Below are 247,839 nucleotides of genomic sequence, written 5' to 3' on the forward strand. Positions count from 1 at the left end.
GATGTCAAGTTGTGGGGATGTGGTTAGACGAGGCGTTTTCAGGCCAATAGCATTCCCTTTCTGACAGGTTTGGGTGAGCATTCGCTTCTAGATAAAATACATATTTTGTTCCAACACTTAGATTCTTGAATTTTTACGTGTCTAATACATGCATGAGCAACTAATAACCCCTCCATCACCACTCCAGCCCCTCCCCTTCTCTCACCACCCCCCAACAGCCCTCTGTGCTTCTCAACCCCTGAGAACCGGGATCCTGTAATGCCGACAGGACCTGCCCATGTGTTTTATGTCCTGATTCTAATACATTTGCTCGGAGCAATACTCAATATTTATTAATATACATGAAATTTAATATTTTGTTGCTTCAACTGGACTTTCACCTTGTTTTCCTCACATTTCATGCATGGGGCAATCATCAAATCATATATCAAACTCTGTACAGTTTTTCTAAGTAGTTTTGGAAGTCAATCTGTTGAATCTTAAATGTTAACATAACTTCATATAATCAAAAACTTAAGTGACCTCTAGTGATCATCAGTGAGAATCAATGAATATAAGACAGAAAAAGATCGAGATCACAGAGAGTGCAGAGGAATTTAACTATTGTGTTTACCTGTCACAAAAATATACATATGTAATTGTAAAACGTATAAAATAAAGTATGTTTTTAATGCATAATTAAAATCACTCTAACTTTAGCATGTTGATAGTCCAGGGCAGGCTCAGCAAGGCTGAACTTGAATCCAAACATATAAGAGTTTGGTTCAGTCCCATAACTTATTTTATTCACAGCTATCAAAACTTCTTTAAAACTCTCCTGTAAACACTAAAACTGGAGGTGTGCGAGACGTGAAGGTATTTTCAGAAGTTGGCCTACATTCTCCTCAATTGAATAATGTTAAGATACAAAAAATAGAAACGGGAAAGCAACCAAATAAACTGAAGAGTTTCTAAAATGGGTGGGAATCGCATTTCTCATTTTAAAGAGAGAACAAACATCACAAATCTGCAAAGGGTGTGGTTGAGTCACCACAGGTGCGCTTGACGTAACTGTAGCTCCTCATTCCTCAGGTGACACTGAGCTGATAGACCAGTTTCCGCTAGTTTGTGTAAAACATTTCATCCCGTTGCTCGTGTCATTTGTTTCGTCCTGTTATCAGTTAAACGCTTTACTGTCAAGGTCGAGGAATAAGATGAACATTCAAGTATTTCTATGTCTCTGCGCTCTTGCTGGTGAGTATTAGCCCCAGTGTTTGATCTGTTCAGTATTTACAGTAGGTGATGTTATGTCCGATACATCGCAATAACTAAGGGCTACTGTAGCCTGGTGCTAAATGAATTTATTGCGGAGTCACGGTCATTCATGGCGTTTGGGGGAATCGCTCAAAATGTCTTCTGTTATATAGATGACTGTACATCGATACAGTAACGAAAATACATTGATATAAATGTCAGGAAGTCGATGTTTAATTCTCTCTATTTCTTTTGGCATTTTAATGTGTCATAACTGTTCATTGAGTCTTTTAGTGGTGCAGGAGAGCGGGTCACGAAGTTACGAAGGGTAAACTAAGTTTGGATGTTTTTCATATTTACACAGGGTCGACACACTGCCGCGGGAATTTGTGAAACTTTTGATGCGTTTTCATGTAGATATTGGACAAAGAGCGTTTTACCAGCATGAAAATAAATGTTTTTAAGTCATTCTCAAGTCACCAAATTCAAACTTAAATTATTTTAATCACTGTTCATTTCCAAGTTACATAGCACAGTGCTACACTGTGTGAAAATGTAGGCTATTAAGACGAAAACAATGTTAATTCCATTTATCGAAATCATCACTGAAATTACAATATAAGCGATGGTTATTGGCGATTATGATTTATTTATTTTAATTGTGATTTCTCATAATTCTATCAGCCTATGTTATAATGTAGGCTTCACGTTTCGTAAAGAAAGCTTATGTCAATGCTAAAACTGAGCAGTGAATTATGACAATAATAACATTTTTTAACAATATCATGGTATCGAGTGCATTGTGTTTAATTTCAAACTTTCCACAACATTAACAAAATGTTAGGCAATACCTGAGTACGCTTATGTAAAGTCTCATTGGGATAATGTTTAAGTGTTAAACATCTACACTAAAAATAATCACATTTTCCTCAAAACTGCACTGAATCATCAAATAGGGGAGCGGGGTACAACGAACCTTTTAGCTCAATCACTCAAAACATATTTAAGCTCAATTAAATCGATTTTAATTCAACACACACTTCATGCAAATGAACAAAAGGTGCAGAACGACATATCATTCTGTACAAATACAGCACAAGTGGCTGTAGTGAAAACGTTACAACTTACCACATGGGTGGGGTTGATTGTAACAGACAGTGGGCAAATTGTAATACTGCCTAGAAAATTCTGTCTCAACACAAATAACTCAATATGATTCTGTCTTTAAACTAAAGTGGATATTGTTTGTACATGTGCCAACTGTATAACAGACAGATATCTATACATCTACGAGGCAGCCATCAATCATCTAAAAAAGCTTCTATTATGCCTTTTATTTATTCCATGAAACACAACAGATCTTAAAGACTATTTAGCAGTTAAAACACTTAATAAAAAAGCCAGATTTACTGACATCTTGCATAGCTTTTGGCGTCAATTTACTTATGACAATTTATTTATGACACTTTTGTAGAATAGAACACAAACAAACAACTTTTTCCATCAAGTATTTTTAACAATTGTGCCTACTGTGGTCAACAGGCACCTGCTTTCTGTTGTAATGTTACATTTCAGGTTTAAAAAAAAACATTTTTTTTAACAGGTGTAAATGTTGTGCGTGCCACAAAGTGGGGGTACAGACACACACGCACACACTTTGCATGTATGTATGTACACGAAAGTAGGCTCACCTAATAACAGTCACTTGTGATTGGCTGAATGTGAATTCACTTAAATCTAGGAAACTCACCGGAAAACATGGGCGAAAATGTTGGCGGAGGTGTGTCAAAAAAGTGGGGAAGACAGAACCATTTTTATCTGAAAGTGGGGATATTCTCATTGCAGATGTTTTACAAAGTTTATCACGCTGAAAAGCGAGATGTGCTATGAATGGCCAGTTAACCAGTCTATAGTGATTGGTCATATGTTGCAAGCGTGTGACGGAAAGGTTAAGCCTCTTACCATATTTGGTAAACCTAACTTAAACAACCAAAGACACAGAAAAAAACGTATTCGCACCATATGACCCCTTTAAGTTTAGCAGGGCTAGTCAGCACCAGTCCTGTAGAGACAGTAATCTGTATAGTTTAGTTCCAACCCAAATCCAACACACCTGGGCTCGTATGTTTAAAACTTATCAAAATAAGAAGTCTTTAGCTTTGAGTATACTGTAGTCTCCTCTCTTAGAAAAATTATATTTTCACTAACAATGTTTTGACACTTAAGAAGCTAAAAGGATCTTTCAGTAAAGTTTGAGCCTGATTCTTAAGATCTTATTTATTTGTTGTGAATAAGCACTACAATAACTTACGCAAAATGGCTGACCCTGACCTCTGAATCAGCCAATAGGGAGCCTGCAAGGGCACAGTCATAACAGCATGGCACCATTTTACCATGACCATACCCAAACATTACTTAATTCAGACATTAAATTAATATATTTTGTATAAGTTTGTACAGTATATACAGCTGCAATCTATAAATTATTTGAGTAAAATAAACCAAAAATTTGTTATTTTGCAAGTACATAAAAATCAGTGTTAGAAACTGTCTGCCTACCTTACCCCTTATTTACAATGGTAAGCTTATAAAAGTGATGGTTCATTTAAATTTAACGATTTTGTGGTAAATTTGCATTCTGTGCCAAAATATTGCAAATATGTATATATTTTTGGCTCGGTTTCACATACTTTGAATGGAGTTTTAACGGTTCATTTAAATAATTAGGCTTCTGAATCCCATCCATCTATATTGCACTCACAGCTAATACCAAAGCTGCAAATCCTTAAAAATGGATTTAACATTTTTTATATTATTATATTACTTCTTTAACTCCCTGTCATCATATCATTCCAAAAAGTGTTTTCATTGTTGTAAAGTCCATGAAATCTGTTTCTGTGCTGCCAACTTGTTACTCTGCAGCTCTCTTAAATAATTTAGGAGCTGAGACAGTCTTAACACGTATGAACCATTAAGAATCACTTTTATTCTTAATTATAAGAACGATAGTAAAATTACGTCATTCTTGAAATTTTGACACACTTGTTCAGCGTAAAATTTTATTCTGAGTGGCCTTATACATACGGCCCAGGTCATCCGTTTTTAATAATCCTGAAATTTTAGATTAGCTTGCTCCGGAGTGTTTGATTAAGGTTGGAACTCAACTCTGCTTGACACCGGCCCTCCAAAGCAGAGTTGACTAGCCCAGACCCATCAGTTCGACCCTTCACGACAGACACTGAGAGCTAGTCAGTGTCCACGGGCATGTTGCTGGTATTACCCACAGTTTTAGTACAAGATTCAAAGACATCGATGAGATCGATTGTGTGGCCAGAGCTGTCAGCCACAACGTCGAAGAAATAGAAACGGTTTCTAAAACAAAAATAGAAACCCTGGTTAGGACAAAACCGATTTAATGGAAATGGAAATGGTAAAAAAGCCTTTAGTGCATCCCGTGAAATAATCTTCACCCCCAGTAATCTCAAGAGCTCAAAGAACAGTTGAAACTGGGTTTTGTCCTTGATGGCAAACAAGTTTTTCCGTAAAGCATTTGGTTTTGTATTTGGTATGGTAACTAATCCTGCCTCTGCTCTCCAGGTGTGTTTGGTGCTGAAGCGAAAGAAAAGGAGCCAGTGTCAGTAACAGAAGGGCATAATGTTACTTTGCCCACTGGTGTTAGTGTTGGAAAGAAAGGAGATCAGATCATTTGGTATTCTGGACCTGGACCTGAAAGACGGAGAATTGCTCAGATAAGAGCAGGTGAAACCCCAAATGATGATAGATTCAGAGACAGATTGCACATGAACCAAACATCTGGAGATCTTCACATCCCAAATGTCACCCTTGAAGACACTGGATTATATTCGGTACAGATCATCATCAACGGAACAGTGTCATGGAAGAATCTCACTCTTACAGTCCTACGTGAGTAAATTCCTGAAAATATGTTTCGCTGATCATACCTTGTAAGCGCCCTGTAATGTATGGTTATTTCGGGGAGGAGATGGTGTTGGGTGAATCAATCCATAACTATGTTTTGATGAACACAGAGAAAAATGTTGGGAAGAATGTAAGCAATATTCAATTCTGGCACATATTTGACTAGCATTTATAGGAATAAAGTCAATGGTGCCCTTGAACTGTTATTTTGTGTTCAAAAGACAAAAACTGATATGGTAGTAGTTGATGTCGTAGAACTGAAAATTGCAAAAATTCTTCCAAATATATTTTTAGATGCTAAAATACTACAATTTGCATTTGCTCATTTGTAGATAAGAATGTTTTCATTTCAAACTGTTCATTCCTTCCTACATTTAAATTAGAATTTGTTGTCAGAAATGTTTTACTTTTTGTGTTTGTCAGCTCATCTGCCTGATCTTGTCATTACGGACTGCCTTCAAAATTCTTCAAACCCACAATGTGTGCTGTCCTGTTCAGCGAAGAATGGATCACCGGGACAGACTCTCTCCTGGTACAAAAACCACAGTTTGGTCTCCAATAAGAGTCTGTCAGATCTAAACACGGGATTCAGTCAGAAGGTGGATTGTCAGGATAAAAACATCTACAGTTGTGTGGTGTCCAATTCATTGACCAATAAAACAACACAGTTCAACAGCACCCATCACTGTCAACATTCAGGTATAATGATTGTTGTTAATTATTTGATATTATTATTGTTAATTATTGTAAACGATTAATGTTAATCAAACAATAGCGATATCTAAACATGTTAAGTGTAGATCTAATCATGTTAATTCTCTTTTTTCCTATTTATCAGGTATGGAAACACTTTACTTTTCATTAAAATGCAATTACCTGTTTTTTAAAAATGTTTTATGAAATGTCTACTTTTTATCCCAAGTAATGCATGCAAAACAAATGTTTATATGCTGGATCTGTTATTCTCTAAATGTGCGGTTGTTTCATTGTGGCATTCGGACATGATATCACCAATTACTGCTGACTCTCTGTCTTTGTCCATTACAGAAGCAAAAACGTATATGATAGTGCTGGTACTAGTGTTGCTGGGAGCAGTGTTGCTGGGAGCAGTGTTGCTGGGAGCAGTTTTGCTGGGAGCAGTGGTAATGGGAGCAGTGGTGCTGGTGGTTTATTGCCGCAACAAAAAACCTAGACGAGCAGAACAAGTAGGCAAGTATTAATACCTGCACCTGTGTCAAGTCGCCAAATAATAAACAACTAGGAAGTAATAATATCTTGTCTAAGAAGTGTTTTAATTTTGATCAAAGTAAAGTTTAAATCAAAACAGTACTAATAGGATAGTAGTATTAAGTAGTGAAATATACAGTAAGTCTCTGGCAAACGTTCTAGAAAATTACAGCAACGTTTTACAGTGTATAAGAAGCTTTTATCATGTTTCATGCCATTTTGTGCATCACGGTTTTATTTTTACCACAATCTGACAGCAGACATGAGGCGTGAGATGAGGCGGAATGATGTGAAAATTATCAACAAATTTACAGTGAAACTTTTTGTAACATTTAAATCAAAATACCAATATAACTGTTAAATCAAACAATGTACAATTTCATCCTAAATGGTTGTCCTTTATTTATTTGTTTTTATGTACTTTTTGCAGGTCACAGTCCTGGGGGACAAATAGAGCTAGAAGAAGGTGAGATTTAATCTAGATTCAGTTTCACGTTATTATTCAGATTATTCAGTTTTACAATGTGTGATTTTCTGTAACAGTCGTGTCTGGAGAGGAAGGAGCTCTACATTACAGTAAGATTTCGTACAGCTGTGTGCACCTGTGCTTTATTTCTCTTGATAAAATCATTGAGTGTTATTTATGTTATTTTAATGATGCGTTCTGTGTTTTAATACAGATGCCACAGGAAACGGCACTCACATAAGAGATCATTTACCAGAGACAAACAGACCATTGATGCATGAGCACATAAACAACAGCATTCGTGTGCAGTCTGGGACACAAATTTAGCTTTTATATTTCAGATGTAGCTGTACAACTACAGTACAGTTGTTATGATCAGTTCCACAAAAGGGCACTCCCCCCTGGAACTTTATATTCACTCTGGACTACAATTCCAACAATCCTTAGCACGGACTTAAACTCAGTCGTTGTCAACTGCATCTCCTTATCTCTGTCTACATAAGCATGGTTCTTGAAGCCTCACATGTCCTGTAACTGAAGCTGCCGGCTCTTTGAAATTCCCTTGGTGTCTGTCTATCTCAGGAGTCATCGGGCATCAAGGCAGGATACACCCTGGCTATTTGGGCATATATAACTTAATTCACAATAAAACGAAAAATCGAAATTAAAGCCGTCACTTACCAAATGTAGTACTTTGGGCACCAGAAACAAATTGATCAGGGATCCATTGCATCGGTGGGTGGTGGTCTGGCAATGCCAGGAATATGGTTTACATTCATATCCTCTGACAATCCTAAACTCCCGGGCTGCTGCAAACATTGAAGGACATGTATTACATTTATAATTCGCTGTTTTGACAGATTACATACAGTAAATACAATGTGTGGTTGATAAGAACCCTCACTGTAAGAATACAGTAGGGCATAATATACTGTATTATTATGAAGAAAAATGCTGTATTATTATTTTCTTTATATACATATATTTGGGAGGCTTTTGGCTTTTTATTTGTATAAAGGATAGTGGAGGCAGACAGGAGCATGAGGGTGAGAGAAGGGTCATAGGAACAGGTCATGATTCCGGCCGGTCTGGAACCCGGGTCCCTGAGAGCCGTATTAACGAAAATGGACATGAAAAGGAATGAAAAATACACAGATTTATGTGCCATTGTGTCTTGGTTAACTTGTTTTTATTTAGACTTTTTTAGTTTAAATATGTACACAAATCGCAGTGAGTGTTGTGGGATCTACAATGACTGTGAGGTTGGTCATCATACAATCCTAAATTAGAAAAAGTTGTGACGCTGTGTAAAGTGTAGGTTTAAAAAGAGATGTCTGATTTCCAAATCTCAAAACCCACAGATTATTAACAATCAAACAGTGGAATTAAGATAACGTAAAATCCAAACATGCAAAAAGTTAACTTCAGTTATTGTATGATGTAATACCCTGAAAAAGAATAATGATCTCATTGTAAAGAGACTTGACCTGTGCCATTTCTCTGCATCTACATTCTTGTTTATGGCCAAGAATGCAAGTGTTGTTAAACAGGCCCAAAGTAATTAAATGTGTTTCCTCTACTGTCAATCATGAAATGCTTTGTTTATAATGCTTCATGTGTGTCATTAGGTTTGTCACTGGGGAGTCAGTTGTGCTTTTTAATCATGACCATCAGTACACGCAATACTAAAATACTATAACGTGTAATTGTGGTAAGTGACAGCCAGATATTTGTTAATTTTTAGTTAAGTTGTTTGTCACTGAGCCGTGTGAAGTTAACTTGTGCTATTGCTTCCGTTGATTAAAGTTTCTAAATTCTACGACTGTCTCCTGTTACTCAACAGTATTACACACACCAACATTACCAAATACTATATATCCTCATTTCACCCTATACAGCAAAAAAAACAAATTCATCATATGCCTATTTCTATTTTCATCTTCTAAAATGTGAACACCAATGTCTACTGTGAAGAAACTCTCACTAGTGAACGGTTCTGAAGTCAAAACATGTGTTTATTGTGTTTATTGATATCTTCCACTGCATTTGGTTTCACAAAAGTGAAACACACAGCTTTGTGGTTTAACCTTTGACAAAGTGTTTGTTTATCACCATGATGTTTTGTATGGTGTCTGACAATTCTCAATTCTGGTATTAACTTAAAATAGAAACAGACCCGTAAAATATTCTGGTTAATGTGAATCGTTTTGTTCAGATAGAGAAGCTTCAAGTTGAATTCCAGAAGGTCCCTCTAACCCAAAGCTATGTCATACCAGAAACAATTCTATGCAAATGGGATGCAAAAAAAGCAAACCGATCTGTGACTAGCAGGCACTTTTTCTCTCATTAACCTCATGTAACCGGGCTGGGATTAAGAGGCTGTTGAATAGCCATCACAAGGGGTGAACTGACAGAATGCTGACTTTACTCACGACACAAAATTATCCCTTTGAATCCATTTAAATCCATATCTTCTTTCGGAGGAACTGCACAGTGATCAGGGAGATGCCACAGTTTGCTAACAAGACCACCAAGCCCCTGTACACAAAAGTAACAGGATTGTTTAAGGTTTTAACAAGAAGTTAACTATTCAGCTCACCCATGTTTGAGAACAGTTCAATCTAATATTTCATTGTTCCTCCCAATGTAAAATGTATTTAGTACAGTCAAAGTGTAATGTAATAGTTATATGATTCTGATGATAAGTTCTGATCATTTTATTAGATTTTTGGTCACAGTAAATGAATTTAAATGGTGTCTGAAACACAAAATTAGATCTTCCGTTACAAAATACTAAGGAAGGCTGACATACTAACAGCAGCCAGAGGTTTGTTACTTCAGCAAATAAAATGTGAGTTTGAGTCTATCTGAAACCTGTACTAAGGGCGTGTGGTTTCTACTGATGCCTTAGTGTGTGTATGCGTGTGTGTGTGTGTGTGTGCGTTTGAGGTCTTTTCACACTAACCTAGAAAATCTACAGTTCCTGTTAAGGAAAATGTTTACTTCAGTTCTGATTATATTGTGTAGTAAGTCAGTTCACATGTTGTTTGTTTACAGTTTGTGCTTTGATGTGTCTGGTAAGAAATGGTCTCATGTTTTTCAGGTGTGTTTGGTGTCAAGACAGATGTAATGAAGACAGTCTTTGTGACAGAAGGAGATGATGTGACTCTACACGCTGGTGTTTCTGTCATGAAAGATGATGTTCAGATACTGTGGATGTTTGGAAAAAAAGAATTCAGATACTCTCATTGCTGAAATCTATAAGCTGAAGATCTATATATTTGACAGTCATGTAAGTGTCATGAAAGGTAAACTACAGATGGACAGTCAGACTGGATCTCTCATTATCAGAAACATCAGCAGCATTCTATCTGGACTACATAAAGCACAAATAATCAACACAACAACCAAATACAGAAGATTCAATCTTACAGTTTATGGTGAGTTGCTCTGACAAATTCAGTCTTATTCCTGAATAACTTTTCTCTTGTAGCAAAGATGTAATATGTTTTTGCAGTAGAGTAAAATGTGGCATCAGTAAATTTTTAAGCCGAAATGTTTGATATCACAGGAATCAGAATAAAATGTTGTAAAGTGGATTATAACTGGTGTAAGACGCCAAGCATGATATGTTTCACTGATTATATTAAAATATAAATAATTAGAGACATTTATTATTATTTATTTTTATTTAGTGTAACGTTTTGTCTGTTTAACACTTTTTAATCTTTTAATCTTTGTTTAAAACAACATGGCAGTTATTTCTTGAGTTATTTTCTTTATGTGGATTGTGCTTGGACACTGCTGCTCTGCAAGGATGAATGTTGTGATCATCGCAGTTTTTATTAATTTCCTCAATAACAGATTTTTGTTTGTTGGGATAGAAGCCATTTTGTGCCATAAGAGTTATATTGCAAAAAGTGTACCTAATAAAAATTGTTAGAATAAATTATAATTGCTATGATTGTCAGCTGATAAATGTTTAAGTCACATTTCTTTTATGTTGTTTTTAAGCACCTGTTTCCTTACCGGTCATTGCGAGCAGCTCTGTGGTCAGTGTGTGTCAAACGTCTGGTAAGTATCTGTTATGCTCAATTGTCAAAAAGTCTGATGAGAGTCTGAATAGATGTTCTGAATGTTTGTATGTTGTTTGTATGTTGTTTGTATGTTCTTCCACTAGACTGTCAGAAATAGTTTTTTTTTGGATCCAGATAAAAGTTTACCCTGTGAGGTGTGTTCAGTGATCTGTTCTGCTGACAATGGAGCAGATGTTTCTCTGTCATGGTTTAAGAACAGATTGAACCAGACCAGCAGTCCTGACCTCAACATCTCTCTCTCACTCTCACTGGAGATAAAAGAGAGAAATAACACTTATTACAGTGTGGCTGCTAATCTAGTCACCAACCTGACAACACAACTCAACTTTCAGGAACACTGTCGACAACATACTGGTATGTTTTACTCTTCTATTAAAATAAATCTTATGATTTAAAACGTTCTGAATTTGAGCTATCGGTTGCAGGCAATACAGATATTTTGCCTTTCAGGAAACATTTTAGACATTAGTCTTGATTGTTCTCTTGTACTCCAAATTGTCTGACGATAGATTATAAACTATGAAGTGTTCTGGATGCAGTCTACAGCTTGCAAAGAAACTTTTCAAAAAGTAAAGTAAAAACTTACATACATATGAAAGCAAAGGCTAATTCATACTGATCCAACAAACACCAGCATATCTGTTTATTTGCATGTGTTAGATCACTGTGAATCAGTCCCAAGACTAATTTGTATCAAGGTAATAGTATGCAGACAAAAGGAACTGCTCACAGTCGAAACCATACCAACTCATATTTAAAATGTGTTATGAGCCGAGATTGTTCGGCTGCTACAGGTTTTGATTCACTGGTCTTTACTGAAATTCCACCTCCATCAAAGTGGTCGGTCTCTGGGGGAGTATGTAAAGGAACTGTGTGACTTTTCCCATCTGGTGAGGTGGAGTGATGCTATGCTTAATGCTTGTTCTCAGCTGAGAATGGATGATTATTTATATTATTGTCTGTCTATGGATCTTTATAAGTTGCCCCTAGTCGATTTGATTAAGTATTTCCTCTAGTTAAAAGTATCATTTTTTTATTGGAGAAAAGATGAAGAAGATTTAATAACCATCCAGTTCCACCCACCATCTAGCTGACTGTTCCAACCCACCCCAAGCCTACGCCCAAATCCTCCGTATATCTCTAGGTCAACACTATTTCGCCAGTGTCAATACCTCCCAAAGCTCAGCTCAGTGCCCGCTCTCGTCCCAATGCTCAGTCCAATGCTCACTCCTGTCCCAAAGCTCAGCTCAGTGCCCGCTCTCATCCCATAGCGAAGCCCTATATTCACTCTTGTCCCAAAGCTCTGCTCAGTGCCCGTTCTCGTCCCAAAGCTAAGCCCAATGCAGACTCTTGTCCCAAAGCTCACCCCAATGCAGACTCTTGTCCCAAAGCTCAGCTCAGTGCCCGCCCTCGTCCCAAAGCTAAGCCCAATGCAGACTCTTGTCCCAAAGCTCAGCTCAGTGCCCGCCCTCGTCCCAAAGCTAAGCCCAATGCAGACTCTTGTCCAAAAGCTCAGCTCAGTGCCTGCTCTTGTCACAAAGCTCAGCTCAATGCAGACTCTTGTCCCAAAGCTCAGCTCACTGCCTGCTCTTGTCACAAAGCTCAGCTCAATGCAGACTCTTGTCCCAAAGCTCAGCTCAGTGCCCGCCCTCGTCCCAAAGCTCAGCTCAATGCAGACTCTTGTCCCAAAGCTCAGCTCAGTGCCCGCCCTCGTCCCAAAGCTCAGCTCAATGCAGACTCTTGTCCCAAAGCTCAGCTCACTGCCTGCTCTTGTCACAAAGCTCAGCTCAATGCAGACTCTTGTCCCAAAGCTCAGCTCACTGCCAGCTCTCGTCACAAAGCTCAGCCCAATGCAGACTCTTGTCCCAAAGCTCAGCTCAGTGCCCGCTCTCGTCCCAAAGCTCAGCCCAATGTAGACTCTTGTCCAAAAGCTAAGCTCAGTGCCCGCTCTCGTCCCAAAGCTCAGCTCAGTGCCCGCTCTCATCCCAAAGCTCAGCCCAATGCAGACTCTTGTCCCAAAGCTCAGCTCAGTGCCCGCTCTCATCCCAAAGCTCAATCCAATGCCGACTCTTGTCCCAAAGCTCGGCTCAGTGCCCACTCTTGTTCCAAAGTCAGCTCAGTGCCCACTCTTATCCCCAATGCTCGGTCCAGTGCCCACTCTCGTCCCAAAGATCTGCCCAAAGTCCACTCTCATCCCAAAGTCAGCTCAGTGCCGGGTCTTGTCCCAAAATCAGCCCAGTGCCCGCTCCCGTCCCAAAGCTCAGCCCATTAACCCCTCTTGTCCCAAAGCTCAGCCCAGTGCCCACTCTTGTCCCAAAAGCTCAGCTCAGTGCTGGGTCTTGTCCCAAAGCTCAGCCCAATGCTCATCTCGTCCGAAAAGCTCAGCCCAATGCCCTCTCTTGTCCCAAAGTCAGCTCAGTGCCCAGTCTTGTTCCAAAGCTCAGCTCAGTGCGCACTCTTGTCCCGAAAGCTCAGCTCAGTGCTGGGTCTTGTCCAAAAGCTCAGCCCAATGCTCATATCGTCCGAAAAGCTCAGCCCAATGCCCACTCTTGTCCCAAAGTCAGCCCAGTGCCCACTCTCGTCCCAAAGCTCAGCTCAGTGCCTGCGTTCTTCAAAGCTCAGCACTGCAGTGCTTCGGTTCCAGAGTGGAACCCAGGGGAAACAACATTGGCTATGTTGGCGGATGGATGTGTTTGGGCAACACACACCGTGGCTGAAGTAGCTGTGCTAGATCCCTTGTCTCGGCGAGGAAGATTAATTGTCATGCTCATGTCGGTAACTTCTGTGTCCCGTCTGGCTACAGTGTCATGGCTACAGAATCCACATACAACTCCTGTTAAACAAGGTTCGACGTGAAACAGTGGCTGTTTTTTAGTCTTGCTTTAACCAACATTAATTTAAGACACTTCTGCAAAACAGTTTACTGTCAAGCTGTTATATTCCATATATTTAAAGTCCAACATTCCCAATTTTTCTAATGCATGTCCCTAATTTAATTTCACATGTTGACATTAATTCAGCGAGTATAATGCTAAAACTTTAACTTAAAGGAATTTCAACCAAAACTGACATGGTCTCTAGCAAGCAAAGGATTTGTGATTTTTTTTTAATACTAGATTTCTTTAAATGACACGCGTTTAAATAAAACGATGCACTTGCATAGCCCTATGCGGTTTAAAGTAAGATTTTTTTTCTCTGTATCGTCATTCCATTTACAGTAGTTTTAAACTTCTTAACTTTAAAATAAATGAAGTCAAACATTAATATCTTCCCCTTAAATTATTTACAAGTATTGACACAGAGATGGCCATAATGACAAAGTTTAATCTGTATTCTGTAAAACCACAAAATAGGAATTTCAATGTTGATGTGTATTGTAAGTAAATGACCTAAAATAATACATTTATGTAAAACAATATTGTATTTAGTTACCAAAATAAGAGATCAGTCTGCAATATTTTCGAATGCTAAAAAAAACAAAAATTCTCATTTGCTCATTTGAAGAAAAGACACTCTACATGTCAAATTGTTCCATCTTTCCTGCATTTCATTTAACTTGTCACAATTGTTTTACTTGATAACATAAGGCAGCATATGCAGACAGTCTAGAAAAATGATCTATTAACATCAGTGCAATGATTTCAAATTTATGAGCATAGAAAAGTGTGCAATAGGATGACACTGTGTCATATACACTGGACGTGAGCATTGCATCAACAATACAAGCCATCAGAGAGAGTGATGCTGTCACTAATACGACACGAACAATGTCTTTTGCTTTATGGGTTCTGCTAAGACTACCTACTTATATTTATTGTCACAAACTGCACAGAGACATGAGGGTTTGAAAATTCAATTGGAGTAAATACCGAATCATAAATCAGAAGAACAGGCAGAGGGGTCAACATTTTAGACAAACCGACAAAAGGGAAATCCAGACAATAGGAAAGAGATCAAGATCAGGAATCAGACGACAAGAAAACACTCATAGACAAGCGGTGCTTTCCAAATGGGATATATTGCCATTCGAAGTGAAAACACTCATGGCCATATTGTGGGGTCGTTCCAAACCAGTGTGCTAATAAGTGCTCACTTCAAAGGGCCCTTTGGAATAAAGGACTTTGAGGGGATACAACTGATGGACATTATCAAATCCAGCAATGGATTATGGGAGATGTAGTGTAGAACGGCATTGCAGGAGATGTAGGGAGTGCCCTCTGGTGGAGCAGAACACATCAGCTGACGTGTGAAATTTATAATGCAAACTTTATTACAACAATTGTATGTTTTACATTTTCTTTACTTGAATGTGCAGAATCAAATCTGAATCTGTTACTCTCTAAAATGTGCTGTTGTTTTATTGTAACATTCAGACATGTGTTACTAATGATTGTCTGTCTGTGTCAATTAAAGAATCAGAATCAGCTAAACCAAGGGACTATTTTATTGCACTGCCTGTGTTGGTGGTGGTGGTCGTCATTGGATGTATTTGTTACAAAAGCACTACAAAAAAAACGTAAGTATTATACTCTAAAATCTTACTCTAAGATTTTATTATCCTTGCTAAAGTTTCTGTTCTGTGTCCAAACATCTAAGAAATCATATTTTTGTTTTTTGGACAATAGGATTTGATCCTTTATTGTGGAGTAGTTCTTTTATCTTAACCCCTCTGAAATCTGCAGTATATCCCTCTTCAGGTTTCTTGAAAACACTGGTTTCTGTAAACTCTATTCTAAATTATCATCCATTAAACATTACACACTGAATAGAACGCTTCTCTTCGGTTCACTGTTTTTTAAACATCAAAGTAGTCATGTGGTGCTCTTAACATTTTAAGAAACACACTAAGACCGTCATCCCATTATACCTCTACATAGGAAGGAACAGCAGTTTGATTGCTATTAATTGGAATTCACAATAAAAAACATGATTTTTGAAAAAAAGACTTTATACTTTTATATAATAATTATTCATATTTATATTAAAATCGCATAAGAGAGATTTATCTTCATTGTTAGTTTTTTTCTTTTACACCATTGGACACAAGTGTGGTTTATTTGTCAACTACTTATATTTTGTTGCATTTTTTTTCATGTCATATTGTATATCATCGTTACATTATTGCCATAATCTGACGGCAAACCTTGAAGTAGAGTGGACATTCTTAATAAATGTACCGGGGGAAATTCAAAACATTTAAATCCACTTATGTAACTTTCTAATGTACAAATTTACCCTTAATGGTTACTATTTATTTATTCACTTGTTCTTTGTTTATTGCAGGTCACAGTCCTAAGGAAGAAATCGAGCAAAAGGAAGTTGATATTTAAAACGTTCAGTCTCTCTTTCTTTCAATAGCATAAATCAAGATTATTTAATTACACAATCTGTTTTTCTCCCTAGCAGTCAAGTCTGAAGAGACAAGAGCTCTACATAACAGTAAGATATCATACTGCTGTGTGCATCTGTGATTTAGTTCTCATTAAAATCAATGGGTCTCGTTCACATGTAAGTACACATTTTTGCATTAAACCTGCGTACAAATGTTCTGACAAACAAATCATGTGACAAGACAAAACGTGATATGATTTCATGATATTTATATCATGGTTGAAGGGATCTCGTATTTTGCTTCTCCTCAGTGATCTCTATATGAAGTTTTTTAAGAACTATTACATTTTAGTTAAATTTACATGACTCTTTGGTTAAAACCGATCTGACTCCAATTTTGATAGAATAATATAAAATAACTAATATGACGTTTCAAATGTATCTGTTGATTATAGTTAATTTATCTATAAATCTCCAAACTTTATTATTGATCATTTATAGTTATTCTTTCGATTGGGACCTGCAGTCACACAGAGTCTCACGCCGGTCAGGTTCATGTATCATGAACGGACACAACACGCTCAGTTCTGATCTTTAGTCAGAGGTTGCAGGGTAAACTTATATCATTAAGTTTGGCTGCTCCCTGCTTCCTCAGAAACAACAATAGTTATTTTAGTCACGATCATGCAACGTGCTAAGCCAGATGATAGGTGGAAATTTGTAATATGTGAGCTTTAGTAATGCCCCATTAATAATTTAACAATAACAATTTATTATACCAGGCAGGTTCAACATTAATTAAAATCATAGATGCACATACAAAGAAATTTCTAATTTCATAAGCAAAAATTATCAACAAGAATAAAATAAAACCACAAAGTTGATCATACCTGGTAAAATTGAGACACACAGTTGCAGTGTGGGAAGTTCTGGTTATAGATGCTTTGCCAATGGTCAATGAAAAACTTGGTTTGTTTGTTTTCTCGTAACTGAAGAGAGCATCAAATGAGATCTCAATCTATCTGTAAACAGGATTTTTTTGAAAAAGACACACCTCTATGAGGAATGCAAGTTATGTCATAAAGTTAAAAAAACTCCAATACACTCTTTATTAGGAAAAAATACCCTTTTACCCATCGCACCATGACCTTTAAAACAATAACAAACATGATGATCAACACTTTATATAGGACAATAAATGATGTATTCAGTATGAGCATTTTCCCAGTGATCACAGCCTGAAGAGATGAAGGGGAGGGGAGAAGTGTGATAAGAAGGGTACAATTCCTGCGTATCTACATCCCCTGAGGGGAGGGCAAGGATTAAAATCACGGTCAACCTCTGCAATTATTACAAATGACTATATGTCCCCAGGTAATACTAATCCCATAAGAATAGGACTCAGGGCACATCAAGCGATCTCTAACAAAGCATAATGACGCATAGTACAAAAATGTATACATTTCAACAAACCATCATTATTGTGATCAGTGTTTGATTTAGACGGTCTCTTGACTCTTGATATTTTATCATTATCATTGTCTGTTGTGACAGTGTGGGAAAATACTGTACATTTGTTGAGGCAATGAAAACTAATATCCAATGGGATCAAGTGATTGGTCACTGTAATCATTATGTGTTTATTGAAATAATGGCTATGTAAGTGCAATATTTAAAAATAGAAATGCTGACTCAATTATGCATGAAGATTTAAATATATACATCTCAACAATTGTGACAATCAACAAAATACGTCTTCATGCTGCAATGCATGCTGGGTAAAACCATAGTACAAAACTCATTCATGACTCCCAGCATGCTTTGCAGTTGATCCGTTTATCTGAATTAGTTTGATAATTGTCAGCACTGTTGAGGTTTGTATGATGACTGTTCATGTCTAAGTGTGAAAATATATTTGTCTGTTATCACAGTATCTTTGCATTTAAAAACCAGGACATTCAATTTAATTTCACTTCACATCTTTATCAAAGCTTGATAGACATCACAATAACTTCACTATAAAGCATCTCTTCTTTTCTTTTTAATGCACTAGTGTTTTTGTGAAACACTATAGTAAACACTTAAAGAGGAAAGATATTTAATTTATCCAAAGTCCGAGATCAAGAGCCCAACTAAATCAAACACTGATCAAAATAATGGTGGTTTGTTGAAATGTATACATTTTGAATTAAACCAAGCCATAAATATAATTTGAAATTTTAAAACTAATGCAATTGCTTGTAACAAGCTGACCTAATTTTTTAGGTTTTCCAAAGTCAAAGTTTATCCAAAAGGTTTTTTTTCAGTGTATTTGACCTAATAGTTGAATAAATCAAAAGCAATTTAGTGTATATTTAAGGTCAAGTTTCGAGTAGATGATGTATCATATCAAATCTCATTTGAAAACAGTGGTCATGGGCTAAAAACAGAACACACTCTCAGATTGGCTTTGGATTTTGTTGCTGCATAGTGTCAATAATCTAACACAACAGTAGGTGGCAGTAATACAATATTTAACGCGTTTCAAAAAATAAAGCGCTTTTACAGCTGGAACACTAGAGAGGGGCAAACACCTTTCACGTTAATTGCACAAAATAAAAAGATGACTTTGATGATAGGATGATAATCACTGATGAAATGCAACTGGATTTTCTCTTTCTTTGGATAAAATGCATTTTGTTTATCAAAAATTTAGATTTGACTAACCAGGGCTTTAACTATACAATAGCTGCCTTTATATGTCACATACTGTAGATCACAGCACATATTCTCATTACTTAGCCTTATGGTCATGTTTGCTGACTTTTTTCACAGTCAAGACAAAGTGAATGCAGGAGGTCAGATATCTCTTAAATCAATCACTACATTCACAATAAAATGAAAAAATTGTAGGTATTTCACTTACAAGTTGTAGCACTAGGTAGAAGACAGTCCATTCTTCATTGAGTCCATTCGTCGGTGCGTCCGTCTTCAAGTCTGGAATGTGGTTTATATTTCATATCCTCTGACAATTCTGAACTTCCTGTTACCTGCAAGCATTCAAGGATATCAAATCAAAAATACTTCTTGTAATATAAATAGACATGAAACGAGTTTTTTAGCATGTACTGTTGCTGCTTCTGATTTTGATTAAAAGTTTCTAAATGCTACTGTCATTCAATAATATTCAACTTAATATGAAAATGCAGTAACCATTAATATTAACTTTTCCATTATTGTGTAATGGTTGGTCATGTAGTGTCTGTCCTGCCTCATCACGGAGATTTGACGGCTGTGTAGAAAAGAACAGTGACGAGCTTTGCGTTTTACCGGAAGTTAAAGAGTAAAAATGATAAAAGATCTCGTGAAATATGATTATGATACATAGTGCATCAAAATTCAGTGTAATCAGTTACGTTATGTGCGGTTTACACGAGATATGGAGCAGGTGAACATTTCTTTCGTACCAACTAACATTTTGAAAATACGAATGTAGAGGTTCATTAAAAGGAAGGAAGGAGTCGGGAACCGGAATTCAAACATTTAATAAAGTAATATAACAGCCGGCGGCCCCTCACGGACGACCGCCGGCGAACAGAACAGAACCAAACACAAACACAAACACAAACACAAACACAAACACAAACACAAACACAAACACAAACACAAACACAAACACAAACACAAACACAAACACAAACACAAACACAAACACAAACACAAACACAGTTCGGGCCCGGTCCTCTCTCTTCGACGGTCTGGTCGCTCATTCCTTTTATATTCTCCCATCTCCTACGTGATTTGAGCCCGGTGTGCGCACAGCTGGCGCTAATTCACAATTACTCACCGGACTCGAACCACGGTCTCGCCCCGCCTACTCTACTACAACAAACATTTTCCTGAATCCAAAAATTTACGTTTAAACGACTTTACGTACGATTTACACATTCATTTCATGAATGAGGCTCACTGTAAAAAGGTCCCTTGATAAAAAGGGAAACACAGAATTATAGTTTAACATTTTAGAAAGTGTTTATTTATCATCATGGCTTTTATATTGTGTATGACAGTTCTCACTTCTGGTATCAACCTCAAAATGAAAACGTGAAACATTCTGGTTAATGTGAAATTTAATCTCTGAAGGGAATTTCAACCCAAAGCATGCAGTGTTGCTTGTGTGCATGCATCAAAAACATTTTTTTGACAACTTCTGTATCCATGCATAAGTTTGAGGGGGATAGAAGCAATTCTATAGTACTGTTTTGACGGGGTTAGTTTTACATGGTGAGGTAGTGTAAAATAATTATTACCAGATCTTCTTAGTATTTTTAATCCTTTCAAATTAAACATTACTGTGACTTACCTTCTGTAAAAAGGTCTGGAATAATTACATCAGGTAATACTAATCCAGTCCCCCTCAATGGGTATGGGAGCAGTTTCTTCCACTCGATAGGAGAGCTTGGGTGAGTCCCTGTGTATGAGGAGCTAATGGAGGCTGTCACGGCTGCGATGGCTTGTTTAAGTGTAGACCGGCCTCCTGAGACGCAGAGCGTTTCTCCGCAAAGCCACTTAAATGAGCACTATTTACAAACAAACAATTACAGTAGGAGCTTCCCAGATTCTCTGATCTCCATGAAGAGATCTCTATGACATGGAAGCGGCCGTATCCCACTCTTGTCTTCATCCCACAATGAAATATGTATTCAAACATCAAAGGGACAAGAGATCGGAGATATGGAGCTATGCTGGGTATCTCTCCCCGTCCACTGCTTCCACTCTTAAGGCATTGCCCACCAGGCCATGTCAAGTCACCATGGCATCGGTGGGCAAAACGTATACGACGGCAAGGCAGGCTGGGGGCATGTCAGTCTCCGGCCTCTTTTGCGTTGCTGTTAGTTTGCCAACCGAGAGGTTTCAGGAGCCCCTTAAGGCGCTCTCTCCCACCAAAGCCAGTCTTCAAGGCACAGCCTCTCTTACCTTCTCATATTGTGACAGACAAAAAGAGTGTGTTGTTGCCAGGGTTCCCCCTCAGAAGTCATGGGGTCAGGACGACACACTCAGCCAAAGACAAAACAATTAGTGCTGGTCCTTGATTCTTTTTGTTTCGACTTTTTGCCTTTTTGGAGAGGATAGTAGAGAGAGACAAGAAGCAATTGCGGAGGGGAGGGCGCAGCAGGGTCCAACTGGTCCTTAATTCTGAATGGTTGTGCGGCGTTCCAAGCCGTTTTTAAAGCTGATAAAATCAACTAGACTTCGTATTTATGACACCGACCATATCATATCTTTACAGAGCACTGACCACCCCTAAAGACCTAGCTGAAATCCTATAATCGATCCTGGCGGGCTGCATGTGTACATTATAAAGCTTTGTCCTATCCATTGAGACATACACTCATGACATCAATTTTTGTGCCCAAATCTGTACGTTTTTTTCATTCCATAATGTGTATCATTCCTCAATTTTTGCCACAATAGGTGACACACATGAAGCAGAAGTTTAAAAATGTCTGAAAGTTATCTATACATTTACAGGGGATTTTTTGTAACACTTACATGAAACTACTGACTTTGTACAAAGGGCAATAAAAAAGGCACAATAGATCCAATAATTTGTTCCATTTTGTATTTTTCTGTCTTTTAATAACTCAAGACCATTCAGTTTCATAATTTATGTTTCTCTTTACCGGCTGTGTCTAAAAAAGGAGATCTACATAAGAAATCGAACAGCTTTGTGCACTTGTACCTGTGCTCCTGATAAAGTAACCGGGTGTTAATTCATGCGTTTTATGATGTCTTCTGTATTTTCATACGGATGCCATAGTCACACTTGGAGCTGTTCAAAGATACTGTATGCTTTTCAGCCATCTTGTGCTCCTAATTTGACAGAGCACCTAAAAGTTTTCAGTGCAGGCAATGCAATGTATTTATGATAAATGAATAATTATATTAAATTATCTACATTATGTATTGATTTTGGATAAGAATTGGAACGATAGGGCAATCGTGGCCTAATGGTTAGAGTCAGGATTAGTAACCAGAAGGTTGCCAGTTCAATTCTCAGTGCCTGTGGGTACCGACTGAGGTGCCCTTGAGCAAGCCTCCTTGCCCCTACTTTTCTCTCCGGGCACTGCAGGGTTAGCTGCTCACTGCTCCGGGTGTACCTGTGTTCACTACTCTCTGGATGGGTTCAAAGCAGGTGTCACATTTCGGGAATGGGTCACAATACCTGACAAACATGTCACTTTCACTTAAATAAATTAAATTACTTCAAACATTGAAATACCTTGACCTATAACCTGACATAAATCTATTATATAACATGAATTATGAAATTTGATTATCGTATGTGAAAGGTGCAAAGATTTCTGAATGCAATTCGCTTAAAGTCCGACTAGATGGTAGTGTTTGATCATTTCTGCAGAAGTTTTTTTCTATAGGCTACCATTCCTTCAACTTAGTTTCTTTGTTCGATGTTTAAGTGTTTTGTTTTGTTTTACATTCACAACATGGGCAATTGTGAATGAAAATGTTGTCACATGTACATTGATATTCATTTCACCGCTGTTTTGATAAAAAATAGACTGTTATTGTATGTAATTAAATTTATTTTGCCCCATTCCGCAATATAGGCTACAAACTGAGGGAAGCTCTGCGATATTCACTTCTCTCAGAAATACAAGAGCTTATATATAAACGGTACAATATCTGGTTCAGACTCCGCGTGTTTAAAAACTGTTCAATAAATTATCTTGACCTTTGTTTATGTCATATATCACCAGCATGTTCATGTCCCATTTAGTAATGAACATTTGCCATTCCCCGAACTTTAATCTCAATTTGTGTTTTAAATAAGAATAATTGATTTGCTGTTATAAAATATAGCAGCATATTAACGCAAAACCTCGAGATAATTGGAGGTCTCCCACCGTTTGGTCTGCGCAGCGAGTGACGTGTGACGTATATACTCCGTCTTAGATTTTCGATTGATTGACAGCCGTTATTAACCAATAGCGTGCGGTCGTACAAATCCAACCCCCCAATCAGGAAGCGGCAGGCGTGAGCGCAGGATTAGTGCGGAATTGAGCCGTAGAATTGAATAAAAACTGATTTCTTTCCCAATCGGTACTATTTTCATAAACAGGTCGCGATGGTTTATCACTCGGTGGCGTTGCCTATGATCTGCTTCACCACGCTGTGGGGTTTAGTGGGAGTTGTTGCCCCGTTTTTGGTACCGAAAGGACCCAACAGAGGGTAAGTGATGCTGAAAGAGGCCGAGCCCGTTTATCTGTGCCGATGCATCTCTTAACACATGAATTCGTTCATATATCAGTTTTATTATATTCATGATATCGCACCTGTGTTGATTTGTGATTGAAAAATATATATTTTTTATACAGTGTCATCATAACCTGTTTGGTGCTGACTGCGGTTTGCTGCTATTTATTGTGAGTATAAAACAACCGTTTGGAATGATGTTGAACAAAATACGTAACTATTTTGTCTTTTGATATTATGTATTATGTATATTATGAAGTATTTTGCAAGCATCTATCCGTTCATCACTGGATGTCATTATGTGCTATGAGCTTTATACTCTGCAGAATAAATACTAGCCAATCATAATGTTTACTCTGGATACTGGTTCAATTCATCTCTGCCTTTTGTCTTGATACTATAATTCCTTATAAATATGAAACACTATAGAATCCATTTCAATGTTGTGATTGTGTCAATGTGATTGCAGCTGGTTAATAGCGATACTGGCCCAAATAAACCCTCTGTTTGGACCTCAGCTGAAGAATGAGACCATCTGGTATCTGCGTTATTTCTGGGAATAGATGAAGGTAACCAGTGCTCCAATCACGTTTTTTGGTGAAAACTGAATTTATTTGAGGATTTATGAGTGATAATTGTGTTTGATATCTGTTTTCATATTTTTCAGGTGTCATTTGCCAATTTCAGTCGGACCACTTATTTCATCAGTCTTTTTTCTGACCCTAACACTAATAAAATATTTCACACAGTTATTCAGTTAAAACAGCCCTTTGTACCTTTGTTTTAATGTGAATAAGTAAAACAAGAGGTTATATATATATATATGTCCTGATATTGTAGTAATTAATTCCAACTACGAAAGAGTTAAACACTTCGGTAATACTATGGATACTATCATAAATATGTACAAAGAAATGTTTTAGTGATGTTATTGTGACGTCCAGTGCATTTGAGAAAATACACTTGTAAAGTACTGTTAATGTTAGTCAGTTTTCATGAAATTTTCCTTGCATCTGTGACATGCTTTATCCACATTTTCTTGTTATTATTTGTAAACATTTTACTTGTTTTTTGTTTCCAAATGTGATGAATACTGTATTAATTTATTGTATGAATGAAAGTTGTTGTATGTGTTAATTAAAGACCATGATGTTAAAACAAAACATAAGTGAACATTCTCGTGCTTTAATGTATTTAACTTCCATAAATGTAACAAATATGCACAACCAGAAGTGGAAGTAACAACATCGACTTCAATACTCATTAAATGTATTATAAGGAAACTCTTTGTATAAAAGCAGCAGTTTTTAATTATATGTCTATTATATAAATACTTTATTTACCTGTCTATATCTGTTACATCTCAAATATTTGCAGGAGATCATCTTGATCTTGTGCTACTCATTTTTGAAAAATGGTGTATTGATAAGTACAGTTTTTGATGAATACAGTGCATCTGTTATTGCCATGTTGGGATATGTTTGAAAAGTAATAATTTGTCATTTCTGGTTATGTATGCATCACAATAGTGATACAGTCATGTGATAATACAGATTAAATATTTCATATCAGTACATATGTTGCAAACAGGTCAATTTAATAAAGTTTCGTCAACAACATTATTTTGCATCTTATGGAGGATACGGTGAAGAATAAATTGAAAACTACATTTGGATTAGGCAAAATTGAATCAGAATCGGAAAGAGCTCTATTGCCAAGTGTTCTTGTGACACACAAGGAATTTGTCTTAGTGACAGAAGCTTCCGTTGCACATACAGGTTAAAAGAGTGACAAGGCACAGGCAACACAAATAAAAAATAAATGTGTGAGAGACAATACTCATTTTACAAAAATGACGACAGTTACTATATTGTATGTACGTGTGCTATACCTGCCCACCAGAAAGAGTGCTCAAAAAAAGATAAAACTTTTACTTGTAACAACGTTCGACTTGCTTGGAATAGTTCACTTTGTCCAACAAATTTAATTGTTTAGTTAAAGTAGGCTACATGTAAACCTAAAGATGATTGATGACGTAATATGACGCGCCTCGGCCTCTAGCCCCGGCTGGCTTGTTGATTGGCTGACGATGAATGAGAAACTTATTAATATTAATGAGGTGTTTTAATATTGATCTTGCTGACACGAGCACGACCTAGAGCGGAGGTAACGCGCATGCCCGTAAATGTGACCACGTGCTGCCCGTCCCACACTACTGTCACAACAACTGATAATCGGCTACAATAGTCTGGGTCATAAACGCGATGTAGACAGAGCTGCTACATTGTTTCCGTTTTGAATAGTTTTCAGATAAACTACTTGGCGATTGTGAAAGCTTTGGACATCTGCATCAACCAGGTACAGTGCGCAAAACTAAGTTTCCTTCACTTTATTGTTTATTAATTGATTTTGGGGGGTTTTGAATTTATTTATAAACTATACGGTGCAGTAGAATCTAAAACCCTAACCTACTAAAGCTGTTGCCCAGGCTAATATATCATATTTAGTTGCAGGTAAATATACAAACATATTTTGCAAAACATCCACTTCTATACTCATTAAATGTTCCTTGAGGTATTTGTTGCAATAGGTTTATTTAAATAAAACATTTATCGTGTAAACTGTCCACAATTTAGTCAGAGACTCGCTCTTCCAACCCAAATATTTGTCAATATTTAGACTTGATAACAGTGTTGATTATTAACTGCGAGCACATGACAGGTTTACGTTTACCATACGCATTTTCTCTACAGAATCAAAACCCTTAGCATGTTTACACTCCGAAATGTCAGTGTTGCATGCAGAAGATCATCCGTTTTAACATGGAGAGGTGTGAGTCAAAAAGTAGTTCAAAGACTGGACATCAGTGGAGTTTATCCTCCCATCGCCACTCCATTCACTCACAGTGAAGATGTGGACTATCAGAGACTCACTGACAATCTTAAGAAGTATGCTGACATACCGTTCAGAGGTGGGTTTACTTGATCAGATAACATTAAACATATCTATTTCTGCCATCAAATTTAAGGCACAACCAAAAGCATGTGCAATGAAATGTTAACTTAAAACCAATTAACTTTTGTGAAATATTTACTGTAATGTGAATTTTTGTGTGACCCGTATTCATGTTGACAATAGTTAACATGTGTTAGTGAGCCAATAAATCTCATGTCATGCTACAGGTTAAAGTCCATCATAACACCATTTAGAGGACGTCACCTAGCGGGCTTTTATGAAAACTACATCATAACATTTTAATTCTAATGGCAATTTAAAATGGCTTTATTTCCATTTTAAAGATTAATGTTCAAGATTTTATAAATATTCATATTTGTTGCTTCTATTTGTCATCAACAGGTCTTGTAGTGCAGGGCTCTAATGGAGAATACCCATACCTGACACCCGAGGAACGGGTTGAGGTGGTGAAGAAAGTGAGACAGGCCCTGCCTAAAGACAAGTTAGTCATGGCTGGTTCTGGCTGTGAATGTAAGTCTTATGTCTCGTGTCATGGTCAGCAGCAATACATGTTTGATTATTTAATCTATTTATTACATAAACATGTGCTGCTATTATCATCAGCGCTGGAGCCTTCATGGTAATGGTCATGAGACATCTTGATAGCACATAAATGTGCCTTGGATTATTAATAACCATGTTTTATGACACTAGATTTAAAAAATTTGGGGTCAAGGAATACGACGAGATTTGCCAGAAAAAAATTCTCCCTCTGTTAACCCTCATGCACGGTTTGATTTTTGTAACATAAATTTTGGAATGGAGTTAAGCGGTATTTGATTAAATGCGGTTTGCTTAAAAAACACATTTTGAAAACAGTTTTAGTTGACAAAGGCACTTTTTTAGTCAAATAAAAACGCCGGCTGAGGTTAAAAAAATAGCACCCGAACGCTACGACTTTGGAGGCAGCGTCTGTGCACGAAGGCAACCGATAGAAACAGATAGACAGCGTAACGGAAGTCTACTTGAATTATAAACAGAGCATCTTTGCAATAACTAAATACCATATTTAAAAACCACAATAATAATTTCTCGAGAGAAATGCATCAGAAGTTGTTGAAAGTGAAAATTTATACAAAACTATGCTCCAATGGGTGTTTCTGCCGCCATACATTTTTTCGAGCTTGAGCCTTCTCGACCAATCACGTTCCTCGCATGTTAAGGAAACAACATGTTTCTGTCATTGATAATCTGTGAAAAAAGAGCTTGTCGTAGTTTTTTTTTTTAGAAAAGTATATCTTTTTTCATCAAAAGACCCTATGAGCTGCAGAAAAAGACGCCGCCCCTGGCATTTAAAAGATGCTCTGGTTTACTCCATAGGATTGTAATGCTAAACAGACACTAGCAGCTTCAAAAAAGAAGTTAAGTCTGAACACGGCTTTAAACGTTAAAAATTTGTTTTGAAATATGTGATTCGATTTGTATCGCTACATTGTAGAATTATGATTCATCGTAAGTTGATTTTCCAACAACTAAATTTTTATTTACCAAAATACACAACACTTTAAATTATAGCTTTCAAATATAGAATAATAAAGTTAATAATAAAGAAAAGCAATAGTTTCTAGCAGCAATATTAAGAAAGGAACACTATTAGAATATACCAGCTGGAAAACTTTTAACAAAAATCTGAAGAAATAAAAACAGCTTCTATAAGCAGCCAAAGTTCTAAGTAGCCTAATATTAAGTGTTTGGGCTTGCGTGTGTGTATTTTCTGTTCTTATTTTAATAGAGACCTAAAAGTAAATATGAATTCTCACTATAACTGCTTGTTGCGCACAATACTGATGAATTACAACCTTATTATAAACTAAATTACAGGCAACAATTACTGTCCTTCTGGAACCTCCAAATTCAGTTTTTCAGGAAATCAGCGAACAACACTACTTTTTCATTGATTAAATACCATTTTTTCAAAACACTTTCTAATACTTTTTTATTTGTTAGATTTTTTACAAAACCCAGTAGCAAACATAAAGGGTGACTAATAATAATCGTTTATGGCAAAAAATGAAAATCACGAAATACAAGGTTTAAGAATGACAGCAGCGATATGTAGTTCAGTCTAGTGGGAAAAAACTAAATTCAAATGAGAAATACACACAAGGTTCCCCTCTGGGCAATATTCACCTATTGAGTATCGAAAATAAACACGGCAGTATTTCTACGGTTTGCATTTAAAGAGGACAGACAAATTAATCCAGCTACTGGTCTTTATCTGGATCTGGGTTCAAACTCTTCTGTCTTGTTCTTGGTCTTTTAGTGTCTCTATTTTAATTTCGATAAAACCTGCCTGATGGCACACCATCAAACCTTGCCTTGCTCTTATATTGCTTTTTGTCTATTCTTGTAGCCACACGGGCAACGATCCAAATGAGCCAAAGAATGGCAGATGCGGGTGCTGAATGTGTGTTAGTGGTAACACCATGTTTTTACCGCGGTCGTATGGACAGCCGTGCTCTTATAAACCACTACGCTCAGGTAGTCGTCAGTAAAGCTGTGGATGTTTCTATTGATTGTAGACTGTATAATAAAAAAGCACATCATCAACAGTGCTTCTCTCCATTGTGTTTTTATTAAATGCACTGTTGTCTTTGTCATTTCCAAGGTGGCAGATTCCAGTTCAGTTCCAGTCGTTTTGTACAGCGTGCCAGCAAACACTGGTCTCGACCTGCCTCTGGATGCCATCATTCAACTTTCCCAGCATCCAAATATTGTCGGCCTCAAAGATAGTGGTGGTGATGTAAGTGAATATATAATATTTATTTAATTGTTTTATTCACAAACCAAGAATAAAAAAAGATTGATTTAATATTGGTATCATTTACCCCAATTTGGAGTGCATCAGTATTAATATTACTGTGGCTTTGTGGTGTTATCAAAACGTCGTTCTACAACATTTGTTCAACCAATGGGTTTAGGGCAAGCCATGTGTCTTTAATCAGTGACAGATGGGGAGAGAGTTTAGAAAATCTGTTTGGATATTTTTATTTTTAGAATCACATTTAGATATGCCAGCAGTGCAAAAAATACACAACTAATGTAATTCATCCCAATGTGTTACGTTATCTGAAACATGCATAAACCAGCACAACAAAATTAGGATTTTAGGGATTGTAAGTGCTCACGCTGTTGACACCCCAGTTCTTCCCTCCTTAATACCCAACAATATTAAACAAGTTAACAATATTGAGTTCAATTGTTATCGTTGCAGTCAAGCCGAGTGTCTCCTCATACAGTAACTATACCAGAACTTACTCACCTGAAATCACTGCAGACGTTAAGATACAGCATTAGTTCTGTTTTTATATTCACCATCTCTGTCTTTATTTTCACTTTCTTCTATCACCTTAATACGCTTTTTGATAATTGATAGATCACAAGAATAGCTCTGATTGTGCACAAAACCAGATCGCAGGGTTTCCAGGTGCTTGCGGGATCAGCTGGGTTCCTCATGGCTGCGTACTCCGTAGGTAAGAACTGTCTAACTATCATTTGATTTCATGTTTCTCCAGTTTAATTTTTTGCAAATAAATGCAAGTAGAAATATTATTATTATTTTTAATTTGGGAGGAATATTGTTATATATTATATATTATATTGTTACAAAAATTATAATTTTACCTAAACACATACCAATAAATGGTAAATTCAGAAAAGCTGAAAATCCTTATGAAATGGTCTCAATTTCTTCCGCATCTTTATATTTTAGCTTGGTCACAGATTGCATGATGTGTTCAACATGTTTTGCATCTTTAAATTATTATCATGCTTTCTACGTAGGATAAGACAAATACGTACATTTAATAATAAGATAATAATTAAAACAAAAATGGGAAAAAGGTAAAAATAAATAAGAGCAAAATAACAGAAAATAGGCTCTGTATTCTGTCAGAACTATTGCAAAGTTCATATTTACAGAAATACTTTTAAAAGATTGTTACGTCATTTTTAATCACAGTTTCATGTGTCTTGTCATGCGGTCACACTGCTGTTACCGTATGAGATTTGATTTTATTGAAATTCAACAGACACTGGACTGGAATGGACACGAAACATCTAGAAATAATGATTTAATCAAAATTTGGAACTCAATTTTTTTCCATGGCTGTATATATATTATGTCTGTAGAGAATATGAAGCAATTTCAACTTGTTTGGAAACATTACTGTTGATCAAATGTCAGCTGGTGGGAGATTTTCCACCAAGTTTGTCAATTAATATACACAAGCAAATATCTGTGACACGCAGAAACTGGGGGTGGTGAGTTCCTCTGCCATTTTTATGTGCATGGGTGGAGCCAACCTGTCAATCAACCTCAAACAGTCTGTAGTTTGTCAATCAAAAAAGCAGCAGCTTCAAATTTTCCTTTTTTCCACGTGGTCATTCCAGGCCAAGTTGCACGAACACCGGCGATATTGCACTAATGTGACATTTAAGTGCCTGTGTGTTTGTTGTAGGGGCCGTTGGAGGCGTGTGTGCCCTCGCAAATGTCCTGGGTCAGCAGGTGTGCGAGCTGGCACAGCTGTGCGTTTCAGGTCGCTGGGACGAGGCCAGAGAGCTCCAGTATCGCCTCATCGAACCCAACACAGCAGTGAGCATCACATCACCATGGCAACATGGCACATTTATACCACAGCTACATTTACTGCTATGTAGGCATGATAAACATTGGAAGCAACCCTTCCCCCAAAGGAGCTGTCGAACAAAGGCCATGAGAAAGATGTTAACCGTAGTGCAAATAAGCTTTAAAAAAAAAAACTAATTAAAAACAACTAACCAAATAACAGTTAATATAATTAATTGATCATAAAGATATTGCTTCGAATAAACAACGGATTGTGTCTTTGAGAAACTGATAGATTTGACTCATTAAAATGCAATGTTTTTTATTTTCATAGGTAACTCGGCAGTACGGCGTCCCGGCTTTGAAACAAGCAATGGAGTGGTTTGGATATCATGGTGGGGTGTGTCGGACCCCCCTGCAGCCACTATCACAAACAGATATAGATCAGCTTCAAGTAAAATTCACCTCTAATGGTTGGCTATAAATATTGGTTATTAAGCACCAATGATTTGAATGCTTAACAATAAATAATGTCTTACTCTAAAATCCTTTTTTTTTTAATTAACCTCATGTTCAGTAAACTGACTAAAAAATCTCAGGTATTGTTGTAATATTAGATGAACCTATTGAAGATATTAAGGTACAACCACAAGTGGGCGCTCTAACCCACCTAGAAGCCCTCTTAGGACTGTCGGATGAGATGCAAACCTGTGATCACCTCTAAAAAGGATGAAAAGCATTGGTATATGAGTCATGCCGAGCCAAAGAGTAGATTGTCGGAGGAATGAGAAAAAAAATGGCTACGTCTTCTGACTTCTCGCTGGGAGCAAAATGACACGAAACTCAAGATGAAGAGCAGTCATTATCTCCTCTCTTTACCTCATTTTCAGTCTATTTACAGTGCTGTCGCTGTGACATTAAGTTTTTTTCCCCCTTGTCAAGCTCTTGTCTGATTGTCCTTGTTGCCAAACCTTGGTTTAACATTTTCTTTTCACATCTCTGTACATTTCTACACAACAAATGGCATGTCCACCTTTGTAGACAGTTAGTCAAAACGAACAGACCTGATACTCTGGCAAGATGCTTAAAATGTATTTGTATAACTTTCCTATCCTTTTGACCAATATTTGTCTCTTGAGCTTTTGGCCTTACCGCTTTCACACTTGCATGTACAGTATGCAAGGCATCCTTTCCCATATAGATGTCAGTCAGGCTTAAACAAGTGTTTGCCAACAAAGATGGGTCCTACTTTGCATTGTGTCTTTAACTGCTTTTTCTTAACTTTCATAAGAAAATGTTTTCACTGTAGCTATTGTGTACATATGCAGTATGTGTTGTTGTATTGTACAATTTCAAGTATCTGCATGTCATTACACTCTTGACCCTAAATCCACGACGAACTTTAAACCTACAGTGTACAACACATATGTTCAAAATAAATACAGAGTTTAAATGTTAAAGCGTTTAAAGGGATAGTTAACCCAAAAATAAAAATTATGCCATCATTTACTCGCCTTCAAGTTGTTCCAAATCTGTATACATTTCTTAGTATTGATGAACACAGAAATATATTTTGAACCAAACAATTCTTGGACCCCATTGACTTCCATAGTAGGAAAAAGTACTTTATGTTTTTTGTTCTGTTGAACACAAAAGAAGCTAATTTTAAGATACAGTTCTGGGGCACTTTTGACCACCATCTTAATTTTTCCCATGGTAGTCAATGGGGTCCAAGAACTGTTTGGTTACAAGTATTCATCCAAGTATCTTTTTGTTCAACCAAACAAATCAATCTATACAGATTTTGAATAACTAGAGAGTAATGATAGGAATGAGTAATGATCTGTTTTTTGTTCTTATGTACTAACATAAAATGCTGTACTTTAAAGGGATCATTAACTCACCCAAGATGTTTCAGACAAGTATACATTCTGTTGTTCTACTATATACAAAAAAAAAGATACATGGACAAATATTTTCAAGCAAAGATTTCTGGGGCACCCATTGACTACCAAAGAAAAACTACTATTCAATGGTGCCCCAAACTATTTTGTTTTTCACATTCTTCAAAATGTCTTCTTTTGTGTTGAACAATACGTATACAGGTTTGAAATCTATTGAAAGCGAGTAAATGATGAGAGATATTTCATTTTTGGGTGAACTATCCCTTGGGTTAAAATGGGTTAAAACAAAATGGGTTAAAACAACCCAGTAAGTTTGGGTTGAAAGAACCTGGGAAATGTTATTTTATGACCTAAAGGCTGATTTTGTACCTTTTCGACCCATCACTGGTTTGTATTGGATAGTGGTATATGTATATGTATATGTATATGTATATGTATATGTATATGTATATGTATATGTATAGGTATGTTTGTATGTATGTATTTATATATATATATATATATATATATATATATATATTCACTGTTAAAAGTAACACTTTCAGCGTCATACAATTTTTAATATATTGATGGTCATAGGTTTTGTTTACAGTTGCTCTCCAGAAGCAAAGGTTGTGTTCAAGTATTCCTAATCTTTACTGGCTGATAAGTATTAAGGTTCTGTGAGTTCAGAGAAATGTAAACAAATATGCTTATATGTTATGTAGAATTATTCATATTATATTTAATTGTGCAAATCAATTATCACGATAAACCATATTATCAAATAGGTGTTCTAAATAACTATAATTTCTTTATTACATCTTCGGGATTCTCTTACATTTATAAGACCTAGATTTTTTAACTTGTTTACAAATTACTCTTCACATCTTTTTCTTCTTTTATAACATATTAAACATTTACTAGTGTATATTTAACTTCCCATTATTTAAGCTTAAATAAGTCTCAACACAGTAATAGTTTTGTGGTGTACAGGTCAAAACGGCTTTGACTAATTTAGTCTATACTATAGAGTCAAGAGTTCTTCATGTGTTTAATAACAATTATAATCTCTTAAGTCCTTTAACTGATTATTAAAAAAGCACCAACACATGCAGAACAATGAAAAAACCTTACAAGAACATTGTGTATATTTGTAGTCAAGACACCATACATCTACTTTCCTAAAACACAACATGCGAAAACTTATATGTGAAATAAGTAAATGCAGAATCAGGATACAAAAAGAAAAAAACACCCGGAAGGTCCACTACAAGGGATTCTGCAGTGTGCATAAAATAAACACTTTTATGAGGTCATGAGAGATGAGGTGGCACCAAATTCAAACATATATATATATATAGAAAATATACGAAAGCGGTAAGAAGGGCCTTTTCATGCGTATCTGATATACATTAAACAATTTTTTCCTTAGCTGGAAGAACATCATAGGTCAGAGAACACGCGTCTCACATGACAATGCAAACATGGAGGATGTAGTGTCAGAGATATGAGGAGATGGCAACCTCTGTATCTGTGGGCGAATTTCAAATAGTAGAGAAAGTTTCAAACAGAGTTTCTTCACAAAAGCAGTCAGAAAGTGTACTGTACAAATGGCCATCGGTGTAAAGTAAATTTGCCATTTATGACCACGCGATGATAGAGGACTAAAAAGTAAAACATTTACAATTTCAGTTTATATTATATATATTGTCTTTACTCTCTTTACCACGAGTGTCCCAAACACACAATATGAGACCTTAATACACAAGGTGATTCAAAAGGTTCTTTGATGCCATATACAAATCTTTTGGTTCCATAAAGAACCTTTAACATCGAACCCTTTCTGTTTTAAAAAGGTTATTTGTGGTGAAAAAAATGTTGTTCCGATTTTTTTTAAATTAAAAGAGACCTTTGACTGAAAAAATGGTTCTTTTATAGCATCCCCGTGAAGAACCTTTTAAGCACCTTTCTTTTTAAAAGTGTACCCTACACCCCAGAGGTCAGATATATCCCCATAGAAATGAATGGGCAATGTTGCAAAATGACTCCTTACGCAAAACTATATTTCATTTTTTCCACACAAAAAACATGAAGCTTAATGAACAGTATCTCCTCAATTGACATCCATTCAAAAACAGTCTCTTGTTTCCTTTGCATTGTTTTGCTAGCCTTAAAGGCCCTGATAGTATTTCCGGAAATCACCAACGGATAAGTAATGCAATACCTATACTGCCACAGTGTGTGATTCTGGACATCATAATAAAGGTTAGACATGTTGTCACGTTCCGTCTGTTTCCATGCCAGTTTTCTCGTGTGTTCCCCCATGGACTCAGTTTCCCATCACGCTCCTGCATCTGTCCGTGTTTGTAATCATCGCACCTGCCCATCATTAGCCTCATCACTGGACACTATAAATACTCAGCCTGTCCCTTGTTCATGGTCTTGTCTACTGTTTACGTTATTTTGCTGGCTTTGTACCTACATGTTGGACTACCTGTATTTATTACATTGTTTCTTTTGGACTTTTCATTAAAAGTATTCTTTTTGGAAATCCTCCCTTTTTGGTTCCTAGTTGTTCCTAGACAATGATAAAGGTTAGAAAGTAAATTAAGAATAAAGCCTCACTCCGTACCGAACATTACTAGGGTGAAAATCTTTGAATCTGACAAACCATTAAAACATGCATCACATTTTTCAAGTAAAATGATACTTGTAAAATTACATTTAAACAAATAAGCAATACAGTTGAATAAGAGTGGGCGTACATTGGCCTTAATACTATAAATGATTTTTCTATAGTTTATACTGGTCGTATAGTTTTTAGTGCCTGAACCAAGAATGCAGTACATTAAAAACTGCTTTGAATGGCAGGTGAAGGCAGAACATTTCAGTATTTTGCCATGGCAACAGACCCTATGCTTAGGAAAGCGGTTAAACTGTTGCAACACTTCACATGCTACCACATTGTAAGGTGATGCAAATAATGGTGAATACAAATGTCTCTATGTCAACAGAGTGGGGTGGATATAGGTTAAAGTCCATTTTAAACGCAATCAGAAGTTTTGTGGAAACAGGAAGGTGTGAAAGGGGATTGGCAACCAAAAGGATATTTAAATGCTGATAAATACTTCCACACATCATTTACTGTATGAAAACACATTTCTGGGCATAACTTTGTGTTGTATTCACTTATGTTTTAATCTATTGTTTAACTACCGTGGTAAGAATAACGACAGTCATTTTTGCGATGCAAAAATTTAGAAAATGAGTGACAAGTTTCTTATGGAAAATAAAATATCTTCACGTTCTCTTTAATGTAATGTATACTAGTAAAAAAATGAAGGTATAGACAAATATGTTGTTTCTATCCTGTGTTTCTGTGGGAAAACAACACTACAAAAATAATTGACACAATCAAGATCCTCAAATTCAATCTCATTTGGTGTTTGAAATGTAAATCTGCCCGTTGTTAAATATAGATGTTCAAAGTCTTTTAAAGTGATTGACACAGCAGAGCTCAGATTTTTTTGTGTGTTTTGAGAAATAATAACAGGACATCAATCAGAAAACTAGCCAGCAATAAATGTTCTCCGCCTGTCAGTCATTGGCTTTGCTAACACAGGGTTGGCTGACATGTCTTTTAAGCTTTTAGAGAGAGGGGGAGTGCGTTTTAAGATGACAAAACCAGCCAAACCTTCACCACTTGTGGTCCACACTTTCACAGCTCAGTTTAATCCTAGAGAAAACGTCATTCCAAAAGTCTTCCTCTTTATGTTTAAGTATTTTTCTGCTCTCTAGTATTACTATTATATCCGTTAAACATTTTGCTTTACGTTTATTTCTCTGCAAATTCTTAAAATAAAACAACATGCTAAATTAAGTCTGCACACACTCAATTTGATTTCTGACCAGATACTAAAGCAATCCCTAGCAAATGTCTAGGACGTTCAACAAGAATTTCTACATAATGGCATTTGATAATTGTGTATTACTATGGTTATCAATGAATATTTATGAAATTCCTCCCCCCAACCTTAGTCATGTCAAAGCACATGTTGGTTGTGGTATGCAACAAAGACGGCTGTGTTCAGGATGTAGATCAGTTTGCTATAGCTAGTTTGTTATATTCATTTTGCATACAGTAATCATAATAAAAGACTGTTTGATTTCCCCCCGACACCTCCGGATATGAAGACACGGCTAACAAATCTCACAAAATTGGGGTGTCTTTACATGTACAGTACTACAATACATCTACTTTGTACCATAATGCAGGTACTAAGACCACAGAAGCCTAAAACCTACATAAAGGATTACATTGAGACACTGCAAATAAGAGGGCTGCAGTTATCCCAAACAACCCGTTCAAATAAATGAATACGATTTTTTATCGGTAATCTATTGAATCATTCAATTCTCCACATTTGGCATACAAATGCATTAAAATATTAGTAGATTCCGCCTGAGCTTCAATGTAAGTTTGCAAACAGCACAGCAATCCTCGGCTTTTGTGTGTGAGGATTTAGGAGTGAAGAGGAGGGAGGGGGATATTGCTTTTTTGCCAGCTAATGGTTTACTAAATTTGGCTCTCCATCTGTTGGCTCTTACAGAGCTACCTATTCCCTAATCTATGAAGAGATTCTTAGCCAGGAGATTTTGTAGGGGAGTGGGGGAAAGGGCTTAACCCCTGGAGTGTAGATAACATGGATGTTTGCATGATATATGTTGTGTACTTAATATTTGTGTATTCAAATGTTGTTGAGGATTAAACAATTAACTTGCACACTTATGCATGTCATTTTTGTGTGCATAAAACATCCAACAAAGCCATTTGTTTTTGAACAGTGAAGCAAACTTTCAATTAAAACCTATAGCCTACATGAAGAAATGGCAGTGTGGCTGTTGTTTTCAGAGAGTACAATCTGTGCAATGCTCATCAAACCAATTCCAAGTGACGGTTGCCAGATAATGAGGACTTATGTAGCTAAATTTGTGAGAATTTTGTGTCAGTCCGTTGCTTTGATGCTCAACAACAATTTGCAAATGACCCAATTATTTTTAAGAGTGCGCTTTTGGGTGTGTTTTTATTCGAGGAAGCTGTCGACATTGCACACATCAGTATGTACATTTGATTAACTGCAAGTGGTTATTTGACAAAAACGTTACGTTCGGTTTTTTAAAATGGTGTCAAGCTTGATTTAAAAGTCAGTTAGATGGCACATTAGCAATGGGTCTGCATCCTGAACAGCTGTTTTAAAAGTAACACTTTCAGCGTCATACAATTTTTAATATATTGATGGTCATAGGTTTTGTTTACAGTTGCTCTCCAGAAGCAAAGGTTGTGTTCAAGTATTCCTAATCTTTACTGGCTGATAAGTATTAAGGTTCTGTGAGTTCAGAGAAATGTAAACAAATATGCTTATATGTTATGTAGAATTATTCATATTATATTTAATTGTGCAAATCAATTATCACGATAAACCATATTATCAAATAGGTGTTCTAAATAACTATAATTTCTTTATTACATCTTCGGGATTCTCTTACATTTATAAGACCTAGATTTTTTAACTTGTTTACAAATTACTCTTCACATCTTTTTCTTCTTTTATAACATATTAAACATTTACTAGTGTATATTTAACTTCCCATTATTTAAGCTTAAATAAGTCTCAACACAGTAATAGTTTTGTGGTGTACAGGTCAAAACGGCTTTGACTAATTTAGTCTATACTATAGAGTCAAGAGTTCTTCATGTGTTTAATAACAATTATAATCTCTTAAGTCCTTTAACTGATTATTAAAAAAGCACCAACACATGCAGAACAATGAAAAAACCTTACAAGAACATTGTGTATATTTGTAGTCAAGACACCATACATCTACTTTCCTAAAACACAACATGCGAAAACTTATATGTGAAATAAGTAAATGCAGAATCAGGATACAAAAAGAAAAAAACACCCGGAAGGTCCACTACAAGGGATTCTGCAGTGTGCATAAAATAAACACTTTTATGAGGTCATGAGAGATGAGGTGGCACCAAATTCAAACATATATATATATATAGAAAATATACGAAAGCGGTAAGAAGGGCCTTTTCATGCGTATCTGATATACATTAAACAATTTTTTCCTTAGCTGGAAGAACATCATAGGTCAGAGAACACGCGTCTCACATGACAATGCAAACATGGAGGATGTAGTGTCAGAGATATGAGGAGATGGCAACCTCTGTATCTGTGGGCGAATTTCAAATAGTAGAGAAAGTTTCAAACAGAGTTTCTTCACAAAAGCAGTCAGAAAGTGTACTGTACAAATGGCCATCGGTGTAAAGTAAATTTGCCATTTATGACCACGCGATGATAGAGGACTAAAAAGTAAAACATTTACAATTTCAGTTTATATTATATATATTGTCTTTACTCTCTTTACCACGAGTGTCCCAAACACACAATATGAGACCTTAATACACAAGGTGATTCAAAAGGTTCTTTGATGCCATATACAAATCTTTTGGTTCCATAAAGAACCTTTAACATCGAACCCTTTCTGTTTTAAAAAGGTTATTTGTGGTGAAAAAAATGTTGTTCCGATTTTTTTTAAATTAAAAGAGACCTTTGACTGAAAAAATGGTTCTTTTATAGCATCCCCGTGAAGAACCTTTTAAGCACCTTTCTTTTTAAAAGTGTACCCTACACCCCAGAGGTCAGATATATCCCCATAGAAATGAATGGGCAATGTTGCAAAATGACTCCTTACGCAAAACTATATTTCATTTTTTCCACACAAAAAACATGAAGCTTAATGAACAGTATCTCCTCAATTGACATCCATTCAAAAACAGTCTCTTGTTTCCTTTGCATTGTTTTGCTAGCCTTAAAGGCCCTGATAGTATTTCCGGAAATCACCAACGGATAAGTAATGCAATACCTATACTGCCACAGTGTGTGATTCTGGACATCATAATAAAGGTTAGACATGTTGTCACGTTCCGTCTGTTTCCATGCCAGTTTTCTCGTGTGTTCCCCCATGGACTCAGTTTCCCATCACGCTCCTGCATCTGTCCGTGTTTGTAATCATCGCACCTGCCCATCATTAGCCTCATCACTGGACACTATAAATACTCAGCCTGTCCCTTGTTCATGGTCTTGTCTACTGTTTACGTTATTTTGCTGGCTTTGTACCTACATGTTGGACTACCTGTATTTATTACATTGTTTCTTTTGGACTTTTCATTAAAAGTATTCTTTTTGGAAATCCTCCCTTTTTGGTTCCTAGTTGTTCCTAGACAATGATAAAGGTTAGAAAGTAAATTAAGAATAAAGCCTCACTCCGTACCGAACATTACTAGGGTGAAAATCTTTGAATCTGACAAACCATTAAAACATGCATCACATTTTTCAAGTAAAATGATACTTGTAAAATTACATTTAAACAAATAAGCAATACAGTTGAATAAGAGTGGGCGTACATTGGCCTTAATACTATAAATGATTTTTCTATAGTTTATACTGGTCGTATAGTTTTTAGTGCCTGAACCAAGAATGCAGTACATTAAAAACTGCTTTGAATGGCAGGTGAAGGCAGAACATTTCAGTATTTTGCCATGGCAACAGACCCTATGCTTAGGAAAGCGGTTAAACTGTTGCAACACTTCACATGCTACCACATTGTAAGGTGATGCAAATAATGGTGAATACAAATGTCTCTATGTCAACAGAGTGGGGTGGATATAGGTTAAAGTCCATTTTAAACGCAATCAGAAGTTTTGTGGAAACAGGAAGGTGTGAAAGGGGATTGGCAACCAAAAGGATATTTAAATGCTGATAAATACTTCCACACATCATTTACTGTATGAAAACACATTTCTGGGCATAACTTTGTGTTGTATTCACTTATGTTTTAATCTATTGTTTAACTACCGTGGTAAGAATAACGACAGTCATTTTTGCGATGCAAAAATTTAGAAAATGAGTGACAAGTTTCTTATGGAAAATAAAATATCTTCACGTTCTCTTTAATGTAATGTATACTAGTAAAAAAATGAAGGTATAGACAAATATGTTGTTTCTATCCTGTGTTTCTGTGGGAAAACAACACTACAAAAATAATTGACACAATCAAGATCCTCAAATTCAATCTCATTTGGTGTTTGAAATGTAAATCTGCCCGTTGTTAAATATAGATGTTCAAAGTCTTTTAAAGTGATTGACACAGCAGAGCTCAGATTTTTTTGTGTGTTTTGAGAAATAATAACAGGACATCAATCAGAAAACTAGCCAGCAATAAATGTTCTCCGCCTGTCAGTCATTGGCTTTGCTAACACAGGGTTGGCTGACATGTCTTTTAAGCTTTTAGAGAGAGGGGGAGTGCGTTTTAAGATGACAAAACCAGCCAAACCTTCACCACTTGTGGTCCACACTTTCACAGCTCAGTTTAATCCTAGAGAAAACGTCATTCCAAAAGTCTTCCTCTTTATGTTTAAGTATTTTTCTGCTCTCTAGTATTACTATTATATCCGTTAAACATTTTGCTTTACGTTTATTTCTCTGCAAATTCTTAAAATAAAACAACATGCTAAATTAAGTCTGCACACACTCAATTTGATTTCTGACCAGATACTAAAGCAATCCCTAGCAAATGTCTAGGACGTTCAACAAGAATTTCTACATAATGGCATTTGATAATTGTGTATTACTATGGTTATCAATGAATATTTATGAAATTCCTCCCCCCAACCTTAGTCATGTCAAAGCACATGTTGGTTGTGGTATGCAACAAAGACGGCTGTGTTCAGGATGTAGATCAGTTTGCTATAGCTAGTTTGTTATATTCATTTTGCATACAGTAATCATAATAAAAGACTGTTTGATTTCCCCCCGACACCTCCGGATATGAAGACACGGCTAACAAATCTCACAAAATTGGGGTGTCTTTACATGTACAGTACTACAATACATCTACTTTGTACCATAATGCAGGTACTAAGACCACAGAAGCCTAAAACCTACATAAAGGATTACATTGAGACACTGCAAATAAGAGGGCTGCAGTTATCCCAAACAACCCGTTCAAATAAATGAATACGATTTTTTATCGGTAATCTATTGAATCATTCAATTCTCCACATTTGGCATACAAATGCATTAAAATATTAGTAGATTCCGCCTGAGCTTCAATGTAAGTTTGCAAACAGCACAGCAATCCTCGGCTTTTGTGTGTGAGGATTTAGGAGTGAAGAGGAGGGAGGGGGATATTGCTTTTTTGCCAGCTAATGGTTTACTAAATTTGGCTCTCCATCTGTTGGCTCTTACAGAGCTACCTATTCCCTAATCTATGAAGAGATTCTTAGCCAGGAGATTTTGTAGGGGAGTGGGGGAAAGGGCTTAACCCCTGGAGTGTAGATAACATGGATGTTTGCATGATATATGTTGTGTACTTAATATTTGTGTATTCAAATGTTGTTGAGGATTAAACAATTAACTTGCACACTTATGCATGTCATTTTTGTGTGCATAAAACATCCAACAAAGCCATTTGTTTTTGAACAGTGAAGCAAACTTTCAATTAAAACCTATAGCCTACATGAAGAAATGGCAGTGTGGCTGTTGTTTTCAGAGAGTACAATCTGTGCAATGCTCATCAAACCAATTCCAAGTGACGGTTGCCAGATAATGAGGACTTATGTAGCTAAATTTGTGAGAATTTTGTGTCAGTCCGTTGCTTTGATGCTCAACAACAATTTGCAAATGACCCAATTATTTTTAAGAGTGCGCTTTTGGGTGTGTTTTTATTCGAGGAAGCTGTCGACATTGCACACATCAGTATGTACATTTGATTAACTGCAAGTGGTTATTTGACAAAAACGTTACGTTCGGTTTTTTAAAATGGTGTCAAGCTTGATTTAAAAGTCAGTTAGATGGCACATTAGCAATGGGTCTGCATCCTGAACAGCTGTTTTTCAGCATTACTTGTTGATGTATCTTAACTGATAAATACAAAAGGCAATTATTCCATCACAGAACCCAAAGGTTTCATTGTAGCAATTAGCAAGATCTAAGTTTCTTTATTAATATTTAAAGTTAATAAGATTCCTGCTGTTTAAGTTATAATTGCTTTAACTCGAACTTCTCTGGAATATATATTTGCAGGTGTTTGCGTTAAGATATCTTTCAATTGTGGAATCTGAGATATTGTCGAAGGTTTCAACATCGCAGAATTAATTTCTATCATGCTGGCACTGTTTTATAGACGTTTTGTATCACATATCCAGACTACAGGGGATGTGTTGAAGTCTTTGTTAAAATATTTGGTGATAATGAATGCTTTACAGCTGCCAAGCTATTTTTTAAGCTGACCTTTTATTGCACAATTGTCTGGTTATATTGCTTTTGTATGTGTAAATTCAACGCTTCCGAAAGAGTGCAGTTGTTACAATTGGACAAGGGCCTCCATGACACTTTAAAGTTATCTTGACTACAACAAAACCTTCTGGTTGTGAATGCATATGTGACCTTGGACCACAAAACCAGTCTTTTGGTACCAAAAAAACATTGTATGGGTCAAAATGATCGATTTTTATTTTATGTCAAAATCATTAGGATATTAAGTAAAGATAATTTATAAATTTCCTACTGTAAATATATTTTTTGTGAGTGGATGCAGCAAAATTGCATACAAAAATGTCCGGAAACACGCCTACAAACTTCACTCGTTCACTCCTTGGGAATTACCCACTCAAGTTTGGTTTCTACTGTATGAAAATCATACAATTTCTGCTTTCGGGTTCTTCTACTCTCCACAACATCTTTACTTCGGAGAGTCAATAGTGTTTAAACAAACCTGTTTCTTATTAGCAAGAGTTTCTTCTTCTTGGCCCGCTACAGCGCCTCTAACAACTTTAAAGGAGATTTTCTCCATATTTAGAATTTTTTGTACCCTCAGATTCCAGATTTTCAAATAGTTGTATCTTGGCCAAATATTGTCACATCCTATAAAACCATAAAGCTTTCAGATGATGTATAAATGACTATTTTGAAATATTGACCAATAAGATTTGTTTTTGTTGTCCAGGGACATAAATTTGGTTTACAAGATGTCAATGCTCCGTGTGAAAGAGTCAGAAGCTAATTCAGTAACTAAGGGCTGAAATACACTACAAGACTTTTAAAATCTGAACAGATTAAACTAGACATCAAAAACTTGGAGATGTTTTGAAAGTTTCAGATAGAAACACACTAACTGACCAAATCTGCAGTCCAGACTGGAAATCTGGGCCAAATCTGAGCAAGTCTTGTAGTGTATTTCTGCCTTAAGAATCGCTAAGATTTAACCTCACCTCACTTCAGTTCAAACATGACTTTCTTCTACAGAACACAAAAGAAGATAATTGAAAGAATGTTGATAACCAAACAACATTGACTTCCGTTGTAGGGACATGAAACCACAGAGACATTCTTCAAAATATCTTCTTTTATCCAACACTCAAGAAAGGGTCACAAAGGTTTTGAATGACACAGGTTGAATTTAAATGTAAAAAATGTAAGCAATCCCCTCAAAGCAATCAATGCACAAACCTATAACTTGCGCACATTACGAAGCCGATACATAATCCTTTATATTGGCCTATAACATTCCCATGAAACGCTGTCTATAAAGCCCCTCCCCCACCGCAGTGGTATTTGAACGTCAGATTATCCCTAAATGCTTTGAGCGGTGAGCATGAGACCAGGCTAAGAAGCGCATTAGCCAGAGAAGAGTTAATAATGTAGTCCTTGTGTGCCACTCGTCTGGGGCTTTCATAGTCATTTTATGTACATTTCAAATGTTTAGAAACGTCCTACCAAAGGTCACGCACACGACACCGAGCCAATCAACAGGTCAGTTTGGTCTCCATGGGAACCGGTTTCAACAAATCAGTTTGCTGCATTTTCTTTACAAAAACGCAACAAAAACTGTTTTTGTTACAGTTTACCACTGCATTGCCAAAACGGGGCATTCAGATCACTTGTGAGTGACTGCTTTGTGTTTGTCCGTGGGACTGATGCCTTTTGTTTAAACCAAACTGCAAAGAAGACCTTGAGGGTATGGAGTCCTGGTACATATAGCGCCTCTGTTTGTGTGTATAACTGTCTCTAAAGATGCCTGTGGAAGATTCTCTGTAACGTGATCGTTCACTTTAGTGTCGGCGATAGAGACTTGGAATTAGATTTGCTATAGAGAGGAGGGCTTTTGTTTAACGCAGCTGGTTGAATAAAATATATCCTTTTCAATTATGATGTCGATCCCCCTTGACTAAATAGAAAACCCATGTAATTCATACAGTGTTTTAAGAGTTCAACGTGAAGTTGGAATTTATACGGATCCAATTAAGTGCTATAATCTATCTTTATAATCTATACGCTATACTTTCCTTATTTATATATCCGTTATATTGATCTTGTTGGGAATAAATTTTGTCCATGAGACATGCATAATGTGAGAAAGTAATTAAATATATATAAAATTTCATTTATAAAATACAATTAATTTCTGATAAAGTAAAAATACACAAGGATCAAGTAGAGTAAAAATATTTTGTATAGTTCATCCTTAATTAAAGGAATCGATGTATGTTCTCCTTCATAAAATGGACTGGACTTTGAAACGTCTACAATGATAATACACAACAGTGTCTTCTACACAATTATGTTGTTGATCAATACAAGCTGTGTTGTATTGAAAGACCTTTTGTGGCAGACAATTGAGTCACCAGTGTCCCAATGTTTTGTGCATCAACATTTTTGCTCTAATTTGTGTTCATTGCGGATTCACAACAAAGGAAACAGGATGAGATGCATCTTATGTGGCATACATCTAGGCAGAAGTCTCAATAAGTTTTGGTTTTAAAGCAGCAATAAAAATGGTATTCTAAAAGTTATGCATTCTGCTAAATATTTCCTTGTCTATAGTAACAAATCAAGAAAAATCATAATGATTATATGTTTTTAATAACAAATAATAATTGTTATGTTTGTTAAATTATTCCTATACTGACATGCTTTTTTTCGAATTGCTGAACCATCTTTTGGTATAAATATTTTATAACCAATTTTCTAATTATTGATTTAATTATTTATTCTATTTATTTTAACTCATTTATTTTATTTTCCAAGACATTTTGGTTAACTACATTTTCCTATGCCATTCATTACCTTTACTTACCCCATTGCCCATTTCCCTCTTATACTCTCATTTTGTGACAAAGAAGTCCTACTTTACCACACGACTCAAGAGTAAGCTGAAGTTTATCAACATTTTATCAAACCAGGATCTCTGTTTGTTGCTTTTGCAAAGTTACAAAAAACTAGTCTTACGAACATAAAAGCTTTTGGACCACTTTTTGTTATTCTGGTTGTGTAAAGCACATTTGTCAAATTGCGTTGTTTTTAAATGTGCTATAGAAACAAATGTTGATTGACTCATTTTATAATAACACTAGGCTATATATAAATAAATAAACAACTGAAAGCCTAATTCAAATTTAATCGTAAGTTACTACAATAGGATATAAAAGGAGAGTACTTGGCCCTATGTGATAATAGCCTAATATTACTATAAATAAATAATATTAATATAATCATATACATAAAACATGCATAAAATAGGTTTTCAGGTCATAAATCTAAGTATCTTATACTTGTATAATAAAATTACAATAATATGACAATAATCGATTTTCACCTACTCAATACAATATGTTCTGAATAATTGTGAATCATATGCAAATGTTCAATCTTCAGTTTGGATATTTTGAATTTAATGAATGATAGGAACCACATCACCATGGCTTCCATTGTGCAGAGATACACTATTTGAACAGCTTTGGTACCATAGGCTGAATAATATTTGGATATGGGAGGGACAAGCTGCTGCAGCATCGAAGCCCCCCACACTCGCGCCCCACCCACAGAGAGGGGCTGAGTGTTGATGACGTCGGAAGATGGGAAGCTCCCAGCAGAAGGTGCGCGCCCGCGGGAGGGGCCGATAGAAAATGGCGAGTCTGTGCAGAAGGCAGCAATGCACGATCGAGAGGCGCGGCTTTCGGCAGGAACTTGACTCGTGGCGGCATAAACTCATTCACTGTGTAGGTAAGCTCGTTTAACCTATCATGCAGAATGGTCTGGTAACGTTACAGCTTCAACGGTTGCTTAGATCTATATATGTGGCGTAGGGGAACTGCCGAAAATCCGTCGCCTATGACAGCGAGCGAAGCGGCTTTTCTGTCTCGCAACGATTTTTTCCTCAAGCCGCTCGCGCCCGCTGGACCTTGGCAAATATTGCGGTTATGAGTTTAGTTGCGCGGCCGTTATTTTGACAAACACTGCGTGCGAAGTACGCATCTGTGTTTTAACATCATTGCTGAATGGCCGGTTTATTTGCCTGACGTCGTTTCCTTAAGTTAATTATTTTTTTGGAAATTTTGGGCGATGTTTATTTATTGTAAGCAGGGCGTGTTGCGTGTACAGAGGGAATTGTCCGCGGACCAATCAAACGCTCTCGTTTTGCCAGTGTGCGCGCTCCCCGTTTCATTGTAGGCTACTGTATTATTTGGGTTTGGGGGAGGGCTGTGCGCGTCACCGCCCCGCTGTCATGCTGATGTGCTACCGTGCGCGTTCCCTCCCCTCAAATGATCGGCGCTGGGGGAGCGCGCATTGCTGCAATGGGGAAATGTCAGAAAATTATTTTGTATTTTAGGGGAAGGTGGGGGGTTGACAAAGAAAATGACACTGCGCATATTTGCTAGTTGTTCTCGCGGCCTGAGATTCTTGCGTTACGTGAATCACTGTCCAATGTAACATTTTCAAGCTTTTCCCGAATATATACGCTGATATTTCAGTCCGTTTCATTTCCTATTTTTTGCGTTAATCGATAGCTCGCTTTGAAGCAATCAAGCCCGTTTAAGGACTTTACGTAAATGTAACGAGCAAATAACGTAAGCGCCTCCGTTTAATTTGCTTTTAAGAGCACGCGAGTGTTGTTTCATTTCGTTATTTACTAGTTTTTGATATCCAAAAATCTTCCAAAAACCGGTCGCTTTCTTGCCCCTCCCCCGTCACATCTGATATTTCATTAGCTTTGTTTAATCCCTTTAAATCGCCGTATCTGATGTTATTGGGAGATTATCGAGTCTTAACCTCGAGGTTTTCTAGTTTTCAACCCGAGATTTGTCTTAATCTCTCTTTTAATGTCAGTCAGCAAACCCTTGTCGTTTGGCATCTGTTAACTGCAGTTTTTGTGTATGCTAAATGTTAGTCACTTTCTCTCTTGACCACAACAATATAACGTCTGTCTAGTGCTGAATTAAGATTTCTGGCATAAATGTGTGAATCAAGCAGGGACCCAAAAGCTTTTACACTTACTTTTCTGTTGAATAACATATCAAGCGATTTTAATGCTGTCTTCTACACTTACATTTATCTTTACTATGAAGAGGATTGTTTATGTTGTTTGATTTGACAGGTGCCTTTAAATTTAGTAATCCCCTCTTGCTATGCAAAAAAAAAGGAGCTTCCATCTGTATCAGATTCAGAAAGTAACAAGGCATTGAGATGGTGTTTGGTGGAATCCTTTTGGATTCACTGCTAAAAAAGGCAAATATTTGATTGGAGATAAATATTTTAAATTTGGAAATATGGCACTTTATCATTCTGATTTACAGATATGTGTAATCTCATCAATTCAAACATTATTAAATACATTTTAAATAGTCTCATGTTAGAACAAATTGCTGTTAAAATATATGCTGTTAAAATGTGCATGTGACAGGGGGAACGTCCTGCAAAAGTAATGACAATTTCTTAAAACATTTAGAAAAAATGATGTCTAATCCCTGTGTTGAGGCATATTGAATTTGTTTCTTGTGTCTCGTATGTCTGCTCAGACATCCTTTAATTTTCCATTAGAAGAGATTAATTCTTATTGTGTGTTGTTGAGGAAACATCCTGAATAATTGGGTTTGGTCTGTCAATAGTAAATTGCAGTACATTTTGTAATGACTGCTAAGCTTTGGATGAAATTATAAAACCGCCATATGCGCATTTCTCAAACCTAGAAGTATGTAAAAGTTGATTTACTCAGCCAGGACAAGATTTCGCTTTCGTGCTTTGTTGATAACACTTGAGAACTCGTCATAAATCATTTCCTTAAACTTTTTCAAGGGTCAAAGTTCCAAAATCTGAACCTGGTGCTCTTCTGCTTGCCAGCGCCCTTGCAACGCTTACGCAAGAGTTATATCTTTTGTCTGCAAATCAGTTTGTTTCATTCTTAATTTTGGATGTCAAGCATTTGTGATATTTTAGATTTTTGATATTTTCAAGCATTTTGTTTTTATTTGCTTGCAGTTTATGGTCTGATACTGAACGGCATGAGCTATTGTTTAATGTCATGGACACATTACTTTATAGTGTAGTATACCTATAATATCTCTCTTTTTCCTTCTTCTCAAGCTTTTAACGACATAGAATTTAATTTGGTGTGCGATTTTTTTTCTGGCGAGTGGTCAGTGTTTTATATTGAAATTTGTTTGTTGTAAATGTGTCGTCTAATTGTTTGTACCCACGCGAATAGCTAGGACATATGGACCAGATAGGTCAGATAGTTTGGCTTTCCTGGCTTTTTCGTGTCTCTCTGTGTGGGTTTGTCGCCGCACATTTGGTGTCATGCATGAGCGAGTCACAAATTCAAACAAAACTGAAGGTCAGAGCTGCTTGCTGTGAGAACCATTAACATCAGGAAAAATGTCACTTTTTATTTCTGTCTCTAGTCATCATCTACCTCCCCCTCTCTCATCGAACGCTTCTTTATGCATCCTTCATTTTTCCCCTTTCATCGCATATCAGCAACAATCTTATGGCCAATTATGTCCCTTGAAACCTCTCACTTAAATATATAGGGCTGGTTTGGATTTTCCTTTGACATTTAACACATTTTATACATCTCAATACTGCCCGGACTATATGTCCTAGTCTTTTTACAAGTTCCAGAGTTGTTCTCAAAATTATAATCTGTTTGTAATAGCACCTTGCGTGTTGCGGTTTGAGAATGTTTCCGCGTGTATTAGGAGTGACTTTATAATGTTTCTAAGATGGTCTTGAACATCCATCCCCAAGTGAAGAGGTTGTTAAAGAAGCGCCTGCAGCTTTGACGACAGTTTCCAGCAGGTTTAATTTGCATGTAGGCTGCGTTGATTCAAGATGCATCCTTTTTGACCACTGTGATAAATTATAAAAAACGCATAGAAAAAATAACAGAACTTTCATCTTTGTTGGAAAGTTGTGTAAGGGAGAAAAATCCAAAGATTTGAAGTAAATTAAGTATCCTTATAATGAAATATTTACATTTGCATTCATTTACAGTAGGGATGCACCGATATGTAAACTTTGGCCGATAATAATATAGGATTGTTCTTTAACATTGAAAGCCGATAACTGGTATATAGGCAGATATACAGCATCTAAATAAAAAAATCCCTAAGACTGAAACAAAAGGCAAAATGTGGACAACTGCTTTTATTTGAAAACAATGACTGCAGAAACAAGGTAACCAATAGTTGTCGTTTTTCCCCTGAAAATGATGTACAAAGCCTACCTTAGACTTTTTAACGATTCATTAACCTTCAAACTATCTGGTATATTTTATTTAATAAACCAATTATAAATGTTCTTCCAGAGCAACCCAGAAATATGTTTTTAATAGCCACATGTCTAACAGGTCTCAAAACAGAAAGCATTCAGACAGCAGTCTGATTCTAACAATATTCTATAAGATCCTATAATTAACACATTCATAAATACTGTATCTACATACTGCAGCTACATTAACAATGTTTTGTTAATAGCAGTGAGTAAATGATCAGGACAGAAAGACAGTACTGTAATGGATTTTAACTGGGAGTTTCTTGCAGCTGAAGAAGTTTAACCAGAATAAATAATTATGATTTATCGGCTGTTATATATATATATATATATATATATATATATATATATATATATATATATATATATATATATATATCGGCAAAAATTGTATTACGGCAATTTATTATTAATTATCGGCCATATATGTACTGGCCATTTTATCAGATACCAATATGGTCTATAATTATCATGCATCCCTGATTTACAGTCAATAAAAAGATACACACAACTGGGAATCCCTGGGAATGGAACCCATGAGTTTGAGCTACAGGAATATAGTTTGCATTTGTATTTGATCTGAATGGGTCTAATTGGTGCACCTATGTAATGCATTTACTCTTTATTTGACATTAAATATTAAACAATTCAGATACAGTGCATTTCTGTATAGAAGCAGAGTTTATTAATAATTGCGTTATATGTCTAAGAGCGCCTCTGCACCACCAAGCAACTAATTTGTGCTTTTCACCAATGAAACAAAAACCTATTGATTCTCCCTGAATGCCTAATACAAGCTTTCCAGCACATTGATGTAAGCTGTCTATATAAAACATATAAACCACTTTCTAGCTATAGCACTTTACTAGCACAGACATCATATTTGTCATTTCTGCAAGATTTTTCTCAATGTCAAGAGTTAAGAACAGCATTTTAATATGTCCGACATCTGTGCCTAAATATTCAGACATCTGGGAAGTCTGTCATGGCCACGCATTAAAACCCTATGAATTCCCATTCTGTCAGAGGGCATCTAGATTAAATTTGTAGCTTATCCCAGTTCTGACTGTAACATTAGATTTCTCTTTTCATGTGAATTCGGTTCAGTATTTTTGTGATCATGTACATAGTAGAGGTGGGAATCAGCAGAAAACAAGGCAATACAATAGTATATTAATATATTTTGTCTTAATGTGTAATTGTATTATTACATGTTTTTTATTTGATTGGTCTTTCATTTGCACTTTATTGCTTTGTGCAGTTGTATTTGTGGTTTGTTCTGGATTAGGAATTTGATGTAATAGAAATGATTCGCACATTGACCTTCATACAGTTTTACAGACGTGCTCTTAAAGATAATAATTGTCCCATTACTAAAATATTTAATGCCGGAAAAATATCGATACAGTAATTAGAAATAGCATTTGTCCACCATTTCTTTTGTTTTTCATGTTTCTGAGATGTTTCACTTTTTAGGAACATTCTCAAGAATAAAAATATATAAAAAAAAGGAGATCTGTAACAGACGTCTTGTGTAAAAACCTTAGGTAGTTTTCTTTTGCATAAATATGGTAACGGTAACTGCAATAACACCACTTGCTCATTTTTTCTCTCCATATAAATGTGCTGGAGTTCGCTTTAGCGAAATAAATCCATGTAAATCCAAATGTGTTAAAATCTGCCATATGGTTTCACTTTTTTAGTCTTCCCCTCATGTGACACACTGTGACTTGTTTGCCATTAAACCCCCCTGAACATTTACAGTGTCCCATATGATCTGAGATTATGTTCTCAAAATGGGATTCCCTGAAAGCTGCGCGTGTGGTGTTTTGGGTCTTTAAAGGGATAGTTCACCCTTAAATGAAAATTCTGTCATAATTTACTATTTATTTCATAATTTGTTTGTTGCGATGATCACAAAGAAAGAAATCTGGAAGAATGTTAGTTATTTTCAGTTCCGGGACATCATTGAATACCATAGTAGGAAGGTTTAAATGGTAGTCAAAGGAGCCCTAGAACTCTTTGTTTTCCTAAATTCTTCAAATTATCTCATTATGTATTCAGAACAAAAAAATACTATTTCTTTTCATAGTGGATGATGTCCCAGATCTGAAAATTGCAAACATTCTTCCAAATATCTTTGTGTTCATTGAAACAAATACATTTATACAGGTTTGAAACAACCCGAGGGTGAGAAAATGATGACAAATTTATCATTTTTGTTAGAACTTTTTCTTTAATGAAATTTGTCAATGTTTTGTATTACAGAATAAAAAGTGGTTTCCATATTAATCCTTTTAAATACTACGATAGTGATCTTTTGTTAAATTAAAACTTTGTTGTGCACAGTGACATGTGTCTATATAAAGGGCATATTTTCTTTCGTAACGTTTTGCTAGTTTGCTTTTTGGAATTACCACTTCTAACATGCAGAAAACCTTTGGTCATTAACATTTTGAATGTAATTTCAACGCATCAATCTACCATTAACATTTTTCTGGACGCTATGTTTTCTGTTTTTTTTTACGACACTATAGAAATATTTTTGCCAGCACATTAAAAATAAATCATTTTTTGTATTATTGTGTCGGTTTGGTTCATCATATCAGCTGTATGTGTTGTATCATCAATTCCCCAACATCTCCATTCTACATGCATGCAAATTATTCTTTTGTTTCAGTGAAGTGCGAGAATCCATGTGAAAATCACATGATAAAAAAGAACAGCCTTTAGCCAGCTGAAATCTCATATCAATTACATAGCTGCATCTCTACTGGAGATGATTTTATACGCAGATGATCTGATGATTATTGTCTTTAGGGTCTTTGTGCTATTAAATGAGGATTAAAAGCCCGTCCTGATGTATGGTGCCGTTGTTAAGTAGCTGTCACTAATTAAAAAGTAAAATGAAGCTGTATCAGCAAACTATTTAGTCTTTTTAGTTTGAATATTATTGGTTTTAAACGACAAATGTTGAAGGGATTTTCCATACGGTACCTCGTAACACTTGTTATCTGTTTAGTAGATTTATTACTTTTTGTCACTGTTTTTCAACCTCTCATAAAGCCAACATTTTATTTAACACTATATAGACTATGGTAATATTTTATCTTTAAGAAACAAAGTAGACGCACTTTTTTAGGATTCAGTCCATGCAACGACTTTGACTAATAAATCACACACACACAAAAACAAACAGACAAAGCTATAGAGATGTGCTTAGAATTGGACGTTTGTGTGGTTGTTTCTAGGGACATTGTTGCTTTTTTGCACTTTTTTTGCCGTTTGTCATTTTTTTGTATAGCACAAGAACTCTCATGTGGGATAATAACTTGTTATATATGTTAATTCTTCCTTCTGCAACCAGTCTTTAAACTTTTTGTAATCTTTTTGAGTTGGTTTCTCAGTGGCGAGACATATAAAATTCATTGAAATGCTAATCTTGTGGGAAAGAGTGCCAATACATAGTGAATAGTATCGCATCACCTGTATTGTACCATTGAGATAATAGAAAGATTTAAGGAGAAAAGTCTATCTTTCGTGTTTTTGAATTATTACACAAGGCCTAAAATAGATTTATGGGGGATTTATTAACTTGTGGAGGACTTGTGAAAAGACATAAAAACCATCTCTGTGTAGTAACTAAACTCAATTGAAAGTTTTTTTTAGTTTTGTTTTTACAATACATATGGTTTTAACACAGTTTAGAAAGAATAGTTATTTTCCCACCCTCCTCAAAACAAGCCATATGAGACCATACATTATGACCCCTCTTTTTGTTTTTGAACATTTGCCAGTCATAGCTACTTTGATAAAAGTTAAATCAATGCTAAGTCTTTGTATTATTTCCATTTTAAAGTTGCACTGAAGATATTAACACATTAATTCCTAATATGGAAAAAACTTTAAATGTTTTAGCCACATCATATGTAGGCTATAGTGAAGGTGGATATTATTCTTTGTCTATCTTCACAGATCTTTTCTTTTGTATATTACAGAAGGATTACTAGAGATTGAGTTATGAGTATAAGAGGTGCTATAAGAAGTCTGATATAATGATATTCATGAAATCTGTTGTAAGTAGTTTTATCACTCTTCACTTTTAACAGCTGCTAACGTCTTCATCGTGTTTCTTGTCAAAGGTGTTGTATTAACATCGAACAGTGTTTTGGATCTCTCCAGCGGCGTGTGTTTTGTTAATATTGAACACTTTTAAATTGTTCTCTCGCAGCTTCATTGTATACAGAAACGGCGTGAGGCTATTTGCACGTCAATTTAGCGCTCTACATCTTTTGACAGCTTTATGGAGCAGTCCAACTTTAGAATTACGTGACACTTGCACCTTCTTTACACGCAGCCCACTGCGAGTGCACACTGAACGCACGGAAAGTGAGGATTCATTACAGTCTGTAAGTTAAATCAAATTCGCTTTTATCAGTATAATTAAACTTCAATTATATTGAACTAACTTAAAAACTACTACAATGTAAAATACAACTAGATTTTCTAAAAGTTAATTTACTTAATTTTTTGCGTCAAGTTTTTGCAGACAGTTTAAGAACATTTATTTTTTTATTCAAATTGTTGTTTCAGTGCATCGGTGGGTCTTTGGTTTTCACCAACATGACGTAAAATGAAAAAGTGCATTAAATGCAGTAATTCCTATACCATTACCTTAGGGTAGTGCCCCGCCCCTCCAATGTCACCGCACACGCCCCTTGAAGGTTAATTTTATTTTCTATACAGATGTTATCTTATTTACATGGCGGCATGTCATTTCTGTCTCTGCATGGTCACGTGTTTACAATTCTCCCCTGCTCTTCGTATAGAGTTCCGCCAAATGCACGTGCGTGCACACACACACAGTCCCACCAGCAGACAGAAAGCGCGTCAAAAAATATGTTGCATCAACCACCTGAAAAGTAGATACAAATATTTGCGATTTTAAACCCTCCCAGTTTGGTGAAAATTGCAACATTTGCTCTCCTGCTCAGAGTCCAAGTAATGAAAAGACGCACGCCCTGCCCCTGACAAACAGCAACAGACCTGTCCAGTCACCGCCGGATGAACAGTCTTCACCCAGCTTGGCTTCGTTCCACCTGCACCGCGAGACAAAGAACCATTCAAAACATCAGACTATTTCTGTAGTTTAAATTGAGCCGCATGTCTATATAACTGAGATGTACACATCACGCACACTCAGGGACATTTATGTTGATTATATTTTTCTGCTTTATCTTCTAATAGCTTTATCTAGCGCCAAATGCGCTTTATTTTAACCCCTTCCACTCTGTGAGTGCTGCTTCTCCCGCATCGTATATGAAGACCAGCAGACACAAAGAGCAGGTTAATAAATGGACACTGTTGCTGTAACGCTTAAGTAAACGTAAATGCAGCAGAGTATTTTTAGCTGTCAGTCAGTCATATAGATTTACAGTTTGAACAGTTTGCTATATAGGTTTGTGACAGATAAACCATAACTTCTTGTATCTACATTTAGCATGTGATAATATTTATAGCATTAATAATCAGCATGTTAAGAACATTTCATAATGAATCATAATTAAACGGAGATTATTTTGAATCCGTTCTAGTATGAACGGCATGGAAAGGCTTCTTGTTAGTAACTTTGTAAGTACTTCTGCTCATTATGAATTCATTTCGTTGGTTACATTTTATTGCTAATATTTTTTTTATATTAAAATCGACAACACATTTTCTCAGCTACCAGGCCTTTCTGTTTCATACAAACTGTGGGTATCAAAATATAAAATAAATGGCCAGATAAAACCTAAAAAATTAACTACACACAATTAACTAGGCTCATTTAATTAAATATTATTTATTAAAAAAAAAAGTATTGTCCGGACCTCCACCACAAAGAAAATTTATAGAACGACCACTGAAATGTGTAGCCGTATCTGCAAGGTATCAAAGCCGAAGAGTTGCATAGCATTCCATAATAAAATACCCTTCAAAAATACTGTAAGGTTTTATAAACAGCCAGCTAGACTGAACTGTATTAACCCAAAGAGAAAATCGGGAGGTACAAGTCAACATCAATGCTGAGTGTGGATTGCTCAAACAAGATGACACAAGGCCAAATATTTTTTTAAAGGGCTTTCATTATCTGATTGCTGGGTCTCCATGCTTTTAAAAAAAATCTTTCATTCAAAGATATTTTACTAGATGTACTACAGATGTTATGTGGGTTTTCTTGAAGCCCACCACATCACTTTGACATGTGCAACCGCTGAAAATAAACCATTTGGTGACTCACGTATGCAGAGCACCTTTCAGAGTATCGTTGTATATTGATCAAATCATTCTTCAAAATAATAAGGCTTTTTGAAAGAAAGATAAATGACAAGTATGGATGCCTCCACCATATGTTTTTTGAAACACATGACTCCATTAATAACCTTCTTTACAATCCAGAGATGTACTTTAACCTAATGCTGTACATTTGGTACATAATGGCCAAGTAAACATCGCTTTTCAAACTAATCACCACCATCAAAAGCTTAAAAATTGCCTTTCGTCGTAGATAGTCTTTCAGACGAGTGATGCAAGTACAAAATGTGCCTTCGCAGTAGTTGGGGCTTGGTGACCTAAAATGTCCCGTCGTTGATGGCCAGTATCCTGATGTGTTATTTGATTGGCTGATCCATTATAGTACAGATGAATGTTTCGAATTCACATTTCCCAACATCTACATTGCATTTATGTATTTGGCAGATGTTTTTATCCGAAGCGACATGGAGTGCATATATTTTTTCAGTACAGTATGTGCTTTCCTGGGGAATGGATCCCATGACCTAGTACAAGTTGAGCTACAGAAAACATCTCCAGTTCAAACATAATCTAGGTCGAGAGGGACCCGGATACCACCGTTTCTCCGGTTCTTCATTAACACATTTGTACTTGCAATGGGTAATATGAATTGTAAAGTTTAGGGCTGTTCAGAGAATAATTGTGATTAATCGCATCTAGGATAAAAGTTTGTTTGTACATAATGTATGTCTGTGCACTGTGCATATTTATTTTGTATTTAGAAACACATACACACAAATATGTATATATTCAGGAAATATTTGTATCTATTAATATTTGTACATAATTGAAATTATTCATAAACATTTGTTCATTTTATATAAACACATGTACGTATATATGCGTTTATAAATAAATAAAATAAAAATAAATAAACTCATAGTAGAGTTAAGGTGTATTTGGGTTGAAGAAATGATAACACACTGTAACAAATTGTTTCACCCGACCTTTTTAAAGTTCTTGAACAGTTATATGGTGCCAATTATAGTGATAATATTTATTTTCACGTAGCGGGAAATTGGATATTTATATAGTGGATATTTAGCTTTAAGTTAATTTAGAGCTTATATCATTAATTACAATATTTCTCTATATTGCAAATACATTGTACAAATATTCAAATATATACACATTCATATCAAATTGTCACTGTCAGAAAATTCTAGAAATCTCTGTAGCACAGGCAAGGTGGGATGAAGCGATGATGGATGACTACGTCTGGAACTTGGTTTGTGAGGACAGTATTAGTCACAAAAGATAAAAACGATCAAAAGTACACTTCTGAAGTTTTGGATGACTCATTTTTAGTATTATGTTAAACTGTTGTTTTGAGCTCAGTGTTATGCCAGTACCTTGTCAGTTCAAGCATACAAGTTAAAATAAAAAAATGCATAAATGTGTGAAAATACTTTTTTATACATTTTGATACGTTTTGTGCGAGAACTGTCAATAGTAAAAAAAAGAATATGTGATTTTCAGCATGTTTAACTTCATAAAGAAACAGTAAGAAATAAAGCGAAACGCAACTTTAAAAAATAATAATTGTGTAATACACTTTTCAGCAATTTTCTTTTTGCTGGAAAAGCAAAATATTTTAGGTTGTAGTAAAATTGATCCGGATGAAATCAAAGTCTGCTTTTATGTCCTCTTTAAAGATAAGATATAAGGGCTAATCTTTATAATCTGCTTACTATATGAGACCAGCGTGCCATCTCCTAAAATACTTATTTCTGAGCCTTGTTTAATGTCGGACTTGTGTTTTATTGATTTTTATTATTCACAAGGGACATGTAGTCTAACTTTGGAAACTTTTTTTGGAAGTTCTTTTCGAGCTTTAAGCACAGCTGTTAATAATAATTATATAACAGACATGCAACTTGATTTGTGATACGTTGATCTATAAACCATGCAGATAAATCGGCCAACATTTGACCACTTTGAGATCTGGAGATTCATATTTGTCCGACATTGATATGAATAAGTAACACACACTTTCTTATTTTTACTTAAATCCTGTTATATTTACCATTGTTCACCCTGCTTTCGGCATATCAGCAATCCATAGTATAATGCTCGGATACCTGATACTTCACAAATCCATTTTCATTTCCCTATACTATTTAACACTAGCAATATCGATTTAATTTAACGCCCCAACAAAAGAATCCCAAAGACAGTGCATTTGTTTCCCACCTCACCGCTGGTTTCTTCATGTGCCATTACCCTACATTGAAAAACCATAATGTTCCATTCATCTACAAAGAAAGCCCCACAAGAAGTCAATGAGAGGTTCTTATCCCGATTAGATTTTTCCCCACCAAGACGTTATTTTTTATATTGTGACCGTCCTTTTGAAATCAAAACGAGCTTAGTTTTTGAAAGCAACTTTTCAAGCGCAAAGAAAACATACTATATTTAGTCGGTGAAATGACTGACAGGCAGCGGTAGACAAAAGGATGGAGGAAAGGCTAATTAAGAGAAGTATAGCGATCTCACCCGTTGTCTCTAAGCAACGTGCAGACCCTCCTATACGCCCTGAGGTTGGGAAGCACATCTCTGTCGAGTCTGGAGCTCCAAACTTTCCTCTTCTATTCTCTCTTCAATAATAAAATATCTGCACCTCGCGACCTTGTAATTAGTTTTTTTTCCGCGGCACTTCAAATTAATTAGTTTGACAGAAGTGTCTGTATATGAAGAAGGAGGATGGAGAGCGTTGTGAAAGTAGTCAAAATGACACTCGCATATGCTATTTATATTGCTAATCTTTCCCAGGTGATGTTGCACTCTGTTTTTATAAAGACAGAAAACAATGTATTTATTGTGGTGGATACTGTTTTTAATGGGAAAAAATTAAGCAAACGCTTTCGTGTGCGCGAAACCACATTACTAGACACTATATTACAAATGGCCATTTTTCATATTTTCAAAACCAAGTGATTGAAACCAACAACTTTGTGAATTTGTGTGTCTCTCAGAATATTATTGTATTGATAATGTGAAATAATTGACTCGGACTACAGTGGACATTTTGTATATTTAAGCATTAAACAATTGAAATGTATATTTATTTAATTTTTACCATTCGTCTTAACAGTCACAACGACTGTTCCTATGGATGTCAGTTTACATTAAAAATCAATGTTTTATTTTTACTTTGCTATCAATTAAAACACTAAACAAGATCAAAATAAAAAAGCTGTTCGCATGTTTTTGAAGAACTGTTTGCAGAGAGAAAGGGCTTATTAAACCTTTACCTTTTTGGAAAATGTTTGATGCAAGGTCAGAAGTAAGTAATGCCTTTGTATTAACTGTTTATTTGGAATTGAATTGGATCCATCAGGATGCGTGGGTTAGAGTGAAGGATATTCATTAAGCACTATCAGTTAAGTTCATATAATAGATGATATAATAGTTTTTGTAAACTAAGGGTACTGTTTAGCATGTTGACAAAATTATTATATGCTCTCCTACTTGTAAGTCCCTTTGGATAAAAACGTCTGCAAATGAATAAATGTAATGCTAATGTAATTGTAAATGTAAATGTAGTTAACTTCATTCTATTCACACACAGCTGTTTTTGTTATATGTGTGCTATTCCTTCAGTATGCATCTGTGGGTGTGCAGAAGCAAATGTGTTTCCCGGACATCCCTCTGTACAAAACTTACTCATAGATGAATTTCACAGCAGCAGTGCAAGCAGTCAAACTTTCAAGGTGGTCTCATCGGTTACCTCGTCATTGTACTCCGCTTACACACTATGAGCGTCTTAGGCAATAAAAAATATCAAGACGTTTCATGAGGCAGAGTACCATTATATCTAGCAGTAAAAACAGATGACCGGTGAAACTGAAATGAGTTTTTTCGCTACTGTATCTTTATGTGTAAACTGTATGTGTATCTACATTTGTTTGAGCTTATTTTGCCTTAGATCTAATTCTAAAATGCGAGTCCTTGTTTCGAGTAGTTCGCTTGAATGCAGTAATCACGTTTACACATGTTGTTAACTATAGAAACCGTCCCATACAGTTTTTTCCATTGGAGATGAACGTTAAACTGTGCTGTTACTTTTCTAAGAGACTGCAATTTACCGTTCCAGCTTGTAAAATTATCTTTCAGTCTGAAGGAGGGACTTGACCCAAGACCAGAACATAAATGGTCTGTGGGCTCTTTTGACCTGGGTCAGTAACAAACCACATAGCAGCCACTCAAAAAACTCTAACATCACAAACCACAGCAGCAACAGAAGAATGATGTCCTCTCTACACACTTCAGTGTCGTTGGGGGCGAGTTTTGCATGGGCAAGCAACACTCATTGTTTCTTTAAATATGTGTCGCTCCCCTTTCCTCTTCGGGAGAAATTAGGGTGGATATTATCAGGCCTTTGTGCTTCTTTTCATGTTTGTAATTGTCACTTATTAGCTTCTCAACAGCGTCTTTTCACCGTGCTCCCAATGCGTGTTGCACCTTATGGTATTTAGAGTTAATGTTTCATGTACTCTATTGTAGAAGGTCTATTGAAAATAGCAAAAACGACATTTCTCAGTTCTCAGAACTATTAGCTCTATATCTTATGTAGACTGTTTTTTTAATTGCATTATTTGGTGAAAAAAATAATATTTAACTTTATAAAAATGTTACAGAAGTCAGGAAATACTTAAACAACAAAACCTTTTGGATGGAGTCATAATTCTTGACATGAAAATGTATTCATCATTTGAATCTAGTTTGATGCATTTGTGAATCCAAAATATTTAGAAATTACTACATTGAATTTGTTTACCGCATTCATTATCCAAGTTCATTTTTACATCACTTTAAAGGGATATTTTGCAGGAAAAAAATGTCCCCATGTTTTAATCGCCCTCAAGGCATCCTGACTGAATATGACTTTCTGCTTGAAGATAATGCAGTCGGAGTTATAATACCACGTATCATTTTACTTCCAAGCGGTAGAATGGTAGTGAGTGGGTGTTGACTTTTTGAAGCTCCAAAAAGAGTCCCCCAGGGATCCGTACTCCATATCCCATCACTTTTGTTAAATACAAAACCCACATACTGTCTGTGTTTTGCAAGTAGAGTTTTTTTTATGAAAACTCTAAAAACAACATTTCTCAGTTGTCAGACGTATTAGCTATACTTTATGTAGACTGTTTTTTAGTTGCATTTCTTGGTTAAATTATAAATATTTAATTTCACTTATTTTATATATCAAATCAGATCTGGTGTCTTTGCTTTACAATTGAATTCCTAATCTTTTTTCGTTAGATAATTAAATAATTGGATAATTAATTAGATGTTCTGCTTTTGGCACATGGCACACTGAATAAATCATTGGCCCCAACAGAATGGTTGAACCGCTCAGCGTGACTCCTCGCCAAGCTGAATTTCAGCCGACGGCTTCCTGTCAGAGAATTTTAAGGCAAGCTCGCAATGCTCTGCTTTTTTATAAACTCAGAGAATACCCCTCAGGGTCACGAAGGCAGTTCTTTATTTATTAGGATTGCTCTCTCTCAAAGAGCAGCAGTGTTGCTTTTTTAGTGGGTTATCTCCTATACCAAACAAAGGGGAATGACCCAGTTTCTTCCGCCCCTCCCCAAATTGAACATGCTTGGACGTGAAATTGGATAAATGCAGTTGAAACACTGAGAAACACTTCCTTTAAACACAACAATGGATGAGCTTAAGAAGTGGGGGGTCTGATTTGGATTATATTTTGTTTTATTTTGGGTGTCTATTGAACTGGCCAGGTGGATGATGGGATTCTTTATCTCTGTACTTTAACCTCATTGGCTGCCGCGACTATCCCTAAGAATTAACAGAGATTAATGTGTGTGTTGGTGTACGTGTGCGCAAGTCAATTGCATTCCTTGTATTGGTACATTTTGTCTTTGGTTTGCTTTTCGAGAACTCAAAATCAAGTTTGCTTCAACACGGTGTCTTGTTTTAGTTGCCTTTAGCCAGGCTGTCACGTACTGGATTTTTATTCCTCTCATGGAATGACCCTATACCAGATAGGCAATGACCCTATACCAGATAGGCATGGTTATATTTGACACAGATTTCCCCTGAAGTACAACCCCCAACCCTTTTTCTACCCCCTCTGCATGAAAGATGTTAAGGATTGGGGGAGGGAGAGGGTTTAATTTAGGGTTAAGATAAACCACGGGAAAGCCAGCGTGCACGGTATCTAATATGCTGATTTTAATGATTTAATGAAGGTATTGTTCTCCCCAGAGAGAGAAAGCTGGTCTTTTTTTCCTTTTCCTTTTATGTAAGATGATATTGATCTTCTGGGCGGTGCTCGGTTCCTTAAAATGTTACAGTCAGGAAATACATGCATCAAAACCTTTAGGATGGGATCCTATCTCTTTACGTAGGTTTGGTATTTGTTAATTATTTGAATCAGCTATTGTAAGCATTTTCATTATTTAAAACACAATTATTTAATACAAATAATCCATGCAGTAATGCATTACAGCGATTGTGGATCCAAAATACCTGCATTACATTTGTCAAACTAGAGGTTGCGCTAGTCATTTTCATGGCTCGTAAAATCAAATTTTACCCATCACTATGGTGCAGTTACGTGTTAATTAGCATGTTTGTAACGTCTTCGCAACATGCATTCGTTTACTCTCTGGACTTAGTGTATTTTTGACACAACTGAATACCCAATAAAGTTGAAGTCTTTAACATAATTAATGTTTCTGTTGTCAGACATAAAATAATAATTACAGACAAATGTTTCTGTTCAAATGTCCAGTCAGTAACAATGAAAGGTGCTCGTGAATGATTTGTAATCATTCATTATTAGAAGTATGCAGTTGTGCGTATTGGTCTGGCTTATAAATTAAACTAGTAACTTTGTATTATTGCTCCTGTATGACATATCGCTTATTGCGCCCCGAACTCTCTGTAAGTCGCTTTGGATAAAAGCCTCCGTAAATGACTAAATGTACATTTAAATGTTCATTCATTTACTTAAAAGTAACTATAAGCTGCTGTTTGGTCATGAATGTGCTGCTACTGCCGCTCATTGAACGGATAATTTTTCCACTCACTGAAAGTTAAGGTTTGTCCAACATGTCGCTATCACTCTCTGAAGAATAAACTTGTTTATTCGCTGATCAAGTTCATTTTATTTGTAAAGCACATTTACAACAGCCACCTGGCTGACCAAAGTGCTTTACAGGAGTAAAGATTTATACTACATATACAGAAACAGACCATACACAAATTTAATTCAACCCCGTTAAAAATGGCTATATCATTGTAGTCAACAATTTAATACAATGCGATCTTTGGCAATCGCGTTCAGGGCAGGGATACCTCCGGCCACTTAGGATTGCGTTCTGATGAAAGGAAAATGATTGGTTGCTACCAACTCGACAAAAAGGGGAATTACAAATTGTACTCATTGTAATAAGTCAAAATGATGTAAAGCTTTAGATTTTTCTGTGACTGAAAAGAAAAATCTGTCAATGACGGAGAATTTCGGTTACGCGACGGTTCAAACGTATTATTCAAGTTCATTTTGACATCACATTGAGTGGTGTCCCCCAGGGCTCGGTACTCCATATCCCTTCACTTTCATTGAAAACAAGATCGCCTTAAGAGCAACTACCGAATGTTGAATCCATGTCTTAGCAATTAGCACACATTGTCACATAATGTCTGATTTTTGGAGTAGAGTTGATGTTATTATTTTATCCTTGATCAGGCTATGCCCAACGTGTCTATGTACACACTTAAAGGTTGAACACATTAATATATAAAAAAATCACCTGTAAACACGTTCATCGTGTCTTTAGATTATTTAGAGATTTATCAAACTTGATAAAGAGTCAATAAAGTGTCTAGATAAATAATTAGTTCATAATTTTGTTATTTCTAATGTAGTTAGTTCAAACTTGCAGAATTCCCAAATTGTTTGGTTCCATTTCCCCATAATTTACTATATATTTCTATTAATTAGTGAATTAAATAAAAGTTGAGGCAAATAAACGCAATAAAAAAAATCCAACACGAAGAACATAGCATGAGGTTGGAGTTGGAATTGTCTAATGTGGATCACTTTTGAGATATAAGCAAAGCACTCAAAGTTAATTGTGTTTAGACTAATTTGAGTGACGGATTTAAAAGCAAAGCACGCCTATGTTTTTACAGCGAGACTGTCTTCAAAAGAATCCAACCTTATTATAGAATAAAGAGTTTTTCACATGGCATTTAATTACATTTAAAATCGAACAATTAGCTTGTGTGCGAACAGCACTCAAAACACATCTTGAGAACGGTGTCCTTCAACCATCTCCAACATCTCGACTCCGTACAATATATCGATCTTATCTACTGGTTAGAGACATGGGTGCTTGTTGCCCAGTGAGGGTAAATTATTCATACATGCACTTCACTATATATAGACTATTAATGGTCACCAGGAAGTTCAAACAAAAAGCTGCTGATGTGACCCTCCCTGGTGTCAGATTGATTAGCCCGTTCACGCCACCGTTCATGGGAGATTTCCCCACCCTGTTTGTGCTGTTGTGTTTTCATTTTCTCTAGATGTATGCATGATTTAGGATAGTCTGGTATGAATGTAAGTTTTGTTGCTTTGAATGAGTTGGTTTGTTCCAAAATTCCACACAGTTCTCCAGCCACCCCTGCAGCACGTTAGCCCCTCTTGCATGGAATATTATAACAAGACGTACAGTACCACATCACATACAGTATGACGAAACTGAATCCTCAAGACCCTGCAACTCAAGTTTGTTTTCAGCAAAGTTTTAAATGTTTTATGTCTACAATTCATAACTTTTACCTCTAAATAACATTGTAGGTTACTTTACGTATAGTCTTGGCTTGGTTCAGGTAGAATTACTGAAGACTGACATTTTCCCCAAAACCTAGCCTTTCAGCACAGCTTATAAATCAATATAATAGGCTCATTATTGTCAGGCTTTGAACACAGATTTTTGTACTTTCTAATAAAAAGCCTTATTTTTGCATTTGGTGTGATCCTCACTTACAAGGCGCGTTGAACGCAGTGTGGACAAAATGATAAATTATAATGGGTTCAAGTGCGTTCTACTGTCTTTTTTTGTCCGGTGTAGACACAGTGTGAACGTCGTGTATCGGCATCATTATCTACGACAGCGTACAGACAGCTACATATTCGCAGAAATACGAGGTTTTTAACGAACAGGAATATTGGAACTTTTTGAAGTGTTTTTGTTTTGTTTTCAAAGCTTTCTTTGTTGCCAGCAACAATTTGGAAGACAGTACATTGCGAACAGCTGATGAATAGTGACTCGCACTTAGAAAGACCTAGTGTTTTTCTCATCTGTAACTGCAAAAACTTGCTATCACATGTCTCTTGAAAGCACAATAAAAGGGCGTTGCTTAAGCAACGTTATGGATTTACTTTCTACTTGACATACCATAAAGGAATCTTCTACAAAGTGTAAAGTAGTAGTGATGCAACAACTTTTTCACAAAAATTAAAGGGAAAGTTCACCCCAAAATGAGATTTTGGCATTTACTCACTCAGATTGTTCCAAACCTGCATACATTTCTTTGTTCTGCTGAACACAAAGGAATAAATTCATAAGAATGCCAATAACAAATGGATCTCGTACCCCATTGTCTCCCATAGTATTTATTTTTCCTGCTATAGCAGTTAATGAGGGATGAGATCTGTTGGTTACTGACATTCTTCCAAATATCTTATTTTGTGTTCAACTGAACAAATACATTTATACAGGTTAAATGTGGTACTCTATTGAAAAGATGCCATTTCTGATCTCATCCTTTCTTTAAGCAGAGCTTAATTGTCAACTTAAGTGTTTCTGCTCTCTACTAGAAGGCATAATAATTATCTTTTGTCTTTCAATTTCAAGGAATCATCAGTGTATTCGCGTAACTGTGCTGTTGATCCAGGATTTGCAGTTAATTAAACTGAGTGGCAGTATTATATTGGGCAAGGCATTGATTTAGTTTATAAAACTGAAAGCAGTGGGTGTGGGCGTGGGTGGAAGTGTGATTCTCTACATACAGACTTTCCATATAGCTAATAAGAATGTACATTTGTCTTCCACACAGGGTTTGAAAGCATTTTGGAAGGGCTGTTTGGACCAGGACTTGTAAAAGATCTAACCCTCTTTCAAGGTCAGTATTCAGTTTTGTTCATTTTAAAAGATGTGTGAGGAGACCAAAAGAAGTTAAAGGCCAAGCTCGATTGATCAAATTTAAACCACAATTGTAATAGACGGCTCTATTATAGTGTGGTATGTTTAAAGCAATTAAAATGAACTTTATTTATTGACATAATTCCAAACGTGTACGCTGCTACAAGTTATTAAACTGTACAGCTCAAGGACATAATACCGAGTGAATTTCTCCAGGTGTGAAATGAAAAGACTTATATTAAAAGCTTTTGAAAACCACACACAAAAAATTTAAAGGTGCTCATTCAGTTTTCAGCCAAAATACAGTTTATGCATTTTGTAGACGCATTTATCTTACATTATTCAGGGTATACGTTTTTATCAGTATGTATGTTCCCTTGGATTCGAACCTATGAACTTCGCGCTACTAATGCAATGCTTTACCAACTGTGCTATAGAAAAAAAAGCTTAAGGGTTAATTGGTTGTTATTGTGTAATTGACTGGGTTAAAAAATAATAATGAAAGGAAATTAAAAGTAGAGAACTGTGTTTCTTAAAATAGTTTAGACCGGTTCTTAAGACACGCGTGATCTCTCTGAGCATCTATAAAAAGCAGATCATGAGGAATGTGATTTTATGTGGAGAGCACCAGTAGTTAAATCATTCAAATGTGTATAGATGACTAAATTTAAACAGCTTCAACCAGGACTAGGACTTAGTTAAATAGGATATAAAAAAGGATATTTAAGTCATTTTTAAAAACAAACTTTCAAAAAACCTCACTGGTGTGCATCTTAAGATAAAAATACGCACTTATATATTTTAGTTCTGTCAATCCAAGTTGTTGTCCATCAAGATACCTCTAACATTAAAGTTAGTCGGGGACTAGGCTTAAACTCTGTCATCGAAACCCTCAAATAACTTGTTGTGGCGAATCGGCCTTCCATCGCAGAAATAAAACTCAGAGACAAGGGTTCCAGGTGCCAAGAGTTTAAACTTTATTTGCCCGGGCAAGCAAAGTGGGATATTCAGAGTACATCTGAAGGGATCCCACGAATACATATCTGACTCCATCTTTTATACATTGTTTTCAAGTTGTTATCACAGTTTAAACCAATCATGTGTGCATGACATCGTCTTCTTCCAATCAGGTTTCATATGACATCACTTTTTCACTAGCCAGTCCCTTTCATAGTTCCGGCCTACCATATTAGGATTTAAACATAGCGTGAGACTCTCAAAAACAAGTGCCCCTTTATCTTGACACTTTTCCGGGGGTTTCGGAAATTACATGATTTACACTTGTTTTTATTAAAAATGAGCTCAATGTTTAGCGATAATGAGCTACCCAGTGTCCTTGGTTGTAGGCGATTTAATTAAACTTCTCTACAAAAGTATGTGGGGAGTTCGTCTTAGTGTTAAAAGATATTTGGTGTGTGTGCAGATGTTCAAGTGTTCAGACTCATAACATTAGCTTTGTTAAAATGAGCTCACTGTTTAGAGATACCAGCGTCCTTGACTCTATGAAACAAACCAAACTTCCTTATTAAAACTTATTTGTGGTGCATGTGCAGTTAAGATAAGCTGTTTGTTGTTCATGCAGGTGTTCATGAGCTCATACTTATACACGAGGCCCAATATTGTTTCATAAGAATACATGAAACCTATAACTAACTAAATGAATTATTTTATATAAGAAAACTCAACACTATAATAGAAAAACCACCATAAACTGAGCACCAAATATGGAATGGTGTGAAGAGATTAAGGTAAATTTACATTTTTGTGTTTGTTAAATCAAGGCTTAACAATGTTGTTTTGAGAAAACAAAGAGCTTGGACCGTAGACCAAAGGGTCACAAGTATCTCATTTGGCGATAACATTTACAATTGTGATGTTCAAGGGTCAAATAATGGTGGAACAATGCTGAAAACCGAATAGCAAAAACAGATGTTACCAAGGTTTGATCCACTAAAATCCATTTATACACAAGCATGTTAAAGATACTAAAGATCTATAGTCACCGATAATTATGTAAGGAGTAATTGACGAAGTTAATGCATTAACTTTCGAATAATTGAACGAACCAAAGTCAATAATTCCGCTTATACCACGGTTAACACACCACATGACATTGTTCAATTGTTGAATTTTTGTCATGTCATGTCTTTAAAATGCTGTTGAAGGTAGGTCTACTTTATAACAAATCTCATTTCCGTTAGAGCGAACGGACTCGTAGGCTAACTTTAGTTATTTTATTTATTTGATTTCAGTATATGTATTTCTTGTTTTTGAAATGCTTTGTTTATTGAAACCATACTGCATATGTTTCCATTAACAGTAAAGTTTGACATAAACGTCAGATCAAGGTTAGGGGGCTGTGTGTGGTGATGGCCTGTAGTCTACACTATAACCTTTATGTTGCTTAAACTTTAGTGATATGGAACTTTAATGCAGTCTGCAGACCTGCAACACCTTCGAAGGTGTGCATTATACTTAAAGTTAGTGGCATACCCATAGAACTTTTGTCAACAAATCAGGTTGAATTGTAGAGCAGATTTCATTCACAGCAATTATTCTACATTTAAAATGTCTTCACACCCTCTGACCTTCTGCTAGGAGTGTCAGATGCTTGGAAACATATTTCTGAGATCCTTTTGCCCCTCCTTCTAAAAAGACTTTGAAATTTTCACATTAAAAAAAAATATTTTTTCTAGTTGTCACTGTCAGAAAATTCTAGACATTTCTGTAGCACACGGAGGGTGGGATGAAGCGATGATGGGTGACTACGTCTGGAATTTGGTTTGTGAGGTCAAAACTATCAAATGTACATTTCAAAGTTTTGGACTACTTCTTTTTATTTTTAACTGTTACATTGCACTGTTTTGACCTCAGTGTTACAGAAGACCTTTTAATTTCTGCATATGAGTAATAATACCCCAAAGTATAGATGTATTAAAAGCCTTTTAGTTTTCTTGTGAGTACCGTCGACAGTAAAAAATTATGCGATTTATATATTCAGAATGTTAAACTTCATAAAGAAACAGTACAAATTAAAGCGAAACACGACTTTTCGTGTGTCATTGTGATATACCTAATGCCTGCTTGTGTCAAATGTTGCACTACTGATACTGAAGGGACAATTTCCTTTAAATGGATACCACCTTAATCCTACTACTTTTTTGCAGATTGTGAGCCAGAGGAAGTGTCAGATTGGTCATTCAATGAAAACTGTCTCTTTTGCTGCTTAAGACGTGAGAAAGTGAAGGTAATACATTTGAGATTTTATGTGTGTGTGTCTGTCTTTTATTGCGCTTTTCCACTGCATAGTACTGCACGGTATGGCGTGTTACAGCTCAATTTTGCGGGGTTTTCCACTGGGTAAAGTACGTAGTACCAAATACTTTTTTTAGTACAGTCTCGGTTGAGGTTCCAAACATACTGTACCGGTACCAAAATGTGACGTGTTCGCACACAGATCACTGATTGGACAGATAGAATCATTACCAGGGTCATTGAATTTGCAACGCATGAATATGCATTTTAATACGTAATATTGGCATTTCGATATGTGCTTCGTGACAGTAAAATAGATTGAGACCCTTAACGCAATGCTAAATGGTACATTAGCTTACCCTCGTGCGCCGTCGAGCAAACCAAATGATCGTTGTCTGCTCTTTACTGTTAGATTTCCCAAACTCTCCGGTATTTTAGCAGTATTTTATATGCTGCCATCCGCACTCGACATGCTCCATCACATCAACTGTGTTGTGCGGGTGTTTGTCGTGTTCACAATGATGCTACTAGTGAAGTGCTACTAAACTGCTGTGGAAAAGTGAAGTGAGATGTAGTAAGATGGGCTGTACCGAGCAGAGTCTAAACCTGTTGGTACCATGCATTAGAAAAGCGCAATTTTTCACCTTAGAACACAAGATTTAAAAATGTAGTCATTATAAAATCACCTTGTACTTTATGAAAGAAATTAAAGTTCTATTTTAACTAATTATATCATCCAGTAATAAACAATATGTAAATACTGCAAAATGTTTGATCATAAACTCAGCTGACAGACAGTAATTGCACAAAAAATGTGCTTTGTTTTTTTAGTAGGCGCAGCTTTTATTAATGAGCTGTGGCTGTTTTCTCTTTATGCTATATAGCAGAGGTGGCGATCATATCACAATATCAATCCTCCTTCCTCCATTGACTGAACTTCATAGCCTTCAGAGAAACAGTTAAAATTACATAAACACATGTTTTATGCATACATTGCACATACGTAAGAGACAGATTATCTGTTTTGAAGAGGTTTGCCTGTGAATGTATTTAAAGTAACGTGAACTTGCAATTGCCATACTGTACTTGTGGTACAGTCAGCTCAGCTGTTGAGCAGCCGTGCAGTGCGTGCTCCCAAAGCCCTGCTGGCAGTGGGAACCGCCTGTAAATACTTAAGCACGAGCCGCTGCAGACGCGATAGACGCGTGTGAGCGTTGAAACCAGTCCGTCTAGCGTGTTTCCCTAAAAAAATTTTGGGAAAATAGCGCTACGGATGGAAAATCCCGTTGTCGAATGGCTGGGCGGGTAACTGTAGCGCTGCTCAGAATACGCACATAAGTGCAGTTATTTGCGTGTTCTGTACAGTAATGAAAACAGGTCACACCACAACAAAATGTGCACTCACACAAATGCTCCCAAATAAATTTTGAGGTCATGGGTTCAATTTATGGAGCAAATGCGATTAAAATGCTTGCAATTTCGAGCCCAACAACCCATCATGCCGATCTCACGAGATCTTGTCACACACCTAGTATATATATATATATATATATACATACATATATACACACACACACACCTGTTAGACTAAGCTATTATTTGAAAGCATTTTTAGAAGAACAGATTGTAACTACATCACTGTCATCACATTATATCCCTTGTGATATTCCCCACAAAACCGCTAATAATAAATCATCATATCGTCCCTTTGACATATTCAGACATTTGAACATCTTTAACCTCAATTATTTAATGGACTGTTACTGTCACGGTTAATCCAGTCCAAAATCTACATGCATTTATCATATCTAACTGCACAATCATTACATTTTCATCCAAGTTAAAAAAAGTCTTAACATTTTTAATACAGTTGATCATGTACATTTATTTTTACATGATCAAACTGGGGTTTGGTTTGTATGTTTGTCAAATAACTCATTATAACGTCATTAAAATACAAAACATTTAAGCATGAGCTTTTCAACCTGACCTTGTAAAAATGAGTCGTCTCACAAGTTTAATCTCATTCATTTATTGATTGCTTTAATGCTATCAATATTTGACAAATCCTTTTTTTAAAAACAAACGGAATGCACTGGATGCTCCATCCTTTTAAAAATAATGTTTTTTACTTATCTAACATATTTATTTTAACATTTAGCATGATTATATCTATTGACATCCCTTCTCTTAAAGTCTTTGCACATATAAGTGTGTTGCTTTGCCTGTCTGATTTAATTGTTTTTTCACTTTATCTTTCTATTCTGTTTAGGAAAACTTTGGTTCGAACAACCAAGTATCATCAGAAGCAGACAGCTTCAAGCAAGAGCAGTACAATATTAACAAACTTGAGAAGCAAGCAGAGGACTTCCTCAATGTTGTCTTCTACAGAAAGGGTAAGAAACCGGTGTGAAAAGGAACATAATATCTTAGTATATATTTTATTAAATTTATTAGATCATTTAAAAAAATAGAACCTTCTAAAAGCCCTTTGTATGCCAACATATATGGGTGTTTAAGTTCAAAAGGATTCAGGATTGTGTTTCTTTATGACCGTGTACAATGATTTCTTTTAGAAGTCTGTAGAACTTTGTTGCCCTATAGGAAATGTTTTTATGGGTTTCTGCCAAATCATCGGCTTTGATTTTAACAATGGCAGCATGGCAACCAACTGTTTTGTGCAACAGTTCAATGATTCTGTTGAGAGACGTGCTTGCAGTCAAATATTAACTTATACTGTATGCTTCATTTGACTGTTTAATAATGATTTTACAAAAGAGGACCATTTAAATGTGTGTGCACTGTGAGAGGTCAAAGGCACAGAATATTTGAAATATTTTCTAGATCCCTGTTTTAAGCCATGAACCAAACCAACCTAAACTGGAGGAATAAAAACAAAGCACCACGATTTGAAAGTATTTAAAAATATAAATAAATCTTATAATAGATCAAATTTCCCTTCCCATGATGCTTGAGTGTAGGGTTGATTATGTAGTTCCTGCTGTTGTACAAAGTAACGCCTTTTAGCTCCTACAAAATCATCTTTGCCTTTAAATGCTAATAATGTAATCCATATACTACACATTCACTTGGTCTTTACATCATTCTCACCATTTTCCCCCAGCAGACCTCCCAGGATTCACAGACCCCCACATTCCTCTAGTGGCTCGTGAGATCATGCAGCGAATGATCCGACAGTTCGCTGCGGAATATACCTCAAAAACCAGCTCAACTCAGGACGTACCCAACCCCCAGTCCCAGCCCAACGGCACCAAGGACCAAAGCCTGCCGAAAGCGCCCGTCGCTGGAGCCGGACGCCTCCACACCTGCTCCCGTTTGTGGTGGCGCCGGTACCGGCACAGCTGCCTCCGCACAGAATCCCGTCCTCAGCAAGCTTCTCATGGCAGACCAGGACTCGCCGCTGGACCTCACAGTCAAGAAACCAGAGACAGAACCCAGTGACCAAGGTGAGACCGCCGCCAAGTTCAAGTAATCACATTGAAAGTAGAAGGATGTCAATGTAGCAGCTGTAGCATTTAGCTAAAGCTTTTAAGATTTGATCAGTTGCTTTTGCTTCTCTTGTATTTCCAGATGGAGTCCTTGACCTCTCAACTAAAAAGAACCACAATCATGGTAGTGTCTCGCTTAAAAGCTCTCATGGTTTCTCAATCGTGCCCACAATTAAGGGGTAAGAACGGTCTTTATTTAATTGGCACAGCATTCCATTAAGGTCAACTGTTGCGTCAAACACAACGTTTCTATTTACCAAGCCTATAAGTGAGATCCTAACCTATACCAAACTTCGCTTCTGCGTTTTGTCTCAGACAGCTTAGTTACATCCACCACTTGTAGTATCTTTAGGGAACAATGACGTTTTTCACTCCGTCGCTTCAAGATGCTCCTAGGATTGCGTTCATCGACGTGAGTCAAATTATCCAAAAACTACGTCATACATCGACAACGCTATAAGAGGGGAAGAGCCTTAGTCGGCTGAGAAGTCATCACTCTGCATACAGGCTATTATGTTTTTGGGGAAAAGTCGTTCTCTCCAAAGAATTTATAAAGACTTTTGTTGATATTTACTTGCAATACATTTCTTCTAACAGTGTCTACAATGTTAGCAAGCAATTAGGCATATAGTAGACCATTTTACGGTCAAATCTTCATGATGTGACTTGCATTGTTTACTGCTAAATTTGGAAGCAGAGTGCCATTTGCAACAGATAACTCAATTTACAGAGAACATTGCTGCTGCTATGGTTTTACTGAAACATGGCTTAAAAGAAGTCCACCAAAAATCTAATCTAATTCATAATTTACCCATATGCTGTCCTATGCGTCTATGCTTTCCTTTCTTCAGCTGGACACAATGCCAAAAAAATATAGTGGTTTTTACTAGCATTGTAATGGCATTGGATCGTTCCCTATTTTTGAAGCTCCAAAAAGCTCGTCCAACTATCATCAAAGTGATCCGCACAACTCCATGGAGTTAATAAATGTTATGAAGCGAAAAGTATTTAGTGATGTTCATACTCTCATATGTAATGTAAACACTGATCTGCACACTAAGATCAAATACGGCCCCAAGCATGCTCACGTTGCCAAGTTTGAATCATACCGCTTCTCGCTTGCCATGTGTGACTAGTCATCACATGGGTGTTTTGTCACTATGTATAACAAAACACACGAAAATTAAAATGAGATTAAAAGTTAAGAATCAAGGAGCAGCCATTTTGTGTGTGCATCAAAGCACAACTAAATGAGCTAAAATATTAATTGTTTGTACTCACAAACATAGTTTTTCTTCAGAAGACATGCATTACCGATTTTGGAGCTTACAATGCTAGAAAGAGCGAGGGCATTTTTTATTACCACCAAGTCATGTTTAACTTCACCAGCTGCAGGAACGTGAACAAAAGCGCCAATCTCATTGGTCGGACAGTTTTTAAACGCGGCGTGTCAACCAAAAAAAAGAGTTAAAGCGTAAGCCTTTACGCATACCGTTTTGCACGTCTGTGTGCATACTTATATTGGTAACATTCGTTTAGTGGCGAGGCGTTAAACGTTGGCGTTTAATGCGTGTGATAATCGTACAATCCTTTAGACTGTTTTTACCTTAATAACCCAAATAAATTATGGATTAAATTTGATGTTTGGGTGAACCTTAAAATATTGGGTTGATTTGTCAGCAAAACCTAGAATGTACTTTAACTGGACATGCCTTTTTTGGTGTCACTTTCGGGCCCTTCATACAATTTCGGGGCCATATACAGTAATGGTACAATAAAATAGAGGCCTACACGAGAGCAATTATTGAAAGATTATTCGTGCCAATCGGTATGTGCTGCGCTGCATGATGTCCGACAGACCTAATGGAACAGTTTGGGATGTGGTAAGGACACAGGTTGCATGTCACTATCTTAAGCAACACAATAAAGAGAGGAAACGAAGTATATGTAATATACCGTTGAAAACAAAACAAAACAATTTTAATGGCTGCAGCAGTTTAGTCTCATGCCCTTGCATGTGCTTAAATCCGCATCTGTTGCAGTTGGCAGTTCAGCAACTGAGCCACAAACAAAAATGCTACAAACCTTTTCTAAATTACCTTAAAGAAACAAAAAGAAATATGAATAATTTGCAAAAAAAGAAAAAACTTAACTAATTTGATGGCTGCAATAGGCTGTGTAAGGGAGAGGTAAAAACACAGGATTCAGTCGGACTCGGGCTGAGAATTCTGATAAGCTGTCGGACAAGGGCCAGGCTAGGGACTGAGAGTCTCTGGCTAGGGCCTAAATTTGAGCCTCGTGCAGGGCTCATCAATGACAGATTGTCTGTGCACTTTCAATTAACACATTTATTGCTGAGTGACAATTATGTTGTTAAAAGTACTACAAATTTAGATTAAACTATATTAATATACTCAACTCTCACATATAAACATACGTTCATCTTTCCAAAATTTAGGCGTTCCCAGAGAGCTGGTCACAACTACAGAGATGTTGATGATGAAGATGGCTTGCCACCGAGAAGCTTGCATGATGAGATAAGGGAGAATTGTATTGGTTCTGGACCCCTCAAGCCACCGTTGGCCCGCTCACTTCTTATAAAAGAGGAGCTCCTGAGCCAGAAACACCGCCTCATTGGCCAACCGACAGCTCTTTCATTGGCTAGCCTAGAGTCTGTAAGTCTCCTCAATAGCCAAGCTCAATCCCTCCTCTCTCGTGATGGAACCTGGGGAAAAACCCCCCTGGATAGCCTCCTGAAGCTTAAACAAGCGAGCGGGAAGCTTAGTGACCTAAATGATCTGGCTCTTTACCAGGAGACCCATGGAGTATTCACCAAAGGCACAAAGTCCCTTGATGGCAGTTCCTCAATAAAGAAAGAAACAGGGCATTCTCCTCCAGTGGACTTAAAGATTCCTCAAGTCCGAGGCATGGATCTGTCTTGGGACTCCCACGGGAATTCCTCCGATCTGTACACTTACGGCTCCCTCGCTATGGCCAATGTGCACTCTGAGAATGCGCTCAGCAGGAAGCTGAGAGCCATCTTGCCAAAGCAGAATCGCAGGTCCCTTGGAGGCATTCTTGACGGAGGAGCTGTGGGCGAGTACTGGGGCGCAGACATCGAACAACCAAATTTGGGACCCCAGTACCCAACATCTGATCCAGAGGCAGATCCAACAGGCTCCAAGCAACCCAGAAAGAAAAGGGGACGGTATCGCCAGTACAACAGCGAGATACTAGAGGAAGCCATTGCTGTGGTGATGGGTGGGAAGATGAGTGTTTCCAAGGCGCAAAATATCTACGGTATTCCCCACAGTACCTTGGAGTACAAGGTGAAAGAGAGGTTGGGCACACTGAAGAACCCACCAAAGAAAAAGCTTAAACTGATGATGAGGGCTGATGGGCAGGACTCTGGGATCACTGCTGAAACCGAATCCACGTCAACCCCTACTACCACGCACGTGGATGTCACAAGTGGAGACAAAGTCGAGTAGAATACACAGAACACCTCATAAAATGGAAACATTTCAAAATCTAACTGAAACAAAAAAAACTAAGAATTCCGAATTGAGGACGGGGCTTTAATTGTGCCAATTTACTTGCAGTATCTGGGTGAGCACAACTGCAGGAAAACATGGGAGGATTTAAGCGTGACAACTTGGGATAAGAAAGAAATTGGCAGTTATCTTAGTGGTCACATTGACGCTGCAAGCATTTGTTGATGTTTTTTACAACGTTAAGCAACAAATGCGTACTAAAGCCATAAGAGAGTAAAGACAGAGACATTTTATTATAGAAAAAAAAAGAGATAAATCTTTCATTCGCCCCCCTTCATCTGAACTTTTTGAGCTGCACCATTAGTGCTGATACGTTTGGACGGCATGCCATATATTATAAGAAATGAGAAGTGGGCTTTGGAGGGTTGCGTGCAAGGAATTTGACCCTTCAAAAATGAATTTATCTCTTCTGATCGGTAGGTTTATGAAATAAGTCTTTAAAACGAATTCATTTGGAGTTGACAAGGATTCTCACCAGGATTCTGTCGCTAGGGCCCCCTTTTTTCTATTAACAGGTAAAACATTTTCTTTCAACCCTTCATAGTTTCCTCCTTTTATATTCTGCACCATTGAAACAGACTAAGAATTAGACATGTCCATTTAAAAAAAAAAGCTTAAGATTAGTCATTCAGGGATGCATGTTTGTGATGTTTAAAAAACGTCTTTTTTACGTTACTGTAACTAAAACTTTCTTTAACTCTAGCGCTTTCTTTTGCACTACACTTTCAGTCTGGCGCTCGCCAGAGCCTAAATCTGGCAATTAGACCTGATTACCTCGACATTGCTTGCATTACGCACTTACTGTTCTGTCTTGCATACTACATAATACTCATTTTAAAATACACTTTTCTCTTGGTGAGAGTCTCTCGCTCGTAAATGGATTTATACTCCCGTGAAGGGACAATGCCGACTTGTACCACACAGAACAGGAACGTGTTTTCAATTCACATCTTTCTACTTAAATTATTCGAGGGAGGGTGCGTTCAGTCAATTTTTGGCTCGCCATTCCCTCATCGCTGCTTATAGTCAGTCACTGACGTGTATATTTATAAAAAGAAGAGCATTTTTTGCCAAGGGTTGGTTTTGGGGAGGGTGGAATATAGGTGGGTAAAGGGTAGTGTTATGACCACATAACTCTATTATGTTTTAAATTAGCATTTCGACAGAGAGCCAATTCTTGTCTCTGAATGGTTTATTTTCCTCATGTATAACTCAGGGCAACTGAGGCAAATATAGCGATCATGTTTTTAGAGAAACAATGCAGATCTTACTTGAAGTGGAACCTGTGACGCATTCTCAGTCAGTGAGTTGGGTCAGGGGCAGGGATTTATACCGGGCGTAGGTTGGGTCGAGCTAAGCCATGGATTGCGGATATCAGTGGGATATTATCATTCGAAAGAGCTGGCCAGTTGGGATTTTTCTGAGACCTCTCAAAAAAAAAAAAATAGCACTTTGTTTTAAAATTAAGCGATTATGTTCGGATGCGTGTTTCAAAGTAGCTTTTGCGGTAGCAGATAGCATTAAGGAGATCATAAGGGGAACGTCTTGATAGCCCTCACCATCCTGAAGCGTAGACCCAAACATGCTAGAAAGAAAATTACCTCTTCGAAATACAGTGGTTGACAGCTTGAATTCTCAGATTTGTCTATTGTTGCCATCACTGTCAATTGTCATATCGCCCCTCTTTCCAATCCAAACGGTGTCGTATAATGTATATAAAAGAAGGCTTTTGGAATGGCATGCTCCACTTTGATGTTGTTGAAAGGGCATTCTGGTCTATCACTGCCTGGTGCTCACCCAGTCTGTGACAAAAACTGATATTATAAACTTCAGGGTTTCTGATGAAACTGTTAAAAACACTAATGTAATGTACCTCTTTATTTATTGTATTATTTAATTTGAATCATTGATGTAAATGGCATGCACCTGTTTAGCACCAGATTTCATTCATGACATCTTCAAATCTGACACTTGGAAAACCACTTGGCTCTTGGAAAATGTATATATATATTGGGCAATTCTTACAACTTGGATGTAAGCTGTTATTTTTTGTTAATTATCCCAAACATATATCAGTTAACAAATTATTCAAATTATTTTATTTTACTGGTTTTGTTTAAAGAATTTCCTTTTAACCTTACACTTTAACCATACTACTGTACATCATTGAAAACTAGAATTTAGAGTAGAAGGCTTTTTAAGAATAGATTGACAATGGAGAATACATTTGGTGATCCAGCATGAAATGCACCAACACTTTAGTAATGCCGAGCATTTAAAGTGTCTAATTTGAGTTTAGTTTGTAACAATCAATCAGGCTATTTATCAATCAATGTGATTTGAAATACTACTGACATTTGCTCAATATTTATTTTTCCCAAATTAGTAAATAACTAGTCCAAGATAGTTAGTAGCAACTATATTATCTGTTTTTACTAGTATGTGCAGATTCTTTTATAATTAGAAATGCACCGATATGTTGGCCAATAACCATCGCTCGCTAAAAGCAATTTTTCACACGTAAAAAAACAGCCGTTGTTCAGGGCCGATATATCCTGTCAAACAAAAGAGGACAGAAAAATGCAATGAATTTGTGCTCTGCGTATATAAAATGTTAAAAAATATCACCAATTTGATGTTCTATATAATTTGTCATTATATAAATTAATAACATTCAGAAAGTTAAGAAAAATTTATTTTAATCTTCAGAATCGGAATCGGAACTGGCCATCGGTATCTGTGGAAAAATGTTGTACGGGTGCATCTCTAATATTTAGGTTTTCCCCATTAGTAAATTACTAGTCCAAGATCATGAGTATCAACTATTAAAGCAGATTCTACTATATTTAGAGATGCACCGATATATCGGTCAAGGCTCAGTATACGTCAATACTGATACAGTCAATAAAATGTTTAGAAATATCACCAGCTTGATGTTCAATATTACTAGACATTATATGAATTAATCATATTCAGAAAGTTATGAAATATTAATTGAATCTTTATCACCGGTATCGGAACTGGCTATCGGTGCAGCTCTAATATTAAGGTTTCCCCTATTAGTAAATTACTAGTCCAAAATCATAAGTATCAACTATATTATTCAGTTTTTTTCTATTATGAGCAAATTCTATTATAAAAATTGGCACTTATGATTTATTGCACTGAAGGCCATGACTGGAGTTTGTTTTGAGGCACTTAAATCTTCGGCCCTTTCCTAGAGCATAATCTTGAGCCACTCTATTGTAAATCTTGTGGTATCATCAGCTGTCTGAATTACTAAGGTGCATGCCATTTCAACATATTTATTTGATTTCGCTAATGTATTTTTATCACAAGGTTAACGGCTCCCCCTGTCCAAAAAAACTCCTCCTGTTTATGCCATTGTTTCGCACTTCGAAATGAAACCTTTACACAATGAATGTACTGAACCATAACATGTTGTTTGGGACACAGCACTTTCATATTTCATACCTTAAACAGACTGTTTTCGTTTCTCCTCTTGCTGCTGGCGTTACAATAGCTCTTTATTTATTTTGTTTGTTTTTCTGAAATGTACACCTGTAGCCTTCAGTACTTTCGTATCTCAGGATAGATTCCGCAGAAGGGTTTGCAATATTTGTCAGTCATGACGCAGACGTAACTAACTACCTGTACAAAATGTGCAGAGACATGTGATAGTATCTTTGCACAATATACCTCATCCTTGGGAATAAACGCACCTTTCTGTGCCACACACTTAAATACCGTTCAGGGGCACGTTGAAAAGGAGCAGTTGAACTCTGGGAAATTTTCCTCTTCTTCACCATCGTTTTCGTCTTCTGTGAGAGAGATGCCAGGCGACGTGTCTGACTGACCAATATTTACACCCTTTTCATTCAGGTACTTTGTGAAAGCCAAATTTTTGAAAATGTTCAGAAATTTCGCTCAACATTTTGGGTTCAGATTTTGCCAATAACCAGTCCAGTCATTGATGTTATCGTATAACGTTGATCCTCAAGGCAAGTGTGTAAAATACAGATATGGAGGTCTGAAGGGGAGAATATGGGGCAGGTGGAAATGTTAACCTTCTGTTCGTCTTTGTGTGGTCTCTGTACACTTGTTTTTAAACTGCATTCCAAAAATTTCTAAAGATACCTTTATATGGAAGAAAAACCTATACATACTGTATACAAATGAATATATTATATTTATTTTACGGTTTATTATTTTATTTTTTTTCTGGTTGAAATTGAAATGCTACAGACAGCTATAACCTCAGTTTCTGTACCAAATGAAGTGCCATTTGTTTTGTCTCAAGTCACTGACGATTTTTTTTCTGACAATTTTTTTTTAGTTTGAAAAGTTTTCGACCTCCACTGCAAATCCACATAACAGCATTACCTCAGGTTAGATCTCTCCAGAGCAGCTGATTGTACGTTTAGCTGTAAAAATCAAGACCTTTTCTTGACTTTTACACGTGTTTCCAAAACACAACTACTACTTTATGGAAGCAGTTTTTAAATAACACTAGTCGTAATTATTTTTCGTCTGTTGTATTTCAAATATATACATCTATACCTTTGCTTAACTAAACCACGGGTCTCTTTTTAAATGCAATTATTGACATTAGCACACAAAAGAAATAGGACACATGACTTACAAGTTAGCACACACTCGCATATAACAAAACAACATGTGGGTGGATTATATATACTTTATAAGGCTATTGGTCTGAAAGATCTGAGACTTGTTGGTTGTGAAGGTTAGGGCATGTATGGAAATAGAGGCACTCCAAATCCAAGGTGTTGTTTTATCTTACGGCATTCTTGTTCGAATTGATGCATATTTGTGTTGTTTATGATTCAATGCATTGCGACGTCCTGTTTTTCACAGCATTATAAATCAAGTTTATGAGCGTTTCAAGTGGTTATACTGCATTTCTTTTGCGTTTTCATCATTTCAAAGCGAAAAGGCACACCTTTATGCAGCGATGAAGCAACTTCTGGTCTATTACATTTTCACACTTGCTATAAATTGGGAGAATTGATTTGTCAGCAAACACCGTCCTCCCCTTGGACTAAACATACCCATTGTATTGTCAATCTATGCACTAAAGAGAGTAATGTTGCACCATTACTGTGTGTGTCATTATATTTAATTCTTTTAGGGGGAATTTTCCCATTAGAGAACTTTAAGGCACAACATTTAACTAAGTCAAAGAGTTGAAAATTTTATTCAATTTTGAAGTCTATCATTTGCAGCACTGAAGCTTAAAATAGCTGTTGTCATGGTACTTGCAGCCACGGTAAAATACGTATTTTGAATGTAAGCTCCCAGAGAAACATGTCATGGAAAAAATGTTAGAATATGCATTTACGAGGGTTGCCACTTCAGCTCGAAATGCACTGAAGTGCAACTTGGTTTAAGCCATTTACGTCTGAGAATCAGTCCGATACATCATGTTTTTTAATGTTTATTCGTTGTGGTTTCATCTAGAGTGCCTGTTTTTGCAACGTTCAATCGTCGTTGATTGGCTTCAATTTCGAAATTGCATTCAAATTGTACGCAAACAATGAGTAATCTGGACAATTTAGTAAACCGCAGTTATCCGCAAGCCAATCATAGCCATCAATAATTGATAACAACAATCGAAATCATTTAACAAGGTGACTTACAATCTATATATTCGTTTTTTTATAAGTATTACATTAATGATATACTTATTTTAGATTTTGTTGTTTAAAAGTGAAGTGTGTAATTTCTGTGCCACCAGCATAGTTGCTGGAATAAATGACTATTTTTTAACATTACATTTCAAACTGATCACTTTGCCTTTAGTTGAAACAATGTTGGCAGGTTTGGCAAAGCTTTCAATCACATTATTTAATCCTTTCTCTGAATCAACCAATAAATGGGTCTTTGTAAACTAAGCTAGATTTTAAGAAAAAAAAATACGACACACTTCACCTTTAAGATAGATGAAATGATAGATGAGAAGATCCAGAATAGGTGTAAGAGAAACTGTGAATTTTATGGAACAGAGCCATGAAAAGTCAACATCCAACCACTACATCAATTGTCTAGACCAATGTTAAGATAAGTGAAGACTTTCCTCTCAACACGATCAATGGCTTGCTCAGTTAGAGGTCGAACGGAGCTGTGTGGAAATGTGCTTTGTCAAATGGCCAAGGTTCTGCTCAAGAACTTGAGAGGTTTTGGCTGTGAAAGGGCTCTTGTGTTGCCATGACAATCTTGCAAGATCATTCACTCATAAAGGTGTGCCTATTCTAATTCTTCTTGTTTAAATATTCACATTTTACTTTTAATCCATGGACTGTGCATTATTTCAGTGAGATACGAGCATTTTTATTGGCTTTCTACCATACATTTTGTCTCTGTGTAATATTACTTTGTCATTTAACTCTTATTTTTTAGACCCAAATGGAGAAAACAAAAGATAGAAACATAGAAGTTATGATATTTCCAAACAAGCGTCCATTGAGTTTTGAACATTCTGTATTTCTGCTGTGCTCACCCCCTATAGCTTGTTGGCATTGCATTGAATTTGATGAACAAATCTGCTCTTAAACATAAATGTCACCCATGACTGTTCAACCCTGCAATCAGTTTTGCAGGAATAGAATTATTAGTTTTGCTACCTCAACTTGCAAATGGTTTCATAACGTCGCCCTTTGGTAGTGAAGCAAAAATGACTTGTATCTTGTGGGACTGACAGTCCCTAACGGCGTTTTATTGATCAGGTTTTGGCAATGTAACAATGGTTTGACCGGCTTACCGGCTGGAACCTGTATGTAGCATTTCAGATGCAGGGATAACACTGGCTCATCATTCCAAAAGAGTGTCACGGCCCCATTTGGTTAGAAAGCAGTTGAATACATTCCACACTAACATATGTGTACCTCATACGGTTTTGGGGTAGAGGGAATAACTCTTCTTTTTGTTATAAATGTTTTTTAATTATGCATCCTTGCATCTCTTAGACCAGGTTGATCACCGACCCCGTCTAGCTCCTTCACACTGCCCCAGCTAGCCCAACAAACTGGGTTTTATGAAGGAGTGTGTTGGTTGGGGCGGTGTGAAAATGACTGTTGTGTTTAAGATCAGGAATTCGACAGGCACCTTTAGAATGTTTGAAATGTTGGGGCAGTGTGAACCAGCCATGAGGTTGGAAATGCGTTGTTCTTGTGCATTTCTTAAAAATATTATAATCACGCCATACCTTACAAGTCTGTGCCCTTTTTATAAGCCAAATGCAGTCTGTGTGCAGTATCTTCGTTTTGCGAGAAATCTGTTGCATATTTAGTTCGGTCGCACTCATACACTGATGTTGGTGCATTGTCGCAACCTTCGTGAGTTCTGGAGCAAAAAATGCCTTTTGCTATCCGTTCAGTTTTGCTAATATTTCAAGTACTTTTTCAAGTTTTGTCATTTCTGAGAATAGAGTCGTAACATTGTAAAGTTTCTGCATTCAGTGTAGTATAATGATTGGATACCGGTCTCCCGTACTCCTTCAGGTTAATGCATGAGAGTGGAATGATAAGGCTCTGCTAAAGACTGGCTAAAGGTTTTTCGATATTTCTTTATACTGTTTATATTGTGATTATTGAAAAAAATCATAAAGTGGTTTGCGATCCATTCTTTCACGAAGTGTAATACGTTTCCGCATAAAGTCCCATAGCAAGAGGATATTAGTCCAGAATGACATTGTAACAGATCCACCACTACGTGGTTCCAAAACGTCTTTAGTTTGATTACTTTGCAATACAAAACAAATTCTCCGAAAACGAGTAAAGCAACGCAATACTTTTGGTTTAGGTCCCCTCGACTCAATGTGTTTTTTGTCACAGGCCCAAGATATAAGGTCACTCAACGGCCTGACAACTTTTTCAAATGAAAAAGATTCCGCCAAATACCCTTAGTTCAGTGCTTTATGAACAGCAAAGATTGTAAAGTACGAATTACCTGGGGAAACAAAAAAATGGAGGTTTAAACTCTTGTTTGGTCCATCGAGACTGGCATGGCCACAAAGACTATTTGTTTTGTTTCCTCTGTCTGTACAACTTGTGATGATGTGTTTCAACTTAAAGAAAAAACCTTACAACACAGAATACCTCAGATAATAAATCCATGTAAATCTTGACAGCCTCCACATGTAGATAGAGCCCAGTTCACTGCCACCCTCATCCATGCGGTCAGGAGGACCGCATTTGTCTGTTAATTGTCAATCATTTCAATACCTGTTGTAACGTTGTGGAGGTTTCATTACTTTTTTCTTGTCCTGTTTGTTCTTAACAAACAAATGAAACATTTATTGAATTATATTTAGTGTCAACAAACAGAACTGCAAAATCATGATTGTTGTCAATCGATTCTTTTAACACATTGGTCAGTCAAATAAATATTCCTACGCCACACTTGCAACATTGGTTGAGCCAATGTTATAATGGAGTCACAGTGTTAACAGTTTGGAATCAACTCAACAAATGGGTTGCTTAGAGTTTAGTAGTAGCAAGTATTTTAACATTGAAAAAAATGACAATTTAACTGTAGGCATTGCAACTACAAGATTTTGAGACACAGAGACCATTGCAGATGCTACAAAGTTGAGCAGAGTTCAGCTTTATGCGAATGCAAAGGGATAACCACCAACAACATGTCAAAGCAGTGTTCAGTACTCCGGGGGGGGGGGGGGGTCTCCCAAAATGGTTTAAATATCTTTCTATATAAAACACCTGATTCCTAGTGTATGAACTTGGGTGACTAATTAACACACCAACTAAAATTAGGAGTTAGGGCTTGAATCAGGTGTTTTATATAGGGAGACATCCAAAACATCCTGGAAGGGGAGGCCCCGATGACTGGATTTTCGAAACAGCATCTTAAAGGTAGACTCTTTTGGGAAAGGGCTCATTCTCCAACTCCCCCAGAGTTAATAAATTGAGTTTTACCGTTTTGGAGTATATTCAGCCGATCTCCGGGTCTGGCGATTTAACTTTTAGCATGGTTTAGCATAGAATTAGCATAGTTTGCTACTGTAAGATGGCCATGGCAGGGCATTTATATCACGCATCGGATGTGAAACCTTCAGTCATCATATCCAACATGAACAAATGCTTGTACAAGGAACGTGATATCAATGTGCCTGCTGCCATGTTACGGCAGCAAACTTTCTTGATTATTACTGCGGAAAAGGATTAAAGTTCCTCATCATATCAGCCTAGAAAATGGCAACTTTTAATTTTCCGCCAGTTTTAGCACACAATATAAGTACAGAAGAGTCAAGATTTAAATAGGAAAAATATCAAAACTCTTGGGTCAATTTTGAACCTGATGCTACTGGTCTAATTGGATTCAATGCTCTATGCTAAGCTATGCTATACGTGCTATCACCACAACCAGAGATCGTCTGAAAAAAACTCACCATCGTCACTACAAACTTAGAGTTGTAGAATGAGCTTATTTCCAAAGAAAGTGGAGTGTTTCTTTTTAAAGTGAAGCTAATATGATCCGTCGCCTGATTACAGTTGGATATTGTTTGTTCCAGTAGAAATGTCCTTGGTAAAGAACCAAACCATTTTATTTTTAATCTTTTTAAACTTTAATCGCATGTTGTATTTTTGAAAAAAACATGTTGTAACACTAATGACTCCAAGAGTGGCAGAAAACTGGTCCAAAAACCACCATGAACTGTTTTAAGCTATAAAATGGGTTTTCGTTTGTTGAGTTCAAACTGAAAACCATAGTCTGTACAATTGTCATATGTTGGGTTCCATCATTTTATAAATCATTTTCATTATCAGCTAAACTGAATGTAGGAGGAAAAAGAATAATCTGAAACTTTTAACACACACTTTTTATGTAACTATACATACTTTAGGACAAGCTATAGATTATATTAATGTGTTCTTAAATATATATATATATACACAACAGTCACAGTGCATTGTATATAATGTTCTGTATAGTTATATACTTATCTACTGGAAAGAGTTCATCTCTTCCTCATTTGATTCAGGGAACAAACGTTTCAGTGCAGTATATTTAGACTCCTGTATAGCTATAACCGTTTGTATAGTTAATTTGTGTTGATTTGCTCATGCCTATCTTTTGTCATCAACGTAGGGGAATGGTAGTTAGTCCTAAAGTGAGCTAAAGAAAGGAGAAATTTTGTTATTTTAAGTCATTTAAAGCTGCCGGGGTGCAGTTTTTCACAATACTGTACAAACAGAAAATATATCAAGGGGACGTCGCAAACTTTTTTAACGTGGATGTGTATATAGTCTCGCACCCATTTCCTGGTTTGATTTCATCATTCAGGCAAGATGTGTACAACACCTCATGGATGACGAAACAGGATTTTTTAGAAATGTGATTTTGAAGTATTTATTGCAACATCAGTCGGTGATGTAAACTAATTTTCCCCGTAATAATGGGTATCAGCCAGGATTTTTGGTATTGCTTGTTAATTTTGCTTGCTACATAAGTGTACATGTTATGAACTTTAAGTTTAAAAGTCAGATGGGTAAAATCATTTTGTGAACACTGGATCTCTACCGGACGATGTCCAAAATCATCCTTATTCGTGAGGAAACGTGCCCTGGGTGTGCTTAGCTGCAACTGCTTTTTCTTAATGATGAAGATTATGATTTTTCGCGTGAAGTGAAACGTCGCCGTGGGTGTGTATGAGTGTGCAAAGCTGCTTTTACTTTCGCTCGAGCGTTGTGTGGATAGACCATTACTTTGACGATTCTCAATCATGCGATTTCGGAAAAGATAAGCCTCCAAGCATTGATTTTCTTGATCATCAAAGAAAACAAATTCCTTTTCTCGATTTATCTTAAAATCTATCCTATTATTACAAAGCCACAACTACGAATCCCTCAGGGACAAACGACACTCTGATTTAATCTATTCAGGTACTTTCTTGATTCTGCGGCCTAGCTGTAAAAATATTACAAATACCGCTACGTATTTTAGGGAAAAAATGAGCAAGACGTGAGTCGTTTTAAACCTGTCGTCGCATTTTTCTCCGCTGTCCTTTTTAGTTTTTGTATTCTTTGTATCCAGACTTAAGTACAATATACTAAATGAATGTCAAAGCGAAAACTTCAGGTGAAGTGTAACACTTAGCCAGGCAGTGCTTTTCATTACGATTTCCTCTGCGCACACTGTGCCTAAAATGCCTGAAGACAATACAACGCTATTTAGACACACACCACTTCAGACCCGTCGATGACAGTGGTTGACCGGTCTTAGCACTCCTTCACAGACGTACCTCTAAAGCGTGAGGCGTGATCTTTCTCATTCACACTCCGGAATTGCTAGTTTCTGTCTCTTCTTTAAGCATGTAAGTATTTAAGCGACAAAACTGCCTGAATAAACTGCCTCGTGATACAGTTTACTATTCGGTCTGGTTTTCATTTGTGCTTGTACAACAAAGCCAACATTTATACAGATTTGTTTTTGCTACGTTTTTTGAGCTTGTAGGGTGCCTGCTTTCAAAATAAAGGATTTATGAACAGGTTGTGTTTGACCTTTTACAATAACAGTTATTTGAAAATCATTGAAATGCAGGAAATGTTTATATTAAAGATTTATAATTTTACTCACGGGGAACATCTGGGCAGCATTAACTCCCAATTTCGTATATTAGTGTCTATGTTGTTTAACATTTTTCTTCCGATTTACAGATTTTGAAACGTTCCAGTCGTTCTCACGGGTTTAAGTTAGAAATGGCTAACAGTCGGCAGCAGGCGTGTTATCTACACACCTACTTGGATTAGAAAATTCAGGCTTTTTAATTCAAATACTTACATGTTAACTCTTATCACGAGACAGAGCGTAATAGTTTTTAAAACGCGTAGGTTTGCCGGTTTGGGATAAGGTGCTGCTTTTTTCGAATCTTCTCTGTTTTCGATATACCTCAGACCGTCTAGCTAATAGTGAGTGCTTTTTACAAAATGGCATCTTGCCTTTTAACACTGGTTGCTCTGATTCAGTCAAGTGGTCGGAAGACAGGCGCTCCAAAACTGGAATAGACCTCATTTCAATATATACTGTTTACTCTTTGACAGAAACATTGTATAGTTTAATATTTTCTTGTACTGTAGATTTATTTATGTATATTAATTTGTTCCTTTTTGTACTGTGTGTTGGACTTTTATGCTAGACTTATATCGATGTCTGTGTTAGAGCACTTATGAAGATCACAATAACTTTTTTGGTTTGATTGCACTATGTTTCTTTCATTTCTTTTTAGTTTTGTTTTTTGATGCAAATTCTTATTTACAAGCTGGGCTAATGAATAATAAGCTGTCTCCTATTGTATGTGATTTTTTAAAAAGAAAAAAGGAAATGAAAAACTGATTAGATTTTCTGTGGTCTAATTTAAAACGAAACGAAAAAATGTTTTCTCTTTCTTTTTATTTGCATTGACCGTTAAGCAAAATGCTGATTAGATCCGTCTTTGTGCATGTGTGGAGTTTACTGGTTATATTTTACCCATTAGGAAAAAATGCCATTTTTTCAATTGTAACATTGTGCAAGTTAGTATTCACTGGATGCTAGAACCTTCTTATGAAAACCACTATTCTTCTAATAAATTTTTGTTGTGAAAACAACGTTTCGAGTTTCTTATTGTGTATGTTACTTTACTGATGCTTATGATCTCAGTACCTGGGCTATTACTGAAAGAACTTATGGATGGATATAAAGGTCAATATAAGAATAAACATAATAAATACTGATAAAGATGAAAGCTGGAGATCATATTTGAAAGATTTAGAGATGGTTAATCTTAGCAGTCCAGTACCAAAAATGCACACCTTATAACCAAAAAAACTTGTTTTCTGTTTCCCATGTCAGAGGCCAAACTTAATGACCTTTAAATTTTGGCTACTTTCCTTCCCATTACATTTCCAATTATGTTAATGTGCCATTTAGGTAATAACCAGTCCGCAACACCAAGATATGTCAAAAGCCTGCACTGTTTGTGATTAATGACAATGTTGCGTGTCATGCACGGTGACCTTAAACACATTACATCAACGAAATCATTTGACATCACCTAGTTTTTGATTGGGCCATATTTTAACAATGCGAACACACACAACACTTACACAGCGCAGGTCTGCATAGTTTTAAACTGACATATGTCAGTGAGTGGAAAGGTCAGGTCCATAATCATAGAGGCCTTCGTGCTGTGCACAGCTGTAGGTGCTCAGCAAGTGCCCCCATTACTCAATAACAACTGCAGAAAATGGATTCAATTAAGCAATGCAAAAAAATGTGTTTGTCATAAAGGCCATTATGCTCACACATACAGAACAAGTACATCCACTGTCTTTTTTAGAGGACAGTTTACATGTTAAAATACCTGAACATTTTAGCAACTCAAATAAAATGGACGCATTATCTACGATTTTGACTAATGGGTAAGTCTATGCAAATGTCAGTTTTTAAATACTTTTTAAGCACAGTTATTAGAGAATCGGCACATTCAATTTTTAATAAAATAAATTTTTCATGGTCTATAATAAGCCAAACCTTATTGTTTCCAAATTATTTCACAGAAATCCTAAAAAGCATGTTGTCTCAAAAATGTGTTTCCTTTTTATTTTTTTCTCTTTTTAAAATAAAAAACTAAAAATGTTCCTGATGTCTGGACTATCATCAAGGGTTTAGTCAAATATAACAGATAATTCAATATATTGGTAATAAATACATTCTCTAAGAATTTACAATGCAATTTTTGACCGAAAATGACACATCCATAATACTGGAATTGCCCTAATATGTAATATTTCTATAAGCTCATATTTGTGTTCAAGCATGAACATTTTCAGATAATGTTTAACTGTTTTTGAGAAGGTACTACTTTTCTAAGCGGAATATACTCAGGTTATGTTTTAACATATTTCAAGTGTTGAGGGTTTATGTAAAAGGGCTTTATGGATATTTTTTAAACATTCTTCTGTGGTTTACCTTTTTCTTTTCTTTTTTAATGTAAAACTTTCCACATAGCCTCTACAAGGATTGAGTTGAAAGATTGAAATTCTATACCATCCTTGTGATAGCACATGTACTGAGAGGTTTCCCGGACAGGGCTTAAGTCTAGTTAAGACTCTTTAGACATATCTTAAAATATATTTTTGATACAGTTTTGATCAATATTTCCACCAGTAGTGTATTTTGTAAAGTATGTTTTTAAAACGACTTGAATATCCTTATTTAACTAAGGACTAGTCCTGTCTTAAACTAAGCCCTGTCCGGGAGACCACACCGTAATGTTTGTGCATTGCAATGAGAGTCATGAGTGTACTTTTGAATCGGTGATAACCTTGTATTCCAGCATTTGCAGTACTGTTTAATATCCCCACACAGACTTCTTTAATGAATCTGAATTATTTCTGTGCTTACTGACAGCATAACCCAGAATATTCCTTTCTATAATCGACAATTATTCGACTCACCTGTCACCACCACCCACATCTTATCTTAACATGCAGCAGAGACAGGTAGACTTATACCATGACAAGTTTCCTTCCTTCCTAACAAATATTTATTTTAACTTTTGATTTATATGATTAAATCTACCTGTTCACTCTGAATACTTCTTGGGGAGTCATTCTTGAATTCAGCAGATGGTCCTCTAGTGGTGGAGCAGTGTACTGCAGGTAACGATGTAACTACAAAAAACAGCGTGATTACTGTAGTCCTCAAGACACGTCAAGTTTTTGAAAAATTTAAAAGCTGTCATCATAAAAACAACAGAATATAATGTAATTTAATATAAAATAGTTTATAAAACCTAACTTAGACCGGAAGTTAACTAGGGGCCAGGTGTGCGTCCGATGAAAGCTGGAAGTTAACTTCGAGTCTGTGTTTGGTTATCGTTCTGGCTACTGTCTAGTAATTGGCTAGGCTATATTAATTTTAGTATTTTATTTTATATTAATTGTATTAAATTAAAACTACTCAACAGTTATTGATTTATTGCGGATGTCTACTATAAGTTACGTTTGGGCCACGTTTGTTCATGTTGTTGCCGCCAAAACCGTCTATAAAAACATCGTTTCGGAATGCTAACTGCTTTTGGCGCTAGATAGCGCAACATCCCAATTCATAACTTAAGTTAAATTAAATTTGCACTTTTACATGCAAAAAACAAAATAATTAGGTCTGGATTCCCGTTAATAGATTTTAAATATAAATGCAATTCTTAATAAAGGGTTGGGTATGCACATGTATAAACACAAGGAAGGAAATAATCGCCATGTTGTGTTTTGAATGACGTAGCCCACAACCGCAAACATTTTTCCAGAGTTTGTAAACACCTACAATTTAAGAGCTACGAACAACTTTCTCCATCCCAGTGACACTTTACACTCCGTGTAATTCACTTTTTACGTCTTTACCTTTGTGAATCTGACGGCTTCTCAGCTGAAGTGCTAATCAGATAGCACGGTCTCTGCTAGTTACACACTTCGCATGCTGTTATTATAAAAATACATCGCATTTTAACATTACTTGGAGTAGTCTTTGCGCACAAAATAAAGATATCAAGTAGCCTACGCGCGTTTGGAAGCGGAAACCGAGACGAATGAGCGTTGTCATGACAACTGTTATTAATCCCAAATATCGGACAGGTGGTGAATGCCACAACTGACCAATTAAAACCAGGCATTCCAAGAGCCTTCAAATTATTATTTCTTTTAAGTTTTAGCCTAATAAAAAAACCATTTAAACAAGTCATTTCAATTTTGTTTTTGCGATTTTAGTCTTTCTTTCAGAGCCAGTTTTGACGCGGACCTTCACATGCTGCGTTCCGCACACCTCGGATTTAGGATATTTCCGCTCAAAACCGGAAATAACGTCACGATTTAGTTAAACACCGCGGTTCCAAAAATGGTTACCAAGATGAAACTTGAAGTGGAAAATATTGTAAACACGAGGCGTCTGTAATGCAGCAGCATCAACCCTAGACAATCATTTAAAAAGCACTAAATGTATAATCTCATTTAATTATTAAATCATTTATTGAAGAATCTTGAAAGCCTCTGATTTAGTAAAGAGAATTACAGAGAATCTCCCCCAGATTCCTAAAGGCATGTTGAGGTGAGCTCATATTAAGGTGAGCTGGTATAGTAGCCTACGCTTTAAAGCCTTCATAGCAACAGACATTCCTGCAACTCTGTAATGATTAAGACAGCTTGGATTAGAGGACTTTGGTACAAAGGTTATCATGGTTAATTTGAAGCATTGTGGGTTGTTGAGGGCTGTTAAAAATAGCTGTGTGCACTTGAGCCGGCTGACAAGCACTGTGTGGCAGTGCAAGGTCTGCAGTGCATGGTCAGCTTTTCTATTCTCCTATTTGGTCTTTTTTAGTTTTTTGTTATATTTTTTCTTTGTATCCTGATGTCTTATTTTTTTCTTAGGCGAGCATCTCTATCATACTAACAACATTGCAATACCACAAATGTGAATGATAACCTCAAATCATACAGCAAATTAAGGAGAGTGGGGGTATTAACATCTGATGCAATGGTTTTGTTGGTCAGACAATAAAAAGTGTATATGGCACAGTGATTTGCATTAAAGAAGGGACCTGTAACATATATCACAGAGACATGTAGGTGGATTATTTTGACTACAGCTAATAAGCATCAGCACCCTCGCAACTATACGTGTACGTCTGTCTACTGGTTTGGCAATGAGAGCCGCCATATATATATATATATAGGAATATTTTTAGACATACGTGTCAGAAATGTTATATACAAAACCATATTAGCCTATGAACTACTAGACTAGTATAAGTCTATGAACAATTCTTCCTTTGCATTTTGTACAATGCAAATGCATAAACAGCCCAAATTAACAAAACAAAAAAACTGAGTTAAACCAAAAAATTAAGAGGCAAAAACTTTAATGAAATAAATAGAAACAATATCACTTGTCAACAACAAAAGATTGGCACCAGACTGCATTAAATGAAAAACACAAAAGCTACTTTGTAAAATAAACGTGTGTAGAAAACAAAAAAAAATGGTGTTTAACATACAAAAATACTATATCGAAATTAAAAACTGTATATATTACAATCAAACTTAAAGTTAAACAAATATATCACAATGAATGTTATAAATGCAAATACTATAATGTACTTTAACATGTTTTCTGTTAAACTGAATGAATATATCTAAGCATCTAATCCAATTTTTGGTTAGCTCTTTACTTTCGACATTTAAAAGTTCATTCGTCGGACAGCACGACTCAACATTTAGATGTCAAAATGAATTCTGGCATCATCGTTCTCATGCAATCTTCTCTTAAACAGTTCTTCAAACTCCTACATCACAGATAATATGGTCCATGATACACTGATACATAACGTGTCTTCTGCAGCCTGTGATCCTTCTTTGTGACTACACACACTTATCACAGCCACATTCTACGGTCTTCTCAATGTCTTGTGTAAATGACGTGCCGTCGTCACACTGGAAGCTGTAGCGTCTGCGGCGTACTCTGATGCTGGTGCAGCACAGGCCTGTGTCCGCCCTGCAGCCGCCGCGACACTCCTGCCAGGACAGGGGCTGGGTGCTACGACACTGGAGCTCACCGCGGCGTATGCGATGAAAGTCCCTCACAGATTCTCCTCTACAGGGAGCAACTGGAAACAAACACACATGAGTGAGTTAATGTAAAGCATATTTCTCTTAAAGGGACAGTGCATTCAAAATTTTACATGTTGTTTGTCGTAGCGTTATTCACCCTTGATGTCTAATTTTGTACATACAAAAAACACGAATCCCTCCGTCATGTGGAAATACATAAGGGTGAGTCATTTTATTTTGGGGTAAACAAACCCATTAAAATAAATTTTTCATGGACATGAGTATAATGTAAATGTGAGTTACCTATGTCACATAATTGTCCACTGTAGCCACTGTCGCAGATACATTGCGCCTGTCCCGTCTGTGATACCTCACAGTAGCCATGTTGACAGTTTAGTGCTGTGCAGGGACTGGGAGGGACGTCCGGTTGACTGCATAAGGAGCCGTGGAAACCCTCCGCACACTCGCAGCGGTAAGATTGAACGTCTACTGGAACACACGTACCATGGACACACCTAACAGGAAATACAAGTAAAATGTGAAAAAGATTAGTTGTTTGAATAGGTTTATTGAGTTTTTACTTTTATTTGCTTAAGATTATATTTTCCCCCTATTTTTGATCAAATCTAAATAATGCCTACAGTATTTCTAGATTTTAGTGAATTAAATACTTTATAACAGAGAGCTACCTACGTTGCATTTGATGATCTTTTTTCATCTACTTTTATTTACGAATTGATAGTTGCAAACCAAAAGAAAAAATACTCCTGATGTTAATGCCACACTTGAATCAAAAACTAATATACACACTAATGCTGGACACGCCCATGTGGAAAATAATGAATTCTAGTTGTTTTATGTTTACTCCTACTGTGAATGGGCCTTAATGCAGCGAGTTGCGACCAGTGTTGGGGAAACTGTTACTAAAAAAGTTTTGTTGCATTTACACTGTTGAGTGGGTAGGCAATGGCTTAAGGCTGAAGTATAGTTCCCTTTTTACGCGTACGCGAGGGTCAGCGTATAGTGCGCGTGATGCGAATTTCGTCATCAGATCAGTATGCGCACCACCTTAATTTTGTTACCTCGCATATGAAATCCTCGTATTCCATTTCTTGCAGTAATTACTTTAAAACCAGGTGGCAACAGCGTCTAGCGAGTATCGATTCACGGTAGTTGCGAAAACCTGAACCCTGTAGGCCCGGAGAGGTATTGCATTATGTCGTAATGAGCATGCGTCGAAACCCGTTTGTACTCGTATGAGTCAAAGGTATTTATTATACTTTGCAAGGATGACACGTAAAATAGAAGTTTGCCACTGGCTTTAGAGGTTGCAATTTAGAGGATTGTTTAAAAAGTAGGCATGAAACTAAAGTCGTGCATGTCTTTTCTTCGCTATCATGACGTAGATCCGAGTGAAACGGCTCGTGAAATGAAACATATGTAGATGGGACTTGATTTTGTCCATCAAGAACTGATTGGATAGTTGCAGGATTTTAATCTTTTCAGCGACATCTTGCTGGAATTGTAGAAATGAGTCCTTGATAGCCACCCCCTCACCTCGTGAAGGGAAGTGAAGTTTTCACACATGAGTCATTTATAAAAATACGACAATATTAAAAACATAACAATAATACATTTTCAATTCATGGTGACTTTCCTATTTTGTGCAAAACTATTAGCACAGCTAAACACATTAATTCATGTTTGACAAAATATGGATTTCAAAATAACGTATATATTTCTTTCGCATAAACGTAAACCTCTGGTCTGCCATCTCTTTTTGTCTGACTTCCTGCACTTCCTGTGTTTGTTCCTGCACATGCATGAGTTCTATGGTTTTAAAATGTTACACAACTTAATCCCAGTAATTTGCATCATGATTTTTAATAAGTATTTCAACTTTTAATGATTAAATTGTTAAAGTAATGCATTACTTTCTCACTTTGTAAAAGTAATTTAATTACATAACGCGTGTTTCTTGTAATGCTTCACCCCAACGCTGGTTGCGACTTGCTCAGGCACCCTAAACAACCAAACTTCTGTGTATTTTTGTTTGTTGTTTTCAAGCTGCAGACAGAATAACATATAATAGCAAATATGGAATAAAACAGGTGCCGTGAACAGACAAGTACTCACTTGTTTTTCTGGCAAGGGTTAGCAGCAGCTGTAAGAAGAGCTTGATCACAGTGAGGTCCTCCCCAGCCCGGCTGACAGCGGCACACGGGCCCGACAGCGGTCTCCGGCTGGCACAGTCCATGCACGCAGCGGAGCTCTTGACAGGGCTGGCACCCCGGCACCACCCCGGGCTTCATCTGAGTTTGAGTAAAATCCTGCAGTTCATTATTAATGTACAGATTCCGAATGCAGCCCTGAAAACTGGATCCGTTGACAGGCGGCCACGGGTTGAACGACAGTGACTGGGAGTTTTCAGGCATACCTGATGGGAAAACATAAATTAAAGGAGAAGTTTGGAAAAGGGCCAACTGGTGGTGTTGGTTGCATTCATCTTACCGCCTACATATAGCGAGGCGTCTTTAGTGAGAGGTTGGACGTGTCCCAAACTGTCTAGAGTCGTGGGAAGCCCTCCGTCAACTGACAGATTGACCATTCGGTCATAAGTAACTAACTCGACCGTATGAAACTCTCCGTCGTTCACTATTTCAGAGCTGCGAAAATAGAAAATCTGGCGAGTTAGTGATTCTCACATGTATGTGCCTTTAGGTGAGCTTGACCTTTAATTGACGCACCTATAAATGGTACTGCCTGGCTGGTTTCCTGAATCATAGGTCACTTTGACATGGCCCTCATACAGCTCTACTGCAATATGGTCGTTGACTCCATTGTAGAGAAGGACGCCATTGTCCTCAGCCGTGGAGACCTGGAGTCAAATTTTAAAGTATAGGGATGGGTGCCATTCAGAAGAGAGGGAAACCTTCTCAATATCTGATTTGAGAAACAGGCTGGGACAGCAAATGTTAATTCCTGAATAGCAAATAGTATTTCATGTAGCCCGTCACTGTGTTAAAAAACACCAAGGTCATGGGTTTCATTCACAGGGAAGAGAAACAAATTAATAACAGAATACCTTAGTACATTTTTGTTGCTTTAGATGAAAGTATTTACTAAATGCATATACTGTAGCTGTAAATGACATGAAACGTGACTAGTAAAAATATTTCAGCAGGTATAATTCAAGGCGCCAATAATAATTTTTTATGTAGAATTAAACCATAAATCTTAAATTATACACATTTTTATTAATTGATCAATTTGAAATATCACCTAAAGAAATTGGTGTATAATTAATATACAATTCATTTAATAAACTTTTTAATGACTTTTATTTGTGAACCATGATGGAAAATCTCAGGATACCAAAATCTGGATGTGAATTCACTGGGAACCTCACACCACAACATCAGTGCGATATTTCAAACACGTTATGAAGGGATTCATAAATATTATTTTATAAAATATAGTTTTTTAAAAACTAAATGTGTAAAGCTATGAACTTGAAATGTAAATGCGTGTTTAAATGCAAAAACTCAGCTCAATATAATTGAAGTTGAATTGACTCATAAAGTTAATTTGATTTGACCTTAACATTTTATGAAGCCTTTAACTTTATTTTTTAAGTTTTTTTTACAGTGCATGACCTTACGTTTGGAACCACAGTGCTTTACCAATAGGGTTGAATAGGGTTAAATAATTGAAAACAATTACTTACAAAACTTCTTCTTTAAATTAGCCTTCATTTATATTTATATGTTTATCAGCTGTTTATGTGCCATAAGGTCAGTGAAAAAAAATATATATATAAATAATATGATATATTTTATACAGATATATCCAGCTACACATTATATTTTAATATATAAACAATGCATATGTGTGATTTCTTGTACTGTTAAGTGTTTTGTACCTGCAGGGTTATGTTGGTTTGGGGCCAGTTTTTAAGATCACTGAGCAGCAGGTAAGAGTCTCTGTCAATGAAGTTGACACTGAGAAGCTTTTCACATTGTGGTCCCCCGAACCCTGGCAAACACTGACACACTGCACCTCCCTCACTCTCTGCACAGGGGGCGCCGTTCTCACAGTGCAACAACTCGCAGCCGGACGGAGAGAGAGACACTTCACATAATCGACCACTGCAAATAAACAAATTAAATAAAAATAATGAAATAGCATAGTTCTTTATTCAAACTGCTGCAAGATTTTGTAGGATTAGGCAAAAATAGAGAAAATTACGACACTGCAGACAAAATGGAAATGGTTATTTAAAAAACAGGTTTACGGCATTGTTTTAATATTTGTGGTTTTTGAAAATTATTATTATTATTTATTCTAATCACAACCTAATGGATTGGAGTTATTTACATTTTCATTCCTTAAAAAGCCCTACATCAGCATATATTTCTAGCACAGCCAAGGTCACAAAAATGAGTGTGACCATTTTGATAATAAAATAAAATAATCTTAATAATAAACATCATAAACATCTGTTAATGCATCAGCAAACATGGACTAACTTATGTCTCTATATGTATAATATGTTTTAGATAATACGAATACAATTGTTTCTTGTTTGTTCAGGGTAACAGATACAACTTTTGATTAAAAAAATTTAATGTTGAAATTCTCATTAACTAAAAATGAATAAATGCTGTAGTAATAGTTTTATGTTAACAATACTATACTAAACTGTGTTAAAGTGTTTGCGATTGCAATACAGTAAAGAAACATACAAGCATTTTATATCAGAAGCAAGACATGGTGTATATGGTCTCACCTGTATCCCTGTGGACAAACGCAGGTATATCCTACCAGATTATCTACACATCGTGCACCGTTCTGACAATAATGTCCCTCACATTCATTATAATCTATACTGCAGTCATCTCCTACAAAACCAGGTGGACAGATGCATCTAAAAACAAGCACACAGAACATCGTGAACATTCACACCAAGGCCAAATATTTATAGATCTTGACACGATCTCAAATTAATTACAATACACAATGAAAACGATCTAGTATCATTTAATACAAGAAAACAGAAATGTTACAATAGAGTCCATTAAAATGATCTAAATTGATTTAAACACGTGTTACTCTAAAATTGTGTTGACCAGCCGGTAAATCAATAAGATTCAATCCTTTCTTTCACCCCTATTTTATTTTTTGAACTAACTTTAACATCAAATCCATGAATCTAAAAATATTAAAGCAGTGTAATACGTACTTTGGTCCTGTGACTGTTGGAATACAAGTAGATCCACGATGACAGGGATTTTGACCAGGATAACACAGATCTTCCTCATACTCTTCACATCTTTGGCCTGAAATGTACAATAACAAATCATTCAACAACTGTGACATCCGACCAAATTATTCTAAAAGGGGGTGCTGAGATTTAGCTGTGCCATCCCACAAGCCCCCAGGTGACCCATAAGCCATCACCATTGTAATTTGTTGTTATATTTACCTGAAAAGGGGTGAGGACAGACACAGGTGTAATTTCCCACTCCGTCCACGCAGATGGTGCCATTTTCACACTTGTTATCGACACAATCATCGACATCCACCTCGCAGAACTGACCGTCATATCCAGGTGGACACGCACAGCTGGTGAGAGACATGAAGACGTTCTCATCTGTGTGTTTTTTTTTTTCACTGAAGCTGTGTGAATATAACAGCAAGACTTGATTTTTCACCTGAAGCCTTTTCTTTCGTGTTCACTTTGACAGGTGCCGCCATTTACACATGGATTGCATTCACAGGCGTCGACGGAGACCTCGCAGTTTTTTCCCTGGACAGACACAAGCAGCAGAAATAACTAAGAACAAACACACATACTGAAGTAAAAGATGACATCATGGCTGTATGGTTCAATACACTTTAAAATCACCTTGTAACCCTGTGGACACATGCATTTGTATAGATGTACGGGGTCATTGTGACATTGGCCCTGATTCTGGCAGGGGTTTGAGGCACACAGGCTGCATTTCTCAGACACAGATGGATCAACGGGGCCTGAGGAATATGAGATTGGTCAAAAACTGTTTTTAAACATGAATGGATTTTCTCTGCTCATTTCTCTGTACATACAGTACCTGTGCATTGGAAGGTATTGCCTGGTGTGGTGAGCAGCAGTTTGCCCTCCATGCCCTGTGGCCCTGCGCAGCGGGCGATGCCGGGTTCCTTATACCCACTTTTCACCCAGTCAGACAACCAACGTAGACGACAGTCACAGTACAGAGGATTTGCTCCAATGGCCCTTGATGTTGAGACAAAAACATGTGGATTTAAAGCAAAAATTTGTCTAAATTAGATTTTTTACTTAAAATTAAAATAAATGTTAAATAGTTAAAATGTTTAAAATAGATTTGAATAAGTTTAACTTTATGATCACACTGGTTCGAATGAATACATTTTATGAGAAAAACTAACCTATAATATGGGGAAAATACATTTAGCTAAAAAATATAAATGTATGAAGTTTAAAAGTCACAACATTTATCAACATTAATCACAAACTGTTTCAACCCATGATCACATAAAATATGCACAAACCCAAATATTTCCGTACACTGGAGATTGCGATGATTTTCACCTCCATATTCTGTTCTAGGTTCATATTTGACCCAACCATGGGTTGAAACAACCAAACATTTTTTTAGAATGTATACATGCTACGTATCTGTCACTCTGTACAGTGATGTATGTTACTCACAGATGAGATAAAGATGAGGAATCTCTAAAGACTTCTTGGTGTAATTCAGAAATATTGTTGCCATGAAGAGAGCTGAGGGAAATAAGTCAACAGCAAGAGATAGACGTTGAGAAGAGGTCAAATGCTTTTCATGATAAATACAGCACATTGCTTTCACAAACCCAACGCATTCACTATACGTTTCTGTAAGATCTATTTAGCATGATGCCAATAATACCAAGTTCATGGGTTTGTTTTTCAGGGAAGGCATACAACATAATAAAATGTTTAACTTAAACTGTAAAAACATCTGGCACATGAATAAATATAAATAATTATATTTTTGTGTTATACATTATACTATTATTATTATAGACTGGTATATTATATAGAGGGAATTAGAGGAGATGTACAGCCTGGACAATAGTATGGTTTACTGATTTACATCAACATACATCTAAGCAACAAGAATGATACACTCACAGCAGCCGTAGAGAGGACAGGCCCCCGAAAACAAAAGGGGGGATACAGTTCAGGGCATTATAACTCAGGATCCTGTAATACAAACACGACACATTTAAAAAAAGGCATCTCTTGCCCTGTTCAAACTAAATTATGTTTTTTGAAAATGTAAAAATGCAGAAAGGTTGTATGATGGTTAGATTTAGGGGATAAAATAAACAGTTTGTACAGTATATAAAAATCATTAAATCTATGGTAATCCCCCATAAAAACATGTGGAACACTCACAGTGTGGTCAGCTGGCTCATGTTGGCAAAGGACGAGTTGGACAAAGAACTGATTTTATTGTTGCTCAAGTCCCTAAAATGTACAAAAAAATCATTGTATCAATAGCAATATTGTATTAAATTTGTACAATCCAATATATCCCTACAGGTTTTATGAAATTAAACTGTATCTTGTAGCAAAAACATATATTTCATGTTAAATTTGAGTATTTAATTTGAATATATTAGACAGATTGCGCCTGGTGGCCGAATGTGGAACTGCAGCCACATTACTAGCGCAATCAAAGGTCATGGTTCAAGTATAAGACACTCACACCAGCTGTAGGTGTTTAAACGTTGAAAGCTCTTTGGGCACCGAGACAAACTGATTCCCATCCAGGTATCTATGGAGACAGGACGCCTGTCATTGAGTTAATGACATACTGAAATAAAGCCAGACAGGAATTCCAAAGCATTTGCATAATCTCCAGCCTCCTGCCCACCCCTGAATATGACTCACAGTTCAGTGACATTGTGTGGGACGCCACGGGGTAAGCCGAACAAGTGTTTGTTACTGCAACGCACCACTGTATCCAGACAAGTGCACTCTTCGGGACACTCTGGCTTGGGGACGCAGCTAGTGTCATCTTCAATGATGGCTTAAAGTGACATACAGAGAGAGAGAAAGATTCAGACACACAGTCATAAGAATGATAGCACAACAACTTATGCAGTGATAAAGTGTTTTGGGATGTTGCTAGGACATTGGTGGGGGTTGCTAGGGTTAGTTGCTATCTGGTCCCTTACAGGTAGAAAAAGGCCACTTTAGGATATCATGGTGCTTGTTACCCTTGTCACAGCTGAAATCTGGTTTTGCCACATCCTGCAATGGGATCTCTTTAAGAAAGGCAGGGTTCTGACAGCGAGGGTTCCCCGTCACAATCTGTCGAGAACGAAGCCATTCTCCCAACCATGACAGACGACAATCGCAGTTAAACGGGTTTGCCAGCAGGTTTCTGAAGTAGATTGCATTGAAAGTATAAATAGACCGGAATAAAAACAGCTCAAATACTACAAAATATCACAAGAATCCAGTAGTAGTGACAACAAGGGGCACTTACAGGGTGGAAAGGTTTGGCAGGGTGTCGAAGGCTCCAGGCATGATGGTCGTAAGCTGGTTGTCATAAAGCGAGAGCAGACGAACATTCTGAAGACCACTGAAGCTGCTATTGTGGACGCAACGGATGAGATTATTCCTGAGCATCCTAAGAAACAGAAATAAAGAGTTTCAGGATATAGACTGTTGTTAAATTCAACCATAACTAGCTATGCTATGCTATGCTATGCCAGCTAGTAATTCTCAAAAGTGAAATGAATAGTTGAAATGACACTTGCAGCATGCGTAATCCGTCCATTCCCCTGAACATTCCTCCACGCAAAGACACCAAGTGGTTGGCGGTCAGATGAAGTTCAAGAACAGACGATGCCCCGTCAAAAGCTCCGTCCTCAATCTCTGAGATTTTATTGTTGCTTAGGTTTCTGAGACGCATCAAGAGCAGTTATTTAAATTATTTAACAAAACGATGTATTTATTGTTGTTTTATCATATGTTGTACAACATGTACGTGTCAAACTCACATCTTCTTCAGATGGTTGAGAGACCGAAAGAGCCCTGTCGCCTCCAGGATGGACAGGTCGTTGTTATTAAGACGACTAAATGAGAAAATAAGATAATAAAATGCTGGATCACATAAATCTTTAAAAAACTTACAGAGCTGACTGCTGCTGTGTAAAAACGCCTGCTAAACATCTTAGAAAGAGAAGTTTTATATACCTGTAAAGTTTTATATACATCAACAAATAAACATCTTGCAAACATCTACTAGAAGTCTATAAGACATCTGATATGTCTCAGAGACGTATTGCAGATCAGCAAACAATAAAAAATACGTCTTGCAGTCGTATGTAAATCCAGACATCAAATAGACGTCTCCCAGATGCTTGTGTGCTATCAGGGTCTACTATCTAGAAAAAAAATATTTATTCAAAATTCACAGTTGATGTCAATGGATTTCTTGTCAATGTTAGCAAGCTGCTAGGCTAACACTGCGAAACTACAGATCACACAAATTGCATTTGATATTATCAATACACTGCAGTATAAAGTATTATATGTAAAAAGCAGGGCTGTCAAATGATTAATCGCATCCAGAATAAAAGTTTATGATTACATAATATATGTCTGTGTACTGTGCACATTAATTTAGTATTTAAAAATACATACATGTACATGCGTGTTTTTAAGAAAAATATAAAAATCTAACATTTATGTATAATTAAAATGATTGGTAAATATAAATAAATACATCGAAATATTTCCTAAATATAAATACAGGTATGTGATAATAAATACCAAATTAATAGTCAGAGTACACAGACATACTGTATATTATGTAAACACAAACTTTTATTCTGGATGCGCTTAATCGCGATTCATTGTTTGACAGCCTTAGTAAAAAACAAATGTCATTTGGAGACAAACATCTATACAAGATCACACAGTAGCAATGCATCCTGGGAGTGAATACATAATTACATAATTACCCTGCTATAAAAGTTAAGTGGGAACAACCTGAAGAGCATATAATGTTCAAACTCTATCTGTATCATTGGGTGTTTGTTTTTTCACTAATTCAAGTATTTGCGTGTGCTCTTACAGTTCCGTGGTAGCGAGAGGCAGATGCTCGGGGAACCTGGTAAGACGCAGATTGGAGCAGTCCACTACAGTAGCTTCACAGCGGCATTTCGGTGGACAAACAGGTTTGCTGTTACAGTCCTTGTTTAACCGTGTGTCCTCTGTACCTGAAGATAATGCACAGAGGCTTTCAAGCACCATATTGAATATATATGACTTAAACAACACAGGTTGTACTATGGACGCTTGACAGATAGAAAAAAACTCACCGGGAATGTGGTACTGTTCCTTGGCTGCTATGGCAACGCATGTAAAGAGGAAAATACAGCTGTTATGAAACCCAATTTAAACCATTTTGAAGAGGTAAACAACAGTGGTCCCAATTGCACTTCCTGTTTAGGTTATTTTTCTTTTAATTCCACATGCACTATAAAACTGAGTCTTAAAGATGTTTATTAAATATTTTGGCTTGGATCGAAATGTTCAGTTGTGTGTTCTAATGTACACCACCTAAAGGATTACTAGGAACACCTGTTCAATTTCTCATTAATGCAATTATGGTGGTGGTGTAATGGTGTGGGGGATGTGTTCTTGGCACACTTTAGGCACCTTAGTGGCAATTGGGCATCGTTTAAATGCCACGGCCTACCTGAGCATTGTTTCTGACCATGTCCATCCCTTTATGACCGCATGTACCCATCCTCTGATGGCTTCTTCCAGCAGGATAATGCACCATGTCACAAAGCTCGAATCATTTCAAATTGGTTTCTTGAACATGACAATGAGTTCACTGTACTAAAATGGCCCCCACAGTCACCAGATCTCAACCCAATAGAGCATCTTTGGGATGTGGTGGAACGGGAGCTTCGTGCATCCCACAAATCGCCATCAACTGCAAGATGCTATCCTATCAATATGGGCCAACATTTCTAAAGAATGCTTTCAGCACCTTGTTGAATCAATGCCACGTAGAATTAAGGCAGTTATGAAGGCGAAAGGGGGTCAAACACAGTATAAGTATGGTGTTCCTAATAATCCTTTAGATGAGTGTATATGTAGTGTTAAGAAAATGAAACAGAAAGTTCTTTTGTATTCAATAAAAAACAAAACAAATACAATTCCTGTAAATTCATATAATAGTGGCATGTTACTTCTGCTGATATTAATACATTTACATTTCATAACATTACATTTAGGCATTTGGCAGACGCCTTACTTTGCTTTATCCTATACATTTTAAATAGGTATTTGCAATCCCCTGGGATCGAACCCACCACCTTGCGTTGTTAACACAATGCTCTAACCACTGAGCTACAGGAAAGCTAATAGCAACCAAAGCATCACACCATACATCCAAGACAATCTCTCGGCAAGGTGGATCATTTGTATGAATTTGTGCATTCTCATTTGTACATTTTAGTACAACCTGCTTTCGCCCCAGTGACAGGAAGGTGTAGGGGCGGGGTTAAGGGTGGGGCTTAATTTCTTTTTTTTTTCTAATCGTTTTTTGTACTATTCATATTTTATGAATTCATCCGAATTAGCCGGATTTTAGCTTAATCTTCCCCAAAATACAGCTGGTATGTCATGGGCTCATGTTTGTGATTTCCACCTGAACATCTGAATTTCTTGCTCTTGATTAGACTGATGCGTTTGTTGGCGAGGCGTCGTGGGGTGGAGCAGCGCGCACCGCTGGTCTCAATCGGGTTCGAGCGCAAAAAGTCCGCTAGCCACTTCAAACCGCAGTCACATACGAATGGGTTCTGAGCCAAGTGTCTGAAAGAGAGCAAATGATAAGATCACATATTGGTCAGAGCTTGTGTAAAATCAAGTAAAATGCAAACTACGTAAACTAACAGCAGTTCTATGATTTAATTATAATTAAGATTCATACAGTGTCTGGATGGATTTCAGCGGCGAAAACGTCCCTTTGGCTAAAGTCTGGATCTTATTGTCATACAGAGACAATAAAGACAAGTTCTCAAGGTCCTGGAAGACGTTCACACGAACGCAGTGGATTTTATTGGCATTTAATAGCCTGAAAGAATGAAAGACGGGTCAAAAATACATACTGTAGACGGCCCCAACATTACAATAAGCATATAGCTGGCAGTTTTAAAAGTGCTGCCTTCCCAGGCCATTAAGCAACGCTGTTATGATATTTCTCACATGTGGGCGGTAAATGTGCATTGGCGTACAGGTGACCGCAGGGAACCGCATCACGCATTTGAATACTTACAGTAATTCTAATGCGGTAAGTCCTTCAAAAACACCTCGAGGCAGATCTGTAATCTTATTCCCATAAAGAACCCTGTGAAAAAAGCACACTAACATCAGATTTCACAGTGTTGATAAACCGTCTCAATTTGTAGCAGGTCCGCAGGGTTAAATGCGGATTTCGTAAAAAACGATTCAGACGTGAGGCAATACATAAATTTGCATCCAAATAAAATATGCATGAAGTCCATACAAAGCCGTATTAAAGGGCTAGTTCCCCCAAAAACTCAAATTTTCTGTTTATTTACTCACCCTCAGGCCATCCGAGATGTGGGTGACATTTTTTCTTGAGTAGAACCATAAAGAAGATTGTTGGATAAATCCGCAGCACTCTTTGCTTTATATAATGGGAGTCTATGGGGTCCACCTGTCTTAAAATTCCTAAAGCACAGAATTCCAAAAGAGTGCCTCCTGGTGACATGTTGACATCTTGTGAATCGAATCATTACATATTTTCATAAAAATTAAGTTATTTTTATAATATTAGTCATACTGTGCAGCCTCTGCACACATCCTGATCGCGATTTTCTTCTTGAAGTATTTGGTGGCATTCCAGCATCTGGTGCGTTTAGCGCCACCTGCAGAAAGGGAGTGTTGGAATTCGTTTTTTTTGGAATTATGTGCTTTTGGAACTCTTAGACAGGTGGACCCCATAGACTCCCATTATATGAAGCTAAGAGGGCTGCGGATTTATCAAACATTCTTCTTTATTGTTCTACTCAATAAAAAATGTCACCTACTTCTCGGATGACCTGGGTCTGAGTAAATAAGCAGGAAATTTGAGTTTTTCGGTGAACTATCCCTTTAAGTATAAGCAGAATTTGACGAAAATGTGAATGGTCCATGCCTGTGTAAAATCTTGCGATGCTTTGCAGTGTCCAAAATTTGGTTGCTAGGGTGGTTTGCGCTTACTTTTAAAGGGATAGTTCACGCAAAATAATATTAAAAACCAGACTCTTTCTTCGGTGGAACACAAAAAGATATTTAAAAAATGTCTTATTGCATTCAATTAAAGTCAATTCCATTCAGTGTTGTTTGGTTTCCAACGTCCTTGAAAAATGATATATTAATATTTAGGGTTTTGAAAAATCATGAACCCTAAATATCTGCAATGATAACAGTGTGGCCTTTGCAGCACCACTTATAAATATCAACATGACACACATGCACATTAAAGATCTGTATTTAATGGAAAAACACAAACGTGTTTCCATCTGATGAAGAACGCCCGCTGAGTTGCTGTAGATATAATAAGTGCATGTTTGCTGGTGAAATCATATATGATATGCTGGGGATGGCAATCCCTGGAGGCCAGACGTGCGTCTTTACATTTACACAAACCACACGCTTTCCACATCAGACCCCTGGTGAGATGTTCTCATAACAGATGTTTCCAAAGAGCTCTTCTCGCTCCGCTGATGCATAATTCAACAGAATTAATAACAAGCTCACACTTGTGAATATATGTTTGAAATATATGCAGCAATTATAAAGAGATAAAATGATTATATTATTACAGTACACTACATGAGGGCTGTTAGAATGTAACGAAACATCACGAAGGCTTGAAATAATTATAAATGTGTATCTAATTCACAAACCAGTAATATCAACAGATCCAAACAATTTGAAAGTTTACAGTAAGACATTTTAATGATGTATGTTAGACAGGCTAAACATTTTTTTTTTGTCAAATTCAAAACTGGAATGGTTGTCTGTGATATTCCTTTTTCCGTGTCACTCAATCTAATGCATTTCAATAGAAAGTATTTTTCATACGAAGAGCTCAGTTTTTTTTAAGTTAAAAAATATTTTTTTTATGTATTGATTCAATAATTTTTTATAGAAGACTAGCATTGAACATATGAACGTGTGGCCTCTAGTGTCTCATTACTTTTGTGTTTGGGTCATTGCATCATGCTTTACATTCTCTGCCCCTGACTGCCGAACAAAAATCACTTCCCATGAAAATTGCATTTTCTGCTTTGGAAACAAAAGTACAATTTACTTTTCGGCGAAAGCTGTTTTCCCCCATCAATGGAAATCACTTCTTGCAGTATATAGACATTACCTGTAATGTTTCTACACACATCAGTATTTTTGAGCACATCTCACTGTAGAAAAACCAGGTTACTTCATGATGCTTGTGAGCTTTTACGAGACTCACTTATAGAGACGTCCATCTGCAGGATTTCAATGGAGCTGTTTGGCCATTTCATACCCCTTCATTTCCTCTATGGAAGATTGACGCACAGATTGGCTTCCTAACACAAAGCCATTCTACTCTCAGATACATTGTAGAAATCACAATTTTCTCAGATGAAGGCTAGCCAGGTCTTTAAACCAACAAAAAAGACTTAAATAATAGGATTCAGTTCTCTTGCTCACGGTTTTTGGTTTTTGTTGGACACCACAAAGAAACAAGACATTGCACCATTGATTTGTATATTTTCTTGACAGCAAAGATTTCTTGCAGATCTAACACTATGTGGTTCGTGCACTCGTGCATTGCTGTATCTCTTGGTCAGATCTTTAGGAATTTGCTGGTACAGACAGATCTGGACTGATTTACAGCACTATAAACAAATTTGCTGTAGTTATGGAGCAAGTTGCCAGTAATTTACTGTAGATTTATATTAACTGCAACTAAATGTAGATTTACATTTATGCAATTTAGTGGCAACAGTTTGATCAAAGATCAATGAACATTAAACATTATTAAGTCTTTATCTTCACAGAAAATAACTATAAAATAACAGAATCATGCAAAGCATTCTGGGAACCAGAAATCCTCGTCAACCTTTTTCTGTTAATAATTTTGGTTTCCAGAATGCTTTGCATGAGGATGTTACTTTATAGCTTTTTTTCTGTAAAGATAAAGACTTATCAAAGTTTAACGTTCATTTATTTTCGAACAAACTGTTGAAAATTACACAAATGTGCCACAGTAAATTACTGGAAAACTGCTGCCATTAATACTGTAATTTGCACAGATTATTCTTACAGTGAGTGATTTGCTTCCCCGGACTTCTCGGTGATGTGGTGACCATGGCTTATTTACAGAAGAATACCGAGACAAATTATTTTAGCACGAAAGTACGTCAATATTGATGTGCGAGCATAAACCTCTCCGCTCTCACGCGGATTTATTTTGCTCTCACTCAAAACTATACGCGCCCCCTTAGATGAGTGCAGCTTATGCCCAGGACATTTTCTCAGTAAAAGAATGCCATAAAAGACTGACATAAAGTTGCCTTGAAGTTGGACATTCGACATTTGTGAATTTAGGGACCATCAACTAAGTGACATTCACGTTTCTAACTTCAAAAGCATTTAAAGAGAAAACAGTCATAAAGCACCGCAGGAGAGATTATTTATTATGTTTCTCTGCACACAAATAAAGCATATGATGTGTATTTTTGTTTTATTATAAAACCTACAGATAAAATGAATCTTCAGTTTAAGATAGACTTGTAGTGTAAATCCTTTAAACGTGCTTTTGTGGTTTGGCCACATGATAAATGTTAATATTTGTTAACATAAAACATTCTCAAACCCAAATGTATTTATTTTGCTCATAAACAATGCAGTGTCCATTTAATTAAGCACTGATGTAGCATTGTGGGAGCGTTTAATAAAAGATAGGATAAAAAATAGATTTGTGGTTTCTATTTGTGGTTTGTGGCCTGGATGAGTGTGAGATTTCCCGGCCTGAATTTGTGTCCTAGTCCGGCCCTGGTGGTGTGACATTTGTGTCATGCGGAGGTTAATTGTGTGTACTTTTAAAATCCATCTGACTGATCTAAGAAAAAGCTGTAAAAATGTGTATTTACATACACTGTTTTAAGTTAAAGGAAAAAATGAAAGCATCACGTGACTTAAAATTCTACCTAACTTCAACCCTTTTCAGTTTTCTGGGTTCAGACCACGTTGCCGAAACAGTTCATGTTTTCATGTTAACATTAACAATGCTCAGCTTTGAATGACTCGCAGCCAGAATGTCATGTTTCCACTTCAAATATTTATAAATTCTTAAATCAAGAAACAATTACTTGAGGAACAAAATGACTCAAGATATTAAGTCTTGTTTTGTCCTTTAATTAAACAGCTAAATAAGGCGAGATTAAATCATTTTGTTTATCTTGTTTCTTGTTCATTTTTCTTAGCCCTGTGAGAGATATTCTTTGTGTCTTATAAACTTGCTTGATATGTTTTTAATAAAACTGATTATTATTTTACTGTAAGTATTTATGAACAATAAAAATGCTTGTGATAAAATTATGAGAACGTTTTCTTTATGCACATTTTTAACAACATTTCAGGCTATTTTCGGTCATTTTAAACACATTCAGTAAACACAACAAACAAACCCAAAGAGTAAATGAAATGTTTGAACTCACAGCGAGTTGAGTGACCGCAAGCCTTGAAAAGCATCCGGGGCAATGTCAGATATTTGGTTATTACTCAAATCACTACGGAGTAAAAGACAGAATTAGAAGATGATAACATTTTATAACCAACTTGATGTATTTGGCAAAAACTGGATTCTCCAAACACTGCACCCAAATTTCTAACTAGGCATTTTTGTCTTGTTTCCTAAAATTATCTAAAACCTCTTAAATCAGAAAAAGTTTATGTTTCAAACAAAAAATCAGCCAAGATTTGGGGAATAAGCAAAAAAAACTTTTTTGCATTGTGGAGCTTCCAAAAACCTCAGAAGACGGTTACCAAAATGTTGTGAGAAAATGTTGCACATGTTGTGATTGTTGTGTCAGAGTTTGTTTAAACTGCTGCTCACTTACATTCTTCGTAGTCTCTTGTAGGGGGCAAACGCCCCTGGAGGAACAGATTTAATACCATTCTGCTCCAACCGTCTATAACAAAGAGGAAAGAGTTATTGTTGTTAGTACAAAAGTTTGGCTTGGACAACACAACCAAGTGATACAGTATCTCTAAACATCCTTTTTGTCCTTGGAATACTTGAAACTTTACAAATAAATGTAATTATATATAAATTCAGTAAATATTTCAAAATAAGTGTGAAACAAAAAAAGTTCCTAATAAATTAGATACTGTTTTGTGTCTGTTTACATTTAGATCAGTGTTTCCATTGTGTTAGCTTGAGCGTTTTTATTAGACACATGTTAAATATCACCCGAACCTGAAACACTCACATTTCAGTCATGCTTTCCGGCATATTGGCTGGAATGGCTGTGAGACCTTTTCCTCTACAGTCCACGATGTTGTTGCTGCAGGTGCACATCGGGGGGCAAGAACCAGACACTAGACTACACGTCTGGGGGCTTGAATCAAAAATACCTTGAAAAAAGATTATACAGGTTTAAATAAGCAGTGCAATAGGTTTATAGTTTGCTTAATATCAGTGTTAGTCTGTTCCACAAGTCAAGAACTCAGATTTACCAGTGCATGTGAACTCTTTTTTCTGTAGTTCAGCCAGGTTTAGGCCATGTAGGTTTGCTGGAGAACTGCACTGTGTGAACAGTCCCAGCGCTGGTCTCTGTCTGAGCCATTGAGACAGCCATGACAAATGACAATCGCAGTGCAGACTGTTCGAGTGCAGACGACTACAGCAGAACAAAAATGAAAAAGTATTAAAAATGAATGACTGTACTGATTTGGAGGCAACATATGTATTATTTATTTGGATCATGTTCAGTCTTTACTGCAAAATAAACTGCTAAGATGATTGACATAATGAGTGTCTGAAAGTACTTTACATGTTACTGAACAAATACAATACATAAAATAGCATGTGTATAAGACGTCAAATAAAAACATCGGCGTGAAGAAAAGAATATCTGGGACAAGGCCATTTCATTTAAACCAAATAAGATGAAATTCGATTGTTTATGCTGAATGTCCTTGGCGATCTTGAACTGTTATGAGAGAAAATGAGATCTGCACTCACAAGGTACGTAACTTGGGCATGTGATTGAAGCTGGATATGGGGATGGAGCTGATATTGTTATTGTTCAGCGTGCTGTGGAGGTTAATAAAAGACAAGAAGATAAAGAAAATGAAATTCACATAATAAAATATATACAACGAATATGGAATCCATATATTTAACCTGATGAAAAAATTAACCGTATCAGTTTTATAAATCCACTTAATTTGCTTTTAGGGAATAGTTCACCCAAAAACGAAATGAAAATGATTTCATTTACTCACTCTCATGTCATATTAAACCTGTATGACTTTCTTCTGCAGAACACAAAAGAAGATCTTTTGAAGAAGGCTGGTAACCATTGACTTTCATTGTTTGGACACAAAGCATTTTTCAAAAATTCATCTTTTGTGTTCCACAGAGGAGAGAGTCATATACACGTTTTGAACCCCATGAGGATAAATAAATAAAAAGGTTATGTTTGTGTGAACTATCCCTCAAACTTTGGTTGTTATACATAAAACAAAGAAAGTCTACATACAGGACCTCCAGGGCTCTCATGGCACGAAACACTCCCTCCTCAATGCAGCTGATGCGGTTTTTGTCCAGCTGTCTGAAATGATCACAAACAGTAAAAATCTAACACAAAAGATATTATTTACTCACATGGGTGCGTTTTATAGAACTTACAAGTTCCTGATGTCAGTAGCGCCTCGAAACGCTCTCCTTGGGATGACCTGAATGACATTCTCACTTAAGTCACTAATAAAAAATAAATAAAAGAGATCAATAATTGTATTAATATAAGAGACATATTCATTCAAATAGACTAAAATTATATAAAAAAGCAATAAAAACATTATTTCTTTGCTCTGGAATTTCCACTGTAAAAAAACATTTTTAAGGAAGTTTTATTTGACAAAGTTCTCACATATTTTTAAAATGCAGTAAAACAAGTCCAACTCCAATTATAGAAAAGGACTACAAATGTACAAGTTTATTGTAAATAACATGAAAAAATTACTTTTATATAAATAACAAATTATTTTAGCTTCCAGAACATTTCTGCCTTTTTAAGGGTATTTTTTTAAGTTTACCCACTTTTCAATATAGGTATATTTTACATGTAAACTAGTCTCATATGTTTAAGCTAAACTAATTTCATTATAAGAAATAAAACCAGACACAAAGAGAGAGCAGGTGACGTACAGCTTTCCTGTATTTTAGTTTTTTTGGTAACAAATGCATTAAATCTCACAGCCATGAAAAGAAATTCGGAAAGTTATCTATATTGCATATCTAATCTTGCTCTGTTCTGTAAAGAAGTAAGTTGGCATTCAGGGAAAGAGCATTTGGATTCCCAAATGTCATTTCAGCTCTTTGCTCTCCATCTGAAAACCATTGATGACCTTTTCTTAACGCATGTGTTTTTAGGTTGGGTGGAATCCTGCTGTAAAGCTCTTCCACAAGAGCTTTCAGGACGAACAGAGCGTTGGGTTATTTTGCTAATAAAAGCTGCTTTAGTTAAATTACTTTAAAGGGCACAAGGCAGTAAAAAAGTTAAAAGCAGAAACCAAGCGGGGAATTTATTAAAAACAAACTGCACCCGCTGATAGCATGGTTTATATGCACGCTTTTGTTGTAATGCCGGGGTCAGTAAAGGTATGCAAATCACGAAACACCCCCCAAAATGGCATTTGAAAGGCAATTTGCGTGATAAAATTCCCACGTGCTTCATATACACATGAGCACAAAGGGGGGAAAGGTATGTGTTGTTTTTTTAATACACAATAATCTTCTTTACAATATCAATATTTAATCTTAATGTGAATAGACTATGTTGGTCGTGCCTACGTTTTTATTTTATGCAATATGTTTGGTCACTTCAAGGTTACTGTGACCATGACCCTTAAACATAAAGCGCATCATTTCTGTATCTTCTTCTCGAGTTCTGATAGAGGTCAGATCACTGAACCAATGCAATGACACAGATGCACAACGAGCAATCTGAGATCAATTCTGTAAGTGTCATCAATTGTACAATAATGAAATGTCAGATGAGATGGCTGGGGGTTTCTAAACAACACCACAGAATCTTATTGTTACCTAAATTCCATGAAAAATGTGAAAATCTCAGTGTTAAAAAACAAATCATGAGCTCTAATTAAACCCATTTGTCACTTGCGTGCTGTCAATGGCTTTGCTCCAGACAGCAAACCAAATAGATCTCATTGCCTATCGATTATCACATGTGTGTTATTGCCTGGACTAGGAGCTTGAAATGTTTTTGCTTATCTTTTGTTGGCTTTTATCATTGATTCCTCCAAGAAAACGTTAGCAACTGTGTTCCTCTACTTCACTGCATCGAAACGCATCCATCCATAGACATATTATACAGAAAGCCAGCACGACCTTCTTCTAAACCCTGGGAAGAAAGTCACCATGCACTGTGTGAGTGTGGGAGCAGGGTTACCCTGGAAACCTCTTTAATCAAAGATGTTTGCAGACAGACGTTCAGTTTGCGTTCGAGACCGTCCCTACCAGGGTTCGCCAGAGGTGAGAGCAAACAGTACAGAAACTAAGAGTGCTTAACCTCAACAAATATTACACTCCAGTCCTTATTTGAGAACCCTTGAAAGGGGTAAGAAGACGACAATAGAAGCAAGAGTGGGAAGCAACGGGCAAGAGATTCTGGCATCTGAGAGTCTGAGTGGTCACATTGGTTTCCTTTTGTTAGTCCTCCTCTTTCTAGCATTTATCTTTTTGCGCTTGACGTACTGTTTACAGAGGTATATTAAATGTTTGAGGAGGCAATGCTTCTTTCGTCGGAATGTAAAGACAGCAAAGAAACTGTGATAACATGACTGAAGCGTGAGACTCTAAGAATTGTCATTTGTATCTGTTTTTATTGACTTTCAATTTACGGGACATGAACAACATTACAGATAATCTAACAATATAGGGTACAGGGTCTTACTGTCTACGGTCTACAAACAGTTTTTAAGGTTGCTTTTTCTTTAAAATTGAAGTGACTCTACATACTCGTAACACTTATTACATCCACTCACATGAAGTGCATGTGATAATAAACTCACAGTAGAGCGTGCTAGCATGTTGCTAAGCTAATGCCACAGTATTTAATACACAAACAGATGTAGCACACAAATATAGTACATTTTAACCTGCATGTGATTATTTATACCTTTCAGGACTGAGTAAAACGTAAAATATATAACAGTTTGGATTGCTTTTTACTGGAATTTACTGGAACAGTGGATCGAGGAGGTACAGACGTTGACAATGGTAGTGGTATTGTGCAAAATAACATTGATAACTCTGTATTACGTGCCTCAGTGGATTCAAATGCATTCTCAAAATCGCACCAAAAAAATATTTGCCATGAATACGTAGTCGCGTAACAAACACGTAGCTAGGCAAGGTCATCGTTGAAAACTTGTGGCCGAGAACTGTCCGAAAGGCGAAGCCATTTTCCCCGTTTTGGTCAAGACATTTTTCGCAAAAGAGCCACTGCAAAAACTACGATATCAAAACAGTTATAAAAAACATGTTTTACTGCCTTCAATACATATACTGTAGCTTGATTTAGGAACAAAGACAACTCAAAAACAACTCATAAATTTGGGCCTCCAGAAAATGACTTGCTATAATTTTAAATGTGTGAAAGGTATTCCTAGGATATTAATTAAGTGTAATGACTCTGTTGAGTGTTGAGTCTCCACTTAATATCCATAGTTAAAATCCGAGTCCTAATTCGAGACCAAATTCCATTTACTTTTTTATAATCAGTAATACATTTACTCCCTACTGCTTGCAAGTTTGTAGCGCGTCTACAGTACAGTTTAAGATGCCTTAGTCTAGGTAGGGAGCTCACTAAGCCTCAGAAGAGAACTTGTTCACGCTACTGCACAATCTTTCGGAAAGGCTGAAGAGTAATTAGTCTTTTCTTGATGTCACTGGTGTTAAAACATTCACTAATTCTGAGACAAGTTCACGCTCGGTTAGCATAAATTATCATTTTGGTACGCCGTAGTGACAGGGTTGAGAAAAATCTACATACTAATTAGGAATCAATTATAATTAGCAAGCACCCCCTGTCATTTCCTTTCCTAATGAAGTATGGTAATTAATTGTGCATGGAGAACACCACTATGGTGCCAATTACTTTCTAAAGCTATAGATTAATACATTTTTAGTATAAGAGGTTGTTAATCTATAACATTTCCAATGCAATAAAGAAACACCTGACTCATATTTTCATAAACCGAGACTTTGTGATGTTTACCAACCCAAGGCATACAAACATACACCTTATTTTTAAAGACATACAGTATCTCCCCAAAGGCATGTGTGGGTGGATGGGGGTGTTCGCAGGAAATGGACTGAATGCGACACATCCATATGGTAACTCGCTAATGAGGCAACATGCGAAGAGTCATGAACAAACGCAACTAAACAACCAAGCCAACACAGCTGTCCTTAACTGTTTGTTCACACCCATTATGTCTTTCCTTATGTACACCCACACATTCCTCCATAGGATCCTGTTTGACCCATCGCCCCTACAGACTGATACCATACAAACCATCCTCAAACTCAACAGAGAAACGTTGTTTAAAAGTCATATTAAAAGATCGGTGGTTCAACCTACAGCGTGTAGTCCAGTGCTTAGAAACCGGCGCATCACAGGTCTGTTTTGAAGGGTCATGCACAGCCGAGAAAAACAACTATTATGCAAAAGTAAGCTGCAACTAAAGGTAATGCTACATGGAATGGAAAAATAAATTGGCTTACCAATTTTAAAAAGAAGAAAACACTTCATTACAGTATCTACTGGTGTGAGTCTCCAATCAAGCTCTACCATATTTTGACACAATTTCAACTTTTAGTCTGAACAAGCAGGCAAAATAAAATAAGAAGTTAACAACATTAAAGATTGGTTGGTTGACTGCAACAAATGTTTGTTGTTTTTACAGCATTATTACTGTAGAGTGACCAAATCCTTACTGTAGAACATGCATACAGCAGGTTGCTGTAGATCTGCAAAGCATCATGGTTAAATTTTGATGGCAAGAAAGTTCTACAATATATTTGTCCTTTGAATCATAATACAGTCATTATAATATTTTTTTTTAATCAGGCCCAGGAAGAACACAGTAGTTTAGGAAAAAAATACAGGAACAGAGTCAGTTACAAAAGATTACTGTAAAAAGGAAGATTACCGTTACTCTTTTTACAGATTTTTCACGTATGATCTCCAAAAAACTGTAATTTTACCCAAAATGCAAATGTAGAATATAAACAGAGAAAACCGTTTAATTGTACAGGATTTTTTTTATTTTTGGGATACTTCTGGTGCCTCACTTGCCAGACTTTTTTTACAGTGACAGTTTAAAATTATACATTTTAAAGATTTTGTATTAAATAATAGAATTTTAAGACATATTGGCCCAGTTTCACAGAAAAGGCTTAGCTTAAGACAAGTAGTTTTAAGTCGCTTTTATAAAATTGCCTAATAAATAAACATTACTGGTGTGCATCTTTAGACGAAACAATGACACTGACATATTTTAAGATATTTCAGGGCAAGTTATTTTCAGTTTTTCAGACAGCTCAATCATTAATTTTAGTCTGGGACCAGCCTTATTTTTTTATAGATTTGTGTTTTATACATTTCCAATTTTAATACTACAAAAGTTTACGGAAAAAAAGTTTTTAATTCAATTCAATTTTTATGCCTTTATGTATTTTCACATAAAAAATATTTTTATTCAATAAATTGTGTTGTTATTAACGCAGTAATGTCTATCACTAATCAAAATTTTGCTGTAATAAAATACAAAAACTTTGACGGCAGTTACAGAACTGTGATTATTACTGTCATAAAATTACAGTATTTAATAGTTAGTGTGATTAAATTTACAGTCAGCATACTGTGAATATGTATAGAAACTTACATTGTTACTGTAATGTTGGTGAATCTTTGTCCTAGAATCCGATTGGTTGTGTTTAAATTCAGATTCATGTTAATAATATTATTAAACGTTTGTATGTATCCTGTTAATGGTGAGATAAGTAACCCCTTAATGTTTGGTTTTAAAGATATTAGGATTAGGGGTTATTGTTTCCTTTTATGAGAAAAAAATCATGTTCAATGTAAAATCTGTGTGCTGTATATACCGGTTGGTAATTGTGTAATGTAAAAATGAAAAAAAAAAATGCTTCAGATAAATGGACCAAATAAAGGGCAAGCTAGCCTTTACATGTCTGGGAAGATCTTTGGGGAATGGGTGGTTCTGTGTAAAGAATCATATCCTGATGAGTGTGTGATAATGAAACATCACTCACAGTCTGGAGAGAACGGGATTCTTCAGAAACAGAAGCTCAGGGATCTGCTGGAGTCGGTTTCTGTTCAGACGCCTGAGGGGACGAAACGACAATATCAGCTCATGATTTAGGAAAATAAAATAGAGAACGTGATTGAATCTTCTTAAACCTCTCGGGGAAAACAAAAGCTTTAAATTACTTAAAATATTCTAATATATCATTTTAATCATACTACATAAGCAAAACAATTACAACAGGTGCAGCTTTATACAGTAGGAAAAAACTTTTTGGTAACGCTTTAGATTACAGCCCGCAATATACTGAATAATGAAATAGGATTTACAGCCTAACTAATTGTAACAACAATGTACATGTTTGTAGATGAAGGGGAACAATATGCAATGTTTGAGGCATAAAGGGGTTTTACATTATTGTTACAATTAGTCACGCTGTAAATTCTGTTGAATTATGCGGTGCATTACGGGCCGTAATCTAAAGCGTTACCAACGTTTTTTTGAACTCACAGTCTATCCAATTCCTTGAGATCACTGAAGGCTCCTTTGTCTATAGTCACTATTTGATTATCCATCAGATTTCTGTATAAAACAAGAGAGATAGATGTGAATGTGCAATGCTGATGATTATATAAGATGAATATAACAGTGCACATCCTAGTAAGACAAAAAGGAGAAAAACAAAGTTAATTACTTATTACAGTAAAATTAAGATTTTTGACAACAAGACCACATGAATAAATAACAGTAACCAAAAAACATGTTTAGTACTGTAATGCACTAAAATTCAAAATATTTCTCTCTATCTCCATTCTAAACTCAGTACAGTTTTTTCTTATCTCATATTTTTATCAGGCAGACTGAAATCTAAAACAAACAAGACAATAAGAGGCACTTCATTCTTGACTTGTCTGATTTTCTATCTCATTGGATATGCATAGTTAACCACATCGGCCACATAATTATGAGGGCCCAAAATCTGATTTATTCTTCCTGTGCTATATGCAAATATAACCTAATCTGCATATATCCCATATAATGGCAAAAAAGAGTTTTGCAGTTGTTCCTCCACGATTGCTCGCTCATCTGTGGATAACAGGGCTCCTCGACTTCACAGATATAGTTTATTTTGTTTAGAAGGAGTAAAGTTTACCCATGTGGCCCGAAGGACCAGATGCATTTACAAAGTTGTGTCTCCTGAGATAGCCTACTTTCAGCGATCAGATTGCTGTCTGTCTCCAATGTGTTTTGGAGGGTCCTTTCATCATCAGATAACTAGAATGAAGTCAGCGACTGTAAATACACACTTAGTTCCCTTTCTTAAGCTTTTGATGCAGAGGTCCATTTATAGCTCGTGTTGTGAAAGCCACTGAGACTCGTATTTGAATTCAAGTTGATTGCTGAAACCAAATAGCCGGGCATGACCTCAATCATTTGTCTGGAGAAAACCTTGTTTTAGTGTGAACCTTTACAAAACTACAGCTTATATACGGTATATACATATACTGCATACAATTTAACTTCACTAAACGGAAATAAGATTCACATTCAACTCACATAATTCTCATGTGCTTCAGACCAGTGAAGTCGTCCTTCCCGATATGTGTGAGATTGTTTCCATTCAAGTCTCTTTAAAAGGAAAGAAAAAAGAAGTGTAAATCACAAATGAAATGAAATGTATTGGAAGCACTGATTTTTTTTATTACATTTCTGGAGCGTAACAGCCCATTTTTTCATAAGTTCACGTGTTACTTGATTCTTTGAGTCTGATTTTGACACCAGACTCAAATTGTAGTACACATCAATGTTATGATATTGTGTCACTTAAAATTTAAAAGCAAGCATCACTGACAAAGTAGTTTGATGGCGGAAATGCAGATGCCCGAGAACGTGGAAATGAAAAGTGGATGGTACAAATAGACAGAACGATTCTGTCATATGTTGTCCAACAGTACAACGCAATCTTGTAGCAATTCATAACCATTTCTCATTTTTACATTTTAGCTTGATTTGCTTTCATGTCAGTGACAGATCCAGGGATGTGGCTTCAATATCGCTTTTCTGGATAATAATACATGGTGTTCCATTCGAATTGTACAAATTCATCTGAATTGATTGTAGTTAGGTTTTTTCTGTGAGATCAGGCTGGTCTGCATTTGCGGACGGTGGCAGTCTGTAAAACGGATGACTGTAATAAACAGATAACAAGCAATTATCCAGAACATACTGAACCTTTCCAAAGAGAAGGAAACACAATTGCTGGCAGAGCACAAGACCTCAGTCGCTGTTATTCAGAAAACAGATGTACATACTGAGAGACACTGAGAAGAAATAAGAAAACATAACAATAGCTGCAGAACAAACATCAAGGGCTTTGTCATTTGGGGAACTTTGAGTACTTAATCATGTACAGTGAATGTATGTTGTATATAGAGATTTCAAGAACACAGAAGGGAAAAAATTGACGGAATCGAACCTGTGATAAGTGTTTGGGGTGCAGACATGAATTACAACTCAAAACCTGCAGATTGTTCAGGTATGGTCTGTTGCAGACATTAAAAGAAAGACCCAAGCTGTATATCCAGAGACAAGAAAATGAGAGATGCACCCCATATATTGTCCAATAATTGGTATTGGTAAATACATTTTTCACACTTTCAGATATCGGTCGATAGGATATATAAGCCTGTCTGTTTTTAAACTGTCAATCAAAAGAGGACAGGAAGACGCAATGAATTTGTGCTCTGTATATATAAAATGTTAAGAAACATCATCAGTTTGATGATTAATAGTAATAATCATTTAATTAATTAATAACATTCAGAAAGCCGAGAAATAACAATTTAATCTTCAGTATCTGTATAGGAGAAATTTAGTATCTCTAGAAAATCACGAAATTCTTAATGTCTCAATATGTTCTCCACCATAACAAATGGTTAAATCGAGAACAACACTTAAACCTGTACAGAACAGACATGACTGTGCTCAAATATATCAATATATCAAAGCCTGCAATCAAACGTCAAAGATTTTAATAAAAACGAATACGTTTCACCTTACAACCTCCCGAGACAAAATGAACCGAGTTGTGCTATCCACATAAATGTTATATTCTTTTAATATTTAATCTTTTAAATACTGTACGTCAATTCATACATCATTTTTTTCAAGAGAAACAAGTGAGACTAAGTTGGAAACTCCATGGCGTCTCCTGAGTTTTAAAAGATCAACCTCTGAGCATTTATATACTCCTCTGGGCAAACGCACATGACATTGACCAATCTATTCCTCAGAAAACACAGGCTACATCACATGTGTGGTGTGTTCAGGACCCTGATCTGCTCTGAGGCCCGACACAAAAGAAAATCACAATAAGGAGGCTTGAATTCATTGTTAAGCGCTGAATGCTGAATGGCCGCCTCTTTTGTAGTGGAAATATGCATTTGCACACTTGTACAGTAGTGTCACCTGGGACACAGGCTATTGTGGAAAGGAGCCCAGGTGTGACCAATCAGGGCGACTCTTTTAATCCTTTAATTAGTCCAGCATCTGCGGCCAACACTGGGACCAGTAACCTGGAAAATTGGACACAAAAGGGGCTTGATCTCTTTATCTGCTGTTCACAACTCACAAAGCACCTAATAGGTGTCCACAGACAATATTTAGGCCTATACATTTAAGGGACACCGCATAGATATGTCTTAATTCTGATGTGTGAGCTCAAATCTTTAAAATTGGTTTTACAAAGATACAAATGTGCAAACTTATCAGTTTATTTTATTAGTAATCAAAACTTACATTTTAAAAGTAATGTGTGTGGGAAACAAATGACTTAGAACAAATAATTAAAAGCATCTGAGGGTAAGACCAAGAGTAGATAACTGTAAAATATAACCGTTTTGGTTTATTTGGGTACTTTAGTCACGTACCCAAAGTTACAAATGATAAGTTTACATCTATTCCACAGTTTTGATGAAACTATGAATAAAGTATGAGTATATGAATATATATGTTATACAAATGAAGAGTAACCTTGAGAAAACACCTCTGAAACACAATCATTCATGTGTGGAATAAAAAGCACTACTTTGAGTCCCTGGAGACTTCCAAATCAATAAAGACTAACAAATTTACCTTTCTCTATTTATTTCTCTCTAATTAACAGAAATCTACACAAACACGCGCAGCTGTTTAGCTTCTGTGTTTATACAAACACATTTGTTCTTTTTTTAAATCACCTGACCTTTGGAATGGTTCATTTTGGGTTTATGATTTGCAGTGAAATGTGCAACAAAATAAATAAACATACAAATAAAATAAGAAATAAACCAGGCAACAGTGATAGCAGGAGTTACCAGGGCTGTGACAGATATAGTGCCATAAGCACAACGTTAGCACAACATATTTACAACGTAATTTAAAACGTTAACGAGACAGGTTTTGAGTTTCATGATTGTTATTGAAATAGACCTTGATAATCATGGGAAAATGTACATATTTTACAAGGTGTCTATTTCATAAGAATCTGCACAGGACTGTGAATTGCAAAAACACTAACGTCACGAGGCCGAAAGCAGATCATACAAAAAAATACAAATGCGATTGTACTCATCCGAATCTGGTTATGAACTGCCAAGATTATGTTCATGTTTCAGAGGGAAATCATTAATACATTTTTCTCATCATGATGTCCAGATTATATGATCCAAATTTTGGAAAGATACAACGACTGAAGCTCATTTTATCAAACAAATTCACAATAGCTGTAAATCGAAGTCTATAAAAATGCATTGAGTTTTATTTGGTAGAAAAGTTCATTGTCAAACTTTAAACTGTTGGTGTCATTCCAGAGACCCCTAATTATCCATGACAGATGCTAAGACTCACCAGTATGATTGTGCAAAAAACCTTTTATCCTTATCTTATTCCATCAGAAGATCATAAAGCTTCAGTACACTCATGTCCTCCTTCATCTCGACCTCTTCTGAACTGTGTCAATAAGGAAGCTTAAATTCGACTTGTGACATGAGATCCCCTACCCAGAGATTTCAAAGCGTTCCAATCGATTCATTTAATAACAAGCACCTTCAATTAATTTAGCCTGATATATAAAACGCATAAGCAGACCGCTGGTCCGGAATCAGCTCTATTGTTGTGCGGAGATACCACAACCCAAGGCAGCCTTTTGCCCTCGGCAGCGACCCCCCCGCCTCCCCCCTAGCCAACTCAAATAACGGCGCCTCTACAGCTCCATTCTTCACCACTGCAAGACTAAAGCTCAGGGGACGATGGGGGATATTATTTGGCCAGTGCAGTCTTCTTGATAAATGACTCTCTTTGCTTCACATCGCCTGGGGAATCACACAACTACTGCTGTTATCAATACTGCATTCACTCCTAATTGTTCAACAATAGCTTCAACACATTGAACCCTATATAAACGTCTTTGTTTTGTCCGTTGAAGCATGCGCTTGTGGATCGACATCTGTTGTTGGATCCGAAAGATCGCTTTTGATAAAGAAACAAACTAAACCGACCCTTAAGGGTGATGAGGAGTTGATGCGCCAACATCAAGTGTCAACAACATCCCAACCATAGATTGGCTGGTAGGAACGCCTTTCACGCCCCAATCCCAATCTTGAGATCATCTTAAATCTGATTGGTCAAGAGAACTGTTGTTTAATATAATAAACCCTAGCCTTAAACCAGATTGGTGGAATCTGGAAATATAATTCCTTAAAGTATATTGACCCTAGAACGTAAAAAAATTCCCAAGATTTGTAATATATGAGGTTTTGGTCAACAGCGCAATAACCTTAGGAAGAAAACATCCGATACATCCGAAAGTGCATTTGAGGAGGGCATTAACCGGAATTACAAGACCTGTTGTTTAATATAATAAACCCTAGCCTTAAACCAGATTGGTGGAATCTGGAAAAATTGTTCCTTAAAGTATATTGACCCTAGAACATGAAAAAATTCCCAAGATTTGTAATATATGAGGTTTTGGTCAACAGCGCAATGACCTCAGGAAGAAAACATCCGATACATCCGAAAGTGCATTTGAGGAGGGCATTAACCGGAATAACAAGACCTGTTGTTCAAGATAATAAACCCTAGCCTTAAACCAGATTGGTGGAATCTGGAAATATAATTCCTTAAAGTATATTGACCCTAGAACGTAAAAAAATTCCCAAGATTTGTAATATATGAGGTTTTGGTCAACAGCGCAATAACCTTAGGAAGAAAACATCCGATACATCCGAAAGTGCATTTGAGGAGGGCATTAACCGGAATTACAAGACCTGTTGTTTAATATAATAAACCCTAGCCTTAAACCAGATTGGTGGAATCTGGAAAAATCGTTCCTTAAAGTATATTGACCCTAGAACATGAAAAAATTCCCAAGATTTGTAATATATGAGGTTTTGGTCAACAGCGCAATGACCTCAGGAAGAAAACATCCGATACATCCGAAAGTGCATTTGAGGAGGGCAATAACCGGAATTACATCCTCTAAATCAATTGACATTATTGTCCGGTGGTATCCGTTTCATTCGACATGTCACAGTCTAAACAATGGTTTTGACAGCGAACACTGACATACGAGACACTCGTACCTCTGAGACACACCAACATGCCTCTACATACACAAACGCAGAGCGAGAGACTGTAAACAAAACCCAAATATGAAATATGTGACATTTTTTTCCAGAATTACATTTTCTTATTCACACAGACACTTGAAGCATGTGAACACAATTACAAAAAACAAAGTTTAGTAAAAAATGTTATTGAAGTTGTACAGAGAGGGAAAGAAAAGTATACGCTCAAGGGTCTAATCTGATAACTGAATGGTTGTTGAATCAAAAAAACGCATCTTAAATCAACTTTGTACCGTTTCAAAACAATTTAAGTTTTATGGATATGAACACCGGTTTGGTGTGAACTTTCTATTTGATGTAAATCCTTTATTGTATTCGTTTACATTAACTGTTATTTCAATTTTCTTTGGGAAAGTTGTAAATGTTATTATCTTGGTACAGGTCTTGCCTTAAAAACTTTTATTAATGTACACAAATTAAATTTGACAAATTATCCTGTAATTGATAGTATCTCTTACTAGTGTTTATCTGGTAGCTGTAACATTTTAAAGCTTGTCTATTGCAGGGTTTCGAACCAGCCAAAAAGAACATAAACAACACATATCAACATCACAAAGCTAAAACTCTAAAACCAAGCACATAAAATACTTTCGAATGATTTCAAAGCAATAAAACCCATACAAATTTGAATAAACACTCAAGTACTGAATACCTATTTAAACCATCATCAAATTCAAACACACACATGCGTACAAGCAGAAAGCAGCACATGTGTCATTGCGCACACTTTCACGGGATACTCACAGTCTCTCTGTGTTCTTTGGTATATTTCGAGGCACGTTCTTGAAGGCAAGTCCATGGCAGTCCACAGTGGTCCCCGTACAGGAGCAGTGCGGCGGACACGCTTCAGACTGACCTGCGAGAACCAGGGCACCCAACGCACCCCAAATCCACAAACCAGCCCAAACCATCATCTCCAAACCAGAGCCCACAGACGTAGAGTTTCTATAAACCTCAACTCTCTAACAGCTGGACACTCAACTAAACGTCCCAACGTACACTATTATATATAAAGCATAAGTTAAAACACTCTGATATGAAATTTAAGAGCGGAAGTAAAGATCTTCTCTGGATGTTTTCTTATCCGCCGGCTGGTTTTGCTCTTGTCTTTGTGCGGTGGTTCTTCCACAGTCTGTTTTTACAGTCCCCTCTCCATTTCTTTCCTCTTGGGAAGAGCTCTGAAAGAAGGAGTCGGTGAATTCTCCCACACGCGTCCTCCCTCATTCACATATAGGAATCATCCATCAAAGCATCTACAAATCACAATGTCTGACTCCTCCCAGTCAATATTACACCCTCCAACGGTTTCTAACGGACACACACACACTCACATCTCTTCCAGTCTCAGTAATGGGAGTCCTGCGGTCGACAGAGCGGGGATGCCCACGGTGCGGCTCTCTCATGCAGGCAGTGGAATTGAATGAGAGGAAGAAGGAGGTAGAGGAAGATGTATAAACATAACAATGTCTAACATTACATATCATATCTGATTTAGGTGCTTAATATAACTGGGACATACAGGAGATGTTAAGAAATGTTATTAATAGCCTACTTTGTGACATTCTTCTTCTAATCAGTTTATACTTTATTATAGAGAACCGAATTGAGGTCTTTGTGTGTCTGAGTCTGAAGACTCTGAAAAGTGAATGTGCTAAAAGTAAGAGTCATGTTTATAATCCACTTTTCATATACAGTAAATTATATATATATATATATATTGATTTGACAATTTATACACATTTGCACATGTAATAATAACTCGTTTCACTTTATACAATTAATGTACGAGGTAAATGAAATGTGGAGATGAAGCTGCAGCATTACGTTCACGTCCGATCACGGTGAATCAAAGATTTTGTTCCGTGTATACAGCGCTGGACGTCACAACCAATCATAGACAACGCAGGAACGTAATAACCAATCAGAAGTTTAGATGAGTCACCGGCGCAGAAGAGTTTTGTTGCTGCTCGTTCACAGGACAGCAGTTACACCAATTTACAGTTTTATAACGGGAATTTTATGCAGTCCGTTTCATAACGCGAGATTTCATTAAAATATGAAGTGAATGACTGTCTTTCGCTTGCCTTCTGTTTATTCACAGATTTAATAGACGTTTCCTTTTCATACTACTAAAATGTGAAGATTTACTAACGCAAAAACTGCAGAATATTCACTCATAAACAGTTTGTCTGCCTAACCAGAATATGACATGCAAAACGATTTTAATGTATAATCATAACTATAATAACAAAACCATTAATACTGTTTGTTGTTGTTGTTATTTAGATCTTGCAGAGCCTGTTTTTTATATTTCTTACGTGATCACGTGCTTTTCTGACTCAAGACATCAGCATCAGCCTTAAAGGGACAGTTCACACAAAAATGAAAATTCTGTCATCGTTTAATCACCCCCAGATTGTTCCAACCCTGTATAAATGTCTTTGTTTTGCTAAACACAAAGGAATGTATTTGGAAGAATGTTAGTAACCAAACAGATCTCATCCCCCATTTACCGCCAAAAAAGGGACAATAAATACTATGGGTGTCAATTGGGGACGAGATCTGATTGTTTTTGTCGTTTTTATCATTTATGTTTAATGTATAAATTGCACATCAAATTACAATTAAATTAGATTAATCTTACATTATCTAATATTGGTGTAAATAGGGCACATTTGACCTGCAGTAAACAGTAATAAACCAGCTCATGCTGCTGCAGTTTAAAGACGGCATTTATTGATGTTGATAACATCTTACTTCAGTTTTTTATTATTCTTATCGATTAAAACAACATTGAATATAATTAGTTAAAGACAATATATATATAAGACAATGCATATAAACCTTTACCAACCTTTTGATAAAACTTGATTTTCAGAACTTGATAATTCTAAGAAAACATTGTGTAACGCAATGAACAATAAGTAGCGGCAGTATTAATATTCATGAGGATATTCCCTCTGCGTAGCAGAATTTGCTAAAGCGTAGAAATTCATAAACTGCATGAAAAAAATCCACGGGATAATTGAAGTCATATTTTCTTATTTACATGCCTATTAAACTTACATATTATTTATTTTCTTATAGGCCTATTTATTTTACACGTATTTGGTTTAGCTAAGAAACAGATGAGAAATAACCAAATTCCGGTTTACTACAGTTAAAACCAAATACCAGGCTAGTGTAGTAAACCATGATTACCACAAAATTAACATGGTTTTGATACAAAAACTGTTTTTTTGTTTCATAACACGATGGACGAAAATGCTGTCAAAAAAAACTCACACCATTGAGGTCGATGTCTCGTCAGTTGAGCTGCTGCGGCCTCTAGTGGACAGAACATGAACTGCTTTTTATCTTCATACTCATATATTTGACAAAACAACACACTTTCACTAGTTTCCTGGTAAAGGTTTTAATAAAAAAGCGCCAATTGCAGTATAGCAGATAACATACAAATGTTTCACAGATGAAATAAATCAGGATATTACAAATCTATTCATAAAAACTGCACTCCTAACCAAGCAACATAAGGAACAGAAAGGCCTTTAAATACGACAATGCACATTTGTAACATTTTTTTAAGATTCACTAGGCCAAATCAATGAATATCCCATTGTGTGTTGCTGAACCATTAGATGCAAACCTGCTTAACTCGCACATGGTACCGTCTGTACAAAAGATCACACACTCACCAGTACTTATAAAAAAACACCCCACACTTATACAAAATTCACACTTACAATTTGACTAACAAAACTGTTGCGAAGCCGGGCACCCAAAATTCAAACATAAAAGAGAAATCAAAGGACATTCACTTTATGTTTTTAAGGCTAATTCATACAAATCCAACAAACACGACAGTCAACAAAGGTTATTCATTCAAAACGAGACTGTGCGTTGGATTAGCCATTCCTTTGTAGAAAAATCGGAGAAACGTTTATGAATAGTCTCGTCTACACTATTTTACTATTTATAGTGATTTTGTAATTATATTACAATGACAGGAAGTGACATCACAGCATGACAACACTGCTCCCTGAGGAACAAGACTTCACAGGAAACATCACGCTTGAAGCCAAACCAGCAACAACCAACCAATCATTCCCGTCCTAACATCCTTTCAGTCCTATTGGTCCAACCACCAGCATACTCGCATGCGACACGCCCACTAAACACAAAGACCACTTTTTCCTTCTCATAATTTTCTCTCTATGTGTAACATACAGTGTAATAAAACTGACTCGACTCACTCAACACCGACCTTTAACAAATATAACCCAATCCCGTACCATCACAATTCCAACATGCCAAAACCTTCTGAACGTCCACTGAAAGATGCCCGAAACACTTGAAATAAAATGTAAACTGTTAGAAACACGTCTCCATTACCCAATATAACAATGGAGTATGAACAGCAACAAATAAAAGAGAGATGCCTATGATCTCAAAGCACCATAAAAACAACACTGTGTTTATGGTAAATCACATTTAAGCAACTGTTCCAGCATCACATCACATTTTGAGAACATTTTATAAAATCGCTTTCTACACTCACAGCGTTAAAACCAGTATCTATATGTAAACAAACATCAACTCTTTTGTAAATAATATCAATACATATTTGTGACGAAATGTAGTCTATTATTCTATTATGTTGGTTTACAGTGTAAACTGAATTTAATGCACGTTAACGTATGGCCCAGATATAAGCGAACGTATTTCTACACAATTATATATATTTACACAAATAAACATTGCAAATATAAACAAGTTCCTTAGCTTGTGTTATCATGGGTCGGTTTAAACTACCCAGTGAAACTGACTAGTGGTTTACCCCTGCAAACCTGATGTAACAGTTTTAAGCTCTGTAAGGATAAGTCCTGACGTTTAGTAAGTTAAAACAATACAGAAGATAAAAAGAAATAAATACAATTATTAAAAATAAAGATTCTATCTTCTCCAGTTGTCTAACTTGACGGCTTCTACGCAGGCAGAATTCACACTGTAAATGAAGACGGAGTGCCCTAGAAAATAAGAAGTTTTATTATTATTTTTGCACTGGCAAATGCTTAAGCTTGGTTTATAAACTGGTTCTTACCTGAATAGTTTAGATCAGCTCACTGGCTCACAGTTCACATTCTCCTTCCCTGAACCTGCAGAACATCCAGCTGTAGATGTCGGGGACACATGGCGACCCCTTCTGTCCCCCGGCTGACCACCCAGAACTTTCCTCTGTATTTGCAGACAGCAACATTGATTACATTATGCAACTAATAGTTCAGTGTTAAGGCCTGTACAAATCAAGACTGATGACTATAAAGATAAATATAACAATAACTATATTAGGACATTAACCTTTGCTCACTGCAGTACACATTTTAAATGTGCATGCCTTTTAAATTTGCTTTTCTGTCAATGTTTCATCATTCATCAACTAAATAAAAACGCTAATAAATGGTTCCTCTTTTTCTATCTTGTTAAAGTTGCGGTGTGGATGCCACCATTCTCTTGAATTTGTAATGATTTTTAAAACAATAAAAGCATTTATGTATACACAGTGTGAAAAGTATTAGTTTCGCCCTGACTTCTTTATAGTTCTTGAACAATTCTGTGGTGCTAATTATTGTGGAATTATGTTATTTTAATTACTTTATATCAGTATATTGCAAATAAAAAAAAGAAAATGTTCACATATTTCACTGTCTGAAAATTCTAGAAATTTCTGTAGCGCAGGGACGGTTAGATGAAGTGATGATGGGTGACTACGTCTGGAACTTGGTTAGTTAGGACTGTATCAGTTATAAAAGAATAAAAAAACATCAAATGTAAACATTTGTAGTTTGAGACGGCTCATTTTTAAAAACTGTTATGTTAAACTGTTGTTTGGAGCTCAGTGTTATTCCAGTACCTTGTCGAATAATACCGAAAAGTATAAATGTGTACAACATTTTGTGAATACAGATGGTGTGATTTTTTTATTCAGAATGGTAAACATCATAAAGAAACAGCAAAAATGAAAGCAAAACTTTTTAAATTTGTTAAATTGTGTAAGGTATTATGAAAGTAGTTTTAATGTATTAATAATTATGCTTTGTAATGCACCTTATCGTGCCTTGTAAAGTGTTAATAGTTTATAGTAACCAAAGTTAATATATTACAACACAATTATCAATTAATTGCTACACAATGCAGTTTAAATTAGGTTATAATTCTTTAAAAAAATATTATAAAGCAAATTATGAACAATTATAATGCATCATACCCTTTAATAACCCTAAAGTATATACAGCATTAAACATAACGACTTTAAGTAAAGTCAGTTTTTTATCATTATTGTTCTTGGTGTGAACTGTTTTTAATTTCCTCTGTGCCCAAAAAGACATTATTTTGACCATTTTCACACTCTCTCTTTACCCTTCAGATTAAGTTGCCTTTTATTTAATGCTGCTCTATCCCTTTCACTAACTTGTTAACACCTTCTGCTTAGAAGGCAAACCTCTTTACATGTGAAAATAGTCAATGCTGCATCAACCTATGTAAATTATCGTAACTAACTAAATAACAAACCGTATTGTCCAGCACTTGTAAAGATGTCAGTATGTCATATAATTCCATATTAACGCTAAGAAACTGCTGACCTTGATGAGACCCCCGAAGGATCGAGAGCGAGCGTGTCTTTTACTAGTAGGAGTTGTGTTCTCATTGACTGGAGTCCCTGGGGTGGACTGCTTGCCAAGCTGAAATCATCAACATAAGAGTTTCAGCAAAAAGTGTATTTTAATTATATTACACATAAACATTAAAAAGTAGTTTAGATTTTTTATTTTAATAAGTGGTAATAATAAATACTAAATATATATATATATATATATATATATATATATATATATTTTATTTAACATATTGTATATTGCATTATTATTACCAATTTAAGTGAATGTATTATACCATATTTAGGTACAGACCTGTCTGATAAGCTTTTTCTTCTTTGCTGAATTTGGCACGTTATCAGTGACATGTTGATAAAGCTCTCTCAGAGCCTCTTCTGTGTGATGCTCAGAATCTAAAGGCACTTTTGCACCACTCCTCTTACACGCCTGTGTGAACGGAGAACCGCTGACTGACAACAACTCCAAATCATCCTGTACAACAACAGAGGACAGATAACGTACACCTTTAAATATCTGTAACTAAATGCATGCAATACAGTAAAGCAAAACAGCACAGACCTTGGAGTGAATGATTTTGGAGTTGGCGAACTGCAGTCGGGCATGTTCTCTTAGATAACCTGGTGCCTTTACAAAGAAATGGGACAACAGGTACAGCTTTCAATTGGCAATGAGGTAAAATGTACTACAATCTCCTGTAGATCCTATCAATTATTAAAATGTACATAACTATTGCAAATATGACAATACCATTTGTTTTCCTTAACGCTTAAAGTCCCCCTGTGGTCAATAATTTGATCCCTTAAAACTCATCTTTGACCATGTTTAAACGTTTCGTTCTCTGAACATATTTTTTCTTGCCTTTAAAAAGCAGGAATGTAACAACACATCTCAGCTTCATTTAGTATAAGCAGACATATGAATATGCACATTAGCCCCGCCTCCTCTTAAACGCAAAAGGCAGTTCAGACGTATTCATTTTAGCCCGAATCTATGCACCATCTATGCATATTTATGCCTCAAATGGCTGATTCAAAGGAGTCAAATGAGTTATTGTGGTTGGTTACAGGTTTATGACGTCATTAACATGGCAGTTTCAAACTGCATATCTTTGGTAAACTGCAGTTTTATGGAGAACATACTTAGCAATGGATTAAAATTATCGATTTGCACATGGTTTAAAAAAACACCACATGAACATATAAACCAAGTTTTAAGGTGTTAAAAAGTACCCGAAAGATCTTCTGTGAATGTTTGATGAGAAAAGCCATGCCGCTGTTCAGCTTCTTCAGATTCTCCTGAAGGTCACTGGCATTCATCTAAAGAAAGTGGCAAACTTAATGGTGACGGACAAAACCATTAAATTATTTTCTGCTTCACTTCGGTTTTTCAGCAAAAACACTTTAAACTTGGATGTAAAAGTGCGTACATTCTTGGGCCAGATGACGTGTGGGGCGAACATGAGGGCGAGGTTGTGTGCAGACATCTTGTTTTTGTCCTGTTGTTTGGCGGTGTGGTACAGCAGGTCCAGCAGCAGTTTCAGGAGGGTGCGATTGGCTGTGGGCAGCAGCATCAGCAGAAGCTGTAACGCCTCGATCTGACGCTCCTTATCTGGCAAGCTCGTCTTATTGCCCTGATCGTCAAACATTGTCAGTTCTGCCAGGAAACATAACACAATGTCATGGACTGATAAAATAATAGTATAAACCAACACATTATTACTACTCACAGATTTACAAAATAAAAGCAAACATTTGATGTTATCAGGTTGCGGTATATGAAAGCCACACTTCTAAATGAAGGAAGACATCGTGTTGTTTGAGTAAATGGACAGACCTGTAATTTTCAGGTGGGCGTATAAGTGACGATGGGTGAGCAGGGGCTCGGGCAGGTCTCCCAGGAAGGTTTTGAGGAGGGTGGCGACGTCGTTGGGATGGAAGTCACCAGATGCGAAGTTAATATCTGCCCCGCTGTTGAGCTGCTCTCGGAGGATCTGCTGCCTCAGGCTGTTCCCCGGAACCCGAAAGAGACCCTCGACATGCAGATCTATAGACACATAAAAAATAAAGCACCCTTAAAATGATAGTTCACCAAGAAATTACAATTCTGTCATCCTTTACTCACCCGCTTGTCATTTCAAACCTTTATGACTTTCATTTTTTGCAAAACACAAAAGAAGATATTTGAAGAAAGTTGGTAATCGAACAGCACTACACCCCATTCCCCTTTATTGTATAGACACAGAACCAAAGTAAACGGGGACCAGTTAACAACATTTTTCAAAATATCTACTTTTGTGTTCTGGTGAAGAACGAAGGTTTAACAGGTTTGAAATGACAAAGGGTGAATAAATTATTTAATTTTGGAGCAAACTATTACTTTAAGAACTATTTGGAACATTGAGGTTGGAACTGCCTGGACATTTGACATGAATTAAAAAATAATTATGCAAATGGGTGTATATAACACTGTAATATTCCATAAAAAACAAGAATCATACATTTTTATAACATGGTGACTTTGAAAACATATGAAGTTGAATATCGCAGACTCACTTTTGATGAGGTACATGATAAGCTGATAAATTTGAGCTATTCCTTCTTCTGTTAGGGGCATTCCAAACACAACACCTTTATCTGGACAATAAAGAAAACAATAATATTGAATACGAGTCAAATATTTGCAGATGCAAAAAAATTGGATCAAGATGATTCATAAACACTCCAAAAACAGTGTTAGTCAATATTTTGACATTAGTCAATATCGTTTGTCAATGTTTTGCCAGAAAAAGTGATGAAAATCTAGGCAAAAAAAAATCTGATTTTCAAAAATAAACCAGCAATAGCCTTATACAAAAAAATTAAATTCAAGAGACTCATTTTGAATGAAAAGCAAATACAGAAAAAATAAACACTGAGGAAAAGTTAATATATCGATAGATAAGAGCAGTTACACATAAGTGTGTATAAAATAAAAATACTAAGAAAAACTCTGATTTTGCTTTGCCTTCATTTTTTTCAAAGGTTAGATGACCTGTTACATATAATCTGGAGCTTGCTACTCAATACCATTAAGAGGTAAAATAGGGTTTCAAACTAACTTGAGGGAAGAACTTGAAAAAAAAAACATGACAATTCTAACACTGACGCATATTCAATAGTTTGTCAATAATGTCTTAAATCCTCCCTCTGGAAAAATCACCCGTGGGAGCAGCTGTCTCCAGAACCTCACAACTCACAGGCAAATTGACTAAATGACTTAAAGAAGCTAGTATTCATGCCCACTGTAGGCTCAAAAACACAAAAAAATAGCAACATTTCCCAGAATCCCAAAAAAGACCTTTGCGTTTGAGGAAGTTGAAAGAGCGAAAAAAGCCTCCTGCAGCGGTGCTGGTTGGAGTCTTGGGTTCCTCGTCCCCCTGTAACTGGGAGAATTCGGCACCCGGGAGGTCGATGAGGCGCGTTATGTTGCTCAGCACGAGCTCGGTGAAGGCTTCAGGCCGCTCGTGACGCAACTTTTCCACAAAAAAATCTGGATTGAAGATGATGGGCGGCCCGCAATCTCCTCCCCTCCCTGTTTCTGTGCCTTGACTGATCACAACGTTGCATACTGTCCCCCTGTGAATACACAGATATGAAAATGAAGGTCCACATTTACATTTTACAGTCCGAAAAATTGGATCAGGGAGCTTATGTGACCCTTTAATAATGCTTAATAAAGTAATGTAGCAATACTTTAGCAATGTGTTTGCAACACAAAGGTCATTGGTTTGAGTCCCAGGGAGCACACATACTGATAAAATGTATAGTTTAAATGCACTGTAAGTCACATTAGATAATGCAAATGCGTAAATAAAACATTGTGGCTAAAAATGACCCTTTAAGTTTAACAAAAAGAGTCAGATTTACTCTCTTCTATTGAAGCACTATCTAAAAAAACTGCTGGGATAGCATATAGATCATAATGTTTTTCACAAATCATTTCTTTTCTATATCGAGATGAAGTAAAGCACATTGGTCAAAATGTGGTGTTTTAATGGAGCTACACCATAGTTATTATAGTTTTGACTTTAGGTTTATTAATATATCAAATTATTTTTAGATTTTTCGTTTTTATGTTAATTTTAGTTACATTTTTTGCTATTTTGGTGCATGCGTTTGTCATTGCATAATTGATTTGTTTATTTTATGTTATATAAGATTAATTCATTTTTATTTCTATTTAGTGTTTGTTTGTTTATTATTATAATTGTAGTGCTTTGAACTTATTTCAGTTTATTTTTGAGGCAACATTTCAGTTTTTCATTTAATTTTGTTTTTTCTAATCATTTTTAGGTCAATATTTTAATTGATTTGATTGAATAGTTTTCAAAACTAAAATAAAATAACCTTGGGCTTTGCAAATAAATGTGACATTTGACTTCTGAAGTATAGGCACGTTTATGTACATACATTAAGGCTAAAGGGACACATACATTTTTTTACATATCACAGTCAACATTTCATTGTTGGAAAATGTGCAAAAAATAATGGTCTCAGATTTAATGTATACTAACTATAACAACCAGGTCAATTAAAACTATAAAATAATGAATTGTTAAATAAATCAAACAAAGCATAGGCCTTAATATTATTTGTAAAACTTAACCTAAACATGTAGCCATAGTGAAAAGTCAACATACTAAAATTATTAACCAAAGGAAAATTTAAGTGAAAACTATTAAACTTTGTCAAAATGTACCTAACAAGGGAAATAAAAACAACTGCTAGATATTACCATGAAATCTAAAAATATTAGATTAAAACTTAACTATTTGCTACATTCGGACCCCATTTTATATGTTAGGTAGGTCACCCAGTTATAAACCCATTCCCCGTGACTGCTGATTTTATGACTAATTTTACTTAATTTTATTAAGCAAGACCTCCGAAAATATACATGAAAATGATTTGTACAGTGAACTTGTACAGCTCTCAAAGCATCATAATGATAGATACTCTCTTCTTACTGCTTTTGTTCCATATAAATCGCAATGACGGGTCATGTTCATAACTGGTTTTTATTTTATACCCATGTGCCCTTACAAACACACAGAAGCGGCACCATAGTACAGTCATTGTAAACAATGGTATTTGCGTTGTCCCATAGATTACAGTGTTCACACGGTATTTGGTAATGTCTAAATGGTATTAATGCTAATATCAAGTTACCCATTACCGCAGTTCGTAGTACATATCCGCTGGTTACCATGGTAAAATACTGACTTTATAAATGTAACTGCTACTACACACCTACATATACAGCAACTGTCAAGATACTTGCGAACATTTCAGTTTGTGCTACGACACATAACTACAGCTTCTTGATTCATTTAAAAGTTCCTTTTCCTGAAACAGACAGAATGCGTTGCGTTAATATAGTTATAAAGTGATATTTGTTACCTTCTGTCTCGTTTATTTACATCGGTGTCTTTCTCTGCGGCCATCTTTCATCTTCAGTTTGAATCCGCCGCTGCTGAGGCGTTAAAACGCTGCTTATTCACGATTGGTCGACGACTGGATGGTAGGCGGGGATAGTTCTCACATCGCGCGGTCTGAGCGCCTATTGGTCTATTTAAAAGTTTCAGTGTTACGTCAGGATAGTAGGCGTGTTCCACTTCATGCCGCCCCGCGCAGTGTGCGCAGTCTGTGTCGCGAGGGTTACGCTTTGGAATCGTTCTCGCGGTACTTTGATGTCATTTGATAATCGGACTGCACAGCGCTGCTTGAGGAATATTTTTGACAGCTGTTTTCCCAAAGACTTCAAAATTATAATTCACTTTTTCACTTGATGACAATAATTTTCGACCATTCTTGGTTTTATATTCAAAAGGAGCTTCTAGCAAAAGTTGATCAAGTTGCCTGAAGGAAGTGCATGCATTGATCAACTGGAAATGACAAAAGACAAAGACTTGCTTGTGTGTAATGCATAGCAATCGTGAATTTATTGTGAAAATAAAAATAAACAAAATGCATTTAAACACGTTTATACACTACCATTAAAAATCTATTGCATAATCTGAATGTCAAATTCCATTATAATAATCGATATTAAATATAACTGTATATACTTACTGACGAAAGTAATGTGTATTTTCTACTGAGTAATAAAATAAATAAATTAAAACAAATATGCATATGCTTTATACTACTTCTATGCGCTCAAGTTTTAATTTGAGCACTTCAATGTCTGAACTAACTGTATTGTCAGTCAGTATCAGTATCAGAATCAATACAATACTTGACATGACACTAAACAAAATATCTTGTCCATTAATTAACGAGCAAATAATTACATTTGTAAGAAAAATATTCTCTCATTCTTTATTGTGTATTTTCAATAGATTCATAAAAGTCATGCCAGGCTGAGAGGCTACTTGCATATTTGTAGTAAATTTGTATACACGATAATGATAAAGAATACCAGAACTTGTTGACGCCCCTGTGATTTATATAATCGGAGTATACAGAAAGACCGTAATAAAGCCAGTGATTTAACTTTTACCTCAACAAGCTCAGAATCCTAATATCACATATCTTCATTATAGGGTGTAGAATAATGTGGCATGCTCACATACAGCATCTCAACAGTTCAGTCAATAAAAGCTGGAAGAAGTCATTGTGTTGTTGTCAAAACAGACGTTGTCATTCAACACAGTTCAGCAAGAAGCTAAATAATATGATCAAATAGATGCATGGACTCCATAATGGCCTCATCCTGGTTGGTAAAAAGAAGAACACAAAACATTATTAAATAGCCATCTAGCCTACAAAAAAATATGACACACAGTTTATTGTGCACATAACCCACCCCAAATGAATGGCGTACTGTATGGTTTATTCCCTGTTGTTATGTCTGCAATGCTCAAACAAACTGGGAAATGTTTTAAAAAAAATCAACAGAGCCACAGTTTATTCATTAAAGATGGATCTGAGAATATATAAAGTATTTTAGCCAAATAATTACACACATCACTTTCAATTCACATTCATATTTAAGAAAGGTTACTATTTTTATGGTATTTTTTTTACTATTAATAGTATAGTTAAAGGGATAGTTCACCAACACATTTTTTTTTCAATTATTTATGCACCCTCATGGGGATCAAAACATACAGACTTTCTCTTCTGTGGAACACAAAAGAAGATATTTTGAGAAATGTCTCAGTGGTTTGTGTTTATACATGGGAGGGTGCAATGTTGTTTGATAACCAACGTACTTCAAAATATCTTCTATTGTGTTTTGCAGAAGAAAGAAAGTCATATAGGTTTGGAATGACATGAGGATGAATGATGACAGACGTTTCACTTTTGGGTGAACTATTATTTTTGTTGTTGTACCTTTTGACATGATTCAAGGAATTCCTCCATGGTGACAACTCCGTCATTATTTCGATCCATTTTCTAAGCATGGGGGGGAAATCAAACTGAGTGTAATTTATCATAAGAATGTTTGCTTGAGATCTTGAAAATTACCCGGAAGAAACTTTCGACGTGTTCGTTGGGTGCGCTGTCCTTCATACAAGGATATGTGCATTTCCCCATCATATCATATATGGACTTCATGATGTCGTTCATCTCCTGAAACAAACATTCAAATGAAAGAATAGCTGACAATTTTCAAAGGGAGTCATTTTCTGGGACTCTAACCCATGACCTTGATGTTGCTAGCACAGTATGCAAGTAAATAGTAAAACATCCGGGTTTATAAACATGAAAAACATTTAAGTGATTGAATTTTTGAGAGGGTTTAATTATTGCAAACGATCCATATGTATGACACTGTACCTCTTTTGTGATGCAGCCGTCTTTATTGAGATCATACAGACTAAAAGCCCAGCACAGTCTATCAGTGACTGTCCCTCGCACAATGATTGAGAGGCCAGTCACAATATCCTGAAGCCAATGAAAAACAATATGCAAGAAAAACTGAATTTAATATGTAACATCATGTTACATACCAACACAACAATTAATATAGTTGTGTTAATAATTGATAGTTTCACATTAAAAATGATTATATTATTATTGGTTAAGCATAAGAATAAGCATAAACTGACCTCAAAACTCACAGCTCCATTCTTGTGTCTATCAAAAGCCTCAAACAGGAAATGAGCGTACATGCTTGAATCTGCAAATTAAGAAAAGTGATAAGCGATAAAGCGTCAATAGTTTATAACTAGAATTGTGACATTGTCAGAAGCCTGTTGTCAGAAAACATTTATTAACTGAGTAGATTCATACAATTTCCAGCCTTAAAAAAGGTCAAATTAACTCTCACAGTGTATAATCCACACGTTGAGAGTGTGGATTATATATATACAGGGTGAGAAAATTATGGGGTTTATTTCATTTTCCAGTGAACATCTTCAATTTACTGTGCCAAAAGTATTTTTGTTAAACTGCATTAAAAACCAACCTACAGGAATTTATTGTACTTTTGACCTATCTATTTGAAATAGGCACTTATATGAGATGAACGGCTCATTAGAGCCTAGAAAAAGGTTATTTTAAGTAACTGGAGTATATATTTTGATCACATGACCAGTTGAATATTAATTACTTTATTTCAGATAACTCTTTATCAGACACGAGAAATCATGGGGGCCAAAAATTCTACAAGGGTACTTATTTGTGCAAACTGCATCTGTTTAATGAAACAGCTGTACCAATAGGTGTCAGTATAAAGTCCACGACCACCGTCATATCAGTCAGTAAATCATACACGCCAATAAACGCCAAATATGATGTATCCTGTACTCACCTCCCTGAGGAAAAAAGTGAGAGTAGATTAATTTAAACGTGTCTTCATTTACAAGCCCAGTGGGACATTCCTAAAGAGACAATTAAAAAAATTCACTCAGAGACACAAACTGAGAGTATTAATGAGAGTTCAATACAAATAAATCAAGATCTAAATTGTTTTTTTTCATATCAAGTTTTTGTGCTAAAATGTATTCTTGTAGCTACATTACATATTTAATAATAACCTTAAAGTGTATTGTATGATGTTAGATAATGAACATATATTGAAACTAAACTAAACTTAACTTAACTAACAAAAAAAAGTCGAAGTATAGAGTTGTCAGAAAACAATTTACAGAAAGACTATAGGTGAGAGAAAAAATAAGACAAATGGACTAATATTATACACATTTTGCTAAAAATTACATACAGTTTAATTAAAAACATGAGGTAACGTCCTTAAACATCAACGTACATTTTTAAAGCCTCTGTAGAGAACCTGTAGCTCTTTTCTGTTGAATTTTGTCTGTTCTAGCAGCTTCTCTAAACCCTCCGGCCTGTAGCACACGGTGGAGAGTTCAAAATCATCCTCTATGCTGTCTACAGGAGAAACACACAGAGATAAACTCAATCACACATAAACTGACACGCAAGGATTAAAACACAGACAGACAAGCCAGTGACTTACTTTTCCTGATGGCTGGTGTTGACTCTGTATGACAGCACGACAGAAGTTTCAAAAAGCGCTGTTTGATGTTTTTTCTCCTCTGGCCCCAGGGAGAGTTACCTGCAAATAACGAAGAATATTAGTAATAGGACAAATTGCTTAGCTATGCAAGAAGCAGCAATTGGTCACAGTTAGATGGCAAAGTTTGGCATATGAAATGTAATGGATTCATTTGCCTGCAAAGAGCAAACATATAGTCTTTGTGTATTGGATTAGCAGGTTATGGTTTTCTTCGATAAAAGTATAGATTTTATTACTCCTCTTAAATGAAGTATCTTTTAAAATCTTATTTGAGAGATACACAAACTCTGTGAAACCTTCAAAAGCCAAGAAATTGTGTTTGGCCAATAACATGGCAGAACATCCCCAAAAGTTACAAATTCAGAGGAAACCAGTTGCTCTTTTAGAGTTGTACTGTGTTTAATTTGAGTATCAACTAAGTTTTAAAATTGCTTAGAATCTGACAAGTACATATTGCAATCTTCAATAATATTGATTTGACAAACCTGAGCTCAGGTTTTGAGAAATATCTGAGACGAGACTTAGGCAAAAGTTTCCATTTAATAACATTGATTTATATGGAGACATTGAAGATATCTTATTCGTGATTTTTCATTCTCATGGGAATGTAAAAATGACGTTTCTAACAGACGACTGTCAGGATCTCATAAGCAGATGTGATATGTATTTTTTAATGCTGTATTTATAGACCAAAACATTCCCCAATGGCAACGTTTAATGTTCCCATGCTTAGGACAAATATTACAGTTTCCCATAAGAATGTTTACTAAAATCAACGGCCATTGATAAAATGACAAATAAAGATGAGAAAAAGGGAAAAAGATATTAACTGTATATCTCAGACAGCAGTACAAAAACAAATCCTGTACAAAACAGTAAATTTGGCACCAGTTAAATACCATAAATTAACATGCAAATTAAGTTTCCATGTTAAACTTGAAATTTTTCAGTCTTTTTCTGTAATTTCACATATTCAAAAAGGTAAAAAAGAACAGTTTTTATCATTCACCTATAGAGAACATTTGGCGCAACAGTAACAACAAAATAAATCATCGGCTGGAAACTCATATAAGAATGGGACCAAATACCAACTCCAAAACTCTAGAAACTCAAAACCTCGATGCTCAGACGTCTTCAAACTGTTTGCTACACAATGGTAAACATGCCCCTTCCATGCAACTATTTTGCGACCTGTAGCAGGCATCAAATTTGAAATGAACTAATTTTGTGAAAAAAATTGCAACTTCTCAATTGGGAACATTTGTTATGTTCTCTATATGTTCTCTTGTAAATATAGTGTTGTCTCATGTGATTTGAAAGTCTTTTTTCATATTCTTAAAATTTTAAAAACGTCCCATCATTTCTGGGTACTAAGCCTCATATCACTGCTGTCCTTCTGTCCAAATTTGCTGTTTTTGTGGAACTGGACATATTTTAACATTTACAATACATTATGCAATCATTAAAAAAGTTAACTAGCACTTTCTAATATCTTTTATTGGTTAGATATTTGCAAAACCCACAAAAAAGGTGACTAAAAATAATGATTTATGGCAAAAAATAAAAATCACAAAATATGGAGATATGAGGTTTCAGAAGGACAGCAGTGACATGAAAATACACAGATTGAAATAGCATTTAACATCACTAAACTGTGTACACCTGTTCCTCAGCGCTTTGATGTGATGGAAAAACAAACAAAATCAATGCAATACTGAACACGCAGCTCATGTGCGCAGGTGCACGCAAACCATTTACTGCACAGTAACTACATTACAGTAAATGAATGCATACAGCTGAACCCACCCAAAAATAATGGGCTCACGTACGGTGAGAATACGTGACACCAATGCTAAAACATAGCAGTATAAAAAGTTGCACGCATTACAAAGACCCATACATTTTCTGTTGATAATCATTCTGAATCTAAAGTACATCATATTACAGAACTGAAATGGATTGTAAATCCTCTTTCATGTTAACATTGACTATCTGTTTTTCCCACTATTCTGGTGTGATTTGTGCTTGTTCGTCCAGACGGCAGACTGACTTCGGGCGATTCAGGTTAATGGTAATCAGATGACACAAGTTTCCATTAGAGCTTTAGATAGAGAGCTGGATTGATTTCATTGAAATACATTTAGCTTTGCTTCTTCACACACTCCAGTGTTAATTCAACTTTGTGTTTGGGAGCCGGTGAAGTTTTGACAGGCATGGAGAAGCGTGTGAAGGGCAAAAGCAATTAAACACAACAGATTGGCTATCTGATGTGAATGCTGAAAGAAGGAAAGGACGTGATCACTCTCCGTTAGCCAAACTTACTTTAGATAACTCGCCCAAAACAATGAACTTGAGCAAACCGTTCTACAAGTTATTACTTCTTTTAACCTATTTGGATGGGAAGTGTGATTACAATTATAGACCCTTCTCTATTATTGCTAATGTACATATAGACCCTTCTCTATTTTTATAGTAGTATTGCAAAATCTGTATAATACAATTTGTAAAAATCAATGTATTATACTAGTGGTGGGCATAGATTAATTTTTTAAATCTAGATTAATCTAGATTAATTCCAAAATTAATCTAGATTAATCTAGATTAAAATGGCTCATTTGAATTCTGCCGAAGGCATTCAGAATATGTGTGCTACCCAAATAATGACTAAAAGTAAGTATTTGAGAACGGGTTTCTCAAGCCAGGTGGCGCATAAGACCAGGGCCTCATCTCCTGTTTCCAAAATGCATCACAAACTGCTTGAGAAAGCTGTTCTACTCTGATAATTGGTGATGAAAATTAAATTATGTTCAATAAGATGAACTTGTGTTTACTTCCGCATTAGCTAAGGGATGATTTGCGTTCAGGTGGTACTTGAGACTGGAAGAGCTCCTACAGTACATCTACATTTAGTCATTTAGCGGACGCTTTTATCCAAAGCGACTTACAAAGAGTGAGGGAGCAACAAGCGATATGTCATACAGGAGCCATAATACATTAGATCTCAATACAAAGTTACTGGTTTCAACTAAAGCTAGACCACTACCTGTTGAGAGAAAGTGTTTTTTTTAAACCAATTCCGCATTGCACAAGGTGCAAACAACCTTAGTCTTGCGATGTTTCTATTGGGAAGCTTCTTAAAAATTAATATTCCCTGAAGCAAACCCGGCGGCTTCATAGCTGCATCCATGTTAGCACGTCACGTTTGATGCGGTAATTTCACAGTAACTTTATGTTGTGTTCAGACCAAACGCGAATGGCGTGTCAAGCGCGAGTGATTTATATGTTAATGCAAAGAGCCAATAGACCTACTTGCTGCGCGAATCGCGCGAATGAAGCCCTGGTTATGAGATGATGAGGCGGCTTCTGCTTCCGCGAATGACGCGAATCACGCGAGTTGAAAAATCTCGTTCTCGCCCCGTACAGTGCAGTTAAGCTGGTATACATCCGCGCTAAAATATCAAGGTGAAAGTCATCATAGCTTGCGTAGTATAGACCCAGCTCCCAACCCAACTTTGAGAATAGATTAACGGCGACATTTTTTTTATCGCGCGATAAGAGTCTCACTGCGTTAACGCCGTTAACGCCGTTAACGGCCCACCACTATATTATACATAGTTCATGGTTTTCATGGTTCATTTTTGCTTATTTCTACACTTTTATTTCTATTCTGTTTCTATCTGTACTATGTTTTTTACTGTTAAGCTGCATTGCAACAATGCAAACTTCCGAAAAGCACTATAAATTAGAATTGAAATGAATCTGCAAAATCACCGGATCTCCTTTTATTGCATGCACTAAGGTAGCACCACACTCTATGAAGTACGTTGGAATATCATGAAGTACCATGGTATTACTGTCTGAAACAATCACTACACTATGGAGTATTATGTTTTCATTTTGTCTTTTGTTAAGAGCATACTGCGTGTGGTCAATCAAAAGGAATTGTAAAGTATTGTTTGCTAGATGGAACAATGGTGGTAGTCGTAACACTGATAAAGAGTTGGTCTTCATAAATTATTTACATAATATCATAAAGGTGTTTGTTATGAACAGGTGTGAGATATGACTAACAGGCCTGTTTTACATGGCCCTTTATGATATATTTGACGTATGATATAGCACAGTAGTACTGCAAAGAGATATTTAGTTAGTTAGTTAGTTAGACAGTAAGTTAGCTGGTGCATAAATATTGTTTCGGCTGTCATTAATAAAACCAAATCAAATAAATCAAAACAATATTCACAATGTTATGTCAGCTGAAAATGAATCATGTCCTTGCACCATAAGTTAGTGATTTATGATGACTGAATCAACCCTCACTACATTGACAAAAGTATTGTAATTCGGAGAGAAATAAGTCATTTGTGATTTATTTATTTATTTTGCAGTGCATAGAAAAGTCTATGCATTGCTTACATGACAAATGAGTTATGGATTCATTGGGTCCTTCGTCCAGTTGGATCTCTATAATAACATTTTTTAGAGAGTGACGGAGTTATATGATAAATAAATGATGAGTAAATATGAAAGATAGATAGTATGTCTAAAGAAAGATAAATAGTATGTCAATTAACCAAGCATTCGGGAGTATAATGTAATCCACATCCACAAGCCAGACTCAATATACTGTACACTTCCAAAAATATCCCATTTATAAGTATTTATGTCCATAAATAATATTATGTCTAGTCTATAAATAAGAACATAGCCTACAGCCCATTCGTATGTTGTTATATCGTTGTCATTAAACATGTTATTTACCTGTCAGCAGGTCATTGGATCCATCCAGTTCTCCAGAAGTATTAAAACTCTCATCCCGAGATCTCACCTTCATTTTATATTGCCACCAAATGATCGCGATTGATAAAAAACGCACAGATGTATAAGGTCAGTATACAGTGAGTCAATGAAGCGTGTCAATTACAGGTGATGTTATATTTCCATGAGAAGCGCTAAAGCATCTTGTTTTCACTTCACTATAAGAGATAGTTCGCGATGGATATTATGAGACACCATCTGCTCTGAGCTTCTGTGATCTCAATGAAGCTTTCAGCTCTGTGTCTTAAACACTAGACTACTGAGTCACCAGACAGAGCTGGGCATCACTGCGCGCGTTCCACATCAAACGCGTTTTACGCGGTTCAAATAGCCCAACTGGACATCATCACTTTAAATGGGCTTTAAGCTAATGATATTATATGTGTTCTTAATTAACACATTTTACGCGATTCACAAGAGTAGCCCATTTTAGCGCAATTTTCAAACCCTGCAAATGTACTGCGCTTATTTTTGTGGCGTTCCAAATCTAAAGCGTTTTGCGCGAGCATTGTTAATAATGAAATTTGTGCAGTTTTAAATACTGTATTTGTTCCACATCAACATAGCCTATTTTTAACTTTTGGCGCAAATTTTAGCACGACTATACCACGTTACAAATCAACAGCAATTGTTAAGCTAAGTGTTCCACTAAGCCACTTTTATTGCATTTATAAACCTTTAAGAATGTTTTACGTATTTTTAACATATCAAAAGTTATACCCAAAACGCTGCAGATGCCACAGTATGTGATGCCCAAAAGTCTAGGTATAGGTTCACAACAAAGCATTTCGAAGCAAAGACTGTGCCATTAGATCCTGAGAGCTTGAATTCAAACATCAGTCCTCATTCACTGTCACATTTCCCAAACAAACATTTCTCTTCAAATGATGTCAAAATTATGTAAATTAGTCATGCATTTCCTGTGCTTCAACATTTTTTATCTATTAAATATTTCATGGATCAGACACACCATTCCACTACTCAAAGATGAAAGACTCAAATTTAGTTTTTGGCTTGAACTATTTTTAAACCACTATAAAAAAACTCATCTCCTGGAAGCTGCATTGATGACATAATACTGGGGTGTGTATATTTATTTGGATCACTGTTTGTCCGTATGATTTTTTTATACACATCAGTTTATATTGTGCTTATACTATTCCTAGATGAAATAAAAAGAAAAGAAAAAGTACTCTGGCAAGAGTCAAGTATGAAGATGATAAAAGAGAGATTATACTGAAAACTATACAAAACCGAGGAGCCTTAAAATAAAGTAAGTGTGGTTGGGCGAGATATACAGAAGCAGCTCTGCAATCTTATAAGCCTAATAAAATAAAAAATGAAAAAATCAATTGCATTTAAATCAGCTTTTATAAAGCACATTTAACAATAGAAATAGTTTCCAAGCAAATTTATGGGGTGTCAGTCCAAGTTTGTAAACACCCATAAATAAGAATGTAATGTAGGGAAAACCGCAAGAAAAAAAACTTCTGTCACTTCACAATCACAGTTCAGACTAAAAGAAAACAGTCAGTGATCGATATTAAATGGTTGTTCTGTATTTATGGTGGGGCTCTAAATGCCTCCCCTCAATAGATTTATAGCAGTGATTTGTTAAATAGCTATAAAATGTGGCTTAAACAATAAATAACTAAAGAATTGAGGAGAAAGTTCCTCTTAAACTTTGCTGAATGCTGATATCAATTAAGTTTGAGGCTTGTTTAGGACTATTTTTAAAAAAGTCAATGAAATTATTTCCTTCTGTCCTGAAAAAGCCTTGTACTTCTCACAAATTGCTTAATAACTTGGCTTAGGGCTTTGTTTAAATAAACATATGAGCAAAAGGAAATTACGCTTGCCTTAATAAAACACCACAATTCAAAGCAAAGAGACTGACCATCATTTTATGCGTAGTACAAAATATGATTTAATTCAGAAACAAACACCCATAAATAAGAATACTAAGGCCAAGAGAGCCAAGGCGTAATCTGAAAGACTCACCCATGAACTAAAACCAGGAAGAATTTACAAAGAACGTCTTCGAAATGGATTTGATAATTCGGTTCTCCTCCATCTGTTGATTTTAACTAACTGACAGTAGAACTGGATTGAATTCTATTATGCTTTAATAATAGACCGAAACCAAAATGAAAATATAAACAGCTCGTTCTCTGATCTCATATCATATGAACTATAATTTCAGTTTTATGTCAAATGAATACATTCTTCTGTACCCAGTGTTGCATAAGTAAACGTTCATTTTCTATAACTGCAACCACGTACAATCTTTTCACGATACTTCTGGCAATGCTGAGAAATACTGAGGAGAAAAATATCCAAAGACTGTCAGATTGAACAATTAGTGCATCTTATGAACATGTCCGACTCATATCTCACCACCAAATAAGAAAAGAATAACAAATCATACCTCGCTTTAAAAACATTAAAAACATAACTGTTTTATGGTAATTAATAGAAGTACTTTGTAAATGAATTGATTTTTTTTAACATTGCATTACGGTAATGAGTATTTCAAATTACTATTTTTCATTAACTTCCTAGTCATGAAAAAAATATGCTCCTCCGGTCGCGAACCGAACCATGTTTTTGCATTCAAAATATAATTTATTTTCAATTCATTTTGATGGGTGAAATATGACCCAGACAGTTTTGTTGTATCCGCTGCCAAAAAACAAAACAAAGTTATTTGTGAAAAAAATAAAAGATAAACACATGCGAGCACAACGATTTCATCAGTTTGGTAGTAAAGCCAATGAAGAACATACGGTTTAATTCAACAAGAAAAGGACCAGACCGCCAAATGAAATAAGGAAAGAGGAAAAGTGAATACCGGTTAGTCAGAATCAAAATTCACATTGTGCAAAGTTTGGCCGATTGCTTTGTTAAGCCAATACAAGTCTGATCTGAACATGACCAAACACACACACACCCCATTGTTAATACAGTCTGCGGATCAAATCCAGTATTATCGTCTGCAACGTCTGCTGTCAGGTTGAGTAGCCTCAGGTGTGTGGGGGTCATTTTGGAAGCAGTTTCAGATCCTTCAGGATATAGAGGAGAATTCCTTCAGAAGAAGGTCTTGACTCATCGTGCTGAGAGAGACGTTCTTCCTCACGTTCAGACTGATGGAGCGCACCTGGAAAATTACAGCCGCGTCACATTAAACCCAAAATCGTGAACAGAAAGAGAATCTTGCTTCCGATTGAAATAAACCGTAGCCCTCACCAGCTCTTTGAAGAACGCGGCCTCTCTGGGCTGTTCGGAGTATCGCTCAAACTGATCCAGACCATCCTGCAGCTTCAAGGTCAACGTATCATAATTTGACCGTACCACCTCCAATACCTACAGGAGAAACACACAGTATCTGTTAATGTCAGTGACCTTCGTCCATGCAAATGGCACTGCCATGACGCAAAAAATTGTTGTTGCAATTTTTTTGTTGAAAAAGTGATAATTATCCTGCGTCCGAAATTGCCTACTTTCTAGAAAATCATGAATAGCCCGAAACCTCAGTTTGCAAAAAACTGTAGGTAGGTGGGAAATTCCTGGATGGTAAATAAATTTGGTAAACAATGCCATACAATAAAGGCTTAAAGCCGCAATTAATAACTTTTGACTCTCTATCGCCATGTCTGTTCGAAAGATAAAATTGCAGGTTACTTTACATACAGATCTTTACATGTGTTGAAAAACGAGAAATCCGATGCTTTTATAAATCATTTTTAAAAGCTTACAATTATAAATTGCAAAAGGTAAACACGCAGTTTTCGACACTGATGTTTCGTGAAGTTGCGCAATACCTAATTAAGTTAATTTTAACCAAAAAAAATTACGAATTGCAGCTTTAGTTCAAACAACTAATTTGAACTATATTAAACTTTATTTAAAAACGAAATATTGTATAACAACCGTTGATGACCTAAAACTTTGACTGTATATCATTTTATTGTACACCAGTTCAGTTACATATGTAAGTGAAGTATTAAAACCATTCAGTTACTGTTAACCATTGCGATATGCACATTTGCGATAAACTACGATAATATTAACATTTTGCGCAGCCCAAGCAGCCTCAACTTTAAAACCGTAAAGAAACAATACAGGGTTTTAAGGAGGATCTATTGACAGAAATACAAGATAATATAAAACTATTTCTTCAGAGGTGTATAAAGACCTTACGTAACGAACTGTTATGTTTCTAACACCTTAGAATATACTATTTATATCAACATACAGAGCGGCCCTACATACATTGAACGCATGTGACCCGCGGATTAACTGTAAATTTATTCATCATTGAGTAAAAAGCGCTCTCGCTCTAGTTTTAGTGCCAACTCGCTCTCCTGTATCTGGACGAGTACAATATTAAAGCGGTTCCAGATAAACAATGACACTCCAAACTGCTCCGTCACACAGCTAATCTTACAAAACAACAACATATCTTGGTTCTAACAAACAGAAAAAACAGTGTTACTCAAATACTAATAACTGCATTAACTCATCTACTGCACTGTAACTTTAATAACTGCACTAACTCACCTACTGCACTGTAACTCATCTATTGCATTATTGCATCTATCGCATAACTAACTGCATCTACTCATCTATTGCACTATAACTTCAATAACTGCATTAACTCATCTACTGCACTGTGACTGTATATCTGCATCTACTCATGTATTGCACCGTACCTTTAATAACCACATTAACTCATCTACTGCACTGTAACTTTAATAGCTAATGTCTGTAACTAATGCACACTTGCACTATTGTATAGTCTATATTGTTATCTGTTCATAACCTCCTGTACATTAATGTTCACAGTATATAGCCTTCTGTATATATTGTTCATAGTACATACCGATTGTCATATTTTCATAGTACATGCCCAACGTAAATTATTTTCCTAATATTGTATTCTGTATTTATTCACACTGTATATCCTGCACTTGCTAATTGCACTTCTGGTTAGACCTAAACTACATTTCGTTACACTGTACCTGTATATGTGTAATGACAATAAAGTTGAATCTAATCTAATCTAATACTGATCCGAATCAAAGCAAACTGCTAGGGTGTGATTTTTAGATCTGATGGAGGTCACGAGGTAGCATCTGGCATAACGAGATGAAAGAGTCGACGATCCACGATTGTGAGTGACACAGCTGGCGTGACCATCTGTAAAACTGACCACGCTTCTGCAACGTGCCATCATTACCCTACAGATCAAAGGGCAATTACGCAACACCTGTGCCCATTAACACCAGCGGGTGTCTCACTAATGAATGATTACTCTAATAACATTTTATGTGTGGAATATTCCTATAGACACACACATACAGGTACACATGATATAAAATGATTTAAGTCGGTAGATAATTTTTATGATCTGCTATAATTTCACAATTCTTCCTGATAAATAACAATTTGCCACATTTTTCCTTGCAGAAAGGCAGATTTTGGTATTGGATTACCTGTTCTTCTGACAGCTGGGAGATGTGATTCACTGCAGCATATGACTCAATTTTAGGGTTGAAATGGTTAATAATCGCCCTGAAAGTAAAAACATAAAGGACAATCTGGTCAAATGAGAAAGATTTGAACATGTCTGTGTGTAAAATGCAAGCTCTGTATTAAAAAATCCAGAGTTTGCAACCGTTCTGTCCCACTTTAGCGAAACAGAAAAGGCGCGGTTCTTTAAAATATTCTGCATTCCCCCGTAAGCCTTTGCATTATGTATGTTTCAGAAAAAGCACTCCACTTCTTTTGTGTGGCGCAAACACTCTGTGACATCTATGAATGCTGGAGAAAGCTTAAGCATTACCTCAGCCTCAAAAATCAATAATTTATTCACTGTCCTCCCCATAACCTCAGCGCACAAAAATGAATTAACTCTGGACAGCAAGTTTTACTACAGCTATAAAGCGATCAGTCTTGGACTTGAACTAATTTGTGTTCACAGACAAAATCTGTGTTTTTAAATATTAATATCAATTACAGATATGTAATTATATATTTACTTTACAAATATTTATTAAGGTGTATTCTAGGCGTAAATAAGCAGGTATCTTATTATCAGCTAAAATTAACAAGCTTATGTTCAGAATAAGTAGTCTATTATTTGTAACTATACATTGGAATTTACTATCTGATACGGTTTATATACACATTTTGTTTATTAGATTTATACCTTTCTGCTATGATAATTAATCATTTATTTAGAATATTCCTTGAAGTCCGTAAATTTATGCCTTTAATTATAAAAATAAAATGTTTTGAAAAGCCTAATAAACAATGTTAAGCTTATAATACTAATTCGTAAGTTGAACTGTCGGGTACAATGTCTTGGTTACTAAACCTTTTAACAGAAAATAAACTCAAATGTAACTAACTAAAACGGAAATTAAATTATATAATATTATTTAGTAATATAAAAAATAATAAAATGACAAAATCAAATATACTAAAGAGTTATAAATGTAAATAATATCAACAAGTAAATTAAAAAATATAGAAATAGAATGAAATGTAAAATATTAATGAATTCGCAGTAAAAAAAATCAAATAACTTTGCCTATTGCAGTTGTATAATTAAATTATTATTATTATTCAAATAGTACACATTATTATTTGTAACAAAATAACAAGTTTATACACGTATATAAGTGTACTAAATCTAAAATAATTAAACAATAAAAATCATTATTTATATTGATACTGCAATGAATCTGGCATAAAGTTAAATTATCTATGTCAAACATGCAGGGTCCGAATTTAAAACTAACATGTAAATTAAAATTAACAACAAATGAAATGCAAAATATTAATAAATTGGCAATTAAACGAAAAATTATTTATAAGATAACTTGGCGTATTGCATTTTCAATGTGTTACACTGCAATGAATCAGGCATAAATTAACATTATACATGTCAAACATACGGTGTCAACAAGTTTATACAGTCAGTCAGATCACTTTTCTTACCTGACATTGATGAGTGCATGAGTAACTTTACTAGCCGGCTCCTTCCATTGACCTGTGTTGGTCGAGACCCTCAGCACTGTGATGTCATAAAGATCAGGTCAGTGACAAAAACACACACGTCTATTCAAAGCACATCAAAAGTGTTGCGGGTGATGTCACGGGACTTACCCATGCAGTAGAGGTTCTCAAACACCTGATGCATCCGAATAATCTCATAATAGAGCTCGTCGTAACTGCTGGGGGTGGGCAGAAATGTGTCTCCATACGTGATAAACATGTTAAAGAGGTTCACGACCTACGAGCGAGAAGTTATTAGTCAAGGAAGGTGACAAACTGGAAATGAGCCCCGAGTGTATTTGTACTCAAAGACCCGACAAACTGTTGTTCACGGGCAGTGTTGTTTTACCTGGAGAGCCAGCTGGAAGATATTGTGCTTTCCCAGAAGGCTGGTCTCATTAGACAGCAGGAACTTCAGAAGGTTAATGAGAGCTAGAGAAACACAATTAACAGCCATCTGATCAAACTGATTTCCTAACGCGAAAACCATCACTCCTTAGACCTGCGACCTTATGCAACTGTTAGCATGGATTAACATGGGTATTATCAGATCAATTACTGGGGTAGAAACAGAGACACACAGTTCTATACTAAGACTTCTCTTTTTTACCATATGTTCATCTGCATTCACTATTCTGGAATTAATCATCGAAAAAGCTCAGTATTAAAATGATATTGTTAAATCTGTTTGTAAAAGTTTACCTAAAAATTAAAATAATCAATTCTGTTTCATTCTGTAATCTACTAACAATATTTCTTCCAAGTTTCGATTTGTATTTATGTGCAGAAAATGAAAAGGGGTGCAAATAACAGAAAGGATGCTCTATATTTTTTCAGATATCTAATACTGCAAAGAAATATTTAAAAGTTCATATTCACTTTTAAGCAATACAACAGTAATGGTGCATTTCCACTGCATAGTACTGCACGGTACAGCTCCTTTTTGGGGGATTTTTTGAGGTACAGTACCTCAGTTGAGGTTTCAAGCGTACTGTGTCAATACCAAAATGTGAGAGAATCATTGCCAACATCATTGGAATTGCAACATATGAATATGCATTTTAATACGTAATTTAGGCATTTCTTTATATGCTTCGTGACAGTAAAATAGATTGAGACCCTTAACACAATGCTAAATGCTACATTAGCTTACCCTTGTGCCCCGCCGAGCAAACCAAATGATCGTTGTCTGCTCTTTACTGTAAGATTTCCCAAACTCTCCGGTATTTTAGCAGTATTTGGTTTTGCTGCCATCCGCCATCGATATGGTCCATTACTCCTGTGTTGTGCGGGTATTTGTTGCGTTCACAATGATGCTACGGCAGTGCCACCATGAAGATACGGTTCTAATCCCCACCCACTTTGAAGCGCTACTAAACTGCTGTGGAAAAGCAATGTGAGCCGAAGTAAAATGAGCTGTACCGAGCCGAGTCATACTAAACCTGATGGTACCATACAGTGGAAAAGCGCCATAATATTATTAGTCCATGCATATAGAAAAAGTTACAAAACTATTTTTAATGTAGTGACCTCGACTTTAATCACAGTTTTTAAGTCTTTTAAGTCTTTCACATTTGCAGTTGGATAACTTTATGTCAGTCCTGAGGTTTGATTTTGTTAAAATTCACGGACTGGAATGGCCACAATACATCTAGAAATGTTGATTTGAAAAATCTGGAGTGGTCTCAATAATAATAATGAAATAATAGAAAAGCATATCACAAAATAGGGAAGAATACAAATATTCAATAAAATACAACAGAACAGAATGGAAAAGCATATTATAAAAAAGAATAAGCAGCGTTCAAATAGAATAGGATAGGACATAATAGAATTAAAAGCATAAAAATCTAATAAAACAGGACAGAAAAGAATAAAACTGAACGGAATTCAGTGTAACATATCTGCCTTATGGTCAGAAGCACACTTATGCCAGTCTTACCTGACCAGAGTTCTCTCCAGGTGTAGTGTAGTCTAACTCTGCATTTCTTCTGGTAGCAGATCAGTTTGTGAATAATCTGAACACATCGCCTACAAACACAGAAATGCATTCATTCTCACAGTGTCCTCAGTAAAAGAAGCATCACAAGTGTCTAAACCCGAATACCGCATGAAGACTCACGTATAAAGATCCATGGGAAATTCCTTCATCATATGAGTGACGGTGAACTCCACCATAAGATCTGCAAAACCGATCAGATATTCAAAAACATTCGTTTATCATATATTTCATATTTTACACTGAATTCTGAACTTACCCAGGACCGCACAGACTAAAGGTCGAGAGGGAATGTTTTTATCCGCCCCTTTCTTCCGGTGTCTCATTGGCTGAAATGAATGAATTAAAGATCAATTCATGTTCTGGTCTTACACCAAAAGATCTCTCAACAGCCTTGTGAAATCATGTTGATAACACATAAGGGGGCAGTTGACTTATGTATTCAAGCATTAACTTGCTTACCATTCTGTGCAAGTTGACTCTGAAGTTCATGTTGTCATCGTGGAGAAAAGCGTCGGCATACTGGTCCTGCTCAACATATAGCGAGATATCATCAATTTAAGGAAAGCACATAAAAAAAATCATCAAAATATCCAAAGCGGCATTACCTCGGCTATACATGTCAGAATAATGAGGCACAGTCGAGCGCTGTTGAGTCTGTGTTCATCTGAAAACATAACAACAAATATTTAAGATTCATTATTATGTTATTAATTATTAGTTTAAAAGATTACAAAAAAGGGCTACGTTCTAAAATCTAGTGAGCTAGTAGGCAGCATTCAAGACATGATACAAATGCAGAGTATGCTACGGCTAGTCAGTTTTATTCTTTGACCAGCATGACATTAACTTTAATGACTATCCCATAATGCACTGCAACAAGTTCCAAACAAACTGATCTATGATGGCAAACAAAGCGAGAAAAAAGTAAATCAACACAACGTATGAAATATCAATGAAGCAATGATAAAAAAGGATCGAATCCACAGTTTAGCATTATGCTAATAGCAAACTATAATGTGAGTCGTATATTTTGCTTTGTGAACATTCTGCATTGTTCTTTCAAAAGTTTTGATTTCGTTGCGATGCTGCCTTAGTAGCCTTAGTCTATGTAGACAGCGGACAGAAATACATCTCATCAGGTCGGGATATAGAGAAACAATAAACAGAACGACAGAGATATCTTGCCTTTGGTGTCCTGCATTACGATGGAGGAATATTTCAGGAACGTTATAAGAAGATTACTCGTCTGCAAGTTTGGGTCCAGAGGAAGTTCAGGATTATTCATCACTGTGGAGAGAAAGAATGAATTTTCAATCGCTTTTTAGGATAAGGTACATCAGGGTTACACAAACTGGGACATACTAACAGGAAGCGGAAGTGGCCGTTGTTGCCTTGACGACAATAACTGTCACACACATCAAAATACAGCTCTTCTTTCAAGTAAGGTATTTATTCATTCATTATTTTGTATGTAATGTTTACTGTATACTTTAGTGACGCATCAGTTATATAATTTGTGACCCTGGATCACAAAACCAGTCAACATTTTTAGTAAAAGACAAAAATACATTGTTGGGGTCAAAATGTACCAAAAATCGTTAGGATATTAAGTAATGATAATTTTCCATGAAGATATTTTGTAAATTCCTACCTTAAATATATAAAAAGTGGATTGCCTGCTACAGTGCCTTTGATTAACAATTTCAAAGGCCATTTTCTAAAATATTTAGGTTTTTTTGCACTCTCAGATTCCTAGGTTTAAACGGTTGTATCTCAACCATATATTGTCATATCTTACATCTCATTAAGATTTCAGATTATGTAGAATTGCCGAAAATGTCGAAATTTCGAAAAATTAACCCGTAAGGTTTTGTTGTCCAGGGTCACATTTTGTCACATTTTTTAATGCAGTGGAGCGTCGCTTAACTCCGCCTACTAGCGGTGAGTTGTGGGTAATATCTGCCGTCAGAGTGTGCATCATTCTGAACTTTCTGCAAAAATATCTACCGGAAGTAGTAGACCATCCGGGAATCTTTGGAATACCTTCTTCAATATACGATTTGGCACATACTCAGTCTACTTTCGAATGCTATTAGGACGTATAGCATGTGATTGGAATGCAGGGTGTCGTTTTTTGTGTATTTTAACAGTCCTTTAACTCTTTCACTGCCATTGATGAGTTATCTCGTCATTTAAGAGAAAACGCTTCCCCGCCAAAGACGAGTTTTTACGGCAATCAGTGTTTGTACTGTTTTACAGCAGGTGGCGCTATTACACATTTTTGGGAAAAAGTACAGAATCCCAGAACCTAGAACGTATATGTTTTAGCGATTTTTAATGATTGTTCTGAGTGTAATCTGAGCGGAATCTTTGAAAAAAAACGTTAATTATCTCAGCTGTTTAATCAAAATTATGCATTTTTGAAGAAACCTACCCATATCTAATGAGTGATAAAAAACGAACAAATGAAGATAGAAGTATACGGTTTCTTTTGTTTCAAAGCTGAGACTCTGTTCTTTCATTTGACATATTGTCCATATATTCTTTACAGAAAATTTACAGTGAGTCATTAACTTTGGGTGAAAATGTTAAAAAACGCTGGCGTAGGCTGGCGGCGAATGAGTTAAAAATGGATGAGAATATCAGTCATGGACAACTCTCCACTAGTTCTTCAATTTTATTATCCGTGAATATTCAGTCAATCACTATTTATGTATTTTTTCGTGATTTGAGAACATCTAGTAGAACATTCAATAGTTTTTTAGAATATTTTTATTTGACTTACATTACATACATTTCACAGCTCTGTAAAAGGTTGAGAACAAAATTAATATGAACAGTTTTGTGTTACCAAGTTATGTTTTATAATTAAAATCTTAACTGCCATGAGGTTTCTGTGGTTTCGAGACAATGGCCCAAAAGAACTGTTAACCCTTTGAACACACATTGAAATACGTCAAATCTTCACTGTGTCTGTTTTAAACCAACACTTATGTGTTGTTTTGATTCCAAATTCGTGACAAAAACCCTTATTATATATTATTCTACACACAGATATTAATTGGACAATATGATTTGAAAGCTTAGTTTTTATGTTCACACACCACATCTAAGCAAATTTATATATTTCATAAAGCAAATGGATTTCCAAAAGGAAGCGACACAAAAGGCAGCCTTGTGTTTAAAGGCTCACATGTTAGAGATGTTAGAGAGAAATAAGGTTTAAGAAATAAACATGCTGGTAGTATATAACAGCCCAAATTGAAAGTTCAGCTTGCAGGGCCATTCGGTGAACAGCAGCTGTCTAAGCAGCGTTTTAAGCGACATGCCTCAGTTCTTCGTTTCATTATTGAAATAACCCTGAAGTGCCTCGCTTCTGATGATGCTCCTCTTATTTGTACAACCATTAAAACAGAGCGAAGGTAAAGCAAACCGAGCTAAATGCGGAAATTGCACAAATAAATCGACATAAACCCAATTAACAACTGAACAACAGCAGAAGAGATATTTGAAGAGTCTTGTCATTGAAAAAATGTTTGCTTTTGCCTTAATTGCACACAATAGGGAGCAAATCTAAAGTGCATGATGGGAAAAATGGCAAAACTCACAGTCCAGAGATGGCGGCGTGGTGCCCAGCGGTGTCGTGGGTGAAGCTGGAACAGGAGTCACAGATGTTGTGGTCATGTCAATGTCTGGATGGCTCTGTAATTGACAAACCAGATGCATGAATGACATCATCATCTAACATTTCTATGACCTGCACCTCTATGCATGGAAACACGCAGGTGTACAATAATACAGATAAAAAAAACAAGATTATGAGAAATAAGAGTTCTTATGCAGTACTGTGTACTGTACCTGTGCGAGAACTGTGATGAAGTTCCTGTTGAGATGAACGGCCTCATACAGAGCCAGCAGGATGGCTTCATTCGTCCTAAAGGACCATAAAGTCATCAGACATATGAAGGATTTGACACAATGGCAAAAGCATTAAGCCGTAAATAAAAAGGCTTTTATTATAATACCACCACCCTTCAGCTAGAGATTTATGGTGAATGTAAAAGCTGACTTTGTGCACTGATGTAACAATATAAATACATACGTACAAGGGCATTACTCAAATATATCAGAACACATTTTTGTCCCTCAACAATAAAATAAAGCTGCCAAATGTTTTTAAATATTAAATTAATTTAATGCAAATCAACTATAAGATGTATTTGTTATGACTTACTGCACTGAGAGCTTTTCGTCTGCATCAGCAATAAACATACTGCCCACCTGTGGACGAAAGCAGTATTACAATTAATTTACTGTGACTTACCAAACGCTGAATTTAAATGGCTGGTTGAACAAAAACAAATTCTGTCTATTTGATTTATTTTCTCCATTTAATTTACCTTGTGTGATTTAAGCTTTTATGACTAAGAACCCAAAATAGAATATTTCAGAATGTCACAGAAACTGTACAATTAAAGTGAATGGCGACTGGCTCCAATTGCTTCAAAAATTACCTAAAAAGTACAATAAAGAAGTCTGTGCAATTTACAGCAGTATATTCCAAGTCCTCTTAAACTAAGCAGTATATTTTTATGAGAAAGTGAACAAAGTCATTATCTACTTAGGGGATATATTTAAAAGCTTTATTAATATGTATGTGAACAAGATTTGGGGGCTCCTAAAAGAAACTGTGTTTCATCTTAAAATGTCATATAGTCAAATGTCATTATGATAAAACGATTTCTTTTTTCTTTGACTAGATGCTTCTAAACTTTTTAAGACTATTCAATCCTTCTTACCATGCTGCTTAGGGCAGAGAAAAAGCCTCCTTGGTTTTCCTCTTCTTTATCTTTATACTGCCTGTGGAAACAGCCAAGAACACATAAAATTTCAGTCTACGACAAATGTTTGCTAACACAAAAATAGGCATTTGGTTACCTGTTGTAATCTGAAAGTGCATGGTGGATGACCATTCCCATTCCCTGCAAAACATTACAGTGCATTAAACTTCCATATGAGTCAATAAATGATTGGAATTAATAAATATAATCTTGAAGAACGCCCCATTCACTTACATTCAGCGTGGGCTCGTCGTCCACTATTGACAGTTTCACAATGTAAGGGTTCACGGACTACAATAAAAGAGACAAAATGAGTTAAACTGAAACATGCTTTAGATAACATGGACCTAAATATTGCACACCGGTGTAAAAAACAGCATGTGGCATGATGCTTGGGTGGGTGGTTGAAATTTAGTTTCTAAGGTGTTCTGGGTGTGATTTTATATGGTCACTTGACTTCATACCAACACTACATAAGGAAGACACTATAAAAATTCCAAACATAGGAAAAGATCTGAGACCTTACAAACCTCATACTTCCTGTAGTTGACCAGGAGAGCTAACAGGACCACAGAATCATAGCCGTGCTGAGATCGACTGGACACGTCCGATAGAATCTGAAGAATACAGTTAAAACAGGCAATATGTATGACATGACATCACTGTTAACACAGTTAATTTGTCATACACCTCAGTGGCAGTAAACAATCTCACCTGTAGAATGGCCTCAAAGATACTGTTGATCATCACATATTCCAGTATGGTGTTCTGACTGATGTTATCCGTCACCTAAAAAAAATGAACACATCATAAACATGTGTGACAACAACTACTTCTGCTAAGATGATCTGTGCTAAAACACTGCAATTGTAGATGTAATAAGGCTTGACTACTGTAAAATAAAGATCATAAAACTTTGCTTTTGAAATACAAGTTGTTTATATATGTTTACTGTATCAAGTTCACTGTACTGGCACCAAAAGATTAAGACAAAAGACAATTTGGGTAAATCTCATTTGCATATCCTTAATGCAATATCTCATTCTCATTACAGCATGCAATATACAGTATCTCATTACCGTTGTTACGAACGCTCTTATATCATTTTGTTGGCAATGCATAGCTGCGTATGTGTGTCTGTATTCTGTTTCAGATTTTGGAAGCTATTGGCTGATCCACCTGTCAATCTGCGGGTGTGGGGTTCTGACGTCAGAGATCGCTCCACCAATTGGCAGTCACAGAGCGGCTTACGAGTGCTTTAAAAATGGATGGCGGCAGAGTTAAAACAGACTCTGGTTTGGGCAGAGTGCACGCTCTTTGAGGACTGTTTCCTCGTTCGAGATCACTCTGAGAGATTGGTCCGTGCTTTGGGCTTTACGGTGTTTTGCTGTTTGTAGTCGGATCAATGCTCTCTTGTTTTGTTGTTCGTGTTGGTGTTTGCTTGTGTGCTCGTGTGTTTGACCATTTCGCCATGGATATGCGCGTGGAATCTTCAGCCGTTGTACCGGCTCTAAAACAATTATCTTGGCAGGAGAGGTTGTGAGTCAGGTAAGCAGGTCGCGACCTACATTTATGCACGTAAAGTATCTATGTATTAGACACACTAGAATTAGGAGTGGTGCTAAAATGTATGTTTAGTTTTGTTAGTGAGTTTAATTTAGTTATAGCGTCTTGTACGCTGAAGATGTTTCTTTCTACATTTTATGTTGTTAGTCAGTTAGATCCCTGATATTAGTTAGCTTACGTTTGGGTATATTTTTGTTCTTTGATTTAAGCACCACTCTTTAACTCCCTCCTCTCCACCAGATTGTTTATGGATTAAAATGTATTATTATTATTATCATCATTTTCTTTACTTTGTATATATTGTATATATCTACTTTATCATTCTATTACTTTATCTTACGAGTTATAATTAAATTTGTGTAACTTAATTGCTGACTGGTTGTCTGTCCTTTCTTTCGTTGTCTTTCTGTTACTACCACTGACCCACACGTACAACTATAGTAATTTCCGTGTTATGTCTGCTAAACTCCTAGACCAATTAACAGCTAAATAACTACAGACGTAACATAATTGGGGGCTCGTCCGGGATCTTCTATCTCTTTTTGAGGTAGGGATCTAAATATATATGGATTACTATATTATCTCGGAAGATAGTTGTATGTGTGTGTTTCTGAGGGGGAACGAAAAATTGCAATGAAAAGGAATTGTTTTGTCCATTGTGAAGTGTTATTATATTGGTAATAGGACCATGAGTACTTTTGATTTGCAATTGTTTGTTGCTGACCCAACTTTGCAAGTATTTGAGCGATGTAGAAAAGACGAGTTGTTGCAGATAGCGGACCACTATGGTATTCCTGTGGTGAGGCAAGCTCTAAAGGGTATTATTAAGAGTGAGATTTTGAAAAATTTGGTCGAGTTAAAAGTGTTTGTACTTCCAGATGCGGATGATGAGCAAGCTGACATATCGGCTGTGGAAAGACGTCCGAGTAGCTCAGGGAGTGTGGAAGGGGCAATAGGTGAGCATGCCGAGGTGGAGGCGGAGGCTGAGATCAAGGCTGTTCTACCGCCCTTCTCCCCACATTCTCCGTTTTCTGTAGAGTCTGGGCATGACGCACGATTGAAAGTTCGCATAGCCCGACTCCAAATGGAAGGACAGGAGCGAGCTGAGACGCGCCAAGCCGAAATGAAGTTGCGCTTAGAGATCCGAAAAATGGAAATTGAGGCTGAGAAACAGGTGAAGCTGCGACAGCTTGAGTTAGAGGCAGCGAATGTTGCCTCTGAACGAAATGCGCAGTTTAATCCTGTTAGCCCAGGCATTGTTTCCACAAATTCGATCGCTACATTTGATGTTAGTAAGCATATCACTTTAGTGCCTCACTTCAGAGAATCCGAAGTGGATACGTATTTTGCTGCTTTTGAGCGTGTCGCTGCTTCACTTCAGTGGCCAAAGGAGGTTTGGTGTCTTTTATTGCAATGTCGCTTAGTGGGAAAAGCACAGGACGTTTGCTCTGCGCTATCCTTAGAGGAAAGTTTGACATATGACGTGGTAAAAAATGCAGTTCTTCGTGCATATGAATTGGTACCTGAAGCGTATCGACAACGTTTTAGGAGCCATAAGAAGGTAGCTCAACAAACATTTGTGGAATTTGCTCGGGAGAAGGGAATTCTTTATGATAAATGGTTGTCTACTAACAACGTGCAAGATTTGAAGTCATTGAGAGAGCTAATGCTTTTAGAGGATTTTAAGAATTGTTTGCCAGAACGAGTAGTCACGTACCTGAATGAGCGAAAGGTGACTCTGTTATCCCAAGCCGCGATTCTTGCGGATGAGTACGTGTTGACGCATAAGAATGTGTTTGTTTCGGCCCGATCAGAACAAGTACCGAATTTGTCTGCTGCTCATTCATACAATTCGAATACCCGTAGTAAAAGTAGTACACCACAGAATAAAGAAACACGAGAATGTTTCTATTGTCATAAGGTGGGACACGTTATTTCTGATTGTTTGATGCTTAAACGTAAGAATCAACAAGGACAGGTAAAATCTGTTAGTTTTGTGAAGACCGTGTCTAAAACTGTTTTCGAGAAAGATGAAGTTGATGCTGGGTTTAAACCATTCGTGATGAAGGGTCTTATCTCCGTTCATGGTAGACCTGAAGAGCAGAGAAAGGTACGGATTCTGAGGGATACGGGAGCAAGTCAATCGTTTGTAATTGCTGATGCACTTCCGCTGTCAGAGCAGACATCTTGTGGATCCAGTATATTAGTACAAGGGATTGAAATGGGTGTAGTCTCGGTACCATTGCATCGGATACACTTACAATGTGACCTAGTCTCAGGGTTTGTGAAGGTGGGGATACGTTCTTCCTTTCCGGTAAAAGGGGTGGCATTTATTCTCGGAAATGATTTAGCGGGTGGTAAAGTGTCACCTGTGCCGGAAGTTGTTGATAAGCCTGACTGTTTTATTCATGTGGATGATATCTCTGAACATTTTCCAGAGGTATTTGTTGCTAGTGTAGTTACTCGTGCTCAGAAACGCAGAATTGGGGATGACATTATCTTGTCTGACTCTTTTATATCATCTGTATTCACTGAAGAAAATATGGAGGTAGATAAAAAGGGCGATGAAGATGTTGTACTTAACAAGCATTCTGTTGAGGTTGTTGCAGGGTCTGAGTTGTTAGCGGAACCGGTTTCCTATGAACGGATTCGGAGCGCACAACAAGAAGACTTGTCACTCACTAAATGTTTTTCTGCTGTTACAAGAACAAAATGCGATTCATCCAGTCTTGTGGAATATGTGATTGAAAACGGACTGTTATTAAGAAAATGGCGTCCTAAATCAGATATGGTTAATGAGTGGGATGTTGTTTGTCAGATTGTTTTACCTACTGCGTACCGCAAACAAGTGTTGATTTTGGCTCATGATCATGATTTAGCAGGTCATTTGGGTGTGACGAAAACTTACAACCGCATTCTCAAACATTTCTTCTGGCCTGGTTTGAAGAGAGACGTATCTCAGTATTGTTGTACTTGTCACCAATGTCAGGTGATGGGAAAGCCTAATCAAAAGATTCCTCGTGCTCCGTTAATTCCGATTCCTGTCATTTGCGAACCCTTTGAACACATAATATTGGATTGTGTTTGTCCCTTACCGAAATCGAAGGCAGGTAATCAGTTTTTGTTAACCATTATGTGTTCTGCGACACGTTTTCCGGAAGCCGTTCCATTGAGAAAAATAACTGCGCCTGTTATCATCAAGGCTTTGCTCAAATTTTTTTCTACATTCGGATTGCCGAAAGTCGTACAGACAGATCAAGGGACAAATTTTCTTTCTAAAATTTTTAGACAAGTCTTGAAAACTTTGGGTATAACACATAGAATCTCCAGCGCATATCATCCTGAAAGTCAGGGTGCTATTGAACGTTTTCATCAGACGTTAAAGTCAATGCTAAGAATGTATTGTCTAAGTTCTGGGAAAGATTGGGACGAGGGGGTACCCTTCGTACTATTTGCAGTTCGAGAAGCAACACAAGAGTCTCTGGGTTTTAGTCCTGCAGACTTGGTATTTGGTCACACTGTACGAGGTCCGCTGAAAGTAATGAAAGACGGGTTATTAAATGATAACAAATCCACTGAACAGAGCGTGCTGGATTATGTTAGTCGGTTTCGGGAACGATTGCATACTGCGTGTCCATTTGCACAGAAATCGTTGTCAATTGCTCAGGAGGGCATGAAGAGACGGTACGATAAGAAGGCTGTGGTGCGTAAGATTCAACCTGGAGATGAGGTTTTAGTACTGTTACCAGTACCTGGTTCGGCGTTGACCGCTCGGTTTTCTGGTCCGTACCAGGTATCTAAGAGATTGAGTGAGACTGATTTTGTGATAAACACGCCTGATCGCAAACGCAAGTTTCGAACATGCCACATTAACATGTTGAAATTATATTGTCCTCGGCCGGTGTCTGAAAAATTTTCAGAGGAAAAAGAAAAAGTTGCTGCGCCTATTGGGGTGTTGGGTGCTGTTGCTCGTAATCTGTCTGACTTTACTGCAGGAAATGCTGAGGATTTGTTGACGTCTGGCGAATGTTCTACGGATGATGGTATTTTACTGCGTAATGATTTATTAATGAGTGGTAGACTTTTGAATTCAGAAATTTTGAAATGCTTGCCAGAAAATCTGGATAATTTGATTGAGTCACAGAAGCGGGATATTATGAAGTTAATTCAAGAATTCCCTATGTTGTTTAGTGATGTGCCAACTCAAACTCATGTATTACAGCACGATATTCAAGTGACGTGTAGTTCAGCGATTAAACAGCACGCTTATAGAGTGAATCATAGTAAGCGTTCTATGATGAAGGCTGAGGTGGATTATTTGTTAAAAAATGATTTGGCTGAACCTAGCTATAGTCCATGGAGTTCACCTTGTCTTCTTGTTCCAAAATCTGACGGTACATTTCGGTTTTGCACAGATTACCGGAAAGTAAATTCTGTGACTGTACCTGATAGCTATCCTCTTCCTAGGATGGAAGACTGTATTGATAATTTAGGTTCTGCTAAATTTGTGACGAAATTAGATTTGCTGAAAGGCTACTGGCAAGTGCCATTGACCGCTCGAGCTGCGGAAATTTCAGCTTTCGTTACTCCGGATAATTTCCTACAATACCGTGTTATGGCGTTTGGGCTACGCAATGCCCCGGCAACTTTTCAACGCCTTGTAAATATTGTACTGTCAGGAGTTAAAAATTGTAGTGCATACCTAGATGATCTAGTGATTTATTCGTCGGATTGGTCCGAGCATTTGACTGTTCTTCGGACAGTTTTTGAAAGGTTAGCTAATGCTTCTTTGACAATTAATCTAGCTAAGTGTGAATTTGGTAAGGCAACGATTACCTACTTGGGCAAAGAAGTAGGACAAGGTCAAGTTCGTCCTGTTAGCGCTAAGGTATCTGCTATTGCTAACTTTCCTATTCCAACGACACGACGGGAATTACGTCGGTTCTTAGGAATGGCTGGTTACTATAGAGGTTTCTGCCGAAATTTCTCTACTGTAGTGCATCCTTTGACCAGTTTACTAAGTCCAACTAATGTATTTTGTTGGACTGAACCGTGTCAACGTGCTTTTGATGGTGCAAAGTTGTTGCTGACTAGTGCACCTGTTCTTGCTGCTCCAAACTTCACACATTCTTTTCAATTGGAAGTGGATGCTAGTGCATTAGGTATGGGAGCTGTTCTTCTTCAAGAAGATGATGAGGGTTTTGAGCATCCAATTTGTTATTTTTCCCGAAAGTTCAATAAACCTCAACGAAATTACTCTACCATCGAGAAGGAAGCTCTAGGCTTGATTCTGGCGTTACAGTTTTTTGAGGTTTATGTGGGTTCATCGGTTTTGCCTGTTACTGTGTACACTGATCACAATCCTTTGGTGTTCCTGTCCAGAATGTACAATCACAACCAACGTCTTATGCGTTGGGCGCTAATTGTGCAAAATTATAACTTGATTATAAAGCATAAGAAAGGTTCTGAAAATATAGTTGCCGATACCTTATCTAGAGCTTAAAGATCTGCTTTATGTCAAGTCTTTAAGAAGGGGAGTGTTACGAACGCTCTTATATCATTTTGTTGGCAATGCATAGCTGCGTATGTGTGTCTGTATTCTGTTTCAGATTTTGGAAGCTATTGGCTGATCCACCTGTCAATCTGCGGGTGTGGGGTTCTGACGTCAGAGATCGCTCCACCAATTGGCAGTCACAGAGCGGCTTACGAGTGCTTTAAAAATGGATGGCGGCAGAGTTAAAACAGACTCTGGTTTGGGCAGAGTGCACGCTCTTTGAGGACTGTTTCCTCGTTCGAGATCACTCTGAGAGATTGGTCCGTGCTTTGGGCTTTACGGTGTTTTGCTGTTTGTAGTCGGATCAATGCTCTCTTGTTTTGTTGTTCGTGTTGGTGTTTGCTTGTGTGCTCGTGTGTTTGACCATTTCGCCATGGATATGCGCGTGGAATCTTCAGCCGTTGTACCGGCTCTAAAACAATTATCTTGGCAGGAGAGGTTGTGAGTCAGGTAAGCAGGTCGCGACCTACATTTATGCACGTAGAGTAAGTATCTATGTATTAGACACACTAGAATTAGGAGTGGTGCTAAAATGTATGTTTAGTTTTGTTAGTGAGTTTAATTTAGTTATAGCGTCTTGTACGCTGAAGATGTTTCTTTCTACATTTTATGTTGTTAGTCAGTTAGATCCCTGATATTAGTTAGCTTACGTTTGGGTATATTTTTGTTCTTTGATTTAAGCACCACTCTTTAACTCCCTCCTCTCCACCAGATTGTTTATGGATTAAAATGTATTATTATTATTATCATCATTTTCTTTACTTTGTATATATTGTATATATCTACTTTATCATTCTATTACTTTATCTTACGAGTTATAATTAAATTTGTGTAACTTAATTGCTGACTGGTTGTCTGTCCTTTCTTTCGTTGTCTTTCTGTTACTACCACTGACCCACACGTACAACTATAGTAATTTCCGTGTTATGTCTGCTAAACTCCTAGACCAATTAACAGCTAAATAACTACAGACGTAACAACCGTAAAGCAATATATCATTCACATTACAGCAATTCTATATCTCATTCGCATTTCCGTGATGCAATATACAGTATCTCATTACCGTAATGCAATATATTATTCACATTACCGCGATTCACTATCTCATTCTAATTACAGCGATTCAATATACAGAATATTATAATAAATATTATATTTAAATCCTCATGTAAATCTTATCAATCTAACATAACGTGAATATTTGTCATCGTTTGATATAGAAAAAAATATTACTTTTTATTTTTACATGAAATAAAATGAATGACTGTACTGCATTAATGTAAATCTTATCAATCTAATCACTACTGAGAATTACAAATAGTATAAAAATTGCAATACAAATGCATGGGTGAAATGTGACCCCACCATGTTTTGCAATGACCCCTCTGCTAGCAAGAGAAATACATTAGAATGAATTGTCATGCAGTAATGAATGTACTGATCTTACAGTGACCAAACACAGCAGCAGTTTCAGACATAAACTCTTAAGACTCTCTGATCCGTCACCGCACAGCAGGCTATCCAAACTCTCCATCAACTCCTGAGAACAGAATTTCATTAGATCTTCACGTAAAACACAAACATCAAGATCATGTGAGGGCCATTGACAGACCTTCATTCTGAGTTCAGCCTTGTCAAAGCCCATCAGCATGTTGATGATGTCAAAGCCCGTGGCTGATTTGTTCTTCTGGTGAACTCCTCGAAATAATGCACACAGAGTCTAAAGAAACACAAAGAGGAACCGCAACTGCTGTCAACAATGCACTATATTGTCCCCATGCCTTTTCAATGCAGGGTGTGTCTTCTCCAAACACAAAAGCAGATTTTCAGAATGCCACAATGTATTTCATGTTTTTTCGTGCAGGTCATTTCACCTCAAAACCAAAACATTATTTACACATTTATTTATTCAGGAAATCAATCCTCTAGTGGAATAGATACATCTTGTGGTGCATTTTATGGTAACATAGGAAGCATTTTAATATTGGAAAAAATTACACTTCACATATACATCTTTGGGAGAGTTTGGTTCCAAAATGATATAACTCCAACTCGTTTTTTATTATGCATTACAATTAATATCAATCAAACTGCAGTTGGTTTTATTTGATTTAGGCCATAGTAAATAAAACAGCTAACTAACACAATAAAAATATGATAACATAATAAACAACATGACTTTTGGAGATATCTCATTTTGGAACCAAACTCTTAATATTTTATAAAATATTAAAATTAATAAAAATTATAAAATTAAATGACCGTAATGTGTCCAGATGTTTTACTTTTGAGTATGTAGGTAAATTCTAATGATCCTCATTAGTGATTTTCATTATTATAATAGCAAAAGGATGTCCAAAAATGTATTTAAAAAATGACAATTAAATTAAAAAATATATTTTTAATAATTGAATATTATTTTTTATATATATGTACAATTTATGAAATGTGATTATTAAAGAAATCAATGAGAAATTAAAAAATATAATTTAAATAATATAATTTTCACATTAAAATGTTTGTTTTTAGCTAAAATAAAAAAAAATGGCTATAACTAGAAAAAAAATCGGCACGAATTAATAACGTACAGATGTGTAATGTGTAGATGAAACATGCTTTATCTACATGCATATCCTGTCCTGTCCTCTCACCTGAAGCGCATTGACTACTTTGATCTGGTGTTCCTCACCCAACGTTTGAACACAGTGATGGAACAAGCAGTTGATGTTGTCTTTGATTTTCATCACTTCATCTCCATCTAGAGCCTCTAACTTTCCTTCCAGATACTCAAGATTCACCTGTTCAGAAGAATATAAAAACAACCAGTAAAACCTACTTATTTAAACAGGTGGATGTTTTATCTAAAGTGCTTATGAGAGAATAACAGGTGAACTTAATGGAAATTTAGAGATATGTTTTAGTTGCCACTGACCTTCATCAAAAACAATTCATCCCAGAAGCGAGGGTTGTTCTTAGTCGGATCTTCCTTCTGCAGGAATTAAGAACAAAGAAATCGGATTATTCCGAAAATTAATCTTATTATGCATATGCATGTAGATATAGACGGTTTCATCTTAACAACATACACAATTGTTACTGCAAATGCGCACTTTTGTGACTCAAAATTAACTTCTGGTACACATTCACAAACAATAGAGTGCTTCTAGAATATATCTGATAACAAGCAAAAGAAACCAAGAAGAACCGTTCCTTGGCTAATCTTGTCTCTCCAATATTTTGAATTTAGTCTCCTGATACAGGATCCATTCAACAAATTGTTCATTTAATAAAATGAACATAGAACAAAATTCAACAACTCGTTTATTTAATACAATTAAATTATACAATAAAATTATATTAGTTAATATTAAAATAAATGAAATATAAATAGTTATATTATTAGATACTAGCCAAACACAAACCGGAAGTTACCTGGGGATGAGGCGCGCGGTCTCTAAGGTTAAATATCAACATTTTTACAGATAACCAATAAAATACACATATTATAATATACATTATTTTGTTTGTTTAGAATGCAGCTGAAATGGAAACGTGTATATTAAATCAGACATGTACAAATACAACATTGGAATACAAATAGGAAAAAATACAGAATATTTAGCAATATTTATTAATGACTTACCGCAAATATCTCATCATACATAAGCACAACTTTCTCCTTCAGTGGCTTCTTAGAAGAGGATGTTCTCTTCAGCAGACCTGCTTTCTTCTCAGTCTGAGCCATGGCTTACACCTATAAAACATAACCCTACACACATTAATATGACAATAATAAGTGTGATTTCTCTCCTTGCACGATTTGCAAAGATTCTTCTGTAGAATAAACTAAGTGAAAGACTCTTGCTGGTCTTAGTATGTTGACTATCATCTTTGCTTTAAAGATCATCTTTAAATTACTGGAGATAAAGCGCTCACTGTGTTTTATCTACAATGTTGTCTAGGTAGCGTGTTAGGGTTTCGTAATATGATATCTTATATGATTAGATATTAGCCCACTGGCATTCACAACACGTTAGGTCTATATTATACACTCAAATCCTGTTTACATCGACAGCTCACTTGGTTTTTAAGAAACAACATGCTGGACTCAGTTTTGACAGCTTTGCTTTAGCATGTAGCCTCTCAGCCATACATCGCATTAAAAAGACACTTACAAACATACTTTAGTTAGGAACAGAAACAGAATATGGAGGCACCACGTAAGCAAAAACGATCACAAATAAATGATAATGTAACACTGATTATGTGTGTGGTACTCGTGCTAACTGATCAAAGAAAGGCTGTTTATAAAAAAATGTTATAATCACCATGTGTGCGCGTTGATTTAGTTTTTATAATCGGAGTAAATTAAAGCATTAAATTATATTTTTTAATACTTGCGTGAATGGATTACTGTTTTTGTTCCATTACTCTGGTTAACTGGAAGGATTGAGTTTGTTCGCCCCACTTCCGGTGTGGGCGGAAACCACGCCCATCGGTTATACATCACTTCCGATTATTGCGATTAATCTTCTCTTTTCCTCATTGGCCAACTTTTATTATGTTGTTTATTTTAACTTATTTCTTTATTCATTTACGATTCATTATTTTATTATTATTTATTACAGTTTATAAATATTTTTCAATCGTTCTCGCGGTACTTTGAAGTCATAGACTTATCAGTAAGCGCAGCGCCGCATGAAGTTGATGTTGTCCATGAACTGTTCTTTATGGTTAACAAAATACTAGTAAATATATATTTGTAAAAGGTCACAACTAAATGAATGATCTCAATTATATATGGTTATTTATGCTTATTTATTATTAAGATAATTATTATGGAGCGTAAAAGAGGATGAGCATGCACGTGAAGTCTTGTAATATGTACTTAACATTTAATTCATTTCTAAATGCAATTGCAATTTCGATCTTTAAGGCATCTGGAATTAAATTAAATGTGAACTTACTAGATACTGTCCGGAATATAAAACATGAAAACAAACCTGACATGACACATGGGAAAAATATTTTGAACAATTACATTATTGCCTTATTTAATTTTAAATGCTCTATAATATCTCTGAAAAGTTAGCAAATGTAAAATAACAAAAGACAAAAAAACTATTATAACTAAAATAAACCTATATTTACATTTACTGAATGAATAACTGAATATATAAATATTTTTTCTCTTGAGTATTCAGTATTTCAACTGATTGAGTAAAACTCTATATTAGATCCATATATTGTAGATCTAGGAGTTTAGCAGTAGATGGAGCCACATTCACTGTGATTTTATTCTAACAAGAACGTAACAGTTAGCAAAAAAAAACCTAATTGAAAAGGCTTGGGAGAAAACCTGCCCCCTAACAATATGATCGCAGGCACCTCGTGTGTGAGCCACTCCAGTGTTTCCTGAATTTACAGAAGAATATATCTCACAAGGTAAGCACATTTAACGTTACTCACATTACACACATTTATCACTACTGGCAAGATTTACAAATGGGTAATATCATATTTGTATATGTATAGTCTTTATTTATAACATTTTAAATCTTTACTCTGCATGATCCTTATATAAGTGTAATTTATAACTAAAGTAGCCTTACAGTTTATCAATGTGCATAACAAAATAACTTTCAAGTTTTCCTGTTTTGTTCAGACCCATTCAAAGCAACTGCACTTTGTTTAATAAACAAAACAAAGAATAAAGTTGTTATGTAGTACTGAAGGCTACATGCAGGTTTTGAATGAGAATTGACACAATAGACTTTGTGTCTATGCAGAAGGTTGCATTATTACACGAATGAGAGATTTAGCTGAACAGAAAACAACAATTTTAGCTGTAAGTTGCTAGAGGGCTTCGTCAGATAAATATGGTGTCTATGTACTAGTTGCTACATGCCTTTGGTTCCACTACTTTTGAAATAGCTGTAATGATCCTGTACTGCAGATTTACTGTTACACGTGCCAAAACTTTTGTGAGGTTTAGAATAAGAACCAATCTTTTTGCTAAGTTTAAATCTATTAACACTAAATAAAAGTTCATTTTAAATGTGCCACACTGTTTAGATGTTGTGGTCATTTGCACATGGACAATGTGAAAATGTGGTGTAATTACTTAAATGAGCTGGGTGAACGGGCACAGTTTGGACACTGTTTGGATCCGTGCTGCAAAGTTAAGAACTCTGCCAAATTGGGTAAAATCTGAGCCAGGGTCAACAGCAGACTTTTATTCCAACTAAACAACGTGATCCTTGCGACTTGAAAGAAAAGTAATTGATGTTTACATGGAAATTTGCAAATGCCACTGATGAAGAGAAAAGTATTTTGCAAAATGATTAGTAAATGATTGATGTCAGCTTGAAAGTCTTGCATGTTATTTCTGAATCATCAGATGAAAGGATGAATGAATTGCTTTATCAGTATGGTTAGGTTATCAGTCTGCTAGGTTTAAGATGGTATTACTTGTCTTTAAGTCTGATGGTATAGGTTTAAGATTGTCTCTCAATTTGGTTGAGTATAGGTTTAAGTTGATGAACCTGGCTTAAACCTACCTTACCACGATGAGAGACCAGATGGTTTTGTAGGTTTACACTAGTCTCTCAATTAAGTCTAGCAGCTTTAAGATGGGCCAAATCTGGTTGTGTAGGTTGAAGCTGGTCTCCCAATTTGGTTGAGCAGGTTTACGGGGATCTAGCTGGTCTCTTCGTCTGCTGAGAGAGGTTTAAGCTGATCTATGTGATCTTTTGGTCTGGTCGTGCAGGTTTAAGTTGGTCTAACTGGTCTCTCAGTGTGGTCAGGGAGGTTTAAACTGGTCTAGCTGGTCTCTTATTCTGGTCAAACAGGTTTAAGCTGATCTAGCTGGTCTCTTGGTCTGGTCGTGCAGGTTTAAGCTGGTCGCTCAGTCTGGACTGGCAGGTTAAAGCTGGTCCAGCTGCTCTCTCAGTCTGGTCAGAGAGGTTTAAGATGGTCTAGCTGGTCTCCTATTCTGGTCAGACAGGTTTAAGATGGTCTCTTTTAGTCTGGTCATGTGGGTTTAAAATAGTCTCCAAACTTGGTTGCACAGGTTTAAGCTGGTCAATCTGATCTCTCAGTCTAGTCATGGAGGTAACATGTACTTTATTCTGGTTGCGTAGGTTCAAGCGATACTCTCCAAATTTAAGACAGACTCATAATTTAGTTAAGCAGGTGAAAAGTTGGTCTAGCTGGTCTCTCAGTCTGGTCAGAGTGATTTAAGATGGTTTAGCTAGTCCCTTAGTCTCGTCATGCAGGTTTAAGATGGTCTAACTGGTCTATCAGTCTGGTCAGGAAGGTTTAAATTGGTCTTGCTGGTCTCTTATTCTTGTCAGGCAGGTTTTAAATGGTCCAGCTGGTCCTTCATTCTTGACATGCGAGTTTAAGCTAGTCTCTAATTTACTTGAGCTGGTTTAAGCTGGTCTTGCTGATTGCTCAGTCTGGTCTTGGGTCTTGCTGATTGCTCTATCTGGTCTTTAATCTGGTTACGTAGGTTTAAGCGGGTCTCTCAATTTGGTCATGCAAATTTAAGATGGTCTCCTAATTTGATTAAGCATTTAAACTGGTCTAGCTGATCTCTCAGTCTTTCCGTGCAGGTTTAAGCTGTTTTAGCTGGTCTCTCAGTCTGGACAGGCAGGTTTAAGCTTGTCCAGCTGGTCTCCCAGTCTGATCGAGCAGGTTTAAAGCAACTTGAAATAGCAGGTATCAGATGCTATCTCAAGCATATCATATTTTTAGAGTAACCATGCATATACTCTGTTTTGCAGCTCACAATGCTGGGGATCTGCTTTTGTTTAAGTGTTGTCGTCCACCTTGCTGTGTCTCAGAAAACAGAGGAGCCCGTCACATTCACGGCAAGTATTGCACAACTGACATACTTGGTTTCTCTGTAAGTGAATAATGCATCTTCTAACCATCATCTTTTTTTGTAAAGAATAACGTTTTTATAATTAGGCTAAACGCAAAGTCTTGTTATTGTTTCAATAATTAACGTTTGTTGTCTGTTAATTTAATATCAGATATTATTTCTTTCTACAGTGTACTGAAGGTTATGAATTTGATGTTGAAAAGGAAATCTGCAAAGGTAACTTAGCCTCTGTGTTTACTAGGATGATGAATTGGCTGATATTTCACTTTTTTTTATTCTAGCTATCAGTTGATAACTGTGGCTTTTTGTCCCAGAAATGGTAGTTTTATCTTGCGTCAAGATCTACTCACAGCCTCTTAATAAAGCACATTTCTCTAGAATAAAACCGTTTTTTCTCATAAATTCTAGTTATTGCATGATTACTAATGGTGACAGATTGTTTTGTGGTATCTTGATCTAACCCAACCTGCATTTCGAAACTATTTGCACAGATATAGATGAGTGCGAGACGGTTCATGAAGCCTGTAAAGGCGGCATGAAATGCGTCAATCATTTTGGCGGATACCTCTGCCTACCCCAAAACGCTTGGATAATAGTCAGTAATGGTGAGGATCAGCCCACTACACCCCCACCAGTGGACACGGGTGCCAGAGCAGTTCCACCCGCTGTACCTGAAGTCCCCAGGGCCTCTCATACAATCCAGTGTGCTGTGGGTTTCATGCCGGACTCTCAGAACTACTGCAGAGGTGAGTTAACGCAGTGGTTCTCAAAATTGGGGGGCCCAAGATGGATCCACGGGGCCACAAATTTATAGCATTTTATGAAATACATACATTTTTAATAGATTTTATTCTATCAAACATAAGAAAAATAAGACCATCAACCAAAATAATAAATTTTCCAGCATTGTATAACTGAATTTGTTTTGCGTTTGATTAAATTCTAAATGTAGGATTATAAGTCTTTATTTGGGGGTGCCACAAAGGGATGCACAATAAAAAAAAGGGGGCCTTACATGAAAAATGTCTGAGAACCACAGAGTTAAAGTTATCACACTATTTGTAATATTTGTTGTAAACCTGTGTGAAGTGTGTAATTTATACCCCATAGACATATAATTACAAAAATAAAAGCAAGCAAGTTGAAATTACATTTAGGCAACTGTCCAAAGCTTCTATTCAAAGCATTCAGGCTAGGAATCAAACCCATAAACTTGGCATTTCTAGAGCCGCTTACTCGTCGAGTTATAAGATAGCTACACTGGGTTATAACATGAAAATGCAACTCTTAAAGTATAGATCCATTGAATAGTGTGCATACAGGTAATACATTATGTTTTTACTACGGATATAGTTAACCTGAAAATTGGCCAAAACAAGAATATTGAGGGTGTCCTGGCCACCCCAAGTTTTCACTTGGTATATATGGTTATTTCAGTGCTTTGGATCCCTATAATGATTGTTTTCCATGCAGGTTTCCCAAATACACAACTCCACCCAAACTATTGAAGTTGGATGTTAAATCAAATTGAGTACTTTCAAAAGCACCACAGTGTTAAAATTCTTCACAAAGACATTATATGATAAACTCTGAGATGTTGTTGTGGAGAATGCAGTGCCAGAAATCTGCTCCCTCTGGGTCTGTCTTTTTGATGGATAAAACATTTTGTCTACGTGTTAATAGCTCTCCTCTTCTGCCAACTAGATACAGTAGATGTCTGAGTCGTGTTACAGCATGCAGAATCCCAGTGGTGAGAGAAAACAATTTAGGCCGCATTAATCAAAATTGAAACTGAAATACATTGCATAGACATGCCGACCAACATTTCATTATGCAAGAATTATCAGCATTTTCAGATTCCATAATCAGCTATGTTCCAGGTTCAATCTACAGCAAGTCATGACAAACCTAGGGCCAGGATTCAAGCCATAGGTCAAGATTTTGACTGGATTACGTTGGGCATGCCAACATGGCCGCTAAAAATGTTTTCAGTGGTATCATATAATAAAACAAGCAATTCAACCCCTCCTTGTCATATTTGTGCGATATGCATCAGGCAGCCAGTAAACAGATTTTAGGTAGCCTGTGGGTGAAGGCTAGTCTGCAGCTACGCTTTCTGTTACAGTGCATCTAACGGTGGTTATGTGGTTTTGTCTGAGGAAGTATGGGTCAGGACATGCAATCTCTCAGCCCATTAAAATGAGTCAACAATTAGATCGCGCCTCTTCCCGCAAAGAGAGGTCCGTGTTCCTGCGATGTTTACATACTTCAGGCCACTGTCTTTCGAATGTGCCTTGGCAGCGATCCTCCTTTGGAATCTGACACCGGTTTGTTGGAATCAAACCACCGTCATGTGGGTGATCACAGCCTCCAGGTGTATTCTGAACAGTCTCTTTTCTTTCAGAACGGTGGGCGAGTTTCTTCGCCTGCGAGGTCCCTCGCCTCATTTTTTCCACTGCGCATCAGCAGGTTTGGCTATCAACAGCGCTGAACCCCCCGAATGGGCCCACGTGAGTCGTGTCCGGCCAAACGCTGGTCAGCAAAGCTTTGGAAACTCTAGGCAGGAGGCCCTCCTGGGGTTTTAGGATCTCTGCTTTGATATTATTCTCACATTAATGCTTCAAATAGGTCACTTAGGAGCCAAGGAAGAGTATATTTTTATTTGTACGAGGGGCTTTTTCACTCACTCGTGTCGCACGTTCAATGGTCTGTATATGAATCAGAAAACTGGGCTATTCTTAGGCCTTTGTATATAGTTACTTGACCAAACCTGGCAGATAAGCTCAGACCACCCACGATGGCCCCCACAGGGTGAAAAGACACTTTATGCGCTCGAGAAGTACGCTGGATATCATGCCAGATGAACCAAAGAATGATTAGGAACGTTGAAAGGATGTGTATCTTGGATTTGCTACCTGTTGGTTTAAATAAGTGCCGTTATTTCGGGTATTTTTATATTTGGTACATTTCATTAACAAGCAAACACTTTGTTTGTTATTTTGAGACATTTTTAATTTCCTCATCCATCATTGGTGTTTTGTTTTGCTACACCTTAGAATCTGAGGTTTGTTATTGTTTTTATTACAGACGTGAATGAATGTGCCACGTCAAACCACTGTCAGCATCAGTGCTACAATCTGATTGGCTCTTACATCTGCCAGTGTGAAGTTGGGTATGAACTGGCTTCAGACTCTGTCTCCTGTCAAGGTTAATGTCCAGTTTAAGCAACAAAACCTCAACACGCAGTTACACACTAAAGATGTTTGAATTGTGACATGTTCTAACTTATACAAAATACAGTAATATAAATGCTATAGTATGGTTACTGCATCTCTGGCATGCTGTTTATTACCACAGGTAATAACTTCACCTCGTCCATCAGTGTGTATAAACGAACAGAAAATGTGTTTACATTAATATACTCTCGATAAAAGTCGAGCTGGGGCTGCAAATAAATGTTTAAAATATATAACAAACACACTGTTTGAAAGTACAAGCAAAACACTTCAAGATTGCTGATGTTAGCATGTTAGCCTTGTCTGTACAAAGTTAAAGTCTATTTTTGAGTCTAGGTGAAATTTGTCTCCATGTCTGCATATAGCCACTTTCCTACTGTATTTTAAAAGCTGCACTTAAAAATATCTTGTTTGAATAGGCAATACAGACTTTTTAAATAGAGCAAACATTAGTAATGCCCAACCAAAATGACTCTTCACTGTTACATTACATATTAAATCAGCAATCCATTCCTTTTGCCTCTCATTTGCCATCTCTGTTTGAAACATACATTGCACGCTACTTGATGAAAATAACTTTACATGGGTTGAAGTTTCCGTTTCCGATTTCCATTTATTTTTACACATCAAATGTTTGCAATAATTATAATGGTGATTGTAGTGTTAAACATCATTATCAGAAATATTTTGGTTTCATTTTGCTTAATTTGCAGTTTGGTCAAATAATGATTTATATCTGTCCTATCTACTGTATGCCTGTATTTCTATGTCAATGTGTTATACTGAAAATTTGCATCAACCATTATTCCTCACATTTTCTAATCCAAGACAATAGCGACACTGGCCAGCAAAACATAAATCATACAAAAATGACTACTACTTATAAAGTTCAAGTAAAAGCATTAACAAAATTGCATACTTATTAAAAATGTATTCAAGTTAAATTAAAACACAGATACCATTCCATAGCCTTTATTCTAAAAATGATACGATAATAATTGCATAAAAAATAAAACCCCAGTTAGCAACAGTGTGATAGTAGTCATTTTGTGAGTTTCATTCTTTGTATTTTCCAGACATCGACGAGTGTGAATTCTCCAACTACATGTGCCAGTTCCAATGTGTAAATCAGCCTGGAGGATACCAGTGCGCATGCCCTGAGGGATACCAACTCCATGGGACGAGACTCTGCCAAGGTACATTCCCGCCCTCTTGTTTAGGACTCCTGAACTCCCTTCAGATATTTTCATGGACGTTTTAAACCTATCTCAGATATAGACGAATGTGAAACGGGACACAACTGCAGAGATGAGGACATGTGTTGGAATTACTACGGAGGATTCCGTTGCTATCCCAGAAACCCCTGCCGTGAGCCATACGTGAAGACTGGCGAAGGGTGAGTCCACCTTATCCTACCGGTAAACGCATGCCATTGTGTCGCAATAATCCAAACATCTGAATTTGAAAGTATATTTTCCTAGCTTTCGCCTTTGAATTCCAGGGCAGCTTTTCAAGCCGTATTGATTTCTTGTTTCTGTTTGGAATATTTTGAATTTGGAAATTTCCAAATAATCTGAGTTCCTTGCCAAACTTTTTAACCCCGCAAGTATAAAATTAACAAGTAGCATTTTTACCAACAGTCGCTGTAGGTGCCAGTCACCCACTGTGTGTCGGGGGCTTCCGCCTGTTATTGTCTACAAATACATGAGCATCTTTTCTGATCGCTCGGTGCCTGCGGATATCTTCCAGATTCAAGCAACTAGCGTCTATCCCAACATGGTAAACACTTTCACCATCAAATCCGGCAATGAGGGAGGAGAATTCTACTTGAGGGTAAGATCGTAAGACTGTCTCTGGATTGATATTAAACCTGAGACTAGATATTAAAGTTTAACTTACACTGTCTGCTTCAGCGTTCCAGTAACGTGAGTGCCATGCTGGTCATGACCAAGCCTTTGACAGGACCCAAAGAACACGTCGTGGATTTGGAGATGGTCACCCAGAGTAACGTCTTGAGCTACCGTTCCAGCTCGCTGCTGAGGCTTACCATTATAGTGGGCCCATACCCTTTCTAAATCCTCATCTACATGAACCTAAACAGCACCTTGGATTTAATCTTTGTACTACAGCTTTCTATATTCATAGTGTTCAGCATGGTCACCTGATTGTGGTCTAGATCAGTGGTTCTCAACTCATGGGTCACCATAGATGTTTAGCGAGACATATTAGGAACATCGCAGAGGAAAAACATTGCTAAATGCAAATTATGAAGTGAAACTGGCCATGGATATGTGTAAAGGGAAAATAACAAAATACTTGTCATGGCAATGCTTCGTTACTTTCGTTGAACACGAAAGAAGATATTTGAAAGAATGTTTGTAAGCAAAGTACATTGACTTCCAATGTATAAACACGAAACCACTGAGACATTTCTCAAAATATCTTCTTTTGGGTTACAATGCAGGTTTCATATACAGGTTACATATACAGGGTTACATATACAGGTTTCAAATGACATGATGGTGAATAAATGATGGCAGATTTTTTTATTTTTGGGTGAACTATCCCTTCAATACACTACAATGTTTGATATTAAGAATTTTTTGCTTACTTTTCTACAATGAACTACAGAAAGTGTTGGATCGAGCTATATTAAAATCTGAGTCCTGAAGCAAAACCCGTCGAGAACCACTGATCCATATTGTGTAGATATTTGCATATTCATTGGGTTTCCAACAGGATTTGAGATTTATTGACTGATATTTTTTATCCATAGCTTTACAATTCTCATCCATGCATCAGAATATAGATGAGAAAGGTTATCATAAGGATTCATTTCTAAGACTCTCTTTAATTCTCAGCAGGAAGAAAACTGTTTTATAGGTGGAACATGTGGATAAAGCGAAAGTCTTAGGTGGAACAGTTTGTGTCGTAATCGAATGGCATCCTTAGCTAATGGAAATATTTGAATGCGACCTCCGCCTAGCAAATACTGCCGAAATGACCTCCCATCCTAGGAGAATAAGGCAATAATGTTTTGGAAACAGAAGTGATGTTTTTAGGAAATTGCTGGCAAGGGTTTCGGGTCACATAAGCAATGGAACTGTTGCCTAACATGTCTGTACGCTTGCCAGAGCACCGTTTGATCTTGAGCAGTGTTTCTTATTGATGATCCAAGACAAAAACTGTTTCTTAAACCCGTTGCGTCACACCCAGTGCCCCCAGAGATGTGGCCCTGGGTGAGGCTGAAACGGTTAACCCACGTTGTATCTCGGTTGCATCGAGATACAACTGTGTCATGCAATGCAAAGGATGCTTGCCATTCAAACATATATTTGATATATATAACATCAATTTTCTTATGATTCACTTCATGACTTAACTGAATTTGATTCACACATGGTGAAGGCTCCCTCTTATTTCTCTTATTGAGATAATGTTGTTAATATAGTCTAAACCAGGGGTTCTCAACATTTTTGACTCCAAGGCCCGCTTATGCATTCAACAATATTCAGTGGCCCCCTCCCGAACACAAATACTCAAAATTTCTACCCAATAAGATATTTGAAAGCTTGATAAAGTGTTTAAATTTATATTAAAATATAAAATGGACAAAATCAGTTATTTTAAAATGTATTTCAATGCTCAATTTGTCTAATTTTAAATTATTAGTCATTCTGAGGCCCCCTTGGAAGTCAGCCCGGCCTCCTTCATGGGCCTCGGCCCCCCCTGTTGAGAATCCATGGTCTAAACTGATCTAATCTCAAATCAATGTAATAAAGAGAAGTTTTTTTTCTTACAAGACCTGAATGTCGATTGGATTTGCACCTTGCAAAGAGAAATAATCTGTATTTTTAGTTTATTTACAATTGCACTTTTTTAACTCATATGTAGCCTTAGTGCCATTTATTCTGCTGTAAAGTTGTTGTTTTTTGGAAATAAAAGAAATTCAATAACAGTGACTTGGAATATTTTATTTTGCAGATTTGTTGGGTTTTGTAAACCTCCAGACAAGACATGTAAATGTTATGTTTATAGATCTCTTTGCATAATCTTTTTACATATTTCTAGATCTAAAAACAAATGTATTATCAGTGAGGGAACATGTTCCAAAATGCTCATGGATTAAAATCTCTTTTTCCTTAGCATTGCATAACATGCATGGGTCAGTTTGGTATATTCCTGGAACAGTTTATGAGGACCACCAAGATTCATGTGCAATTATTACCTCCCGCAGCTGCGATGGGAATATGCAACTATGCGATGTTGTCATGACAATAGTTGAGCAGTTCCCGCAAGAATATTTACACACAGAAGGCCAAGTCATTACGGAAAAACATGTGATTCATACTGTTACAAACATACATGAAATGCATGTTTTTCCGCACATCTAAACCTAAGACCACCCTGCAATTATGTTTTTCTTTTTTGATATGAAAGTCAGTGGACTATGAACCCCCACCAATTCTGAAGAGCTAAATAACAGATATAAAACAGTGATAAGGGGAAGAAATTGCCAGGACAGTATGCAAAGACATTTTGTAGAATTTTTATATACAATGGTTATTTGTAAAAATTATTACAGAACTGATACTCAAAAATATAATGCTATGTTATCTCTTCGGTTAAGGATGTAATATTTTATTTTATATGATAAATCTTTTCATAGAGCAACATAGTTATTTTACAAAGGGTATATGCCAGGTTGCATAAAGCACCTCAGGTTTTCCCTTAAGTGTGACACTTTTGTTATTTCTCTTTACACAAGACAATAAGAGAATAACTTAAGTAAAACTTAAGGTATATTTAAGGGCACACTTAAGGGGAAATTTCACTCCAAGGTGCTTTATGCAACCGGGCCCTAGTTAATAGTTAAAGGGTTCATCCCAAAATAAAAATTCAATCATAATTAGTTTACCATCATGTCGAATAAAACCTGTACATGACTTTTATCTGTGAAACACAATATATATATATATTTTAAGAAATGAAGTTTCAGAAGTTTTATGTCCATATGGAAGTCATTTGGGGACAATGTTGTTTGGTTACCAACATTCTTCCAAATATCTTATTTTGTGCTATGCAGAAAGAAAGTCAATAAATCGACCCCAAAAATATTAGACGACAAGACCTCAAATATATTGAGTATACTAGTTTAATAAACATAGGTTTTCAAAACATTTTGTAGCTGTACATTAAATATGGATACAAAACAATAAAAAATTGGTCAAAAACAAGCATTTGTCTTTGTGTTCAGTTTATCTTAATCCTCCGCTTCTTTAAATACTTTGTCGGAAGCAAATTAAAACTTTTTGATTTAAAATATTTATGTATTTTTAATTGTCACTAGATGAGAACTTAATTTGAGAAAGATTAAATTGAGTTTACAGACATACTTTGTGTAACAGTGCCATCTGCTGGTTGTATATAGAATGATCACTTACACGGCCATCAAAGAGCTAAAATGACAAATTCAACTAAAGCTAAACGTAAATGTTACCATTATTTCACTTTATTTTAAATTAAATCATCGCAAAGGTGTCCTTTATAATTGCATATTTTCATTGCTGGAAGTGTTTACGTTAATGTATTAAAGTTCAAGCACCTTTGCCAGTTAGCTGTGTGTACGTAAGTCAAAATGAGACTGTAGCCAATCGTAAAGTATCAGAGGTATGAGTAGCCAATCGCAGCGCAGCACAGTGACTCACCATAAATGGACAGGCATCACCATATAAGGAAACATCGCCTCGCTTTATATGGAGGAAAGTAGATCCTTAGGCAAAGGTCCTTGAGAGTTAACTTTCCTCAGAAAACGTGTGATATGTTATTACACTATTTAATAAAATAACAAATATCACATAAAAAGATAATAAAGTCCATTACACGTTCAAACGAAACTGTGTAATCAGGTGTTGACGTTACATCGGGTAACTAGTTATTTTAGCGGATGTACAAGAATGGTCGTGATTCGTCGTTTCCAAATGCGGCTAGAGCGGCGCAGGCTCAGTTAAGGTTTGATTGATGGACTGTTGGCGGAAACTATACGTTTTAAACTTTGTACGATGGTCGCAAAGGGCTAGTTTTGGATATTAGTTTTGCACGCAACGTGAATTCAGTCGCGACTTCCACCCATGAATATCTCCGTCCTGTGAGAAAGTCCGGATAGCGAGCGGAAGACGTGGGTTTAGTCCGAGTTGTCAGTTGAGTTGAGCTAATGTTTCTTAGCCTAGCGTCTCTGAGGTAACTTCAGTATCAGGTGAGTTGATTTGCGCGAATCTGACATCAGATCGGCTAGAATAACTCAACATCTGCATCATCCCCGTGGTGCTGGTTGCAGGTCAGTGTGTGAGGGATGTTAGGGGGAAACGGGGCTTCCAGAGGGGTTGGACGCTCAGGTAACGGCGCAGGCATGACTTCTCTACAGGTAGGTAACGTTAGCACATCTGGGGCTTTAGGGGCGGTGAACTCTGCCTTGAACCTGCCCGATGGGGGCAGATATGATGACAGGCCGTCGGACCATCACACAGTGCTGAGCGGATCCGATGGAGACTCGGACTCTGGGGATGATGAAGAGATTTCATTGTCGGACAGGAGGGGAGTGAAGCGGGAGAGGAGTGAGATGGAGGTCGGGGTCTCCTCTGGATCTAATGCTGGAGTAGCTGCTGGATATGGGGGGGTTTCCAGCGGGGTGGCTGGAGCAAAACCGGGCAAGAAGACTCGAGGACGGGTGAAGATTAAGATGGAGTTTATAGACAACAAGCTGAGGAGATACACGACCTTCAGCAAGAGGAAGACTGGCATTATGAAGAAGGTAGGTTCACCCTGATGCATAAAAAAAACGAATACTTAACTAGTACTAGTACACCAATACTTGTGCTGAACAACTGTATTGGTACTGGTACCACGAAACTAGTGCTACGCTAATGCAACTAGCACATAACACTAAAACTAGTATGTACTAGTTCTATGTCACTTTGCAAATACTAGCAGTATGCAACACTAATAGTACTAGTGCATTTCCACAATGTAAGTACTGGTATTAAATAAAACCCCAACTACTGCTAGTGCTATGGCTGGATGCAAATACTACATGTAAGTAACACTAATACTTCCAGTGCTACAGCACTATGCAAGTACAGGAATACTAGTATGTACAATACAAAATGCATATACTAGCAGTACATATGACTACAGCTACTACTAGTGCTATGGCACGATGTAAATACTAGTAGTACGTAACACTGATACTAGTCCTATGGTACTAGTACATATTATATAACACTAATTCTAGGATGTACTAGTGCTGTGGCGCTATGCAAATACTTGTAGAACACAGAACTAATAGTACAAGAGCTATGCCACAATGCAAATACAATTAGTACATAACCTAAATACTACTAGAGCTACTGCATGGTACTATGCAAATACTAGTAGTACACAACACTAACAAAGTTATGCCACTTTGCGAAAACTAGTTGTAGTATGTAACACTAATGCTACAATTGCATAACTCGAATACTTTTAGTGATATAGCACTACGCAAATACAAATACTCAACTGTAGCAAATTAAGTGTTCTTCTTAGGGGCGATTCACATTTGCCGTCTTTTGCAAATAGGGAGCGATGTGATGTGCATGCGGTGAGAGGCTCCCGCACTCGAGGTGAAAATATTGCGTGGCTCGAGATTTCCACACGGTTTTAGATGCGACATGTGAATCGCCCCTTAGCTTTCTAAAATGTTACACACACACACCTGTACCACACACATGTACACTCACCAGGAAACTTTCTCATAAAGCTTAAAACACCAGATCCCTGTTTGCAAAGTAAACGTGTACATGTTGAAAATACTTAACTCTGGGTAGATTCCACATCTGTTCTGACACACTTGTCATTGGTCACTCAGTTGTCATTCATTCCTGTCTCAGCAGAAATAACCTTACTTTAAAGGGGATCCCTGATCTGGTTACCACAATGCTAGACATATTGTTGATACTTGTACATGAGAACTAGGCCAGTTGAAGAAGTCAGGCAATGAAGGTTTACCTATAGCAGGCCAATATAGACCTTCTGGAACATGTGATACAGTTCTCTGGTGTCTGTGACTAGGTAGTTGCAGTATTGGTGTTCGACAGATGATGTCAGATGTTTACAGCCATTGCATATCTGGTGTTTGCAGAGTTCTTTTACTCATGCTCCAGCAAAAATGACAAGCAATATAGCCTACGGTTTACAACAGTTGTGTATCATATTCCACAACTCATCATCTGCGCTCAACATGTAATTTTAAAGCAGGATTAAAAGAAATGGCAGGAGGTTGGTAGAAAAGTTATTAACCTTCAAGTCTTTTAGGCATTGAACATACTTTACACCAATACAGGAGTGCATCAACTTTTCCTGTTATGCTTAGTCATTGGGTTCAATTCATAACTCAACAAAAGAATGTGTTGCATTCTTACATTTGCGGCAGGGCACTTGTCAGGCATTGCTGTTGGCTTTTATTCGTGTTCTCTCTTAGATTATGATTATAAAGAGAATCTTGCTTAGCAAGTTTTTAGTTAGTTACACTGTTTATATGTTTGTAACTAACTACTAAAATCCAGCATATAGTGGCACAGATCTTTGCAGGTAACTATGCCCCCCGCGCATTGAGGTTTGCTACACCCTAAGTAATGCAAAAAGTTAATTGTGTACAATGGGAAAGGCTTCTGTAAAGCATTAACCAAACATACGCATCTGCGTAATTTAACAGAACATGTTTATTACTGTCTCTTTTCTTTCATTCTTGCCTTTTTTTTTCTTTTATAAACATACTCAATTGCTCATCTACGGTTTTTGCACTCCCCCCCCCCCCCCCCTTTTTTCCTCATTACCTTAGAGGGGAAAAAGATCGAGCCATGACAACAGCCACAAGAATCACAAATCAAAAGACGCTAGCGGCATTACACAAGCATAGTGGAATTCTGTTAGATCGTGTGCTTTAAATCATTCATGACAATACACAGATTGTTTTCCTTGTTGTCTGCTTAAAATCATTGCAATGCTTTACAAATGTTGCCAACAAAATGGATTTGTCATCACGTATCAATCAACATCTTTTGGTTGTGCGCTGTTGTGGTTGAAACATCTTCTAATCTTCCTTTCCTTGTTGTCTTTTTTTCGACGTTTCCAGGCATACGAACTGTCCACCCTAACGGGAACGCAAGTTTTGCTCTTGGTTGCTAGCGAGACAGGCCATGTCTACACTTTTGCCACGCGAAAGCTTCAGCCCATGATCACCAGTGAGACGGGTAAGGCCCTCATCCAAACATGCCTGAACTCCCCCGATTCACCGCCCCGTACGGACCCTTCCACAGACCAGAGGATGAGTGCCACAGGATTTGAGGAGACTGACCTCACCTACCAGGTTTCAGAGGCAGATGCTCTTACAGATCCAAAGGTAAGTAGCGATACTAAGACGTGTGCAAAACTATGGATTTTCAAAATTGACTGGTGGGTTTTCTGAACCCCCCAAAAACCCAGCACAGTTGACCTGAACAGTTGACAAGTAGATTGTTTGATGACTGGTAGAGAGTCAGCCGCATTGACTCCCTAAAACTTGCGAATTATCACAAATAGAGAATATTTTTTTTTTTTGATTGGAATCATATTCAGTGTTCTTAACTCTTTGAAGGCTTGATCTGAATTGGAAAATTTCAGTCATTCCAGTATTTGTTAAATCTTTTTGTGAAGTTTTTGATTTACTAAACTACAGAAGTGTATTGGAATATTGTAAAAGACTCCAGATGGATTTGGGTTTTTAACTTTAAAAGAAATCCGATGCACTTGACGTTTACTTGAACGCCTTTAGGACAGTCCACATGCATTGTGAGATTTATTCTCATCCATGTTATGGCCAGAAATGTCACCCAGATAATTTCTTAGCATGGCAGCGAGAAAAATATTCACAACGTCCAACTCTCATTGATAAAAATTAGATGCTGTCTGCATGTCCTTATATAGTATTGTTTTCCCAGTACACTTTCTTGGCTCATGGCTGATCACATTCCATATAAGCTGCAGCTGTTTTCAGATTTGAACAACATTACCCCCTTCTCTACTGGTTTTAGGGTACGTAGTATGCAAAATTAGAAACCAGATCGCCATTTGAGAAAATTGCTTTAAGAGAAGCTGATCCCAAACTAGATGAGCTGATTACAAACTCATCAGCTGGGCCACATTTGAAAGTAATCATGGAAATAGGACCCATTTTCCCACATCAGATCTCAGACGGCGCTCACGCCACATATTAATTGTTACGTGCACACAAATGAGAGATGTAGTACTTCCTGTCCAAGATAAAGACCCAATTGGTTTATTAGTTTTTGCTGGGGTTTGTTGTGTGTTATTCATGTAGTATCTTTTTTAAACATGATTGGTTAAAAATATTTGTAGCTCCCCAAGCCCGGTCCTGGTTTATAATACAGTATATTTGGATACGCTGTAAAGATAACGGGCAGTTACCCTAAAGGCTGGGTCAGTTTAGTTATGTGCACCTTGAGATCTTTTGGCAGGAAGTGAAATCTGACGTCCTTTGAGAGGAAGTTTATCAAGTAGGAATGCTATTCCAGAATTTACACAAACTCTTTAGGTCCATAAAAATTAGGAGTTTCTCTCTGATGAGACAAAATATTTGTTTAAAGCTGCAATTTGTAAAAGCCCTAAAGCTTTATCTTTGTATCATGGTTGTTGGCCCATATGACAGTGGACCTGGACATAGTGACACATTTCGCATATCCACATGACACAACATAAGGCAACATAACATTATAGGTCTGTTATTAACACCATTAGGACTATACACTTATTTAAATTCTGCCATGAATAACTCAACCTCAAGTCGTTCGACAAGCCTAGGACATCCGTTCATCTTGTCAACAAAAATTAAGATTGAGGAAGGTTTTGATAAGGATTGGGAATTTTATGACTCTTACCTATGGACAGCGACGAACTGACTTTCTGCACTTTAAAAAGTCGCGTTGATGTCTATGTGCGGGAGTCAGAAGGCTCCCAAACCTTATCAAAACTATATGTACATTGCGAAGGCTGTCCTAGGCTTGTCGCACGACTTAAGGGTGAGCAATTTCATTTTCCGGCCGTGTTCCCCGGTAAAAGTGTTGTAAACATAAAGCTTTAGACTCATTTTGTGGTGAATGTTGGTGAAAGTTTAGCCAAATCCATTGGCATGTTGCTAAACAGCCTATTAGTAAGTCAAGGGCAAGGTTATGGTGTGTGATCAGTTTTTGCGGTGTAACAAGTGAACGTTTACACACACACAAAAAAAAACGTAATATGAGCTCTGAGGGACACATATCAATTTATGCAAACAAATGCATGAGAGCGTGTTTTAATGCACCTGTTTAAAGCGTTTCCTGAGGGAAATGTCTAGCCCGTCCTTGTGGCTGAGTACCTAGGTCAAAGGGCACAGACCCTAATGGTTTTGGTTTTAACAGTCTTTATAACAGATGCTGGGTGGTGGACAGCCCGTGTAAAGGACTAACTGACTTACTCAGGCCTCTCAAAGAAGCTCTTGATGTTCTTGGGGTAACATATTGACCAATTACAGTTATTATTTCTACCCTTGCACATTTCTGTGAAGTAGAACAGTAGATTCCCATGTTGGTCAGACTGGCCAGTCTATCGTCCTTGTTTCATAGGTTTCATTCAGAGCTGCCTGAAATAGCCGTGTGTTCTCGCTGTGAGGACACCTGTTTTCCTGTGAAGGCAGCTGCCGTTCTTTGGATCAATGTGACACAATTGCTTTTATCATCACACGCAGTTCTTGCGACGCTTTTTGCTGCAGTCAGTCCTGGTCCACAGCATGCCATAGATTTATTTCATATGTTAACATCAAAAAAATGAAACATCTGTTATCTGCATTTTAAAGGGATAGTTCCCCAAGAATGAAACCTTCATCATTTATTCACCCTTATGGCATGTCAAAGCTCTATGACTTTCTTCATCTGTAGAACACAAAAGGTGAAATTTTGAAGAATGTTGATAATCACACAACATTGACCCCATTGACTTCCATTGTATGAACACAATGCCACAGAGACATTTCTCTAAATATCTTTTTTTGTGTTTCACAGAAGAATAGGTAATAGAGAGGTTTTAAATGACATGAGTATGAGTAAATTATGACAGAAAACTTCTGTTTTCAATGTACTGTCCCTTTACAGCATACAGTGGAGCAAAAATCAAATACATACTTTGATGTTTTGTTTAATTATAATGCAGGCAATTAGGATCCAAAACATCTCATAGATGATTTTATTGTGCTAATGGCACAAGTGTCGTGCACATGATGTTAGACTGTCAGGGAGGTACATTGATTCACGCATCATTTTCATTCACTCTAGAGCAGCCCTTCTCAAAGTTTCGGACCGGGAAGGAATTCGATCCGTACCCGCCTCCACTTTGTATTTCATGTGACAAACGCACGCAGGTGCGCATTCAAACCAGTGTTGCATTGTTTACTGACTTCTCCCGTCAGGTAAACCATGTATTAACTATCGACATTTTGAGCGAGAGGTTTTTCTTTGCTGACAGTTTGCAGAGAACATCAGCACATTCAACTGACCGAACAGAAGAGCGTTTACAAAATTCTGTCACTGTTACTGACTGTCTGGGCATATGAACATGGATGTAGTTTGTCTTAAAATATGTGCTTAGTTTGTTGCCCAGACGGACGGTTGTGCTCCATGACACTTAAAATAAAGTAACATTCACTGCTTTATAACAGTAGATTGCAGTTATAATTCTTTTTTGGCAAATCATTAAGTGAACAAGTGACTGCAGATTACATTGGAGTATTAGTCTATGAACAGAAAATATGTAAATGAGAACACTTTTTTTTGGCATTTTGTTGCATAAAAATGCAGCACTGTATATAACAGTACAGAACGTAAAAGCAAGTACGACTTGAATGCCATGAATATGATAATTAGCATATAAAGATAAAAGAACCTACAGTACGATGTTCAAAAACATGTTTTTATTGCTCATTCCAATTAATATCAATGAAACTGCAGTTGGGTTCTTTTGATTAAGTAAAATATAAAGTACACCTAACTAACACACTAAAAACATGATAATTGTGTAAAATAATGTCAATTTTTATTGAGCTACCTGTTTTTGCAAAATAAATTCTTCATTGAGTTGAATTGTTTAAAGTTATTTAAAGTTGTTTTGTTATAACAATTGTACCGGACCTTTGACCTTGACAAGAATTCAGATTTGGACCTTTAAATGTAAACTTTGAGAACTCCTGCTCTAGAGCATTCAACTTGGAGTCTTAAATACACTATAAGATGCTTTAGAATAAAGCCAAATAGATGAAGGTAAATGTAGTAGTTTAGATAATCCAACAAGACTACTATAAAACTTTGCAGATCCTTATTGACCTTCTGTACTGTGCGGATTCAATCTGATTATCTAAGCTTGAAATTAAGTGCTCTTGTTGTCCTTTTATGTCATTTGTTGCCTCTGAAAAGCATTGTTTTCTCTCAGTCTCACAAAAAATAAACGCAACATATAGATGGTCACTGGTAGCATCAGCTTGTCGTTTAATTTTTGTCTTACAATAACAAACTGTTTTATTTCCCGTTTTGTTATCGCAGGAAATGATAAAGCCCACATATACAGCTTCCAGTATACCTGGAGTCACCAGCAGTACGACCACATCGGCCTCTTCCTCTCCCATCTCATCATCAGTCGCCATGCAGACGCAGAGCAGCGCCACCTACTGGCCTTTAGCCACAGGCATAAATGCCCAGAACATGTCCAGTGCGAATGGCACGGTGCTGAAAGCAACGGGCAGTTCACCCGCTGGGGTCATGCAGCTGCCAAGTGGATTCACACTCATGCCTGGTGAGGCCTTGTGTTTGTTCTCTTATTTACTTCTCTTTACAAATGAGTCTCATTTCCTGAGGGTTTGCGGGACAGGTCACGCCAGCTTGCGTGATGTCATTGTTATTAATACACATTGACTAATGTGCTTGCCTGCATGCCTGCTCACTTTGAATTCTGCTTTCAACTGTTTGTCTTTATAAAGGCCTATTCACACCAAAAGTGAAATTTGTGTATTTTTCACAGAAACTGTTTACACAAAATAGCAATATATTAAAGCTGAACCATTTAAGTCTTTTTGTAGAAACAAACAAAAATCAGTTAAAGTTGAGCAAGTATATAAATCAACCAAGTGTTTAAAACTGTCTGGTTTCCTTACTACGATGCACATTGATTTGTGACTTCTGCTGTCGGGTACAATTTAGCTGAAAATCAGTCAGTTTAACATCATTTAACTTTCACCAAACGTAAAGATATGTAACCTGCAATTTAATGTTGATTGCAATAGAAAGGTTAAAATTAAAGATTGTACCTTTAAAACAGTAATATAATCAGCACGGCATCTTTGTAAAATTAGTTTTTTCAGCATTCCAAAAAACCTTAACCGATACTAAGAGATTCACAAACGGTATGTATAGGCCTTTAAATAAGCGAATGTGTTTGGTCGGTGCGCATGCTTACCCACTTCGCTCGCTGAGGGTGTCGCTGTGTGTCCCGCAGGCGCTTCTCTTCCGCCCGGCACACACACCATTCCCCTCAGTCAGCTGCAGACGCACTCTCTGGCCATACAGTGTCCGCAGACGCTAAACAGCCACATCACAGCTAACACCACTGCTGCCGTTGTTCCCGCACACACACAAACCACCCCACAGACCACACTCTTCCGCCTGCCCGCCACTGTCTCGCTTTCAGGTCAGTGCAGTTCTTTCTCTACCTGTGTTTACGTTTGGCTTACATCTTACGGAGGGAGTATGAGCTTTTAGTCGAGGCTGGAAACTTGTGTTTGCATGCTGCTACTTTCTGAAATGGGAAATATGAATTTGCGTTGTTCGTCCCAATTGAAATCTCAAGGTCATTACAAAGGAAAATGAAAATGTAGTAATAGGTACAACATTTTTTTTAATGCAAACATTTCTGTTTTGCAAAACGACGAGTCCACAAAGTCATCATCAGCAATTGATTTTTTTGAGTATAGTGTATCTAAATATATATTGGAGTATTATAATGTTTGGGAACTAAAGTTGTTCATTTCATGCATCTAAATTTATCTTAGTGTGGTTATGATACAGATTATTGTGTATATGCACCAGGTGGCGCAATGCCTCAACAATTACAAGCCATCCAGGTTCATCCCAGTCCTCAAAGCAGCGAGAGCAGCCTAGAGATCAGTCAGACGTCTGCCACTTCCTCTGGTACTTACTAAAGATGCTGTTTTTATCAGTGATCTAGATCAGCATGCTATAAAGATCATTAAATCATTGAGTTTTCTCATTCCCACAGCGAGTCACACGGCTACCATCGTCACTTCCTCAGTGCCTTCTTCAGTGGCAAGTCACATGATGTACCCGGGAGCGCATGCGGCCGTCATGTACGCTACATCCAGCCCTGGACTCACTGACGGGAGTCTTACTCTGCTGAATACCTTCCAACAACCACACACTGCCATGCACATGTCCCACACGCAGGGCCAAGACTCGGGTCAGTCGCGATCATATATTTAAACGCGTTTGCGAGTTGTGTACAAATATAATGCACCATCATTTCACTTCTATAAAGCATTGTTTTGATTTGTATCTAGGTGCCGTTCAGCAGATGTTTCTTTCAGGACCTCAAGGAACTGTACAGATCCCAGTTTCAGCTGTTCCGGTACATTCTGAAATAAGCATCACTATATAGACATACAAAAGGACCATTTTCATTTATTCTCATTAAATACGGATGTTTTTCTTTGCTCGCAGATGTTTATCAACCAGTCATCGACCGGTAACAATGCCGCCACCACCCTCACAGAGCTCAGGGTGGTCAATTTAGACAATCCCAAAGGAGACTGAACAAGAGGCCGGAGTGACCGCTCGCTTCTGCAGATTCCTTCAGGGATCACACATGCCATGCAATCAGACTGCCATTATATTTATTACTGCCTTCTCGCTACGTCAGGTTTGTAAACCCACGACACGTGATTGATGAGGCGTGATGGGACATTTGAAGGACGATTACCTCCTCGCGGATTTTGGTGTGTGGTTTGATAATGGATCAGATTTGTTCATATGTACACACAGACACGCGCATCTTCAGGATTACAGAGACGTCTGGCACTATCGCCGCTGGTGCTGAAGGATCACCTTAAGCCCAAAGATTTGGAAATGTAGACTTGATTGAGTCATTTAAGTTGAATTCAGTTGATTATGTGAAATTCAGTGGTATTCAAACTTTTCCTTTGATATTTACATTATCTGTTTCACTTTTGTGTATTTTAAAGGGATAGATAGTACACCAAAACATGACAGTTTTGTCATGGTTTACTCAAATTCTTTTTATTGAATCTCTTGAATTGCATCACATTTTATACGCATTGTAGGAATATTCTTCAAAATCTTTCCTTTCTGTGCTTTATAGAGGAAAGACAATATGGGTTTGGAGCAACGTAAGTGTGAGTTAATGAAGAATTGAACAACCTCTTCAATAATAATGCTGAACTATCAATAATGTGGCCGTTTGAATCCCATTTAGATCATCATTCTTAACGTTTATGTTTAAATGTAAATTTGCCTAACAAGTCCTAAAAATACCTAAACTTGATCAGATCATTTGAATGTGCTGCTCTACTTAAATGTTCAGTAGGCATCCATATTGTAAACTGAAAAAAGGCCACTTGTCATTCCATATTGTTATGCTGTGCCAAACTATACTGTATATTCAATGACGGAAGGAATTACATTTTTTGCTCAAATGCTTTCGAAAAGACATGCTTTAGCCACTTTTACAATGCTGTAACAGAAAAACACTGACTTGCATTTGCAATGCACGACAACGTACCTGCAGTCAACAACGGTACTGCGCAGTCACAGGTCAAGAAATGGATGCCTATGTTGTGGTTAGGTTAACATAGTGAAGCTACAGTTTGCTATGCCGCAGGTTTATTGAATGATGGATGTGTAACTAATAAAGAGATGGAAAATTTCATTTGGAAACATCCACGCATGATCTTCAAGGGTTTTATCAAGCAGAACTGTTCTAGGATTGCCAACTCTTTCTCTCTCTCTCTCGATATATATATATGTGCACCCATATATTTTTGTAAGAATTTGTAAGTGTGTTGTTTTTTTCAAACCCTTATTATGTAAATCACTGTTTCGTTATCAAACTTTAATTTGGATTTCTAAGGAGACGTCCAAAGGGCTGTTTATCTTACTGATGTCTGCTTTTATGAAAATTTGATTTGGTCTTTCCTCACAGATGTTTGTAAAGAGATACAAACTAACAAAATAGGAACTGTTTGAGAGTGTGGGCGTCTGTGAAACTTTTTTCCTCATTCAGACAGCCATGTTTTGACTTGACAGACCCATAAGCCTTTTAATCTCGTACTGTTATACGGATTGAAACGGACCACTGCAATACTGAATGTTTCGAGAATGGCGTTTCCGCTTCATTTTGGCGATTTTCAGTTTGTGAAACTGAACACTGTTAGAACTTTTAAGTCGGTTGACAAGCCCAGAAAAAAATCATTCTTTAACTTGTTTTAAATTGTGTGGGATTTACAAAGCGGCCAGAACAAAAGTGTTGGATTGTGTTGTTCAGTATTATTACATTTTGAATCCAGGGAAAGACTCAATACATTTTTTTTGTTGAATATTGTTCGGGTCATTAAAAGATATTGAATTCTGCATGAAAAAGAAAACTAGTTTTAGGAATATAAAGACTTTTTTTGCATTGTGGCTTACTCATGACAATTAAGCACATTGACACCACTTCCTATTCTTGCTTTCTTTCAGTAACAATTTTCCCATCAATAATAGTATAATTATGTTTAAGTTTCTATACACTTTAGAAGTGTTTCTTTGACTTCTTTCATAATATGTTTTCAAAAATATAGTAATTGGAATCACCACTAAGAACAATAATAATAAATAATATTTAATACAATTCTACAATATATAATAATTTAACACAATTAATACAATTGTACAAAAATAAAAATTAATAAAATGTCTGGAACCTGAAGATATTCTTGACTGTGTGATATATTGGTTGTTATGTGAAACACAGAATCTCTGCTTTTTTCTCTTTAATGCTGTGCAACCTTATTTGTGGAGGAAATGTTGTTTTTTATTATTATTTTCCTTCTTATCTACAGTGCCATTTTCCTGAGAAATTGTTTTTTTTGTATTATTCCGGGTAAGATTTATTATTAATCTGGATTAAAATGTTGACAATAACAAAAATGAAAGTAGAAACCTTTTTGTTAACGTTAATTCACTTCAATTATCACTTCCAATGAAAATATTAATTATGTATAGAGTTTATTTTACAATAAAGCGTGTTTGTTTTGAGAGAAATTCAGTCATACTTGAGTAAATGTTTTCATGAACCTATTAATAGCTTGACAACAAGCATCCCTGAAATATCTTCAATTTATAATCTTTAGTTTTGAATAGTTAGTAAAAAAACCTTAGCTATAAATAATTCTTCCTTGTTATTTTACCGCAACATGTTATTCTTCCTCTTGCATTCTCAAACGTCACACTACAAATTGTTTTGCTGTGCCATTGCTGTGTTAATTTCCTTATTCTTTCTGTGTTTGCTTCTTTTGTCATGTGCACATTAGATTAGATTCAACTTTATTGTCATTACACATATACAAGTACAGTGTAACGAAATGTAGTTAGGTCTAACCAGAAGTGCAATTAGCAAGTGCAGGATATACAGTGTTAATAAATAAAGAATACAATATTAGGAAAATACTATACAATGGGCATGTACTATGAAAATACTTTACAGAAGGAATGTTCTATGACAGTTGGTATGTACTATGAACAATATATACAGAAGGCTATATACTGTGAACATTAATGCACATTGTTATAAGCTCTGAGTAGGTCAGACTCAGTCATTGCTCAACAATTTATAGAACATATAATTTATACATTCCCATGTAAACTATATCGAGAAGTTGTATGAAAACTGGTTTGGACTGGATAGCTCAGAACCGAAACAGTAATTGTTGTAACTAGTTTTTTTCTGTTGAATGTGACGCACAAAGGCTGTTTTCACGGGAACAGCCCCATGTGGTGTCTTGACAATATGTAACTATAAAACAAAATTCAATGTTCATCAGTATAAAATCATTAATAATATATTTTTTAATATATACAACACAAACCAATATTTATATCATTCCCTCACATGTTAAAAATATCCAAAACAAACCGGTTAGTGAAGTAGCCTATATCCAGCTGTGATGACGTGACTTGTAAATGGTTAGATAGGTGTGTTCGACTTTATGTCATGCTGATCGATCGCAGCTTCGCCCTCAATACATGCAAGTTCTTGGGTTCAGAAGACACCTCAAATCACTTGTCTCGAAAGGTATGATTTCTAATATTTTGCTATCATATCCTATTGCGTAACCTTTAATTGTTTTTGAAGATACAGTTGATATGAGTGAAAAAAGTCCATCTTGCCTTACTTTTCTAACAGACATGTGAGACAAAATAGATCAATTATGTATTTCATTTCATGCAGTGAGTTTACTTTTATGTGTATAATCCTTTTTATTCACTTTTTTAAAAGATATTCTATTCAACCGTTATTTTCTATATTCCGGTAAAATTTGTTTTGTTGGTGTTATTACTATTATCAAGTTTTATGCCACTTAAGACTAAAGTACACTACAAGACTTTAGTTCAGAGTTTCCGTTTGGACTTGTTGCAGAAAGTCTGTGCCAGTCTGCAGATTTGATCTCTTAGTGTGTTTCTATCTGAAACTTTCAAAAGGTCTGCAAGTGTGTGATATGTATTGCAGCCATAAGGTGTGAAATCTGAAATGCCTTCAGGGTAAGAGGAGGGTCCATGTACTTGGCAGCCAACGATGAATAAACCCTTTTTTTTCAAATGTGATTAGGAGTGTAAATTGGGAATTAAAATACAAGTGTGAAAATTTATATCTCAATTTTGTGCTGATTGTCTTTAATAAACCGGAAGCTGTCGAGTAGGTTGTCGATGGCATGAGGCTGTGGGGTCTAGAACTGATACTGCTATGGTATGACATGAAGGCACTGAATCCAGTGCTTTCTGTCTCCTGAGATATGCTACCTTCATCTGAATGATTTTTTAAGACAAGGCAGCATGATGAACTTCGCTGCTTTCTATATCCCACAGTGCAAATTTTATATTGCATTTCTAGCAAGAACTTATTACAAATTGCCTCTAAGGGAGACAATAAAAAGTTACTAAGACTTGTTTCCGAATATGTGATTGGTTGTTACAAATAAGCTCTCTATTACAATTGAAATATTGTAATTAAGTGCTTATGAAGACGTGAAATGTTTAGAGCGATTTGGTGAACCGGATCGACCGGTTTTTAGCTTTACTGTACACATCGTCACACAGACATTTTAGACATTGTTCTGTTTTGTTCGTTATAAACGAGAAATGACAAGGAGCTTCACCCAATGCAAAGTCAATAGAGAGGCTTAGATTGTTCCCGCGGTGGGCGTTGTTTGTAATGTATGACGTATTGTGCTCTGTTTCAGTTGCTGTTTGGAGAAACATAATAGGAAAAACATTGCTACTCACTCACATGAGCATTAGAAGAGAAAAATAAATGTATTGTCCCATACAAAGAATTGGCAAGAGCCAAGAATAACATTAATATTCTTCCCCTACAGAAACTGACTTCATTGACTGAAAAGGATCATGGAACGTAAGTTATTATGTGACATGCAGTGTTTTCATTGAAAAATCAAGACGCACTTTATAATTTTTTATTATTATGATCAACAGAGAGAAATATCCTCCTTATTGGAAAAACAGGAGATGGCAAAAGCAGTGCGGGCAATACAATTCTCAGAAAAAAGGTATTCACACCTAAAGCTTCAGCTAGTTCTGCTACAGATGAACCTGTGACAGGACGTGGGTTGGTTAATGGAAGAGAGATCACAGTTATTAACACGCCTGGACTCTTTGACACAAATCAAGATGATGAATATATAAAATCTGAGATCATTGATGCTATGATGGACACTCCTAAGATTCATGCAATCGTTTTTGTTCTAAAAGTTGGAAGATACACAAAGCATGAAAACGAGGTGGTAGAAGAATTGCTGAAACTAACGAAAGAGGAACAAGTCCAGAAACACTCAGTGATCTTATTCACTTTTGGAGGTGAACTAGAGGAACAGACCTTAGAAGAATTTATAAAGTCCCAATCCAAGTTGCAGGAGTTTGTAAATAAATGTGAAGGCCGCTGTCACGTCATTGACAACAAATACTGGAATGACTGTCATTCAGGAGAAAAGAGAAACAGAGTTCAGGTGAACAATCTGCTTGACACCATCGACAAAATGGTGCAAAAGAATGGTTGCTTTGCCAGTGAGCCGCTTCAGCAGTTAGAAGAGGTGATGGAGAAAATCAGTTATTTGCCTCCAGAAGTGCAGCAAACAGCAAAGAAAATGGTTCATAATACAATTCTGAAGCAAGTTGTAGGAGCAATAACTGGGTCTGTGATTGGTGCTTTTCTGGGTGTCACTGTTTGCGGTGTGATTGTATTTAAAATCCCATTAAATGGACTGCTAAAATACATAGCAGCAATAGATAAAGAAGCTGCAGCAGTAGTGGAAACAGGAGCAGTAACAGCAGTAGTGGAAACAGGAGTAGTGGCTGAAGCTTCCGGAGCAGCAGCAGGTGCAGGGGTTAGTACAGGTACTGGGATTGCTGTCGGTGTTATTGGAACTGCAGCTCTTGTCGGAGCTGTTGCAGGTGGAATCACTGGATGGAAAGCGGCAGAAGATGCTGATTCAGTGTACGACGCAATGAAAAAGTCTGCACAAGTTAACTATGAGAATGGAAAAGCTGTTGTTGAAACGGCACAAGAATTTCTTTCTCTTGTGGTGAACAATAAAACAGATCATTAAAAACCATTTTACATTATATATTTTTAGTATTGACAGTCTCCGGCTTTATTAACTTTTAATTCAAGATTCAAGATCTTTATTTTCATGTTTACCAGCACCAGAAGGGGAACAGACAAATTACCAATACATTAAAAATAATATAAAGAATCCAGTATGTACAGTAAAAGTTGTAAATCAAAATAATGATGTTCTGATTTGTTTTCACTTCTTGCCGATGGGTTTGTTAATCAAACTATGTTGCAGTCACAGTAATGTTATTGTCATGCAGATAAAGAATGGTTGTATTTTAACATTATTTATCTTTTCTTCCTCAATATACAAACGGCAATAATACAAATTATAATATTTAATCACTGATATTAATGTAATATCGCTGGATTAGGAGTGTGATACAGCTGTATATGTCAACAAGGCTGTGATTAGACCAGTGGCACGAGGGCACAGGCAGAGCACTGGAGACTATCAAAGCCATGCTGCTCAAATAACATACCACACAACTACAAGAGTAAAATTGCATTTATAAAACAGTTTGACGGCACAAGTGTCTTTAAAACCCTCTCGTTTTTAAAGGAAAGGGGGAACATGTGCTTGGTTCCAGTAGCAAGTTCACACAGCAATTTCTTTTATCTAAAGTGTGTCTCGAGATTCTTGCGTCCCGCGGTGAAATTAAAAAAAAATTCCCGAGTGTTGTGAATTACTCTAAGAGACACTGTTAAATGCATGTGTGTTTTATGGTGTAGTGATACAGATGAGAAAAGGTTCCCATGATAATACTGGTGTAATAGCACAAGGCTCTAAACCAATCAGATTTGAGAACCAGAAAGAACTGTTGTATAATGTTTTATAAGATCATGCATGTTTAATTATTGCTATATACAGTATATAATGAATAAGAATAAAAATAAAATACTTTTAAAACACTCTGGTGTCTGTTTGGATATTTATTGAGTAGGTCATACAGAAATACTTATATTCTCCTGCTGTTGCAACTGTGTAAGGCACATTTACTACCTTGAAGAAAACTATGGAACACAATGCGAATAATGACATCATCTTGTAACCTTATTTTATAAGGAAAAGTGAAAACTGTAAACTGATATTCCTATTCATTATATTCCTATAATGAAACGACACTAACCTGATTTCAGTTTAAATGACTTGAAGCAGAAGTCTGTTTGCATCATTGAATCATTATTTTTCTGTCGATCACTGTAAAGCTGCTTTGAAACAATCTGTATTGTATAAAGTGATTTAAAAAAGGTGACTTGACTTCAAAATTGTGATTTATTTACCAGAGCCAGAAATTGTCTTGAAGGTACTGTATGTCAGCAACTCATTTATAAGATCTCCATTTATCCATCTATACAAGACGACAACAATAAGACAACCAACAGATGGGGCAATGCTCTTGTTGTGTGTCTGTCCTTTTCTGATTTTCCCAAGTTTGCATTTCTGTGTAAACGTTTTTCACAAGTGTTTCCTTTTCCCTTGATGTAGGATGATCCTACAGGAATAATAAAAAATAAAGCTGCAAGCAGCAATTAGTGGGTTTTCAAGGCACTTTGTGGGATTTATCACTTCAGTGCTTTTTAGATCTTTTTAGATTTATTTATTATTAGTAATAGACCTCAACAACGAAACCACAACTATACTTTTTTATTTCATTTGATCTGAGACATAATCAATACAAACTTAAAAGTTCATCCATCGTAACTTATTACTCAAGATGTAATGTTGTTACAGTCCTGCCAGAGGGTGGCAGAACAACAATTACCCACAATACTCTGAAGCATCAGCCAATGATTTACTGTTTACAGTTATTATTTGCTGTGATGCTGCAGTATACTGTAGATTCACAATAGTTTAGCTGGTCAGACTCTGGCATTAATTAAAAAAATACAATTCAAACTCTAGATCTCAGAGAGGTTTGCTATGGTGTGTGCAATTTGATTTGTATTCCTCTTTGCATTTTACTCAACTATGTTATGTTGGCTGAACAAAAAATCTGACAAGACAATTTTTTTTAATGAAGTTCATATGGCAACATCCTTTTTAAAGTAAAATGAACATTAGAGGATTCAGCAAAACTGACAAAAGGAGAAGTTTATCTATTTAAGTGATAGCATTTATAGAAATAATTGAATGATATATTAGAGGTAGGGATGTCCAATCAGGTTTTTTGTGGCTCTGATCAGAGTCATTAAGTATATGCTCATCCGGAGTCCTGATCTGATACTTATGTGTGTTTGCTACATAAATGTACATAAATATGTTTCATAAATGTTATTTAAATCAAACCGGGATGTACAAAGAGTTCCTCGAGAAGAGTTTCATTATGAAACTTCAATGCATCATTGCTTCAGTTCTCGCTGTATCACTTCCCTTTAGTGGAAGACCCTTGAACTTCCCTTTTCTTGATCATTTCCAGATCCAGAATCAGTATGGGCACATGTCCAGGAATTTATACATTGAAAACAACTGCAGAATTTATTTATATAATTACTTCATTGCTGATCACAGTTGTTTAAACAGTTTTGAAAATTTAATGTGATCTGAAATCCGTATTGAAAATGATTATTTATCTTCAAGGCTACATCTTATGTATAAAACAGACACTAAAGAATAAGTATGAATATATACACAAACATGCAGTCGAGTAAATAACTGTTTATGACAGATGGATCTCTCGAGATCAGACATCACTTTCAAGCAAGCACACAGACAGTTACTTCTGCAGATCTTTATTGCAGCAGCGCACACTTTGTTCATTTTAAGCGCATGTGGTACTCATTTTATCTTGTAAAGTACAGACAATTTGTGGCATCATTTGTGTTGAATTAGCTGCTTAAAGTTTTAGAGCTACACAGGTACCTTGACTTTACACAGTGATTTAAATAAAGAAATTTGCTATATGCAATCATACGGAACTCACCAAGATAGAGAGAAGAGTAGAGATTGCATTTAACTTTACTACTACTATTACTTTGAAATCACTGGATGGAACCGATTATAGGCTATATTTTATGCAAGGAGGTTTACATTCTCACAGTTTCATATAAACAATGAGCGGTGTTAATTAACCACAAACAGTGTATTTTGCAGTGGCATGTCTTTTGAGAAATGCGTTTTTCTTTTGACTCTGTTGGATTCATACTACCGTTCCTGCCTAAGCATACACGCTGTGACCAAAGACTATTAGAATATTAGCAATTTGTGATTTTGAGCCAATGTGACGCTCTAAATAACCAACAGTAATCAAAAAATTGTTTGTACATTTCATTAGTATCCAATTTGTGAATGTATGGTGCACAATTAAAGTACAAATTTGTTGTTCCAATTAAGCAGACTATCAGTGTACCAATTTAGTAGCCTATACCAAAAGTACAATTGCAGTATTTTCATTGAGTACAAATGTGGCAACCCTAAACAAACAGTTTGGTTTTCAGTACACATATAAAAACTTTGTAATCTATACTAACATAACCACAGCTGAATCTTTTGTTCAGTCCGCCTGGTGCTGTATAATACAGCAGAAGCAGAAAAACTTCAAAGCCTGTAGACAAACATGGAAAAAAATAGTATCTTCAATAAGTAAATAGTACACATTTGAAAACTTAGAATTTTCATGAAATTTGTCAATATTTCCTGATCTAGAACCCTTGCATGATGAAAGCATTTTTTTATATAGAATGTGTCCTTCAGTGGTTTACAAATTTAAAATATCAGTCTTAATGTGTTTCAATGAGGACATTTTTATCCATCAGCACCAGATTGTAAAAACATCCATAAAATTTTGCTTAGTTGCTAGAATTGTGTTTATGGTGCATTTCCAAGAAATGGTTTATTTTTCCTCCTCCCACTTTGGCACACAATAAAAATTAGTCAGATGAGCATCTCAGAAACTTTCTGAACTCAGACTCAGCACGAGCTCAAGAACAGCACAAAGGTAAATCTATTGGTATTGTACTAATGTAAACAATACAGTTCAGAAACTTAAATCATTTGATTTTCATCTATTTCAACCGGTCTTTAAGTTTAAAAAAAAAAAATTCTTCATTAGAACTAAGTGGGTAAACTGACAAATTGTTGTGGCTTAAAATAATTTGTCCAAGGTAAACCATGTAAGTTCAAGCAATTTGGACCAATTCCAGCACTAAACTCTAATTTTCATCATAACAAATCAAATCTTGATTTTTTTTACATTTTGTCCGTTTCAACTAACTGTAAAGCTCTATGCGTCTTGTCAGGATGAGATTGGTGGTTCTCCTTATTCTTTTCATCAACCTGACGTTCAGTGATGGAGATCCATGCCAGAGACCATGGGATAACAACGCTTATGATGTTTTTCAAAACCGACATATTCTCCAATTCCAGTTTGACACAAGCAGTCAAAATGCTTGGGAAAATTACTTAACAAGAATGGGACTTTGTCACAGAAATCCACCCCAGTCCTTCGTCCGCAAAGATTACGAGAGAAGAATAATGGAAATCTGCACTAGACGAGGCATCAGATACAGAGACCACATAGACAACTTGTGCATCAGTAGCAGAAGAGTCACAGTGTTCATTGTTTACAACACTTGGAGATATGGACAATGTAAAGTTTGGGTCGAGCGTGAGCGTTCTTACGTGATTGTTGCTTGTGAGAATGTTGACAACCACTGTTTGCCTGTTCACTATCATGGACAAACTGACAGGTCACCACGAGGTGGTCAGACCTGCGTACCTCGGGGATAGTTAAAGCAAAAAGTGAAACGTTAATAGCAGTCATTTCTACTTAATCTCTGCAGGACGTTTCACATAAGTATCAATATCAAAGATGAACGCAAACATGATCATAAACTTCACTTATATCATTTAACATCACTTCTGCAGCTGCTTTTAGTCTTTTTATCTTGGAGGTCCATTCCAATTAATCATCCTTTAATCTGTCCTTTAGAGAATCCATGATGAAAAATAATCAGTGATTTTTAAGTTTAAAGCTTTGTTTGCTTGTTTGAAGAAATGATTGCTGTTTATTACTGTATTCAGTTAAAGTCTAGTAAATATAATATGATGCTTTGTATATATATAATTGAAAAGTTGTGCTATTTGAGTAAAATAAAGCATTTTACTGTGTCAGTGACTTACTGTTTATTCTCACATCATGGATGGTCCTTGTGTGTAGTCTGTGTTTGTGTTGACATGAGCCTTCCTGTGAAGCACACCATGAGTCTCGAACTACACAAACACACAGAGGTGAACGCTTCATAAAAAAATTCATTCATTTATATTAAAGGGAAGTAAAAATGTCCAACAGTGTGACACACTGAACAAACCAGGAGTCTCAAATTATACTTAAACGCATGAAACGCATGAAATACATCAGTCACAAATCAAGATATTTATTAAGTTTTAGCTGACATTTAAACTCAGATTTCTTTTGTCCTTGACACTGACCACTCAAACTCTATGGCAAAATCCAAATGGTGAGAAGTTTTATTTAAGTCTTTTCTTTTCACTATTTCCCTTTACCTTACAGGGAAACCATTATATATTAGAGGCCTTCATTTTTTAAGTTTGAGTCTTACATCTTGTTTAAAAATGCATTGGGAATTTTTATAATAAATATATTTTAATAGTATTTTTAATCTCTTAAATATGTTATCACAGACAACCTGTGGGTAAAATACCTTTTTCGCTTGCCTGTGGTTGTCCAGAAACACACACTACATGTGTGTAATTTCTGCACAATGTGCTTTTTGTAACTCTCTCTTTTTGCATTGTAAAATCATGGTAATGCCAAATTAAGTGATAATTCGCAAAAAACATTGTTTCTAGAATTTTACTACAATAAAAGCATGATTAATTAAAAAAACATATGACATTACCTATTATCATTGTGATATTTTTTTCAATAAAATTCATGGGGATTTGTTCTTAATTTCTCACTATATGTGACCCAATCTGTAAAAAACCAAGAATATTTTTTGTGATTTACTGTTGTCAGGCAGATACTGCGGCTGGAGCTCGTGGTCCTTTCCAGAATGTCAAGTGTTTTGTGATTGTCAAACATTTGATAAAATCAACCACACGTTCATTTTCTCACAAAGGGCCGAACCCTAAATTTTTTGTGTGTTTTGCAATACAATTTGTGAAGGTATGTCACATATAGGGTAAATGTCACTATTAAACTCACACACCCATTAAGCACATTTTTTTTTTTAATTATGTATCATGCTTCTTGATGTGTTTGTTATTAAGTTCCTCCTGTAATTTTAAATCAATCAGATCGTTACACACAGAGGTCGGGGGATATAAGTGTGCATATGTGGCGCCAGTTCTGAAAGTTCTCTGAAAACTTTGACCAAAAGAGTAGCTCTTTAAATGTGTATTTTTAGACGTTTAGACATTTATTTAAGGTAAGAATCACTGTTTACAGCAAAACTACGAGATTATTGTTTAAGAGCATGAATGTGATAAATAATAACAATTCAATCAAAATATATATTTTTCAAAATAAAGCAGGTGATACAGAACATAGTCAGCTCACTAGCTGTACAAGATTGTGTCTACACTATTACTTCACAGGCGTTATTATATTACACTTTACAAATCAGAATATTATACTTTTACAGTTTATTGACAGTCTTTGGTTTCACACTGCTGTCATTTTGAAAGATTTCATATTATTTTATGGTGACCTTAAAGGGTACACTTTGTTCATGTTAAACTATGCAAAAATGTAATACATGTCCTAGATTATTAATTTTGTTAAATATAATCCTTTAAATTTAATGTAAAACTTATTAATTTAAAATTGTTGCTGCTCAGTGTATGCTCCATTTAAACTCATTCACATTGTAAGTTTATGTAAATACTTCCAAAAGAGTTAAATAATCACGGATGACTTTCACTATGAGGTCATCTTTATAGAATGATTAGTAAATTATTTTTACATTAGTAAGATAACAAAATCGAAGATGAAATAGGCATGTTATCTGTTTAAGTGGGAGCCATCAGAAACTATATTTCAAATATGTCATATCTGTTCAAGCTAATATAAATAAGTTCACTTGAGATATAAACAAGTTCACATCCATTAATAAGAGGCAACATGATTGTGATCCTGCCTTTGAAAACAACTTAAAGTGATGCTTCACCCCAAAAAAATCTGTCTGGTTATAAGCATTCTTCCAAAATTATTTTCTTTGTGTTTATACAGATTTGGAACAACTCGAAGGTTAGCAAATGATGAAAGAATTTACATTTTTGGGTGAAGTATCCCTTTAAGTCATGTTTCGTGATTTACTATTCTAAACTATTATGTAAGGAACATTCTGTAAAATAACACTAATATTAAAATAAAAATTATTTGAGTGCTTTGTTTTTTTGTGATTGATACTGTACCTTCAAATAAAACATCTTTCATTAATTATTCCTGAAAATGGCTGTTTAAAATAAACAAGATTTTTTTAAATAAAGAAGATGATGTGAGCTTAATGGGTAGGCCTAAATAAATGTACCCATTAAGCACAGCAAGACTATTTGCGTTCAGTGATGTGTATTTTAATTACAATTGTCATTTAAAACAAATTTTAGTGTACGAGCGATTATCATTTTATTTGAACAGACCTTTTAGTACTAAAATCTATATCTTGTGCACTAAAAATGTCTTAATGTAGTTTTCGGTGAGCTAAGTAGGTAGGCTAGGTTTATCGTAAATGTACATGTATGTCTATAACAGTCCATGTTGTTCCCATTACTGTGCAAAGAAATGTAATGTTAAAGGTTTATTCAAGAGCTGACATTAAGAATAAGAAAGAAGGAATGTCTAATGACTAATGGTTTTGTGCGTCTGATCCAAATCATAATATTAAATAACTGTCGATATCGAGTCCTGACCTGATATTCACTTTTTTCTAGTGTTTACTGCACACTTAAAGTTCATTAAAGTTATGAAATCAATACAGAGAATGTGCAGAAAGTTCCTCAGGGACGGGGGCACAAATGTAAAACGAGAATCTTATCACTTATACAACACTTACTTCAGTATTGATGTAGTAATCATAGTAATTATAATTATATTTACAGTAGAGTGCAAACAGACCATGTTCACAACTAAAATTATGGGACTACTGACAGAATTTTGTGGTATTTTTTGGGATGGTGCTCGAAGGGGGTCTCGCCCAGGGTGTAATTCAATGTAGAATTGCCACTGACTACGGATATAAACTGTTTTGTTTTTTATATGTACAATGGGAAAAATAATTGCAACAAGTGGAATAAGATTACAAAGCCCTACACCCCTCCCTTAGGACCCTCCAAAAATGTCCAGCAGACAATACAATTAAATGGTTAATAACTTATTTTACGTAAATAATGATCTGTCAGTTTATTCACACAAAAATGTGAAAAATTATGCATGCAATGAAATATATTACTAGAAACGTTGTTGCCCAACCAGAACATCTGATTGCCCCTCAGTCTAGTCAGCCTGGTACCGGGCATTTTTTCGCTGTTGTCATCTAAAAGCATCACTGTATTTTGACATTGCAAACAGTTTACAACATCTAAGCGGTCAAACAGTCATGTCTGGCCTGTGTTCATAAACGGATCTTACACAACACATAACCTCAGGTATGACCTAGCGTGAGAAGATGGATGCTTCACATGAGAAGAGAGTCAGTTTGAGTTTGTGTGAGAGTTGGCAGCCCTGTGTTTATAGATTGTGGTTAGGCTAATAAGAAATCTTATTTGCATGATTTAACAATACATTTTAATAAAGATACTCATTTTCTTTATTTGTTCATTTTTTTTTCTTTTTGACAACATCTCCCAATTGTCTAAAACATTAGTATGTGAAGTCCATGTCTGGCCTGTGCTCAAATACATGATATCCTAGCTTGAAATGCAAGGTCTCTGCGTTTCTCTACGACATTCCTACAGCATTGAAATGACGGGTGTACAGTATGTGTATTCTGAAAAGTGCAATACAAATACACTTGACTCAGTACCAAAGTATAACGAAATATGCTGCATTGCACTGAATGACAACCATTCATTTCTATGTTACATTTATGGTTTTTGGTATACTCCAAGAAACCATTTGTTTATATTCTGTTTATATTTTGCTAATCCCCCCATAATAGAGTCCAGACATCAGAAAAATATCACTCTCTGCACAAGGTTTTATTTTAAAAAAGAGGGAAATTATTGTGTCAGGGATGTGACAAAAAGTAAACTTAGTAGGACTAGCCTGCACATATCCCTTGGTGCCTAAACGTGCTGGAGGCCCGCCTAAGCCTCAGGATGCTTCATGGACAAAAAGTAAATTGTGAATTTGTGCTACAGTTTGGGAATTCTTAGCACTTTGTCACAGAAGGCTATTTCTTACATCTGTAACTTTTTTTGACGGGGCCCTCATAAATGGTTAATGGGAAAAGTCTATTAATGTTCATTATTTGCCTTGGCAATTAGTTATATAGCTTCAACAGTGCACAGGATGCACAATCCTTCGTTATGATGTACATGAAATTTCAGAAGCTTAAAACGGTGTGTACATTAAACTCCTATGTGGAACCTGTCAAATAAATTATAACTGGGACTTCCTGTGATTTATCCAAAATCACAGGAAATCCCACTCGCCACCTATCCGACAGGGGTAGTGTCTTCTTTTGGACAATTTTTAACATTTACATTTACGCATTTGGCTGACACTTATATCCAAAGCGACTTTCATTGCATTGTGCTCAGTGGTGGAAAGTAACAAATTACAAATACTCAAATTACTGTAATTGAGTAGTATTTTCAGGAATTGTACTTTTTAAAATAGTTTAAAAACATTGTACTTTTACTTTTACTTGAGTATATATTAGTGCTGTATCGGTATTTTTACAGCGTTATTTTTCCTCATATTGTCGTTGCTACTTTATGATTCACTTTCATCTGATTGGCTAAGGAGAATAATCAGTCCCGTCACGTGACCCCGTCCACTCAAATCGAGCATAAAAAAACTTGTCACACAGATTTCAAGACATCTGCAGCCAATTTAGTGTAATCTTGGAGGAGGATGAACGTGTGCGGCAGGCAGAACGCATATCAAACGGCAGTTTTGCACACTTGAAAGTCACTGCGGGAAAGGTACACAATACGAAGGCTCGTCAAAGACATGGAGAAGTATTGAGTTCCTGTATCATCCAAGTTTCATCCAAAGGGCTATATGATGAGATAAAGTTGTCCTTCTCTCTCCAAAGTCACTACATCAAGTGCTCTGCCCTTATAAGTGAGTAGGGAACATATGCGACTGGAACGCTTGAGAAGCAGTTTCGCAAACTGTGCATTACCAGTTATAATTTTGTAAATAATGTTCATTAATACATCGAAAGAAGCTGAAGGGATTACTTTATGTTATCTATATCTTTATTTTGGACTTGAACATGAACCCTGAAAACGCCTTGGTTACAGATGTAACGGTTACGGTTAGTCTCAAGTCTCTCTTGTAGATAGGACAGCACGTTCCCCGATAGAGCAACGCCACGGGTCTTCTCTTCAGGACCAGAACAGGGGCTACTTATAGGCGGATAGCCGCCTAGTGGTCGGGGCCCTAGCCTGAGTGATGGTCTTAACCACTAATTTCCATGATATTGTTTGTTTATTTTGATTAAACTTTGTTAAACGTTCGCCGGTTCCTGCCTCCTTCCTTCCCTGCTTTGCTACATTGACCTCACCAGGTGGCCACCATCTGCAGGAACTGGTGCTCCGCGATTGGTCATTTTAGGCATATAGGCATATACACACTTCAGGTGGCTCCTGAGAATGTAGAAGATCCTGAAGCCCACCTCGTCATCTCTGTAGCGTCTTGCACCGTAACTAGACAGGGACCACATTCAGTTACCAGCTGAAACGAAACCAAAAGCACTGGGCGGGAGGAACAAGCTCCTGTTTCTCACTTAGTCTCCCTTAGTGAAGTGTATAGTATCCTCTACCCCCCAAAAGGCGGTTAGCACCACACCACCGTCATTGAGGTTGAGTAATTTCTGACACAACACCTCTACAGATATGAATGCTAATCCAATGAAATTTAGGTTACATTATTTGCATGCAGTATTTGAGGACTTTATTTACAAATGTCTGCATTGTGGGGCCTCGTACACATGATTGAACAGTGCTGAAAGTAAATAAATGGTTTTAACTGGAAAACTGAGCTCATAATAGACGGACATACAGACAGAACAACACATTGAATGGTTATTTTGTCTGATTTGTATACAGTCATAAGCTTTATCAGTAAGATCAATATATATTTGTTTTATATATAAATAAAATATAAATTTGATTAATAATTGTACTAAATTCATTAAATAACAGAGTCTAAAAGTAACGAGTAACTAGTACTCGGAGTAGTTTTTGAGAAAAATAATTTTGCTCTCTTTTACTCTTTTTAACTCTATTTAGTATTTTTTTAACTTTAATTCTTTTTAGTATTTTAACACCAGTACTTTTAGATGTAATTGAGTACAATTTCATTAATATAACAATACTTTAACATTTTACAGTACTCTTTCCACCACTTATTGTGCTATAAATTTGTTTCTGACTTTGTGCAATCTCCTGTGTGAGAGCCTGGTGATTCAGTAACAATGTTAAGATTTTAATTATTTAGTTCGAGTAAAATTTCTAAAATTAAGTTTACTCCTTTTATTATGTGTTGAGACTACATAAATATTTTTGTAGATATAACTACCTTGGCAGTTGATCTGTAGATCCCAGCATGCTTTTTGTCACGGTTGTGGAGGAAAAACCCAAGCGCAGGCAGCGGTAGTTCACAAAACACAAACTCTTTTATTAATTATAACAAAAACACCCACGATGGGGGAAAATGAAACTAAAACAATAAACAAGAGGTTCTGTCATGACAGCTTTGTATCTGACTGAATTAGGAGATTCATTTTCCAAATTAACTTTCATTTTAGGTGTTTTTCAGTAAAAAGAAAGACTTGTTTGTGCTTTTGTTGATATATCTTTGAGATTTAGAGTTTGGGTTTTTAAAGTGGTTACCGTTGTTAGATGCTTGTACATAGGCCAGGGGTCTCCAACCCTGCACATGGTGAGCTACAGACCTGAAAATTTCAGCTCCAACACCAATCAAACACACTTGAACCATCTAATCAAGGTGTTCAGGGTTGCTTGATAATTACAGACAGGTGTGTTGAAGCAACGTTGAAACTGCAGTTTGAAGAACGGTAGCTCACGAGGAGCAGGGTTGATGATCCCTGGCCTATAGGGTGAGGGAGGATCAATATTATTCAGAAAGCTTGTCCACTTCACTTATTGAGCAGTAACTGTGCTAATGCCAATAAAAAGACCACCAGTCTCTTCTAACTTAACCATCTATGTTTTGAATTTTTTTATATTTCAATGTGAAAGTAAGTGAAACATGGAGTTTGAGTAATCTTTCTTTGTCTGTTTGCTTTAAGTAGTATTTACTTAATATTTTTACTAATGCTAATTGTATAAATGAAGAATTTACTCTATTCTGTTTAGTAAGTTGTACTTGAATTAAAGCAGCAGATTTTACCTAATAAAATCCTCAAAACAACTTGCACAAATATTTTTAATGGAGTGTTTGTTAGCTAGGAAATTAATTTAAATGTTGTATTTATATTAACTTTATTCTAAATTGTTATTATTAGTATCAGTGTTTATTTCAAGTTTGTATTGTTTCATTTAAACATTATTTTATAATATTAGAATAATATTATTTGAAAGTGTTTTTGTGGTTACTTTGTGTTCAGCATTATTTCACGTAATTTGAATTACTGTGTAAATACATTTATGCCGCTTCAGAGACGCTTTAACGCTCTGTGTCAATACATGTTTTCCTACTTTAAAGCCGCTTACAAAAGGTATGCAAAAGTTAAAACGGGAACACAACCACACATAACACAAGTTAAAATCAGACCATGAACATAGGCCTACACACAATGGAGAAGATAATCAGGAAAACAGGATCAGGTAAGGGACTAATTAACTAATAAGAAAAGACAAGTCAAGTCACAGAAGACAAAATACATTGAGCTTTTTGTTCAATTATTTCAGAATTGTTATTGAGAAACTTGTTGTGAGAGCGTGAGAACATTGTCAGTGCGAGTCTCACGCCAACCTCTGTTACGAGTAAACGTATCATCTGCAATAAACCCTTTTAACCACACCATCTATGCCATTATGTTCAGGGCCGGATTTTCCAATCGGAAGTATGGGCACCGGCCCAGGGGCCCATGAAAGGGGGAGAAAGTTTCACATAACAATGTTTTCGCTATATTCAATCTTCCTTCTGCCTCTCTGGCCCGCACACACACAAGTGTGCACATAAAACATTGTTTCTAACGTATGCAAGTCTGTCTCTTGATTTGTTAACTTTAAAAGCCCTTTAGCAGCTTTTATTCAGGAGAAGCTCAAAGCGAAATAAACAGCGACCTTCCCAGGAAGCTTTCATTCAGTGGGAAAATGTTTCCAAAGCTGTAACACGAGTGCAAGGCACATTCGACAGGTGACTCCTGAATGAAATGAGTACAAAACAGCGTTTCCAACAACCTGTCACTGTAATCGACTGTTTGAATGTATAAACATGAACACATTTCGTCTGTAAATATGCACATGATTACCTAGACAGAGGCTATGTGAAAGAATATAGCCAAAATCAGAACTGAATCCTATAAATGAGTGGAGAGAACTTAAGAGGAGAAGCACCAACATGGAGATGGAAATCTAAAGGGTCTGGAGCAATTCTCTATTCAGGAATTCTCAATCTCTTGTCAGTATCTCCTAACGTATTAGGCATTATAGGTGAAGACTCATAATAACTCAAAATAAGAGGTTGTAAAAGGGGTTGAAAAATTATGAACAATATGTGTTGTGAGAAAAACACATTTATTTATAATGAAATCCCAATATTTAAAACTCTTATTCCCCAATGAAAGGTTTTAGATTTTTGTAACATTTTTCAAAAAAAGATTCTAAGCATTAACATTTATTTTCACAGCCTTTCATTGATCATATTTACCCAGGGGTTGAATAATGTTGATTGCAACTGTATGCAGTATATTGTTTTCTGGTGTCTGAATCATTTTTGGTTTGACTGTATTTTGTGATACATTTTTACATGTGTTGTCCCTCATTACACACACTACATGTGTTAAAATTCTAAACGACATGTGTCATTTTAATACATCTCTTTTTATGGTGCTCGACGATGTAGAAACATCCTCAAAATTTAGCTAAAAATGAGTTTATTGTGAATTTCCAAGAAATGGGCTCCTCCCTCGCTTGCACACAATAAATATCTGTCAGATGAGCATGTCAGACACTTTCTGAACTGCAGCTCAGACTCACCAAGACTCTTTTATTTCCACAAGCTCAAGTAGGTAAATCTATATACTGTACAAATCTAAATAAACTGAATATCATCTTAATAATGCATCTGCATTCATTAATCTTATCATTTTAATCTATTACAACCGATCTTAAAGACTCACCACATCAAGATGTGAATCTTCTTTATGTAAAACCTTTAGTTAGTTAGTTTAGTTATCTAATAATGGGTAAATTTACAAAAATGTGTAGATTAGTAAAATTTTAAACTGAATTTAGGAAGAGTTCTGATGTACATCACAATTGTTTTAAATAAACACTTTTTTCGGTCAATAATGTAGTCAGATCAGATCATCTTCAGACTGTACTTGTCAAAATCATCATCATCAAGCTTAAAAGATGAATTGGACAAAATTCAGTATAGCTTTGGAAAACTGTTACTTGACTTAGGGTCTCGATTCTTAATCAATTTTTAAAGATCAACCATACAAGTTACCTGAATCATCAATCAATCCTGTTCTTATAACAAAGTATGTTTAATTTTCAACAAAACTGGTTCAGATCATGCTCAGATCAAGCCTTCCAAACCCCTATTTTCAAATTTGTATGCATATTTCAACTAACTGTAAAGCTCTGTGTGTCTGTTACTCTTGTCAGGATGAGATTGGCGGTTCTCCTTGTACTCTTCATCACCCTGATGTTCAGTGATGGATGGGATTATGAAGGATTCAGCAATGATCAACATAACAAGTCACCATGCAAGAATCATTCATCAAAAATAGATCCTTATGGTACATTTGTAAAAAGACATATTCTTCCAGAAAATTTTGATACAAGTTCCAAAGACAGATGGGAAGAGTACCTAAAAAAAAGTAATCTTTGTGGCAGAGCACTAACCCAGTCCTTCCTCTACAAAAAGGATGAGGAGAAAGTTAAACAAATCTGCAGTAAAAAAGGCTTCATATACAAAGACAACATGTGCGAAAGTAATGACAGATTCAAAGTGTTTCTTGTTGAAAGCACCAAGGAAGGTACAAAATGTAATGTGAAGACGTTCGGGTTTGTGAAATCTTATGTGATTGTTGCTTGTGATCTTGTTGAAAAGAACTGTTTGCCCGTTCACTACCACAACCAAACTGACACACAAAGCAAAAATCTTAAGGCTTGCAAAGTAAATTGGTGAAAAGTAAATAGCTGTCATTTACTTCATCTTTGTAAGCATCACTATCAAATAACTGCAAACATGATCATAAACTTCGGTTTTAACATTTAAAATCACTTCTACAGCTCCTGTCTTTTTAGCTTGGAGGTTCATTCCAATAATCTTCATTTAATCTATATCCCTTAATGAATGCAAGATCAGTAATTTTTCCACTTAATTCTTTGTTTGCTTGTTTGAAGAAATGATTGCTGTTTATGTCTGTATTCAGTTAAAGTCTAGAAATCATAATACTTTTGAATTGTGAGAACAAATTACATTTTTCAAGATATTGTATATTCTTTGTGCTAATATAAAATATAGCATCTTACTGTGTGTCAGTGTGTGTGAGTGTGTGTGACTGAGTTACTGTCCATTCTCAATTCATGGATAGTCACGTGAGCAGTCATATGAAGCACACCATAAGGAGTCTCAACACAGTGGTCCTGCAAACACACAGACAGAGGTGAACGCTTTATAAAAACAATATTCCTTCATTTAAATCAAAAGTTGAGTTAAAATGTCCAACAGAGTGACACTAAACAAACCAGGAGTCCACATGGAGCCTCAAAATGACTTAAAAGCATTACTATGAAATAAATAAGCACTAAATCGAGATTTTTCTGGCTATGATTTAGCTGGGATTTAAACTTGACACTGACCACTCAAACACTAGAGATGGTTAAATCCAAATACAGAGAACTTAGATACAAAGAGAGTCTTTTTTTAACTTTACTTTGAAACAAGACGTCACAGTCCTAGGCAGTCCCAGGCATATTCATCAAAAGACATCTTAAATCACATTCTTCGGGGAGTTTTTACAAAAGGGTTTTCACTTTAAACATGAATACAGAAATTTAAATCCAGGAGATAGTCCAGAAAAACAAACACCTTAAACAGGGTTGAGCATTAAAGTTTATTCAACACAGGCAGCAACCAATTAACTAACAAAGAATCTGAACAGGAAATTGCGTAATCTCGTGGCGAAATCAATGACATTAATAATTTTTTACATTTATATTGCGCTTTTCTGGTCACTCCGAGTACTTTACGTGGAAGGGGGAATCTCCTCAAGCACCACCGATGTGCAGCATCCACCTGGATGGTGCGACGGCAGCCATATTGCTGCCATATTTCTGTTGTATCCCTTGCGCCAGAACGCCCACCACACACCAGCATATTGGTTGAGAGGAGAAAGAGTTACCAAGCTGCGACCAAACAGGGCTGCGACTAAACAGACCAAGTGAGGTAAAATTATAACCCACTTAAAGACCAAAGTCATTTAATGAATAAAAAAAATGAAAGAAATAAAGCATTTAAAGAGAAAACATAACTTCTTGGAACTATCTAAAGGCCCCATGAATCACGTGACAAGCAAATATTTCGGACTTCCGTTGGCAGAACTCTCTTTCTCAATGGCTCTGCATGAAGACGCGTAAACCCAAGACTTCTGTTGTCAAAATAAGTCACATCAAGTAACGTCGCACTTACCATTTTTATTTTAGCTAGGCTTTCCTTCTTTACTCTTCATGATTGCTTATAGATTTGTTCTTAATGGCCGTTTTATTTATACTACTGTCACAGTCAGACACGGAGGAGACTGAATAGAGATCATCACAAACATGTAAATCCAAATCCAAAAGGGTTTTAATGATGACTATCCAATACAAACACGGGAGCAGGAGAACAGGGCAGACAAAACAAGGTTGACAATACAATAACCAATAAGGAACTGAGGAACACACAGGGCTTAAATATATGGGGAAACACTCGGGCAAAACAGAATCAGTAACGAATGACAGGTGAAACAGTTGACAAAGCAAAACACGTGGGAAACACAGGCAGGGGACAGGCTGGAGTGTTACGACTACGTTGCTTTATAACATGATGATAATTTTTAATACATTTTGATATTCAGAACACGGCATATATGACACACTCTTATTATAATTAATTTGAAAACCAGGAAGACACAATAGGCTCATACAGTAAAGAAATAAACTGTAAATTGATAAAAAATTATTTTATTCACTTTGTGAATTAGGACTGTTCATACTGGTATGTTATATTTTTATGCACTGAAATTAGCTTCATGTTTTAGATTCCATATAGATAGATAGATAGACAGACAGACAGACAGACAGACAGACAGACAGATAGATAGATAGATACGAGCAAAGAACTGAAACAAAATATGTTTATTTGCTTCAACACAACAGAACAGGCACTGAATGAAAATATGCATCATAGTTAGGCTCTGCCCAGCCAAATCAAGCAAATGCTCAGAATGAGAGACAGCATTGTGTAATTTCTGAGTGATTTTGGGCACAGACAAGACATATTTATATATATTTTACATGCACTGGGCACTGTTGTTCAGCACAGTTATCATATACCTAAGAAATACCTAAACGGTATTCAGAAGTATTCACAGGAACATTAGTATACATGAGTGTGCAATGAGGCTCACTGGGGGGAAGGCGTTCTTCCGCTTGTCCCATGGCCAGCTGTGTGCTAGACCAGCCGTTCCGAGAGGTGCCTCGGACAGGGAGTACCAAGCGGGAAATGGGTGGTGTCCAGGGAGGCGAACAGGTCTATTGACCATATGGCTGCTGCCGGTGTGCCGCGCTCTCCAGGGAACTCGATACTGAAGCCAGTGTTGGGGCGGTCTCATGTGCATCAACCCGAGGATGCCATGTGTCCCAGGAGCCTCTGAAGTAGTTTCAGGGGGACCGCTGACTGCTTGAAATGTTCCAGGCAGTTCAACACTGACTAAGCGCGCTCTGTAGTCAGTCGCGCTGACATGGAGACAGATTTGAGTTCCATACCGAGAAAAAGGATGCTCTGCACGGGGAGAGATTGCTCTTTTCTTGGTTGACTTGTAATCCCAAACGATCTAGCTGCCAGAGCACTAGGTGTGTTCACCTGTGTGTACATAACAGATCTCGTGAGTGTGCCAACAGGAGCCAGTCATCGAGATAGTTTAGTATCCGCACATCTCTCTCCCTGAGGGGAGTAAGGGTGGCTTCCACGATCTTCGTGAAGACACGTGGAAAAGGACAAACCGAAAGGCCGGACTCTGTACTGATATGCCCGACCCATGAAGCGAATCATAGGAACAGGGGCCCAGATTTAAACAGAGAATCTTATCACATACTCTACACTTACTTCAGTAATTTATGTAGCTATTATAATTATATTTACAGTACAGTGCAAACAGACCATTATCACAATTAAGAATCTGGGCCTAAGGATATAAACTTTTTGTGTTTATATGTACAATAGGCAGAATAATTACAAGATCACAAGGGCCGGATCTAGGGGCCCGCTAAAGCCTCCCCCAAATTTTCCTTGGGTCCCTCTAAAAATGTCCAGCTGACAAAACAATTAAATATTTGTTAACTTTTTGTTTGTAAATACTGATCTGTCAATTTAACCACACAGAAATTTGAACATTATGCCATGCAATGAGCAATAATACTAGAAACATTGTTGCCCAACCAGATCTCTGATTGTCCCCCTTTTCAATCAGCCAGGTATGGGGCCTGATACAGAGCATTTTGTCAGTGTTTTGTAATAAAATTCTTAAAGTAGTTATTTAAAAGCAGTACTGTGAACAGTACTGTAAACAGACATTGCAAACAGTTTACAACACCCTCAGCGGTCAAACTGTCATTTTTGGTCTGTGTACCCAAACAGATCTTACACAACACATAACCTCAGGTACTACCTTGCATGAGAAGAAAAATGTGTCGCGTAAAAACAGAGTCAGTTGTGTGAGTCTAGACTGAATGTGTGAGAGTTGGCACCCCTGTGTTTAGATTGTGGAAATAAAATAAAAATCTTGTTTTCATTATTTAACAATACATTTTATTAGAGATACTCATTTTCTTTATTTTTTCAATTCTGTATTTCTCTCATTAACTCTTTTATTATCTCCAAAGTGTCTAAAACCTGTCCATATCTAGCCTGTGCTCAAATGAATGTTATCAAAGTCTTTGTGTTTCTTTACAACATATTTCTATTTTAAAAGAGAGGAGAATAATTGTGTTAGGGATGTGAACAAATTAAGTTTAGTAGGACTGGGTGTTATATTTCATCACAATATAATTGCCCAGTAAAACATTTCCCCATGCTTTAAACATGACAGGGGAATATGGATTGAGGACAGGAGGTCCAAGGCTTTGAAGGGTTTGGTCAGATAGGCATCCTCTGTGTTTTGGGGATACATAATTATAAAATACACAATATATTTTTACTTACCTTTCCTTTATATTATCATTGAGACACCTCACGAGTTGCGCATCTTATCCCATTTACATCAAATCCATTATCCTGGGTGAAAGATACTTTCATACTTTGTATGATTACCTCAGCCTCATTGAGTGTTTAGGCCTTTAAAAAAAACAAGACACTCAAAGCCAAGGAAGAGCCAGCCTAGACTGATCAGACCTGGATATGTGTCACATTGTCATTCGGCAGCCCATACTGTATCAGTCCGCTTCAACCACAGCCAGTCGCTCATTCTTTCATCAACAATGTCCAGTTCTTGTTTATTCATCTCTGGACCTGTCCTCTGATCCCCACTTCGTGTATCAATTAGCTCACTGGTTCTCTTCCGGGGGGGGGGGGCGCGAGTAGGCTACAGGATGGGAGGGGAAAAAAAACAAAAAAAAATGTTTTTATCACTAAACTACTGTCATAAAAAGTTATAGTTTTGTATATACATAACTCCTGAACAAAATGTGTTTGGACTGATTTAAAAAAAAAGAGTTTTGAACAAATTTGATTGGTTTGTGGATAGTGAGCGCAAATGCAGGTGAAAAGCGTTTTTTTAAGCGAGTAATTGAGTCGTTCATTCAAACGATTCGTTCAAACGACCGATTTATCAAGAATGAGACAGATGTTTGTGCATGGGTCATTGAATCTTTGAGTGTTGCTGTGAGATGCGAGCGCTATGCTGTGATCTTTGTTTGGATTCATCGGATCTATTTTCGCTGCTAAAATAGACCAAAACAGTCATTATTTCGTCTAAAATGTAGGTGACTTAATATTAATAACTTGTTTGTTGAACTGTCATATGAAATCAGTGTCACATTTTCAATCGTGAGGTGATGGTAAATTAAGTGATGGTCAATTGTCAGCTCTCTTGGTCGTCAGGTCGTGTGATGCATGTTGCTGAACTGCATTCAAAAGTTATAAATATAAAATCACCACATTTAACTGCAGTATGTCAATTTAGTTTATTTGCGTGTGCTGCGCTCATAGACTTTAGAAAATGGCGCACATTTGTTTGATTTCTCCTCGAGAAGCTGCGCAGGCCTCAACAGTTTAATGTCCTTGCACCCTGACTGAGTCCGAAACTGTTGTATTTGTTTTTTTCATATTCGTCATTTGGTGGCTCTCAATTGTCAAAAACACCCCTCAAAATATTTGCTACGGATGCGAAAAATGCAGAAAATCCATCCATTTCCTACCGCTTATCCGAACTACCTCGGGTCATGGGGAGCCTGCGCCTATCTCAGGAGTCATCGAGCATCAAGGCAGGATACACCCTGGATGGAGTGCCAACCCATCGCAGGGCACACACACTCACTCATTCACTCACGCACTCACACCCTACAGACAATTTTTCCAGAGATGCCAATCAACCTACCATGCATGTCTTTGGACCAGTGGAGGAAACCGGACTACACGGAGGAAACCCCCGAGGCACGGGGATTATATTTGCAAGCTTGCAAAAGGTTGAGAACCCCTGAATTTGCTCATCTAGATGCTTGATGCTTTGCTTGTGGCTTGGTGGCATTAAAACTTAATGCAACCAATTGCACCAATCCACTGGCACCGATAATGCGTGCTCAGTCCCCCAAGTTCCGTATGGTATAACATTACAACACACAACAAGACACCACTTTATTACAGCTCAAAACATACCTGTTCCACATTTATTTGACTAACCAATAACGGTCTGTCATAAAAAAAAACTTGTTTTCCTTTGCTTAGTCCATACAAGCATTGACAAACTGTTTATATTTTCTCCTACTTTTAAGTCATATTGGATAACAGCGTATGCCAATTTAATAAATTTAAATGTACATTGACATTTGGCAGCCCATACTGTGTCCATATATTTCAACCACATTATTCACCCTACCGAATAAAGGACAGCCTTTTCAGTTGTTAGTCCGGGTGGCTTACTTTTGGGGGGTTTTCCACACTGATACTTTTTTTAGTACCACATCTGTTGAGGTTCCAAGCGGTCTGTAACGATACCAAAATATGACATGTTTACACACAGATTAAGGATTGGGTAAATAGAACCACTACCAGCTTTTGGGGATTTGAAACACATGAATACGCATTTTAATATGAAATTTGGCATTTTGTTATATAATACATGCTTTGAAATTGGCCACATCAAGCATTTCAACAAGCCAAATTGGAAGCACCAGAGTTTCAGCTTCCCAGGAAGAGCTGTATTATTGATTTTCTTGAGTCCACTGACTGTCTCTTGCCAGAGTTTTAATTTGAATTCAAATGCACAAAACATAAGCAATAATACCCAAATTGAGAAGGGATAAATCTTCATAGAACATAAAATAGTTGTTTTATTTTTCATGTTTACATTTATGAGGAATATGGATCATTATGGACACAATCCGGGCAATTCAATCCAAATGTCCAGATTTTACTTAATGCTTTTGAAAAACTGATATACCTTTGTGGCGTCTCAAAGTTTTTAAAGTATAGTTTTCTATAGTGAGGTATAATTGTCACATCCATAACCGACCATACTCCTCATAAATGGACACATGAAAATTCAATTAAAATAACAATTTCATGTTCAGATTTGAATTTCCTGAAGACAGAATATCAAAGATGCAAAAACATCTACTTCATTTAGCTAGATATGTGTTTGTGGTGCATTTCTAAGAAATGGGTTCTTTTTCCCTCCTCCCTCTTTTGCACACAATAAAAATCAGTCAGATGAGCAGCTTAGAAACTTTCTGAACTCAGACTCAGCACAAGCTCAAGAACACCTCACAGGTAAATCTAAATAGGTGCTGTACTAATGTAACTTTCAGAAACTGTAAATCATCGCAATAATGCATCTGCTGTCTTTAATCATCTGATTTTAATCTATTTCAACCGGTCTTTAAGTTTATAAAATATATAATCTTCATTAGAACCAAGTGAAAACTGACAAACGTTTTGGCTTAAAATACTTTTTCCAAGATCAACCATACAAGTTAAAGCAATTTTGAACAAACTCAAGTACTAAATTATGTTGAATTTTCATCATAACAAATCAAATCTTGATATTTTTTAACATTTTGTCCATTTAAACTAACTGTAAAGCTCTATGTGTCTTGTCAGGATGAGATTGGGGGTTCTCCTTATACTTTTCATCAACCTGACGTTCAGTGATGGACTTCCATGCCAGAGACCATGGGATAACAACGCTTATGATGTTTTTCAAAACCGACATATTCTCCAGTTCCAGTTTGACACTAGAAGTCGAAATGCTTGGGCAAATTACCTAACAAGAACGGATCTTTGTGGCAGAGTAGCACGCCAGTCCTTTGTCCAGAAAGATGACGAGCGTAGAATTAGGAAAATCTGCACTAAACAAGGCTTCAGATACAGAGACCACATAGGCAACTTGTGCATTAGTAGCAAAAGAGTCAAAGTGTTTATTGTTGACAGCACTTTGAATAATGGACAATGTGATGTTCAGTACTTGTCTTATCGTTCTAGGTATGTGATTGTTGCTTGTGAGAATGTTGCCAACCACTGTTTGCCTGTTCACTATCATGGACAAACTGTCACGCCACCACCCCGAGGTCGTCAGATCTGCAGAAATTGAAACGTTATAGGAAGTAATTTCTACTAAATCTCTAGGACGTTTCACATAAGCATCATTATCAAAGATGAATGCAAACATGACAATAAACTTCACTTCTATCAATTACCATCACTTCTGCAGCTGCTTAGAATATTTTTTCTTGGAGATTTATTCCAATGAATCATCATTTAATCTGTCCTTTAGTCAATCATTTAATGATGTTTCTCCTAAAAGCTTTGTATGCTTTTTTTTCTGTATTCACTTAAAGTGTAGCAAATATCATGCTTTTCCATTGTGAAATTCTTTTATAATCTTTAGACTTAAACCAAAGTTGTGTTATTTGTGTAAATAAAGCGTCTTTGTGTTTCACCTTCTGTGTTTGTGACTTATTGTCTAACATCATGGATGTTCAGTGTGGCTGGTCTAGGTGTTTGTGTTGACATGAGCCGTTATGTGCATCACACCATGAGTCTCGAAGTTCCTACACAAACACAATGAGGTGAACGCTTCATAAAACAAAATCATTCATTTATATTAAAATGTCCAGCAGTGTGACACACTAAACAAACCAAAATTTCAAAATTACTTAAAAGCATCCAAATGAAATACATCAGTTTTATTTGAGTCTTTTCTTGCACTTTACTATAAAACATGACACAAGTCACATTCCTAGGCAGTCTTTCAGTCATATTCATCAAATAACATCTTAAATAGCATCATTGGGGGAGTTTATACAAAAGGGTTCTCCAAACTGAAGACCCACTTTAAAAATAAAGACAGAACGGTAGCTAAATCCAGAGACTAAAGAGCAGAAAAACTAATTCAATGCAAATAATCCTAACAAGGCATATAACAGAAGACAGTACTCAAAATAACATCGGGACTGAACGAGAAGGAACATTTATCTGGGTCGACCATTAAGGGTAATGCAACATTGTCAACAACCAATTAACAAAGAAATAATCTGAGGTGGAAATGGCGCCATGTAGCGGCGAAATCAAAGCCCTTGAGGTGGATCATCACAATTTCAATTTAAAATTCATCTCTTATTATTTCCTTTTACCTTATAGGATCACCAATATATATGAGAGGCCTCCATTTTAAAACTGTGATTCTTACATATTTTTAAAAAAGGCATTGGGAATTTTGAGAATAAATATAGTTTTATAGTTTTTCCAATCTCTTAAATATGTGTGAAAAATTTCACTTGTCTTTGGTTGTCCAGAAACGCACGCTACATGTGTTAAAAGTCTGCACAACGTGTTATTTTTAACTCGTATATCTCTTTTGCATTGTAATTCATGGTGACACAAAAATCTAAGAATTTTACTACAATAAAACCATGATTAATTAAAAAAATATATGACATTACCTATATTATCATTGTTACATATTTTTATAAAATGCATGGGGATTTGTTTTTAATTTCTCACTATATGTGACCCAATCTGTAAAAAACCCAGCTAAAATATTTTTTTGTGATTTATTGTTGTCAGGCAGAGCCTGTGGCTTCAGCTCGTGGTCCATTCCAGATTGTATTGTACAAGTGTTTTGTGATTGTCAAAATATTTGAACAAATCGATTTCATTACTTTCAATTTTAGGTGAATTGTCGATTAAACTTTTGAGCACAGACATGGATTCACCGTATATAGGTTGGAGACATCTTGTCAAAAAAAGAAAATTACAGAAATGAATGGAAAAATAAATAAGAGTTTCTGTGTTAAATTATTAGTTTATTTTAATAGGCTAACCACAACCTATAAACACATGGGGCTGCCAACTTTCACACAATTGTTTCACAACTTTCACTCTTTTCAGCAATTGTTCTCACACTCTCACCCACAATATTTTGCTGTTTGGTGTCACGGTTGACAAAATGACAAGATGCAAGTAAGGTGAACACAGTGTATTTAGACAGAATCCAAAACAGCAAACAAAAGAATGGCGGGGCACTCCTGACGTTAAAACAAGATACATGGCCGGCTGTACTCTCTGTAAAAAAAGAATAATCCACAAAATCCGAAAAAGGTAAAGAAGAACCAAAAAGGGAACCATAAGGGAAAAAATAATCCAAACCTGGCTCACTGGTTACCACGTTCCTAAGAAGGGATAAGAAGAGATTAAACACTCGAAGCACAGAGAGACACGGTACAAAACAAATTACATCGCCACACAGAGAACTGGCACAGCCGTGCTAAAATAGAGGGCACATAGATGAGGAGCAGGTGAGGGTAATTAACAATACTAAGAGACTAAATGGGGAACCAGACAGGAGGAAAAATACACAATTCAACAGTAAAATAAAAAATAAAAATAAAAAGGCAAAGCCTGAAATAACCCCCTCCCCAAAGATGCCTCATGGCATCCAGACCCTACACACGAGAGCGGAGGAACCTATCAATAAGAGAGCGGTCCAAAATGTCTCGAGCGGGGACCCAGCATCTCTCCTCCGGACCGTAGCCCTCCCAGTCTACCATGTATTGGTGGCCTCTACCCCGCCGTCTTACATTGAGAAGTCGACGCACCGTATAGGTCGGCGATCCCTCAATGAGTCTAGGAGGCAGGGGGGCAGAGGTCGCGGGTTGAAGGGGGGAGCGAACAACGGGCTTGATCTTGGCCACATGAAACGCAGGGTGAACACGCTTAATCGAGGCAAACGGTCACCAGATTAATGATCTTGGTGATCGGGATGGGACCAATAAACTGAGGACCCTGCTTACGTGCAGGGACATGAAGGGGAAGGTCAGACGTAGACAACCAAACCCTTTGATCACACACGTAAGGGGGAGCCTTGGAGCGATGGCGATTAGCTGACGTTTGGTAGCGTCTACGTGCGAGAATAAGGGCCCGTCTAGCAACCCTCCAGGTGCGGAGACACCGATTTACGAAGCCCTGAGCAGAAGGAACGGAGGCGTCTGCCTCTTGGGTGGGAAACAACGGGGGTTGGTAACCTATGCAGCACTGGAAGGGCGACAAACCCTTAGACAACACCGGGAGGGAGATGAGAGCTTACTCGACCATTGTCAATTTAGAACTCCAAGACAATGGCTCAGACGAAGCAACGCAACGCAGGACCCTCTCAAGATCTTGATTAGCCCGCTCGGACTGCACATTAGACTGTGGATGGTACAGCCCGCACAGACCGGGCATGCCGAGACGAACTCGTGAGCGTCCTGCGCCATGGAATGCCACCAAAACCGTTGCTTAATAAGAGACAAGGTGCAAGAAACTCCTGGGTGACAAGCTAGTTTGGAGGAATGTCCCCACTGGAGGACGCTGGTTTGGACCGACTGAGGAACGAACAACAGGTTCACTGGAAAACCAGCCGGAGGAGTAACGCTGTTAAGAGCCTCGCGAACCACAGATTCCACCCTCCAAGTGACCGCCCCCACCATACAAACAGAGGAATTGAGCCGGTGGGAGAAGGACGCACAGGGATGTATCTTGTCACCTGGGGCGGAACGTTGGGACAAGATCGCTTCTACCCCTCCCACTGAAGCATCGACCTCCACAATAAACTGGCGAGACGGGTCAGGATTAACCAGAATGGGAGCAGACGTAAAGAGACCCTTAAGTCTATAAAACGCTGTCTGAGCCCGTTCTGATCATTCGAACTGTTTCAATGTGGAGGTGAGCTCCGACAAGGGAAGAGCGACCTGACCAAACCCTCGGATGAACCGTCTGTAAAAATTGGCAGACCCCAGGAATCGCAGGTACGCCTTGCGATTCACCGGAGTAGACCAATTAGCAACTGCTTCTACCTTTGTGGGGTCCATCCGAATACCCTCTGGCGACAAGAAAAAAAACAAGAAACGGAGCCGACCGTGCGTGCGTGAAACTCACGCTTCTCCACCTTAGCGAACAGGCGATTCTCAAGTAACCGGTTTAAGACCCGCCGGACGTGCTGAACATGGTCACTTTGTTGTGTGAGAAGATCGAAATGTCGTCGATGTAGACGAAAACTAACCTGTTGACCATGTCCAGGCAAAAGTCATTGACATTGAAAAACGCCGGAGCATTCGACAGGCCAGATGGCATCACACGATACTCAAAGTGCCCTGTGGCAGTGTTAAAGGCAATTTTCTAGTCATCTCCCTCCCTTATCCTGACCAGGTGATAAGCATTGCGTAAGTCTAACTTCGTAAAGATGGTAGCACCCTGCAAGAGACCAAAAGCCGACGACATCAATGGCAAGGGGTGGCTATTCTTGACCGGGATGTCGTTCAGTCCCCGGTAATCAATGCAGGGGCGAAGGGAACCATCCTTCTCCACGAAGAAAAACCCCGCCCCAGCCGGAGAGGAAGAGGGATGAATAATGCCTGACAACTAGGAATTGGCCACATACCTTTCCATGGCTTCCCTCTCAGGACCAGAAAGAGGTTAAAGGCGACCCTTAGGTGGAGAAGTGCCAGGTAAAAAGTCGATTGCACAGTCGTATGGGGGCTGCAGAGGTAGAGATGTTGCTCAAGACTTACTAAGAACCGCTCTCAGATCATGATAAACGCTAGGTACCCCAGTAAGGTCAACAGGCTCCTCCTGAAGCAGAGGAGAAGAGATCAAATGAGAAAGAGCAGTATTCAAACAATTATAAACACAAAAAACACTCCATTCACAAACAACATTCTTTCTCCAGTCAATATGGGGGTAATGTTTTGACAGCCCGGCGTGACCCAACACGATTGGAGCGGAGGGAGAATGAGTCAGGAGAAACTAAAGCTCCTCAGTGTGATTACCGGACGTGGTGAGCGAAACAGGTTCAGTGGTGGAAGATATGTTGGTGAGAGGAGTGCCGCAGAACGTCTCTGCCACGATAGACTGGGCGAGAGAAACTACTGGAACCCTCCACCTCTTGGCCAGCTCGATGTCAATAAAATCACCCTCCGCTCCAGATTCAATGAGGGCAAACACCGAGTGGCTCACTCCTCTCCACTGAATGACTGCAGGAAGAGCTGTCCGGCTGCGAGAGAGAGCACGGGTAGGGCTTACGCTTACCCTACGGGATGACAAGCTGCCTGGATGATCTCTGGTAAGTGGACAACCCGCCACTAAATCCTTGTCATTCCAGCCGCAAGATGTAGCCAGTGCGGAACTCAATGGAGTACTCCAAGAACAACCTGTGACCCCGTTGTAAAAGGGACAATGACCAAGCTGCCTCTCTGTTAACTGCAGACCGGTCGAACACCATCTTAAGCTCCTGGGAAAACAACTCAAAGGAAGCGCAGCAGGCATGGTTTCTGTCCCAGATCACCGTTCCCCACTCCCTGGAGACACCCGTCAGCTGCATGACCAGGAACACTACCTTCGACTGCTCGGTGGAAAAGCAGGAGGGCTGTAGGGAGAAGGTCAGAGAGCATTGTGAGAGGAAGGAATGACAGGAATTGGGCTCACCGGTGTAGGGAACCGGGGAACTGAGACGAGGCTCCGGTCGGCGGGAGATGATGCGTCCGTCTCGACCGGTGTTGCACTGGCAGAAGCGACCACTTGTATGGCATGGGTCTGGTCCAGGTGCTGAGCGATGGCAGCAAGTTGTTGGAAGAGAGTAGAGATGCCAAGTCGAATCTCCGCTACCTCCTGCTGCTGACGTCCCAATAGGTCGTTCCACCATTTCCTCAAATACGATGCACTGGAAAGTGTGGAGTGTCATTGGCTATCGTGACCGATTGCATTATGACGTCTAAACATTTGAATGAGATCTGACTGCATGCGTTGCATGAACAGATCTCTTCGGACTTCTTAAAGTTGTCTTATGACTTAAGTTCACAAGGTTTGGAATGCGATTTCTTTTGTAATATACTGATTATGATCATATTATGCAACAAATACCTGTGACTGTACTTTTACTTGTGTGTTTTGTTTGCGTATAGTGCAGAAGTGTTGAGGTTGCACTTAAATGCTAAAAGCGAACAACCTTAAGCCATAGAATACCCTGCACGTGAATATACGTAACAGCAGATCATAATAAGCTGCTGATGCAAGAAGGCTCTCTTCCTTAAGACGTAACAGTTGGTCGTTGTCACAGAGCTGCCCTCTGTTCCTTGTGTTCCCCTTGTTAGCCCTTTCTAGAGACTCATTAACACATACTTGGGTTTTAAAAGAATCTTTATTACCTTGATGTACCAGCGACGGTAGAGACGGCTTTCACACACACACACACACACAAACACAAACATACAACTAGACTGTTGTGTCTCAGGCTGGCCACCTGAGCACTAACCCAGTGGACATTTTAAGTTTTCACAAACTGTTGACTTCATCGGGATCAGCATACATGGTGGCGGCCATCTTGATTTGAGTAAAAGACCAGAATGGACTTTTGTCATGCTTTTTGTACCTGTGCTGTGTTGCATCATGGGAGTGGGAGATACCAAGTATGGTGGGTAAGGGGTGGAACTGTTTGGATGAGATTATTGATGTTTACTACTTATAATTATTGTTGAAATGAAGTTTTGTGCTGTGTTATTTAAATGTGTGTGTTGAAGGAATTGTGGTTACTTGATCTTTTAATACTTTTACTTGATCTGCAAGACATTTTCATGGTCTTTAATACTTTCCCATGTTATGATTGCTGATAAATGGTTGTACCCATGTGTATAAATTCTCACACAAGGAAGCGGTCAGGAGGTAGATGACTGGTGGTAGTGAGTGCAGTACCTGCTGAGTACTCTGATTGTACTGTTATACCTGATCCAAGGTTGTTGTTTTTCCTTTCGTTTTCTTTTTGAATTTTTATGTTTTTGGCACCTGTGAGGACCTTGCACTTTGCTGGCTTGGGAGAACTGAAAATAAATCTATAACTGGCATTTTACGTTCTCCATGTGTTGATCCAAGACTTCTTGACGGTATACGTAGATGAGCATTGGCAGTCGTATTAAGGTGCTTTGTTTTAGAGGACAGTCCATCCGTTTAGGGCTACTGTAGGAAAATGGTGGTGCTACATGACGATTTTCATGTATTTGGGACCCACGGTGTTTGTGTCAGGCCCTGTGTCTAGTTCAGTTTTTAAATGTTCATTTTTTTGTGTTTTTTCCCTTTTTACTCCCTCCCGTCTGGTCGCGAATTTAGCTACTCGCATCATTATTGTTATCACCCACAACTGCTCCTCATTACACAACCTCCTTATTTATACTATTGGTTTCCTTCACTCAGCGTGGCGATGTATTGTTTCTTTCTTACAGTTTGGATTACTGTTGTTTGTACTCCTTACGCAGTATTTGTTCCAAGGATTGATTCTTCCCATTTCTCCTCAGTGAGGTAGCTTTGAGAGAGCCGGTTTGGACCTTTTCTCCTGTTCGGTTTTTCATTCTTTCAACACTCGTGGATATTCGGCACGTGTTGCCCAGCGGGAAGACCTACTTTGTTTCTGGATATAGTTTTGTTTCATGTTGTTTTTAGAAAAAACTCTGTCCTTACCAATTTGTGACAGTATGTAGGAAGAAATGTCTCAGTCTAAGGTAATAAAAACACAATGCTTCATTATGTAAGGTCTTTATATTGCAAACATAATTATTTACATGTTAAATTGCATTTACTTCAATAGATCTTTAACTGTGCTCAGAGATGAAGAAAAATCTACAAAATGTTGCTTAATTGCTTGAAATGGGTTTGTGGTGGATTTTCATGAAAAGGGCTCACTGTTACTCCCTCTTTTGCACACAATAAACGTCAGTCTGAAGGCATCTCATACACTTTCTGAACTTTAGCTCAAACTCGACAAGAACTTTTAATCCCACCAGCTCAAGAACGGCACACAGGTTCATCTATATACTGTACAAAAATCATTATAGCTTTGGAATAATTTGACCTAATGATTCTTAAAACAGTTTTTAGGTCAATCTATACAAGTTACTTTTGAACTAATTCCAGCACTCTGTCTAAACTGGTTCAGATCATGTTCATGTCGAGACTAAAGCTTAATTTATTGGTGTGTGTAGCGACGACGTTGGCAGTGTGTAGCTCTGCGTAGCATGATGTGCACCTCTCCAAAAATGTAACAACGCTGCAACTCAACTCGTAGCCTATGCGGACTGCAATTGCTGTGATTGGTTTGTTTGAACCCCTCCCTCATGTAAAAAAACTCTGCGATAGCGTTGTGTTTACTCAAACCCATTTCTGAATGTATTATCTAGGTAAATAATTTGTTCTTCTCTATTTAACATCTCAAGCTACAACAAAGAGGACTGTTTCGCTGCCGCTATCACTGCTAATGCTTCTCAAAGGAGTTGTTCTTCGGCTCTTGTCTTTGTTACTCAGGCAGCACGTGCATGGATACTGATGCCTAGTGGTCATTGCCTGCCGACGTGGACACCGACACACAAGTATAAAGGAAAATCTATGCGTTGCCTGTGGCAGAGAGGCTATGGGCCGCCGTAAGTATAAATTACGCTTATCAAACCTTGATTTTTTTTAAAACAGCTTTCAGCCATTTTAAACTAAATGTAAAGCTCTTTGTGTCTGTCACTTGTCAGGATGAGATTGGTGGTTCTCCTGGTACTCCTCATAACCCTGATGTTCAGTGATGGATGGGATTATGACAGATTCAGCAATGACCAGCCTTGGTGAGGAGACACAATAAAAGCTGCCAGTCTGAGAAGAAGCTGAGAGAGATTGGACTGGGAGACTTGGCAGTGGAGAGAATGCCGACCTCTACTTACGGACGGAGTTCTACATTTACATTTACATTTAGTCATTTGGCAGACGCTTTTATCCAAAGCGACTTACAGTGCACTTATTACAGGGACAATCCCCCTGGAGCAATGTGGAGTAAAGTGTCTTGCTCAAGGACACACTGGTGGTGGCTGCTGGGATCGAACCAGCAACCTTTGATTTACCAGTTCAGTGGTTTGACCCACTAGACCACCATCTCCGTTCTAAGAGAAGGATTACGAGACTTCTATGTTCTGACTGATTATAAGTTATTTTGCGTAGTGACGCAACGTCTGGTGAAAACCAATAAAATTTTGAATCTTGTCTCCCAGTGACGCCGACCTCAAGAAAGCCATCCTCCAGAGGGTCGGCCTGAGGCCCGAGCAGCAGCGGCTACGCTCCATGGAGCTCGGGGAAGCAAGTCAACTCTTCGCGATGGCTCAGCAGCTCCCGGGACGCCTGCCGCAAATGGCTGATGGCTGACAGAGGCGACATCCAGACCGAGTGACACTGGAGCAGCTCCTAATGCTGCTTCCACTGAAGACCGCCCAGTGGGTCCAGTTCCACCGTCCGACGTCGCTGCAGAGGCCATCCAGTTGGCTGAGGACCAGATGGTGGTGTTCCCTGGGGTCGGCGTACCCCGACCATCTCTCTCTTTCCCTCTATACCTACTCCCTCTCCCTCTCGGCCTGTACCCTTTCCCAGGTCCCAAGTCCGTGCCCAAGCCCGCTCCAAGGACCCGGGAAGCAGCCGAAGCCGTACCAGGTTGCGCAAGTTTGCACCGGGAGATAAAGTGCTTGTATTACTCCCCACCTCGAGCTCTAAGTTACTCGCAAAGTGGCAAGGGCCCTTTGAGGTCACACAGCGAATAAGCGATCTCAATTATGAGGTAGTGCGGTCAGATAGGAGCGGGACACATCAAGTATATCACATCAATCTCCTAAAAATAAGGAGTGAGGTGAACCCGCTGATGCTGGTGACGGTAGTGAGTAGAGAGGAGGATCTCGGGCCAGAAGTGAGCAATCCAGTCCAATCTCTTGCTCACCTGTCCAATCTTCTCCCCGCTAGTCCTTTTGTCATTTTAAGTCTTGTCACCTGCCCATCACCGTCCCTGTCCAATTTTCCCTCATAAGTTCTCCCCTTTATAAGTCCTGTTAATATTCCCAGTACTGGTCTATTCAATGTTTGCTTTGTACATGTTTCCAGTTTATCTGTATCCCGTATCTGGTAATACCTCCGTGCCGGTTCCTTACAATACTCCTAGTCAAGTCAAGTCAAGTTGGACCAGTCAACTCAGCCGGTCTTCCAGCCGGCATTCCAGCATCATATAGTATGTTTCATTAGCAAAAGTTGAATCCAAGATGAACGCAAAAATGAAAATCAGTGAATGCGTAATGGAAATTTTTTTTCTTCACGAAATGTTTCCTAAAGTTGCTATTTTCTGTTAAAGCATAATACTGTACAAATGCAAGTGGTTCTGCAAAACCACTGTTGTTTGTGCAATGATATAAAATAAAGCATCTTACTGTCTGTCAGTGTGTGTGTGTGAGTGACTTACCCTCCAATTCTCACATCATGAATGGTCCGTGTGGCTGGTCTGTGTGTGTTTGTGTTGCCGTTAAAAGTCACGTGAAGCACACAGCGGTGAATACTTCTTTAAACAATATTACTTCATTTATATTGATAGATAAATAATAATAGCTGACATGACGTCCAGGGTCCACAGGGGTCTTAATTTCAGAGCATTTAAAAGCATTAATATGAACTTAAACAGTGACAAAATCAAGATATTTTCCTGTTACTTTGAAGAAAAAAACTAAATCGCCTATTTGGTAAGTCTAATATTTTGTTCAACCTCAAGGCAGTTGGTTGCACAGGCATAAAATTTGGAATCTATTGATTTACTCAGCACGACTTTACTACACATCTTTACTCATTCATTGTATGAGGTGTTGATGTATGCCATACGTTTGATCTCGTTCATTGTTGCTGTTGCTGTTCCTTGTACATGATACCTTGTTGCTGTTGGTGCTGCCTGTAGCCGTACATTTTTCCTTGTTCCTGATTGTGGATGCCTAGTCTTGCCTTGTTCCCGTTTCCCCTGTCTAGTAAGTGTTAGATTAGTGTTTGTATCAAGTGTTTGTTTTTTCTAGTTTAGTCAGTCAGTGTCCTCGTAAACATTATTATTTATCCTGTCTTGTTTTCCCCCTCGTGGGTTTTGTTTTGCCTTTTTGGTATAGTCTTGTCTGTATGTTACAGTACTCTCTTCAATGAATACTCTTACAAAAAACAGGTTCAGGTAAAAGTTTGCCAGAGTTTATTGGTGGCATTCACACAAATACTACACACCAGGACGGTCCCCAAATTACCTCAGCAGAGATGAGATTCCCAAATACATCCACAGCACAGCAAATCAAATTAAAGAAACCAAAAATATACACGCAAACACAGCATGACAATCACATAAGAAACCCTGGTGAGATACTCTGTACATACAAATAATTAAGGTCTCATCTCTGCCTACAGCGTTTTACCTTCCGTCCTCGCGGCAGCCATGCAGTGGGAAAGGCTCAACATAAAACAAACAAACAAACAAACAAAAATAACTCTATTCACGCCTGGGCCTCCTCTCTAGGCCAAGACACCCTCCCGTATCGGGCGGACTAGAAAAGCGTCATCAAACAAAAAGAAACCAAAAGAAACCCTAAACCAAAAATAAGAAAGAAATTTGCCGAGCCAAAGTAGCCGTTGCCACACTGCAAATGAAAACAACACATCTTTATTATAAATACATTAAAAACCCTCATCCCGCATTCCCCAATTAAACAACCCTTTGTACCCATATCAATAGTCCAATGAGACCCGCCTTTGTGCACCCTTGCACATGGTCACTACCAACAAACTCCTCTGATTCCGGCATGAACATCCGTCCACTTCGGAAGTCACACGCTTTCCAATATTCACTTCCGGGTGTTTCACAGGACACGCACTATGCACCACAACATCAACATGCGAGTCGGTGTGTCACCTTCATTCCTTCCGGCCAGAAACATTCACCTCTCCCAACTCTTTCCTACCAGGCACCTTTATTCTCCTAGCCACACCCCTTGTCTTCGGCACCTCCCTCGGTCGTACCCGCTACATGTACAATAAATATCCCTGTTTACCCCTACATCTGTCTCTGCCTTCAATTGGGTTCTCCTGCCATGTCTTCCATGGAAAACCATGACATAATAACCACAAAGTTATATTTTTAATAAAACTTGTTAAACAAATTCATTCAGTCAGTATTTCGCCAAAAAAACATAGTTACTAGACTTTAACTATAATAAACCCCTGGTTATTTTGATTAGATATGACAGTGATTACCTATATTTTCACTGTTGTATGTGCCTAATGCTCTTTTCTAGTTCAAGGGGATTTGCTTTTTATTCTTACCATATTACATGCTGACATTATATATTTTTTTATCAGATGTTTGTTTAATCAGTTGAAGTTTGCTGTGATATAGAAATAAAATAAACACTATAAAAACATTCTTGATAACCAAACAATTTAATGTTTTTTATCTTTGTTGAACCAAATATTGTTGTTCTACGACATATCTATGAAGAAACTTTAAACACCTTTATTTTCAGGAGTGTTTGTCGGCATATATTGACTATAACGGTTAATAAATGATCACAGGACTCATGATGACACATTACTGTGTCATTTTGCTTTGATTGTGTGTCAAATAAATAAAAGTGACGACCAAAGTTGAGTTAGAAGTGACACAAAATGGGTTTCCCTTAACTATCCACAGAGGTGTGCCGCCTTGAACAGCAGAACACATCACTTGGAATATATCCAAAATAATGAGAACGAAAGTAAATGCTTTACATGACAAGTGTAGAGAAAGCTAAAGTCAGGGGCATACAGCCTGCTGTAACAGCCAATATAAGCTCTACAACTTCTGTCGGGATTCAAGTGGTAAGTTTTACAATTCACATTAATGCATTGTTAGATTTTTTTCATTAGATTATTATTATCATTAGGCTATTGTTATTATTATTAATTATGCTAATATTAAAAATAATTATTATATAATACAATGATTATAATAATAATATTTTGTACTATTATTATTTCCTTCCTTAATGTATTGCCAGTGCTAATGGCAAATGAGAGCAAGTCGTAGAAAGTATTTAAAATATATTGTTATTTGTGCACATACAAGAGAATGTATAAAATGCCCTTTTTATTTAGAAGTATGGGTAACACTTTGTTTGAAGTGTCGGTTTGTGCACTTTTAAATAATGAGTAGTAATAGTAAACTACATGTACTTAGGTTGAGAATTAGGATTATGGTGTGGTTTAGGGTTAGTTACATATAATCATAAAGTTACAAGTAAAAAACTATAGTAAATACATAGTACACCGTAAAATAAAGTTTTACCCAAGTTGGAAAACATCAAAGATGGTATCATGTTCATTAAATACGTATAACATTTTTGGGTAATTATTGCTCTTTACTGCACTGACAACCCCTGCCCCCCCCCCCCCCCAATTTCCTGGTCCTATTTATTGCCTCATGTTTTTTGTTATTATAAAAAAGTCTTAGTACACTACTGCCGTTCTAATCTTTATGGAATTCGTTCTTGTTTCTTTTGGTTGCCTGGCTACCTGGTTACTTGGTCACCTGTTTCTCCATCATGTTTGCTACTTGGTAACACTCTGATCTGGATTGTTATTACACATATGGATCTCCAGACATTAGAAAACACTTCGCTCACATTGTACACCAGTGTACTAGTAGTTCCACAAGACCATAAGCCTATTCCATACACCCAATGTCAATATAAACACATAAAAATACAATAGGTAAATAAATACAACATACAAAACAGTAAATAAATAATCAAATATAAAGGTATTCAAACTCCAAATGATGTTTGAGAAATTTAATGTCATTGCTCATTGTTACTTTTAAAATGTATTTCACTACAGATTACAAAATAACTTCTTTCAAAAGTAATCTGTTACGTTTTTCGTTAGATTACACAAATATTGTAGCTTAGTCTATATATGTAGGAATTAGATACTCTGGAATACTTAGGTACATAAAACAAAGGGATCACTAAGCAGAGGACTTGGCTCTCCTCTGCATATTATTTTAAACAACAGCAGTTTTACAGTTTTCCCTCATTGGACATTATAGTCCGAAATTGTGAGTGTGTGTTTCACAATTCTAAGAAAATAAGTTTAAATTGAATGATACTAACACATAAAACAGACAAAGAAATTACAATTTAGTGACCGGTCTTGAGTACTACAACACTAGTAAATAGAGTTACTCAAATTTAGTATTTCAAATACGTAACTAAGTCACATGTATTTCGTTACTTCCCAGCCCTGATAGTTGTTTCTCTAATGCATGACTGGTTCAGTATCGTGCAAAAACTCTCATTATTCTGCATTGTTTTTCTTACAGTAACAGACAAACATAATGGGAGGTGAGTGTTCTGTAAAAACATGACTTCATAAAGATTAACATGATCTAACAGAAAATTTCTTCTTCAAACAGCAAGTGTGTCTTCACCAGACAGAAATATTGTCCTTCTCGGTAAAACCGGAGATGGCAAAAGCAGCACTGGAAATACAATCCTTAGAAAAAATATTTTCACGCATGATGCTTCACCAAATTCCATAACAGATAGATCTGAAAGAGGAGAGAGGAAGGTTTTTGGAAAAAAAAAACTGCGTAACCGTAATTGACACCCCTGGAGTTTTTGACACAAGTGTTGATAATGAGACCATCAGATCTGAGATCATTAGATCCATTATAAGCTGCTCTGCAGGTGTTGATGCCTTTGTCATTGTTCTAAAAGTTGACAGATACACAAGGCAAGACATGGAGATGGTGGATTTAATTGGTCAGAATTATGGAGAGGAAATCTTTAGACATGCAGTGGTTTTATTTACTCACTGTGAAAAACTAGAGGGTCAAACCATTGAGGAATTCGTACAGAAAAGTGCAGCACTACAGGCGCTTGTAAATAGATGTGGAGGTCGCTGTCACGTCATCGACAATAAATACTGGAGAAAATGTCTCCACTGCCCCTGTAGTTGTGGCTACAAAATGATGTTGAGGTCTAGGAATCAGCAGAGAGAAAGAGCAGAAAGGAGTGTTTATAATCGTCTTCTGATGGGTTTTGCAGGTGCAACATCGGGAGCTCTGACTGGTGCTTTAATGGGCACAGGTTTTTGTGTTGCTATCGCTCTGAGTTGCATTTCAGAACTGGCAGGGATCAGAACTGAAGCAGCTGTGCTAAACACAGGGGTTACAGGAACAATTGCAGCACATGCTGGTGTTATTCTTTCAGGAGCAGCACTTGCCGGAGCAGCTGCAGGAACAGTTACAGGATGGGACGCAACAGCAGAAGCTGAATCTGTGTCTGATGCAATGTGGATGGGTGCAGCATCCACCCATGAGAATGGGAGAGTTTTAATTGATACGGCACGAGAATATATTTCCTTTATATTTAACCCCCGTAGTTATTAATATACTTATCATTACTGCATGTACACTCTAAGTCTTGTTCGATTGAAACCAGCATAAGCTGTTTGGTCGGCTTGAGCTGGTCTCCCAGTGAAGCAAGTTTAGAGGTGTTTGTACCCTTTTGTAGCTGGTCAAGCTGGTTTTAGCTGGTCAACATGGCCAGTCTGGAAACTTAGCTGAGATGAAAGTAGCTTCATCAAGCCGGTCCACTTAGCCTGACCAGCTAAAAGTGACCGAAACACCTCTAAACCAGCTTGCTTCACCATGCAGCGTAGCTGAGAGACCAGCTCAAACCAACCAACCGGCTTCTGTTTTATTGCCATTAAATCATAGACCATTGCTTTTAATGATGCACGATTTGCATTGACAAGGAGAATATACAATCTGTGCTGACATGGCAAAGCAAATTACGCTTATCACATATCATATGAATTAGACCTTAAAAATGATGCTCTAGTATCAGAATCAGCTTACACATTTGAAGGATATATCCGACGTGACAGGAAGAAAAAATGACATCTCAGGATTGTCCCTGCCCTTAAAATATACACTTAAAATAATTGTGTGTGCAGTATAATACAAGAATAACCTATGTATTTTTATGCCATGTTAGCGATTATAACACTACCTAGTTTTTTTATTGTTTAATACTGTAGCATGTTGGATATGAAGTCACTAAGTGACTACGTTTGAACAGATATAGGCAACTTTTGGAGATCTTTCGTACTAATTGACGAGGACCAAATCACGAATTGATTCTGATTGAAAAACAAAACAATTTGGATTATTTCGATGGACCCTTCGAAAACTTTTAAAAGTATCGACCCTACAGAGTTGTTTCATTCATGAAATGGAAACTGATACGTTTTACCTCAAACTGAATAGGATCATTTACCCTACTTATATTAAATGCAAATAGAAAGAAAATGTACATTATTTGTTATCAATAACATGAAGTGCATTAAATATTACATTACATCAATGTTTAATGAGTCTAATGAAAAGCTAGTGAGTCAAATCATAAAAATATACATTTAAAATAAATACAAATATAAGCAGTACGTTTTTTACAGAAAGGCAATTTAAATAGACGAAAAAAAATGGTGTAATAGTATTTTCAATGAATGTTTTCTGAATGTTTTCATCCAGATGCTTTATAATGAAGGTTATTATTTCACAACTGAGCTTACATAAAGCACTGAAACCAGTAGTTTCACAGAATTTCAAAGAGAGAGTTACCTCAAATACTGCTGAGACTACTACTGTGTTATTAATAAATTAATTTATAAATAAGGCTGTCGATTGAAATTCATAAACCAAACTGGTTTTACTTGTCTCTGCCTCTAATAAAGAAGATAATGCAAGAGTGCCTCAGAGTGTTGACTCCGTTATGATAATATAACTTATACACATCATACATGACATCTCAATAAGTCTTCATTATTCTTTTTTATTTTCTAAACAAACAGAACTGGAAAACATTTACAATGTAATCAGGCATTTGTGTCCATATCGATCAGAATGAGACATTCGGGTAGGGTCACTGCACTATGTGCAATACAGAAGTGTGTAAATATTGGGCTCCTTTTCTAACAAATGTGTGTTTGAATGTTGTGGTCTCCTTTGAGACAAAATCTAAGAAATTCTTGCTCTCCGTGACTTCTGTGTGATAAAGGTTATGAATTATCGCCTTCATCACAAGAAAACATGCAATGTTATATACCTTGGATAATATTTCATGAGCGACTTTGTGTGTGGAAATTTGCCCTACAGCCTCCCCAACCAGAATGTCTGATTGTCCCCTCAGTCCATTAAGCCAGGCATCGGGCCTGATACAGAGCACTTTTTCAGTGTTATTTAGAAATCTAAAAGCATTACTGTATTTTGAAATTGTAATCAGTTTACAACACCAGCGGTCAAACAGTCATGTCTGGTCTGTGTCCCCAAACAGATTTTACACAACACATAACCTCAGGTACGTCCTTGCGTGAGAAGATGGATGTGTCGCGTGACGTGAGAACACAGTCAGTTGAGTGAGTCTCGACTGAATGTGTGAGAGTTGGGAGCCCTGTGTCTATAGATTGTGATTAGCCTAAAATAAAAATCTTATTTTCATTATTTAACAATACATTTTAATATAATCATTTTCTTATTTCTTCAATTCTTTATTTCTTTCATTTTCTCTTTTTGTCAAGATCTCCAAAGTGTCTAGAACCTAAATATGAGAAGTCCATGTCTGGCCTGTGCTCAAATGTATGTTATCAAATGTTTTGATAATCATAATACACTTGTAATGCAAGGTCTTTGAGAGGTCTTTCTGAGTATAATAGCCCAATAAGACATTTTTCCATGCTTTATACATGACAGGGAACATTCAAGAACATATAGTGTAAAGGAGGTCCGAGGCTTCACTTGATTCATAAGGAATACCATTATTCCTAGATATTATCAGCGAAACACCTCATGATCTGATCCCACTTTTATCAAATCCATTATTCTGGGTGAAAGATGCTTTTTGGTGAGATGCTGCTGATAATGACCTTTGTATGGTTACCAACAATGTAACACATGATCATTTGTGTACCTCAGCGTCATTGGGTGTTTCGGCCTTTTACCACAAGTAGGGCTGTCACAATTATTAAATAAAGGTCTCATCGCATTTTTTGACAAAATCACAATTATGTCAGATAACCGCAATCATTGTAAATCCTTAGAAAACAAGGTTGATCTGCAGCATTTTACATCCACCGTCCTTGATCTGCACTCAATGTTAAGTTCAAATGATATTTCTTCAGACCAGAACATTGGACAAGTAACAGTTTTAAATGCACATACATTCGATTCAAGTTTATTTTCAATTCAAGTTTATTTATATAGCGCTTTTCACAATGTGTATTGTTTCAAAGCAGCTTTACAGGGGCAAACAGGAAAAACAGAAAAGTTAAAACACAGCACAGTGCATGGTATTTATACAACGAGTAAGATCATTCTAATAAATAATATCTAATTTCTAAATAAATAAATAAATGAATGAATGCAGTCTTCCGGTGAGCAGGCCAATACTGCCCTGCTGTACATGCGTTTTCACCATAAGCAGTGCTGTGTCATGCACTAAGACCACAACACTGAACAATCAAGGTAACAAACATCAAATCATTAATTCATAAACAACTCTAAATACAACAGACAACTAAAACTAACCGCAAAACAGCATAAATAAAGAGGGTAAACAGTACAGAACCATAATCTTTTTATATATCAGAATTGTACATGCTGCAGAGAACTTTCAAAACTTTGTATAATCTAAAATTGTTTGTTCAAGTTACACTGTTTTAGGAATTTAAAATTTCTGCCTTTATCAAATTCCATAGCACGTACCATTAGTTCAAATTAGTTCATGAATCATCTAATTTAAACTAACAATGAATGGAAACAGTTTTTATAATCTTTAATATTGTTATATAAAAGTATCTATTCATCGTTAACTCATTCCAGCTCAAATCATTCAATAAAATTGACACATACAACTTTTGACAACTGACTTGAAGTTCCTGGTAGCAGAATTTCAACGATGCAAAAACATCCATTTAATTTTGGAAGAAATGTTTGCGAAAAAAGAAATGTGTTTGTGGTGCATTCATTTTCCTCCTCCCTCTTTTGCACACTATAAAGATCAGTCAGATGAGCATCACAGATACTTTCTGAACTCCAGCTCAGACAACAAGACTCTTTCATTTCCACAAGCTCCAGACCGGCACACAGGTAAATCTATATACTGTACAAAAGATCATCTTGATAATCCATATGTCATATGTGTTAAATAAATACAACCGGTGTGAAGGACTCTTCACATCAAGATATTAATGTGCAGTAGGAAAATACTTTTTATTTTTATTTATAACCTCACATCATTTTTGTCTTAAGCAGTTAACCATTGGCGATGTTTAGGGACAATTATTCAAGCAACATCTGCTTAAGATAACAACATTTGAACCACATGGATTAAAAATTTGAACATTTTAAAATGTGCTATTTATCACAGTCACACTTTGTGGTCATACTGAATAAACTATAAGCCATGAAGTATGAACCATGACCAAAAATCATTCTAGTTTTGGAATAACTTGACTTAAAAGTGATTTGACTGATAACAAAGCAGGTCTAATCTTTAACAAAACTGTCTCAGATTATGCTCAGGTCAAGCTTTCAAACCTTGATTTTCAAAACTGTTTGTCTGTTTCAACTAACTGTAAAGCTCTATGTGTCTTTCACTCTTGTCAGGATGAGATTGGTGGTTCTCCTCGTACTCTTCATCACCCTGATGTTCAGTGATGGATGGGATTATGACAGATTCAACAATGATCGACCTGAACGGTTTCCATGCCAGAATAGTTTGAATAACAATGCTTTTGATCATTTTAAACAGAGACATATTCTCTCAGAGGATTTTAACAGAAGTAATGATACTGCTTGGGCAAATTATTTAACAAAAAAGGGACTTTGTGGCAGGACAAAAATCCAGTCCTTCCTCCTTAAAAGTGATGAGGTTAAAATTAAAAGAATCTGCAATGGAAAAGGCATCAGATATGATGGCAACCTGTGCATCAGTAGGAATACGTTCAAAGTGTTCACTGTTGAAAGGGCTTCGACTGAACCAAAGTGTAAAGTTGGTTCCACCTGGACTCAATTTTCTTATGTGATTGTTGCTTGTGAGAAAATAAATAACCTCTGTTTGCCTGTTCACTATCATAACCAAACTGGAGATCCCATAAAGGATGGTCAGATCTGTGGACCTCAGCAAGGGTCAAGCACAAAGTGAAACGTTACTAGCAGTGACTTCTACTTAATATCCATAGGAACGTGTTACATATGCATGGTTATCAAAGATTAATGCAAACATGACCACATTTTTCATTTCTATCATTTAATCACTTCTGAAGTCCTTTTCGGTTTGAGACTGTCATTTATTTTTGTGAAAGCTTAATTTAATCTCTCCAGTAGTGATCGAATAAATGCATAGTGAAAACTGATTTTCACTAAAGGTTCCCAAGAAGGTCTTTGTTTCCTTGTTTGGATAAAATGTTGCTGTTTATTACTGTATCTGATTAAAGAATTGCGATTATGATGCTTTTGCCTAAATTATTGTAAGAATTAAATACATTTTTTAAGCTCCTTTATATTCTTTAAAAATAATGCCTCAGATGGTTTTCCAAAACCAAAGTTGTGTAATTTGTGCTGTAATATAAAATAAAGCATCTTACTGTCTGTCAGTGGGTGTGTGAGTTTATTCTCACATCATGGTCAGTGTTGCCAGTCTGTGTGTGTCTGTGATGCCGTAAACTGTCGCGTGAAGCCTTGATGAGACTTGACACGGTGGTCCTACACAAACACAGAAACAATATTCATTTATATTGAAAGATAAGCAAAAATGGGTAGCTGACATGATACGTCAAACGTCCACAGGGGTCTCATGACTTCAAAGCATTAAAATGAATTTAAACAGCTACAAATAAAGATATATGGCTGTCTAAAACTGACCCCCTTATCCACTGTTTCCTTTCACTTTGAAGGTAAAAAATTAGAATATGCCTAAATGGAAAATTTCAAAAGGGTGATTTCTTAAAACACCTTGGAGTTTATGAATATATATTTTTGTAGTTTAGCAAATCTTTAACAAAGACAAACCTTTTCATTTGTAATGCTTATCTCTTTTTGCTGTGTAGTAAAATCACAAAATAAGTGATATTTGAATTAAAACTGTTGTTATGCAAATATATTATTAATCTGCCAAAAAACATAGTTACTACTCTTTTATTATAATAAACCCATGTTCCCAATGCAATTTACTGTGGCAAGTTGTTTCTGTTATCTAAACCGTGTGATTGAGATCATTTTTTAAACCACCAGCGATGAGAATTAATTGCTAAGAGACAATTTCAACACTGGCAACAGTTTCACTTTCATCATTTATTATAACTGCACAAGTAATTTCCATTATCTACACAAACACACAAATAGAGGTGATATTAACAGAGTAATAATGTGCAAGACAAACTTAATCTCAAACCTCAAGACCTCAATACCAGCAGCAAGAAATCTCTCCCTGTTTAAGTTGAAACTATTGGAGCTCACTGAATCTTTTGTGAAGTCATTATTAGGCTATATGACAAAATCATGTTAACCGTTTTCTGTCCCCGACTAGAGCTATCCGGGGAAATGTCCCCACAGCACGTCCCTCACAACAGTACCAGAGCACCCATGTAGTGCTTATTCACACCACCAGATGGGGCTGTAAGCTACACTAATTACTTGGTCAAGCACGGCTTAGCCATGAAGACTGTTTACGCATGTTTTATCACTGGGACAGCAACTTTTCATATTATCTCCAAAATCCAGTGTTGTATCCACCTTTTAAATAACATCCATCACTGAAATGCCGTGAACAAACAGACACACCTACACGTTACTTTTGCCAGAATAACTAGCTGCAGCTGCAGGCCCACAGCCCAGCCCATATTGACTAATAGGGGTCCACCTAATGTGTCTGTGAAGTTTCAGCTCAAAAAGCACCACAGACCTTTTAATATACCATGATGCGGTACATGCCCACTTTTACATGTGAGAAGAAATGCGATGTTTTGTTGTGTGTCTCTTTAAGTGCAATTGAGCTGATAGTCTCTGCACCCTTTTCAGCAGAAAACGCAGCCAGGGCTGTGTGCCTGTTCTTCCAGCAACAAAAGTACAAAGTAGGGTCACATAAAGCGAACGAGAAACAAGGTCTCATCTTTGAAAACCAAACCTATTGTTTTCAATAAGCACTCCTGTTTCCCCCGGGGGCCATTCCCGAAGCCCCTCCGCTCCCTGTTGGTCCGGTCACGACCGCTTTTGGGAGCTAGAACCGCGTCGCGTGTTTACAAACCATAAACACAGTTTTCTACGTTGAAGATCCTCAAGACAAACGCATTGGTATTTCTCAAGCTAACGTTACACACGACAATCCCGTCGCGTGTTTACAAGCCACAGACTTTGCTAACAGTGAATGGACAAACGTGTCACAGTGAAAATTGTATCTACTTTTAAATTGCCACAGGTCCCTGGGGTCTTACTTTAAAAATACTGGTTCTTATATTGTTCTGTGTTGGTCTGTGCAGCCAAAAACAGAACAGTTCGTAAGCTTCGCTACTTTTGCAATGGGGACGAAACTTCACACATGCGAAATCAAAAATGGCGGCGGCGCAATGGGTGAACACGTTCAGAACAATGGAGGAAATATTTAACTTTTCTAATATTTTAACATTTGTTATATTTTTGTAGTATTAATGAATTGTGTGAACTGTGTTGATCATTTGTAATGGTTAGTGGGCAGTTTTTTAATTGATTGATTATAACAAATGAGATTTCAAGACATTTTGAACATTTAATAAGAAAATGTCCCCCGGTTTTCATTAAAATAATCTGCTCATTTTAAACTATAAATTTAAACGTGAACAGCGTAACTGCCACGCCAAATATTAACATTCCTGAAAATCTAAAAAGGCACATTTATTTATATAGCACCTTAATGCTTTATAAATATT

At 36.7% G+C, this 247,839-nt stretch overlaps 10 protein-coding genes and 1 long non-coding RNA gene across 23 annotated transcripts; 6 read left to right on the forward strand and 5 right to left on the reverse strand.

The window, feature by feature from the left end:
- The first annotated feature begins 23,299 nt into the window (after positions 1–23,299).
- Positions 23,300–25,137, forward strand: atpv0e2 (ATPase H+ transporting V0 subunit e2). Its single transcript, XM_056758255.1, has 4 exons — positions 23,300–23,523; positions 23,670–23,717; positions 24,017–24,116; positions 24,215–25,137. The coding sequence occupies exons 1-3, from the start codon at positions 23,420–23,422 to the stop codon at positions 24,108–24,110; spliced, it is 246 nt and encodes an 81-aa protein (XP_056614233.1). The 5' UTR covers positions 23,300–23,419; the 3' UTR covers positions 24,111–24,116; positions 24,215–25,137.
- A 598-nt stretch (positions 25,138–25,735) lies between these two features.
- hoga1 (4-hydroxy-2-oxoglutarate aldolase 1) lies at positions 25,736–32,636 on the forward strand. The gene is made up of 8 exons (XM_056758252.1): positions 25,736–25,905; positions 26,301–26,518; positions 26,905–27,033; positions 28,916–29,043; positions 29,171–29,305; positions 29,939–30,035; positions 31,023–31,156; positions 31,464–32,636. The coding sequence occupies exons 2-8, from the start codon at positions 26,317–26,319 to the stop codon at positions 31,611–31,613; spliced, it is 975 nt and encodes a 324-aa protein (XP_056614230.1). The 5' UTR covers positions 25,736–25,905; positions 26,301–26,316; the 3' UTR covers positions 31,614–32,636.
- A 14,414-nt stretch (positions 32,637–47,050) lies between these two features.
- On the forward strand, positions 47,051–87,286 carry lcor (ligand dependent nuclear receptor corepressor). Its single transcript, XM_056758250.1, is given in 8 exon segments — positions 47,051–47,147; positions 67,125–67,190; positions 70,378–70,457; positions 72,738–72,861; positions 73,593–73,761; positions 73,763–73,932; positions 74,057–74,153; positions 76,433–87,286. Coding segments are annotated over 8 exon segments (1,836 nt in total). The 3' UTR covers positions 77,466–87,286.
- LOC130429603 (uncharacterized) lies at positions 55,739–93,319 on the reverse strand. The gene is made up of 3 exons (XR_008907643.1): positions 92,948–93,319; positions 92,127–92,218; positions 55,739–55,792 (listed from the first exon to the last, which is right to left on the reverse strand). It is a non-coding gene; the product is annotated as an uncharacterized LOC130429603 (long non-coding RNA).
- Positions 93,320–94,456: 1,137 nt separating this feature from the next.
- On the reverse strand, positions 94,457–128,757 carry slit1b (slit homolog 1b (Drosophila)). Of its 2 annotated transcripts, none has more exons than XM_056758660.1 (38): positions 127,822–128,757; positions 127,235–127,668; positions 121,383–121,454; positions 120,336–120,407; positions 119,833–119,904; positions 114,157–114,228; positions 114,008–114,079; positions 113,488–113,559; positions 112,980–113,143; positions 112,733–112,877; positions 112,361–112,432; positions 111,959–112,030; positions 107,521–107,592; positions 107,176–107,319; positions 106,894–107,057; positions 105,551–105,577; positions 105,304–105,448; positions 104,225–104,299; positions 103,982–104,125; positions 103,708–103,851; positions 103,436–103,602; positions 103,107–103,245; positions 102,922–102,990; positions 102,609–102,680; positions 102,342–102,413; positions 101,880–101,951; positions 101,260–101,423; positions 101,055–101,179; positions 100,861–100,955; positions 100,632–100,771; positions 100,389–100,485; positions 99,936–100,073; positions 99,069–99,294; positions 97,894–98,024; positions 97,658–97,812; positions 97,283–97,583; positions 95,450–95,661; positions 94,457–95,202 (listed from the first exon to the last, which is right to left on the reverse strand). In XM_056758660.1, the coding sequence occupies exons 2-38, from the start codon at positions 127,402–127,404 to the stop codon at positions 94,958–94,960; spliced, it is 4,590 nt and encodes a 1,529-aa protein (XP_056614638.1). In that variant the 5' UTR covers positions 127,405–127,668; positions 127,822–128,757; the 3' UTR covers positions 94,457–94,957. The 2 variants fall into 2 exon arrangements, with proteins under 2 accessions (XP_056614638.1, XP_056614639.1); XM_056758661.1 differs by having other exon boundaries at positions 105,551–105,574; positions 127,822–128,755.
- Positions 128,758–129,895: 1,138 nt separating this feature from the next.
- arhgap19 (Rho GTPase activating protein 19) lies at positions 129,896–138,824 on the reverse strand. Its single transcript, XM_056758662.1, has 11 exons — positions 138,603–138,824; positions 136,501–136,778; positions 135,717–135,797; positions 134,998–135,207; positions 134,591–134,817; positions 134,394–134,480; positions 133,723–133,788; positions 133,459–133,635; positions 133,132–133,230; positions 131,592–131,725; positions 129,896–131,517 (listed from the first exon to the last, which is right to left on the reverse strand). Exons 1-10 carry the CDS (start codon positions 138,644–138,646, stop codon positions 131,606–131,608), a joined length of 1,389 nt encoding a protein of 462 aa, XP_056614640.1. The 5' UTR covers positions 138,647–138,824; the 3' UTR covers positions 129,896–131,517; positions 131,592–131,605.
- An 827-nt stretch (positions 138,825–139,651) lies between these two features.
- kcnip2 (Kv channel interacting protein 2) lies at positions 139,652–147,632 on the reverse strand. 4 transcript variants are annotated; one of them, XM_056758914.1, is made up of 9 exons: positions 147,454–147,632; positions 142,633–142,731; positions 142,420–142,544; positions 141,964–142,033; positions 141,260–141,330; positions 140,988–141,095; positions 140,676–140,780; positions 140,541–140,603; positions 139,652–139,917 (listed from the first exon to the last, which is right to left on the reverse strand). In XM_056758914.1, exons 1-9 carry the CDS (start codon positions 147,524–147,526, stop codon positions 139,870–139,872), a joined length of 762 nt encoding a protein of 253 aa, XP_056614892.1. In that variant the 5' UTR covers positions 147,527–147,632; the 3' UTR covers positions 139,652–139,869. The 4 variants fall into 4 exon arrangements, with proteins under 4 accessions (XP_056614892.1, XP_056614893.1, XP_056614891.1 ...); XM_056758915.1 differs by having other exon boundaries at positions 142,618–142,731; XM_056758913.1 differs by having other exon boundaries at positions 142,420–142,570; positions 142,614–142,731.
- A 1,986-nt stretch (positions 147,633–149,618) lies between these two features.
- armh3 (armadillo like helical domain containing 3) lies at positions 149,619–173,023 on the reverse strand. Of its 4 annotated transcripts, none has more exons than XM_056758910.1 (26): positions 172,937–173,023; positions 172,179–172,289; positions 171,468–171,524; positions 171,187–171,333; positions 170,148–170,255; positions 169,983–170,075; positions 162,130–162,204; positions 161,946–162,032; positions 161,650–161,706; positions 161,513–161,556; positions 161,374–161,434; positions 160,809–160,855; positions 160,433–160,508; positions 160,183–160,276; positions 157,760–157,861; positions 157,180–157,238; positions 157,034–157,099; positions 156,831–156,900; positions 156,695–156,755; positions 156,515–156,603; positions 154,922–155,004; positions 154,684–154,810; positions 154,516–154,591; positions 153,006–153,084; positions 150,757–150,873; positions 149,619–150,667 (listed from the first exon to the last, which is right to left on the reverse strand). In XM_056758910.1, exons 2-26 carry the CDS (start codon positions 172,278–172,280, stop codon positions 150,575–150,577), a joined length of 2,070 nt encoding a protein of 689 aa, XP_056614888.1. In that variant the 5' UTR covers positions 172,281–172,289; positions 172,937–173,023; the 3' UTR covers positions 149,619–150,574. The 4 variants fall into 4 exon arrangements, with proteins under 4 accessions (XP_056614888.1, XP_056614889.1, XP_056614890.1 ...); XM_056758911.1 differs by having other exon boundaries at positions 172,933–173,013; XM_056758912.1 differs by having other exon boundaries at positions 172,179–172,304; positions 172,933–173,009.
- An 895-nt stretch (positions 173,024–173,918) lies between these two features.
- Positions 173,919–183,621, forward strand: si:ch73-173h19.3 (uncharacterized protein LOC563864 homolog). 2 transcript variants are annotated; one of them, XM_056759929.1, is made up of 9 exons: positions 173,919–173,980; positions 176,323–176,409; positions 176,594–176,639; positions 176,915–177,169; positions 179,511–179,630; positions 180,736–180,855; positions 180,932–181,055; positions 181,300–181,492; positions 181,573–183,621. In XM_056759929.1, exons 2-9 carry the CDS (start codon positions 176,329–176,331, stop codon positions 181,732–181,734), a joined length of 1,101 nt encoding a protein of 366 aa, XP_056615907.1. In that variant the 5' UTR covers positions 173,919–173,980; positions 176,323–176,328; the 3' UTR covers positions 181,735–183,621. The 2 variants fall into 2 exon arrangements, with proteins under 2 accessions (XP_056615907.1, XP_056615908.1); XM_056759930.1 differs by lacking the exon at positions 179,511–179,630.
- A 2,009-nt stretch (positions 183,622–185,630) lies between these two features.
- srfa (serum response factor a) lies at positions 185,631–197,770 on the forward strand. Of its 4 annotated transcripts, XM_056758656.1 has the most exons (9): positions 185,631–185,915; positions 185,997–186,470; positions 188,832–189,098; positions 193,321–193,570; positions 194,270–194,461; positions 194,860–194,961; positions 195,050–195,247; positions 195,348–195,415; positions 195,508–197,770. In XM_056758656.1, exons 2-9 carry the CDS (start codon positions 186,012–186,014, stop codon positions 195,598–195,600), a joined length of 1,629 nt encoding a protein of 542 aa, XP_056614634.1. In that variant the 5' UTR covers positions 185,631–185,915; positions 185,997–186,011; the 3' UTR covers positions 195,601–197,770. The 4 variants fall into 4 exon arrangements, with proteins under 4 accessions (XP_056614634.1, XP_056614633.1, XP_056614636.1 ...); XM_056758655.1 differs by having other exon boundaries at positions 185,631–186,470; XM_056758657.1 differs by lacking the exon at positions 194,270–194,461 and having other exon boundaries at positions 185,633–186,470.
- Positions 197,771–199,018: 1,248 nt separating this feature from the next.
- On the forward strand, positions 199,019–202,521 carry LOC130430340 (GTPase IMAP family member 7-like). 2 transcript variants are annotated; one of them, XM_056759406.1, is made up of 4 exons: positions 199,019–199,135; positions 200,436–200,470; positions 200,551–200,624; positions 200,827–202,521. In XM_056759406.1, exons 1-4 carry the CDS (start codon positions 199,055–199,057, stop codon positions 201,678–201,680), a joined length of 1,044 nt encoding a protein of 347 aa, XP_056615384.1. In that variant the 5' UTR covers positions 199,019–199,054; the 3' UTR covers positions 201,681–202,521. The 2 variants fall into 2 exon arrangements, with proteins under 2 accessions (XP_056615384.1, XP_056615383.1); XM_056759405.1 differs by having other exon boundaries at positions 199,047–199,135; positions 200,551–202,521.
- Positions 202,522–247,839: the final 45,318 nt, after the last annotated feature.

The sequence above is a fragment of the Triplophysa dalaica genome, chromosome 10 (assembly GCF_015846415.1).
Source record: "Triplophysa dalaica isolate WHDGS20190420 chromosome 10, ASM1584641v1, whole genome shotgun sequence".
Taxonomy (NCBI): Eukaryota; Metazoa; Chordata; class Actinopteri; order Cypriniformes; family Nemacheilidae; genus Triplophysa; species Triplophysa dalaica.

Coding starts and splice junctions, on each gene's coding strand:
- atpv0e2 (XM_056758255.1), top strand. CDS start 23,420: ATGGTTTATCACTCGGTGGCGTTGCCTATGATCTGCTTCACCACGCTG. Junction 23,524..23,669: donor CCGAAAGGACCCAACAGAGG/GTAAGTGATGCT, acceptor TTTTTTATACAG/TGTCATCATAACCTGTTTGG. Junction 23,718..24,016: donor GCGGTTTGCTGCTATTTATT/GTGAGTATAAAA, acceptor ATGTGATTGCAG/CTGGTTAATAGCGATACTGG.
- hoga1 (XM_056758252.1), top strand. CDS start 26,317: ATGTTTACACTCCGAAATGTCAGTGTTGCATGCAGAAGATCATCCGTT. Junction 26,519..26,904: donor TGCTGACATACCGTTCAGAG/GTGGGTTTACTT, acceptor TGTCATCAACAG/GTCTTGTAGTGCAGGGCTCT. Junction 29,044..29,170: donor TTATAAACCACTACGCTCAG/GTAGTCGTCAGT, acceptor GTCATTTCCAAG/GTGGCAGATTCCAGTTCAGT.
- slit1b (XM_056758660.1), bottom strand. CDS start 127,404: ATGATGGTTTGGGCTGGTTTGTGGATTTGGGGTGCGTTGGGTGCCCTG. Junction 120,408..121,382: donor CTGAAGCACATGAGAATTAT/GTGAGTTGAATG, acceptor TGTTTTATACAG/AAATCTGATGGATAATCAAA. Junction 102,991..103,106: donor CCACACAATGTCACTGAACT/GTGAGTCATATT, acceptor CTGTCTCCATAG/ATACCTGGATGGGAATCAGT.
- arhgap19 (XM_056758662.1), bottom strand. CDS start 138,646: ATGGCCGCAGAGAAAGACACCGATGTAAATAAACGAGACAGAAG. Junction 134,481..134,590: donor ACGTCATCTGGCCCAAGAAT/GTACGCACTTTT, acceptor CACTTTCTTTAG/ATGAATGCCAGTGACCTTCA. Junction 133,789..134,393: donor ATTCACAGAAGATCTTTCGG/GTACTTTTTAAC, acceptor TTCTTTGTAAAG/GCACCAGGTTATCTAAGAGA.
- kcnip2 (XM_056758913.1), bottom strand. CDS start 147,526: ATGAAGGTGAGATCTCGGGATGAGAGTTTTAATACTTCTGGAGAACTG. Junction 140,604..140,675: donor ACGTCGAAAGTTTCTTCCGG/GTAATTTTCAAG, acceptor CCCCATGCTTAG/AAAATGGATCGAAATAATGA. Junction 139,918..140,540: donor TCCTTGAATCATGTCAAAAG/GTACAACAACAA, acceptor TTTACCAACCAG/GATGAGGCCATTATGGAGTC.
- armh3 (XM_056758910.1), bottom strand. CDS start 172,280: ATGGCTCAGACTGAGAAGAAAGCAGGTCTGCTGAAGAGAACATCCTCT. Junction 171,525..172,178: donor TGTATGATGAGATATTTGCG/GTAAGTCATTAA, acceptor TAATTCCTGCAG/AAGGAAGATCCGACTAAGAA. Junction 160,277..160,432: donor TCATCACAGTTCTCGCACAG/GTACAGTACACA, acceptor TGTCAATTACAG/AGCCATCCAGACATTGACAT.
- si:ch73-173h19.3 (XM_056759929.1), top strand. CDS start 176,329: ATGCTGGGGATCTGCTTTTGTTTAAGTGTTGTCGTCCACCTTGCTGTG. Junction 177,170..179,510: donor CTCTCAGAACTACTGCAGAG/GTGAGTTAACGC, acceptor TTTTTATTACAG/ACGTGAATGAATGTGCCACG. Junction 180,856..180,931: donor TGGGACGAGACTCTGCCAAG/GTACATTCCCGC, acceptor AACCTATCTCAG/ATATAGACGAATGTGAAACG.
- srfa (XM_056758655.1), top strand. CDS start 186,012: ATGTTAGGGGGAAACGGGGCTTCCAGAGGGGTTGGACGCTCAGGTAAC. Junction 195,248..195,347: donor CACGCAGGGCCAAGACTCGG/GTCAGTCGCGAT, acceptor ATTTGTATCTAG/GTGCCGTTCAGCAGATGTTT. Junction 195,416..195,507: donor TCCCAGTTTCAGCTGTTCCG/GTACATTCTGAA, acceptor CTTTGCTCGCAG/ATGTTTATCAACCAGTCATC.